Here is a 285,052-nt window from a genome sequence, read left to right as displayed (position 1 = left end):
TTTTCTTCTCATTTGCAATTTTTTTCTACAGTGAACTAGTGGAATTTTTTGGAGGAGGAAGGGGCTTATGATTTTATACTCCTGCCTTTCTTTTTCTGTTTCTTAAAAGGAAAAACCCTCTTTACATCATAAAAACACAGAATTATAGATCAGATTTTAGGCATTTTCCTCTTTACAAAACTATTCTTGTTCTAAATATTATTACTTACAAGGGACAACCACTGAAATTGTACTTTCTTAAAATCTAATATACTTCCCTCCATTCCCACCCGCTGCCCCATATTCTATGTTTTTATGCTATAAAGAGGGGTTTTCCTTTTAAGAAACAGAAAAAGAAGGGCAGGAGTATAAAATCCTAAGTCTCTTCCTCCCTCCTCACCCCAAAATCATATACAATATGAACTCGGTACAAGGCCCTTCAAATTCCCTAGAAACATATAAGATGGGTGTGGGAAGGCCACAGCCCTAATTCTAGCCTAGAAGCAGTTTACTATTTAGAAACCCATACTTGAGTCATCTGGTCTCTCAGGGCAACTATTTATTTTGCTGCTCTCTAGAGTCAGGCTAGATCCAAAAAAATATTTTGACATTGACTCAGAGGCCCATGAGGTAGTTTTCATCTCTCTGGAAGCAGAGATTTTTGTTTTTGTTTTTTTCCATAATCTTATTTATATCCCTAAAGTCATCAATGCCACAAGTTTCTCTGGAAAAATCACATTTTCACCCTCATCACCTCAACCCTCAATAGAAGTTCCCGGTCACAATAAAAAGCTTGCTACTAAGGATTAGAGGCAACCAGATTATAGTAAAACTCTTTATATTTGAATTGAACTTCACAAATTTTTAAACCCTTTGATATATATTATCTCTTTTAGCCTTTATAACAATGATGGGAAGTGGCTACTTCATTTTAGAAAGAAAGAAACTAAATCCAACACCCTTACCATCATAAGGTACCATATATTTATATACCATCTCAGGGCTATTCTTTTTTAACAGAAACATGTTCATAGAAGTAAAATAAACATAATTTTAAAGTCTTTGTGAAAGCCTTGTATGTACATAAAATCAGTCTTCTGTACAGTGCTATAAATGTTAATAATCACAGAACATATACATAAAGATTACCTAAAAATTACATTTAAGATTATTTTGTCAAACCAGTTTCACAATTCATAGGGAGGTAATCATTAAAGATAGTTGAATAGTTTGAAACCTAAGAGCAAGTTGGTAATAATTTTATTTAATACTCTCAGTTAAGTCTATAGAGAAAAACTTTTTTTTCCTTCTAAAGGTTTACCATATTCTATTTTAGGGAAAACAAAACTAAACTAGAAATCATGGCAATGATATACGAATTTCTGCTTTGGGCATAATCTTATACATTAAACCGCAGATCAACTCTGCAATTATGGAAGTCACAGAACTTGGAGAATATTGCATCAAAAATTATTCCATGGCTGGGTGGGGTGGCTCACGCCTCTAATCCTAGCACTCTTGGAGGCCGAGGTGGGTGGATCATTTGAGCTCAGGAGTTCGAGACCAGCCTAAGCAAGAGCGAGACCCCATCTCTACTAAAAAAAAAAAATATATAGAAAGAAATTAGCTGGACAACTAAAATATATATAGAAAAAATTAGCCGGGCATGGTGGCACATGCCTGTAGTCCCAGCTACTCGGGAGGCAGAGGCAGCAGGATCACTTGACCCCAGGAGTTTGAGGTTGCTGTGAGCTAGGCTGACGCCACAGCACTCTAGCCCAGGCAACAGAGTGAGACTCTGTCTCAAACAAGAAGAAAAAAAAAATTATTCCATGCCAAAAGACCAAATTTAATATTTTTTCATAATTAATCTTGGCCCAAGGCTGAAACAAATCCTCTTATCACATACTCTGCCTCTAGAAAATAAGGCTGTTACCAGACCCTGGAATAGTGCCTGGCAAGCAGGTTCAACAAGTATTTGTTGAATGAATTGTAGTTAACACCTCCTATTTGTTGACATAAATACATAAATGTTGTTATTTGAAAAATGCTATTTAACATGTAGCAACAAATCCCTTCCCATTGAGCCGTAAATCTACTTAACAACTATACGGTTTTGGCAAGACATCTGCTTCTGAATGATCCTATAACACTGAAAATTCTTTTAAAACTCTTAAATATTTTTCAAGATATTGTATTGTTGACCTTCTGGAAGCTTTATTTACACATGAATGTGGAGCTATTTAGCTGTGAGTTGCTAAGGCATTAAAAAGATATGACAGAAGAATTAGAGATGCTTTTGAATTTCTGTACCTACATGGAACTAATAAAATGGTAGTTTCACAAAAGTAACTCACAGTGTTTTGAATGTTTACTTCTCCAAGAGATTAGAAATCTTCACCTCAAAACTAACTGGGGTAGATTAACATTTTACTATCTCCAAGCAGTTAGAAAGTATCAAATATAAAAATATGTGAAAATCCTCCCAAATAAAAGCCTGCCAATTCATACAACTCTGTTAAGAATATGATATAATCATATATAATTATAGCAGAAGAGATAAATGCCCTATTCTATGCACATAGGAAAGCTGTACAAACATGAAAAAATAAATTTATACTAACATTTATTTTCTCTAGATATCAGCGCAACATTTCCCTTACTAGACTTTCTGCTTCCCCAAGTTAAACACTGCAAAAAGTCTCAAACCAATGTCTCTTGTTTGAAAGAAGAGTCTCTAATAATACATTCCACCATTTGGTCATTAAGTCAAATGACATTCATTTATAAAATAAAAACAAAACGGAAATTTTGGCATTTTATTCTACTTGTATAGACAAATGAAAGAAAAAATTTGCAAAAACATATTTTTCAAAATATTTTACATTATATATACATTATACACACACACACACACACCCCTCCAAAGGATTCCTCATCTGTGCTTAGAGACTGTGGCTTTTGCTTATGTAGCAAAGACAAAAATAATTTTGGTACTAATTAATTCAATATATTCAAAAGGTTAAGGTTCAAACCCCCAATTTAGCCTACCACAAAAAACAACAGTGGGGCAGGGGAGTGTAAGAAGTTGGTCAAAGAGTACAAAGTTTCACTTATGCAGAATAAATAAGTTACTGAGAGCTGATTATAGCATGGTGACTCTCAAAAATGTTAACTATGTGAGGTGATGTATTTGTTTCACAATGTATACTTATATCAAAACATCGCATTGTATGCCTTAAATATATATAATTTTTAATTGTCAATTATACCTCAATAAAACTGGGGAGGGGGAGAAACAAAGGAACCCATTGAAATAACACCACTATAGACGGGACTTCTAAAGGGCTATAGGGTGTCTTGTTCTGCAGAAATAAACAAGCCGGACCAAAAAAAAGAAAAGAAAGAAAGAAAATAAAAAACTGTCTTAAAACTGTCTAAAAAAGAAGACTGTTGTTGACCAAAGTGGAAATAAATCTAGGGTCAAAGATGTCAGTTAAAAAAAGCAGCAGCAGCAGTAACCAGCAACTATTTCTTTTAAATGGTTTGGTTATGGTCTTAACACTATTTTAGTTTTAAAACAATTATTGCATAATGTCAGTCTATTTATTCTTCTGGCCTTTTCCAAGCCAAATTGTTTTCTGGCTGAATTGTTTCAACACCCTGTGCAATATAACAGAAGAACCAAAAAGAAACCTCTCACTTGACCTTTTCATTATCTTCATTCATTGATTCTATTGCATTAAATGCTGGCACAGTTGTAGAACTGAAAAGCCTAGGTGTCAAGTCCTGAGAATAGAGAGCTGTCATTTTAAGTTGTCCAATTCTTTGCCCATGATTAAAAAATGAATATTTCAGATCAATGGGTGACAATCCCATTAGAGTGATAGCCCATGATATCAATTACCACTTCAGTTTCAATTTGGCTGGCTGGCCACAGGGTACCATTTCTCAGCTTTACTTGTGATGGGCTGGCTCTGTGAAGCATGACACCCTTAAATTGCTGCCCATTATCCAAGTGTCATTACTTGTACTGCCTCAGAATTCTCTGAATCACAAGCAGCTACTGAGGTCAAGCTTTGCAACCAGAGGAATTGAACAAGTTGGCAAATTCTTTATATAAAGGCAAAGTTATTTATCTGGCATCCGACTTAGAAAATCTAAAGTTTCCATTATCCTGACAGTATGTCAGTTTTGTGTAGGTATATTGATTTAATAATTTAAGAGGTTTTATCAAGGTGGCAGGAGGTTAAACGTTTACTGTGTTTGCATTATTCAGAATGTTGCTTTGTTTTTTTGGCCCCTATAATGCTGATAATAGATCCTATTTAACTTCTCTCCATACCCAACTATACATATAAGATTATTCCTATAATCATAAAATACATAAAGAGTTTGACTTTTGGTATGGCACTCTAAATCTATCAAAAAAACAAATAAAATTTCTTAGTAGCTATCTATTCCATAGGTTTATCAAATTTGGTAATAAATTTATAGAGATAGATTCAAACATACCTATAATAAACATTAAAAATGAATAATTTGGGGTTTTTTGCTACCTCCATAAACATTTTGCTAGAAATATGATTTCAGAACAACCTGAATTTTTCTGAGTAAAATTGAACTACTGTATGTGAGATCTCTGATTAATACTATTCATAAATTTAGATTTTAAACTTTAAAAAAGGAATTATTGGCCGGGCACAGTGGCTCACGCCTGTAATCCTAAGCACTCTGGGAGGCCGAGGCAGGTGGATCGCTCGAGGTCAGGAGTTCGAGACCAGCCTGAGCAAGAGCGAGACCCCGTCTCTACCAAAAATAGAAAGAAATTATCTGGCCAACTAAAATATATATATATAGAAAAAAAATTAGCTGGGCATGGTGGCGCATGCCTGTAATCCCAGCTACTCGGGAGGCTGAGGCAGTAGGATCGCTTAAGCCCAGGAGTTTGAGGTTGCTGTGAGCTAGGCTGACGCCACGGCACTCACTCTAGCCCGGGCAACAAAGCAAGACTCTTGTCCCAAAAAAAAAAAAAAAAAAAGGAATTATTTTCCAAACTTTTCAATAGGGTACTCTATCCCTGAGGGAACTGAAGGGCCAGTAAAAGGGTACTGGTAGCCATTTGACAAGCCTGACATATCTCCCAAGTGCATAATTTCACTGAAGATTTGGAAGAAAAACTTTTAAAAATTAGCAAGTTTGGATATATTATGGGGTAGAATATAAAACTGACACAAATTTTTAAACACTGAATTTAAACTTCTAAGAAATTATTACTTTGGGCACTATCCATATCACCAGATTGGAATAGGGGTGGAAGGTGAGGCAAGAGGATAATTTCATTCTCTGTTGCCTTTAGTGATACTTGGGAAGTTGAGAAGCAATATTTTACTTTATGCAACAGCATGTTTTTAAAGATCTTACTAAATGCATTTTATAACTTGAACCCCATTTAAATGCATGTGAGGACCTTAGAAGTTAACAAAAACACTCACAGCAGGATGCCTTTTAATGGATGGTTTGTCCTCACTAATCCTATGTACAAATCTCAATTTCTTCAAAATAAAGTGGTATTTATTAAAAACCTATTCTCAACATGTGTTTAATGTATAGTTAACAAGAAAATAAGATCTCATATACTTTATTAAGCTCAATTTCCTCTATCAAACAGAAAAACTTACCAATACTGGGGCTGATTCCTAGAGAGGAGTTACACATACCCAAACTTTATCCTGACCCTATATCCTTATTACAAAATATAATTCCAAATTTTATCACTACATTAAACCTGAGTAATTTATAAAAGAAATATTTAATTTAAAAACACAAAATAATAATTAAAACATATAAATTTCATCTATTGTTCAGGATAATAGATGAAAAAGGCTTTTGTTAAGGAAAATTTCAAACACACTCAAATATAGAAAATATAATACAATGAACCCCCATGTTCCCAGCTCTTAACAAATAATCAGCAACTCATAGCAATTTTTTAACTTACTTTTAGTCCATATTTTGAATCTACAACAGTTATGATACCTACAAAGGAATAAACACTTTAATCACCTGTTTTAAAAAGGGTGTTTATTAATATTGTTCAACCATATTTGAGAATAAAAATTAAAATTAATCTATTTCAGTTTACAAAGACTACTCAATAAAACAAAGTACTGTTTTTTTCTCTTGCCAATGCTGCAGTTAAATTCAACTCCAGTAATAAGTCAGTGTATTTCAAATATGTGCTGAGTACCTAGTACTGTTTAAGGTACTAAAAATAAAAAATTAAATTTCAAAAATAAACAAGTAAGAAAATGAGATTTCCCTGGCATTTAAAATGCCTACAATCCAAAACATAAGACAAATTTCATAATATAAAGTCAAATGTGATAAATTACACAAGACAGGTTATTTCTAGTTCATTTTCACATAATCAAAATCAAGACTTAACATTTAAATTATTGCTTAATGAATGAGACATCTTAGGATATCTTCTATTGTCTCTCACCAAACCTAACTCACAAAAATGCTTTACATAATATATACCTAAGTTTCCAATCAGTTTAGCAATCTCTGAATATATGCTAATTTTTCAAAGAATAACAGCAAAATGAGTTTAATGATACCTAAGCAATTCAACCAGCTACATGCCACATATATTAGAGCCCAAGGAGGGGGCCCAGCTTCAATGATTCTTTCACCCCTTACTCTATGAAAGACTGATTTTTAAAAAGGGAAAAGAGGGAGGAGAGAGGAAAAGAGAGAGGAAACATCGTTGCTCAACTAAGAAAGTTTCCAAAATTAATATGTCTTAAATGAAGACATATAGTTTGTAAGTTTATAAATAAGATTGCCCAAAAGTGTTAAGGTAAATAAAGGGAGGATGTGCTTAATTCTTATCTTCAAGGGAAAATGAAAGCAGAAATAGGAACCTCACATTGCCTGGCTAACCTTATTCTCAGCACATAAATCAAACAACAGAGGATATAGGAAATCTACATAGCATTTTCAAAGGAAAACTTCAGTGGAAGCATTAATTTGGGAGTTGAGATTAAGACCTAACATCCAGTTCTACCACTGTCTGAGGGTTTTGAATCTATATGAACAAAGACTTACTTCATCATCAAACTAAACAAGTTCGAAAAGAACAATGCAAAGAATTAAAATATAGTAGGAATGAAGTAAAAATAAAAATTTACTTAAAAACAAAATTGTTTAACTTACCATCAAGATAAATATCACTCCCTAATTCAGCATCAACCCAAAAGATAGAGGCCACAGCACCTGAAAATATATAATATTCATCATATAACAATATTTCTTCAAACTGAGAAACATGATTCTATCCACACTTTAATTTGTCTCAATGAAATTAGCAGGTAAGCACATACACAAATTAAATCTGGGTTTCCAATCTTTTTAGTGATAGAACCATTTACTGTTTATACCCATTTCTACCCTTCTCCCTATTTCCTCAAAAAAAGACCAATTCTTACACGTATAAACAAAACATCATGTTTCTACCAATGCCATAATAACATACTAACAGATATTATCAAACAATTTGAAGAGTATGACTGTATGCACAAACTTATTTTTATTTTCTCATCTCCTGAACAAGATAATCACTCAGGTCACAAATGACGAATTCTCCCTTTAGAGGAAAAGCAAAACATAGGTAATTCCAAAATCACTTGTCCAAAAAAAAAAAAAAAAATTAGTTGTAATTTTTGTAGAAGAAAAAGTAGCAAAATTATACACTCTATGGCATTACTAATTAATCTTCACACTATTTGGTACTGGTATAAAATTTGGGTCTGAGGAAAAATTATTTCTAAATAAGAAATTAAAACTTGTTTTTGACAGAAACTGGTTTAGTACCAAACCACACACCCTGATTAGTATGCTACAACACAAGAAAAAGAAAACTGACAGCAAGGAAATTATTTGATTTTTCAAAGCATCACTGGCCCAGGTAGTGACAGGGCTGTCTAAAAGAATGAGCATGGGGGAAAAACAAGGATAACTGAACTCATTCCAATGTTGAAAGCTGTCCACCTACCCTGACAAGATGTGGTCCCCCAAGCATCATTCTGTGTCAACAATGAAATACCTGTCAGCTGTTTACAGTGATTACTCATGCAAGATATAGCAAGGGCCACAAGATCTAATGGTTTGGTTTCCTGATACCTATTGATTTTTTCCCAAAAACTTAATAGTTTTCCAATTTGACTGAAATAGGATTTGTGAGTAACTGGAGCTGAATCAATGTCCATCCTTTTCAAGGAAATTACTTTACCATGACAATTATTTAGCTTAGAACTGGAGAGTGTTAGCCTCCTAAACGGGAAACAACTGAATTGCCAATAAGAATTTTTTTCACTTTCTTGGCTAAAAACATGATTTTAATTAATGAGGGGGGGGAAGTAAATCTACCATATCATTACTCCAAACAATAAGTCATAAAAAAACTATTAATTTATTCAGTCAGTAAAATACTTAACATCATACATAAATCATTTTATAATTTTAAAAAATTCATTGATTTCTATTCAGATAAATAGCTTGTCGGTCCTACCATTAACATTTACCTATTAAGTTGAACTATAAGAGTGTATTAAAGCTTTTACTGTAAATCTGAAGTTTACCTTTGATATAATAATTGTCAGACTACACAAGAAAGAACCATTTCAAATTTGGATATAGGTGCTTAGCAGGTGGAGTGAAGATGAGTGAATGAAGTTAAAAAGTGGCTCTCAAACCAGTTTGCTTTTTCTTCCCAGGGAACACTTGGCAATGTTTGAAGATATTTTTCATTGTCTCAACTGGGAGAATGTTACTGGCATCTAGTGGGCAGAAGCCAGGGATGCTGTTAAACAACCTACAATGCACAGGACAACCCCCTGACAACAAATAATTACTCAACCCAAAATGTCATTTATGCCAAGGTTGACAAACCCTGAGCTAGATTATAGACTCTCCTTTCTTTAAAACCTAATAAAATAAAAAAATAGAAAAAAAATTGAAAATAAAAAAGCCAAAATTTTATCAGCAGCAACATATAACCACCTGCCATAAATTTTGAAGAGTGATAGTCAAAATAAGGAACAACGTTCTATGTGACTACAGTAGGGTCACATAGTCTAACTCTATCATAGGGTAGAGTTAGGAAATACAGGTTTGCAGGGAAACAGTTACAAAATCCTGATACTTATTAGAAACACCTCAACAAATGTCAAGAAGTAGAGCTGCGGGAGGAATAAACAATGCAGAGAAAAGACAACAAAAAAAGTCAAGACTAAAAGTATCTAACTATTTCCATGTTTGGGGGCACAGGGTCACTTTCTAGGCTTCAGACCAAAGTGAAGCGAGAAGTCTAAAGTGCAGTAATAACCCCACATGAGGTATAGGATATATACTCCTAAGCAGTTGGAGCAAACTCAAGAGAATACTTGGTGATTCAAGAGAGCAGAGCGTAAAAGCCACATTGCCCCATCTGGCTCTCTCACCCCTTCTCCTATAGCTTCCCCTTCCCAGCCAACAGCAATACCTAGCACTCAAACTGGGTTTCAGGAGAAAAACAAGTTTGGGTAAGATAAGTAGGGTATTAAAAAGAATTCTTCATCAACATCACATCTTCCCATTCTATATAAATAGAAGTTCTCTGTGCCCACCAGATGATAAAAGGCAGGAAGAAAAAAAAAACTGAAGAAATGAATAGGGCATACAAGTGGCAAAGAACCCATTCTGGAAGGGACATAATCCAAGAAACCGAAAAAAATTCTCAAGAGATTATAGCATTCACAAATTCTTCCTGATACAACAAAAGGAGAAAACACTGGACAAGGAAAAACAGTCAATCAAAAAAATACTAGATTATGGAGCAACATATGCAAAATTCTGAGGGAAAGAAATTGTGATTCAGATATTTTATACTAGCTAAGTACTCCTTCAAGTATAGAAACAAAAGATGACTATTCTCAAGCAATGCAGAATGAAGTACACAAGAATTCATAGAATGCAGTACCTATAACTTGAAAAGAGTACCTGATGATAAAATTCAGTCAATCAGAAGACGGATTAACTCAGGAATGGAGAAGCCCTAGTACTGGTAATGAGCACTAAAAACATTTAAATATAGAACTAAAGAAACTGTGACAAAATGTAAATTCTAGAAACCTTGATGACATAACAAAGAATACAATCAACCAAAACCAAGAGATGGTAAAAGCATTAATTTTATGCTAGGAAGTTGACAGATACTCCTCTAAAAATTGAAACATATAGTTTTAAAAATAACTTGTCTAATTATAATTAGGGTGATGATAAAATAAGGGAAAAAAAGCAAAAATAAAAAAATTAAAAATAACTTGTCCACTTTATATTCTTTGTAATCTGTTTTTTTTCTTAATTCACATCTCTTGCAGTAAAGAAGCATTTATCTGGTATTCAGCAATTCCTTCACTTACCATTTTCTCTTTCTTCTGATAGATTCAAGTAAACTAAATTAATAATTATTAAAAATAGGGCAAAGAATGTGAACCTATCTTTATAAAATTACTTCTGTATATTTATACAGCTTTCAAAAGTGCATAGAAGAGGGTTTCCTGAACTTATACAAGTACAAGCATACCTCATTTTATTGCACTTCACTTTACTGGACTTTGCAGAGAATGCGTTTTTCACAAATTAAAGGTTTGTGGCAACTCCGTGTTAAGCAAATCTATCAGCACCATTATTCCAACACCATATGCTCACTGTGTGTCTCTGTGTCACATTTTGGTAATTCTCACATTATTTCAAACTTGTTCATTAATTATTTTATCTTCTAGAGTGATCTGTGATCTTTGACGTTACTATTGTAATCGTTTTAGGATGCCATGAACTGCGCCCATATAAGATGCCAAACTTAATAAATGTGTGCATTCTGACCGCTCCACCAACCGTTTGTTGCCGTTTCTCACCCTGTCTTCTGGCCTCCCTAGTCCCTGAAACACAACAATATTAAAATTAGGCCAATTAATAATCCTACAACAGCCTCTAAGTGTTCAAGTGAAAGGAAGAATTGCATGTCTCTCACTGTAAATAAAAAACTAGGAATGATTAAGCTTAATGAGGAAGGCATGTTGAAAGCTAAGATAGGCAGAAATCTAGGTCTCTTGCACGGAAAAGTTAGCCAAGTTGTGAATGCAAAGGAAAAGTTCTTGAAGGAAATTAAAAGTGCTACTCCAATGAATACATGAAAGATAAGAAAGCAAATGGCCTTATTGCTGATACGGAGAAAGTTATTGCTGTGGTTTGGATATTTGACCCCTCCAAGCCTCATGTGGAAATTTGATCCCCAATGTTAGAGGTCCTATCTAACGGGAGATGTTTGGGTCATGGATGGGAGGTGGCGGGTTGAGTGAATTACTCTGTTTGTTCCCTCCAGAGAGCTGGTTGTTAAAAAAAAAAGCCTGGCACCTCCCTCCTTCTCTCTCTCTCCTCTCTCTCCTCTCTCCTCTCTCTCTCTCTCTCTCTCTCTCTCTCTCTCTCTCTCTCTCTCTCTCTCTCTCTCTCTCTCTCTCTCTCGCATCCTACCTCACCACAGGATCTCTGCACATGGCAGGTCCCCTTCACATTTTGCCATAAGTGGAAACAGTCTGAGGCCCTTACCAGAAGCAGATGCTAGTACCATGCTTCTTGTACAGTATGTAGAACCCTAAGCCAGGTAAAACTCTCTGCTTCATAAATTACCTAGCCTCAGGCATTCCTTTAAAGCAACACAAAACAGACTAAGACAGCTTTAGTGGTCTGGATAGATGATCAAACAAGCCACAACATTCCCTTAAGCCAAAGCCTAATCCAGAGCAAGGCCCTAATTCTCTTCAATTCTAAGAAGGCTGAAAGAGGTGAGGAAACTGCAGAAGAAAAACTGGAAGCTAGCAGAGCCTGGTTTATGAGGTTTAAGGAAAGAAGCTGTCTCCAAAACATAAAAGTATAATGTGAAACAGCAAGGGCAAATGTAGAAGCTACAGCAAGTTACCAGAAGATCTAGCTAAGATAATTGATGAAGGCAGCTACACTAAACAACAGATTTTCAATGGAGACAAAACAGCCTTATACTGGAAGAAGATGCCATCTAGGACTTTCATAGCTAGAGAGGAGCATCAATGCCTAGCTTCAAAGAACAGGCTGACTCTCTTGTTAGGGACAAATGCAGCTGATGACTTCAAGTTGAAGCCAAAGCTCATTTACCACTCCAAAAATCTTAAGCACTTAAGAATTATGCTAAATCTTCTCTGTCTGTGCTCCATAAAAGGAAAAACAAACCCTGAATGACAGCATAACTACTGACAAAATGGTTTACTGAATATTTTAAGCCCACTATTGAGACCTACTGTTTGGAAAAAAAGATTCCTTTCAAAATATTACTGTTCACTAACAATGCACCTGGTGACCCAAGAGCTCTGATGGAGATGTACAAGGGGGATTAATGTTGTTTTCATGCCTGCTAACACAACTCCATTCTGAAGCCTAGAGTAATTTCAACTTTCAAGTCTTATTTAAGAAATATATTTTGTAACGCTATAGCTGCCATAAATAGCAATTCCTCTACTGGGATTCACCATTCTAGATGCCATTAAGAACTCTGGTGATTCATGGGAGGAGGTCAAAATATCAACATGAGCAGGAGTTTGGAAGAAGTTGATTTCAACCCTCATGGATGACTTTGAGGGATTCAAGACTTCAGAGGAGGAAGTAACTGCAGGTGTGGCAGAAATAGCAAGAGAGCTACTAGAATTAGAATCAGAGCCTGAAGATGTGAACCAATTGCTGTAATCTCATGATAAAATTTTAACACACGAGGAGCTGCTTCTTATAAATGGGCAAAGAAAGTGTTTTCTTCAGGGGGAATCTATTCCTTGGAAGATGCTGTGAACACTGTTCAATGACAACAAAGGATTTAGAATATGACAAACTTAGTTGATAGCAGTGGCAGAGTTTGAGAAGATTGACTCCAATTTTGAAAAACGTTCCACCGTGGGTAAAATGCTATCAAACAGCATCAAATGCTACAGAGAAATCTTTCATGAAAGAAAGGGTCCATCAATGCAGTAAACTTCATTGTTTTCTTAAGAAATTGCCACAGCCACCCCAAACTCCAGCAACCACCACCCTGATCAGTCAGCAGCCATCAATATCGAGGCAAGACTCTCTACCCACAAAAAGATTATAACTCACTGAAGGCTCTAATGATTGTTTGCATTTTTAGCAATACAGTATTTTTAAATTAAAGTATGTACTTTGTTTTTTTAGACATAATGGTATTGCATACTTAATAGACACCACAGTATAGCATAAACATAACTTTTATACGCACTAGGAAACCAAAAAACTTGTGACTTGTTCTATTGCAATATTCACTTTATTGCAGTGGTCTGCAAGTGAACCTGCAATCTCTCTGAGATAGGACTGTACTGTATAAGAATCACCTGGAGGGCTTATTAAACCATCTTGCTGGGCCCCCACCCTTAGATATTCTGATTAAGTATATCTGGGTTCTGGCTCAAGAATTTGCATTTCTAACAAGCTCCCAGCTGAGGCTGATATCACTATTCAATTTGCACTGGCACAGAGAGGTCCCTAGAATGAAACTTACCTACTTATGTTTTATGGTAGCAAGATTAATTTTTTTTAACTTTCTTTTTTGTACTTTTCTCAGTATGGTTTAATTTTTTAAAATGAATATTCCAGCCGGGCGCGGTGGCTCATGCCTGTAATCCTAGCACTCTGGGAGGCCGAGGCGGGTGGATCGCTCGAGGTCAGGAGTTCGAGACCAGCCTGAGCAAGAGTGAGATCCCGTCTCTACTAAAAATAGAAACAAATTAGCTGGCCAACTAAAATAAATAGAAAAAATTAGCCGGGCATGGTGGCACATGCCTGTAGTCCCAGCTACTCGGGAGGCTGAGGCAGTAGGATCACTTAAGCCCAGGAGTTTGAGGTTGCTGTGAGCTAGGCTGACGCCACGGCACTCACTCTAGCCCGGGCAACAAAGTGACACTCTGTCTCAAAAAAAAAAAAAAAAAAAAATGAATATTCCACCTTTACCCAAACAATAAAATCATTATTCTAAAGAAAGTTAGAAGCAAGAAACATTAACCATTTTTTATAACTACAATTTGTATAAAAGCTTTCTCTGAGATCATTAACTTTGCTTTCTTCCTCTGAATGCTGAACTGTTTTACTAAACTCATGTACTCTCAAAAGCAACAAGAGTTTTTCTCTGTAAAGTGGCAAAATTGGCTATGATAAAAAAATTGATATTTGCTATTTTAAATAAAGGCATACAATATATTTTTCTCTCTTACCAGAGTCAAATAATTTAATATTTAACACCAACATATTAGTCCAAGTCCTATCACCAGTCAGATTTACAGGAAACGTATTAAAATGTATGAAAAACCCATGCCTACTATTAAGGACCAAAATAGCCCTTATTCAGTACTACTTTGAAAACATGGGGACAATATTATTATGTAACACTTTTAAGTACAATAACCACTGATTACATTTGAACCCTCCATATACTCCCAATATTTCTTTTGGACCATTATGACCCTTTTGGTAAATTACTCCCAAATATTTTAACATAGTTTTACAAATCAGCCCAATGCCACAGACCCACATCAAAAATAAATAACAGTATAGGTCAGACTCATGAAACAAGTACTAAGTGTTATGCAAACTGAGAAGAAAGAGTTTACCTTAAAATTATTTAAGAGAAAATAAACAGAACTTATTAGAGTTTGGTAAGACAGTAACAGAAACCCATTGTTAGAAATGGGTGGACTCCATGTAGCTTTCCATAGAGAAGTTTAGATGTAATTCTATTCATATATTAAAAAATTGTATTGATAATCATTAATTCCACACTAGGACAAAGGCCCAGTAGGCTTGATTTTACTGTGTATTCTTTGATACCTTATGACAACATTTACAAATAAAATTATTTCAATTTTAGTAATAAAAAAGCAAAATATTAACAAAGAGAAAAATTGTTGCTGGGATCAGAGTCTAAAAGCCTTTATATATCTCTTAATGACCTTCTCAGAAAGCTGGACTAGAAAGTAAACAGAAATAAAATCTATATGTAGTATAACCAATCACATATATAGTCCTCACTCTGTATCTATGGATTCCACATCCATGGATTCAATCGTGAATCAAAAATATTCAGAAAAAAAAAAAGATGGCTGCATCTGTATTGAACATGTACAGACTTTTTTTCTTATTATTTCCTAAACAATACAGTCTAACAACTGTTGTATTAGGTATTATAAGTTATCTAGAGATGACTTAAAGTATATGAGAGCATGTGAGGTTATATGCAAATATTAATATTGCACCATTTTATATGAGGGACTTGAGCATCCATGGATTACGGTATCCTCGGGGATCCTGGAACTAACTTTGCATGGATACCAAGGGATGATTGTACTTAGAAATAGAAAGTCACCATTTTTCCTAAATTTTCATATTTTTAACTACTTTTATTCCTATCAATAACCCTAAATCAATCAATAAAAGTTTCAAATTCTATTAACAGCTTAAAAGTACCAAGAAGTATTCTGTTCATCATACACCTGCGAAAGAAAATGACAACCCAGTATTTTCCCTCTTTAGAACCAAAAAAATGTATAACTCTAAAGCTTTAATACTCATTTTAGATATTCCTGTAATACATCTATTTAAAATCTCAAAAAACTATATTCAAGTTATTAATAATGTCAGTTCTTACCAGGATCTGCTAATCCAGTGGTCTCTAACAGTATGTAATCAAATTTCCCCTTCTTCTGCATCAAATTCTCAATAGCTCTAAGGCCATTGTCCCTAGAGAATACCAAAGCATAATATACAGCTGATTACCTAACTATTTTCAAGCATTCATTACAAACGTTTTAAAACATATTCAACAACCTAAGACAAAAATATCACGCCTCTAGTCCTAGCACTCTGGGAGGCCGAGGCGGGCGGATCTCTCGAGGTCAGGAGTTCGAGACCAGCCTGAGCAAAAGCGAGACCCCATCTCTACTAAACAATAGAAAGAAATTATCTGGCCAACTAAAATATATACAGAAAAAATTAGCTGGGCATGGTGGTGCATGCCTGTAGTCCCAGCTACTTGGGAGGCTGAGGCAGAAGGATCGCTTAAGCCCAGGAGTTTGAGATTGCTGTGAGCTAGGCTGACCCCATGCACTCACTCTAGCCCGGGCAACAAAGAGAGACTCTGTCTCAAAAATAAAAAAATAAAAAATAAAAAATAAAAATATATCTTTAGGCATGTGAAAATTTAACATACTCCTAAGTTTCTAACATAATGTCTGTCCTATATTTATCAATGAGAAAATAAGAGAGAGATGCATATACCCTGATAGGTGAAAAGAAATTATATATGTACTAATACTTTAATTTATTAAAACTAAAAGCAGAGGGAACTTTATCTGACTGAAGTCAGTCAGCATCTGTTATCTTTTAGCTTTATGAAAGAAAAAAATCAACATCCAAAATAATAATAAAATTTATTACCTACAGTAGTTTAATATAATAGCCAAAGGGACACTGCCATTAAATACCATCTCATTCTATTCTGAATAGGGTATAAGGTTTGAATTTCCCCTTTTTCCTATATTATCAAAAGTGTAGGAAAATACTTAATAGATTACATTTTGGTTGTTCAAGAAAGTCTGTTACGATTTTATCCTTGCCAATACATTTGACTCAAACACCTAAGGTAGCAAATGATGTAGAAGAAATTTAATTCCTTAGAATCTACAAAATCAATACAAGTATTAATTTTCATAATTCATTCAACAAATATTTGAGTTGCTACTATGTGTCAGGTATTCTTTTAGGCTCTTTGGTAGATTAACAAACAAAATAGACATTGTCCTTGGAAACTTAACTATAACTAGTAGAACACAGCGTAAGGTTTTTCTCTTTTTTGATAGTCATTTATTTTTGTTTTTAGAAAGTTGAATACTTAGAAATAAGACCAATGACTTATTAAATTCAGAATAATCATTTCTTACATATGAAATAAGCTTTTCATGCACTACAGAGAATACTAATTAAACCATGACATCAAAGACAATAAAAACCTCAGTAAAAGTACCAGAGCATTAGAGTAGATAGAAAAAAATAAGAAACACTTTAAGAAAATACATCCTAATAAATTTATTTTCTATTTGAAAATACAATGAAGCAAACTGTATAAATTCAGTTAAATTTACACAAGAAAATCAAAGCTGGAAATATAATTGATAAACATTTCTAGTAAACCAAAAGCATATAGTAAACACATTCCTCACTTCACTGAACAGCAGAGGCAACCGTTTCCAAGTTCCAGCCACTCCTCATAGAGCTCTCCACCTTGGCTGACAGCTAAGGATTTCTCCACCGCACTTCCTGGAATAATTAACAAGCAGCACTCTTTAGATCATGTTCACCAGCCAACCAAAAACAAAGATGAGGATACTCAATAACAGAGAAGATCCCATAGCAGACACTACATTTTATAATTTCATTCTATTCATGCAACCTCAAAACTTAAATTACACTACTCTAGATAATTAGCTTTTATTCAAGAGGATTTAAGCCCCTAAAAAGGTAAATTCAAAATTAATAAACAAACCTACTTCCTCTTTAGGCCTCTTACTTGCCCACTCCCATTTCTTAATAAAGTAGCTTTCTTGAAGGCATTTTTTTCTTGTCCATGGTAAACTTTCTACATAAACTAGAATGTTTTATATACTAGCTCTTGTATGCCTTTCAACTTAAGATACTGCCATTATCTGGGTTTTTTTCCCTTCATTCTTCCCCTAAATTATTTGTTTCTATGAGACAGACTGCTCAGTATTCCCAGTATAAGTAAAAACCCCAGTTCCTTTTGAAAAAGTTTTTTGGTCAGGGTACTATGTACTCACTTAAAAATAGAGGTTTTAGTCAAATACACATATGTTTCCTAGCAATGCTTACTTAAGAAAGAATAAAGTACATTTGAGATGCTTGTTATAAGAATGATTTTTAAATGTTTTACTTTTCCTCCAATAAAGAAATATACCAAAGCCAGGGAAGAGTTCTAAGTGCCCAGTAAAGCAAATGGCACACACCAAAACAATTTTTCATTTATATATTTTTTGGTTCATATTTCAGTTAGGTGATGATAAAGAGCTTTTAAAGGGGTTGCTACAGAATTCAGGCTATATACATTAACAAAACATTAAGGAAAATATTAAGAATGCTATCAAGGACAAAATTGTGAAAATGATCCAAAAAAATGAAGAAAATTAGTAAGAAATAATAACAAATGTAATCCATGTGCAATAGATTAGGCAATAAGAAGCTAGGGGAAAAAAGACTATTATTAGAAATCTTAGGATTTTTACTTAAAAGCACTTTTCTCTTTAGTTAATTGAAACCAGAAATGAAGTTTAATAGGCTTCCCATCCTGTTCATAAAACCTAGAAATTATGTTTTTGGTTAAATGTGAGCTTTTATTATAATTCATACTTGTGAAGAAAACTACTATAAAGGTAATCAAAGTATTGTGTCTAATACTGCTGCATAGATTTTTTTCACCAGTTTAATATTTAAGACAAAAAGTTAAGCACATATATTTTCACAGATAATTTAAGCTACTTGAGAATGGAGACAATATGTTTAACTTATATTGAAAATCTTTTAATTTTAATTGCTTTGCAGATCATAAACATCCAACAAGGTGAATTTATAACAACTGAACCATTTTCAAACATTTTTCATGAGTTGAAATAAACAATATAGTCAGTATAAAAGTACCTTTTTAGTTGCTGAAAAAAAAACTTTCTTTCATGTGTTTAGATTTTTACTTCTGGAGTCATTTATTTCATATAAAAATCTAATTTAATTTTCAGTATGAATTCTGAAGTTATGTAAAATAAAATTTTAAAGAAACCATCCAATTTCAGTATCCCAATACATATAAAATAAAGCTTCATAGAAATTAATCTAATTTTTCCAAAGCTATCCACATCAATGTGTTCACATTATAATATCTTACATTTTCATTTTTAAATAATGAATTTAAAAATGAATAAACTGTGGAATTAAGTCTCCTATAAATTTTTGCAACATGCAGTTTATTGAACTTTACTTACCTTCCCCAAATTCATTTAAAATAACTGCTATTCTTTTGCTATGTTGTTCTGTCAAAATATAGTTTAGAAGTGTTGTCTTCCCAGCACCTACAAAATACATTTGTTTTACATAACACAATTCAAAGACTAATTTTAAAGGCACAAAAAAATATAAAGAGTCCCAATGTTTTTAAGAATTTGCATGCTATATTTCATATAATAACAATGGTATAAAAGGTTCTAGGCCAGGCGTGGTGGCTCACGCCTGTAATCCTAGCACTCTGGGAGGTCGAGGAGGGTGGATCGCTCGAGGTCAGGAGTTCAAGACCAGCCTGAGCAAGAGCGAGACCCCGTCTCTACTAAAAATAGAAAGAAATTATCTGGCCAACTAAAATATATATATAGAAAAAATTAGCTGGGCATGGTGGTGCATGCCTATAGTCCCAGCTACTCGGGAGCTGAGGCAGTAGGATTGCTTAAGCCCAGGGGTCTGAGGTTGCTGTGAGCTAGGCTGATGCCATGGCACTCACTCTAGCCCGGGCAACAAAGTGAGACTCTGTCTCAAAAAAAAAAAAAAAAAAGTTCTAAAGGAAAAAAAAGCACCCTTTGAAAATGAAAACTATTACAAAATGCTTTATGTAGACATAAAACTTGATAAATACTTACAAATACAAGTCAAATCATAGTTTTTCAATATACACAAAATAACATGCCTTCTTCATACAATACAATAAGGGCATTTAAATCTTCTATTAAATAAGGAATTATTGAAGTAATGGCATCCAAAGAATTAAGTATTCATGTTGTTTATAAAATATAAAATATTTACTTCCTACTTTTACATGATGACAATGTTTCTGGACCAAGAATATATGGTTTACTTTCCTCAAATTTACACATAAAGACCTTCTATTTCAACACACAATATTAACCAGACACAAATTCAGACTGAATATATGGCTACTTTTAGTATGCTTAAAACAATCTATATAAAAGTGATTTTATGAAATGGGGAACTGGAGGAAGGACACATTAGCAAGCACGGAATATTCAGCAGATATTCAGAAAGCTATACTAACTTTATCCAGTAGGTGGCATATTAAACCCAATATGTTCCTCTCAAGCAGAAGGAAACATTTGTCTTGGGAACCATACACACCAAAGTTCAGAGGGGGAAAAAGAGAGAAAAACCTAACTGTATAGAAGTGTAGTTCAACTGTATGAATATATCACTTATTTATCTTTTTCTGCTGGTGGACGTTTGGGTTGTTTCCAGTGTTTTGCTATTACAAACAGTGCTGCTAAGGCCGGGCGCGGTGGCTCACGCCTGTAATCCTAGCACTCTGGGAGGCCGAGGTGGGAGGATTGCTTGAGCTCAGGAGTTCGAGACCACCCTGAGCAAGAGCAAGACCCCGTCTCTACTAAAAATAGAAAGAAATTATCTGGCCAACTAAACATATACATAGAAAAAATGAGCCAGGCATGGTGGCACATGCCTGTAGTCCCAGTTACTCTGGAGGCTGAGGCAGGAGGATTGCTTAAGCCCAGGAGTTTGAGGTTGGCTGTGAGCTACGCTGACGCCACAGCACTCCAGCCTGGGCAACAGAGTGAGACTCTGTCTCAAAAAAACAAAAAAACAGTGCTGCTAAAACCTTTTCCACATAGCTTATACATGTCCTCTGAAACGCATTAAGTTCTCTAGAGTATAGCTAACTAGGAGGGATTTGCTGAGTATTAGGGTATTACTGTCATCAACATCTTTAGGTCACATTTCCTTAAAAGGTTTTGAAGAGATGAAAGTTTGGAATGATGGTTTAGATGTTTATAGTGCTTTAGGAAGCTCAACATAAATGTGAAGTATAGAATGGAAGAGACAGACTTTAAGGAGAGAGGGCAATGAGGAAAGTCTTAAAACCAGTCCAAGCATGAGATAGTGGTCCTGAACACGAGGGTTTCACGGGCAGTGACAGTGAAAATTGAAAGGAAGGAGTGGATATAAGAAACCTTCCAACAGAGGACTTACTAGGGCTTAATAATTAACCAGATTGTGAAGAAAAAGACTTTAAGATATAGTTCATTCATTCAAAAGTATCTACTTATTGACAAGATTTATGTTGGCCCTTGGTAAAAAGCGAACAAGACAAGCAGTCTCTGGCCTCATGGAGCTTAAAAATATTAAAGGAAGTGGGGGTGGAGGGGAATTCAGATAAATAAGGAGGCAATTATGTCACAGGATGATATATTCAATAGGAGATGTACAAAATGGTATGGAGAACCTAAGAGGACATCTAGCCAGAGGAGTAAGAAGAAAAGCATATATTCCAAGGACTAAAGTACTTGGCACGCTCAAGAAGTAAAATTAGTTCAATGTGCTGGGCCACAGTTTAGCAGGCTGGAGAGGTTGGCAAGAGCTAGATCATATAGGTCCTTGTAATTCATGTTAAGGAATTTGAACTCTAACCCAAATGGAAGCCACTGAAGGATGTAACACAATCAAATTGACATTTATAAAGATGATTAGCGATAACATGCAGAGAATATACTGAAGGGCAGCAAGACTCAAGACTAGTTAGGAGGCTTTTAAGAGTATTCCAGGTGGTTGGGATCACAGGAACAGAATGATTTCAGAGGATTGTAACATATGAAGTTTTTTGATGTTAAGTTTGAGATATCTGTAGGACATAAAAATAGAAACTATATGGGTATGAAGTTAAAGATGGATGGCGGGGGGGGGGGGGGGGGGGGGGGAAGCCACCCTTAAAAGCCACCAGACAAGTAGGTGGTGGAAAAATCAGAATAAAATGTAATAGAAGCCAGTGGAAAAGCATTTCAAAAAGAGAAAATATTAAAGGATAAGGAATAAAACTATCCTCCAGATTTGGCAACAAGAAGGTTGTTGGCATTAGTCCTCACTCCTGAGCTCCAGGCCATTATCTCCAGTGCTTTACTGACCTACCAGTGAACAAAATGGAGATAGCCAGAGGGGCAAGTCTGAAGCATACTGTTTTGGACAAGGAATCGCTCAATTTCTCAGTAGACTGCCTCTGAACAGTGGGGAAACATCAAAAATCGATTGCTTTACAAAATTAGTCCTAAGTAAAAGGTAGGAATAAACTTTACCGTCTATAAGCCAAAAAAAAACACATCAGTGATTTAATTATTTTTATTTAAAAAGGCCCTCAGGTGTCCCAAGTTTCTATTTGTCTCTAGTAGCACCTAGGAATAACATTTTTTCCCTGAAGTAGTATCATTTTATTTACATTTCTTAACTTTTTCCACACTTTTATTATAGTCATGTATTTATTCTGACCCTTCTATTTAACTGTAAGGTTTAAAAATATTTCTCAAACTTTTCCAATGAAGAATGTCTAGTGTTTAACAGCATAAACTGTCCTTCAGGAAATTGTACCGTGTTCACAAACCCGTGGTTTTAAGTATCCCTGGACACCCCTAAACGTCTTTAGTTGGAGAAACAGTCTTGAAGGACAGAGACTGTATTCTTACTCTTTCTCCCACAGTGGTTTGCAAAAAGACCTCAAAAAAAAAAAAAACGTTTAGGGCGGGGCATAGTTGCCACTAATAGCTGGAAGTGTCTGACTTGTGGGGAAAGGAAATCTACCAAGGAATGGCCCACGTGCCGGGTATTTTACAGACAGGACATCCTTCAGTGGCAATAGACTTAATAAGGTGTTTCCTGCCCCATTTCGCAGATGAGGAAAACACCTCAGACAGGTGAACGGCATTTTTCCATTTTCAGGTGAGGTACATAGGTACTTTTTAGAGATCACCTGGACAACTAGGGGGCGAGCCCGGGCTTCAAAGCCTCGTTTCAAAGGCTAACTTTCTTGAGATCTCACTTGAGAAATGTGAATCTAAAGCAGAAGGGTCTGGGCATCATTAAACCCCCGAGATGAGAAGCAAGCCATACAAGGAGCAACTGACCCAAGCCCCTACCTCAGAGACATTTGCTCTAGGCCAGGAGGCCCCGGTGCCTAAGGAGAAGGAGGCACTGACAGCCCCCCAAATCCCAGGACACCAGAGTTCACGGCATTTTCTGACCGGGATGGTTAGTTACCTAAATACCCGGTGATAATTGTAACTGGGATCTTGGCGCCGGACTCAGACTTTTCCTCCTCCTCTCTTTGCTTCGTCTCAATGGGAACCAATTCAGGACAGTCCTCTTCCGCATGCTCCTCTTCCTCATCCCCAGCTCCAACAGCCTGTAACATCCCAGCCTACAGCACGACTCTGCCGCAAGTCAAGAGCTTGGGACCCAAACACCAGACCACAGCGGCGCACACATAGCACGCCACGCCTGCCCCGGGCTTGGCGTCATTATAACGCGACGGTAGCTCCTCCCGATCCAGCCCCGTTACCTGGACTCCGGCTGAGGACCGCCTCGCCCCTTGGCCACGCCCCCAGGGGAGCTGGACACGCCTCGGGGGCGTGTTCTCCAGCCCCACCCCGAAGGTGCCCGTCACGCCTGGGGCTTGCCGCCTTAATAGCTGCTGGCTGTGGGCAGGGCTGAGACCAAGCTGATTGGAACCTGCAGGAGGTAGCCTGACCTAACCAGTCCCCACGGGGCATAGACGTTGTGAACTTGACATTTTTTAGTCTCATTAAAAAACTATTTTTAATTCATAGGGGAAAGAATGGAAAGTTATTACACTACAATATTCACTGTAATTTTTCTATCTCAAAGATAACTGGTGAAATTTTTTTCTTTGTTTATAATTACATGTTATATATGTATATCCAAATTATTACAATATTCATGCGTTACCTTTTTTACTTTTCTTTCTCATTGTTTATTTGGACCTCAGGTAACCTGAGTTCATTAATCATATTCGTTGTTTCATGACACACTCTCATCCATAACCCATGGATAGCCCTCCTTCCTATTTATATAAATGTATAGTGAACTCCTTTGACCTCATCCCTAAAACAAGATTACTAATAAGTTACACCTACCTATGAAGCTCCTCCCCTATTCCAACCCACAGCCTGTCCCACAGCATAATAACTGCAATCATGAATTGTTTCTGGATTGCTGATGATTCCCTCTTTTGTTGTTAGTTTTATCACGTATACTACATATGTACTTACACAACGTGTTGTTTAATTTTGCTTGTTTTTGAACTTCATCAAAAGAGTACCATACAATATACAATCTCCTGGGGCTTTCTGTATTTTTCAACTCCACTACTTTATTACAATATATTGTGTGGTTATACAGCAATTTATTTATCTATTTCCTGGCATTGCTTTTCAGGTTTTGTTCTTATGAACAAGGCTGCTACAAACATTTTTCCTGGTGTATGTGTGCTCAACTTTCCTTGGGTGTCTACGTAAGAGTACAATTGCTGGGTCTTATGTTACGCTTTACAAGAAAATGCACAATTATTTTTTCAAAATGTTTGTACAAATTCATACATTTTCCCAACAATGTATGAGAGATCTCATTGATGTATATGTCAATATTATCAGACATTTTTTAATTTTTGCTAACCAATTGAGTACAAATTAAGACTTATTGTGGTCTTCATTTGCATTTCCTTGATTACTCACAAAGTCGAGCATCTCTTCATGTGTTTGGGCCATATTTAATTCTCAGAACAACCCCATGAAGTGCTGTTATCTCCTTTTTAAACATGAGGCACAAAGAGATTAAATTTTTGGCCAAGTTAAGTCATAAAATCTATCTGATACAAAAGCCATATTTTTTACTACTATCCTAATGTCAAATAAATGGTTGATTTCTTCCTTCCTTCCCTGAAATTCCCCATAAAATATACTGTGTGTATTTCACCACTTCTGCTGATGTCCATATATATCTTGAAACTATTCTTTGGTGTAACTATCACATTATTGCAGAACATATTTAAGAGAGAGGGTTTTGGGAATACAAATGAACTTATCATTATACTCACACATATGCTCAGCCTGAGAAATCAGGAGTTGAATGCTTTGACAGCTCTGACAATGTAGTCATGAACTAGCTAAGGGAGAAATAAGGCAACTAAATACCTGAAGCCTGGTGGGTGAGTTCACTTTATACTACCAGAGGAGAGAAGTTGTAATGGACAGCCCAAAACAGATAGCATTAAGCCCTTAACACAATGGTTCACAACTTTTTGGTTTCAGAAATGCTATGTAATATTGGGTTGGGGTTTTTTGGGCAACTTAAAGGAAGTAATATTATACCCACAGGCATCTCACTATTCATCAGGTGACACTTCAGCACTACATGACTGCCTGAAAAGAAGCTTTAACAGCCCTTACCACCTTCTTTTACATATCTTTCAAGTCAATTCTTGCACATTCCCTTACATGGCTCTGGCGGAAATTTATACCAAAATCTCTCATCTCTCACAAAAAGCAACCTGTGCCCTAAGAGGCCAGCTCAGTCAAGGTAGCCAACAAGCATTGCTGTAACAGTATGGAGCCTCAATCAGAGCAAAAGGAATTTTAACATTGGTCAAAAGTTGAATGCACCTAAATGTCCATCAACTGACAGACCACATATTATATGATTTAATTTACACAAAATATCCAGAATTGGCAAATCTATAGATATATAGAGTAGATTAGCAGTTGCCAGGAGCTATAGGTTGACAAAAGACTGCAAATGGGTACAAAGGTTCTTTTGGGGGTGATGAAAATGTTCCAAAATTGGTTACGGTGATAATAGCACAACTCTGAATATATGAAAAACCATTGAATTGTATGCTTTATATTAGTGAATTTTATCACATGTGAACTTTATCTAAAAGCTGCTGTTGTTTAAAAAAAAAGGTTGATCTGGGCATCAAAATGTGGGGGTGCCAGTGTGCCCTGTCTTCAGCAGTTTCGGGTCCTGACCTTAGGCATGGGTGTAAAGATTACAGCTTGATAAAATTTTCCCTTTAGTCTGTTCCCATATTCCTCTTCAGCAAAATACCTTATCCATGGATTCTGTGGCATTCTGGCATTTTCTTTTCTGCCTCTAGTAACTGGAAAGAATTTAGCAAGCATAATCTGAGGAGACGGTTTTGATTTACTCAGACATATGATCTATGATCTCAGCTCTCCCAGAATAGCTGGGTCTGACTTTTTTAAGACTTTCTATCATAACATAGGGTTTACCAATTTTATCTATCCTGAATGAGCTTTTGTCATTGTTGTCAAATTCAAAATGCCTTTATAAATAAGTAAAAAATTTCCTAAGTATAATATGGTAGAATCTATTATAGTTTCTAATGTAACTTAAAATTTCATCCTCATTTAGCTTAGCAATTTTATTTAATCTCATTCACTTTATGGCAAAACAACAACAAAAATAGTAATATGTTGAGTTGTGTTAATTGCATTAAGCAAATTGTATTAAGCAAATTAAATGCATTATCTCATTTAATGCATCAAGGTAAATATTGTTTGTATGCCCATTTTATAGATGAGGAAACTGAGGCTTAGAAAAGATAAATATCTTGCTCAAAGTCATACAATCAGTAAATGGCAGCCCTGAAGCTCAATCCAGATCTGCCTGACACTAACTTCCATGCTCTTCTAAACCAGAGATCAGCAAACTTTTTCTGTGAAACCAGATAGTAAATATTTTAGGCTTTACAAAGCAAAAAGGCAAATTTGAGGACATTGTGTAAGTACTTATACAAGAAGAGAGAAAATAAATTTCTACAAAATTTGAGATTTGAATGCATATGTTAAACAAAACTCTAGGAGGCCATTGTTTTGGACTGAGTTCCTGCACTAGGCCCCAACAGACCAAATCAAAATGGAGTCACTCATGCTAAATGCCACATAATCAAACTAAAACTTTAAGGAAACAGAGTAGATCCCAAAACAGACTAGTTTTTTTTTTTTATCTTCTCTTGAAAACAGGAGATTCCAGCATAACAAGGAAGTTCTCTCTGCTCTCATCCTTACAAAAAAATAACCTGAAGTAACCTGATGCTAACTGATCGATTTTTTTTCTATTGTTCTGTTTCCTTGTTCCCACCTTGCAAAACTCACTGTTCTGCTATTTCCCAATGAGATTAGAGACCAAATAAGTCCGCTCACAATGGTGACAGAGTGATGTCAATGCCTAAAGTTTTGGTCAACCTCTCAAAAATTAAGAGGTTGACCAAAAGGGAGAAGTGTTAAATTAAGTTAGGCTTAAAGCTGCCTCCTTACATATTTTAAGTTCACCCTAAAGGTTTCTCCATACATAATGAACTGTAACCCAACTTGATGTGTAAACAGACAGTAACCTGCTCTTGTAACAGGTAGCAACTCTCTGCGAATCACGGCAGCCAAACTTCAGTCAACCACAGGCAGCCAACTGTTCAAACCAGGTTCAAATAAAGCAAACAGCCAGCTGTAACCAACCCAGCTTTTTCTGTACCTCACTTTCCTTTTTCTGCCATAAATATTTTATCTGACCATGGGGCAACCCTGGAGTGACTCTGAAACTAGTCTGGTTCTGGGGGCTGCCCAATTCACGAATTATTGTTTGCTCAATTAGACTCTGCCAAATTTAATTTGTCTGAAGTTTTTCTTTTAACATATAATTTTCACATCATGAAATAATAGTCAAAAAATTTTTTTCAACTTATTAAAAATTTAAACACCATTCTTAGTTTCCAGGTTATACAAAAAAGTATAGTAGGCCATAGTTTGCTGGCTCCTGATCCAAGCTAATGTAATGTACTGCTTTCTTAAGAATTAAGTGAAATTTTGCAAAAACAGATCATCCTTGCTATTTTAAACTTGGTTTGTAAATCATTCACTATTACAAGAATCCTGGGCCCTCAAGGGGTTAGGTACCACAGTTTCCATGTACTAATATTCAGAGGAAGGTCTAAGGCTAACTTAAACTACTTCTCCAAACGCACTGATACCTGGCCTGGGAAAGGCCTAATTTAGGCAACACCTTGAGTCTTTGCGTTGTAGTGGGAGCCCTCCTAGGTGGGAACAAAGCACAGCAGATAAGCTCTCAAGCTGTCTAGATTCCAGCAGCTCAGCTTTGTGACAACAACCTTGCCATATATACCTTGGCACAATTCTCGACTACTCTTTGCTTCATTTTTCCCCCTTGAATAGTTACATTAGTCGCCATGAGAAAAAAGTAAGAACTATAGCTATATCCAAATCAGAGGAAAGCTAAAAATAATGACAACTTGGTTTTGTTTTTTTTCTCTCATTTTTGCAACTTCCTGCAAAGGAAAGAACACACTAGTGGCTGACAATAGCCACTGGTTTAGAAAAGGAAACTGAGGGTTTCAAAATTAACCCAGTTCCTCTTATGTAGCTGTGGCAAAGAAATACAAATTTTTAAATGCTTAAAGTTTATCAGTTTATTTGATATTTTCATTACGTACACATGAACTTGTTGAGAACATATCTAAAAGGCTAGAGGCCAATAGCTTTTATTCTTGTGACTGCTTTAGTTAAAGTAGAATATCAATATTCAAGTACTGTATAGTCCTCTGTAAAGATACACAACCACCGTAAGGACATGCAATAATATTACCTCTCCAGAATATTGAAGGTGGCTGGCAGGTGAAAAAAATGTACATTTCAATGTTTTAAGAGAGTGTGACGTTAATTTTAAAGGCTATGGTAGGTAATATTGTTTAAATTTATTATCTTTGGTGGTTAAACCACACTATCAATAAGGTTTAGCTTACAGTTGAGTCACTTGTAAATCAGCTTCCCACAAAATAAAAAAAAAAAAAAGCAAACACTATTCAAAGCCCACACACTGACGACTTGAGTGGTGCACTATTCTCTCTAAAAGGCAGTCTCAGACAAGGAGTGGGGGTTGAACAAAACCAAAAAATAAATAAATAAATAAAATGTTTTGCAATGATTTATGATGTAATAGTTTAAGAAACAGTCTAAATAATATCCTCTTCTGTTGTCGGTAGAAATTAAAACTGACATTTGTGGCTTTAAGTTTCATTTTCTAATTTTTATAGTTTTAGAGAAGTGTATTCCAAAATCCACAGCACCTGCTCATGATTCCTTAAATGTAAATAAAAGACACAGAAAGAAATGAAATATCTCTGTTCTTCCTTCCTCTTACTAGTCCCCCAAATTCCCTCAAGGAGTGGTTAATTGCACTTAACTGAAATGCTGTCGTACTGGCAAATCCAGGCTTTTTGGCTTTAAGACCCGTGTCTTTTGAGTCCCATAGCTCTGTCTCTCATTCAGTCATTTTCTTAGACCCTTTGTGCTGCTATAACAAAATACCTGAGACTGGGTAAATTTATAAATAATAGAAATTTATTTCTCACAGTTCTGGAGGTTGAGAAGTTCAAGACCAAGGTGCTGGCAAGTTCATTGTCTAGTGAGGGCCCGGTTTCTGCTTCCAAGATGGTTTCTTGAACTCTGTGCCCTCCAGAGGGGAGGAATACTGTGTCTTTACCTGGTAGAAGGGGCAGAAGGGCCAGAAGGGCCAGAGGCCCAAACAGCTTCCTTGAAACTCTTTTAAAAAAAGATCATTAATCCCATTCATGAGGGCTGTACCTTCATGACTTAATCGCCTCCTAAAGACTCCATCTCTTCATACTATCACATTGCCCGCTAAGTACCAACATATGAATTTTGAGAGGATACATTCAGATCATAGCAGTCACCACAATTTCACTTAAGGAGAAAGATTCATGAATTTTTTTCCCTAGGTTGGTTTATTTCCTTTCCTCTTATTTATCGTTTCCTTTCTGCCCTTGAGTCTCAGTGGAGGCCACTCCGAATACATGGCAGCATATATATTCAGGCCACCCAGCTACTTCCTTATCTCCATCTCAATAACATCATTTTTCTTTAGGGAACATCCTTCAGCATACTTACTGCTCCTACAAAGTAACTTTACATTATTTGAGAGCTCCTTCCAAACGATGTCTATAATACTTTGAAAGTTCCTGAATGAGGGACTCTATTTATTACCATCCTCCCTTTCTTTAAAAACAGCAGAACGCTGGTTTTTAAGCTAGGTGCATGGCCTCCAGAGATGAGGACTACACTTCCAGCCTACTCTGCAGCTACATAGGGCCATGTGACAAAGTTCTGGCTAATAGGATATATGCAGACGTGTCATGTGACAGCTTCATGGAACTTAGCATCTTTCTTTGGTTCTCCTTTCCTCCTGCTGCCTGGGGTGCAGGAGATAGCTGGAGCACATCTTGTTTACTGCGGATGACAGTCACATCCTGGAGGAGGTGGAGTAGGGACCTGGAAGCAGCCTACATGCTAAGGACTTCATGGAGTGGGGCTGCAGGATAGGGAAATGAACTTTTATGTTGTTCAAATTTCTTGTTATGCTGCTGAAACTAATCCTGACCAATATAGGGTTTTATTTGGTTAATTGTTTTTTAAATAATATGAATAATACCTAAATATATTGTAAATGTAAAAAATTTAAACAGTACAGAAGTATTAGGATGAAAAATGGAGTTTCTTTCACTAACCTCAGTCTCACTCACCTTCACTGATATTATATAACCACTTTAATAGATAAAAGTCCAGTTTTTTTAGTCCAATACTATCTTTGCCACCACTGTGTTGGATATTTTCCTGTGCATTTGTATACATATGTAGCTTTTGTTTTTAATATAAATAGGAACATACATAGGCTTTGCTCTGGAGCTTGCTTTCTTTACAATATGCACTGACAATTTTTTCTTCTCACTATAGTTAGAACTACATCATTTATTTTTAAAACCACTTATGGCATTCCATAATACATATATATTATGACTATTTTATCATATTTTTAAAAGGGACATTGATTAGGCATTTCTCCAAAACATGTTCAAAAGCCAGGGACCATAGCTCGTGCCTGTAATCCTAGTACTCCGGGAGGCCAAGGCAGGAGGATTGCTCGCAGCCAGGAGTTCACCAGGCTGAGCAAGAGCTAGACCCCATCTCTACTAAAAATACAGAAAAATTAGCTGGGCGTGGTGATGCACACCTGTAGTCCCAGCTACTCAGGAAGCTGAGACAGGAGAATCACTTGAGCCCAGGAGTTTGAGGTTGCAGTGAGCTATGATGATGCCACTGCATTCCAACCCAGTGACAGAGCAAGACTCTGTCTCAAAAAAAAAAAAAAAAAAAGGTAAATTTAACAGATTCTCAAGAAATATAAGAAAGTATACTGACTATATACTGACTAGCTATAGCTTGTACATTTAATAATAAACTTTACTCCAATTCCAGTTTGAAATTTTAGAGTAGTTAGCATGTCTTATTAAATTAGTTTAGTTCCATTATGGAAATATTAAAGTTTAAATTCAATTAATTTCGATATTAATTTCTTAACAGTTCTGAGTTACTTATAATTAATATGATTCCACACATATACTGTGTTTATTTTATAGCAAGCTCATGTTTTGGATTGTATATCGCTACTTATAAATTTATATATGTACTTTCATAATTTAATTGTGGTTAGTGACTTTTTGGCAGTAGTGTACAATACACAGATTAAAATCCATTCCTGGCCAGGTGTGGTGGCTCACGCCTGTAATCCTAGCACTCTGGGAGCCCAAGGTGGGAGGATCACTTGAGCTCAGGTAGTTCGAGACCAGCCTGAGCAAGAGTAAGACCCCGTCTCTAATAAAAATAGAAAAAAATTAGCCGGGCATGGTGGTGCATGCCTGTAGTCCCAGCTACTCAGGAGGCTGAGGCAGGAAGATCACTTGAGCCCAGGAGTTTGAGGTTGCTGTGAGCTAGGCTGACACCACGGCACTCCACTCAGGGCAACAGAGTGAGACTCTGTCTCCAAGAAACAAACAAATAAACAAAAATCCATTCCTTAGTTGCTGCTAGGAGAAAAATGAATTTACATATTGCATCTTGATTATAGTACTGCCTTGTGTTTAACACATAGCTTAGCTATTCAAACCCTGGGCAACACTACCAGAAACTATTAGTAGACAGAATATTAATCTATATACTTTTACATCACAATGGTTCTTTGTACTTCATATATTTTTGTTTATGAAATGCTGTAAACCACACAAGCTACTGATGATGACAACAACAGAAAGTTAAGCTTTAGCACACTTATTTATGGACTAATAAGTTCAAACTATATATAGAAATGGTATTTATATAAACAAATATATATAATTATTAGAGTATAATCAGGTTGTTAACATGGTTTGCCTTTTGGGCAAAGGGAATAGGGAGGGTGATAGGGGTAGCAGACAAAGGGAGGAGGGAGAAGCAAGCTGCCCCTGCCAAAATAATACTGTTTAGACTGTTTTATGTATATGAATATATGTGTATGCATATATTATAACAGAAAGTGATATATGTACAGATTTGTAGAATAACAATAATAAATGGTATTGAATGTAAAAAGCAATTTGCTCATAATATATGTAGTATTATTCCATTTCAGTAAAAACTAACAAACAAAAAAATACCTGTACCTGGATGGGTATATATTAGTGCGTGTTCATATGTGTATATATATGTATATGTATGCTGATATATCTATGTGGAAGCAATATGTTTGGGATGAAACACACCTGTAATGACAGGCTACCTTAGGGAGGTTGGATAGGTGTCAGGGACAATGGGGGAAGAGGAACAATGTTATTTTTTTTAAAAAAATCTTTATATGGTATTACTGGTAATAAAAGGCATATAAAATTATTTAAAAATTTTTAAACAAATAAGATATATCAGCAACCTTTTATGGAAGGCAAATTTAAAAATATATATCAAAATATTGATTGCATAACCTTCTGACCTAGAAATTCTACTGATAGCAATTTGCGTTACAATTCATAGTAGTATTGTTATAAAGGCAAAATGTTGGAAGCATCTTAAGTCTTTAATTATAGGGGAATAGCTTAATGTCTGGCTCATTCATATGTTAGAATACTATGGGAGAGCAAGGCTTTGCAATGCATTCAGATGTGAAACTGCCAGAAGCACTTTTTGGACAGTCTCCAAAAAAAGCTGAACAGAAAGAATCTGAATGAAGTATTCTGATTAATATATTAGAGGACCTACACTTTAAGATGGTGGATTTCTCATTACAAATATGTAAAGTTCATCTGCAGCTTCAGTGGAGGAATTTAATTTTCTATAACATTCACATCCTATCGATTAAATATGCAATTACAATTTCCTCAGTAAAAGGGTTTTACAAGTATCATGGTCATTATATGCTTTAAAGTTAAAGGTTACATTCCTGGGAGATTAAATAAAAACTCTGAAGTTAACAGTTGACTTGCCTGGAAAGCTACTTGTTCTTTCTCAGTAAACATGGAAGAGAAAAATAATTCAATATATCATAACAGAAACAGAGCACACATCTGATCAATATATCATGACAGTAATAATGCACACACAAACCTTCGCCCTACCTGGCGAGTGCTCTTTGTTCATTGCGCTTCTGAGGTCACCAGAATGTAGTCATTCATCCAGCATCTTTACAGAACAAAACAATAATAAGACCAGTACTTTGAATTCTAAAAGCTCTTGGGTCAATAAGATTCAGTCTTTCCAAGGTTTGCATCAAGTATCACTAGGACCTATAATTTCTCTTTTGATACTAAGCTAAGTTTAATCAAAATTTTAGGTTTAAAATATAAGAGTCATTAAAAAGATACATTGTTAAATAGAAAAAAATGCAGAATAGTATGTGGTTTTATCTGGAAGGGAGGAGAGGAAAAGAGAAAATGGTGAATACAACTGTATTTATTTTTATTACTTCATGTAAGAGCTTCTCTATAACCACTTATTTTCTTACTTGGTTTCTGAGCAATGTTGAATTTTGTTCATCACGTTGCCATTAATTTCTTGTTATCATTCCATTGCCATTTTCCCAACTGAAAGAGAAAAGTTCCTTTTAATTTTTTAACTCATTTTGAAACTATATCAACTAACTAATGTTACAAAAATAGTACTAAGATTCCCATATACCCTTCATCATGTTTCCCCTAATGTTACTATATCACAATCACTGTACAATTATCAAAAGTAGAAAATGAACATTGCCGTGATGCCATTAACCAAACCATACACCTTATTCAAATTTTGCCAGGTATCACACAAAAGTCCTATTTCTGGGACAAGATCCAATCCAGGATTCCATTTAGTTGCATTTAGTTGTCACATCTCAATCTATTAAATACTTTAATCAGGGACATTGTTCAGTCTTTGCCTTTCATGACCTTGACACTCTTAAAGAGTACTTGTCAGTTATTTCACAGAATGTTCCTCAACTTGGGTTTGTCTTATGTTTCCTCATGAATAAATTCAGGTTACTCATTTTGGGCAGGGATACCCCAAATTGACGTTGGGGTATCTGTGCCTCACTTTAGGAGGCACATAATGCTCACATGTCCCTTCACTGCCAACGTTAACTTTGATCACATGGTTAAAGTGATGCTTACCAGGTTCCTCCAAGTAAAGTTACTGTTTCCCCATTGTGGTTAATAAGTACCTAGTGGGGAGTCAGGGCTGGGGAATTTGGGGGCTGAGGAACTTGGGGCCTCAAGACCACATGTGGCCCTCCAGATCCCCAAGTGTGGCTCCTCGACCGAATCCAAACTTCACAGAACAAATCCTGTAAAATTTAGATTCAGTCAAAAGGCCTCACTCAAGGACTAGAAGGCCACATGTGGCCCCAAGGCCGTAGGTTTAGCCAGCTGTCTAGCCAGCTGGGTGGGAGAAGAAAAAAGAAATGGCACAAAGTGGAGAGAAGAGGCCAATCATGCCTTCTTCTTCTTCTTTCCCACCAGTCTGACAGTCGAAGCACATCCCAGCTGGAGGAAGAGTTGCCATGAAAGATAAGGTGGAGTTTTGATTATTATCTTGGCTAGACATTCTGGTGCCAGACTTGAAATTATGTTGGCAACTAAACACTTTCACCCAAGAGTAAGGATAAAGTCATGGGATCTTCCCATGTTTCCATATGGGAATGGCAAGGATTACCCCTACTGAATGCACTTTGTGTTTTTGTTTTTGCTTTTGTTTGCGACAGAGTATCGCTCTGTTGCCTAGGCTAGAGTGCCGTGGTGTCAGTCTAGCATACAGCAACCTCCTGGGCTCAAACGATCCTCTTGCCTCAGCCTCCCGAGTAGCTGGGACTACGGGCACGTACCCCTATCCCCGGCTAATTTTCTATTTTTTTTCTTTTCAGAGTGAGAAGAGTGAGACAGACAGGGTCTCACTCTTGCTCAAGCTGGTCTCGAACTCCTGAGCTCAAATGATCCTCCCGCCTTGGCCTCCCAGAGTGCTAGTATTACAAGCGTGAGCCACTACACCTGTCCTACTGAATGCAGTTTGAAGGGGCATTATGGGAAACCATAATAAAGACATGTTTTGATTTCATTTACTAGTTATACATTTGCCGTATGGGTTACATAGGCATTTATATTAGCATACTCAGTTTTTAAAAAGTTTATTGCTAAATGATGATGTATTCCTAGAGAGAGAATGATTTTGGTATGCTAATTTCACAGTGTGCCTGTCTATACCAACACTAAGCTTCCCTTTGGCCCTATCCCTTTTCTTTCTGAGCTCATATCCCCATTTTAGCCACCCTGCCTCTCAGGTTACCTATTTTACCTTCCATTTCTGCAAGCTATTCCTCTCAACTCTGTTCAAATAATCCAAGTGAAAACTTCAGCTAATAAAAGTTTTAATCATACCTTTTAGGATTACTTTCATTTTATTTGATGTCTCTTAAACAAAGGTTCTCAAACTTTGGCACATAACAGAATCATCTGGGCAACTTGGCACACCTATAGAGGTCAAGGCCTCATTCTACTTCAATACGTCAGGGCCTTTGTGTTTGTTGTCAGTTCTCCAGGTAATTCTGATACTCCCAAAGTTTGAGAGCTTCTGTCATAAAAGACACAAATTGCCAATGGCTGGGACATAGGTTTAAGGATATGGCAGTTATGTCACCTGGATCTAATATCCAAATTCTACCTCTTACTCTGCACCAGCACCATGCTGCCACATTGTTCATGAGAATTACAGAGAACATACAGTTGGAATGTGCCATCATACGGTGACCAGTCTGTGCTCCTGCCCAGTTAGTTGTGAGCCGGGACCAGGAGGAACAGACCAGGCAAGTCTGGCCAGAGACCACCACATAGCTTGCTTTTTTCTCTTCTAAAAATGTCCTGGTGCTTATCATGACACCTGAATTGTTATGGTGATATGTAGGGGTGTGAGTTGGGGTGAAGTGAGCTGGAAGGATATTGGAGAATATCAGAATGGGAAAAAGGCATTTCAGAAATTCATGTAAACTTTGGTCTGATGCTGACAGACATCATGAGGGGACAACAAAATTTCTAAAGATTCTATAAATCTTTCCAGTCTCTGTCCTCCAAGTAGTTTGAGGTATTCAGGGACACAATAGTTACTTAAACAGAGATATCCCATAGTAGTGACATATTACTTAAAAGGTGAATATAAATCAATAAGAAAAACACTAAGACTGTAATATGTTAATACAAGGGGAAAAGACATAAATATACACAAAAGAAAATACAACTATATAGTGAACTAACATGGAAAAATATACAAATCACCTAACTAATAAACACACAAAGAAAAAAATATTTTAATGTATTTTCAGCTTTCTGAAGTTGCAAAAGTAAAAAACATACCCAGTGAGGGTGCTTTGAAATAGAATCTCTCATAATATTGCTTATAAAGTGGTACAAACCAATAAAAACCAAAATTATGTTTGTCATATTTTATCGTTAACTTTTTATCTTGAAAAAATTCTGCTTACTTTTCATCTAGATCCACTGATTGTTTTATTATTTTATTATTATTGTTATTTACAGTCTTACTTTAATATTACTACTATAATTACCATTATCATCAATGATGACCATTAAGGGTAAGTTGTAGACATCATACTATTCTGTAACTGCACTGTAAGTATCAGATTCAAGAAATATTACTTTGATGCAGTACTATTATCAAATATACAGTTCATATGCAGATTTTTCCGATTGCTCCAATAATATTCTCTGCAGTATTTTTTTTCCTGATCCCGGATCCCTCATTGCCTTTATTTACACTGTCTCTTTAGTCTCTCTTAATCCGTACCAGTTCCTCAGCCTTTGTCTGTCATGACACTGACATTTTTTTAAGAATACAATAAGGAGTTGTTTTGTAGAACGTCCTTCAATTTAAGCTTGTCTACTATTTCCTTATGGTGAGATTCAGGCACTTTTGGCAGGAGTCTATAACTTTTGACCTAATAAATTCCACTTCTGGGAATCTGTCATGAGGAAATAATAAACATGTGAAAATGAATTTATATGGCTTTAGAGAAGCACAAATGTCAAATAATAATAAAAATTATGTTCTGAGAGTGTGCTTGGTATCCGGCAGCACGCTCTGTGCTCTACTGGCATTATCTTAATTAATCTTCTCAACGAGGGCACGGCAGCCTCCGTTCACTGCCTACATGACGCCTGTCCTCTCCTTTGTCTCGCTTTGTTTTGGCAGCTCAAGAGAAGGAATCAAAATAGTTCTGAGCCGACCATGGTTATCCACTTTTCTTCACCAGATACTTTTTCTTTCCCTTCCTTGCAGCTGAGGAGGAGCATCTGACCCATTTCTGACCAGCAAACACTGTAGACAAATTTCCCAGAGGACGTCTAGGAAAGATGGAGCCTCCCATAGAGAAAGCTTTGGCCTCCTTCTTTCTTCCTTTTTGTGATGCTGGCGTGTGCTGGGGCTGCTCACAGACACAAGAGACATCTTACAGCCACTTGGTCATAAGAATGATGACCAAAGGCTATCATACTGAGGGTGGCAGAGTGAAAGGACAGAAAGGACCTCAGTTCTTGATGGCACTGTTGAATGGCTGACCCAGTTCTGGACCATCTTCTCTGCTTTACTTTGGTAAAAAACTTAGATATTTAAGACATTTTGTGTATATTTGTTTGTTTTTAGAGACAAGGTCTCACTCTGTCACCCTGGCTGCAGTGCAGTGGCATGATTGTAGCCACTGCAGCCTTGAACTCCTGGGCTCAAGTGATCCCCTCCTGCCTCAGCCTCCTGAGTAGCTGAGACTGCAGTCACACACCACCATGCCTGGCTAATTTTTTTTTTTTTTTTTTTTGTAGAGATGGAGTCTTACTATGTTGCCCAGGCTGGTCTTTGAACTTCTGGCCTTAAGCAATCCTCCCCACCTTGGCCTCCCAAAATGCTAGGATTATAGGCTTTAAGCCCCTTTCAATTGAACTTTTAGTATCTTGCTGCTATAGATATTACTAACAGATACAAGTAATGATAATAATAGAAATAGTTACATGTCACCATAAGGGCTTTACATCATTTAATCTTTATAACAATCCTGTGAAAAAGGTACCACTATTAACCCCTATTTTACAGGTGAAGAAGCTGAATACAGAGACAGTAAGTAATGTGCCAAAAGTCGTACAGCTAGCAAGGAAAAATTTGGGATGTGAATCCAGGTAGGTGGACCTCAGAGTTCAAACTCTCAACAACAACTACATTAACCAGCCTCCTTCTCAGCAAGGACATGGTTACATGAATTACGACATATATAGTCAATGAAAAATTAGTAAATACATGGTAAGAAAGAGCAAATTGAAATGCTCATGACAAAATATGGCTCTTTTGTTTATTTTCTTTCCTGTGTTCCATTTTAGTAGTCAAATCTCTTTGCAGCTAATTTAAGGAAAAAAATCAATTTATCAGAAGGTGGCATAGTGTAGTTGTCATAGGGTAGCCTTTCTTTAGGGTCAAACCTCCTGTGTTTCAATCCTGATGCCATTAATTATCAGCTAAGTAATCTTAGCAGCTAAGTTACTTAATCTGTGCCTCAATTTCCTCCTCTGTAAAATGGAGCTAATGAGAGTGTCTATGTCATATTTTTAAAATGAGGATTAATTGAAATAATACATTCTTCAATAATACCTGGTACACAATAACTGCTCAATTAATATTAGCTTTTTTTATTTGCCCATAGAACTGAAATTCCAAGTGTGGTCAAGTGGAATTAATCAGGATCTGCCTCCTATTCCCCATGTCTCACCTCCACTTTCTTCCCATCTCAGGCAGCTATCCCTGGTAGTGGCTAGATGGCCACTGCAGCTCCAGGCTTGCATCTCATCCTATTTCATTCCCAACAGAATGAGGAAGTTTCTGTTCCAAATGGTTCCAACAAGAGTTCTGCATCTGAGGCTCACTGACTTTAATTGATCTTCTGACCTAATTATGGGGGACAGGGTGGTAATGCTTTGATGGGCCAGGCTTGGGCTCGATACACACTTTTGGGCCTACAGTGGAGGTCTGAAAATGGGGGAAGCATATTTCCCCATGAAAAATGGAGATATTGTTCCCAGAAATGCAGAAAATGAATACTGGATCAACACAGCAATATGGCTGCTACCCCCTCGTTCTACAGAGCTCGTGATGATGTGTAAATACATACAACAAAAAAGAACAAAGGAAATATTTGAAGGCATCAAGATAAAGATAAAGGATATAAAACAATAAGTACAGAAGTAAGATTGACACAGAAAAATGAATATGGTTAAATAAGTATAAAACACAAAATAGGAACTTTATAGCAAGGTGACTAAAGCATGAAAGATTGACACATTTACTATCCATAGGGAAAGAAGACTGGGAGGAAAAGTTCCAGCATGCTCACAGCTTTGTAATGTGCCTAGAGGTGAGGGCAGAAGTATCTCAGCATAATAAGGCCAATATTACTAACTTACAAGGAGTAGGGTCAAGATAAATGAATGGGGAGAATATGATTTTTCCCTCTAGATCTGATGGGAGTCTTCAGAGGAAATTAATTTTTCCCTTAGGGGAATGTCAACTGCAGACTCAAATAGAAGCTAGCCACTGAATCCCTCCAGCCAAGTATAGATCAGAGCCCAGCTTTTCCCTCTGCAGTGACAGCAGAAACTGGATGTGGGGGGTGGGGGGTGCACTTTTCAACATTTAGTGGATGCCTGGGAAATTGTCCAGACTTAAGAACCAACCAAAGGATGGGTAATCGATTCTTCAGGGTGAAGAAAGTAGACCAATGGGGCAGTGATAAATAGAGAGGCCTGAGGGAAATGCAGGGGAAAGCTAGGAGTGAGACAGTCACCACAGCCACGTGGGCATTCCAATGAGGGGCAGAAGTGGGCAAACTAGAGGACCAGCACCTGACTTTCTGTCTCGCATAATTTCTCTCTCTTTCCATGAGATATGACTTTGGGAAAATTGCCTAAACTCTTCTGCAAAGAATTATGTATTTCTTCATTTGTGTCCAGTGTGTGAGCACAGGTTGAAGAAGGTGGGGATGGCAGTGCCAGGTCTAGGAGGTATAATGGTCACCACCTCTTGCTGGACATCAGCAGCATCCTCATCATGGACTGTCAGGCGACAAGAGGTCTCCCCTAAGAGACAATGATCTACAGACAGAAATGGCAGTCATCGTTCAGTGGTTTTTCAATAGCCTGTGGGGTCAAGTCTGAATTCCCTGATGGGACCCTCACACTCAGGCCCTGCCCACCTCCAAGGCTTCATTTTGCCACCTCACTCTGCACCCCTGGGGTCCCGTCATTCTTCTAAATCTCAGGATGAGCAGTGGTGTCTCCTGTCTCCCTGACTTTGCCCAAGTGCTCCTTCTGCCTGGAATATCCTGAATGTTCTCTTCTCTGCCTGGCGAACTTGTCATTTAAGATCTAGTTCCTATGTCACTGCGTCTGTAAAGTCATTCTTCCTCAGCGTCAATCTCTCTGCCACCACCCTCTCCACAAGAACAAGTCATTTCCTCTCTGTGCTTCCTCACTCACCCGGAGTGTTGCACAGCAAAATGTTCCTGCACTGTCACAGGAACCCGAGCCCCTTCTGTCTCTCTTTACATGTGTCTCATTCCTAGCCCGTGAGTTCTGGGAAGTCAGGGAACAAGTATTGTTACTTGTTTTGCCCCTACTGTCACCTAGTGCAGTGCCTGACATATGGGAACCCCTTGGTAAATGTTCAGGAAATGAACAGGAGGCACATGAATGATAATGAGTGAATTCATTCATTCATTGATGAATTAATCCAAAGTCCTTTTAGTTATAGCATGCCATGCTGCAAATATTCCTATTAAATATGAAATAGCATTGTACGTTAGAATATGGTCTAAATCCTATATCTAAAATACCAACATATATTAAAATATTTATAAAATATATTTTATATTTGTAATATAAAATATATTTATAATATAAATAAAATGAAAAATAAAATATAAATATGTCTGTATATATAAAAAACACCTATAATTTTTAAAGGAAAGTTCCTTAATCTTTATTCTTTTTATATTTACAAATTTTTTTGGTGACAAAACAAAGAATGAAGTAGAGAAAATTAGAACTCCAAATTCTGTTGTCTAAACTATAGCCGGCTTTAAATATCAGCACACAAATCTTTCTGTAACTGTCTCCAATTATAAGACAATAATAAAGATATCTACTTGCTAGTAATAATCTATGTGCTGATTTGATTTTTTTCAACCCAAGAAATAAATACAAAACAGAGTTGGAAGATATTCACAGAAGGGCACAACTAAAATACTCTTGAAAATACTTTCAAGAGAATAAAAAAGTGAAGACTCTCACTTCCTTCTGCAACACACGTGAAACTTGGCCATGTCCATTCAATTTCACCTTGTGAGTATTTATTGAATGTATGTTCTGTGTTCAATACTGAATCAGTTATTTGTTTATTCAATAAATACTTATTGAGCACCTACTATGTGCCACGCATTTTTCTAGGAACTAGAGATAGGGCAGTGAACCAAACAAAAATCCATGCACTCATGGAACTTATATTCTAGAAGCATGAGAGATAATAAACAAATAAATAAAATATATAGTATGTCAGCTCGTGATAAGGGCTGTAGAGAAAAACAAAGTTGGAGAAGGAGTTAAAAGTGTCAGGACAAGGGAAGGAGACATTGCAATGTTAAATAGATGGTCATGGCAGGTGACATTTGAACAAAATCTGGGAAGGTCTTAAATGGGTTCTGGAAGAAAGGAGGGGATGTGCAAATGATTACATTTTTTTGCTATAGTCCTGTATGCAGGATCTTGCATTCCACGGGGCTGTGTTTATTGGTGATGACCTAACTTTTAACTAATTAAAGGGTGCTGTCAGACAGAAAGAGGTACTCCTTCAGGTGGAGGTGGAACATGACAATTTGACTCAAACTTTGAAGGACAGGGAGAGACTGGATGTGATGTAGAGCGACGACAGCAGGAAGAATAGCATAAGCAGGGGAGGTCCCTGGCAGAGAGGAACACTGCCTTCTCCAGGGACAAGCCAGAGATCTCACCTGCCCCAAGGTAAGGAAGGGAGCTGGTTATCTGAAGTGGGCCTACAAGCCAGTGAGAGAAGGATAGGAAATGGTCATAGAGGCTCTGGGAAGCCACTGAAGCTAAATGAACGGGGGAGAAACATGATGAAACAGGTATCTTAGGAAGCTTAATCCAGTGGTAGAGTCAGATTAGATCAGACTAAGGAGAGGCTACAGATGGGAAAGCCACTCAAAATCTTATTTTTGTTATTCAGACATTAAGGTATGAGGGCTGGACCAGAATGGAAGCAGTGAGAACAATGATGTATATAAAGAATTGATGTTTATAAAAATATAAATGATGGACCTTGGCAGGTGATTAGACCTAAAGGGTAAACGAGAGGAAGAAGTTAGAGCTGACATGTTCCCAAAGTTCAGAGAGAGGCAAACAGACGATACTGTTCTAAGACTGAGGCCTGTCATCCAGGATCACACAGTAGAAAGCTGAAGCCAGAGCCCAGATTTCCCCACTAGATGACTCCAAAGTTTTAAACCTGGGAAATAAGGAAGTAGTGCCACCAACAGAAATGGGTGATTATGGAGAGCTAACTATCTTCCAATTGAGTAGGAGAGATAGAGAATTTTAGTTTTATATCGGTGGAGTTTGGTGAAGTTTGAAGCTATTCAAGTAGAGATATCCAGGAGATAGGCAAAACTTTAGGATAGGAAATGGCTCTGCCCTTACTAGTTTGTGACTTTGTGCAAATCACTTAATCTCTCTGAGCTTCAGTTTCCCCAGTTGCAGAGTGAGGATAAGGTTATTACTTAATGCTCGTTATGAATGAATGAATGAATGAATGAATATTTGTAAAGGACTTGGATCGGTACATCATACAAGGTAAGTGTTATTTAGTTGTTTGTTATATTAAACAGGTTAAGATGCAATGTAAAGAAACAGGTTGACTTTCTGGGAAGGTAAGAAAAAGACGATGTGGGGAAAACTAGAGGCAAATTTAGGATAATTGAAGTAATATCTGTCATAGAAGTCAAGGGAGGAATTGTATAAAGGTGAAAAAGCCAAAATCGAATGACACAAAGATCTAGAAAAAGAGGAAGGCCAAGCGGGATCACCAAGTGTGGAAAGGAGGAGGCACCCAGAATGCACTCTGGACAGAGGGGTGAGGAGGGGAGAGGCCCACCTACAGGGAACGAAAGAGGCAGTGAAAATGAGGAAGAGAGGAACTGGGATGGCTATCTGCCAGCAGTAAGTCAATGTGTCTAAGAGCAAATAAAGCTTGAAAACAGGCATTTGATGAAATTACCAGATAACACATTCATGATGAATCATTAAAAGACTGCTAAGGAAATTCAGAGTCATTTCTAACCATCAGGAAATTGACAGCCTAGAGGATAATAATCCTGGCCTAGCCTTTAGAGTTAGGTACCAAATACTAAGTTGAATGCAGCATGAGCTGAGGTAAGATGGAAAAGTTTACGATTCTCCCCATTCACCCAAAAAAAAGTTTCCTCGATGGAAAATTCTGAAAATTTGAGATGTCCTCATTAAGTTTTATTTGTGTTTGTGTGAAACCAGTGTATTTTTGCTCTATATGAAAGTCTGTGTTATAAACATTCAGAAACTCGGAGGAGCCCATTTGAAGGGCTGACTTATTGCAGTGTACTGAAGCTCCTGATGTAAGAAGTTTTCTACAAATCATTCATTAGTTCGAAGTTTGAAGGAGTACTCACAGAATTGTTCTCTTAGATTTTTTTATCCAAATATTTGCTCATAAATTCCAGTGTAGTAAATACACTTAGGAGAATTTTGAAAGTCAGAAACTCCAAATTTCAAAAAAGCTTTCTTTTCTTTGGGTCTGTTTTCATATGCAGTCTATGCAATGTTATACTTATGAACTTTGTTTTAAGTGCTTTAAAAGGCATTGATATTGGGGATGGGGATGGGGGAGTTGCCTAACCAGCTCTGAAAAATTACTAAACTACCCGACACAGGCAAAACCAGAGAAAGGAAGGCCATCAGGAAAAGACTGAATTCAGTCCTTAAATAATTTAGTAGTAGGTTGCAAATTAGGTTGTATTGGACTGGCACTGTCCAATAGGAATATAATGAGGCCCACAAATGTGAGCTACATATGTAATTTTCCATTTTCTTTAATGCAAGCCACATTTTAAAAAGGGAAAAAAACAGGTGAAATCAATTTTAATAAAACTTTTTTTATATATCCAAAGTATCATTTAACCCTACAATCCATGTAAAAACCATTAACAAGATATTTTGCATTATTTTTTCTGTACGGTCTTCAAAATCCAGTGTGTATTTTACACATCTAATACATACTGCTTTGCTTTAGTATTTTTTAAGGGCAAGTTGACAAATAGAGGCATTATATAGAGAGTGCTCTAGTATAGCACAACTTAGAGCAAGCCAGCAATTTGAAATAAGTCAACACTAGGACTTTTCTGATTTCTTTCTTGAGTGGAGAGAGGCTGGGTTTCTCAGTAGACTTCTCAGTCTGAAATGGAAATAAACCTGGATGCAGTGTGCTCTTGAATGACAGGAATGCTGTGTTCAGTGTTTCCCTGCAAAAGCTTTTATCCCAGGGTGTAAAAAAATTTTTTTCTAATAACGCATAAAGTTTATTCCTTGAATGTTTCCATGATATTTATTTAAGATGTCCCAGAAGAATGATGGGCATATCGCTTGCAAAAGTTGAATTTGTATCCTCATAAATTCCACTGACTTTTTTTTTTTTTTAACTCTGCCTCCTCCCAGGAATGATCAACCTTAATAAGGCCTAGCCTAAGGAATCCCCGGGTTGGTCTCCCGACGTGGGCAACTTTGCGGCGCGGGCGGAAGGCGCGGGCTCCCCCCGCTTGCCCGCATTCCCTGGCAGCTTCGCGGCTTCGGGCAGATGGAGTTTCCGGCCTGCGCTCCGCGGTCGCCGGGTCATCCGCCCGCGCTCCTTTCTGCCTGAGGTCAGGGCCGCGGGAAGAGCGCGCCGTCGGCCGGGGTATCCGGGCTGCAGTTCCGCGCTGCGTGCACACCCGCCTCCCCGCCGCTGCCTGCGTGCCAGGCCGGGCACGGGGAGGCTGCGCTGGCCGCCGCAGCTCGGAGGTTGGGCCCTCCCCCGGGGTGATTTCAGCGCAAAAGGTGAAATTGCGGAAGTTTCCAGCCCCGACTGACAGATGAGGCTCGCGGCCGGCTCCGTATGTTCTGCAGCTGTTCTGCAGCGCGCCCGGCCCACGCTCTCCGCACCCCGCGCCCCTAGAGGCCACTGAGCCGCGGGTGGGCCATGGCCACGCTGCCGAGCGCGGAGCGCCGCGCCTTCGCGCTCAAGATCAACAGGTAAGACGCGCCCCGCGGCCAGCCTGCCCCAGCTAGCCCTGCGCGGCGAGGACATCGGCCGCAGGCGCCGGGCCCGGCGAGTCCCTGCACGTCCGCGGCGGGGCGCGCCTGAGACCAGGGGGCGACAGGTCCCCAAGGCTGCTGCGGCGGAGCCCGAGAGCGCGCAGCAGCCTGCGCGCTGGGCTGAGATCCTCCCCGAGAATCTCAATCCTCCCGAGAATTCCGATCCTCCGTTTGTCCTCAGCCCCCAGGGTCACTTCCCCGAGCAACCTCGCGGGCGCGGTCCTCGGGCTCCGACAGGTGGCCGGGCCGAGGAGTGTGATAGGCGCAGGGGTAATCGTGTTGGGCACGGCACGGAGTTTCTTATAAACTGCTCCTTCCTTTGAGCCTGTTCTGAAAAGGGGGGGAAAAGCGACGTGGCTGAAATGAGAGTTTTGCTTTAAGGTAGCTGCTTCAAGACTTCTGTTGTCCTGAGCGGGGCCCTTTTCCCTCTTGCTTTACTATTCCAGAAAACGTTTGGCTCTTGATGACATCGCTATTTTTATTCCCTGGTCCAAAGGAATCATGAAGTGGAAAAAGTGATTTTTTTAAATTCTCCATTTAAAAAAACAAAAAGGAATGGCCTGTGGCTGACATGTTGAGATTTACAGCACTGCAGCAAAAACCTAAGGACACAAGGTTCCCAACTCACCATCCAATTCCTAATCAAAACTGCACAAACTAAATGTAAGCACATTTACTGTCCTAAGTTCTCAGAAGAGGTGCTTTAACTGCACTTTTCCCTCTGCTGAAAACTGCTGACAAGTATTTGGGGACATTTATGCCTTGCCCTAAGAAATCTAGACTAGTTAAAGGATAATAGGAAACTCCTCCTGAAGGGTCGCCTTCCTTACTCTACTGCCCTCACTGCTCTCAGATTTTAGTCTTCTTTTAGCTGAGCCTATGAAAGGCTAGTTCTACAATATGTTCATCTTTGTGCTGCTAAGTGTGTGAAGAGGTTTGAGCGACAAGGAATTAAAAGCCCAGAAAAGGGAGGCGGTAAGGACTTCCAAAGGGCATATTGAGCTTTAATTGATGATTTTATTTCCACCTGCTGTGTAGCTGTGAGCAAACCATTTCTCTTACCTTGCTATTTCTTCATCTGTAAAATGAGTTTAATTAGTAACGTACTGTTATGAACGTTGGCGGCCAAAAGTTACTGGTGAAAAGGCATAAAGTGTGTCAGGGATCTGTCTCCCTATGGGAATTTTTTTCTGCGTTAGATTTCAGGGCTGCTGTAAGCCAGGAGGAGCAATTCATTTGGGACACGTAGGGAATCAAGCTAAAGTTACTGATGGATGTGTTATTTGCCATAGCCACTGCTCCTCCATCCTTGTGATTTTTTAGGTCGGGCAGTTTGACTTGGGCAGAAAGATATTAGAGACTGTGTGGTTGGGTGGGGTTGATCTGGGGTGAGCGGCCAGAGCCTGGACTAATCCTATAGGCAGTCCTGCAAGCAGCTGTGGGCTTGGTGTAGCCTGGGGGTTAGGAATAAAGGCCCTGGCTGGAATCTGATCTGCTTGCAAATTGGCTCTCTGCTAACTATGTGACACTGGGGGTGTTATTTAACCTCTGTAAATTTTGGTTTCTTTATATGTCAAACGGAGATAAACGTAGTACCTTTTTATGATTGTTGACAGGATTAAGTGAGATAATAGGTACAAAGTGCTTGTAGTGCCTGGCTCAGAATAAATGTTAAATAAATATTAGCTATGGTGACATCAACATTGCCATCAGCTTCATTGTCATCATTATCTCTTAGATCCTAAGCAAGAAAGGTAGAAACGAAAGCTGACGTTGGAGGACTTCCCGAGCAGAGACCACTTTGGGCTGGATATGGAGATGCCAGTGGCTGGTTGGAGCTTTCTCCAATTGGTTGGAGCCAATGTTGTCCCTTGTGTGCCTTCCATTCTGGTGCTGAGAACACCAAACACACTCAGTGGAACAGAACATGTGATGGAAGAAGAACCTCACTCAAGTTAAATAACATATAAAAGGTTCTCTAATCTTCAGGCAAGAAAATGGATTGGATATTCCTATTCTTAGAGTTCTATTTTCCCTTTTGAAGTATTTTGTGTATTGGATGTAAAGGCCAGAATAGGATGAGGTATAGAGAGCTTCCTGAGAAGTATTTGCTAATTTTGTCTTTAAAGATAAAACAAGCATAAAAATATATGTGTTCACGTGTATAAATGTGTGTCCACAGTGAAAACAGTGCTGTTCTTCAGTAGTGGGGCTGGCTGATGGAGGGAGGTGGTATGTTTTCAGAATTGCTTTATTTGTCTGATGTTTCCTAGACCAAAGACCAATAGGGACTCTCGGGCAATCGAATTCAGAATCTTTGGTCTTTCACATTTAGAATCATTTCCTTCCAGATTCTTGGAAAAGCTCCATTTGAACTTCAGGTATCTAGATCTATTCTGAAGATGCCTTGCAGAACATATGCTGGAAGGACCTTCTGCCAGGGTGCAATAGTCTTCAGCTGGAGTTCATTGAGCTTTGACAATTGAAGCTAATGTTTACTTCTTCGTGGACCTGTGGAAAGAAAATATAATGACATCAGGTGGTTACCTAGGGAGAGAGGTAGAGCTCAGGAGACCCAGTCTCCCATCCCAACTCGCCACACAGAGCTAGTGATGGTATCGGGTGATATTAAAACACCTAAACTTTTTATCCTCTTTAACGGGGACTATGAGAGGGCAGGGATGTGACAACACTCAGACTTCTCTCTGGAAAAGGCTCAGAAACAGGAGCAGTTGGTTCTTTTCAATGGGGAACAACCAGGTGCTTATTAATGTTTTGTCCAATTTGATAAAGCACTAAAGCGCTGGGAATATGCTATCCCTGTTTCCACGGCACCTAGTCTATTACTAGTCAGTAGCCAGAAAGGCTCTCTGGGCTCTAGGTAAACATGTGAAGTTTATATAGTGTGGTTAAGTGTGATTCCTGTGCTTCTGGAACCCACCCAAAGTGGTATGCTTTGCTGTATTGACAACACAGGGGAACACAGAACAAAAACAGATTGACATCTCTGAAACCACGCGTGAACACATCTGTATGCAGGGGTTCCGGTGAAATCAAACAAATTGGTAAATTTGGCCTAGGGTACAAGACATTTCCCACTGCACTACGGTCAAACACAGGATTAGAAAAGAAGAAATGGTGGCTGCAGAGTCAGTTTCTCCAGCCCTCTATGCCGTTCATCCATGTTCATCATCATAAATGGGAAAGTACAGTCAGTCATCCATGGGCTCTGCATCCATGGATTCAACCAAAGGCAGGTCAAAAATATTCAGACAGAAATGTATGGTTGTATCTGTATTGAACATGTACAGACTTTTTTTCTTTTAATTATTCCCTATACAATATAGTATAACAACTATTAATATTACATAGCATTTACATTGTATTATTACAAGTAATCTAGAGATGATTTAAAGTATATACAGGAGGATGCACAACACCATTTTATATCAGGGACTTGAGCATCTGTGGATTTTGATATCTGAAACCAATCCCCCACAGACACCCAGGGACAACTGTATAATAAGGAAAAATAAAAAATGTTACCCACATTTCTACTGCCTATAAATTATAGCTGTTAACATTTAGATGAATATCCTTCTTTTTTACAAAAATGAGATCATATTGTACATACTACTTTATAATGTTTCTCAATTTAAAAATATCATGAACAACTCTGTATATTAATCAATGTAGAGCTACATCATAATTTATATAAGCTGTTGAAAATTCTCTTGATTGGGTTCTATGATGATTTATTGACTTAATTATTATTAGGCATTAAGATAGCCTCCAATTTTTCACAATAGTGTATACAGATTAATGGAGTGGTCTTATACATACATCTTTCTATGCTAGTGCAAATGCTTCCTTACAAATTTCTAATAGTAGAATTGTTTGATCAAAGGAAAGAAACATTTTTCAAGCTTTAGATTGCCAAATCGACTCCCAGAAAATTTATACCTATTTGCATACCCACCAGTGGCACTAAGAATACTCCTTTCCCCACATTTACACCCCCTCTGAATTTTATCATTCTTTTAAATCTTTATTTGCCATTCTTGACCCCTTTTCCGAAATGCCTCTAACCTCTTCCTGTTTAGCTTCTCTCCTAGGTCACTGAGTGACCTCTGAAGTCATTCTTAAAGGATTAAAATAGTCCTGCATTTCTCCTTTTTTCTTTGCCTTATATGTAACTGCAGATGCTAATAACCTCTATCTTGTTCAATTTCTGCCTCTGTTCCCTGAATAGGTGAGATAATGGTAAAAGTAGATTGTTCTAACAGCTTAGTTCTCTTCTTGATTTTGTTGTAAACTCTAGTTGCTAGACTTTGAACTGTGCTTTTTACTTGGCTTTACAGATGTAATCCATTCTACACCCTCCTCTGAGTACCTAAACTCTAGCCCTTTTAAATAAAATGGCAAATGGAAAATCAGAATCCCTTTCTATCACAAAGTAAGATTCCAGATTCTATAACTCATTCTATGTGTTTTCACTTGGATAAGAGTAGAGAGTATAGACTTTCACACTTTTTTGGTATTCTTTTCCCTCTAGGATTGGCTTTTGGGGCTAACATGAAACATTAGCATCACTCTGCTACAGAAACCTCAAAAAGCTTCATGATTTCTCCTATCATTTCTCATCACTCTAAGGAGAAAACTCATTGTTCTCCTATGATAGAGACCAAAAATACAAATTGCTAAACTGGAGCTAGGTTAAGAAATGCAGAACTGTAATCAACCCTTCCCTCTTTCTCCCCTCCTTTGTTAAATTAGTGGGCTTTTAAATCCTAGGCTGGTTAGTTTGATGGTTCATTCATTCATTCATTTACTCCCTCCAGCTATTGAGGGTTACTGTGCTCTAAGCGCTATGTGAGGCCCTAGAAATATAAAGACAAGCGAGTCATGGGCCTTGCCTGCAAGTAGCAAGGATATTAACCCAAAATTAAGAACTAGAAAAAGAAGGGAGCCTTCCCTTGCCTCCCCGGGTGGTGTGCCTTCAAAGTGTTCATCTTTGGGGTCACGCCACTAAGGATCATAGCATTATCCAAAACATTTTTGGAAATTTTTTTAGAATTATTCTCAGGGACTGGAGTACATTTATTTTACAAAACAAGCTCAATGGTGTAAAACCTTTTATCTTTGAGGGAGAATCTATTTTATTACTTAAAAGGTTTCAAAAATTATAGAAAATACAGATGATTATATGGCAAGTATCTAAGGGCCCACTGACCAGAATTGACAAATGTTAACATTGTTGTCACTTTTGCTTTAGATATTTTTAAATTTTAAAAGGGAACATTGCAGATAAATGTGAAGTCCCCTTTGTTCTAGTCTCCCTTCTGTTCCCTTAGAGGTAACCACTGTCACAAACAGGTACTTTTGTTGTGTGTGTACGCATATCTGTAAACAATATATGGTATAGCTTCTGGGAGGAGCCAAAGTCATTAGCATTCAAGCATGCCTAATAAATTGAGTAATATTGGTTTGAGTTAAAGATAAAATGTAACTGTAAATTAATAGAGCTGTGTTTTAGCCACCTCTTCAGGTAGCTCTGAAGTAATTGCAAAGAGGAGTTCCAAAAGTGACTTCAGAAAGACAGCTTTATCAGAATAAATTGCATGGCACTACTCGCATGAAATTATACAGAGCAACAGTTATTTAGATGTGTATATTCTGATAATGTTTTCCAATTACTCTTTCATGTTATATCACTTACTTATTTCCTGGAATAGCCAGGAAATTTTTCAAAAAAATTTTTTTTCTCCCACAGATGAATATAACCATGATTTGCACTTGACCTGAGATAAGCAGTTGAGTTGATAACATGTTTATTTTTAAATACATGGTTTTAAAAGCACAGAATAGAAATTTCTTCTGATTGCCCGGAGACTCAATCAGGGGAAGTATGTAGAGTAGCAAAATTGGGTGTGGAATTTGCTTGACAGTCTTGATGTGGATATTTTTGCGTTGGTTTGGCTGAAGGCTCAGGCTTGATTCTCCTGTTTGTTCAGGGAGGTATGGTCCCTCCGCTGCAGTGGGTAAAAATGCTTTTCCCCAAATCTCTGCTTTGCCTTGCTACCATACAGGACAATACTCTGCACACAGCAAACACCTTTGGTGAAACTCTTTGAGTTCTTTGTACTCAGTTCTCTGCTTGCTGTGTAATGTGAACGCTGGAGAAGCTGGGCTGTCATCAGGAAGTTACCCACCTGGAGTCCAGGGTTCACAAGGAAGGCAAACTGGAGTTCCCTGAGTGGTGCTAGTCTCCTGCAGTAATTTACACCCGAGTTGCAATCTGCTTTCACTTATGCTCAGGCTCAAAGTCCACTGACAATGCAGCAATCCCTTGTCCTGCTAGTTAACATAAATGTTGTTTCAAGACAGTGGTGGCTATCTGTTGTCTGTGAGAACAAGACTGTCACCCCCCTTTGACATTCTGGCTGGTTTGCTTTACCTTCTAGTATCTTACTCTTTCACTCCAAATCACGACCTGTTGTCCCAGGAATCCTTTTAGAAGGGGTATCCAGTTTACCTCCTGTATCCTGTTCCCTATCCAATAATTTCATTCAAATCAACAAGATTTTTTTTTTATTGCTTATGACTTTTTCTAGGCATTATGGAAGATTTAAAAAGCAAACAAACTGACAGTATAAGCCCTCAGAATTCAGCTGGAGTGAGCAGGTTAACGTAAATGCAAAAGGTAGAGAACATGCGAGACAGTGTGCGTGTGGCTGGGAAGGGTTAAGGGAGGGAACTCAGAGGGGAAGAAATTTGTAGCCCTGGGTGGGGGAGACACCTCCGAGGAGGTGAGGTGAGGCCAGGCCCTGAAGGACAGGGAGGTGACTGACAGGTGAAACTGACATGGTGGGAAGAATAGCTAGCCATGTGCAGGATGGATCAGAAGGGGCTCCACCAGAGGGTAAGGAAGGGACAGTCATTCCCAGGTGAGGTGATGGGAAGGGATGAGGTCAGGGATTAGACCAGGGTAATTAGAATGGATAAAAGGGCCTATTTCTGCAGACATTTTAAAGGGAATCAGTTGGACTTGGGAAGCAACTAAATATTTATTCATTCACTCATTTCGTGTGTATTGATTGTAGCCTACTATGTGCCTGACACTCCCCTCAGTGCTGGGGATAGAATCATGATTAAGACAGACAGGATACTCATTCTAAAAGAAGTAATATTCTGATGGGGAGGCAATGAATAAACAAACCAGTAAATAAACAAGGAAACATCAGATAAAATAAGTGCTATGTAGAGAATGTAAAAGCGCCACGGAGGGGGCATGGATATTTTAGATAGGGTGGTCAAGGAAAGTATCCCTGAGAAGATAACCTCTGGGCCAAGACCAGACAGGGAAGTTTGGCAAGTGCACAGTGGGAGCAGGAGTGAGTTTGCTGTGTTGAGAAAAGCAAGAGCTAGTGCGTCTGGAATGGAGTGAATGAGGGAAGAGAAGTGAAGAGGAGAACAGGCAAAGACCTGATCACATAAAGGCCTTAGAGGCAGCGGAAAACATTTCAATGTTATTCTCAGTGCAGTGGAATGGTTTATGGAGCAGGGCATGATGTGATTGGATCTTGCATTTAAGAGATCACTCTGACTGCCACACAGAGAAGCAAGGAGACCAGTTGGGAGGTAGTGTAGGGGGAAGATGATGGTGCCAGGACTAGAGAGCTAAGTCGGGAAGCAGAGAAGCAGGCAGCTCTGGGATATATTTTGGAGCTAGGACTGATGGATTAGATGTGGGATGCGGATAGTGAGAGAACAAGGGAGATCAAGAGGTCTTCGTGGTTTGAGTTATGGGTGGATATTGATGCTTTTAAGAGATTGAAAAGACTGGAGGAGGAGCAGACTTTTCGGGTGAATCAAGAGTTTAATTGGGGACAGATGAAGTCTAAGATGCATATTCGACATTCACATGGAATTACCTACTATGCAGTTTTATTTAGGAATCTGAGACTCAGGGGAACACTTAGGGCTGGATATTTAAATTAGCAAGTCACTACCATATAGATATTTTAAAATAAGAAGGAAAAAATATTGAAATGATCTTAATAAACTTTTTAGCAGCCACAAAGCTATATGTATAATATGATATCATTTTTATTAAAAAATAAATATGTGCATATCCCTCTATAGAGATGAATAGATCAATACATATGACAGGGACAGGACCAGAAGGACATATGTCAACATGTCATGATGATGACTGGGCACGGTGGCTCACACCTGTAATCCTAGCACTGTCGGAGGCCGAGGCAGGAGGATTGCATGAGCTCAGGAGTTTGAGACCAGCCTGAGCAAGAGCGAGATCCCCATCTCTACTAAAAACAGAAAAAATTAGCTGGACAACTAAAAATATATAGAAAAAATTACCTGGGCATGGTGTGTGCACCTGTAGTCCCAGCTACTCGGGAGGCTTAGGCAACAGGATTGCTTGAGCCCAGGAGTTTGAGGTTGCTGTGAGCTAGGCTGATGCCATGGCACTTGCCTGGACAACAGAGTGAGACTCTGTCTAAAGAAAAGAAAAAAAAATGTCAGGAGTGTTATCCCTAGGTAGTAGGATTATTGATGATTTTTGCGTACTTGTGTTTGGGGTGTGGATGTATGTGTGTGTATTTTCCAAGTTTTCATCAAAGAGAGCTTTGTAATTGGAAAAAGTAGCTTCTACAAAAGAAATAACACTAAGATTTCCATTCTGGACAAATGAGGTAAAGATGGTGCCAATGAAAAATTATGAAAATTGAGAATTAGGGTTAGTTTAGGGAGGATGATTCTGTACTCCTCTTGCAGAGTTTTTGTTTAAGAGGATGTGATAGACTGTACATTTACATATATTTACTGTCCCTCCCTGTAGGAGGATTTTACTTTTCACCTTGTTGGAAGTGATGTGGTCCCTTGGAGGTGCAGGGCCAGCCTGGGCTTTGTTGTATTTTCTTTTCCCTATTTTAAATAGTCAGCAGTATTTCACAGGGAGGCTGGTCTGTCCATCTGCATCCTGGAGGAAAGACAATTCAAGCAGAGCCAGAGTTGCCCTCTGAAGGTCTTTGTTTTTATAAATCACTAAGATTTTTGTATTGTTTATCACAGCATAACGCAGCCTATCCAGGCTAATACAGATGAACATAAAATACAGAACATTTCTATTGGGCAGCTTGAGCTATGGGACTTGGGGCTTGAATGATAGGTCAGGATGGGAAATATTGATTAGGAAGTCATTGATGAGGTAGGGATGGGGACTGAAGAATGGACAAATTTCTAAGTGGGAAAGTATAGTGGGAAGAGAAGAGGAATGGGTTTAGGGGAGAGTTGCTGCCAATCTGTACAAGAAAGAAGAGCTACAAAACAAGAAGAGGGGAATTTGGCCAAGATATGGCAGACTGCTGTGGTATTTGAAAAGGGAGCTAACAGGCCAGTTACAATGGTCACATGCCAAATTATGAGGGCAAAGAGAGCCACTATTGGATTTGCCTTGAAGGTGGTCATTGAAAACCTCTGAAACAGCAGTTTTAGTGGAGCTGTGGGGAAGGAAGTCAGATTTCACAGAGTCATGGAGGGGGTCAGTGCAGCGGAAAGAGAGGAAGCTGGTGGACACCACTCGTTTAAAAAATTTGGATGAGGCAGAAGAGAAGTAGCACAACGGTACCAGAAGGCTCCTACAAAGTTGGGACTTTTATACAGATATGACACACACTGCTGTAGAAAGACGCTCTGATTTTGGAGAGAAAGAGTGCTTTCTTCCCACAATAACTTACAAATGGGTAAAGTTCTTTGGGATACATTATGCTGTCTAATGTTTAACAAATTTTGCTTTGCACCACCATTAAGTAATATAGCAATAAGTAAAGTATTCTATTTATATACTATATAAATAGATTATTACTAGGTACATAGATTTTGAAACTCTGATGTCACTGTTGTATGTTGTTATTCTTCAGAACATGATTATCCTTTTGATTTTATCTTTAAATTTTTCTTCATATGTTTGAAGTAGAAAAATTATAGGAAAGAGCATATTTATAATTATATTTTGTTGCTCAACAAACCACCCATTGTGGTTTGAGTTGTGTCCCCCTCAAAAGATTCTTAATGTGAATATGATCTTTTTGGAAATAGGCTCTTTGCAGATGTAAACAAGGTAAAATGAGGTCATAGTGGATTAGAGTAAGCCCTAAATCTAATCACTAGTACCCTTAGAAGAAGAGACACAGGGACAGCCATGTGAAAACAGAGGCAGAGGTTGGAGTTATGCTGCTACCTGCCAAGGGATGTCAAGGACTTCCAGCAACCGTCAGAAGCTAGAAGAGGCAAGGTGGGATTCTTCCCTAGCACCTTCAGCGGGGAGCATGGCCCTGCTGACTCTTTGATTACAGACTTCTAGCCTCCAGAACTGTGAGAGAATAAATTTCTGTTGCTTTAGTCCATCTGGTTTACGGCAGTTTATTATACCAGACCTAGGATACTAATAAACCATCTCAAAATTTGGTGACTTAAAACAACAGCAATTATCATTTCTTATGATTCTGTGGGTTGACAGTTTGGGTTGGGCTCAGCTGGAAGTTCTTCTGCTGGTCTTCCTTTGGTCACTGAAATGGCTGCAATGACCTGGTAACTCAAGTGATGCTGTAGGGTCTAAGATGGCCTCATGCACAAGTCCAGGGCCCTGGTGCTGACTGTCAGTTTGAGCCTTTGCCTCTTCCGCTGGCCTGTCATTATTCAGTTGCCTAGCTGGTCTTCCTTACATCCTTACATGGTGGAAGGAACATTCTAAGAGGATGACAATGGAAACTGTAAGTCTTCTTGAGACTTACGTCAGGAACTCTACAACGTCACTTTGACCACAGTCATTGGTTAAAGCAAGTCATAAGGCAATCCAGCTTCAAGGGGTAGGGAAATAGACTCAATCTGTTGATGGAAACAGCTGCAAATTATTTGGCCATTTTAATCTACCACAGCACTCAACAAAGAAAATAATCCTATCTCGTTTCAAACTTCAGAATGTTTAAGCAGAAGGTCTTGACATTCCTTACTTGTATCACAGTACCCATTTTACTGGCAGAGAAACTGAGAACAGATTAAATTGACACCTTCAAAGATACCAAGTGAGTCATGCTTTCTGAGAAACGTTTTAGCTTATAAAAGACAACGATAAATCTGGAAAAGCTAAACACAGTCCTGCCTGGGGGCAGGTGAATAAACTTAACTTCTTGGATTTCTCTTAAATCCCATAATTATGTTGATGGAGCCCAGATTGCAGAGCTGTCTGATCCAGCAATGAAGCAGCATTTTGAGTGTACCAGAGAGAGAAGGTACCTGAAAGGTGGCATATGTCATTCAAAGGTCCAGGATGTGAGGCTAAATTAAATGACTAAGGAAAGAGTCACTGAACTCTTTATTTTTAAAAGTTCCCAAATGAACTTAGAAATTCAATGGCTGCTGCTGTCCAGTGTAAGTCCTGGAATGGGAAGAATTAAAAAATGAGTAGAAGAAGAAAATGGAGCAGGAAGACAGAGAGACTAACATATCAGGAAGATCTGTGCTTGTGGGGAGTTAGCTACGCTCCCCGCAAAGGGGTTTTGTCTCTTTCTTTGGATCAGGTCTCTAAGTTGACCACGCCAGTTTGCAGGGAGTTAGCTAGGCTCCCAGCAAAGGGGTTTTTTCTTCCGATCGGGTCTCTCAGGCAGGGGTCATCGCAAAGGATGAAAAAATAGTAGGAAACAGAAATAATAATAATAATACACAGAGCCAAAGATATAGTTTATAAAGTAAAGGTTTATGAAAATAGATAAAAGCAGGGTATCAGGATGGGGATATTTCCTGCCGCTAGAAATATCTCCAAAACTGAATATCCACACAGGTATTATATAGGGTAGGTACAGGCTCCCGTTGCCAAGGGCAACGGAATTCACATACTAACAGGCAGTTTGCTTTAGGGTCAAAGTCTTATACAGATCCTTTAACTAACTCTAACTAGGGGAACAATGAGTTGTAAAATCTTCTTGGGGCAAACTTCTAAGTTTTCTGATAAGGCTATTACTTCAAAAACCAGAGACATCTTGGCTCTGGTGATTGTGTTCTTGGAGACAGAGATGATTTCATAAGTCAACATGAGCTGTGCTTTGTGTTAATTACTTTAGCCGTATGGCTCCTTCTGGGCCCGGCTTGGGCTTTAGCATATCTCTCTGATCAGCTCTCATCTCCAGGGGTCCTTGCCAGCTCTGGCAACCCATGGCTCTAGGAAGAGGCCTGCCTTGTCTTTCAAAACAGGTGAGAACCATAGGCCCAGTTTACAGCTGTCTCTTTGAAGTGCAGCTTTTACTGACCAATGAGACGCCCTCCTGAGACGAGGCAGCTTTTGAACCAACACATTTCTTTTTTCTTTAAGGCAAAGCCTTATGTGACTTCTGAAATCAAATCTTGTCTCCAGAAATACAGGGGGCATTTCTATAACTCAGTATTCTTAGGTTCAACATGTGCTGTGGACAGTCTTGGATCACCCCTGTATTAGTTAGGATGGCTTTTCGCTGCTGCAAGTAACAGACAATCAAACTAGTCAGTGACTTAAACAAATTACAGGTGTGAGCCACTGCGCCTGGCTTACTTTGCTCCTTTTAAAGAAGCTTTTCTAGAAGCTCACATAATGACATTTATTTATATCTTTCATTGTTCAAAACTGTGTTACATCCATCTACAAGGGAGATTGCAAATGCACTTTTTATTAATCAGGCACATTGTTGCCCTCAACAAAACTAGGGCTGAGTTAGAATGAAGTGGGGCTAATGGATGTTGCTAGTCGTTTCTGCGCAATCCCCATTGATTGCTGTGGGTATAGGTTAGCTGAGTTAGAATGAAGGGGCTAATGGATATTGCTAGTCATGTCTGCACAATTCCCAATGATTGCTTTGGGTGTAGACTAGTGACAGAACTTCCACTATGACATCCTGGCACCTCTACCCCACTAACACCTGTAATAGATTCAAGCTTATCTAATTCCAGGACCCTGGCCTAATGAAGGGGAATATTGAGGCTCACAGGTCCAGTATTAATCAAGGTAAACTGTTAGAACGAATAATCCCAAAATCTCAGTGAATTAACCCAACAACAACTTATTTCATGTTTATATCACCGTCTAATGCCGGTCAGGTGGTTCTCCTCCAAGCAGTGACTCAGGGACCCACACTGCTTCCATCTTATGGCTCTGCCATCTTGTGACTTTCAAGTTTTTTTGGCATCATTCAGCCAGTGGCCAGGAAGAAGAGAGAGTGAAAGATTGTGCATCCAATTCTTAAACACTTCCACTCAGCAGTGGTTCACGTGGCTTCCACTCACACTTTATTGGTGAGGACTGCTCACAAGAGCCATTGATATGCAAGGAGGGCTGGGGAAGATTGTTCTTACTTGACAGCACTTCCAGCAACAACGCTTCCCTGTGAAAGGGGAGCATGAGTCTTTGGGGTTCTGTGCCCCCAGGGCCCAGTCACAAAAAAGGAGCCATTAGCAAAATGTTCAATAAATATAGTATAACCTGATTTGGTTTGCTGTGGGCAGATAGATAAAAACTGTGTGTTTAAGTCACAGGGATCTGGGTGTGGGAGCTACAAGGGAAGTAAAAGCCAAAACAGTACAGCTGAAGCACCTGAGATCTAGAAGGAGACAGGAAGAATACAAGGTGTCACTGTCCCATAAGTCAGGGTGGCTGATGGTAGGAAAAATCTAATCCAGGACACCAGAAGTGTTGTGTGCAACTCGGCACTTCCTAGAAATCCCACAAATTGATAAGGAGCCAGGTTGCTCAGCCAGTTTTTTTTTTTTTTTTTAGAACAACCAATTTTACAATAATTTAGGAAAAACCATAAGATTGAGATATTTTTAACAGCTTCTGAGGAATTAATTTAGAATTTGTATTTTATTTGAGAGGAAACAAGATATTTCTGATATGACAATGTATTCTAAGATGTTCACCCCCACGGAGGGATGACTGCGTCATAATCCACCTCTCCTCAGTGGGAGGAGGAGTTAGAGGAGAAGCTAAGTCATTTCACTTTCCATGACTCTCAGTTTGTGGACTCTTTGTTTTATTCCCCTTTTGATCATTTAATAATCTGTGGAATCTGTCTTCCTTGTTGGTGTTAGCAGTTGTAGTAATAGGAATAACAACTCCCAGAGCCTTTGCTGAGAGAAAACAGTGTAGAACTTTGAGTTGGAGTTTTGGGAGACAGACAAGTCAGATTCTCATCTCACTTCCAGATTCTCAGTGCGGGATCTTTTGCAAGTTCTTTAACTTCCCTGAATCTTAGTTTTCTCATCTGTAAAACAGGAATACTAATAATACCAGCATAATAGGATCAAATGAAATAGTAAGTGTGAAAACACTACACAAATCAAAAAGCAAGCACTGAACACACATTCATGGAACACCTGTAAAGTGGGAACATATACCATATTTCTGTCATTATTCAGTGAAGTAACATGTAATACACCTGTCACAGGGTTCCATACTTGGTAGATGCCCAAAAAAGAAAATAAAAAGTTAATGCAAAGTAAAACAAACTGGAAATGAGAGAGGGAGAAATGTTAAAACAACAGCTAACAACAGTTGAAATGAGCTTTCAACTCATTTACAAACACAATATGGTAAGTCCTCGCTTAATGTCATCAGTAGGCTCTTGGAAACTGCAACTTTATGTGAAACAAGATATAAGGAAACCAATTTTTCCATAGGCTAATTAATGCAAACAAGAGTTAAGTTCTTATACCATATTTCTGGTCACAGAAACATCACTGGACTTCCAAATAAAGACCAAAACACTTCAGTATTAAACACCGAAATAAATGTGAGCTATACATACATTTAAGAAAGATTAATAAAAACAAGTAAGATAATGATTTACCCGCTAATTCCAGTTAAGGTTTGCGGGTGGCCGGAGCCCATCCTGGCAGCTCAGGGCCAAGGCTGGAGCCAGCCCTGGACACAACACCATCCCATCGCAGAGCGCGCGCGCACACACCCACACTCACTCCACGCTGACATGTAGACAAGCCGGTGAGCCCAACGTGCACATCTTTGGGATGTGGGAAGAAGCTGAAGTACCTGGAGGAAACCCACACAGACATGGGGAGAACGTGCATACTCCACAGAGACAGTGGCCAGGCTAGGAATAAATTTTTTTCTCATCAACATTATAACGAAATGAAGTTGAACGAAATGACATTATTCAAGGACATGCTATATTGAGAATTGACAAAGCTTGTCCCTCTAACACACACACACACACACACACTTGCACATACACACACACATACACACACTGTGCATGCTTAATACTAAACTTATAAAGAAAGAGATTTAAAGGCAAAAGGGAAAGTTGGACCTTAAATTTCCCCTGGGCCTCACATTTTCTGAGCACTGAAAGAGATGATGGATGCATCTATTGCCTTTTCCAAAGAGTAACTTTTATGGAAATTCCTGACAGTTATAAGAGACTGCAAAGAGGATTTGATAGAGCCCTGTAAGTAATGTGTGCGATGTGATCACCACAAATGTTTATATGAGAGATGGGAAAGGAAATGTTGAAAGAGCAGAACTATTGAAGGGAAGAAGCAGTCGACCCTGAAGAATAGCAACTGTACTTATAGATTGTAGACCTGCAGACGTGTTTCCTATTCTTTTCTAAAATGAAGAATGGCTTCTTATTACAAAAGCTATATATGTTAATTTGAGAAAAAGGAGAAGTGCAGATAAACAAAAATTTTAAAAATAAAAATTATTTCAAATTCTTTTACCTAAAGTTAATCCCTTTTAATGGCTTGCTATATATTTTTTCAGATACGCACATATACACATGTTTTCTATAAAATTAGAAGCATGCTTATCTACTGTTTCATAACCCACTGTTTTATTTAAAAATATGTCATAAACAACTTTCCATGTCATTAAATATTCTTGCATTACATTTGTAATGAATGAATAACATTCCATTGTGATGATAGAGCATAATTTATTTAACTAATTCTCCGCGGAGCTACATTGATTTCCAATTATTCACCATTAGAAACAGCACTCCAAAGAATAAATTTGTGTATTCATCTTTGCTTACATCCTTAATGATTCTTCAGGATAAATGCTAGAAATGGAATCACAGGATCAGAGGTGTCCATTGATATACATGGCTGCCTAGTTGTCCTTTGGAAGGTTTTGTGTGGCGTCTGTCTCTAAAATGAAGTTTAAAGATACTTTACCTCATCCCTGAAGTTTACCTCAATTCTTAGGGAAAGTTATTAAAGGCAGTTTGTGTTCAAATAAATACTAACTGGTAAGGTCAATCTTTCATATATGTCTTCAAGAATAAATCAACCTCAAACGATTGAACTGAAAAAACCATTGTTATGATTGAGTCAGTGAACCTAAAGGTGAGCTGTATTTGATTTAGACAAATACTATTAATTCCTTAAGTTTCCTGGTGGCCACAGTTTTTAAAAAGAATGCTTTTCCGAGTAATCTTGCTCCTATTTGAGACCATCTTCATATGAATAACCAACATTTTCGGCTAAACCCAAGAATCTATAAACTAGCCTTCTATAAGCAATTAAATGTATATTTTCCTGAAGAAAGTAAAGTTACTAATATATAGAATGTAAGTATAAGATCACCTAGAAGAAATTATTCACTTTTTATGCATAATTTCTTTTTTACTGCCAGAGTTATATACTACTTACATTTAAGTCAGATATGTAATTCTTTATTATATTCCCTTATTAATGAATTAATTCATTCATCCATTCATGTGACAGATATTTCTTGAGCACTTATTATGTTCCAGACACTGTGTTAGACTTTGGGGATAAAGACCCTGCCCTCATGAAACTTACATGCTAAAGGTGTCAAAACAGATAATAAATGCACGAATCAATATATAATATAATGTCAGATAATTCCTCAATTTCCTTACCTGAAAAAAGGTAATATCCTATTCCACAGGGTTGTTATGAGGATTAAATGAGACTGTGGAAATTATTGACCGTATATGTGTTTAACAAGTATTATTTCTCTTTCCTCTTTTGGAAAAGGGAAAGTGATTTGGTATAGATCATTGAATTCTCACTTGAGATTTAAAAACTAGCAAATTCTTATTCCACATTAAAGGAAAAGGTAGGTAAAAAATTTTCAAAGTTTTCTTTTTTTTTTTTGAGCAAAATGAAATTACAGCTGCTGCTTCACAGAGAAGGGCGGCTTGAGCCTTCACGTCGAGTAGTTCTGATGATTCAGGTCTTCTTTTGCCGCTTCTCAAACACAGGTGTCTTTTATTGCTGCGCGCAACCTGCAGAACCTTAGAAGAATCGTAGCTTTCATCTCTGTGGGTGTCAGTTTCCTAGAAATGGAGTTATGTTAGCTGATTTCTACAGTTCATTTCAGGACTAACATCACTTTGTCTCTCCTTGTAAAAATTCTTCCCCTAGTGGATCCACCCAAAAGAATGGCTGCTATGCTCTAGACTGACCTTGAGAAGAAATTTGAGACCCAAGCCTACCAAAAATGATAGAAACTTGACTAGGACTTTTTTCAAAATTCTGTTTTACTGAGAAGAAATGGAAAGATCCACTGTGGAAAAATCAAATTATAATTTGTCTTCATTGATAGGAGAAGACAAATGTAAACAAGGAGAAACTGAAAAACCAGTGATATATTTCTTGTCATGTCAAAAGGAAAGAGCTAGAGACAATGTGATTATTCATACTTATTTTAAAAATTAATTTTTGCATTTATTGAGCACTTCCTATGTCCTACATGCACATTACGTTGTGTAAGTCTTGTAACAGCCCAAAAGGTTAAGGGTGTTCTCATTTTCCCAGGGATGCAGACATGGAAACTGAGGCTGAGGGACATCACGTACCGTACCCAGGGATGTGACTGGCAGTGCTATAATAGAAACCCAGAAGTAGCTGTGACCAAACCCATGCTTCTGACTACTTACTTCTTGTTTGTTATTCCCAACCTTTGCCACCAATGAGCTAACTTTCTTGCTGAAATAAGTTTTCATCATGACTTTCCATGGAGTCTGTTGAGATTGTTTTTTTCTGCGTGCCGTGATATATTTAGTTTCACCTCAGATTAACTTCCAAGAGAAGTGGACCCTGTCCACTCTAAACAGAACTACAGGGAGCCTTACAGCATCAGAAAATCTGTGGTAGTATCTCTTCATCAGAGCTTGGAATATGATTTTAAGGTTTTTTTTCTCTCTTTCCATTAGAGAAGGCCAAAACTGACTTGATTTTTGTCTGGAATTAGCTATGAACAAAGATGCCTTTTCAAACTAAAGATTCTGACCTTTTTTCCCCCCACCACAGTATCAAACCTAGAAACAACCCATTAAAAACACCGCCCAGCCTTCAGGGGCTTCATCAACTCAGTGGTACAATGCATGAAACTTGATTTCAAGGTGGAGAGAGAATGTTTGAGATGTTGAGAGGTGACCTTTTTATGTTCCTGTGTAACAAATAACGTTTCCTTTCACATCTGGCCCGTTAAAACCAGTGCACGTTCCCAATCCTGAGTGCCGCCATCCTTATGAACTGTACTGCAGACCCGCAGAACGTGGGTCACTGTTGTTTTCTTTCTTCTTTTTTTTTTTTTTTGAGACAGAGTCTCACTCTGTTGCCTGGGCTAGAGTGAGTGCCGTGGCGTCAGCCTAGCTCACAGCAACCTCAGATTCCTGGGCTCAAGCTATCCTCCTGCCTCAGCCTCCCGAGCAGCTGGGACTACAGGCATGCGCCACCATGCCCGGCTAATTTTTTATATATATATATATATATATATATATATATATGTATGTGTATATATATGTATGTGTATACACATACATATATGTTTTTAGCTGTTCGTATAATTTCTTTTCTATTTTTAGTAGAGACGGGGTCTTGCTCTTGCTCAGGCTGGACACTGTAGTTTTCTTTATCAGGGAAGACATCATGGTATGGTGAAAGAGACCCGCCCTGGTGTTCAGACTTGAGTTCTAGTCTCTTCAGTGCTACCAGTGAAATTTAAGAAGAAAGACCAGATCAGTCCCCTGACAGCCCAATATTTGCTGATTGACACATGATCTGTTTAATCTCAAGATTCCCAGAGTGCCCCAGTGTGGACCCCTGCTGTGTTTCCATCCCCAAGCTATGTTGTCCCTTCTTCCCTACCTTTCCCCCTGTGGCTCCAAGTGGCTCTGGATGAAATGGAGTGTGTGGAGATGGGGTTTTCTAGATATCTCATTGCCAGACTCTGGATGACTATGATACCCAAATGTGTTGCTCACCTCACCCTCTGGAGGAATATGTCAACGAAGGGGCTGTTTAGCCCAGTCTCCCTTTCTCTCCACAACTCAATCGTCCCCATCCTCAAGGACAATCCATGATATCTACTACTCCAAATCTTGTTAACTTGGTCTTTAATATTAGCTTTCAAAGTTTTTTACTACAATCCATGGAAGGAAATACACTTAACAATCTAGTAATTTTCTCTCTTTCTTTCTCTCTCTGTCACACACACACACAGACACAGACACACAGACACACAGAGACACACAAGTTTCAAGAAACCATATTCAACTTGTACTGTTTCCAATGCATTTTGACATTTTCTATTATTTTTTCTTCTATTGCATTTTTAAAAATACTGGTCATGACCCACTAAATTGATCTCAGATAAAACTTCAATAAATCAGACTTCCCATCTTATATACACAGAGCACTCTCTACTCTTTCTTCCTAGTAATTGTCACAATTTGTAACTCCTAGTTCGTGTGATTGCATGTGATTGCTTACTTACCTCACCTCCCGGTAAACTGTAAGCTTCAAGAGAGTAGATTTTGCTTACCTTTGAATTTTTAAAGCCTAGCATAACACCTAGCACCTAATAGATGTTTAGTAAATATTTATTAAAAGAATTAAGAGACCAGTGAATGTGGCCAGCCTTCCCCAGGTCTGCATGGTTCTTCCCAGCTCGCTTCTCAAGTATAGAGTTTGCTCCCAGCTGTGGAGGTTGGAAACTCAAAACTGCTGGAGGTGCTTCCCTCCGTAGCCCCTGAAGGCCCCAGTGGCATTTCCTTCCTAGTCCATCTGTGGTTGGTCATGACAGTTGGGCCAATGCGTTGCTGTGAATAAAGGAAAAATCTAATATCTTGAAACATCTACACTGTGCCAGGAACCAGGCCCTTTCCCAGATATCTCTTTTATCCTCACACAATTCCAGGTCACTGGCAGAGTAGGGATACAAACCAAGCACTGTTGGACAGCTCCAAAATGCTGCTAAAATTTCAAACCCACTAGACCAAATGATATAGGACTTCAAGATAATTATTCAGACAATTTAGGCAAGTGAACAAAAACACTTAAAAATTGGGCATCCAAAAAAATGATCCCTTTGACCTATTGTTAATCTGACAGAGGCAGGAGAGGTGCATAAATGGAATATAGGAGTATTTAAAGGATTATCTCCTTGTGGCAGAAGGAAGGGCAAATGCATATTCAAAATTTTAAAATATGTCTATAAAATGATTCCATTTTCTAAGTAGTCTTGCTGTTGAATCCAGAGTTTGTGGGCATGTAATTCATAGGTAATTTGTCAGTTTTTAAATGAGATCTTCAACAAGTCCAAGAAAGTTAAATAAAGGATGGTATATACCACAGGAAAAAATGAGATTTACCATCATGTTTTCTCTTCAAGATTGAGTATTGAATTTAGAATTCCTTAATTAACATTGAAGATCATACATGAACTACAACTATGGAATATTGAATATTTACAAGGTTTTAAATGACCTGAATAATTTCTTTTTGACACTTAGTAAAAATATTTTCATACTTACAGCTAAAATAGAATATAGTTCTGCATAAATTAATTGTTATTCACACCTGATATATAAAAAGAAGTGTTTTCTTCTTTAACATACTATTAATTTGAATTTGCTGTTTGCTTTTTAATGTCTCTTTAAAGTCAGCTAGAGAAAGAGTGAGTTTCAATTTCATCTCTTCACTACTTCCCCATTTCATAAATTAATCAAATATGGCAAGTTAATGAGCTCATAGAATTTACTTGAATTTGTTAATCTAACTGAAAGCGTATTTTTGACAGCAAATCTTTAGTGGTGTCCATCTGTCATTTTTTAAATATTTAAACTAGTTTTATGGCAGAGAAATCTTTGTTTCAAAAGGGTGGCAGTCTCTGGGGAAATAAATATTTCCAGTCTAAATTCTGTTGACAGTATCATCATTTATAAATAAACTAAAGTATTTCCAATTCTGTTTCATTGTCCCGTTGTATGCTCTATTTAAAAGTTCTTTTCTGAACTGTAAGTTAAAGAAAAATAAAGTTGAGGGAAGAAACTGAGCAAAGTTGGTGTTAAAACTTCAATGTGTTACAGAGAAAGAATCTTGTGTTAAGCACAATGCAGAGCTTTGGATAACTTGGTGGAGCTGAGAGCCTCATTTGAGGTGACTCTTCCATGACCACCCTCCTTGAGGTGTCACCTACTGCCACCTTCACTCTCCACCCTGGGCTTGTGTTGCAAGAGCCCCGGAAGGCCCCCGTTCCCTGGCTTTGCCCCTTTCTCCCTATACTCTCCTTGGCCTGTGCTTTCTAGACAAAACAGATTCATGTTACCCTTTAGCCTCTAACACTGAACTTTCTGTTGTTATATGGCCTGACTCATTACCAATTTTATTTGGTCAATTTTTACCTTTCTTCCTTTCAAAGAAACACCATTCACCTATGTTGAATGCTTTTTCTCTTATATCTGATTCAGTTATCAGGGAGTGACAAAAATGGTGGCACAAGTGATGTTGCCTTTCAATTTCCTACCTTCCTATTCTAGTCCTCCTCTGGCTCCACTTACGTCCAGCATGTTCTGGGGCTCTTGTCCAGATGTGATCCCCAAGGGTTCTAACTGTACCTGTCTTTCTTCTTTCCCCCCAACCACCTTCACAACCAGCCTTCAGCTGATTTATCCTTCAACATGAATTGGTTTGTGGCTGGTAAGTACTTAGTGGGTTATTGCTCACAGACTTAGTTGTGTTTTTACTGAGATAATGCTGTTACCAAACACAAGCTCTCTGCCTCAGGAACAGAACTAACTTTGGAAAATAGGGCATCACCAGTAGTCTTATGGATGGACATTTGTGGTCTGACATTGCTACTTTATTCTAGGTGACAGTGAAGTAAGGGAGGGCAAAACTGAACGCATGCTTATGGAAAGAGGACTGCCTCCACCACAGACAGGCAGTAGGAGGCCACACTCTCCTAACTTGAACCCAACATCCCATCTTTTCATTGCTCTCTTGGTACCTGTTGTCTTTGTAACTGTTGTCGCTGCTGTAAACAATTTCCTTACCTGGGACCTCACAGGGCGGGATGAAGGTATAGGCAAAAGACTGCTAGGGTGTTTTCCAGGATCTTGGGCCAATGCCAATGAATGGCAAACTTTCAAGTCCAGAGATACCCGTATGGCATGACTTTGGGGGTCAGAACTGCCTTCCCCAGGGCATTCACCTCCTCCCCAGTTTGCCACACTGAGTCCTCCTTGTCCAACAGTAAACTCCGTGAAGCAGGGCAAAGTCACCATCCAAGCCTTAGCCTGCCTCTGACCGCAGCCTGTTACTCCACAAAGATAAATGAAAAGAGAAAAGTCAGTGATGTTTTATATACTGTCATCAGCAATCCGACAGCCCCAATAAATTTTCAAAAGTTTAATATATAATATCTAGCCTTTCTTCTCTGCTCCTGGATGGTGAGAGTGTATCACATCTGCCATGCCATATTTGGCCCTTCAAAGGATATACTATTACTTTTAATTATAGCATCTAGACAATTCCTAACAAGCTGAAAGCTCCATAAAGTTGCGGTTGGCCCAAAGGCCCCATCCTGTATTTTAGAAAACAGGCATTGTAAGGAGAAGCCATGTCTGTAGCAGACTGAACTCCTCGACTGTATTCTACACACTGAGGATCTTTTAAGTGGTCACTATGTCCTGGCACAAGCATTTATCATCTCTTTGGGAGCATGTGGGGTTCAAGATTTGAGGGCAAGAGAGGGCTGGGTTGTTTATTATGAAACTGACAGGAAATAGCCAAGGCTCATGTGCTACTGCTTTCAGTTGAGCAAAAGAGGATAAATTAATTTCTTTATAGAAATTCCTTTCTGCATTCTTTAGGGAAAATTTTTCCATGTGTGCTAAATGACACAAAGGGGGTGCTTTGGGGCTCAACAGCTTTGACGTTGTCCCTTTAAGGAATGAAACAATTAAAGAAACTGATTTCCTCTGAGAAAAAGACTATTTATGATAATCTATCTACTCTACGGAAAATATTCCCAACAGACTCATCAAAACAGGATCCTCTGATACCACATAATACTGGGTTTTTCCTTGTTTGGATCACCTCTCTTTTTCTTTAATACTTCCCTGTGTTTTAGGAACAGATTTACTTACCTGGAACCTTCCACCCTCGGTCCCACATTTATCCAAGTACTACCATTTGGGAATAAACAACATTTAAGGGGCCTAAAGGAGACGAAAGACAATTCAAGAAAGTGAGGACGATGATCGAATAGTAGAATTGATATAAGGGTATGTGTGTATAATCCCAGGGAGGAGTTTCATGAAGGATGGAGGAGGCAACAGAAAGGTCAAATTAGAACAGGACTGGAAAGAAGGTACTGGCTGTCCCGTGAAAGGTCGTTACCAGCTGTATCAAGAGCAGCTTTCCCAGAGGGGTGAGGGTGGTAGCCTGAGAACATCAGATTGGGCGTGAGAGGGAGCGAAGGCAGTGGAAGCCCGGTGGTCAGGGAAGGGGATAGACAGGGGGCTTGAGGCAGGCCACCCGATGGAGGGAAGGTTTCTTTTCTGATGAGAGTTGAGCAGGTTTACAAGGGAGCAGACAGGAGCCTGGGATGGAGAGTGATTGTCAAGATAATATATGACTCATTTGATGAGGAAAGGTCTTGAATCAAAACTTAAATGAAATTTCTGTTTCACATACCTCTTCTGCCTTCCCCATGCCACATCCCAGAAAAATCTAGGTGTAGTAACAGCTTTTAGACTTCAAAGGGCTTCACTTTTATCATGTTTGAGGTTTGTTACTTGGTGAAACACAAAGAGACAAAACTACTCAAAAAGGGAATCATAGTTGACAAAAAAAAAAAAAATCAGTCTTCAGTAGTTGCTCTTAAACCTTTTACCCATTGCTAATACGGGTATTTTAATTACATTTTGGAACATACTCCAGGACTACTTACCCATGAAGGGATTAATGATATCGGAGCTGGGCTCAAAGTCTCAGAAACAGGCCAAAACCTGTTCTTTTCAGTAGTCACGGTAATGTTTAATATGCTTTCTTCAGAAAGCCTTCACATGCTAAACTTTCCATTGCTAAGCTCTCGGGGAAGGAAAATACCAGAAGCTTAACTCCTATAGCAACTTTCTCTAAGATGTTCCTGGTGGTAAAATTTTCCAATAAGGCTGTCTCTGTCTCCTTTCTTTTCTGTGCTTACCAGTAAAGTCTGGTACAAGTTTCTTAACTTTTCTTGGCTTCAATTTCCTAATTTGTAAAATAGAAATAATAATATTAATACTTAAGTCACAGGGTTGTTTTGAGGATTAAACGAGCTAATTAAAACAGGTCCTGTCAGACAACAAGCACTCATTAAGAGTAACTAGCATTGTTAGTTGTAGTAATAGTATTATAGTCATAATAGTAGGCTTTCCAGGTTATAGGGATTGTGGCTACTCTCAGGTGACCTCAGTGAGTGTTGCATTATTATAAGGGTACGCCAAAAAGTAAGGAGAACAGGAAACTATTTAACCAGAACGTTGGGTCTGCAGACCCGAGAGTGATTCTTATAGCCTGACAGGTTTAGGACTTAGGGTCTTCCTCTTTCTTTCTCTACCGATTCCTCCTTCCTCTTCCACCAGCCCTATTGGCATCTTCCCAACTCATGGCTCCCCCTTGCTTGTAGCTTTTACTGCTTTGCAACTCTGCATACTGCCTCCTCTCTGTGTGGCTCCATGTCTCTGCCCATTCCGCCATATGTTTAGCAGGGTCAACTAATCTGCCCAAGATCACACAATTAGTAGGTGATGAAGCAAGACTTGAACCTCAGGTATCATTCACTGGAAAATGATTACTATTAATATGTAAGTTAGCATGAGGATATTGAAGATAATGTCCTGTTAGGTTGGTTTGTTCTTTAAAAATCATTCCTGTGTATACTTCCTTGCATAAATTTGTGTAGACTTTATCATTAACTTTTATTAGTAGCAACATGCATTTAAGCTACTCATTATTTCCTAATCTAAGGAAAACTGGGAAATGAGCAAAGCTGGTCCTAGTGTGTCCCAAGGAACAGAATGCTTTATTCTGTCCTGAGGACAGGGGTTTGATTCAAAATGTCTCTTTTGAGAGACTAGCTTTGAAAACCTGATTTTATCTTTTTTACTGTCCATCCCTCCTGGAAAGGGGCTGGACCCTCACTCCCACCATTGTTTTGGGGACCCATTATCTTCCTCAGCTCCCTAGGCTCCTACGGATGGTCCTGGCTTCATTTCCACAGTGTCCCTGTCTGAGATTAGGTGGAAATAGATTCATCTGATGTAGTAACATGACACTGTAACAGGGTTTAGTTTATATCTCATTTCCTGTACGCTTTAGAGTGGTAGGAATTACAAGCCTAGCAAGTGACAGTTGGTCAGGAATTTCTTTCCTCTGTATCATGATGCATAGATTTCTGCCCATTGTACCTTTTTAAAGCAACTTGCCTTTGGAAAAACGACCACAGTCTATTTTCCTGGGCGTTAAGAGAGCTCAGTTCTATCCCAACTTTACCACGTGCAAGGTTTGTTAGCTTTGGGTAATCCCTTAACCTCTCTGAGCATTTGTTGACTTGTCTGGCCTATTTCATAGGAAGTGAGACTCTGGGAAGGAGAAGGTTGGCCTTCATACGATTCTAAAAGTTATGCTAATAAAAGAGATAAGCAAAGCTGGGGACATGTTCAGCTGCCTTCTTGTGGAGAGTCCCTTGCCCTTGACCGAAAGGGAAGTCACAAGAAGAATCTTGTAGATGTGGGCTCTGTGCCCACATGGCCTCCCTACTAGGAGTGGTGGCTTCATTCCAGAAACTGGCTTTAGGATTTTTTCCTAAAGTGTTACTCCTGTTAATCACCATGGATTAACTTTACCTTAGCTTGATTGACACAGTTACCTGGTGCAAAAGCATGTGAACACCCTCAGGGATCATAACCACATGCTTGTGCATTGTGGAAAGAGGGTGTGGCCAAGATTTTGAGATTTGTTCAAATACAGAAAGCTTTTCAAACACAAGCATTCTAGAACTGTAGAAAGTTAAAGCTAACTATTGTTCCCTCATGGACGTTAAAAAGTAAAGCTCTTTTTAGGAAAGTGCTTTTCCTTGTGTGTTTACTATTTGGGAACTGCATAGGAGAGCAGTTGAATAGGAATCATGATCTAAACAGTAAGATACATTCTTAATGTAATAGCCAGGACAGAATTTGCAAACCCTTGGTAGGCATATGAGTGGCTGAAGGAGAATTTGGTCAGCAAGATCTGACTGAGATGCAATTCCATCCCTCGATTTGTCATGGATTAAGATTTCTGAAAAAAACCATCTTTCTAAACCCTCATGTACTCTGCAGAGACTAGGAGGCCAGAAAATGAATAATTGCCAACTCCTCCTATTTGGTTACTGGCCAGTGGGTCTGGCTTAGCTGAGTACATGCTTCTGAAGCAGACCCTATGATTATTCAGAATTTATAGTCCAGGTCATCCTACTTACATGAGCATTATTACCTTTCTTTTATTTTTCCTGTAAAAAATCCTTCATTTCATTCTTGCCTACTTTCTCTTTCCTTGTTCTTCACTTTTCTAATCTAAAGTGCCTTGAAAAACTTGTTTACATAGTGGTAAGGAGGAAAACGTTTGCTTAGGGCATCCTGGGAACCTTGACCTTGCTGCTTTGTGGATAAATTCTTGCCCTCCAGTGGGAAGTGGGCAATTACAAACAGAACCACATTGACTCACATTCTCTTCCTACTTCCATTCGAGTGAGCACCAAATATGCACTATGGCCTGACATTTGGAGGTTGGTTTAATGGCAAGATAGGTTTTTCAATCAGGTTTCCCATTGGCTCTGAGTTCATGAGGCCCTCGTGGCTTGTTCTCAAAGTTTGCTTAGGTGAATGAATTGCATCTGAATCCCTGGGGTTGTTAAAATGCAGATTCTGGCTGTGCTCAAATGAATGAGTCAGATTCTCTGTAGGTGATCTGCGTTGTTGACAAGCTCCCTAGATGATTCTTATGTACGATTAAGGTTTTGAAGGTCACTGCTGGAAAGAAAAGGATTCTAGAATAGACACTGCAAAAAGGACGTGTTGCAAGTTTGCTAAAGTTGACTTTGTTGTTATAGTATTAGCTTGCATATCAGGAGGTTTTGTATTTAAATTCTCTAAAAAAGAAAAAATAAAGAACGCAACATGTAAGAGGAATGATTGTCATCTATGTGCCCACTTACAAGTATTGTGAATCATTTTTTAGGAATCTAAACAGAATGTCTTTAGATCATTCTTATGATGATTCTGAGACTCTTGTGACTATTTTGACTTTAAGATGGATAATAAGGAAGAAATTGTCAAATAATGTAGAAGGAAATACATTTCTTTATAGACAATCTTCACATTTGCCATATGTCTCTTTTAAAAAGTTTATATAACCATTCATGTCCTCTAGTCTCTTATCATTTCTCAATGTTAATAATAATTTATACTCATTTGCATAAACTTTGCTATACTTTTATACAATAAGTATAGTACTATTCTAATATTACACATGGTGAAAAATACTGCATAAGATACCTCTTCCCCCAAAATTAGGAGAATTGGTGTTTTTATTTGAGCTTCTTGACTTGAAATACTCTCTTGGTCTCATAAAATACCCTCAGGCCTCATAAAATTTCACCAAAACACATATCCTAAGAACTGTCATCACGAATAACTGTTTAGTGCACAGAATATACTCTCACTTATTAGGAAGTGATTTAAGGGATTTTACTTCTGCATCTATCACACGAATATGACCAACACTTTAGAAAGGGCTGAGTAAAGGAACTTATTTTTATATCTAGATAGAAATTTTATGAGGGATACAGCATTAGGATTTTTATGGCAGGTAGTGGATAGAACACAAGAATGAGCCTCTTTCTGAGCCCAGCAGGAAAGAATATTTGCAGAAATGATCAAGGACATAGTGGCTTCCTGGAAAATGTTGGCAGAAGACTGGGCCTTGCTTCTGGGAAAGGCTGAGTGCTAAGTAAGCATCAATATGCTGATCCAGGCGAGAAGAAACCTGCACGAGAAAGACTCGGTTCTTAGGTCGGAATAGGTTCTGCTTCAGAACTTGATCCCGTCATCCAATTCTTCTCTCCTTTGGCTTTCTTTTCTGTAAAACGGGGGAAGTGTTTATCCCATGGGAAAGCTGTTATGTGGATGGATTCACTTTATAGAATGTGCATGATTCCTGGAACCCATAAAGGTATAAAATTTAGACCTCAGGGAGATTTGTTTTGCTCTGTGTGAATGGCTAAATTTGGTTAGCTGGGGGGAGATCTGGATACCTTTCCTTTTTAAAACAATTTTCCCTCATTTCAGCCATCATATGCTCTCCTTTAAAGGCACCAAAGGTTTCTCTTGCCTTGGGCACATACTGTCATGAAACAGCATGAGCTGAAAGGATCCCTGGGTGGGTCAGTGCTTATGCTTAATGCTACGTAACAGTGGCAGAAGCTCAGGCATGGATGCACATCAGAAGGCAAACTTCCTAAGTGCAAGGGCTTTTGTCTGCTTTCCTCACTGCGGTATCCCCAGAACCCTGAACAGGTGGGAGCTCAATAAATACTTGCTGAGAGAATAAATCAATGTCAGGACACCTGGGCTTCTGTTTCATCCTTCCTTTCTACAGTGCTCAACTAAGAGATTCTCTTCATCCTTCAACTTTCCTACCCTTGTTCTCTTGCTCCAAAATATTCACCCTTTTAGGCTCTGTCTCCCCCTCACTTCAGAGTTTTTTCCTTAAGTAAATAATAGTTAACCTTTAATAGCTTAATAACTTAGAAACAGTGAAATTTCTTTGGTTTAAGAAGCATTGTTCCCATCCTCCATACTAAAACAAATTTTGAGAAAAGATGGAGCTGGTTTGGCACTGGGGAAGGAGGGAATGGGGAAGTTGTTATTTTGGGGTGCATTAACTGTTTGTACAAAATGGCCAATCTTAGTTAAATCTGGCTAAGTAGGAAGTAGGTACATTAAATGGATGTCCGTTAGAACCTTGATCTTCAAATTAACTAGGTAGGCAGGGTTAGTTGGACTGAGGAAGGGTGATTATGTGGCTAAGTCCCAAGTCACTGAGGAAGAATGGATAAGGGGCAAGGGAAGGCTGGCAGGTGGAGCTGGAATTTGTCTGCTGGCAATAGATCAGTGGTTCCCAAACTTGAGTGTGCCTCAGAGTCATCTGGAGGGCTTGTTAAAACATAGGTTGCTGAGCCCATCTCCAGAGTTTAGGATTTAGATCTGGGATGAGGCCTGATAATTTGCATTTCTAACTAGACCAGGGATGTTGATGTTGCTGTTCCGGGGACCACATGTTGAGAACCATTGAAAAAGAGAGGGTGCACGAAGATACACCAACAATTATCTTGCAGTCCTCAACTTAGTTCAGTTGTCTGCCGCAGGTTGAGGCCATGTTCAAGGGCAAACAAAAACTTTCTCAGCCGCCTCAATAAGTTTCACAGTTTAACAGGCAAACTCACATAAAAGGAGGAAGTTAAAACTGCCCCATTTCCCCTTATAGTAAAGGCATTTGTACTTCACAACTGCAATCACCTCGAATAGCAGAGGCCAGAAGACTTTCCAGGCCTTGCAGAAGCCGCCTCACTAAGTCACACCAACATGCTGCTAATTCACTGTCCTGGCCAGCACATCTGAAAACAAATAACCCCATTACAGGTCCTTTCATGAATATACAGCATGTGGCCTCTAAATTGGCCAAGGAGCAGGCTATGCCGGGGACAAATAATGTAGATAAATCAGAAATCAGAGTGAAGAAATGCGGTGTTTTTAATCAATAGCCTCCAACAGAATGTGTTGGGTTTAATCGAATCCAGGTAGATCAGAAAGTGGACACAAGGCTCAAAGTTTGCTGGAACACAGTTTTATTTTGAATCGCCAAGAGACTTAGAAACAAAATAATAATGATGAAAGGAGCCTTTAAGAGACTTAACGATGTTCTCATAATAGGTTAAAAATGGGTGTGTGCATTTTGTGTGCGCACACGTGTGTACAATTTCTGCCATAAAATTATGGCAACCACAGCACAAGATTTTGGAAAAATAAAAGAGTATAGAAAAAAAACTATTATCCTGCCTCTCTTACATAACTGCATAGCATTTCCTTTTCATGGTTTTCCTTCCATATGTTTTTATAAAGTGTACTTAGATTTAAATATATTTTTAAAGCTTATATTTGTATAATAAGCACGGTGACTAAAAGCATGGTCTTTGGAGGCAGATAGACTTGGGTTCAAATCCTCCAGACATGTCCATCTTTGAGTTTTGCATTTGGTGAGTGAGGCTGATAAACCCGGTTCCTAGCGATGCTGTGTGCGTTCAGTGAAGCTCTCACCAAGTGCTCATCACAGGGACCAGTGTTATGTAAGCACTTAGTAAATAGTGGCGTAATTTTCTGTTTTCACTAAAAAATTAGTCAACCTTTCACAATTCTAATAATTGGGAAGTTCTTAATGGCCAGAAGTGTACCTATTTTTTTCCTATGCATTTGGCAAAATTTCATTCCATAAATTGTTCAGTGTTTCAAGGGCTGTTTTCCAGAAAATCTTTCTTGAGCTTTTTGTTACCTGAGTTTTCCACAGAGATTAGACTCATCAACGAGGAATCAAAGCCAAAACAAATGAGTGACCGTTTGGGCCTGGACCGAGGGATTGGTTCAGTTGCTCTTTAGTCAGGGTATGTGGCTTTGTTTCAAGACCACACATCATAACCACACCGTTGTGGGCACCACATAGAGCCATTTTGGTTAAGCTAGATATGGGTTGCTAAGGAAATGAGTGAGAAACCATGGATGGAGAGGGGTAGATCTCTCACCCCTCCTGGAAAAACAACCCCACTCTCAAACCTGCCGAAATTTGCACCTGCACCCTAGACCTTTTGTTTCTGCTCCAAACCTGTTTATCCAGCCACCACGTCGACCTCCACCTGGAGTCCTGATGTGGACCTCGAACTTAGTATGTCTACACCAGATTTTCAGCCTGCTGGAAGGTCACCACACTGTCCTGAGTTTTACAGCTGCTCCATAAACAAAGGGACTAACTACTAGATAGCAACTTCCAGCCCACAAAGTTAAGAAAAGAGCCCCTCGATGGGACCTTGGTTTTGCTTATCAGGTAAACAGATCCTTGATTCTTTAGGACAGTTACAGATAACAGTAGGCAGAATAGCCAGTTTGTTCACTTACTCCTTAAATTTGATGAAACCGTTTTGTACACTCTCTTATATTACTGGATGGAGTGTTAATTGGTAAGATACTATGAAGGACAAATATACAAATACTTTCACCCAGCAATTCCAATTCTAGGACTTTACTCCACAGATATATTTCTACATGTGATAGTTAACATATGTGCAGGTTTCTGAACATTATTTGTGCTGGAAAAAAAAATTAGAAACAATAAAAATGTATAAAAGAACCTAGTTAAGGAATTATTGCCCACCTATATGGTAGAATACATATGTAACTGTAGAAAAAGAATGAGGGCATTGTTGTGTATTTGTTAAGTGAAAAAAGCAAAATGCAAATTACCAGTAAATGAATAAACAAGTTGTAGTATATTCATACAATGGAATACTCCTTTATAATAAAAAGGAATGAACTATTGATACACACTACAACATAGACGAATCTCAAATACTGAGTTCCCATTTGTGTAAAAAAAAATGGGGCAAAGAATATATCCATGTGTTTGCTTGTATACTGTATATGTACAGAAGGTACACAAGAAACTTTTACCTAGATTGTCTATGGGAAGGGAATTGGGTACCTGGCAGACAAGAATAGGAGGGAGATATTTTACCATGCTTTTATACTTTTTATGTTTAAAAATATAAAATTATTACATACTCAAAATAAAAATAGAATAGTCTATAACTATGTCTAGACATTACATATAGTTTTTCTCTCTTGCTATTTTCTTTTTGGTTTTTATCCAGTTTTTAAAATTCCATTTATTTAGCCTATGTACATAAATGAAAAAAGATGATTTTTAAAATTATGTCATTTGCGAAAATAAACAAGTACATAGGAGTTTTAAAGGTAGACTGTTTTGGGGGGTTTCTAGTTTAATTCCACTGTGGTGTCAGACTAACTGCTCTATGTGGTTTCTGACCTTTACAATTTTTTTTTTTTTTTTTTTTGAGACAGAGTCTTGCTTTGTTGCCTGGGCTAGAGTGAGTGCCGTGGCATCAGCCTAGCTCACAGCAACCTCAAACTCCTGGGGTCAAGCAATCCTCCTGCCTCAGCCTCCCGAGTAGCTGGGACTACAGGCATGTGCCACCATGCCCAGCTAATTTTTTTTTTCTATATAGATTTTTTAGCTGTCCAAATCATTTCTTTCTATGTTTAGTAGAGACGTGGTCTCACTCTTGCTCAGGCTGGTCTTGAACTCCTGAGCTCGAGCGATCCTCCCGCCTTGGCCTCCCAGAGTGCTAGGATTACAGGCGTGAGCCACCGCGCCCAGCCTGACCTTTACAATTTGTTGAGACTTGCTTTATGGTCAATTTGGTAAATGTTTGATGTGTACAAAAAGAACGTGTACTGTGCAGTTAGATATAGTGTTTTCTGTATATGTCAATTTGTTCAAGTTTATTTATCATGTTCAAATCCTGTTTATCTCTGAGATTTTTTTTTTATCTGCATGTCTCATCACTTTCTGAAAGAGGCATGTTTAAAACTTTTATTATAGTTATGGATTTGATGTTTTTTCTCTTTTGCAGTTTTTGCTATATATATTTTGAGCTTATATGTTGAGCTTTATGAATCTGACTTTAGAATTTTTGAATTTATAATTTTTGTCAATAATATGTCCTTAAAGATTATTTCTGTTCCCGTTTTGTCTCTCTTCTTTTGAGACTTCAGTTTACATGTTATATCTGTTTCCTTATGTTTCAACACACCTTTCTGGAGAAACCCTTTTTTATGTAAATAGTTACAAAGAAAAAGCACTCGATATTTACAGGTGTTCTTTTAGGTGATTAAGCTGCTTCATCAGTAGATGGTGATTATGTCAGAAAGGAAACTGACATGATGCTACATAAGGGCTGGGGCGAGGAGGTTTCTTAAAAAGACACTGAAGACACTGAGGAATCCTTCTCTATGCTTGCTGCTAGAACCATCAAACATTAAGTCATCTAATAAATATTCTGTCTTCAGAGGAATTTTCCAAGTGAAAGGGATTTGGGTCTCCCCTGTGAGGAAGAAATATAAGTTCCACGGTTTGTTAATAAGGGGAAGACTTTTCTTTGTAGTCATATTTTCACGTGTTGAATCAGCGTTACAGAAGTTGTACGTTTATGGCATGCCTGTTTAAAGAAGAAATGGAAAATATGAGAAATTCTAAAACCTAAGGCCACAGGCTAAAGAACTGAGGAATTCATTCTAGACTTTATGGCTGAAAACACGTATGCATGTATGGAGAGTTATATATGCACACGTGGATGGAGATGTTTGGATATTACAAATATCTAATATACAAATATCCAGATATATAAAATCTGCTACAGATTCATTTTGTAGCTTTTTAAATTTGAGTGTACTTTACTGAAAGTGTCCAAGAATGCATCTCAGAATAAACCTTAGTTTGCTTTTATGTGTTCAACTCCAGGAACTACTCACTCTTAAACTAGCCCTGTGTTTTTCATACCATATCCCACACAATGATCTAATCCTTTGATAGTGACATCATTCAGAGCCATTTTTCTACATACAACAAATTTTAACACCTTGATTTTTTTTAATAGTACACTGCCCTAATCTTGTAGTTGAGAAGATTTGTGGTGAGGGGCAGGGGTACCATTCTTTCAGTGCTTACCTGGTGTAAGTCATTTCTAGTCCTGAAACAATGGCTATTTTGCAAGGTTTCATTATACCATGTGCTTGTGGGTACATGTCAGATTTAAGCAACATGTCAGATTCAGAGAAACCTCAAGAGTCTCCCAGACATCTTTAAATACTTATAGACAAGGTTTTCCTTGAGTCAGTTTTAAAATCCTTCCAATCATTTTGGCTGCTGGCCATACCAGCAGACAGTGAATGAATTTTCATTTAGGGTGGAAAGCCAGGGAGGAGCTTCCTGGGGCTCTTTGTTTTCCTAGCACAGCTGCTGGTGTAGATCGTGGTGCTGACTATTCTGCTTGGAGATTCTTGTGAATCTTTGCCAGTCAGAGCTGGAAAGGTGCCCGGGACCATATAGCCCAGCCCCATCAGTTTACATGTCACGAAGCTAAGACTCAGCCCAGTTAACCAATGTGCTTGAACTCAAACAGCTAGCAAATGGCCAAACCCAGGACTGCGCCAGTAAGTTTTCAGTCTTCTTTTTCTTTGTTCTTTTAGACACATCGATTGTAAAGAAATGGGGCGGCATTATGGTTAAAATACTTGAGGTAGAAATGAGGAAACCCGTTGTCTAATATCATGAAATGGTAAAGAATAACAATATTTAAAATGCATTGTCTTCTCTATCTGATCTTCTCCTACTATTATAATTTTTCTTGTCAAAATTAAGCTCAGATTCCCTCATCCCAGAAGCTTCCTAAGCATTCCTAGGCTGAGTTAATAATTCTCTCCTCTTTCCTCACAAGGAACTGTACACATTCCTATATTACAGTCCTTATCATATTGCACTATATTTATTCAATTATGCATTTACCCTCCTCCCACCCACCCACTGGACCAAGCTGCCCAGGATCAGCAGCATCATCTTTGACTTTACTCCTTAGTGCTTGGCAGAGAGCCGAGCACTTAGTGTGCTCTCAATCAATGTCTGATGAGTGAGTGAATGAACCAACCACTCTCTCACAGTCTTGCACTCTCAGTGAATCTTACGCTTTATTGGACATAAAAATCACCTGGAGTTGCTGGCTTAAAATGCAGCTTTCCAGGCCACAAGAGCTACTAATTTAAGACCGGGATAAGGTCCAGGAATTTGCATTTTTATTAAGTAGCTGATGATTTGATGCAAATGGTCCAGAGGTCACACCTGGCAAATTCTACTCTATGCTTAGTTCTGCTTCTTAGTTCCAATGTCATATCACAACTATCTGTTGATCTGAGTAAAAACATACAGCTTCTCTACCCTCCCCTCCCGCCAGCCCATCACCACCATTCTGATTCCCCAGTATGGGTACCAACATTTGAAACAACCCCAAGATTCCCTTCTAGTAACATTTGTGAAAATAATTAAGATGATATTTATAAACCATTTAGAGCTCCTTAGAAGAAGGGTACCTTAGCTCATTAAGGAAATAGTATCATGATACAAACCTAGCATCATGAAAATTATCTTAGACATGTCATATTTGGTCTGAGACTGAAATGCAGAAGAAAATAAAACCCACACATCATACCTGCATGGATACAGAGCCTGTGTGAGTTCTTGCCCTGGCTATATTCTTATTCACGGACAGATTTCCTCCTTCACTAGGACCAGGGTAGAGATGAAGAGGGTTGATTTGGACACTGGTGTGCTAAACTGGAGTTCTAGATAGCAAACTTAATAGCTGATGTTTACATAACTTTTAAAAATCCAGCTGGGCGCGGTGGCTCACACCTGTAATCCTAGCCCTCTGGGAAGCCAAGGCGGGTGGATCGCTCGAGGTCAGGAGTTTGAGACCACCCTGAGCGAGACCCTGTCTCTACTAAGAATAGAGATAAAAATTATCTGGACAACTAAAGATATATATAGAAAAAATTAGCCGGGCATGGTGGCGCATGCCTGTAGTCCCAGCTACTTGGGAGGCTGAGGCAGTAGGATCGCTTAAGCCCAGGAGTTTGAGGTTGCTGTGAGCTAGGCTGACGCCACAGCACTCACTCTAGCCTGGGCAACAAAGTGAGACTCTGTCTCAAAAAAAAAAAAAAAAAAAAAAAAAAAAAAAATCCCAAGTAGTATACTCTGCCCACACACTATTTTATATGTATGCATGTTTTTTTAAAAAATTATGAATTTAAGAAACTTCACAGGAGAAAGAACTGAAGGAGGCAGTAATATATTAAACTACCTCTTCTATGTGACTACAGAAAGGATTTCTGATCCTTGTAGTATATTCCACATAGATTGTTATGTATTTGTATTTGGTTCCTCATAGTATTTTTTACCGCATCTTACTTTGTATGCATATTTCCATGGGTCAACCTGATTCATATTTTTGTCATTTTAATTGACAAAATGATAGCCAATGTATTTTATACTATTATTTGCTCAGTGTTCTCCCTAGTGATGGATGCTTTGGTTATTTTCAATTATTTGCTATCATGCTATCACATACAGAGTTCTTACACTTATTTCTGCTCAAATTATGTTTTTGTTTGTATGAATTCCATGGGGTATATTCTCCAAAGTGAGATGATTAGCTAAAAGGATAATGGCAGTTTTATAGTTTGGGTTGCACATTACAGTATTACCTTCCAGAGACATGGAGCCAATATACAGCCCCACCTGGGGAGTGAGGCCTGCAGATTTTCTAACAGCTCGGCCAACATGGAGTTTAATCATTCTGGCCTATTTCTGCTAGTTTAATATGTGTGTAGGGCCTCACTAGAGATACTTTATTTTGAAGTTCTTTAAGTGATATGAAGCAATTCTTTTCCATGTAGGATGATTCGTTATTTTCATTTGAAGGACAAACAATTCATCTCTATTTGACAGTTTTGAAGTGACAGGTTTAATTGCCTTTTGTATAATTGATTCTGTAGGGAGAGTAAATGAGATTGGTGTTAGATATTGGGACACGCTCAAAGTGTCAAGGAAAAGACCTGTTGTATAGGTCTGAATTAGGACATTCTTAACATGGAGGACTAGAACAGAAATTGCAGTTGACCCTGTGTAAGAAGGACTAGAGAGCAGGAACATTGTGATTTCCTGATGAAAAAAATTACCAGTGCCTTGACATAGGACAATAGATTTTGCTTCCAAATGAAAACAAGACCCTTTCCCTCCTGCCTCTTTGATCTTTTCACAATGCCAGTTCCTTTCCTGAACATTTTCAGATATTCCCATTTCAGAGAGACTACTCTGGTCTATGATAGGAAGGGTTTTAGAACAGCCATGAAACTAAAACATGTAGTCTGAGAGCTCTTGGGGTAGGAGCTGGAGGGAGATGTCTCAGGAGAAGTCAGTCTTGTCTATGGAAAGGCCAGCTTGATCACGGAAAAGGGCCTCGGTTGTCTTGGCCCTCTGTGACTTATGGTCATCTTCTTAAGTAAGCAAATAAATGATTGCAGTGTTGGTTCTATTCTCTGTGCTGCCAAACACAAGCTACATTGCTGTTCATGCAAGATAGGCACTTTGTTTTGAGGACAGTGGTCTAATCTGCCAATTTTTTAAAAATTGGTGACTATCTACCTTGTAATTAAAATCAATCTATCAAGCAAGATTTTGGAGACAAAATCTGAAGTTTTTCTTCCACTCCTAGTTGTCACACTAAATTTTGTAGTTTTTTGCCTTCACTCTTGTCTCTGCAGAATACTCGCATATACGTGTGTACACACATACATACCTATCGCTATCTACTTTATTTAGGTATAATTCATATACCATACAATTCACCCATTTAATGTGTACAATTCAATGATTTTTAATGCATTCACAGAATCATACATTCATCACCACAAACAGTTTTAGGACATTTTCATCACCCCAGAAAGAAACCCCATACCCATTAGCTGCCACCCTCCATTTCTCTACAATCCCCTCAATCCTAGGCAAACACTAATCTACTTTCTGCCTATAGATTTTACTATTCTGGGCATTTCATATAAGGAATCATACAACATGTGGTGTTTTGGTTTAGATTATTTTACTTGTTATAATGTCTCCAAGGTTCATCCATGTTGCAATGTATATCAGTACTTCCTTCCTTTTTATTGCTGAGTAATATTTCATTATGTGGATATACAACTTTTCTTTAATGCACTCATCAGTTGATGGAGATTTGGATTGTTTCCACTTTTGGGCCATTATAAATAATGCTCCTATGCACATTCATGTATAAGTTTTTGTGTGGAAGTATGCTTTCTTTTCTCTTGGGAACATACCGAGGAGTGGAATTTCTGGGATGTATGGGAGCTCTGTTTAACTTTTAGAGGAACTGCCAAATTGCTTTCCAAAATGGCTGCAGCATTTTCTGTTCCCACCTACAATGTGTGAGTGCTCCAGTTTCTCCACATCCTTGTCAACACTTGTTATTGCCCATCTTTTTTGGGATAGCCATCCTAGTGGTTGTGAAATGGTCTCTCACTGTGGTTTCATCTGCATTTCCCTGATGGCTAATAGAATATTTATTCCTTATCCAAGTATTTTCTTATACTTTTTAAAAATTAAATAATGAAGATGCTGTAGAAAATTAAAGAGTACAACTTGTGCTTGCTGCTACAACTTCCTCTGGGGTTTCACTTCATTGTATGATAATGTAAGGGGCTGCCACTAGCATGAATGCACTCCAGCCATTTTCTTCCCATTCTTTTATCCATTCATCATTCAGAATCCTGGGTAGGAGGATAATTGTCCTGTTTGGGGTTATGCCCACCCATTTGATTTTTATTTCTGCCTACACAGTGCACAGCATGAGTGTGGGCATCCTGAAAGGGAGTTGGGGTACTCTTGAAGAGGAATAATGGATGCCAAAGTTGGGACCACAATCCAGGTTTCCTGCCTCTCTGGGAATATCACATTGCCAAGGTCAGGAGAAAAGCAGACCACGTTAGAAACCTCATCATGCAGGGTGGTTAATAATTATGCCCTGGTGCACATTATCACAAAGAAAACATAATATCCTTTATAATATTTAAATATATTTAAAATTACAATGTTTAAAATTTAGATATTAATATATACCCTTATTGGATACAAAGCATGTTTAAAAAAAAGACCTTGTTTGATCTACAGTAATCTCTCCTAGTTTCTAGTTACATTCAATAGTGGTATTGGTATTGTATGCTTTGGCCTCATTGTGGTTTAAATATGTTTTTGTGAACTCGCCTGAGAAGCCAGACACCAACATAATGATGTAATGAGAAAATGTGTTCTGAGTTCCAAACAAATGGCTAACAAATGAGCGCCCGGAAGTCAACCTGTTTGTAAGCTGGGGCTCACTGGCCAGCAGGCTCATGCCAACAGGTGTGTGTAGACAACGGAGAACAACTTTCTATTACATGTGTAGCTCCTGGCCACCAGAAGTGTTGGCTGAGGACTCAGCGGTGTTAATGTGGATGATGCAAAGGATCACTCCAGTAGGAGCAGTTTGGAAAAAATACAGTCCTTGGGAATTCCAGGTAGCATGTAAGGTCCCGGCAAGGAGGTGGAAGTGTTCATGTAACGGTTCTCTGTTACGGCAGGCAGCTGACCTAAACGGTTCAGCTGCTTGAAATGAGAATGGCTGGATCAAAATGGCAGCTCAGGGTTTAAAAGACTCTAGTCAGAGATCAGATGTCCTCATGGAGTGCCAAGTCCTCTGAATGACCAGGGCAGAAGGAGCCAAATGCCCTGGATCTTTTTCTTGGTCTTCAGACTCTTTCTTCTCCTGCCATCATCCTTTCAGTACTGGGCAGGAGCCATGATTGCAGGCATCCTGGCCTCTGTGAACTTCTCAAGGGTTTGTGTTGTCAGACAATAACTACAATGTCCACCAACAGTCAGTTATGCCCATCGCCCAACCAAAGCGTAGGTTTTATAACATGATGGCAAAGATTGCATCTATAATTGTGATGATTGTTAAAAATAATCACTTCATTTAGATTTTTCTATTTTGATCCAAGGTATTCTTCGGCAGAAATAAGGAAACAGTTTACTCTCCCACCAAACCTTGGCCAGTACCATCGACAGAGCATAAGTACCTCCTCTGGCTTCCCCTCTCTTCAACTAGTAAGTATGAGTTACAAGTTTACTTAGCAAAACAGTTGAGTGCAGAAGTGCCCAGCGTATGTGTTTGTTTCCTGGCTCTCCTTAGATCTTCCTACCACCACCTTATGTTCTTCAACCACTGGTTCCTAACTGCATGGCTACTTTTTCACATCAGATAATATCTCTTCTCCCTCCATCAACCAGGGCTCAGAGGGCAAATAGGTCCTTCCCAGGCCATGGTTCTGACCTCTCTAGACTTAGCAGTCACCCAGGCCACTCAATTTCACCCAGATTATGGTTCATATTTGGGAAAGAGGAACAACCTGGAAACTTACGACTATTTGTAGTTTGCTTTTAACTGGAAAAGTGTATACCAAATTCTGAAAAGCCAAGTTATAAACCTTCATTCTGCAAAGTTATTTTCTTGGAAATATAATTTACGTATAATAAAATTTACCCATTTGGGCTATACAATTTGATGAATTTAGGCAATGTAGAGTCATTTAACCTTACTCAATTGATATGGAACACTTCCCTTATCGTACAAAAAAATTCCCTGGTTCCCTTTTGCAGTTAGTCTCCTCTCCCAAACTCCAGCCCCCGACCCAGGCAATCACTGATCTACTTCTGTTGTTATAATTTTGCCCTACCTGGAACTTCAGATACTGTAATTGCAATCATACAGTATGTACAAGCCTTCATTTTTAGAACACATTCCACTTTTAAGTTGAAGATTGCCTACATTTTTACATTAACACCAACTGTTGATTGTGCATACATATGTTATATTATTTGAGTACTAAATGCCAAACATGTGCCAGGTGAGATGAATCTGACTTAAATGAGATGGTTGGTAAAACCAAAAGTGAGTATTCACTTCCTTTGTGAGAGAGCTCTAGCCCTCCTGTACTCACTTCCTCACACACAGCACAGCAGCACTTCTTGCTGGTTCCAGTGGTTGTCTTGAGGAGGTTAGGTTATTTTTTGTTTCTTCTTATTACTTCAAAACCACTTCTGCTCTTAGAAATGTTGTAACCTTCCACTTGGTTTCCGGTAGCCGCCATTTTGTCTCCTGTAACAATTTACACGCCGTGTAACTGTGTATCTTTTAAAGGTATGTTTTACTGGAGTGATTTGTGGTTATTTCAGAAGGATAATTTTTTGTCTTGTGTCATTAATGAAATAGTAGTACTAAAAAACGCGTAGCACCTTTTACTGCAAGAGATAATTTGTGATGCCATTTCTTCAAAAAATCTATTTATGACTCCGGTGGCTTGCTAGATTGCCCTTTTATTTGTACCTTTCCTGTCTGTTTCAAAATTGCAGATTACCATAAAAGCACATCAAGTGCATAATGTCCATGTTTTCAGATATATTAGATGAGCTCTAAACCATGATAAATTAGATATGCTTGTTGGTTTAATTTGGTGGTAATATATATTTAATTGAAAACGAAAACATTTTTTAAAAAATTTCTGATTCAAGTTGTATTCCAAAATATGCACAATTTAGTTAAAAAGTGATTGGATATATTTTTAAATTTAGATAAGGTGGGGGAGGGTCTTGGTGCTTTGCTATTTTGTAAATTAAGACTGCAGCTTTCTGCAGTAGTTGTCTTGGGAAATAGTGTGGACATCACTATTAAGAGACTTTAAGGAAGTTTAACTAACAGGCTTTCTCTCCACCCCAGCTGTACTTTAATGATGCAGCATGAAATTTTTTCAGGAGAAATTCTTTGTTTGTGTAAAGTTACAAAGAAAACAAATTGCTTAATATTTGCAAGTATTCTTTTGGTAATTCGCTGCCTTCTTAGTAGGTTTTGATGATAGTGAATTTTGATGAATTACTTCATTAGCTAGGTAGTCAAGTTCACATGTGGCCTAGCTACCCGTTGTCTAAGAGAAGATATCAAGAAAGTAGCAAAAATGTTAAACTATACAAGAATTGTGTGTTCCTATCTGTTGTCATTTAATCCTGGTTGTGTTTGTACATAAATATCCTTTAAAATATATCACTTCTGGTTATTCCCATTTATATACTTTTCTGAATCTCCTTTCCTTTCTCTACTCCACTACAGCATAGTCTGCTGCCCTTGTTCCTTCTACCCAAAGAGCAAGAGGCATGTGGGAGCCACGGGGCTTGAATTTTATTCCTTTTTTTTTTTTTAAACAGCCTGTTAGGAAATCCCATCTCCCAATGTTTACTTTCTGTCGTGTTGTAATGTCAGAATGAAGTGGCTGTTCTTTCCCTTGAGTCATCTCCCTGAACGAAGGTTCCCCAAAAGAAATCATCAAATTACATGGTGATTTCCTTTTACCTTTAAAATATTGTTTCTTTTCATAGAGAGATAACAGAACATTTCAGCAAGATTCATTTCTAGCAAGGCAAAGGGTTAGTTTGTAATCTGAATATTCTCTACCTTGAAGCAGCTTTGGAAAGCTTTCCTTAAATGAGAGGGCACAGACTGTTGTTCATTGTATTATTTTGGTCCATTGAAAAATAAGACCAAGTGCATTTTGGCCATTGTTTCTCTTACCTTTATTTAGATAAACACCATTTTGACAATGCCACATGCTGATACAAATGGTTGTTTAATTTTAAAAAGTAATTAAGTGAAGTCAAGTTATTTAAAACCTGATCAATTACAAGTTTTTTGTTGCTGCTGCTGTTTTGCAAGAGTGAAGAACTTGAAGTCAGATGAATCTGGGGTGAAGAACTTGAAGTCAGATGAATCTGGGGTGGAGTACAATTGCCACTTATTAGTTATATAATTTGGGACAAGTTACTTAACCTTGCTGAAGCCTTCAGTTTCCTCATTTGCAAAAGTGGCATAATAATACTGCCCCCATTAGAGTTAATATAGAATTATATCATAGGTCCTATGTAAATAGTGGCTAATATCACTGTCTTCTGTATTTGGCACTATGGAGACACAGTGGGGGAGTGAAAGAAGAAGATGAATAAAAGATGGCTTCAGCTGTGAAGGGCTCTATGATCCATTTGGGAGGACAGATGATATAGAGGATCTATACTGGCTTCAGGTGGGCGAGTGTTCAGAGGAGAAGACACAGGATGTACTAGGCTTGATGCAGGAGGCTGAGAAGACTTAGAGGAAGGATTCTCAGCCCTGACTGTATATTTGAATCACCCAGGGACCTTTAGAAACATACCTGTAGCCAGGCCCACCACGGAACAATTAAATCGTAATTCCCTAGGGTGGGGACCAGGCATCAGTATTTTAAAGTTCCATGGGGACTTGAACTTGTGGCCCAAGTTGAGAGTCACTTAAAGAACTTTAAATTTAAAGGTAGAAACATTCCAAATAGGGCAAAGAATATAAACAAGGGTAAAGTTTCTTTTGTGCTCCAAATTGCAGAATGTGTGGTGAGCAAGGACCACTTGTTAATCCTGTAGCTACATAACTATGGTGGCTTCGGTCATAAATCTGATAAATCAAATGAGAGGAAGGGTGTGTGTTTGATGTTTTTTCTTTTTGTTTTATTGGACTTTTTTGTTTTTTAACTCTAATTGTAAATGTTAGCTGTGATGACTGTGTGTATGTACATTTTCAAAGTAGATAAAATATTTTTAAATTTTGCATTTTTTAATATGAAGGGGATCTTTCATTCAGAGTTGGCTTTGTGGACAAGATGATAAACTTGCCCTGGGTCTATTTGATACTCCCGCCAGAATCGTTTGTGACTAGAGCCATAGAGATTGGCTCTGGCTAGTAAATATCCCTGCACGTGTAAACTCACCCATTGGCCTCAGCATTCTCCATTGTCACAGCCATGTGAACAGGTCGACCAGAGACTCTCTGATGCCAGCAACCTATGTAGGCAAACAGCTCTATATTCGATGTCTCTGTTCAAATGAAACTGTGAAATACTATTCTTATTGTTGAAAGTAGAGAAGAAAGTGAAACATACCAGAGAAGAAAGGATTGGGATCTGTGCCCTAAGGAAGTAAGGACGATTTGAGACATTGTGTACCTGGTTAATAATATTAAGCTACGGTCTTTATGGAGGGACACATCCTACTTTTTAAAATGAGAACAGAAAAGTTTTGAAATGAAATAGAGTGAATCAACTGGACCATAACGGCTCTGGCTGAAGAAAAGGATGTAAAAAGCCACATCCTGGATCTTTACCAAAACGCCATGGTTACATGACATGTTTGTATATAACATTTACGTTTTATAAAAAAAGGTCATCTGATACCTTAGAAGGCATTTATTCTAGTTACGTGTATAGGCTTCTATGCAGCAACCAGTTCTTTTACAGCAAAGGATGATTTACCTGGTGAATTGCTTGATAAACATGGCCCACTTTTGTTCTGATTCTGCTGTTCTTTTGTACTTCATCCAAGGAGTTGGACTACACTTCGGTTTCATCGATTGCACTGGAGGGGACTTGATGGAAAATGAAAATCTCAATGTAGCTTTCATGCCAATTCACAGTGGACTATAAAATGAAAGACTGGCAGGCATTCTACACACAAAGCAGGCATTTCATGATTGTCATTATAAAACAGGGGAATCAAACCAGCCTTGGTGAAAATAGATTGATGCCCATCATGGCATGTCAGCAACTTCTACTCAGGGGCATCAGTGAAAGACTGTTGTTGGTGGAAGCAGGAAAGTGTTTAATCTAGTCCATGGGGTACAGTATTTTGAAATCACTGAAGTCAGAAGAGCCTCACTGCCTTCGGCTTCATTTAAAGATAGTAGAGAGCTATGAGGATTGTCTCATTCATTCATTCAAGAAACATTTATTGGTTTTCACTGTGTGTTAGGAACCGCTGTAAGAGCTGATGATACAATCACGAATGTAACAAAAAGTGTCTGTCCTCATAGAGCTTATATTTTAGAATGGGAGACAGACATAGACAAGCAAGTGTAGACTGTATCAGGGGTGGCCAGGGCTTTGAAGAATGGAACAGGGAAAGGGAAGAGGGACACAGAAGAGGTGCTATTTTAAATTGGATAGTCTGTGAAGGCCTCTGTCTAGAAAGGAGATACTTGGACAGAATCCTGAATGAACTTGACAAGGCGTTCCAGTCAGAAGGAACAGCAAGTGCAAAGCCCCCAAGGCAAGAGTGTGTGGCATGCTCCAGAAACAGCAAGGAAGCAGAATGTAACCTGAACAGAGGGGGCAGTGGGAAACGAGACCATAGAGAAAGCAGGGCTGGGTCTTAGGCCTCAGAGACTGTGGAAGAATGTTGGCTCCTACTCTGATTAGGACAGGAAGCCACTGGCAGCACTGAGCACAAGCCCGGTGCACTCTGACTTTTTATAAGGATCACTCTGGCTGCTATGTGGAAGACAGACTAGGGGAAGGGAGGGCAGTTAGGAAGATGTTACAATAACTCAGGAAAGCAATGATGGTACTTTGGAATAGGTGGTAGCAGTAGAGAAGGTGAGAAGTGATTGTATTCTGGATATATTTCAGAAGCAAAATGGATAGGATGTTCTGATGAATTATCTGTAGAACGTAAGGGAAAGAGAAGAATCAACATTGACTCCAAAGTTTTTGGCCTGAGCAACTGGGGGAATGTAATTGCCACTTGTGGTGCAGAGGCTTGGAAGGTATGGAAAATGCAGATTGGCAGGAAAATTATGAGTGAGTTTTGAATTTGGTACCTTTGAGAGGGCCTACTGGATTACCAAATGGTGATGTTGAGATGTAATTGGAAAACTTCGTGGTGGAGGTTGAGGCTGCACATGTAAATTTGTACTTCAAAAAAACATTTAAAGCCATGAGAGTGGGTGAGATCATCTGGGATTGAAAGCATATTGAGCAGAGATGTTTTAGGACTGAACACCAGGGCACTGCATAGTAGGAAGAGAACCTAGAAAAAGTGGTATCCCTAAAGTAAAGTAACCGACTGTTCCAGTTTGCCTGGGACTAAGGAGTTTCCCAGTATATGGGATTTTCAGAGGCTGGGACAGGCTGGGACAATCGGTTTCCCTCCTGGGGAAGAAAGTATTTCAAGAAGGAGAGAGTGATCAACTGTGTCCAGTGCTGTAGATAAACCAAACCTGAGCAAAGACCACTGAATTTGGTTACATGGAAGTCTTGGGTGACTTTGCCAAGACTTGTCTGTTGTGAACTGCCAAGTCCATGTGAGGACCACCCTCCCAGGGGTCAACATGCGTGAGGATACAGGTGCAGCACCTGGAGACATCATGCCCCTTTTCCATACCCACGAGACTGGCATGAAGCCTCCCCAGGGCTGGAACAACAGATCCAAGTCCTTTGTAATTGTGTGATTTGGGTCATTTAACCTTCCTGCTTTCAGCATTTTTATTTGTGAAATATTGTTCAGATTTGTTATTTGAGTCAGCTGTCACTGTGCTGTCTGTATAGTACACTGTGCTATGTAGATTAACTCTAAACAGTTATGGTTCTGCAGCTCTAGCAGGAGGAAACTCTTGTAGCCCACCCTGTCTAGAAACGTTAGAAAGGGAATCTGGGGGAATGTAGTTCAGCCTAGCCACGTTGACACATTGTGAAGCCATCACTATAGGTAAAGCCTGGTTTAGGATCACTTGCTGTCTTAAGTATTTTTGTTTGTTTATTTTATTTTAAAAGGGAGTTTTTTTAATTTTCTTTTTATGTTGATTTTTTTCTTATTACCTGTAACAAATTATATACACAGTATGATAATACATGGTGTCAAGGTGACCTTTTTGAAATTACTTCGGATCATACTGTTTAAACTAGTCTTTGGTCTCCACTGACTGGGAGGCCACATACAGCTCAACAGCTCTGCTGTTAATTTTGAAAACAAAATAGTTCATTTTCATGTTTGCCTTTTAAGCTTCCAAGGGCCCAAGTCCTACCCTGGACTGATCTTAGAATATCTCCCACCCCCTACCCCACCTTATTCCCAAACTTCATCCCCATCTAGATGCGCTGCCAATGTAACCCTCTCAAATGTTTGTTTTTTCATTTGCTTATCACTAAATAGGCATGTGTGTATGTTTGTGTGCTTATGTATGTGTGTGTTTTCATTGCCTCATGGTAAAACCTACTCTTGAGATTTAGACATCAGATAATTTAGAGAACAGAAATCTTTGTTGGTTCCTGGTTATTGTTTGAATTTGCAAGAGGAACAACTGCTCTGAGGCCTAGCTGGGGTCTCCACCCACTTGCCAACAGCAAGGCTAGTTTACATCACATTTGGAATGACCAGTTTCCTCCCACTTTAGTTTCAGTATAGAAAGGGTAAAGGGGACAAACTATTAAATGCCACTTGTGAGTGGTGCTAGCACTATACTCAGTAATTCCGTCATTACTAACTATGTTTACAGTCTGTTCGGTCCTGGAGTAGATTCAGACCTTAAGAGTTTATGGCCTTATCATCAATTGGGTGTATCGCATTGGCACATTGCCACACAGTTAGTGCTCAGTGATGATACTATGCTCTTTACCAAGTCCCTTCTGCCAAAGATGGCATGATTTACATGTGAGAAGGTTGCAGACTTCCCCATCTCATGGTTGATGAGAGTGCAGCTGCATGGGGGGCCAACTACCTCTGTCCCCTGTATTCCTAAGGCCTAACTCTGACCTGAACGCAGGAGATGCTCAGCAAATAATTGCTCAATGAGGGAGTTGGCCCTCCTGTTCTCCCTGGATAGTCTGTCCTGTAGGTGACAGGTGCTGCTGTCAGCCAGGTTTTTCATCATTTGTGGCTTTGAATTTCAGGGACATGACAAGTATTATACTCTGGCAGGAACTGATTTTTTTTCTCTCTGATAATTGCACACAAACTTCATTTCTCTGATGCTTCTACTTACTAGTTATTACTGCTCATTTCACCTTGTTTCAAATTGTGCTTCAGTATAATTTTTAAGTGTATATTTTCAGTGCCTCTGCTTGAGTAATTGATAGTCTTCATAATAAATTTCCATTTATTATCACTTGACTTATTTATTTAAGTATTTTATTATTACTTTTTTTTTTTTTGAGACAGAGTCTCACTTTGTTGCCCGGGCTAGAGTGAGTGCCGTGGCGTCAGCATAGCTCACAGCAACCTCAGACTCCTGGGCTTAAGTGATCCTACTGCCTCAGCCTCCCGAGTAGCTGGGACTACAGGCCTGTGCCACCATACCCGGCTAATTTTTTCCATATATATTTTCAGTTGGCCAGATAATTTCTTTCTATTTTTAGTAGAGACGGGGTCTTACTCAGGCTGGTCTCGAACTCCTGACCTCGAGCGATCCACCCGCCTCGGCCTCCCAGAGTGCTAGGATTACAGGTGTGAGCCACCGTGCCCGGCCAGTATTTTATTATTACTTTGAATGGTCAATCTCATGAGAAGCTCAGAGTGGGTCGTAGTAAATGTATTTTTTGGCTTGCTTCCAAATACACTATTGCCTAGTGTTTTAATTATTTCAGAAAATACAGATTCCTTGAAAGGCCCACAGAAGAGAACAATCAAAATTGTAGTGGTTAAGAACATAAAGGAAAAAAAAAAAGAACATGAGCCTGTCTAGGTTTGAATTCCAAATGGGCTACTTTCTAGCTGTGTAATCAAGGGCAAATTATTAAATCTCTAGCCCTCAATTTCCTCACCTGTAAAATGGGGATACAGTCTGAACATCCTAATCTGAAAATCGAAAATCTGAAATGCTCCAAAATCCAAAACTTTTTGAGCGCCTAAAATGACACCACAAGTGGAAAATTTTACACCTGACCTCATATAATGGGTCACAGTCAAAATACAATCAAAACTTTGGTTCATGAACAAAATTATTTAAAATATTGTATAAAATTACCAGGCTATGTATATAAGGTATATATGAAACATAAGTGAGTTTTGTGTTTAGACTTGGGTTCCATCCCCCAGATACCTTGTTATGTATATGTAAATATTCCAAAATATGAAAAAAATTTGAAACCTGAAACAATTTCATTCCTGGTCATATTGGATAAGGGATACTCAACTTGTAATAAAAGTGTACACCTCATAGGGTTCCGGTGAGGATTAAATGAGATAATGTATACAGTGGCCTAGTACAAATTCTATGCACACAGTGCTCAATAATTGTTAATTCAATAGGTATAAACTTTACAGTAATAAGACTGGGGATGCAACAAATGCAGTTTTCCTTATTTGCTATAGAAGTCGTTTCAATCCCTGACTCTAAACTGTTCCAAGTGCAGTGGCTGGGTGGGGGCAGGGGAGAGGAAGAGTCTACTTTCTCCTTTGGAGTTGCTCTTATGTAGGCGTCTGTGGCAGACTTACTGGTTCTGTGCAAATGATGCCTCTTGTTCCCTCTGGCAGAGTTCAGCGCTGCCCTATTGCACACTCAGTCCTTACCCGGCTCCTGCATAGACGGATCTCTGGCTCCTTTAGGTCCTACTGATCCATGTTGCTTCATTTTGAGAGGCACCCTTGTGAGGACTATGGTTCTCTCCTCAGCTGACCTCCTGGTCCCTAGTCAGAACCAAGGGAAACTCCTCTGTCCTTTCTCATATCACCTGGAAGCCCCAGGGAACTCGGGGCTTTGCTGTCAACCACTATGTTTGTCCTGTCGCTTCTCTTCTGCCCCCTTTTGCCCTGGTAAAGGGTATTATGTAAGTCAGCCACCTCCAAGAATCCCAGACAGTCACTCATGTCCTCACCACCATTAGGGACAGCAAGGGTGAGGAGGGGGCCGGGCAAGCCACATTTCCATTCTCTAATCTTATTTCCTTTTGCTTCTTCAACAGCACTTTGTTTCTGCTCTCCAACATGAAGCCCTTACTGGTATGTGGTTTCAAAGGGATGAAAAACCGGTTTTGTTAGCACTTCCTTGGGAGAGTACTTCTCTCACTTCAAGGCAGTACAAGTCAAGAATCTAGGGTGTTTGTTTTGTTGATCCATTTCCAGGTAGAGGTAGAGGGAACCCCCCTTCTTGGGCTGATGACTCCAAATAGTCTGCCATAAATTAACACTCCATAGGGCTACTGCTATTATTATTATTTTTTTATTACACAAGTCTACTTAATCTAAGTGATTCTTTTACTTCCTTAAGGCAGTGGTTTCTTGGTCTTTGGATTTCACAGAAATGAAGAAATAATTTTGTTTGGGGACTGACAAACGGTTGCCGACTTTTAATTTTATCAACTAAAAAAATTCTTAGAATTGCCATCTATTTCTACCATTTTTTGTAGTCTCTCCCTCCCCCCAAAGTGGAAGGATAAAATTGAAGAGCAAAGAGCAATTCTTTTAAACTGAGTAACTTTAACCATATGAAAGCTCAGCAAATTGCCCTGAGTTTGCTCATGTAGCTGCAGTTCAGTGAAAATTCCTTCCAGACCAGCACCAGTCAGCCCAGCGACATTTGAAAATCACCGTCTTGGAGTGTTTCAGCCACTGAGTCTGGTTCATTGTCGGCTGTGATTATATATGAAGTGCTTTCGAGAACCAATGTATAGGATAACTCAGGCCAAAGGAAACACTGTGCCTAAATACTCAGCCAAAGGGGTGTTGGGTTTGCCTGAATTTCTGGAAAATTGCCTTCATTCCCTACTTCACTGTATTTGGGTAAATAAAACATGGGCCTCAGAGAGCTGTTGCAGGAGAAATTATAAAAATTCAGCAAAGCCTTGTGATCTCATTTTGGATCTCCTTAGGACTCCTCATCAAGCTGCAATTACAGAGAGAAAAATTCTGCCTTGGGGTATGATTTTAATTGCTCATCGTGTTATGACTTGACTTTCTGTGCTGCATTTCTTTCCATATCACTGCTTCTGTGTTTGACAGCTCCTCCAGAGTCACTTCATTTTACACGAAGAGCGAAGTACTAAGTCGAAAGGCAAGGCAAGGGAAGCACCTACTGTTGCCTTCATGCTTTTACCAGAAAACTGTGTGGGAACCAACTTGTTCCTTTCTCTACCCCTTCAGCCTCAGTTCTATGAACCCGTGGAGCCAGTGGACTTTGAAGGCCTTCTGATGACACACCTGAACAGCCTGGATGTGGAGCTTGCCCAGGAGCTGGGAGACTTCACCGATGACGACTTGGACGTGGTGTTCACGCCGAAGGAATTTAGGACTTTGCAGCCCTCTTTGCCGGAGGAAGGGTAAATCTTTTTCTCAAAATGTAGATGGGATTGTGACTGTCATGACTATTCTCAATGAGCAGGGAGATGCCCTAGATCTGAACTTCTTTTAAGAAAATAAACTTACCCAATTCATTAAGATGTGTGGGGCAGCTATATGATACTCACCTAGGTATAGATAGTTTTCAAACTGGTTTGGCCAGAGGCTTTGAAAAGCTGTGTGGAGACTAAGGGATACAGTGGGACAAGACAGAATGCTCAAGAAGGGTTAGAAGTGCAGGCTGTGGAACCAGACTGCCTGGGTACCAGCTCAGTGACCTTGGGCGAGTCACGTGACCTCAGGTGAGGCCCGTGACCTCCCAAAGCCTCAGTTTCTTCATCTGTAAAAATGCCAAAAGCTTTCATAAAATCCATTCAGAAGCATTTTATCTGCTTCCATGTAAGAGACTGAATCAAGTTAGAAGGTCGGCCCACATTTATTGAGCATCTACTATGTGCTGGGTACTGGGATAAAAAGATGAATAAGGCAAAGTCACTTCCCTTGAAGAAAGTGTTTTCCAGTGGAAAAACGGTGGGGAAAACTGTAGAGGGAATATGTGAACAGATACTTAGGTCTTGCGTTTCTGCAGGGAGTTAGTCTATGTGTTTATAGGTTCAGGCATTAGCTCTTAGTATCAAACTAACTATGGAATTATAGCTAAATGAAACTCCTATTGCTTCCATAGTATAACAACCAATGTCCCTTTGGAGGTTTAGGATGAACTTTTGTTTGCATTCATTTTGAAAGCAAAATTAAGATTCACATCGTCCTGGACATTCTCATCTTCCCCAAAAAGTCCCAGAAAGAAGATCATGAAACACAGCCCCTGTCCTCACCACTCTGAGGTATTCTAGTTCCATTTTGGATTTTATTTTACAGTGATGTGGTTTCACTGTGACCTTCCTTGTTCAGACAGTTCTCATTCACATAGGAGAGCTGCCTATATGTGCAGCTCTACTGTGAGAAAGATACTCATTTCCCAGAAAACAAAAACCTTGTCATCCTGAAAAACATTTTTCCCCATTGTCAGTCCATTTATTCAGCTGTGACTTTAATATAGGTAACACCTATTATTTTTACCTTTGATAAAGTATCATTTAATTTTATTTCTTTGTGTGAAATATATGATTAATTATCTTCAAACATGGTCAGAATCTTGGAAAAACCTATTTAAAGTACTTACAATAAATTTAGAGGAAGGAGGATTTGTTTTTAAATTTGATAAGGAGGGTTATTTTTACCTAGCATCAATTTTTGAGCATATTATTGTCTTGTCACCATAATTTATAGCTAACACATTATCTGTCTGATGACTTTAAAACAACCTTTAGTATTTCGATTGTTGCCAAAATGTCTTCTGTATAATTAAAGCAAGGAATGGTATCATTGTCATCATCAGAGTAAACAATAAGTGACTCCTGTTGAACACCCTGTGCCTAGCCCAGAACTTTATGCTGAGCTGAGATGGCATGTAATTATAAGCATGACTTCTCCTTGTGCAAGGATTCAAGGCCCTGTTCCACCACTTACTGTGTGACTTGGAGCAAGATCCTTATTGTCCCATTCTTATGTGAAATGAGAATAATAGTAGTGCCTGCCCTATGGGGCTGACTGAAAATTAACTGGATTAATACATGTAAAGTGGTTACATCCGTGCCTAATGCATAGTAAATGGTACAGGTGTGAACTTTCCCATATAGATATTATGTGCCAGATTCTTCTAAGCACTTTGCACACTTACTTATTTACAGCTCTTTAAAGGGGGAACTCCTATTATTACCACTTTAAGGTGAGGAAACCGAGGCCAAGAAGGGTTGACTCACTGACTGGCTCAAGGTCACATAGCTATAAGGGATTAAGCTGAGACTTGGGCAGTTAGGGTTAGACCCGAGGCCAAGAAGGGTTGACTCACTGACTGGCTCAAGGTCACATAGCTATAAGGGATTAAGCTGAGACTTGGGCAGTTAGGGTTAGACCACATGTCTAACCTTTACAATATTTCATCTAATAATACAAGTAAGTCCGCAGGGAGGTACCATTCTTGTCCCCTTTTTACAAACAAGAAAATTAAGATTTGTTTATCTCGAGCACTAACTCATCTGCAACAACAGCAAAGAGCTACTGTTGTTCTTTCTGACTTCAAGACTCTGAAACACTAGCAGAGTATCTCTCACGGTGCATTCCTAAGCAGGTAGGACAGAACCATCAAGTTCATGACCACCGGCCAAAGCCAGTGTCTACAAATTCGTCAAGGCCTAAGACAACTGTTCTTCTTCTTGGCTTTCAAAAAGGAGAACGTGCATGTCCTGACAAGGTTACCCAAGCACAAAAAATACGTCCAAATTACCCCTGTCAGAAATAGGTATTTATACTTATTTTTCTTGTCATGTATCTGATTACAGCAAGTTCTACCTGTCTTGTGTCAGAGCGCCTTCAGGGATAGTTATAGTTTAACATGATTCTCTATAATAAAGAAAACCCACAAAGCATAAAATACCAACATGTTTATCTCATCAAAGTAAAATGCTCTTGCCTCAGGAATACTTCAGACACTTGGAATGAATGGGCAAGAACAGCCTTAGCATTCTCACTGACATGCCTTTAAAGTCACGTTGCACTCCTTGGTTATGATAAGGGATTGTTTTGTTGTCTTTACCCAGTAATAACATGTTTTTGTTTCATTTTCTGTCTCATTAGGGTTGAACTGGACCCTCATGTCAGGGACTGCGTTCAGACCTATATTCGGGAGTGGCTAATCGTGAACCGGAAGTAAGTTACTTTATCCCCCTCCTCTTTATATATAAATATATTTTTTTAATTAATAGGATTTTTTGGAATGGTTTTGGGTTTACAGAAAAAAATGAGTGGAAAGTACTGAGACTTCTCATATACTCCCTCACCATCTCACCCCACCACCACATACACAATTTCCCCTATTATTAATATTAACATCTTGCCTTAGTGTGGTTCTTTTGTTATAATTGACAAGCCAATGTGGATATGTTGTTAACTGAAGTCCATAGTTTACACTAGTGTTCATTTTTTGTGTTGTATATTCTACGTGTTTTGACACATTTATAGTGACATGAATCGGCTTTTATAGTATCATACAGAATATTTCCACTGCCCTACAAATCCCCCGTGCTCCACCTCCTCACCCCTCCCTCCCACGCTGGCAACACCCAGGTGTTTTACTGTCTCTGTAATTTCACTTCGCTCCTCCATGTCTTTTTGCGGTTTGATAATGCATTTTTTATCCCCAAATAATCTTCCATTGTATGGAGTACCATAGTTTGTTTATACATTCTCTTATAGAAGAAGAAAGTTACATTTTAAACATAAAGAATAGAGTCTTTTTGTTTTAATTTCATTCTGATGGATTCTTAAGGGAAAAAAAAATATGTGAATTGAAACTTGGCCTGAGATTCAAAGGTAGCATTTAAATTTTTGTGGCCAAGAAATAAATTACGTGTTAGTCTTCCAGTAAAGGACCTTTACATCCTTAGGTTAATCGAACCTTCTATGACGTTGTTCTGAGCTTTCTCTCTATCCCCTGACCTGGACAGCACCCTCTCATGAGAAACATCTATGCACGTGGAAATTCTCAACCTGTGTGGGTGTACGTGTCGGGCGGTGGGAGGGGACTGTCTGCAGTTAGTGCACACCCCGCTAGAGTCATGTCAGAGAACCTTTGACGAGACACAAGTAGTTTGAAATTCTGATAGCCTCACCTCTCCTGTGCTCCAGTAAGAGTTACTGTTCTATGGGATAAATAATGAAAGATGTTGGGGATTGGGTTTTATCCAGTTCCTGGAAGTGTTCCATTGAATTTGTGCTGATGTTTTCTGGAGTAGTGTCAGTATGCGTACTATTTTCAATAGCTGAGAAAGAGAAAGCATCGCCTGTAAAAAGTAATTAAGAGAAAGTTAGACGCTAATCTATCATCTGTTCTAATATGAATGGAAAATGAAGTTTGCCAGGCAGTCAAATGAGATTATGCTTTGCTGATAATAAAAGATTTCAGAACAAGTAGTTCTCAAGCTTTTAAATGTTATTAGAGGTACTTTCTGGATGTTAAAGATCTAAAAAACTCTGAGAAGAGTCCATAGAAAGGCCCATTTTGATACATTTGTTAATAGTTTTCAGATTTATTTTTTATTTGGGACCGGTACTTTTTCCATTGCTAATGGCAATGCAAGCTTATTGGAATATTCTTTTTTCTCTATCTTGCTCAAATTTAAAAGAAAAAAAGGACTCTTCTTAGAATATTCATCCTAGAAATTTTAGAAATTATAAGCAAACAAAACAAAAACACTCAATTTCACTATAGACAGATAATCACCATTAACATTTGATGTATAGCCTTTGAATTGTGTTTCTCTGTATATGTTTGTATACAAACTAAATCGGATTATAATACTATTTTTGTAACATACATCTTCAGTTTTTACAGTAAGAGGTGATTATCTCTGCTTGCTATTAAATATTATTCCTCAACACAATCATTAGTGATTATATAATATATTTATACCAAAATTTATTTAACCAATTTTAATGTTTAGATAACTCCCTGTTTTTCACGTTTATATTTACAATGCAGCAATATCCTTCTCACTAAAACTTTGTGCACATTTATGATTTTTTTCTTTGGAATAAATTCCTAGAAGAGGAAATTCTGTGTCAAAGGGTATGCACAAATTTAAGGATTTAGAACAATAGACCAAAGATTATTAACAATATATTCATGGATCCTCAAGAATATTGGATGTTATGACATATTTCCAATTTTATTTGTAAAAAGGCTGTCTTTTATCTTCTTTCCTGTGATTATTAGATTAGGCATCTTTTTTCATATATTTTTTGGCCATTTATAATTTTTTCCTGGGGCTCTCCTTATTTATGAAATCTGTGCATCTCTGTTAGTATATTTGTCTGGTCTTATTTATCTTTAAGAGCACTTTTGTTTGTTAAAGGTATTAACCCTTTGTCTGTCACATATTATAAATTCCTTAGCCAGCATGCCTTCTGTCCTTTAATATTGTTATAATTTTTAACATTCAGAATTATTTATGTAGTTAAATCTATATTGATATTTTTTCTAATGATTTCTACTTTTGGTGTCATGCTTAAAATTTAATTTACAAACCTATTATTATTTTCTAGGAGTTTAGGATTAAAGTATTAACTCAGACCATTAGCCACTTGATCATTGCCTCTGTTCCCTTATTTGTCTGCATTTTTTAATCTTTTCTGTAGAAGCAATGATTATCCATATATTTATTCTATACAAGTTTTTGCATTTCACCCCATAAAACAAAGCAATATATGCTTTAACTTTATCTGTGGCAACATACTAGGGATGGAGATTGCTGTTGGCCCAGTTCTCTGCACTCTTGTATAATGCACCAGTTCCCTTCCCAGAAATCAGCTAGTGGACAGGTAGAAGTGTGCAACTTCAAAACTCATTGTCAGTTTCTTGCAAGCTTTGACCAGTGTTTTATTGAGGCAGCGTCTTTTATTACCCCTCTGTCTGATTCTCTGGTACTCTGCATCTGATATTCTGTGAAAACTACAATTCCTAGCACACTCCTCCAAGGGATTATTCTGTCTCTATGTGTATCTATTATATTCTATTTGTGGAGAGAATCCAATACACTATTGCCAGCTGTTCTTCATCTCCCAACACCACATAATACATTTTCAGTGCAATTGTTTTCTATGAGTTGTTTCTATATGGTTACAGAGGGATAGTAGGAGAAGGGCAAGGAGAAGGTGGTGGTTCAAATGAGTGAAACCAGGTGCAACTTGAGTGCTTCATAGATAAGCCACTGCAGTGAAGAAGAATTCTGATTTCTGTATGGATACTAATTGTTCAACGACTGGCTGTAAGGAAGGTATACACACCTTTCCATCTTTATCCAGTGAGTCCCCCTTTGGGGAGACCTAGTATGATATACATCCTTCTCTCTCCAGCTCCCATCTGATCCACAGAGATTCTGTCCAGATTCAGGCATTAAGTGACATTAAGTTTGGATGAGTTTCCATTTTTTCTGTGTCTTCATAGGTGGCTCGCTAAGAAGTTGGAGGAGCATGCAATAGGGGTTGCCAGCAAGTTGTTAATTAGTGATTTGTTATTTAGCTGTCCTTTAATTTTTTATTTTATGTGCCGAATCATGTACGCCTGTTTTGAAAGAAGTCCAGTAACATGGAAGTGCATTGAGTAAAAGGCAAGTCTCAAGCCTCAGTCCTTGCCAGCTCCCTGCCCTTCCCTTCAACTCACCCTTCACTGCACAAAAGACAGCCGTGTAGCCTTTCACATCTCTTCATGCCCTCAGAAATACATATGGCCATATATATTTTTTACATAAAGACAGTTGTATTTATGTATGTAAATACATATATGTAAATATGTGTGTATTTATATATTACAAATATATATAATGTTGTTTCAATAACATCTTTGACATTTTTCTATGTCAGAGATATATCCCATTCTTTTGAAATGCTGCCTCGTATTCCAAGTAAATACGTATGAGAGAATGTATCATACAGTATTGGATCTTTCTCTGTTAATGGGCATTTTAGTTATCTTCATTTTTCATAGTTACAAATAATATCTCTGCAAACGTCTATGCACGTTTGCCCTTACGCATGTGTGTGAATATTTCTGAAGGTAGAAATGGAACCAGTGCACATGGTACATTCTGATAAGTACTGCCAAATTCTTCTCCAGAAAAGTTATGCTAATTTGCTCCATTACTAAGCAGGCAAGAAATTACACTTTCCTTTCATAATATTCCTGCCAATGCTGGATATTATGGATTAAAACAAAATTTAAATTCCTCCAATTTTACTCTAGTTATGATTTTAATCTGGAAGCTATTACACCTACTTTCTGAATACAGTTTCCTATCACTGAGTTTCCTTTGGTTAGGTATTCTAAAATCTCAGTTAAATACGCACTTCACCATACAACCTGAAATCCTGCTCTTAGGTATTTGCCTGAGTGAAATGAAAACCTATATTCACGTAAAAATCTGTATGCAAATATTTATAGCAGTTTTATTTATAATTGCCGAAAACTACAAACAACCCATATTAGACTCAATTGGGTAATCAATTAAGCAAACTCTGGCAAATCCAAACAATGAAACACTACTCAGCAATAAAATGCAGCCAACTACTGTTACATGCAACAACGTGCATGAATCTCAGATGCATTATGCTAAGCAAAAGGAACCAAACAAAAAAGAGAGCTGCATGGTTCCATTTATATGATATTCTAGAAGAGGCAAAGCTATAGAGATAGAAAACAGGTTGCCAGAGTCTTGGAGTAGGGAATGGGGCTGACTGCAACAGGACTGGAAGAATTTGGGGTGATTGCTGGAACTGTTCTGTATCTTAAGTGTTGCGGTGGTTACACAACCGTATGCATTTGTCAAAACTCACAGAACTGTACTCTAAAAAGGATCAATTATCATTGTACTTAAAAAGCGATGGATACAAATCTAGGAAGATGCCTGGCATTAAGTAATGACTCGTTAAATGTAAGGTCTGTTACTTTGCTATGGTTTATTATACTATTTTATAGAATGGTGATTTCTCTGGAGCAGGAGTAAATGGATTCAAATCCTGCCTCTACCACTTACTAGCTGTGTGACCCAAGGCCAATTAATGTGTTTCTTTTTGCTTCAATTTTCTGATCAGGAAAATAAGATTTAGAATAGTACTTACCTCCTAAGTTTTGTGATATGAAATAAATTAATTAAAATATGTCAACTACTCAGATTTCTTGACATTTAATAATAATTCCATAAATAGTAGCTAGTATTTATGATATTTACTAAGTAGTAAATATCAGGAAAAGCACTTACATTAGCATGTTGAAGGAATGAACAAAAAACTCTGCCCCATACATTTTAATGCACCGTGGGTGGAAGGACCTGCCTTCCTTAATGAAGCCACTTTGCCTTTCATGGACATGTCTTTGTCATCCAGAATCATGCAGTCAAACGCTGATTTAGTTAGCTCTTTTATTCTCAATTATCTCCTTGCTGATATTACATTTCTCCATAAATATCTAGAGATAGGCTTTTATGCCCTTGCTATCTGTGATAACGGCTTTGAATTCCACTTAGGGCGCAGAGGAGTGGAGTAATGGGCACTTGTGTCCCCTCCCACTCTCATCCTTCTATAGGGCATTTGCCACTCACATTCTGTAATTGAGACATTTAAATCATACAAATAGTGCTGCCCGTGAATGATAGAGGAAAGTTCTAAAACTCCTTTTTAACCTGATAGGGAGAGATTAAACTACTCAGAAATGTAAAACACATTATCTCCTTTCAGGGGAAATTATTTTACTTGAAATGTTCGTCTGTGTTACTTAGACTGGAAGATTCTTTGAATGAATTCCATTCTGTCTTTCATGTCTATAGCACCAAATTTTGTGTCCTTGCTGTAAAAATAATAGTACTTTTCTCTCCATGACTTTCGAAAATGACTATTGGTTTAATGACTAGCGTGGTGCCATGTTGGCTTGTTTATCTTATCTTATTTCCATATATTTGTGTGGATTAATGTCTGATGACATCCTTGGGGGATATTAAGTATTTTAAGTATTTCCTCTGTCATTTTCTCTAAATGAAACAAAGAGGGACTAACTTCAGAACGTTTCTGCTGTCTTGGTGGAGAGCTGAACTCTTAAGTAATTAAACTTATTTACATACTGTTTATTCTTGGTGTATTATCCGCAGCGACAGTGAAACATTTCATGAGTGTTATGGGCAACATCATAAAAACCCTTAGACTTTGTCTCTCATTCAGAGTGATTAAGGTAATTCTGAAGGAAGGTCGTGCTCAAGGAGAGCTGGGATATCAAGGAATGGGGTATCATCTGTTTTATTACTCCATATTTTACTCCCAGTGAACTGGTAAACAATTAAAATTCAAACACATCAGTGCATATAATTCAGTTACTCCCCAAAACATCATAAAAATGTCTCCCTGATCAATAATTGCTGATTATGACATGCATTTGTTGTGCTGGCTGTCAAGGTGCTTCGCTATTTGCTTTCTAAAGTGTGAAAAGCAAGCCAGGCTCATCAGCCTATGCAGGAACAAAGAGCCGCCAGCTGCGGATGTCAACTGTCACCGAGCCACTCTCGACCTGTCTGCACAGACTCCTCCCTCATCCCCACCAGTCCAGATGCACTGAGGCCCTGCCCAGGCTCTGTTCACAGGTCCCAGGCTGCCCCAGGCTGGGATGCCCTCCTCACACCATGTGGATTCTGACTCCCCATGCCAGGCTGTCCTTTTTAAATGAATGTCCTCCTCACCCTGTTTGTGCTTGAGCGTCTCATTCTGGGCCTCACCGGCCACCCCCACCCTGAGGAACGGATGGCTGCCTTGTTCTGAGACACCTTAGGATGCTAGCACCAGGTTGTACAGGAACACGGGGAAGGAAAGGGGAGAGGGGGTGGGAAAGCGAAGGTAAAGGGAAGAAGAAAAAAAAATGAACATATATTATTTCTAAACCTCACTATAGGCCCTCAAAATGAGCAACATTTCACCCCATTTCACCCTTGAGGAAGTTGTGGCTCAGAGAGATTAAGTCACTTGCCCAAGGTCTCTTAGGACCTAAGGACGTAAGGAGCCAGCCTCTGAATCCAGGTCCTCCTGACTCTAGAGCCCGGATTCTGTCTGCTGCACCACACTGCGTTGAAAGAGAATGCCCCCGGAATACGTTTAGCCTTTGGATTGTCTTCAAACGTTTAAGAACAGTGTTTTAAGAAAAGGAATACAGTTTTGGGAAGCAATAGCGTTCATTTCATGAAGACGGTTTTTCTAGCAGTTGGCCTGCTTCCCCGTCCTCCTCCTGTCTGCACATAGGCTCAACAGGAACTCGGCTGTCTTTGACTCAGTTGCCAGGGCGGGGTAATGAGGCTGGGACTCTTGTAGCCAGTGGCACTGAGCCAGCAGTTGCACTACCTAGCAGTGGTGGTTCCCTCTGCGGCCAGCACTTCTGGAATGAGTCATCTTTCCATGCTTGCCAACCCTTGTCTTCTCCTCCATCGCCAGCCTCACCCTCACTGCCATAAGGGAGCTTTGCAACTTTCTGAGAATTTAAAAGGGGGAAGTAGATGCTAAATCTAGGATGAGGAAGGGGAGAGAAGTTTGCTCTGGTTTCAAACACACGGTCATGGAAGATGCTAGTCTTAATGCTTTCCATAGCAAAAACCCTGAAGGCTGACATATCTATCAGGTTAAAGTGTATATATTGTGAAATAAACTTTTAACACTACCCCATTACTAACTTTTTTAATGCCCATTTGTCATTGGCTATAGGGTGCAAACATTCTAAAAATGGAAGGCAGAAAATAAAGCAAGCATGCATTTGCAAAAGATAGCCAAAGAAACCAAATAAATTTCAGGTCCCTAAAAGTTAAGCATCTTTTAATTTTTTGAGATATAGTGTATAAACTTTTTATCATGAATCTTAATGCTGGGGAAAACTTCTTGGCATTCACTTCACGTCCATGCCTCACCCTGTGAAGAAACAGAGGTGTAGAGAGAGAAGTAACTTGAGGATGATGGAAGCAGCCGTGATGTGTGTGTGTGTGTGACGTTCACTTGTAAGTAAACACTATTGGAAATATGTGCATTTTACTATCAGACAAAAAATAAAGCTAAAGCAGATATAGTTCTTGTCGCTAAGGCTGCCACTCAAAAGGTCTTTAGCTAGGCTACTTCCTAATTTTTATTTCTGTGGCCTAAGATTTCCTTGTAAACAGCCATGTGATATTGAACCTTTGACATTAATACCTTTTGCAGGTCCTAAAACAGGCAAAGGGTAAATACCAAAATGTGAAATTTGGATTTTAACTCAGTTTGTTTTGATCTTAGAATGAATTCATGTTAGGTGATTTCTTTGGTAATATTTCCCCTTACGATTGGATTTTTCAGGGAAAATAAACACACATTCAGTGTGTTGTCATTTGGGGTAGTATAATCTTAGGCCACAACCTAATATTTGCCTATATTTGCCACTACTTTGATTTGGTTTCCCTGTCCTCCCCCAGATGTTAGATCACGCACAGCATTTTTTTTCTTTGAGAGTCCAAAAACAGTCATTTAATGGAATGCCTTTAGGAAAGCCTGCCCACCTAGCACACGTAGACACGTTGCTGCCTAAATGTATGTTGTTGAGGATAAGTTTTAAGAAGCTAACGGGTTTATAAAATCCCAGGTAAGGATTTCTCTCAAATAACTCTGTTAGTAGAAAATACATCTTACAAAATAATTTTGCTAATGTGTATTTCTACTCTTTTTTACTGCTACCATTTGCACACTTAGAGCAACTGGAACCAAAATAATTTTCATAAATAGTTTAAATAGTTATTACTGCTGATGACTTGTTTAGAAGAGTCTCCAAAATACTTTTTGTTCATTGATGTTTATGAACAATATAGTTTATATTTTAATTTTTGTCTGTTTTACTGGTGTTTAGGCATCCTAAACCAGAAATTATTCTGGATATTTTTCTCAAAATCCTTTTGAAATGTTTAGACTTATTTCCTTATTCAGAATATACTTTTTTCATTTACTTATTTTTTTCATTTCCCCAATTTGGCCTGCTTTTTACCCAGCCCTATCAACACAGTTTTGGGTCAGGGCAATTCAGATGGCCAAGAGACACTGAGGATGGCCAGTTATAGTCTGCTTCTACTTGAATTAGTCACGGAGCTGATCGTGTCTCTTTTCTAGGTGGTTTCTTGTCTCCTTTTCCTCAAAACAAATTGCTTGTCTTCAGAGTACAATAAAATCCAGGGAGAGAGTCCTGTTCTCCCTACGGATGACACTGGGACATCTCATTCTTTCTTTAATTAATTCAAGCAATTATCAAACACCTGCTCTGTGGGTGCCACTCCCTCCCTCCGACACCCCTTCCTTCAAGGAGTTAAACACCCTGTATTGGATCATTGCTAGTAGCTCTTCCTACATTTCCTGCTTTATCTGTCTGGCATTCGATCTGCCCAATACATTCTGCCCTCACTTCATGTCCCTTTACCAGCTTGCCCAGTGGTTTTTCTAATAATGTGGGAAATCAAACAAAATGGTGCATGTTTGTGCATTTGACCCTGTAGCGTGTTTTCCAAGAAGCCTTTGAGTCATAAAAATGGGGAATACACACGTTGGTTTCTCTAGTCATCGCTTGAATATCTGTTGGCTTTCTCATGCCAGTCTCACTTCTGCAGTGACAGTGCTAGACGTTCTATTTTAAACTCTTTCCATAGCTACACATTTTTTAAACATGATTTTAATGGAGTTCATAGAATGGAGATTTCTAATGTTAGCAAAGACTTTCAGTAGATAAATCATTTATTTCTATTTTTTCTGAAGCATGTCTTGCCTTTGTTATTCATTATAAAGAACATTAATGTGGAGATTAAATGGTTTTCTCTATTTTTATCTTCAAACGATCTCTATTTGCTGCTTCTGCACATTGCTAGATTTATTCCAGCCTCTTGCATACACTAGGGTCATAGTTTAGCTTCAGCTTGGAGCCAAATGCCCTACAGCTGAAATGACCGCACCTCTGAAGTGGCATTTTCCCAGGCCATTCCTGCCTTTAATAATGAGCCAGCCAGGAGGCAAGTTTGTATCTCATTACAACAGAGCCTTGTATTGGGTTTGGTGCTTAATTAGATGTGAGGAATTACAATTGGTCCTCTCTTTGAAAGCTCTCTCAACCCCATGTCTACACTTAAGCCATTACTTTTATTTTAATCTAATGGTTTTGCCTGTCTCTCTCTCTCTCTTTCTGTCTTCCAATTAAATAATATCAACAATAAAAGAAACCAAGGAAGTTCGGAGATTTGCAGCTTTAAAAAGACTGGATCTCGAAAAGATTTTCACAAGACTCTTCAGAAACAGACCTTTGAGTCAGAAACCTTGGAGTGCAGTGAACCCACCGCTCAGGTATTTCCCATCAACAAACATGGTTACTGGGTTACTGGGCTGTTCTGCCCAGGGTTTTGAAAACCAGAATAAAGGTTAGATTCACAGAATGTTTGAGTAGGAGGAACTCTACCATCTGAGTCAGTGTTATTTTTTTTCAAATTTGTTTGTAGGTACAGAAATTGGTGTTCAAACAAAAACCAAGAAGTTCAATGATTAAAATAGATAAAAGTGGAGAGGCTCTAACTGGGGGAGGGGGGCAGCTTAGGCCCATCCCTAGAACAATTCCTGCAGAGACTCAGGGGTGCCCCTAGGAAGACGGCATAGTGATTAAAACCTACGCACCGAGGCCAGATTGCCTTCATTCTCCTACTGATTCTACCATATACTAACTCTATAACCTCAGGCAGGGTAATTCAACTCTCCCCTGGAAAACAAGGTTGATAATACTAACCAGTTTATGAGATTATTTGAGTATTAAGAGGGTTAATATGTGTAAAGATTTAGAACAATGCCAACTGCACTTAGTGCCCAGGAAATGCTGGCCACTGTTATTGTTGTTGTCATTAATTATTATTATAAAGTAGTTACAGTTTAAAAGTCAGGTTAAAGTATATATATTGTGAAATGAACTTTTAACTTGTGACTAATTTTTTAATGCCCATTTGTCAATGGCTTTGGGATCCACGTAAAGAACTCCAGAAAATACTCTAACAAACTAGAAGACAGAAAAGAAAGCAAGCATTCATTTGCATAAAATAGGAAAAAGAACAATAGCCAAATAAATTTCATGTTCCCGAAAGTTAAGCTCTCTACACCCATCTTCAAAGCAGCATTATTCATAATAGCCAAAAGGTGGAAGCAACCCAAGCGTCCATCCGTGAATAAATGGATAAACAAATGTGGTTACCTGGGGATGGGGGAGGGAGGAATGGGAAGTTGTTTAATGAGTACAGAATTTCAGCTTTGCAGGAGGAAAAAAGTTATGGAGATGTGCAGTGGTGATGGTTGTCCTACAATGTGAATATACTTAACACTACTGAACTGTACACTTAAAATTATTAAGATGGTAAATTTTATGTTATATATGTTTTACTATAATTAATTTTTTTAAAAGCCAGTACTCCAGTCCAACCTTCCCATTTTATAGATGAGAAAAAACCAAGAAGAAAAAATTTGTCCAAGTTTGCACGGAACATCTTCTAAACTAGTATAGTTTTCAACATTCATGTATCCTCATAACACAGGCATCTCACCATGCTCAATATGCTTAGGGGCTTTAAAATAATACTTATTTTTCAAACAACATGGTCCCTAAAGCCAAGCCAGCTACTTAATATGAGCTCCACAGAGGAACCAGCCATCAATTCCAGTACTGAATATGACAGGCATACTGAGGGATGGAATACCTGTATGCTCTACTCTATAGAAAATTTAAAGGATTTTTCATTGTTAATTTTGTTAAATTCAGTTTTTTTCCCTACATAATGACCAACTATTAAATTGTTCCTTGTATTAGCTAGACAAAAGGCATACTAAGTATTTCAACAGAAGAAACTTAACACAGGGAATTGATTATAAAGGTTTTGGAGGACTGAGAAAACCAAAAGGGAAAAATTGAGGTCATACTGAAATCATAACTGCAGGAAACAGCACACCACCCTGGGGCTGGGATCTAGGGCAGTGGTTCTCAAACTTGAGCTTCAGCAGAATCCCCTAAGGGGGGTGTTGCTTGTTCAGACATAGGTTGCTGGGGCCTATCTGCTAGAATTTCTGATTCAGCAGGTCTGGGGTGGGGCCTGATAATTTCTAATTAGCATTTACCAAATGATGATGATGATGCCGGTCCCAGGACCACAATTTGAGGACCACAGGTCTAGGGGAAGAGCTTAGAGTTATTAGAACCTAGAAGCTCAGAAGAGGAGCCTCAGAGCAAGAACTCAAATCTCTGAGAACGGGGCACTGCCCAGCTGGTGGTATCTCAGGATCTCAGAGGAAAGACCTCATGGAGTCTGGACTCAGACCTCCTAGGAGGAGAGATTGCCCAGCTGGTGCTGGTACCTTCAAGAAGGTAAGATGAGGATGGCTCTGGATGTGCCGAAAGAATCTGAAGGGTAGAACCAACATGAAAGGAACTTCAAGTCACTTCTCCCTCCTCCAAGTATCCAGCATCCCTGTAGCACCCCCTATTGACAAAGCCTACAGGAGCCCCAGGCAAAGCAGAAACATGGTCTGCTGAGTCCCAGATCCAGCATCACAGAGCAGAGTATACAAGGGTGTGTTTGGAGCTGAGAGACAATAGGTGAAGAGCAGCACATACATAAAGCACGTTCTGTTCTACAGCATACTAACAGAGCACTCGACTAAGTGAATTGGCTGGATTTAAGGGCCAAACTGACCATATGATCCAGCAATCCCACTACTGGGCATATATACAAAGGAAAGGAAATCAGTATATCAAAGAGATATCTGTACTACAATGTTTATTGCAGCACTATTCACAATGGCCAAGATATGGAATCAACTTAAGTGTCCATCAACAGATGAATGGATAAAGAAAATGTGGTACATATACACAATGGAATACTATTCAGCCATAGAAAAGAATGAAATCCTGTTATTTGCAGCAACGTGGATGAGACTGGAGAATATTATGTTAAATGAAAAAACCCAGACACAGAAAGATGAATATTGTATGTTCTTATGCATATGTAGGAATGAAATAAGTTGATATCATAGATGTAGAGAATAGAATAGTGGTAACTAGAGGCAGGGAAGGGTGGTATGGATAGAGAGGTTGGTTAACAGATACAAAGTTACAGCTAGATACGAGGAATAAGTTCTAGAGTTCTATAGCAGCTGCCCCCAACCTTTAGGCAACCTTTTTGGCACCAGGGACTGGTTTCATGGAAGACAATTTTTCCATAGACTGGGGTGGAGGGGGATGGTTTGGGGATGATTCAAGCACATTACATTTATTACATTTGCACCTGCTCCCCAGTGCTAGTGTCACTGCCTCAACCCCACCTCAGATCATCAGGCATTAGATGCTCATGAGGAGCATGCAACCCAGATCCCTCGCATGCACAGTTTATAGTAGAGTTCAAGCTCCTATGAGATCTGACAGGAGGCGGAGCTTATGCGGTGATGTGAGCGATGGGGAGCAGCTGTAAATACAGATGAAGCTTCGCTCACTTGCCCACAGCTCACCTCCTGCTGAGCAGCCTGGTTCCTAACAGGCCACAGGCCACTACCAGTCCCCACCCCAGGGTGGGGACCACAGTTCTATAGCACTGCAGGGGGACTATAGTTATTAACAATAATTTGTTCTATATTTTCAAATAACCAGAAGCAAAGATTTTGAACATTCCCAACACAAAGAAATGGTCGTTGAGGTGATAGCTGTGCTCATTATCCTGATTTGATCATTATACTTTGTATACAGACATTGAAATATCACATTGTACCCCAAAAATATGTACAATTATTATGTGTCAATTAAAAATTTTTAAAAGAGCCAAATTGTACCAAAGTTGTATGTCTTGAAGTAATAGAACAGTATTCACCATGGAGAGATGCTTGGACTGTGAGACGACCAGCAACATTTTCCATTCCACTCTCATTCTTGTATACGTTCTTACTGAGTTGAATGGTGAGGCCAAATGCCTGAATTTATGTGCATCAAATACATATGTGCTGTGACTCCATGGTACACACATTTTCATAAAAATTAGGTCATATTGTACATAATATGTGACTTCCATGTAATATTGTGTGACTTCGTCTTTCATATTAACAATATACTGTGATTGTCTTTCTTCTCCAATGAGTACATGTTTTTTTTAATAGCTGCATAACTTTCCATTGTATTAAAGTTCCAAAACCTCTTAATGCCTCCTCTTTTGGTTGGCATTTCGTTTGTTTCTATTGTTTTGCTATTACAAATAGTGTTTCAGAGATGCTCTTGTCCTCACATCCTTGCACACTTGTCTAGTTATACCATTAGGATAAATTCTTAGAAGTGAAATTTCTGGATTAAAGGATATGAACATTTTTAAGACTTTTGACACATATATAGCTTGACATCCTTTTAAATAAACTTGGGAAATTAAACTCATTTTCTCCGAACTCTTATTAATTCTAAGACAAATAAAAGTATTACTAATTAGCTCTTCTGGGGACACCATCTAGTATGGAAGCTAATGTTTTCCCTCATCTCTGTTCCCTTTACGATTAGCCTCCACCTGAGACATTGCAGGAGCCGGGAGCTCTCAGAACAGTCCTTTGAGCTGGTGTAGAGGCACTCAGAATGTCCAGTGTGTGACATACTGCTGTAGGCTTTCCTACAATATAGCCTCTAACAAAACTAGGCTGTCCCCAACCCCTGGTGACAGAGTTGTTTACCTTTATACCAAGAAGGTTGGAAAAGCACTAAAATCTCCATGCAGTGTGTCTGCAGGCAGGCTCTGAGGGGTTCATCTTGTGAGACCTAAAGTTCATATGAAGTTGTCTAAAACAAACAAACAAAAATGTCAGCAGGGCCTATGGTGGTTCCATGTGTGCCAAATGTGTTCATGACAGGATCAAGCATGTTTTCCTTATTGAGGAGCAGAAAATCATTGAGAAGGTGTTGAAGGCACAAGCAGAGTCAGAAAGCTAAATTAAAAAATGAAAAATGTGATAAAATGAAAAGTGATAAAAATGAAAAGGCTTAAAATATTACTAAAGTGTCAATATTGATTATTGCTAGTTGGGGTAAAATTTATCATCTAACAGAGTAGCAGTTTTATGAGGTAGGCTAGATGCCACAAAAAATATATATAGTATGGAAAAATTGTACAGTAGTATGTCCATTTAGTAGAACTTTGAGAATAACATTTTGCCATAAATTTTATAGATGTTTATCATTGATCTATCTGTAGTCTTACAACATATTGTTGTTTACAGTTATTTATGCTTTGCTGGGTCTTTGGTTAGGCATGTAGCCCTCAATTGCCAAGACATTTCTAATGGAATAAAGCATCCACTTTGTCTCTAATTTAAGACTGTTTTTTTCAAACACACTAAAACAAGCACAGCTAAAAGTGGATACTGCTTCAATACCAAATGCTTTTCCTTTTTTTTTGGTGCTCATTCCTATAACTGCTACTTAAGTCCTGTAGGAACATGTTCCCCACTCCCGCAACTTTGTCTTTGGACACCTAACATTCAGCTTTGGAGTTAATATAAAGTTGAATTTGGAAGGCCCTCACAGGTCACTTTATTTTCCAATTTCAAATCCAAGCTCTGGCATGGAGACTAAGAAGTGGGTCTCATTATTTCCCAGTCCAGTCTCCTTTTTGTCACACCTTAGTCCAGCTCTGTTTTGCTTGCGCGTGAGACCTGAATGTGGTTCATTAAGTGACTTGGCTCCCAACCTCCAGGAAAGAGCAGCCAGCAGCTAAGAGGAACACAGTGCTGTTTTCAAACCTCTCCCCAGGACTGGTTTATGGACTACCTGCTTCCAGCTGGGAAGGAGACAGATAATTTTAGAATAGTCCTGCCAGGAAGATATGACATCATTCTTGTCAAATCCCCAGTTTCTCCAGAAAACTTGAGGCCTGAGATTGTATAGTCCCAGATTGGAGCAGCCTTGAGACATCCCAGGTTCTTTTGTTCTCCTTGTAGACCCGCTGTTTTCTCTCCCAGACAGGGCCCCGCCGCTTGAACGTGCTGTGCGATGTGTCTGGGAAAGGCCCCCTCACTGCCTGTGACTTTGACCTCCGCAGCCTGCAGCCTGACCAGCGGCTGGAAAACCTCCTGCAGCACGTGAGTGCCGAGGACTTTGAGAAGCAGAATGAGGAGGCCCGGAGGACCAATCGGCAGGCCGAGCTCTTTGCCCTTTACCCGTCCGTGGACGAGGTGGGTACCACTGTCTCCATCCAGGAGAATTTCAGTGAAGACAGAGCTGTGAGGAAGATTTTATCGTTAATTATTACTGTATAGCAGTCCATGATGTCAGGATGCTTAATGGTATGTTTTCTGTGATTGTGTCATTAAGGCAAGCCTGGGTCATAGCAGAACCAACTATTGATCATCATACAGATGGGATTCTGATAACAATAACTAGGATTTTCAAGCACTTTACAAAACAGGTTCACTGGTATTATCTCATTTAATCCTCAAAACATTTCAAGAGTCTACTTGCAACTAATCCATCAAGATATATATTCTTTAAACCTTGATGTTGTTCACTGCTTCACTATTTTTTAATGGTCTCTATGAGCAACTAGCGATACCTGGTTTGAAAACAATTTCAGGCTAAAATAATCACGACCATCTCCCAGTGTGCATGACTTTGAGATCTTGATTGTCTACTTCTTTATTTACTGGAGCTGACCCAGAACAATTTGATAAGTTAGACTTTGCCTGCAGATGGAATAAGGAATGATCATTATTCAAGCCTTGTATCTGTTTAGGCTCCTTGTATTTTTTATGAGGCTCTCAGTCTTCCTTTCTGCATGTAAGGTTATCTACACTTCTGAGTCTTGCCAGAAAAGGTTACCACTATATCTCTGCTGTCCAGTTGTATTAAAAGTTCTGCTTCAAGAAATAAGATTTGAGGAAACTTTGCATAAAAGATATGCCATCCATCTGTGCCTCTAAATATTGGAAATTTGGTCCCTAGTTTAAGCAAAACCATCAGAGAGCCTGATTCTCACCTCTTGGAAAGCCCCACCCCTGTGAATTGTATTTGCTGACCTGCCCTGGGGTGAGCTTCCCATTGGTCAGCAAAGAGAAAGGAAGCAGAAGTCATGAGATACGATATCACGTCCACCATGGAAATACTGTTGTGGACATTGACCTATTCATCATCCAGCTCCTCCATCAGTGAGGTTCTAAAGGGAAATTATCCACAAGTCTTCAGAAAAGAATTATGCTTCTGCTGAGATGACATGCACACTTAGAGATTGTGCCCATTTTGTAACTGGCTCTCCTAAATTCTTAGAGTAAATTTCTGTTCACCTCGGCCAAATGTGGCAGCTTACTAATTAGTGTCCTGAATTTACTCCAACTTCTTTTTCTTTATTTATCCTTATTTTCTAACCACCTTCATTTTCTCAATCTATTTTATTTGCAGTTCTGTAAGCAGCCTCAAATCCTCTTCTGAATGAGACAGATTAAAAATAAATTAGTATGTGGAATCCAAAACAGGGAATCTCACAGAAATGGAGTAAAAAGGTGGTTACCAGAGGCTGTGGGGAGGTGTGGGAAATGGTGATCAAAGGGTACAAAGTCTCAGTTAGACTGGAGGAACAAGTTTTAGTGACCTATTGCACTACATGGTGACCACAGTTAGTAATAATGTATTGTATATTTTAAAATTGCTAAAAGAATAGATTTTTCAATGTTCTCACCCCACACAAAGATAAGTTGGTAAGGTGATGGACATGTTAATTCGCTTAATTTATTTTTCCTGTAATGTATACATAGATCAAAACATCACATAGTACCCCATAAATATACACAATTATTTGTCAATTTAAAAGAATAAATTTTAAAAATAAATTAATATGAATAATGTGGGCAATATTATCGTCTCCATTCTTCAGATTAGAAAATAAGAGTCAGAGAGGTTAAACAACTTGTTCAAGATTCAACAGATAAATTATAAAATTGAGAACCCTTACCCATTAACTCCAAATTTCATGTTTGTTTGTTTATGTATCTATATATGATTACCTAGTACATTAGCATATGTAACTGAAATCCAAAGATGATATTTTAAAAATCCTATGTTACAACTTCTCAGTTTCTATCTGCAACATGAAAACTTTTTACCAGATTTGTCAAGAAATATTAAATCTAATGATTTGACCTTTACTTGTCTTCCTCTTCTCCCAATTCCATGATGGAGATGCTGACATGTACTAAAGGGACCCAAAGTGGATGCCAGAAAAGAGAAAACAATTAACAGATGAGGAGAATATGTCCAGGGAGACACTGGCTTGTCAAAGTCTCCCTGGTGGCATGAGATGAGAAGATTCCCATCTGAATTGATTAAGAGAATGAAACATAGACTGTTTTCGCAGGAACTTTGTTTTGTGGCCTTTGAAACAATGCAGAAACTGAGTTGGGACTGAAAGTTAGACTCTAGCACAGGTCCTAATGGGGTCAGCTTTCATTGGGAAGGAGGAGTGCTTTGTAATTGGTGTACCGGTTATGTGTAAACTGGTATGTCTGAGATGCTTGAGGACCTCTATACCAGCCTTTTAGTGTTTTGAAGCTGTTCTCTAAGAAATTGCATTTGTACTTGTAATTTGTACTTCCTCCAAAGTAAGTCCTGTACAAAGTACACCTACTCTGAAATGATTTTAAAATGCTGATTTTTATGACATATTAATCAGGTTTTTTTGTATTATCATTACTTGGTTTCCCAGTAAGGAAAGTGAGAGGTAAATTATTGTATCCAAATTATGACTGAGTCTATAGGAAAGGCAAAAGTGGGACTCAGCTGCCAAGCTTCTACGAGGCAAGTTCTTTGCTTGATTCACTCAGATTCTACAAAAGGCATCCTATGTGTTGATCCCTAAAAAGATGCCACTGCACTCCAAATCATGGCAGTTTCCTGAGGGCTCTTGGTTACAAGTGACAGAACTCAACTAAAAACTAATTAAGAAAAAAAGGGGGAGGGCACTTATTGGCTCACATAATGAAATCACAGGTATGCAAATATGGAATTAGCGCCACGATCCCATGTGTCAGTAGATGGAAGAATATCATCTCTCATGCTTTCTCTCTCATTATCTCTTTTATTCCCTTCATTTGTGTGTATTTCTCAGGATTATAAAAACAATAGGTATTCACTAAAGCTTCACATTTCCTCTTTCTGTTTCTTTGGGAATGAGTTCCTATTTAAGATAGCTGTAAAGGCTCAAGAAATTCACATAGATGAGAAGAGACTTAGGAAATAACATCATCTAAATGTCATACGTGGACCTCGTTCAGATCCTGACTTAACAAACTAACTGTAAAAAAACTAAGATAGTTGGGGAAATTTGAAACTGATACAATTATTTTGTGGCGATAAGAAATTGTTGTTTATTTTTTAGGAGTTATAATGGCATTATTGTTATGTGTTTTTAAAAATCTTTATCTTTTATAGATATGTACTGAAATATTTACACATGAAATTATGCTGGGAAGTTGCCTCTAAATAATCCAGCATTGAGCAGGGGAAGGTAGTAAGTGGGAATATAGATGAAACCAGGCTTCCTTTGAGTTGAAATTGTTGAAGCTAGGTGATAAATAAATGGTGGTTCATTGTATCATTCTCTCTCCTTTTTTATATGTTTAGAATTTTCCAAATGAAAAGTTTTTTAAGAAATTATCCCAGGGCAGGTGTGGTAGCTCATACCTGTAATCCCAGCACTTTGGGAGGCCAAGGCAGAGGATCGCGTGAGGCCAGGAGTTCGAGACCAGCCTGGGCATCATTGGGAGACCCTGTCTCTACAAAATAAAAATAAAAATAAAAAAATTAGCTGGGCATGGTGGCATGCCTGTAGTCCCAGCCACTCCAGAAGCTGAGGCAGGAAGATCACCTGAGGCCAGGAGATCAAGGTTACAGTGAGCTATAACTGATCACGTGCCACAGCACTTCTATCTGGGCGATGGAGTGAGACCCTGTTTCTAAAACAAAACAAACAAACAAAAAAACGGATTCCAAAGATTAGAATCCAAACCAAAGGTAGTCTTAGGAATCTGTACGTTGAGGTTGTTTTCCAAAGAGAGGGCCCTTCCCTTCAGATGTGTCTGTTCTGATCGTCCTAAAAGTTCCAGCTTGCTCTGAGAGAGTCCAGCTCAGTGTAGGCATGTGAACAGCATCTGCTCTGAAACACACTCGGCGATTCCACCCAGCGAGACAGCCAGCGAGCAGCAACCACAGGAATGGGGGCCGAAGGGGAAGAGAGATTAGAGTAGTGGTGAGTTTAGCACTTCAATCATTCCACCAAACCGGGTACAGGTTTACCAGGAAGGTGACTTCACTGCTATCTGCAAAAATGTTATGGTTGCTGTGGGGTATTTGGTGGGAAGCTGCCAGTGTTTATTGCCAGGAAAAGACAATTAGACATGACTCTGAATCTTTATGAGCAACAGACCACTCGTGTGTTTGGATAACCTACTGCAAGAGTGGGAATTAAAGTTTTCAAGAATTTGCACTGTTTAATTTCACAAACGTGAATGTAATTAAGATTCAGTGAAAATTCAGATTTAAATGCTAAAGTTTCAATAGGGACTTGTTATTTCTGTTTAAGTCTTTAGCCCCTATGTGGTCAAATAGACAGGTATAGCTCTTAATTTGTCATTACTAAGCTTTCTTGTACTTAGAACTTTTGCAGGTTGTACCTACATATGTCTGTATAGAACCTGTAAATTCACTCCTCAATCTCTATCATCTATTTAAGAAAACAGTGAACTGAGAAAGAGAATCTGTTACAGCATTAATGGTTCACAGCCGTCAGTGAACCACTCTGACTCAGGTCTCAAGTCTGAAACTCACCTATTTACTAGTAAAGCCCTTGACAGGAGAAATATTCTGAATATGTATTTAGAGCAGGCAAAAAAAAAAAAAAAGTACAAAAACAACAACAAAAAAACCCAACAATAGGTATGATTTTGCAATGCCATCTGGTGGATGTTACTAAGCCATGTCCATTTTCACATTTCCTTCCTTCCTCCTTCAGTCTCTTTGTTTTAAATGCTTGGTTTTCTGAAAGGAGAAAATGTTTGCTGTAAATGCTGGCTTGGAAGGTTGGGGGTTGGATGGTGAACTCTTGTAAAAGGCAGAGTGTTATTCTGCTATAAGAAATAAAACAAATGTAAGTTGACTTGAGCCAGGGAGGACAGCCTTCCCTTCCCTGGGTTAACTCCAAGTGGAGTTCCTCATGGAATTCACTAATGATTTCTTTGTAATGTGGTTAATAATAGGAGGATGCTGTAGAAATACGTCCGGTACCAGAATGTCCCAAGGAACATCTGGGCAACAGAATATTGGTCAAGTTGCTGACGCTAAAGTAAGTATCAGAAAACATGCTACCACTACTTTGAGATTTGTCTTGCCTTTTAGAGACAAACTGAGAGCTTGAATCAGGGGGGAGCTCTCAACAGACTTTTAACTGTGGGCATCTGTGAGGTAGTAGTGGAAAGAGCAGAGTTTGGGGTCTATTTCTGGACTCTATTCCTACCAAGCTTTGACAGTCATTCTTCTACAATAGGCAAGGCAAACACAAGTGTTTACCAAGGTCAGGCATGTAAGGTCATTGAGTGAAATGGCCTACATTATGGAAAAAAACACAGTAAAGTCAGTGGATTGCAGGAGTCAACTTGTACTAACTCACAAAAGCTGATAGTGCACATCTCTTCCCAACTCCATGTTCAGTGAGGTCAGATTGGTAACTTTAAATTGGCCAGGGTGAAAGTATTTACAACATAGAAATCAGCAAATGCTACAAATGGGGACCCTTTCCCCCCAGAGATTGTTTGTTAAACAGTTACCAGGACACCACTGTCAAAACACAATGATGCAACCAAAACGCAGTTCAGTGCCAGGGGACAATAGGGAGTGGTGGGGTCTGTAGCAAACTGTGTTAATGGGGGACCCACTGCTAGCTACAGCCAACTCTTGCCAACCAAGGAAACAGGCCCATTTTTGTCAATTGTCTTATTTCTTTTTTTATCAAGAGAAGTTGAAAACCCAGATTTTTCAGCATAATTTCCTGACTCCCTAAATATCTTGTCCTTTCTTTTTTAAACACTGCACAATTCACACAAAACATGTCTGCAGTTCAATTTCATCTTATGAGCCAATTATTTGCCGCATCTACTTTAAAGCAGTTGTCTGCAAACTTTTTGATCGTGTACTTTAATATTTTGAAAAAAAACAAGTTACATGTCCTCTGTATATGTGTATTAATTTTGTTTTGTTCTTGCACATTAAAATATTATCCACGTTATAAAACATACATGAGAAATTTTAAAGCGTGAGCTAAATAAATCTAAAGATATCTAGCATTTTCTTCCTGCCCTCCAATGCAGTGTCTTGTGTACCCCCTGGAGTGCTCCCAGACCTCTCTTCCTCTTTGCAGACTGCTACTTTAGGGAATTAGTTCTTCCTCTTGGAACCCAGAGACCATTTTGAAAATATTAAAGTTGTAAATACTCTGCCTAAGCAAAAGTGCATAATCATAACATTTTTACATATGCTATTAAGAGGGTGATCCGTCTCTCAAAATCAATTCCTAGGTCTCTTAAGTAGCACCTGGTTTGCAATTAGGCATCTGGATTCTAGATTCAAGACTGTATCTCAGTCCTGGGAAACTTCCAGGGATTTTGAATTCTTACCTGTAAATGAAATTGTTAGACCAGATGGTCTTGAAGTTCCTACCTACTATAAACTTCTGTGATTCTAACGCATAGCCTCTCCCAAGTTCTTCTGCTCAGAACACAAGCCAGCATGGCTGCTCACACAGGCATGGGTGCTCTCTTGATGTAGCCCCCTGCCCTGGCCAATTCTATCAATGGGGGTATAAGGGCCTTTGTCTTATACACAGAAATGAGCAGCCTATAAAACAGCTCTGTATCAAGTAATGAGTACAGAAAAGCAAACTCTAACCCTTGTAAGCCAACCCGGAAGTGAGAGCTTCCTAACCCATCAGGTCAGCGGTAGGACTGAGTGGAAGTGACTGTTCCCCTCTTCATTGTTTGGGAAGTCTACGCTATTGTCTGAGGCCCGCAGCCACCCCCACAGGATGTACAATCAGGCTACTTTTAGATGCAGCAACTATGGCAATTGGGATGGGAGGATGCTTGCCACCAAGCCTTCTAGACTTTCTAATAAGTAAATGGCAGCTGTTCTTACAGGTGGGAAAACATGGCCCACTAAGATAGACATGTGTTATTTTTTAAAAATGGAGTCACTTGGATTTCTCTTAATGAAAATTGTCAGGGCCGGGCGCGGTGGCTCACGCCTGTAATCCTAGCACTCTGGGAGGCCGAGGCGGGTGGATCGCTCGAGGTCAGGAGTTCGAGACCAGCCTGAGTAAGACCCCGTCTCTACTAAAAATAGAAATAAATTATCTGGACAACTAAAAATATATACAGAAAAAAATTAGCCGGGCATGGTGGCGCATGCCTGTAGTCCCAGCTACTCGGGAGGCTGAGGCAGGAGGATCGCTTAAGCCCAGCAGTCTGAGGTTGCTGTGAGCTAGGCTGACGCCACGGCACTCACTCTAGCCCGGGCAACAAAGTGAGACTCTGTCTCCAAAAAAAAAAAAAAAGAAAGAAAATTGTCAAGTCCAGTTTCTAGTGATGTTTCCCCAACTGCCAAAGCAGAAATTAAGTAGAATAGATGTGTTTGCCCAGTGCACTTGGGCTGCTCAAGTGTCTTAAATAGTATCTGTACTAAAATATACCTACAACAGGAGATGGACCAATGAAATATCCCTAGATATAACTACTTTGAGTAAACTGGATAAAAGAAAGGAAACAAATTCTTATAGGTAATCCTAGAATGTGAAAGTATGAATAGTAAAAATTTAAGGATAATATTAATGGCAGATATTTTCTCATTGACATTGATATGCAGAATTCTATTTATAGTACTCTAGGTTTTAGCAGCTAGGGAATTTTTTTTAAGTTATGGAGATTTTTAACTGTCTCTATTGCTTTTGAGAAATAAAGCATCAAGGATACAGAAAGAACTAGACTGGGGCCAGTTCTCCACATGTTTATAGCAGTAAGAAAAAAACAGGATGACAACAAAGTATTTTTCTGTTTTGTATTTTAGGTGGGGAAATCTTTTAATTTAAGATTTAATGCCATCTTCTGCAAAGTAACCTCAGCTCTTAGGAGTCTTTTTGATGGTGAAACTTCAACATGCATAAAATTTACCTAGAGAGTTTGTTTTAAATGCAGATTTTGGGAGACCTCCAAAATCCTCTCCCTCAGAGTTTCTGGTTCAGTAGGTCTGGTTCGGTAATTGGTACCAAGAAACCTGCATGCTCACAAACCCTTCCTGTGCTTCCGAATGCTGGTTACTGGGGACTGCACTTGGAGAAACACTTGTAGAAAAAGCCCAGATCCTGTGATCAGAAACGGCTGAGCTCTAAATCTGACTGTGCTACTTTCTAACTTTGCAGCCTTTGACAAGTTCCTTAATCTCTCTCAACCTTGGTGTCCTCATGTATAAAATGAAGATAATACTACATTACACTGTTGTAAAGAGTAAAGAGGTTGACTTGTGTAAAACATTTATCACAGCATAATTATTAAATCTTTAATAAATGTCAATTCTCTTTTTCTTTCTGTGAACCACAGAGAACTTAACACTCAGTGCCTATCTAAGTATATCCCAGCAATATTCAGACCCCTTGTGTATAGGGAGCAACCTGGCACAGGTTGACCACACCAGGCAACAGCTGGTGAACCAAGGCACAGGGAATGCCCTAATTAATGTGCTATTACCTAGTAATAGGAAGAATCAACATGGAAATCCTCATCATTGGGTTTTTTGGTGGTAAAATGCACATAACATAAAATCTACCATCTTAACCATTTATAATGTGCATTTCAGTGGCATTAGGTACCTTCGCGTTGTGCTGCAACCATCACAGCCATCCATCTCCAGAAATAGTTTCTTCCCAAATGGAAACTCCATGCCCATTAAACACTAACTCCCATTCCCCCCACTTCCCAGCCCCTGTCAATCACAATCCTACTTTCTGTCTTTCTGAACTTGACTACTCTAGGTACCTCGTATAAGAGGAATCACAAAATATTTATCCTTTTGTGACTGACTTATTGCACTTAGCATGATGTCCTCAGCTTCATCCATGTTGCAGCGTATGTCAGAATGTCCTTCCTTTTTAAGGTTGAATGATATTATATGTACCTGTGTATGACACCTTTTGTTTATCCATTCAACTGTTGTGGACACCTGGGTTGCCTCCATCTTTTGGCTACTGTGAATAATGCCACTGCTCCATGTTGTTTTTAAAGTGCCTTACATGAGCCTTACAGTGAGCTGGGAAGATGGGAAGGGCAAGTGTCCTTGCCTCATTTTGCAGATACACAAATGGAACTGGGGGAGATAAGTAACCTGATTAGGGTCCCAGAATTGGCAGGTGGTAGGAGAGGAACAGGGCCCAGGTCTCTCTGACCCAGTGTCCCGTGAGTCTGCCATTATTCCAAACTGCCTCATTTGACCAACTAACCCTTTTGTCTGTGCTTATCCTCTGTCCAAATATTCTTCTAAAAAGTCCTCTTTTGAGACATAGCTGTCCAATGATAAGGCCATCCTCTCACGCGCATGCCTGGAGACAAAATGTGGCCTAAGCCACATGACTTCTGAAGTGATGGTGGACAAGGGCCTCTTTACTGATGCCCTTGGCAGGCAGTGTCCAAGGTCATGGGTTGTTAAGCCGAGAAACTTGGAAGGTGCTCATCTGCAGTCCCTGTGCACCTGTTGACATGTGCTGGGATTCTGCTTTACGCATGTGTTCTCATCAAGCCCACCATGTCAAGGGAAATTGGCAGTTAGGACCAATACAAGGGCTCTTTCCAGCTCTTGTAGGGTCCGGGCACCTCAGTGTTTATCTGCTATGCTGAATCCCCTCCCCTACCTCAACTCAGCAGCTCCTCGGTAATGGAGTTAGGAAGGGCCAGACATTCATCCAGGTCATAATCCAATCTTCCTCTGACCGTCCCACTGTAAAGCAATTGAACTTTTCTTTTGTTGCTATCTGAAGAGCCCGTTCCTTAGAATTAAATAATAGAGCTCCTATTCTACCAGTAAAATGTGAAATATGGACAATTCCATTACCTACAACAGAGACTCTATCCTCTGAAAACACAGCAGGTACAGTGGTAAGAAGTTGGATCAGTGTAAGGGTCCATACAGCCCACTCTGTCTTGCAGTGCTACCAACAAGCATTTTTTTGATACATCCCCAAAACATCCACCATGTTGTGGTAACATCCACCATAATTTCAAATGATCAAGAATCTTCCATTAACCCCCCATGTTTCTCCATTAATATCCCAGTGTAATTCTCATATGTGTGGAGTTTTCCAAATACTTCTGGAAACTATTTCCATTTTTAACCAGTTTATATATTCAGGCATTTTCAGAAAATTCAAAATTATCTAACTTAAAGCCATATAGATTTATCTCTCTTTCTCTGACAGGTTTGAGATTGAAATTGAGCCTCTGTTTGCCAGCATTGCCCTCTATGATGTTAAAGAAAGGAAAAAGGTAAGAAAGCAAAGAATACATCCCTGAAGCATGCAAACTGTTCATGATTCTTTGGGTTTATGGTTTTAAATCTCATTTCTATGCAGCAAGAGCACATCATATTTGAAAACAAATGACCTTTGATGGCTCCAGTTCTGTTCAGCCTCTGCAATTTTTCAAGCAATGATCTGGGAACATCATTTATGTACTTTGAGGAATCTTTGAGGGAAAGGCCTGCTGGAGATGGTGACCTGGTTGGGATAGGAGACAAATGAAATAGTCAGCACATGAGGTTATGTTAGAAACAAACCAGTTTAAATGCATGTTGAACAAGTTTGGATATGCATGTAACGTTTCCTGGGTTTGAGAGCTCTTTGCACTGTGAAATGGGCTCATCCCAAATGGAAGTCGTCTTGTGCAGTAAAAGTCTAAATTTGCCACAGGGTGAAGACATTACCAGATGTAATGTGCTTTTAATGGAAACAGTGACCCAAGACTTTTCCATGAGTGTTTTAATGTTTAGTCATTTTCTAACTCCTAGAGGACAGCAATAGCAAAACCAGAATAAGCCAGATACTTCTGCCCCTCTTTACCCATAACCATTCTATAGTTAAGAAAACATATATCTCTTGGATAAATATTAATAATCACTGAGATTTGTATTAGTTAGAGTAGGTTAACTGCTAAAACAAGTAGACCTCGAAATGCAGTGGCTTAAAGCAGTAGTTCTCAGACTTGAGCATGCATCAAATCCCCAGGAGGACTTGTTAAAACACAGATTGCTGGGCTCTACCCCGAGAGTTTCTGATTCCATAGGTCCAGGTAGAGCCTAAGAATTTGCATTTCTAACAGATTTCCAGGTGATGCTGAAGCTGCTGAAAACCACAGGCTTAAAGAACAAGAGGTTTCTCGTCTTGTTTCTTAACGATCCAGAGTTAGGGTGTCCCTCTGCCCGATTCAGTCATTCAGGAACCCAGGCTGGCAGTGGCTCCTCCATCTTCAATATGTGCTCTCCCCAAATCACTCTTGTCACTGCCACTGATGCCCAGAAAAAGGGAAAAGAGGGGTGGAAGAAGCCTAAAAGTTCGACACTTTGATTCAGCTCACAATCTGTTGGAGAGAATTTAGTCACTTGATCACCCCTCATTGCAAGGGAGGCTGGGAAATATAGTCTCTGCATGGGTAGCCACTTCTCGCTACAACTCTCTTAGAGATGAAAGGGAGAACCCAACCGTGCAGCAGCTCTTACATAACATCACACCAAGTGAGCCAAGGAGCACTATTCATGTCATGCTCTTGCTCAAAATCCTTGATGGACCCTCACTACCTGCAACGTTAAGAACAAACTCTTTAGCTTCCATGCCAGACTTTCACCGTGGCTCTCATATGCCTTCTTCCCCTCTACAGCCTATGCACAGTCAAGCTGGTCGACTGATAACTAAGCTCACTCCAGGCGTTCCAGCCTCTGAGATATTTGTCTGTGCTGTACTCTCTCCCTGACACACCTTCACCCTCTACCTCTGCCTGTCAGAATCTTTTTCTAAGGCCCATCGCTCTCCAACGCTTCTTCCATGAAAAGCTTTCCTCATCACCGCTTCTTTGTATGCCATTGGCAACTTGAATTTTGCTTTTACTGTAGTTAGTTACGTTTCCCTTTTCCCTCATTCTTGATTGGAAACTAATTGAGCACAGAGGCAACATCCTGTGCTTATGTAGTGAAGTACCTAGCACATCACTGATACTCAGGAAATACTGGTGGGCTAACAAACATTTTAATGTTTCAAGGAACATCTCTCAAATGGCTCCAGAATATCTAGAAATTGTGACAAAACATGTATCAGATTTTCCAGTAGCCACTCATCATAAACCATATGTATGACTACACTTATTCCTTCAGCAAAATTTCTTTGTGGCTTTTTCACTCTTTTTTTTAAACACATTTAGACTATGAATACAACAGATCTAACTTATTTTTCACTGTGCTGCTCATTTACAGATCTCAGAAAATTTTCACTGTGACCTGAACTCTGACCAGTTCAAAGGATTTCTGCGAGCTCACACGCCTTCGGTTGCCACATCGAGTCAGGCGAGATCTGCCATCTTCTCGGTCTCTTACCCATCCTCAGACATCTACCTAGTAATCAAGGTATTAACCACATTCTCGTTTGCACATCCCAATGTTTCCGTTGTTGCAATATTCCCTGCACATCTGGGGCAAAAGAGACGTCAGAACGTGTCTACATGTTCTCTGTGAGATTCACTTTGTTCCCTTCTCAACTTACCCCTTTCCCTTACAAACAAATTCTGTTTTAGATCCTAGAAAGACTATGGTTTTGGAGTCAGACAGTCCTAGGTTTGAATCCTGGCTTTACAACTTAGTAACTGTATGACTTTGGCAATGGACCTGACCTTTCTGAGACTTCATTTCCTCATCTGAAGAGTGGGGATTATTACAATGACCTTAGTGAGTAGTCGTGACTACAGAATCAAGCCTGGCACACCTCATGTACCTGTGTTAGTCCATTTTGTGTTGCTATAAAGGAATACCTGTGACTGGGTAGTTTATAAAGAAAAGATGTTTATTTGGCTCACAGTTGTGCAGACTACAAGAGGCACGGCGCCAGCATCTGCTTCTGGTGAGGGCTTCAGGGAGCTCCCAATCAAGGGGAACTGGTGTGCCACATGGTGAGAAAAGGAGCAGGAGAGAGAGGAGGGGGTGCCAGGCGCTTTTAAACAACCAGTTTTCATGTGAACTAATAGAGAAAACTCATTCATTATGCTGGGGAGGCCGCCACGCCATTCATGAGGGATCTGCCCCCATGACCCAGACACCTCCCACCAGCCCATACCTCCAACACTGGGGATCAGATTTCAACATGAGATTTGCAGGGGCAGAACATCCAAACCATGTCAGTACCCTCCCTCCTAACTGAGAAAAGTTCCCTCAGCTTCTGGCTTTTGGAGGCTACTGTGGACAAAGACACAAAATCTCTCCGGTAGAGTTTCCTAATGATGTTCACTTTTTCTAGAGACCCATAGTTAAATGTTTCCAAGTCCAGGCTCTTACAGTTTGGGCTGTGGTTTCCAAGTTTCACTCTCCCTTTTTATCATCATGTCACAGACTGAGTGTGTTAAATGAGAGTCGAAATCTGTCAGACAACAAGTAGGAGAAATTTTCGTTCTAGACTGTATTCTTTGCTGATATAAAAAACAAAAAAACCAACCAAGAAAACAAAAACCCAGAGTCTTTCTCTATACACCAAAATGACTGGTTATAAGTCAACAAACATTGGGTATTTTAGCCACCTTATAAGGCCAAATAATCAGTCTAATTGACTCTTGAAACTAAAATTGTAAAATGAGACAAAACAACAAATCTAGGTGTCTGATTTCATGTATACTTGGCTTTCTGTGTTTGGAACATTTTCGAGTTAGGACAGTGTTTTATGTCCATAATCTCAGTGATTCCCCCACGATCTCATGGTGACGGTAGCATATAGATTCCAAAACATTCAGGTAACTTGGAGGCTACTTAACAGGCAGCAGATGCCTTTCCATTCTAGCTTCCTTTGCATCATTTTACAAAGATTATGAGGGTTTACTACAGCTTGAGGGGAACTTATTTAAGCTTATGGAAAGTATAGTTAAAATTCTATTGCTAAAAAGACACATTTATGGTCATCAAACTTTAAGGTGCATTCTTTTCATTGCAATATTACTTAGACATACAGGAAAAATTAGCGTAAAGCCCACTATGACAGCCCTGTAGTTAAATTCAAAATTCTTTCTCAGCCTTGGAAACCAAGGAAACCAACACTAGTTCTGTAGAGCCAAATTTTATTTAAAACTGTACTTCTCAGTGGATGACTTTATTTTGACTAGTCCCTAGTAGTCTGCCAAATAACAGTGGTTACTAAGTGGTTACTATCACTTACCAAATATGTCCCAAAATTTTCAAATGTGTGAATGCATTCATTTGGCAATAACAAACATACTCTAAGTTTTCTGGATATTATGAAGAAATTTAAATCTACATAGCAAGACAGTCCCTGGTTTGCTTTCCATGTGTTTTGCTTTACTAGGGCTACTTCCTTTCTTGTGTTTATTCCCAGCCTGAACACCAGGATCTTAACTGTATTTCAGGCAGAGTCATCGAGTTCTGGTATTGCATAAAATATTGCTTTAGGGAGTCATTTCAGGCCTAAAGTTTTAATTCAAGATTTTGTGAAATAGATAAAAGTATTTGTTTCACAATTGAGGGATGGAGAGTAAGGCCTGGAGTGAATCTGAAGCACTTTAAAAATAACATGCCAGGCATTGAACCAGCCCTTCCTGAATAAAGCAGAAAGTAGCCTCTCTACGTTAAGAATTTCTGATAGGCACCTTTGCCCTACCTTCCATGGTGACGAAGACTCACACGCTTCATTTCATACCCTTTTACATAAATCATGAAGGTTCCAAACAATGGGTTCTCCTTTCAGCCTGCAGCTCCTCCTCATGAGGTACCTGGAGTGACCCTTGCCCAATGCAGCAAAGCGAGTAGAATCTGCTGGTCTGGTCGAATCTGGATTCTCCTGCTTCTATATTCGGGGGACCCCTATCCTGTATGTTCCATGCTGCACACTAGGGCATGAAGCCCTGGCATTCCATTCCTTGCTTCAGGGTCCTAACTAAAAAGTTCTTAGTCTTTGTTTAAAATTCATTTTAAAGACCACATTTTTAATCCATTGGCTTCATGGAAAAATTAGTTTCCTTCCAATTTGTTCTATAAGCTCCTGACTATGAGCTTCAGGAGAACAGGGACCGTATTTATTGGTTTTCAGAGGAATAGGGACCATGCTTATTGTGTGCGCTCAGGAAAATAGGGACCATGCTTATCACCACCGTATCTCCCCAGCTGCTACCACACAGAAGGTACTCAACAAAGATTTCTGGAATGAATGAGTGACTGATTGCTGATTAACAGGAATGCTGGTCAGTTTCTAGCTCAAGCGTTATGAGTCTATGTTTTCAACATTGTGCATCTCTCAGTGGGATCAGCCTTCTCTCCATGCAATGGCAATGGGGAGGGGTTTTTAACTTCTTTTGTGAGAAGTGAGACTTCCCGCTTGGACTCCTCCCTGAAACAGGTGTCCCCTGATCAGCCCCTTGCCATGCCGCTTCCTTTGAAATCCCATGAAACACCCCTCCGGAGGGTACTCTGGGTTAAAGACTTTGTCCCTCACTGATAACACCTATTAAGAGTATGTGCCTATTGGAATATGTTGACCCAGATTTCTTCTTCAAGGGCCATTTCAACTAATGACATAGGCTAATGGGACTAAATCTACTTGTTTTTCTCTTCAACATCTAAGTTAAATTGTCTTTTATCAGGGAGTTAGGAAATTTCCAATTTCTCCTTGCCTTGCTCCTAATCATGGCACCCAACCTGATGGCAAGTGGCCAGCCAGCTCCCTGCCTGGAGCAAGCTGGAAGGAGACACTTGACAGAGCAGCACCCACCCCTGTCACCAGCCGCTCGGCAAACTGAGACGCTGCACATCCCCGTGCTTTTGAGTTTCTTTCCAAGTCTGCTAAATCCAGAAAATTAGCCTAATAGGAAATACCATGGAGACAATTACAGATAATTTATTCTGTTCATTTATTCATTTTGTGGAAGGTTTTGGTCCCCAAGCTGACTTTTACAGAGACCATATCTCTTTTTTACATTGTAAGCAATAATAAAGAAAATGAGCTTTCCACTGCCTACACATGTCTCATGGGTTTTGTTTTATAAAATAACTTTTATTGCACTTTTTATTGTAGACATAATACATGTTTATTGTTTAAAAATAAAAAATACACTAAGCAATAGGAAGAAAATAAAAATCACACATAATCTCGCCGTACAAAGATAACTACTGTTGACATTTGCTGTGTACATTTGCTGTCTACTATCATCCTTTTAATATGCCTCTGTGATTTTTTTTTTACAAAGCTATATGGTACCCTTCATAGTAATTTTTTTAAAATAAAAAACATATATCACAATATCTTCCCATGTCATCAAATGTTGTATAAAGCATGATTTTGATTGTTGCATTGATTCCTTTACGTGGATGTAATTCGTGTTCTTTGTGTTTATGCTGTTTTTGCTGATAGATTGAAAAAGTCCTTCAGCAGGGCGAGATTGGAGACTGTGCAGAACCCTACATGGTTATCAAAGAAAGTGACGGTGGAAAGGTATATAATTTGAATATTGCCAAATGGTGACATCTTAGAAGGAGCAGGTATTTTCAGAAGTGTTTCACAAAATAGTTAATGGGATTTAGTCCATAATATGTCCCTATATGAGACACTAATACGTTGAATTTAAATGAAAGAAGAAAAAGAAACTGGTCAGTGATGATAACTTTTTAAAGAAATAAATTGTTGAACTCCCTAATGATGATACACACCAATGTATGATTACACAACTTGGTGACGGCAAAGCCACATCCTGTTGTCTTGGTTCTGAGGCTCTGATCCAGCTGATTGCAAAACTAAATAGTGCCAAAGCTCTCCTGGCCTTCCTCAACAGCATGGACCACTGCCCTTTCTGGTATGGATGATTGGGAATTGGTCATCGCTACCATACATCACAAAGTCATTAGCACAGCATAGATGTTGAGCTTATGAAAAGGACATCTTTTCTTAGCAGCAATTTGCAAAGCTTCCCAGTATGGTTTTTAAAACATGGCCTTTCTGGAATAAGACTTACCTAATCAGGATTCTACTACAGACTCGTAAATTTCAAGTAAGATTTGTTGAACTCAAGACTTTTTTAAAAATCTATCTTTTATTCCAAACTTAGAAAGAACACCTTGGAAGTGTTGTAAATCTCATAAGAAGTTGTTAGGAAACTTTTTAGAATTTTTTGGAGTTTTCCAAGGCAACTTTTGAAAAACAGATTCACTTGGGAGTTTGGTAGGTAACATACTAAATTTTGTGCTTTTTTCTTTTGTGAGACAGAGTCTCTGCTCTATCGCCCTGGCTAGAGTGCAGTGGTGTCATCATAGCTCTAAACTTTTTATTCCTAGATTCTTTGGTGCAAATCTAAGTCACATAGCTAGCCACCAAAAGAATCACTCAGAGATTAGCTGGTATAACAAGCCTTGGACATTTTTTTTTTAGCTGAATATGCAGTTTTTTCATTGAGTGTAGACTTTCGTTAAACTTCTCACTTTTTAATCTATTTCCAGCTAGACTTCTGGCCCGAGTTGAGTCATTTTTCTGCCTGTGCACTCTTTTTAATCAGTAAGGTTTGAATTTGGAGGAGAGCTGTCACATCCATGTCAGAGGCAGGGGACTCAGTGTTGATGCTTGTTACAGCTTGTTTCTTCCCATTTTCCTCTAGAGTAAAGAAAAGATTGAAAAACTCAAACTTCAAGCCGAATCCTTCTGCCAACGCTTGGGGAAATACCGGATGCCCTTTGCCTGGGCGCCCATAAGCTTAGCAAACTTCTTCAATGTCTCCACCCTCGACAGGGAGGTAATGGAAGTGGAGCCCGCAGTTGGTAAGAGTTTCATCTGCAGGGGGCAGGGGAAGGCTCCCAGCCTGCCAGCTCTGAGGTCAGCTGCTTCCTGGTGGGGGCTGGGGCTGCAGGAGCTTTGGGGAGTGGTGAGAAGGAAGGAGAGAAATAGAATGAAACACTATTATGACTGGACTACATATGCTTGCTGGGACAGTAATCTTCAAAAATTATCATGAGCATTTAGGGAGATTAAATATACTCTTATCGTAAGATTTTCTAGATGGTTTGACACTTTAAAAAGTTAATTTTGGGTAGCCACCCCCTCTGAAAAGGGAAATTTTAAAAATCACAAGAAAATGTAGTAACCATCTCTAGTGTGCTAAACAGAGACACCGTGGTTGGCTCCTAAACACAGGAAAGCCTTTGTGACCAAGGCTTCAGAAAAGCAACAGTCAGGTTTCTCAGCACAATGTCCAGTCTCTTAAAGTTTACTTTGCCCAGTGCAATGAAAAAGTGGGTGCCAAAAGAACATGTAGTTACTGTTTTAATTTATTTAGCATATTTCTTTTTCATCACCTCACCCTTGATCTGAATCATTAATTCCTAAACTGTTTGGGTATGGAAATTTTCAAGAGCATTGCAAAGTTTTCAAGTAGACCCACCCCCACCTATGGTGGCGTTTCTGTTTGCTCAAATGCTTTTGTATCAAGCAAATATTTAAGTCTCTGTTCACATTTCTTATGCATTCCTTAGCTCTGCCACTTCTGAAATGCTGCCTTTATCAGGGAAGTGGAAGAGAGGGTATTTTGTTATTGCTGCTGCTACTCTGGAGTTATTGTTGCATAATCACCAGTCAGAGCTCCTGGGTCATCTCTGAATTGTCAATAACAAACCTCACTGTGCTGCATCCTAGCCTTCACGCCACAATTGTTTTTAGTGCCCACTTCCATGCAGACCCAGATAGCCTTAATTGAAACAGGTATGTGTAGAGCCTAGAGGGTACCATAAGCTAGCTCACTCAGGGGTAGGCCTGCTGAGGCCTCAGAAATCTCTAGGTCAAGGATAACTTAACCTGACTACCGAGACTGATTCTTAAGAAGCAACTAGAAGATGCTGCATATTATATTGAGGCTGGATGGCATGTTTAGGTGGGTAGCAGTAGAAAGAAATCCCAGTTTGGCATCATGGTACAAATTAAGGTTAAAAGGATATTCAAAGACAGGAATTAGAACTACTAGAGTTCTAAGCAATTTGATTATTTACAACAGAACCCCTGAGTTTTGGAGTATAAAAGCAATAAGATCTCCACCTGAATCCCAAAAGGGGATAAGAAACAACTAAGCAGAGTATCAGGGTGCCAGCCCAAGTTAGGATGTGTTCTGGGATTCTAATTCCCATTAGATAGGTCAACCGAGGCAGAAACTCAGTTTTGCGGCCTGGCCCACACAATGAGAGCAGAGGAAAGCTGAGACTCAGAATGTACACGGGCTGACCCTAGAATGTTTGGGTCACAATCCCAAATGCCTTCAGGGGCATTTGAGTACATGCCTCTCCCAGTGGAATGCAAATATAAAAATAAAACAAAAGAAAACACTGCGCTGACTAAATAAAGCTTATCAGGAGACCCTGTTCTGGCTGCAGCTCTGGACTCTTGCTGAGTGGCATCTGGTCTACCCTAATTTCCACATGGGGATGGCCGTGTTCAATGTCCTTGTTCAGCAACTTTAAATATATCTTATATATGGTAAAGTTTTTTTTTTTTTATTTCAGCTCATCATGGGGGTACATACGTTCAAGTTATATACAATGTCCATGTCCTGCCCATCCCCCCGAGTCAGAGCCTCAAGCGTGTCCATTCACCAGACAGTTCGCCTGGCACTCACCATGTAGTCATACCTCCATCCCCTCCCCCCACCCCGGTAAAGTTAATAACTGCTGTGTATTCAAACAGAAAGGCATACTTTAGAGTAATAGTTGATTTCTTTAAAGGGAGAAGCTCAGTGGGTGAACGGAAGACTTTGGCCCAATCTAGAAGACTTTCTGAAAGAGCCCTCTCCTTGGAGGAAAATGGGGTTGGATCCAACTTCAGAACCACCACCATGACCATTAACACCTTTTTCAAGCAGGTATCTCTTCACAGTGTAGTGTGTCAGGATTTGTCCCCATATTGGCATGCGCCCTGGAGCCCACAGGAGGAGTATAGGTAGTTAAAGTCACTGTCTTAGTCTATTTTTTGTTGCTTGTAACAGAATACCTGAAACTGAGTAATTTATAAAGAAAAGGAATTTATTTCTACAGTTCTGGAGGCTGAGAAGCCCAAAATCCAGGAGCTGCATCTGGTGAGGGCCTTCTTGCTGGTGGTGACAGTTTGTAGAGTCCCAAGGTGGAGCAGGGTATCACATGGCAGGGGGGCTGAGTGTGCCAGCTCAGGTCTCTCTTCCTCTTCTTATAAAGCCACCAGTTCCCCTCCCATGGCAACCTATTAATCCATTAACTCACTAATCCATCAATCTGTGAATGTATTAATCCATTCATGAGGGCAGAACCCTGACGACCCAATCACCTCTTAAAGGTTGCATCTCTCAACATGGCCACCTTGGGGACCAAGCCTCAACATGAGTTTTGGAGAGGACATTCAAACTATAGCATTCACCAAGCCTCACTTTCATTATCTGCAAAACAGGGATGATGGTACTGACTTCATGTGGCTGGTGGGAGGGTCAGTGACATGAGGACTATAGAGCTCTTCTCAGAGTGCCTAGAATACATAAATTCTCAGTGAATGTTAGCTGTTTAAATTGAGAGGAGGATACAAACTATCCTGTTTGCATTATCTTGGTCAATTCATTTATTAGGCTGTGTGTCAGGGTTTCCTGGCCTGGCTGTTGTCCTTCTCACCTCTGTTCCATGTGTAAGTTTCCAGGGCTGCCTACTTGTCATAGAGCATGACCATGCCAGATGGTGCTCTCTGTTAGCTCAGCAAACATCAAGACTATTTTAAACATAAAAAACTTCCCAGAGTCATCAAATGCATAGAGACAGAAAGTAGAATGATGGTTGTCTGGGTCTAGGGGAAGAGGGGATGGGGAGTTGTAGTTTAAAGGGTATAAAGTTTCAGATTATTTTTGCAAGATGAAGGAGTTCTGGAGATTGGTTGCACAACTTTGTGAATGTACTTAATACTACTGAACTGTATACTTAAAAATGGTTAAGATGGTAGAAATGGTTAAGATGGTAGAAATGGTTAAGGTGGTAAATTTAATGATGCGTATTTTACCATAATTTAAAAAAAAAAACAAAAAACTTCAGACTTGGTTTGACTCTCTTGGAAAGGTTTCCATAGCTCAAATAGTCTTCATGGGTTATTGAAAGGGATTATGTTAAACTGAAATGTAGAAGGTATGCTGAGGGGCCTGTGTACCATGCCACATAATGGAAATTGAAAGGGTCTGAAAGGGTTTCTATTTGGGAAACACCCTTCCCGATTTTATTACCTTGGGGGCCAAGGTACTTGTCTTAACTAAGTGTGAATTTTCTCATTGGAAATAAGACGTATGTACCTACCTCCCTTACTGGGTTGCTGTGAGGATTGGAGATCATGCATGTGTGGCCCTGAGCAGAACTCCTGTCCCATGGTGGGCACATGGAGGGTGCCATTTATGCTTTAAGCTTCTTGTTCAAGACAAGTATGAAGGAAATGAGATAGGAAAGATGTTTTCTCCACATTTGAATCTTTGCAGAAGAAAGTAAACGTATTCTGTATTGTTACAGGAAGTAAAACTAGCATTACGGGGGGAAGTGATAGGGGGAGAAGCTTTTGGCCTAGATTTCTAATGGTCAAATCAGCTTCCTTAGAATGCGATAGAAGCCCCGTTCCCAGAAGGACCCATGAGAGTCTGAGTCACGGTGAGTTAGGAGTGATTGGGAAGGAATAGTTCACAAGAGGTTGAGCTATTAGTAAATGACTTCAGAGTTGCCTATAATGCTAATTTCTATGAAAGACTTGTGAGAATAAAACTTAAAGGTAAAAATCTTCCCAGAAATCATTGGTCCCTAACCCAGGAATCAATGATGCATCTACACTAACCCTGACTTTTCTCTTGGCAGGAGGGAGATCGCCTCAGCGATGAAGACTTATTCAAGTTTTTAGCTGACTACAAAAGATCATCTTCCTTACAGAGACGAGTCAAGTCAATTCCAGGTGTGAATGGCTTGTCTTTGTCCTCCTTAGCTGTACCAGTACCATTTGTGATTAGATGCATTGTTTGTCTGATGCTAGAATTTATAAAATCATTTACCAAGTGAAATCATTTATAAAATCATTTACCAAGAATCTGAATTGGTGTACATGTTTGCCAAATCTATTAATGTTTTCTATTTTTCTTAAACAATCAATCCTATAAATATATACCTTATGCTTTAGATCTGGTTTCTCAGATAATCAGATAATTGTTTGAACAGAGGAGCCCCTTTTGTCAACAAAATATTGTATGGAACCTGTAGTATTAAAAAAAAAAAGTAAATGTGAGATGCTTTGGTAGAAAGTAAAAGTATGTCCTCAGCTCAAAGTGCCTGCAGTACTTCTGCAGCCCTCTTGGGTACAAGGGAACCCAGTTCAAAAACTACCAATTTTTATTGCTAGCAATGCAGGGAAGTTACTGACCTACGCACTATTATAGTATGGTAGTTCTGGAAAGAACTTTAAAAATCCTCTAATCCATTTCTACTTATTTTATAATTTCTCACTTCATTTATTTTATAAAAACTAAATCTCAAAAGTTATCACAATGCACTTTTTCTCCTACTAAAGGAAATTAGCTCCAAAACGTTTACGCTATCACAATTTATCCTATTTTCATAAAAGGAATACCATACAACGATCGTTGTTGATTCCCTCATGACATGACAATTTCTTTGCTAAAACAGGCCTATTTTCTCTCTTTAGTCTCACTCAAGCTGGAGATTTCTTCAGCTCCTGAGACAGTCAATTGTTGTCTGACTCCTGAGATGTTGCCCGTGAGACCCTTTCCTGAAAACCGGACACGTCCACACAAAGAGATTTTGGAATTTCCAATACGAGAAGTATATGTCCCTCATACCGTGTACAGGTGAGAAACACAGCTCTTGGAAAACTTTTGAACTCATATTCTAAGTTTCATTTAGGTAATGCTTTCATCAATCCTTCAACCTATCTTCCTACTTGCTAAGTTTTGGGGCAAATGAGATGTGCTATTTATGTAACTATAGATGATTGCTAGATCTCTTTGAAAAGATGGTTTATCTACTTCTCTTCAACAGGAAAGTGTCACTGCAGACATAACTGTAATTTAGGATTATAGTGGACATATTCTTTCCAGAAATTAAAAAGATCCTCCAAGTCATTACGTTGGTTTTCCTCTGTGCAGAAGGACATATTGGAGAAAGAACAATGGAACTGAAACGTTCTAGTTGTTGGAAAGACAGGTTGTCAGCTCAAGACCAGCGCTGTCCAGTAGAATTTACAGCAGTGACAGAAAAGTTCTGTAAGTGGGCTGTCAGTACAGCAGCCACTAGCCACAGGTGGCTCTTCAGCATTTGAAATGTGGCTAGTGCAATAAAGGAACTGAAATTTTAATTCTCTTTAATTTTAATTAATTTTAATTTAAATTCAATGAGCTCCATGTGGCTGGTGACTACCATATTGGAGTGCACAGCACTAGACACTGAAGGCCTAACAGGCTGGGCTGCCTCGGTTTCTGAGTTGCACGTGGTGCCACCTGACTTGTCCCATGGGGTCTGGGAGAGAGTGCTTGTCAACATACAGCTGCCTAAGGCGTTACTGCTCATGCACTTTATTTTTTGTTTTGAGAAGATTTCTTCTAATGCAGAAAAGAATGCTATACATAGCACACATCTTTTCCTCACATTCGGAACGGCACTGCTGTTTTTATATTTTTTATATAGAAGAAATGAAGTCATAGTAATTAAGTTGAAGTCTTCTTTATCCCCAGCTTCTAGTCACAGACTTCACTCCTACCTTTTGTCCTAAACATTGTCATTATCATGAACTTATGTGTGTTCTTCCGTTTTCTCTGGTTTTGCACACTTATCTGTGAACACTGGATGGTATTATTTTTATATTCATTTAAAATTTACATAAATGACTTCAGTCTCTGTGTTATACTGCACTTTGCTTTTTTCACTCAACAGTTTGATTTTTTTTCTTCTTTTTTTTGTTGGTTTGGGTATGACTATGGGCTCATGAATTTTATTGATTCAATGTGTTACATTCAGTTACAGTCATTATTCTTTTGAGTTATTCAAATTTTCACAAATATAACCAATGGGAACTTATTAACAGCTTATTTGAGAAATATCAATACTGATTTATATAGAGCTATGTTATTCCTTTTAACTACTGTATGGTATTCCTTTGTGCGAAAAAGCCATATTTTATTTATCCATTTTCTTATTGATACACATTTATGGGTTTCTTTTCCAATTTTTGGCTCTTACAAACACTGCACAGTAAGTATTTTTGTCTTTGTCTCTCTGAGCACATATGTGAAAGTTTCCCTGAGGAATATGCCCAAAAGTGAAGTTTCTGGGTCACAAGCAATATATTAATACATTTTCAGTCTTAGTCATACTGTCATTTTTTCCCAAACATCTATCGGTTTGCAATCCTGCCAGCAGTGTTAAGAGTTCCCATCTCCCCAGTTCCTCACCCACACTTTCCAGCATGGCGTGTGTGGGACTGAAATGCAAAGAACTTCAGAGCTCACCTGATCCTGATCCAAGCCCCCCCCACCTTCACATTTCTAGGTGTACAACATTGAGACCAGGAAAGGATAAGTAGTGATTCATTGAGGCCAAACCTTGCAGTGAGAAACACAAACTACCATTCGCTCTTCCTTTCAGCATTGGTGAGGTGCACACACATTTCCCCCATTTAACCCTTCTGGAAGCAACTCTTCATTTGCAATCCTCATTCCTTAAATACAAACTCAGCCTGCAAGTCTCCCTCCCAGATTAGCATTCCTATGATGCAGTAGTTTCAATTCCTTTCTTTAGAAGACAATGAAGGAGGTTTGGTTATGGATGCTGTGTTTGAATCTTTTTAGAAACCTTATCTTATAACTGGAAAAAAATATATATCTGTGGCATTGGGATAAACTTGCACCAAATGAATCCTGTAGTTATTCAACTTCCTCTCAGCATTTAATCACCCATGGCAGGCATTTACAACTCTCTCCACTCCTTGCTGCAAACATTATCCCTTAATTACATCACAGCAGGACTTGGAATGAATTAGTGCACTGAATGATTCAGAAACGTGGGAGGGCAGAGGAGGACAAGTCTGAACAGATTACTGTGGACCCAACTTGGCATCATGAGAAACAGACCCACAAGCACAGAGCGAATATTCTTTAGCTGGACTGGACACCATAGAAATGCCAAGGCCACCCCGTTAGAAACCAGGTCTTTACTCTTGGGAATGATAGCAGATACTTCCCTCCAGTTTGGTTGTAGCACCTTCTCCTGGCTCCAGGCTGCCATATTTTATAGTGTGTTTAAGGAAAGAGAGAGAATGAACATGGTTCAGAATCTCATTGCATGAAAACTTCAGGGAATTTAAGAAGCATCTTGTCTAAATTTCTCATGCTGTTGTTAAAGTTTTAATGTTTCTTCTCTAGTCTTCACGTGCTTTATAACAGTTTGGATTAGGTTACTCCTGGCAGTAACCCAGCCCTTTCCTACACCTCCGCTCCCATTCACAAAATAGAAATGGAAAGAATCAAGTCAGGTCTGACCCCAGTTAAAATTGATAAGTCTACCAAGTTTGCCTTGGGTGGCCTCACCTTCTCATTTCTGTAATCTTCAAATGTTTTTTTTGTTGTTGTTGTTGTTGTTTTGCCATCTCCCCATAGCTCAAAACACCTGTGACATCATGGCTTTTCTATCCTCTCCCTCCCCCCAAAAAGTCTCTTTTCAAAGATCTGTAAATTCATTCACTGTGGATCAATAACAGGTGATACCTAAGTCTCTCTCCCAAGAGTGTGGGACAGGTAGGGACAGCATTTCCTGTTTCTTTTAGAAAAGGTTTCCTTTGAGTTAAAGAATTCTGGCGATCATTCCTGAGTTTGATTTGTGGGGTAACTTGCACTATTGACATTGCTATTTCCATGCCAATAATCCTGGTCATAGCTGTATCCCTTTAAGGAAATCAAATAAATGAAAATTAAAGATTTATAGAGCAGATAAATTCAGACAATTATTTGTTTTATGGAAGATTCACGCGCCTCATGGGTTTAAGATATAGCTTGACTTGTAAAAAGTGGATCTACCTGGAACTTGTGGAAAATACAACTATTGGGCCAATCAATCAATGCCTACACTGAAGAATTTCGAATTAGTGTACCTTTAACATAAACTGCAGCCTTCCCTTGGGTGGAGGGGACTATTACCTGGTCCTAATGGAAGATGTTGTGTGACCCTGGGTGTGAAGGGCGACAAGAGTCAAGTATTACAGAATTCTTATGTTGGTGATTCAATTTAACACCATGTAAGTAGAACTCAAGTTACCTTTTCTTCTCGGAAAGGAGCATCTGCCACAGGGACTCAAGAAAAGTTGGCTTGGGAGAGACGGACATTGCCTTGCAGCCCTCAGCCCCACCGTCCTCCCACCTCTTCAGGTGCCTCCTGTCTTTGTTCTGGCCCTTCAGGTGTCCTCAGTCGGGGTCACCACATGGCACTACAAGGGGCACCATTCAAGTTGCATTCTATGTCCGTGCTGCCCCCTGGTGCCTGGACCGAATTCCAGTTGCTTTAAGGAGAAGATCTAGGTGAGTTACAGCAGAACTGCACAGAATTGCACAGGACTCTGGAAGTGCCCCGTGCATCAGCGAGGGTTGCACATTCGTAAAACAAACACTTGCTCTGACGGAAGAGAACAACTTCCAGAGCCAGAAAGGCTAATCCCAGCGATGACTGGGGTCTCCCAAACCAGGGGCTGGGCCCTCTGCAGTGCCGTGTCCAGCCTCCGAGAGATAGAGCTAGACTACTGTCCCATGCTCCAGAGCCAGGCAGGAGGCTCTCAGAAATCATAAGGAGAAGGACAGCAATTCTGAAAGTGGAGCAGAACAGCTAGAAAAATTAGCTTGATAAAAAAGATTACCCAAATCTGAGTTTGGCATTCTTTTGTCTGTGCCCAGATTAAGAAAATACTAGTTGTTCGCCTAGAAACACGTGTGAGCCGATTCCTGCCTTATTTTCCATGGGGCCCAACAGCTGGGCACAGAGACACCAGCTGCGTTCTGGCGGGGGCAGGATGGAAACAGCAGGGGCTGAGGCCAAGGCCCAGCGAGGCCTTCAGGGGCATCCTGTCCTGCGGCTGCCGCGGGCTCTGTGCAGAGATCACAGGCACTGAGTTTGTAATGAGCTTGTTAAGCTCCTTGCCGTCCCTTTAACGGGTGATTACATTAAAGAAAGCCACATAAAGTACGTTTTCATCTCTCATCCAAGCCCCCCGAGAGCCTCTGAGGTCTTGTTTATCCAATTATCAGACTTGCTGTGGAGGACTGTGCTTGCTGAGAACAAGCCTATCAGTTGGAACATGATTTCTTTGATGGATAATTAGCTGTTTTCAGGCCTCCTCCTCTTGAGCTGGATGTTCGCAGACCAGTAGTCTCATCTGGGCCGACAGGGAGGTGCTCCCGTGCCACAGGGGAGCCTTAGGGAAGATGGCCGGGCTTATGTCCCGCAGGGGGAGGGAATGGCACAGGATAGACGCAGGAGCTCTTGGAGGAATGTCTGGGAGTTATGAGCTAGTGAATGAATTTCTAAGGAAAGGAATAAACCAGAAATGACTCTGAATGCAGAGGTTACAAAGGAGTCAGGGCATGGGAATTAGCCTTGAAAGAGATTTAATTTTGTCCAAGGAAATGGAATCCCAGTTTAAGCCCAGTTAGCTCTATGTCCAGAGTGGATCTTGTCAGTGCTGGAGGGAGGGTGGTTGTGCCTCAGAGTAAGTGTTCAGCCCCACCCACACCCTCCCGTTCACGAGGTCCTGGGTACGAGGTGAGACGGATTTGGCAGAGAGCAAATAGTGGTCTACAGGAATCCACAGCCCAGCAGGAAACCCTGCCATGGTGAAGACCATGGCTGTTTTGGCATATGCTATATATACTCCAGCGTCGCTGCTAATTAGTGATTGGTGTTATAGTTTATGACAGGTTTGGCCCTTGTCTCTTTAAATCACCATCAAAATAATGCCTTACTGAAGTCACTGTCAAAAGAATAGCTTCTGTTTCTGTAACTGTTTGAATTTATTTTCAAATAGGTAGCCTATTCTAATGGGTTCAAAATTTTAAAGGTACAAAAGTGCTTAGAGTAAAAATTCTCTCTACCACTTCTCACTTCCAGCCATCCAGTTTCCCTCTTTGGAAACAGCGTGTGTGTGTGTGTGTGTGTGTGTGTGTGTGTGTGTGTGTGTGTGTGTGTGTGTGTGTGTAGAGTGGATTTTATTCTTTCATTTATTCTACAAGTATTATTGAGTGCCAACAATACACCAGGCCCTGTTCTAGACACTGGAGAAATAATAGTGAACAAAACAGATTACAATCGTGTACATTTCACACTTCAGTCCTATTTTTGACAGTTGGAGACAGCCATTTTTCCGTTTCTTATGTGTCCTTTCTGAGATGGACTATGTATATACAAGCCAGTGCAACCATGCATTTTTCCTATCGTAATACAAATGTAGCCTAATCTTCACACTGTTCTGCTCCTTGATTTCTTCACTGAACTATATTGTGAATACCACTTCTACATGATTACATAGAACTGCCCCTTGTTTTTTTATAGTTGCACTCAATCTCATTATATGTACATATCATAATTTATTTAATATATACTGATGGGAATTTAAGACAGTTCTGATATTTTGCTATTACAAATGATGTTACAATGAAATATAAATATAGCACTTCACACGTGTGCAAGCCTATTTATTGGTTAAATTCCTGCTTTTGACCCTTTAAAGGAATGTTTAAAGAACTCTGCCCTAAATATAAGACAATCTGGAATCCCAATCTGTGGCTTTTAATAGGTTTAGCAAGCAGTTGCCTTTGGAACAAAACCTTTTATAAACAAACCATTTACTTAGGAAGGGCAGCAGCAGCCCAGGCAAAATCTGGTCCGTGGAATTAGCCAAGGAATGGAGACAAAAGCAAAGTGAATTCCTGATGCTAGGTCCCAGTAATTTATTACTTGGTCCCAGTAATAAATCAGGAGCACAGTCCCCACATTCCTGTTGCCTTGCTCCAAAACTCTGCAATCCTTGTTTTCATAAGAATGAAAAAAATTCAGGAGGAAACCAATTACCTAATGTTACTTAGCAACAGTTGCAAAGGTTTTGCAACGTTATTGTTCCAGTACAACATTCAGCCACTAGAGGGCACAATTTGCTCACTTTCTAGATTCCCATTACAAAACAGGTGGTTATGATTTATTAAAATAAAACACACATTGTGGTTTTTGCCCTTGAAGCACAAAACCAAGAACAACTGAAAAGTATGCCAGTGTACCAAGAAATTCCTGTTATCGTTTTTTGCAAAGGATTTTATTCTAACCTATCAGCTTCTGCCTTCTTTTGTTAGTAAACTATGACCTTAGACATCTGGCACTGGGGGAGAAGATGTATTTATTGGGGAGGGGGACCAAGAAATGCATCCCATGTTGCAGAGAGACAGAGCAGAAACTTATCCTTTGGGGGGAGTTGTTTATATATTTACACATTCACCATCCTGCCTTATACAAAAGAGTGTGGAATTCATGAGTGAGGCAGTTATGAAATACTAATAAAGAGGTGTTCTGTACATTCATGTCACTCATTCCACAATTCACAACTTCTTATCAGTCTCTTTATTTTATACTCATTCTATTTGAGTCCACCATGCTTTGGTGTTACTGTCCTAACTGAAAATCCCGTGGTCAGTTTAAAGGTGGCGAATGTCATTTTTTCCATCAATCCTTTACCTGGGATTCAGCAGGCAGGCTCGTGAGGCATCCTGTGTTTACATGAGTTGCGGGTGAAGGTTGGTGGAGGCAGAAGAAATGAGAAGTGGTGATGAAATTGAGGCAAATCTGGGCTTGCATTTGATTGTGATGATGAGTAGTTTCTCTAGCTTGGAAGAAACACCTAAAATTTAAAAAGCTTTCTTTCTCTGATTTCTGTACTTTCGTTAGTTTTTTAAATTCCCATTTTAAAATCAGTCTTTTGAAGAGGCTTGTTCTCTTCTGATGTGATAACCTTCAGGGAATTGTTCCCTCTTATTTCTTTTGCTATTTAAGGGAGGGATCCTCTCTACTTTTTAGCTTTTTTATCCTTAGTTCTGCCTTTCCCGTGTACCTTTCAGATGCCCCCAAAAGTCAGCATTCATTCCCTCTTGCCATGGTCTGGCCTTCTCTACAGCAGAGGCATTTTAACAGCTCTCCATAATGGGTGTCCTGTGGTTTCAAGCCTCAGACTGGCTGCCCGGGCTCTTCTTAGCAGAAAGCAGCCTGCCCTGAGGCAAAGTATTAGATTCTGTGTTGCGGTTTTCCAAGGGGAAAAAGTGGGTGTTGGCGGGGGGGAGGGGGGGATGCCTCCGAACCCCACTGCACAGAGTAAAACAGAACTATGAGTAGTCCAAAGCACTGAGTTTTGATAGTGTAATAAGGTAATTTTTTAAAACCATGGCTAATTAGTCAGATTTCATGTATCTTTTTTAATTAAAAAATAAATTTCCTCTACCCACTGGCCTAAACACCAGTCCTGCCTCCTTTGTTTCATATTATTTGTTTGACAACTTTCAAGATGTAAACTGAGATCCATGCAACTGTTTGTGAAATAAAAATATTATGGCTTCATGAAAATAAAATTGGAGGAACTCAATGACTCACTTCAATGATTTCTAAGGGGTTTCCTCGCCCAGGCTAATGATTACAGACTTAGCAATAAGAAAATCTCAAAGCCCATTTCTCATCTTTCCCAAGAGTTACAGCTTTTAACACTAAGCTGCTGGTTCCTTTGTCACTCCACTTATTTGCTAGGGGTGACATGGCCCAGCTTTCTCTCCCATCAAAGACTAGTTCAGCAGCTTTTCTGAAATTCCCTCATCTCACGGAGAGGAGCAGACCACTTTCTTCATCCTATTAATAGATTTACATTTCTGTTCTCTCTAAGTGCCCATTAATGTTCTCAAAGGTGACATGCACAAATATATTCTATGTTGTCTGTCTGAATTTTGGGGGAGAGGGCAGAAAACACACTGAGAAACCTAGAATTCTGACTAATTCTCTTTGGCTCAGGCTTGGATGAACTTACCCCCCAGAGTAGAGACGTGGAAGTTATTCTTCAATTAACTTAATCTGTTCTTTCTCTCTCTTTGACCCACCCACTTCTTTGTTCTTCCTCTCACTCCCATTATTGTCAGGGTGAAAACTTGGCCTCCCCTTACGCCCTTTCCAGAAATTTCCCTGTGCTCCTCAAGCTTGGCTCATCTCAAACTTGGAACTGTGCTCTCTCATGCCCTCCTTGTGTCTTTGACCTTTACATCTATTTCCTGGTTGCAATACTTTTCACTTGGTGACTGCGGAGCTGGATTCTGGCAGTGCATGTCCCACCCGGGACTCGTACATGCCACCTTGATTCCTTTATGGCATCCATGCGATCGTCTCACTGGAGAGAGGTGAAGGGGCGGAGATCATTCATTTACCTCAGGCAGGTTTTCTTTCACCTGCAGGTGAAGGAATCCATCGATGGCTGCCTCCTCTTTTGTAAAGAACAAATGTCAAATCGGTGGTTGGTCCTCACTTTGCGGATAAGCAACACGATAACACGTGCTCCCCACCCCCTCTCCTCCTGTTATTTTGAAACCAGTGACATTTTGTTTACACTAAACCTAAAGTGCAGCCTGGCTGGGGGGGCGGTGGCGGGGGAGGTAACACAGGGGACCGGTCAGCCGCGAGGCAGCTCTGGTGCCAGGGAACACACACGAGGTCAGAGCCAGGAGGTTGAGCCTCAGTTGCTTCATCTGTGAAATGGGATAACCCTGTGTTACGTGCCTCAGGGGCTTGGGGGTAGGATGGATAGAGACTTTACCCATGAAAATGCTTTGTGAAATGTAAAGTGTTCTACAATATTTGTTGTTACTTTATGTCTGTGCTGTGGATCCCCATCCTGATTGTAAACTGCTTGAGGGTGTCACAGGCTCGTACTATTTTCTCCCATCAAGATGGAAACCAGTGTTCCGGAGCTCACCTGGGAAACGCTCTTTGGGATTGGCGTGTGGAAGGGGACCAGGCTGGGTGATGATTAGCCTGGTTTGCTGGTGTTTGCTTTCGAGAGGGTTGGTGGCACCATCTGACCACCAGGGGGCGCGCGGCACAGCCCTAATTTCTCTAGCTGCTAGACTGGTACCTCCTCTGCACCGTCCTGGAAGGGCCCGGGTGGCGGCCCTGATTTGCCTCCTATGGTCTTTCTCCAACTGGTATTAAACTCTAAGTAGGCGACCAGGGAAGGGCTTCTCTAGTGAGAAGGTTTTGATGTGGTTTTGTCATCCAGGACTGGATTAAACATGGGTAAATCTTTCTGTATCTCGTTTTGAGAGTGGAGCCCTGGCCTTGTGCGGGTCAGGACAGAGCGCTGGTGACCACCCTCAGCACCAGTCCTGGCTGGAAAAGAGCCCCAGCTGTTTCTCTGATGCCTCTGCAGGGGGTGCCGGTCTCACTGATCGCCGAGACTGGGAGATCGTCTGCAGTTCTTCCAAATGCCACAGAGCTGCCATGGGAACTGCCCACTAGCACATTGATTATCACGTTGTAGTCCTCCTTCCCTGCTTTGTTTCCCTGGTCCTGGAATGGAGGCTGGGCTCCATGTGACAAGCTATATTCCGTGCAGATGAAGCCAACTCTGTTAGGTCATAAGATCTACTCAGTAGGCAGAGCAATATTCCCAGAATGGGACTGAGAAAGTGGAATAGAAGAAGAACTTGTGAAGGGTAGAAAGTTCTCCTCTTTGTGTCCAAGGTGTGTTTACTCATGGGAACAGGATGGTGGCGATGCTCTCAGGTTAGGGATGTCATAGCAACAGTCTTCCCTGAACAGCTCTCAGGCGATAGCCAGCGTCGTCGTGCAAACCCTGCATTTTTACACTGTACCTAGTGTGTTCGACTGCGCTGTGGAACTTTCTCTGAAGTCAGCAAGAACCCTGTGAGAATCAGGATTTGTCCAGAAATTTAGCATTTACCTAATCAGTGATTCTCTAGACACGTCAGTACCTCCAAGTGATTCGTATGCTTGTTTGGCGGATGTCACGCATTTGGCACTTTGGAGAAGGAAGTGGAGAAAGCAGCAGAAGTAACACTTGAGGTTGCTAAACATAAGCCCAAGGCAGCCCAGCGCAGAGGCAGTGGGGCCATGGGACGGGTAGCTCCAGACACACAGCTCTGCAGAGTCGGATGGGACCCCAGGGAACAGGCCTCAGGGCCTATCTGCTCCTTCAGATCACTCATTTTTACAGGAGCCAGGGTGCACAGCACTGAGCACGGAATTGTTATTAATATGGGTCATGATCCCACCAACATGCCTGGTTAGGTGCAGAGAGGGATACATTTCTTTTATGTGACCTCTAATGTCTTCTCCCAGACTTTAGTTAAAACTAAACCAAATTCTAGCACGAGAATCCATATCTCAGGCCAGTAGCCAAAACTGTGCTGACTCTTCTAGCTCAGGAAGAAGCAAAGTCCATAAGATGACTGTTAACCCCCAGATACATGCCTGTGTGGACTTGTAACGCTGGTGTGAGTGTGGGGAGTGGGGACACTTTCCCTCGGCTCCTCCCTCACCTGGTGTCACTCAGGGACAAATGGAGCAGAATATATTTCCTTTGAAAAGCTCACACGCCTAGCAGTACTTGTTGCCCTGTGAATAATGGTGATGCATTAGGTGATGCACCTAAGCAATATTTGTGAGCTCCTACTATGTGTCAGGCACTATGCTTGATGCTGAAAGAGACAGGGGGTGGGAAGGTGACTGCCTGTCTTTGGAGGCAAACCTCAGTCTCCTAAGAGACACCAGAACCATATACAACCACACTGATCTACCAAAGACTGCTGCTTCTCCCAATTCCAATATCTTCTTCTCCAACCCAAACCAAGGCATCTAGCAATGTTAAAACCATCAGGAATGATAAAACAAGCATTTTAATGAATAGTATTGATTTATTCGTTGGCTGTTTCTTTAAATGGATAGGTGGTTATTAAAGAGCCTGCCCCAAACCAAAAGAGAAAAAAAGTCTGCTTTAGCAACAGCAGAAACTGGAAATTTTCTGGTATGTGTATGTGTTTTTGTCAGCTGGCATATTTTTTTTAGGAAACTATTTGCAAAGCCTGGAAAAAATGTGCTCCGTCTGTCTGTTAAAGGAACATGCAGGCTGGGTACGGTGTCTCAAACCTGTAATCCTAGCACTCTGGGAAGCCCAGGCAGGAGGATCAGTTGAGGTCACAAGTTCAAGACCAGCCTGAGCCAGAGCTAGACCCCATCTCTACTAAAAATAGAAAAATTAGCCAGGTGTGGTGCTGTGCGCCTGTAGCCCCAGCTACTCGGGAGGTTAAGGCGGGAGGATTGCTTGAGCCCAGGACTATGAGGTTGCAGTAAGCTATAATCACACCACTGCACTCTAGCCTGGGCAATAGAGACCCTGTCTCAAAAAAAAGGAACACACAGGTTGGTTCATGGTAGTTCTGCGTCTGACAATTCTGTCTGGGGGCCTTATACAAAAATGCAGCACAATCCAGATTTGGCATCCAAACAATTCTTTAAACTTCAATTTTAGGTCTTGAACAAAGCCAAATATTATTGAAATGTTTATTTTGTTTTTATCTGCAGGATGCTTTCATTAAAAATTTGTTACTTTAGGGGAGAAGGAAGGATGTTTGTGGTAGGTACTTCTTGACATTTTATCTTTTATCTGACCCATCACACCTCTTTAGGAGACATTAACTAATTCAGCTAATAGAATCAAAACTAGAACCAAAGAAGAATTATTCATATTTTTAGAAATTCTCAAGTTCTTATACTTCTTTGGAGGTTGGATTGACTCCTAAGAGGCTATTTTGTGCTGAAGAATGTTTTCCTACAGGTAGTCATTAGATTGTGTTCCTTAGACCAGGAGATCCAGTTGAGGCAGAAATTTTACAAGGCAATGCCATTTTTTGAAAATAAACACATTTTTAAATATTAGGGAATACTGGACATATACTTTAAAAAAATTCCGTACTTGTATTAGTTATCTATTGCTGCATGACAAAAACTTTGCAACTGAAAACCACAGTTACTGTCTCGCAGTTTATGTGGGTCATCCAGGTGCAGCTCAACTGGGAGCTCGGATTCAGAGTCCCCAAAAGGCAGAGTCAGGATGGCAGCCACACTGTGGTCACCTCAGGGGTCACTGGGGGAGGATCCACTTCCAAGTGCACCCCTGTGGCTGTTGGCAGGGTTCAGTCGCTCTTGGGTGGTTGAGTTGAGGGCCTCAGTTCCTCACTAGTTGTTGGCCAGGGGCCTCCATGAGTTCCCCACCACGCCGGTCTCTTCACAGGGCAGCTCACAACGTGGCAGTTGGTGTCATCAGAACATGCAAACGGGAGGGCAAGAGAGAGCAAGCAAGAGAGAAGCCAGGGTCTTTTTGTAACCTAATCTCAAAAGTGACATCCCATCACTTTGGTCATATTCTGTTCTTGAGAAGCAAGTTGCTAGGCCTAGCCACCCTCCGGGGAAGGGACTACACAGGGTGGGAATACCGGGAGGCAGGGGTCATTGGGCGTTATCTTAGCAGCAGCCAGCACCGTTCTTTTTTTTTTTTTTCTTTTTTTTACAATTAAATCTCTTTTTTTTAAATTTCAGAATATTACAGGGATACAAACATTTTGGTTACATGAATTGCTTTTGTATAGTTTGAGTCAAAGTTATAAGTGTGTCTATCACCATATAGTGTGCATTGTGCACGTTAGGTGTGAATTTACCCCTCCCCTCCTCCCACCCCACACCTGCTTGATTTCCATTGAGTTTTTCTACCAGATGTGCATGTAAGTGTTGATTGATTAGTTCCAGTTTGATAGTGAGTACATGTGGTTTTTGTTCTTTCATTTTTGTGATACTTAGAAGAATGGTCTCCAGTTCCATCCAGGTTGTTACAAAAGGTAGTAGTTCCCCATTGTTTTATGTGGCTGAGTAGTGCTCCATGGTATACATATGCCACATGTTATTAATCTACTTGTGTATTGATGGGCATTTGGGTTGATTCCACATCTTTGTGATTGTGAATTGGCTAGCACCATTCTTAACCAAGCTACAAAAAGGTGTGTGGGTTGGAAGGAGTACAGGAGAGTGGAGGATGAGCAAGAGGGAGGATTTGTTCCGTGGATGTCGAGGACAAGGCTCTTCGGGGAGTGTTCCCATCAGCCTGGTATATTTCTAGGACATCTACAGTGCATTTCTCCCCACTAAAAGAAAAATAACCACTTCTTGGCAGATCCCCAAAGATGAAAAGATCCTCAAACTCCTACCCTTCACTAAACCTCCAAAGGAGTAAGCCTGCAAAAGGGGAAAAGTTGTTTTCATGTGGGTTAAAGCAGCTCCGCCACATTTGCTTATATTCAAAGCAGTGGGGAGAGACTCCAAGCTGTACGTATTAAGGAATGAGCTCATTTCTCCTCTTGCACAGCACCCCAGCCCCTTGCACACCCTGCTTCTCCCTGGCACCCCAGCACACGCTCACCTCCCCAGTGTCTGCAGATTGACATGCACATGTCAAGTCTGCATAAAGTACTGTGAGTGAAATGGACACCGTAGCTATGGAAGGGCAAGGTTTGCAGGCTGTCTAAAATGTATGTTGCTCAAGTAGTTCCAATCCTTTCCCATTTGGAATAAAAGACATTCTTAGTAAATATTTTCAAGGCATCCAAAAAAAAAAAAAAAACACTGAAAATAGAATTCTAATAAACCAACTGGGGGCTCAATCTATTTAACAAAATATCTGATCCCTCTCTATTTGTAAATCATAAAGACAAAGAATATCACAATCACTTAGACCCTTAAATCACATCGCAGGTTCCACGGGGAGTAGATGGGAGTTGGGAGAGATACATTTATCCAGTGACTCTTTTAACTATTTTGTCAGTTTCCGAGTTTAAGGAAAAAAATTGTAGAATAAAAAATTTGGGCTTGAGTGTCTTCCCACCTCCTCTTGCTTCCTCTAAGCATCTGGATCTTCCCCAAAGCGGTGCCTCCTGGTCAGGAATTACCCCATCCTCCTTTTTGTCTCCTTTCTCCTCTCACACCTTCAGTCCATAAACCCAATCTCTTTGTAAGGAGGAAGGATGAATCACTAATTCATACTAAGGTGAGAGCGAATGATATTTAAACCTCTTAATACATTAAATCTAAGTAGTGTTTCAAAAGGAAATTTGGTAACATAGATATCTTAATTGGAAATATTTCAGTCAATTGGATAAAGTATGCTTTAAAAAATATTTTCAATCAGGATTGGAGAGAGATTTTATTTTTTCTTTAAAGCAATCAGGTTTCCCCAACAGGTTTCAAATACCTGGATATTTGTGATTCTTTTCTACGGGAATCTGATCTGGGTAAGAACTAAGACTGTAAACATCCTCACTTTCCCTTTGGGTCTTTTGCTATTGAAAACTATTTGGACTTAAAACAAGTAAGTGGATTTTAAGGACGGCTCTTTTCACCTTTTCTCAAAGGTAGCATTCTTGAGGTTCTGTTTTGTTTAACAGAAGGAATGCTGCTTTTCCAATCTCTCACTTAAAAGGGACTTTTACCTATCTCATAGAAAAGGGGAGGGGCAGTGAGGATTGTTGTAATAGAAAAGGGACTCTACAAATGTCATAGCAGCTGTGAGTATTAATTCATTCATGTTCAAAGATTGTTAGTAGTAATAATAATTGTTCTATATAAAGTAGCCATGGCTGATGTTCAAATTGCAGTTTGTCAATTGAGAAAGCATGGATTTTTTTTCCCCCAAAAGAAATCTTTAAAAGTAGCATGATTAGAGGTATTAGGACTGGCTGTTGTTTTGTTTTTTCTCTCATTTGATTTCTAACTTTGAGGGCATTTTTTTTTAAATAGCAAGATCGTAGAGAGAGAGTATAGGGTCATTTATTGTAGTGTTTCTAAACAATTTGGTAACATTTTGTCTCTGGCTTCTTAACTGCATTTGCTTTTTGTGGCGGGAGTAGAGGTCCCTGCTGTTCAGAATACAGTGCCTGCATTTATACAGAGCATTGCAGCCTAGCCCACGAGCGCAGAGGTTACTAAAGGGCAAGTAACCCCCAGTGCCTCTTTCCTTCTAATCTTGTGCTGTTTCCCAGGGCAGGCAGCCTCGAGGGACTCCAATGGGTGCCCTGGAACCGGTTTTACCCTCCTTTGTTCTTGCTCTGATTTCTGAACATAGAACGTGCTCTGCACCCTACACATCAGGGGTTTTCTCTCCATTTCCATTTTTCACTGATTTCTTTGTTGAGTTTGCGGTTTGATCTAACCTAAAACATTGAAAACAGGAATAAACAGAAATAATGGCGTGAGACCATGGCCACAGAATGACAAGACAGGACATGGCAAGTGTTTTATTTTTATGCATTTATTTGAACCTTCTCATTCTAAAAAGTATCTGAGGCAGATTGTAGAGATTGTATAACAAGGCATAAGATTTCTGGGTGAAAGGAAAATACAGAGAGGCAAATCAGTCTAAACTTAGGTAAGGTTAATGTGTACATAGAATATATCTTAAGGTCTTTGATAGCTCCTTAAAAGTCACCCACAAATTTGACTTTGAGCTTCCTAGCAGCCAAGCAAAAAGGGGAATCACAATGGAACAGCAGTCCCCAGCCTTTTTGGGACCAGGGACCAGTTTCATGGAAGACAGTTTTTCCACGGGGGTGGGGTGGGCAGGGAAGCTGAGGTGGTGATCCAAGCAATCGGGTTGGCTGTAAATACAGATGAAGCTTTGCTTGCTCACCCCCACCCCCGCTCACCTCCTGCTGTGTGGCCCAGTTCCTAATAGGCCATGGACCTAGGGGTTGGGGACCTCAACTATAAGATTCATATATCTGCCAAATTAAAAACAAACCAGTTCTCTTGGATCCGTGTGTCTCAAACTTGAAGGTACATTTGAATCACCTGGCCTGTTGTTAACTTGCAGGTTCTGAGTCAGCAGATCTGTGGTGCAGTTCTGACTGGCTCCCAGGTGATGCTATGCTGGTTCTGATGCTGCTTCTCCCTGGACCACCCTTTGAGTAGCAAAGTTTTAGCTGGCTCGGAAGCGCTTATTTACAAAGCATGCTCCCACTTAAAAAATATAACCCCATTAGGTTTGCAGGTTTTCCAGATAATTCCAGAACATGTAAAATATTGAGCTTTGAGATTTCTAACTTTAATTTCCTCTTGATGTATTTAAAACATCAAAACCTCTATTTAGGCCAGGTGCAATGGCTCACACCTCTAATCCAGCACTTTGAGAGGCCAAGGTAGGAGGATCACTTGAGGCCAGGAGTTCGAGACTAGCCTGGGCAACATAGCAGGACCCCATCTCTACAAAAATTTTTTTAATTAGCAAGGTGTAGTGTCACATGCCTGTAGTCCCACCTACTTGGGAGGCTGAGGCAGGACGATCTCTTGAGCCCAGAACTTCAGGGCTGCAGTGAGCTATGATTACGCCATTGCACTCCAGCCTGGGTGACAGAGTAAGACCCCATCTCTATAAAACAAAACAAAACAAAACTCTACCTTCAGAAATCAGAGCAAGAAAAAACAGAGGGTAAAACCTCTTCCAGGGCACCTATCGGAGTCCCAGAAGGCTGCCTGCCCTGGGAAATGGGACAAGTTTAGAAAGGGGCACCGAGGATGTCCTCGCAGGCCGCAGCTTGCCCCTTAACCCTGGGGTCAGCACTCTCATCTTAGCCATGCTATTTCAAACCTGTTAAAAAATCTTAAGTTTATTTAGGGAAACATTCTTTAGCTCTTATAAATATTGTAAGACCACATTATAATAAAGTTCTGGTGTATTTGATTGTTGACCAAAGAGACTGTTTACTGTTGTTCTTAGATGTAGCGGTGGGTACAGGCACTGGGTCTAGCTTCAGAGCACCTAGATTGGAAGTGCACTGTGCCATTTGCTCGTGGTGTTCCCTGGTGCAAGTCACCCATCCTCTCTGTGACTCAGTTTTATCACCTGCTGAATGAGACTAACAGTAGTATCTGTCATAGGTGCTTAGAACACCTGCACATAGTAGGAATGAAATCATGCTAGCTATTTTTATTACTACATTTCAAATAGATTTTCCTGGCAGTGAAATATGAATGATAAATTAAAATCAGCTCTTTTTCCTCAGCTGTTTTCCTTGCATAAGTACCCTGAAATAATGTATCTATAATAGATTTGCAATTTTCTTTTGAATGGGTAAAAGACACCAGATAGTCGTAAGATGCTACTGATATTAGTAGGCATTTGAAGTTCACACCGATGGAATCAGTCTGTTGATAGCAGATTGCTATAGAGAGTAAAAACCAGCAACCTTCTTCTGTAGTTTTTGAATGAGAGCATCTTGTGTGTGCAGTTGGTTTTGCTGAATTCCTACTTCAGCAAATGGCTCATCAATTCTTTGGCTCTTTGTTAAAAAAAAAAAAAAAAAGCCTAGAGAGGGAGAGTTTTATAACACAAGGAAAGAAAAAGAAATTACTTTAAAATTGCCAAAATTGTTGGGTTGGAGAATGTTTATTTGGAAAAATGGCTTTTTATCTACAAGACTGTTTCAATGGTGTTGTATCAGAACTGCATGTCACTAGTAATTTGCTATTAAACCAACATTTGTATTTCAAACTATAAGAAAATGAATAAAATAGAAAAAACAATTTCTCTGATATTTTATTCCCTACCCCCAGTTGCCATACCCAAGACATTTTCAAGACCTCCTTAAGCTGGAAGTACCTGGCCATATGTTATTTAAAACATATTCAGATGTACCTACTTCCTCATTCATTACATATGCTTTGTGTATAATTTTATAACTGCCTGCAAAGTAGGGAAAAAATTTTTCCCTGCAGGTTAAACTCAGTAGAGTTGCCATTGGCTAACTGACAGAATTTTGCATTTGGTCAACATTTCATTAAAAATTCATTCATTTTGACTTTGAGGTTTTACTTTTCATGTTTTTGGAGCTAATCATTTTTGGGATCTCAAACATTTTTGGGGGAATCCTAAGGTATTCATAGATCCTAGACACTGTGCTTGTCAACCTGAGAGTTGAAATGGACTTGCACACAGTCCAGTCCCAGCTCAGAGTAGGAAATCGTCAAACACCTGGTAACTGCATGGAATGGAGGAGTGGAGTGCTCCCTCAACAAGAGCATTTCCCTGTTTTCTGAGAAGCTGTGAGTGAGAGAGATGGGGGGATAGTAATCAGGGAGACACAGAGACTGGGAGAGATTGAGAGGCAGAGGGAGATCCACAAATTAAAGACACAGAGACAGAGAAGGGGAGATATTGAAAGATGGAGACAGAATCCCAGAGAGATTGATCTATTCCCCAAGTAACATTAAAATCCTGCAGTGATTAAAGTTGCATTTTAAAAGTCACCCAGCTGTTTCACACAATCCTGGGAAGAAGATCATCTTAATTTGTATGATAGTTTGCAGTTTGCAAAGCAGTTCTTAGGGATCATTGCATTTGCCCAACCCTTGTATTACAGGTAAGGAAATTGACTTGTTCACCTTACATTTGTAGAGCATTTTGCAGTTTTTAAAATGACATTTCCACCCATTATCTTACTTGGTAAGGGCCACACTAATCACAGGCCTCTGTACAAACCTGTCTTCCCTAGCATAAAAGCAGCTTAAATTACTGAGATTCAAAAGACAGTAAAGATAACCCAGGCCATACAATCAGGAATTTTTTTTCTCCTTCACTTTGAAAAAATACATATTTGATATTATTACTTTGTCAAGGCTCTATATTAAAATAACAGAGAGAAAACCAAAATTGACACCAATTCCATTTCAAAGTCAAATCTTTTTTCACTTCCCCACAGCATTTTCAAGCCCTTACCTTTCATACATATTCAATTTTTGCATATTTACAGCTCTGTCAGAGATAAAATTTTATTTTCTGAATTTTCACTGAAACTGATACACTGAATATAAGGCATTTAATTCACTTCAGTTCCAATTTCCAAGATATACACAAGAAAAGAACCATCAAGGTCATTCTTTGACCTTGAACATCTACTGTTAGTCCTTTGGCTCTCTTTGGGATTTTCAAGGGCCCGTAAGTAAAATAGTCTCAGAGTACAGAAAGCTAGGATTCGTATGACATGTGTGATTGGTCCTCCACTTGTTCCTTGGCAGGTGTGGGAGTGAGTGACACAAATTTTTTTTTTTATTCCAAACAGGGTTTAGGTTATCATTTCCAGGATGGAAGATGCATAAGTGTTTGCATCATGAAGGGTTAATTTGCACCTCTGCTTTTCTTAACCAGGCTTTTTCACAGGAGAAAATCCCCAACTTCATGAATCCTACCCCCTGTGGCCTATTTTCCAATCCATTAAAATAATGACCACCTCAAATGATTAATAATGATCTACTCACCATGATGTCATCCATCACCTTTGTCACAGAGAGCCCACCTGCCTTGAAGAGCAAAGCATCCTCCATCTTCTGCTCCAGCAACTTCAACATCTCATCACATTTCTCCCTGTACATCATCCCTGCAACCAGCTTATGCAGGAGCTTGGCAACCAGCTTCATTCCTCTGGTCCAGCTGCTGGGCTCTCCTCTCAAAGCCCTCTCGCCTTTCCTGCTGGACGACTTGTGTTAAAAGCTCAGCTAAAGTGGTGTTCAGGCCAGGTGCAGTAGCTCACACCTGTAATTCCAGCATTCTGGGAGGCCAAGGCAGGAGGATCACTTGAAGTCAGGAGTTTGAGACCAGCCTGAGTAAAAGCAAGATTCCTGTCTCTACCAAGAATAGAAAAAATTACCTGGGCACGGTGGCACATGCCTGTAGTCCCAGCTTCTTGGGAGGCTGAGGCAGGAGGATCACATGAGCCCAGGAGTTTGAGGCTGGAGTGAGCTATGAGGACACCACTGCACTCTACCCCGGGTGACAAGAGCGAGACCCTGTCTCCAAAAGGAAAAAAAAAGTGTTCAAAGTGTCCAGTTGCTTAAACAGGTGGCCAACATGGTTCTTGCTGTAGCTCACTTGCTCCTTGAGCTGGGCTCCAAGCTGTGGAAGCCCTTGGGAGAGCACATTGATGTCATCTTGGAATAAGTAACAGGGGCAGGTTTTTCTCTTTGTTTCCTTGCCCTGGATAAAGAATAGGCTAAAGTTAGGAGAAGCCACAGTGCTGTTTCTTGCAGTGTAGCTTTGAAAGATTCCAAGGTCCCTTGGTTAAGCTGTTCTCAGCAAAGGATATGGAAGATGGTCCCAAGATGGTAAGAACAGAGAGTGTTTGGTCTACAGATTGATCTAAAAATGACCAAATTCCGCAAGTCAACCCCTAGAGCTGCTCAATTATAGCAGTTTAAAAATAAGTTGAGGACTTGTTGCTGAATCAGTGGAAAGAATTTGGAGTTTCCAAAATAGTTTGCAATCAAGAAAAGCCATCTGAAGGGGCTCTGGAAAGAAAATTGCTGCTGAAGACCAAATGTCCTGTTCTCTACATTGTGATGCATATGACTGAAGAAAACCATTTTTGTCCACATCTGGGGAAAGATAAGATGATACCAAATGCCTGGCACATACCCTGGACCTGTAGTTACTAAGGAAGCTTTCAAAAGAACTCTACCTTAACAAGTGATTCCCACTAAGGTCTTGGGATATCTTCTCGTAATGCTTTTCTCTAGCTATTTTGAGACCTGTAATTTATCGTGTATGAAATGTGTGAGCCTGTTTATCAGGTTTAGACCTTGGATTACTGACCATGCAGGCAGATTTTCCCTCCCAAGAGAAAATGTTATTATCCTCTTACATTCATTTCTTTAAAAGCATGCCAGTTTAACAAAACATATCACTTACTGTTCTTGCAGATAAGAAATATGATGATCCTTGGCAGATGCATCTTCTTAAAAAAAATTTAGGCAAACTCATTTAACCTTCCTGGGAGTCAGTTACCTGGCCTGCAAAAAAGAGATAGACTAAATTTTCTCGAAGTTTCCTTCCAGATGTGTGCTCTGTGGAAAGTGCATGCAGTATGGGGCAGGACACTGAATACCTGTGGTGGTGATGTTTGAACACAGGAGAGAACCATCACCTTCGGAAACAACGTGCAAAATTGTTGGCCAGTGTTGCAGGTGTGTGGGACAGGGTGTCAGTGTCCCTGCATTGGAGCGTAAGAGACAAGTGTGGTGACTGGCAGGGATACTACTACGATTTACACAGCCCCTTTCATCCAGCTACTTCAAAGCATTTTTTACAAACTCTGGCTCATTATTCCTTCGATCACAGAATTAAAGTAAGATTGGCATGTTTTCAATTAATTCACAGATGAAGAAACTGAGCAATGGAGAATTTAAAGGGATTCTTCCAAAAGTATCCTGCACTTGCAGAGGGGCAAGATAGAGAAAGTGTTCATCACAGCTTTATCATTGAAAACAAGGAAATGGCCTAAATGCTTATTTTTGGAGACCAGTGTAAATTACAGCACATGCATCATATGGAATATCATACAGCCATTAAAATGAGGTTTATTGAGTATATTTAATCACATTGGGGAAATGGTCATAATTGAACAACATTAAGTAACACAAAAACAAGATAAATCTTTGTATATACAATATGATAAAAATGTTTAATGTGTGGGGGAGAAGTCTAAATTGGAAATATGCTAAAGTCTTAGCAGTGATTTTTCTCACTGCAGTGGTATATTGGGTGGTTGCTATTTTTTTCTTTATACTTTTCTGCACTTTTCAATTATTTCAGATTGAAAAAAATGGGTACACATTACTTTTATAATCATCTGAATATATGGTAATCATATGGTTATAAAAGAGAGTGTGTCTATGAGAGTGGAGGATACCAATTGACTAGAATGGTAGGAAAGACCTCCGAGGATATGACATGTGAGCTGAAACCCAAGACGTGAGAAAGAACCAGTCATTTGGAGAACTGGGGAGCACTCTGGGGAACCAGGTACAAAAGCCTTGAGGAAGGAATAAGTTGGAATGTTCTAGGTTTTGACAAAAGGCCAATGTGGGAGGGTGATGAGAGGTAAGGTCAGAGACGTTGCCAAGGGCCAGATCCGTGTAGAACTCATGATCAAAAGTTTGGGAGTCGCTCGTAGAGGCCTGACGTAACTTATTTTACGTTTTCAAAAGAGCCTTCTGACCAATATATAAGGAAGATTGTAAAGGGCAAGCGTAGAAGTCAAATTCAACTGAGAAAGCAGTGCAGTGGTCCAGGTGAGACGTGGGGGTGGTTTGGAGTGGAGACACAGGGCAGTGTGGGTTGGAGTGTGTATCTGACTTATTAGCTGTGTGGAGAAAACAGTCATCATAATCGCTGTCATTTATTAAGTTGTTGCTCATTAAGGCTCATCCAGCCCTATGACGTCAGTGCAATTATTAGCCCCACTGGGCTTTGGAAAGGCTAAGCAACTTGCTCAAAGCCTTAGGGCTAAAAGAGGCGACAGCTGGATTCAAATCCCAGCTCATTGACCCCAAAGCTGACACTTTTAACCACTCCCAGCACTACTGCTCTGCTCATCTGACTGGTTGCTGTGGAGATGAACAAGCATGAGCAGTGAGCAGAGAGGGGTCTGTACCCCGCACACACACCCACCCCCATTATAAACTGTCCTCCGTCATCCATTACTACACCCACACCCACTCCTGTTGGCAAGTGTGGTTCAGCTGCATCTGCCTACATCAGGGTTGGGCTGCCTTGATGTAGACAGAGCAAGACTGGGCGGTGCTGAGATCGCCGTGTGGCAGCGTGGAAACGGCTCTGCCCTGCATCCTCCGCCTGCGCTGTGGCTACCTCACGGGCTCTCTCGTCTTTAAAAGTTGGGACTCAAGCACCCCAGAATTCTATGCAAATCCCTTTATCGTGTCGTGGCCTGTCATCCCCTTTTCTGGGTAGGCCATCTACACTCCACTGATATTTGGAGTTCATTGAATATTCTGCCCATCATCTAAATTAAAGTTATTTTTTTTTGGTGAAATTGTTGCCTTGCATTTATCTTCTTGTCCATTTGAATGTAAGAAGTGGTCAGTGCAGTTGACCACTTGCAACCAATTGTGACTCTGATAAGAGACTAACAAGAGGACAGGATGGTGGCTAGAAAGAGCTGGAAGCAAAAATCGGGGGTCATAGTGTGTGCTACCAGGCTGCTGTAATGATACGACTGTGCAAAAGTCAGAGCAGCCTGGAAGGGTCACAGGACGTAGTGCTGGGAACATAACAAATCTATTCCCGGCACTGTCACCCACTTCCTGCCTTCAGTGAACCAGGCAATATAGAGAAGGAGGAGTAGAGTGAAACGTAAGAATGCTATTGGTTTGCCTCTGTGGTCTTTGAACTTGCATATGCAAAGTAACAGCTCCTGTGTGATCCTGATAGTTCCAAGTGCTGTTTTTCTTCTTAGATACCTGGATATCGTGCAAGGTATTTGAGTAGAGAATCTTTGTGCTCTAAGTTTTCCTTCCTCGATGTGGGATATTCTTCTATAACTAGATAAGTTTATTTCAATGTTTTCCCAAGTGATTTCACAGCATATTAAATTTTTGAAATATACCATGAAAGGATAAATAAAATGAGTTCTGAGGTCAAAACATTTGGGGAAATAAGCAGTCTTCCCCAGTGCCCATTCACCTGTTTACCTTGGATTGCCCTGGTCTTTCCCAGCTGTGTTTGATCACTCACCACCACCACCCCCCACCCCCCCACCCCCCCGCTCTTCCCCAGACACTTGTTAACCCTCTGCAGAACACAGGGGTCTGGGGAATGTGGGTTTGGGGTGCGACATTCAGTGACCACCAGGCTAATGGAATTGGCCTTGGCTCAATACCTGGTGTAAGAGGTTTTATGACACTCAATGAAATAAGGATCTTTGCTTTTAGCAATGATAAATTTCCCATGAAATATACTACGCAATAAAAATTTCAAACTCACTCTGAAAGTGAAGCTAGACTATGGAATGTGACTTTTAAAAACAGACCTGGTTTCCAACACTAGCCCCTCTAATCTGGCATATGCTTAGCTCTGAGAATTGCACCCACTTCGAAATGATCAGGAAAATCTTTTCACATCCTCTTACCAGACTAGTACAGGGATTCTGAGCACAAACCACCCCCTAGTCCCTCGTCATTCACAGGGGATACTCCGAATGGTCCTCCCTTGCATGTCAGCTTTGTGACGTGCCTCCCTCTTTGCTTGTACATCTGGCCCTAAAGGATTCACCTGGGGCAGTCTGATGGCCCATGAGGAGCAGGTCCACTCAGCCTGTTCACTTGGTCCTGTCCGGGGTCATGGTGATTAATGTTGTCATTGCTGGTACTGTAGTAGCAAGGAAGAGTGGTGGGCAAATCCTTGGATTTATGCAAACATTGGTTCAAAAAGCCCATTTTCACACACACACATGCAGTATCAATCTGGTTATCACAACCAAGAGGTTAGAGTTGAGAGAATAGCATCCGTGTCAACCTAGTCCTTCTCTTTCAGTTTTCTAGTTCCTTACTACCCCAGACTTCACTGGCTAAATAGATTTAAATTTTCATCTTCTACCTCATACTTGACTATTGACCTCACTCTTTTCCAATGGAATATAATTTGCATTTAAATATGGACCCAACAGGGTGGCATTGATTACTTTATGTGACTATATCTATATCTAAAGACGAGAAATCTGCCTGGTGTATTTGTATAGATCTGTACTGCACAAATTCATGTGCATAAATCAGTGGTTCTAAATGGGGGTGATTTGCCCCCCAGTGGATATTGGACAATGTCTGAAGCCATTTTTTGAGTGTCACAACTGAGTGGGGGAGAGATATTACTAGCATCTAGTGAGTAGAGGCCAGAGATACTGCTGAACATCCTACAATACACTGGATGGTCCCCCACAACAAAGAGTTGTCAAGCCCAAAATGTCAATTGTGGCCAGGCTGAGAAACCCTGGTGTCAATAAACATGCAAATCCTTGTAAAGTATTACATGGACCTACATTCACTGAAGGTTAATTTGGTAACCCGGACTTCCCTCTTGGTCACTGTTCTCCTGGTATCCAGTTCACACAAAGGTCATTTTGTCATTTGGAAGCCCGTGGGGCAACATGACGCCAACTAATTGAATCAGTAACTGTTGATGAGACCTAGAAAATTAAGGCAAATTTGTCCCTAACAGATGTCAAAATAACACAGTATGAAAAGGCATCCTTATCATTTTAGTGGGAATATACACAGTGGATAAGAGCATGACTCTAGCACTAGACTGCCTGGGTTCAGTTTCTAACTCTGCCACTTAGTGATATGATTTGGGGCACATTATGTAACAACTTTATATCTCATTTTTTTCCTCTTTTGTTGCATGGGGATGATAACATGGGGATGATGACAATGATAATAGTACCTATCTATAGGAAAATTATGAAAATTAAACAAGTTAATAAATATGAAGTATTTGGAACATTGGCTTGACTTAGGATAAGTCCTATATAAGTGTTAGTATCATTATTATTGTTTCTTCAAGTCAGGAATACACTTCATCAAATATATACACATTCATTCCTTAATTCAACAGATTTACTTACCACCTCCTATGTCCCAGGGACTATTCTAGCTGCTGAAGATACATCAGTGAATCAAAAACATCCGGTAAAAATCCCTGTCCTCGTGGAGCTTACATTTTAGTGGAATTTACTGGTAATAATGCAAATAGAAAGAAAACTGTATGCAAATTATGCTTAGCCTAGTACCTGTCCTAAAGTTGTTGAATGAATGGATATATTTATTCATATTGTTGTTTGTGTTGTTATTATTACACAGCAATTGAGCTTGGAGGTTTGAACTATCATCTTGGATAAGAAAAGAAGCTAAACCAAAGTGCAATGCCAGTAAGAAGTTGAAACTACTACATAAAGATTAGAAAGAAAAAAAGAGGAGGAATAACATAGCCATCATCTATGACCATGGATTTTGTTTAAAATGAGCTGAACCTTTTTTTCTTTCTTATCTGTGTATCAGAGATACTATTACCTCTAGGCAAATTTCCACATTCTAAGACATTAAGACCTTCTAAGCTGTGGCAGACTTATCTTTACATGTAGTAAAACAGAGAGTAATGTTTATTTTCAGATGACTTCAGCTGACGAGGAAGAATCAACGTAATTCACTCACTCCTCCAACAATTATTCACTTGTGAAAGAAAACACTCCTTCAGGGATAATCACCCCATGAGCATGGACCTCAGCATTCACTGAGGAATTTGGTTAAAATAAATTCTAGACCTTATTCATTGATTCTTTATCTTCTCTTTTCCAGAAATCTTCTCTACGTCTACCCACAGAGGCTGAATTTTGCTAACAAACTAGCATCTGCCCGGAACATTACAATAAAGATTCAGTTTATGTGTGGAGAAGATGCTAGCAACGCTATGCCGGTAAGGGGGGAAATAAACGTTTGCCCCAAGCGAGGGTGGGCTGCACTCCCCTGTCAATTCACATGGACCAAAGTCAGGACTCATCAAAGCACAGAGTATGTCTCTACGCCAGGCCAACGCTGCTCAGCAGGTGCAAGGGCTTTGTTCCCATGATAACTGATGGGGAAACAAGGTCGGTCTAAAGTCTATAGAATAAATTAAGAAAGAGACTTTGAAATACAGATCATTTTAGAGGACTGAAAAAAATCATTGTCTTTCCACATTACCCAGAGGACCACACCGCTCTTAAAGCACACAAAGTAAAGAGATGGCCCAGTGTGTCCACTGTGTGTGCTGAACATTTTCCACGTACACACTGCAGGACACCCTTACCCAAGCCTCAGACCATGTCTACTACTAAATATGAAGTGCTGCATAATAAAAATAATCACATACCAGCTCAACACCTTTTAGGAATGTACCTTCACCCTGAGGCAATCAAATAATATATAATCCAGTGTGCTCTTCTTATCAAACAAACGGGCTCCCTGCCTGATGCCCAGAAGTTAATACTATGGCACCAGCTTTTGAGATAAGAAGGGCTTTATTGTGATGCCGGCCAGCAAGGAGATAGGAGACAGACTCAAATCTGTCTCCTCAGTTTGGGGTGTGGGGCTCCCCGGGCAAGGGAAAGGATTCAGGAATGTTAGCTTGGCAGGGTCTGCTTGGAGGGCTATGAATTGGACCATTACAGTCAGGTATGTTGAGGTAGATTTTAGCCCTGGACCTCCCAGCCAGCAGATCCCTCGTTTCTGCTAGAGCTCTAGCATTCAGCTTCTGGTCAAGTCTCGGTCTTCTTGGTGCCACGGGGAGGACTTCTTGGTCCAGGTGTTGTTAGAGGTCAAAGCTTTTTCTATCACATATACCTAAGGCTACATGACTTGCAGTTTTGGGCTCTGTTATACCTACAAGGTAACTTGAAATTTTGTTATCAAGAGAGTAGGCCCAGTTTGTGCCGGTCTCATGATTACACTCTCAGGAACCCAAAATGCCAGAATTTTTTCTTTTTGGCCATCTGCCATTAAATGAGATGGTGGTTACTTATTACTGCTTTCCATAAGCCACAGAGTTCAGTTAATATGCCTTTCTACTAAAGTAATTTTTCCCCAATGCTTCCATTCTTTAAATATCTACTTTTTTTTAAACCTTTCTCCTAATGTCCCACCTATCTTCCCGATGCAAGGTGTCCTCTTACAATGCTGGTGGGGTCCTCCTAGTCCTCTCTGCTCTGGCCCCTGGCGGGTTACCACCAGGGCTGCTGCAGATCCTGTATGTAGCTAAGAATCCCAGCCAAGGAGCAAGTGGGGGCTAAATTCCAGCCTGTTCTCCACCCACTGGGCCCTGGGACCTGGCATGGGGATTACTGCATCTAGAGGAGGCTTTTTCTCTTTGCTCAAAGGTGAGTCTGCTTGTCAGTCATGTGCATCCTAAAGGCTGCTTCAGGCCTTAGGAGGTATCTTTTTCTAAATAGTACAAACACGTGGACAGGGCAGTGAAGATCCGCACCCCCAGTGCCCAGGCCCATGTCTTTGGAGAGAGAAGCACCTGGACCAAAGCTTTCTCAATGAAGGCAAAAAGATGTGATTTTGCCCTTTTGTGTAGACCTCTGGGTGGTAAGGCAGAGTAGAGAGAGCACTGCTTTTCCAGTCTCACAAACCTGTGGCTCTTGGTCACTAATAAAGCCCCTTGGAACCTCAGTTTCCCTTTCATGGCCAGCTCTTCAGCACTGGTGTAGTTGGGCCAGTTGTAGAACCCAGAACTCTTAATGTGCAAAATACAGCTCTGTGAGACCAGAACATCCTATTGGCCTGACAGCCATCGATTTTCTATACCCAAATATCACTGTTACTTTGATCCTTTTTGTATTGGTGAACAACAGGTCATCTTTGGAAAGTCCAGTGGGCCTGAATTTCTGCAGGAAGTGTACACGGCCATTACATACCATAATAAGTGAGTATATTTCAGAGTCCTAAACATATGCCAAGGTTGTTTTATTATCTCCTGGCTTTTCTGAGTCCCCTGGGTGATCCCTCCCAAAAGTTTTGATAATTCAGTGACTAAGAGACAAAGGAAACTCATGCCAGTTCCATGATTCTGTGCTGGAGATGCACAACTTTGCCATTGACTAAAACTGAGAGAAGAACAACATATCTTCAAGAATCCAATATGGTTTTGACCCTTCTGGAGCCTTCTGTTCTAGTATGAAGCAGAGAGGTTGTCTAATGTTAAATAAATAAATTTTCTAACTTGCTTTGAGGTGCTGGAGGGGCCAGAAGCAAACTCCAGTTCTCCTCGCTTGTATCCCATCTTCTGTGCCACTCCGCACCTGCTCCGTACATACTTTAAGTTGTCCAAAGGAAACATGGAACCCTCGTTAGTGTGTCGGCAAATTGAGTCACAGCATAATGTCTAAACTGTTATCCACGTTCCACGGGTAAGGGGGGGGACATCTGTGCAGTGTCAGATAGGATTGGGTTTGATCCTGGCCTGATAACCGTGGCCCAGTTAAGTGCTTCATTTGACCACATTCCAGGGTTGGGATGAGGATCAGATGAGGTAAGGTGAAGAGACTTTACTCAGCAAAGTATCTAGGACTCCGTAGTTCAGTAAAATTTCCTTCCCGCATCGTTCATTTGTTTCTCCGATCCCTTGATGATGGCTGCCATGTGCCAAGCTCTGTTCTCAGGGTAGAGCTGGACAGAGGAGGTCACAGCAGGACTCAGAACCTCATCCCCCTTTCAAATTAAGTTGTTGGGTTTTTCCATCACGTGGGGGGAGTTGTTGTCCTGACAAAGCCTCTAGTTGGCGAGCGGTTTTATGTAAGCGAATGGTGTCTAATCACATAGGCTTGGTCTCAAGGACTTGCAGCTTAGGAGCCGAACAATGTGACATGAAAAGCATAACAACAAGCAGGCAGGTTCAGCGGAGCAAAGGGTCCGTGTTGTTACAATTCAGAGTCAGAGAAGTCATCATTCTTGCTAAAAGCTATTTGTGTGTAATGTGCTTTTGAAACAGGTCTCCTGATTTTTATGAAGAAGTGAAAATTAAGCTCCCTGCTAAGCTCACAGTAAATCACCACCTCCTGTTTACCTTCTATCATATCAGCTGTCAGCAGAAGCAAGGAGCCTCCGTAGAAAGTCTCCTGGGATATTCAGTGAGTTGTTTTTAACTTGCCGACTCACACTGCAGTTGTTGGTGCATCCAAGGTCCCTGCAGAGATAAACAGCTAAATTCTATTCACTTGGCTTTTTTTCTTGTCAGAAGTAGCAAAACATGCTAAACCAGATCACAGCAAAGAGCAGAAATGATTTGACTTAGCAAATGTCAAATCTCAGGAATGGAAAGCTAGTGGGTGATAGATATTGAAAGAGTACTCATTTTTTAAAAAAGCATTGCGATGTCCCTTGTTTCTAAATTTAGCATGTGTACTTCACATATACAACTAGCTCTTTTTCCCCCAAGGGGGAAAAACGTTATTTCTTTAAAAAATATAAACGGCAAAATAAACATTAGTGTTGTTCAGACACACCACAAACATTGCCTATAAAGAAAAATGCTACTGCTTTGGCTCTGAAAACAGTAAATTATCGATATTACCATCTCAGGAGCTCTCAGGGAATTTAAAATGCAAAGAACTTGACAGAAATTATTGCCAAAAAGAGCCCGGGTCAATATCTAATCATTGTTTAGTTGCATTTGATTATTGTGAGCTAGATAAATTGCCAGAATTATATGCTGTAATAAATACCACTTTATTCTTTACATCATCTGTTTCAGTGGCTGCCAATTCTCTTAAATGAACGTCTTCAGACTGGATCCTACTGTCTCCCAGTTGCCTTAGAGAAACTGCCACCCAACTACTCCATGCATTCTGCCGAGGTAACCGGCCAGCCGGCCACCAGCTGTCTCCTGTCCAGCCATGTTCTTGGACCACTTTCCCAGACACACTTCCCGTTCTCTTAGATGTGGCCAAGAATGCTCATCATGTTTTCTGGAGCACACAGTGTTCTGAGAGAGCACACTGTTCTGATAGGTTGGGAAGGGGCTAACAACTGGCTGTGAAACCTCATTCATTTAGATGTCACCAAATCAGAACGTTTAGTAGATGCAACCTGTATCCAAGGCAGCATTGCCTTGCATTATCTACCACAAAGGGATTCTCAGAAAAATAAATTGCAGAAGAGGAGGCAAATTGAGCCCACTTATGATAAACAACCGCTCCTAGCAAGGATCCTTATGAAAGATTCCCAGGCCAGAGTCCATCCATTCCTTCTCTGGGTCAATTGTCACAGCCCCCAGGTGGATACGACCAGGCCAGTTTTATTCTTCTAAAGATCCCAGTGTCAGTAGCCTTTCCCCCTTCCTGTTCCCTGCACTCCCTCTTGCCCATCCACTCTGCTGCATTGCACCTGTTTAAAGGGACCCTAGGGGACTTTCCATCCTGACCACACCAGCACCACTCTCTTGCGTCTCAGTCCCTTGCGTAGGTTTACATCAATAAGTATTATTTTGAAGCAAATCCCAGACTCATATCATTTCATTTATAAATATTGTAGTACATATCTTAAAAGTTAAGCACTCAGACTGGGCACAGTGGCTCACACCTGCAATCCCAGCACTTTGGGAGGCCAAGGCAGGAGGATCGCATGAGGCCAGGAGTTAGAGATCAGCCTGGGCAACATAGTGAGACCCCATCTCTACGAAAAATAGAAAAATTAGCCAGGCATGGTGGTGCACACCTATAGTCCCAGCTACTGGGAAAGCTGAGGCAGGAGGATTGCTTGAGCCCCAGGAGTTTGAGGTTGAGCTATGATGGTACCACTACACTCTAGCCCAAGAAACAGAGCAAGACCCTGCCTCGAAAAATGAAATGAAATGAAAATAGTACATATATGGCTCACATTATATTTCCATTGGTCGGTGCAGTTTTGGATCGTAGATGGCAAGTTCATGTGCCCTCAGGAATAACATAGATGAATGCCTGGGTCTGGTGGCATTTGTTCACTCTGGAGTTTGCCCCATCTAAAGTTCCAGCTGCCCCTTGGCTGTGCAAATTGGTGCCATGCTGGGATACAACGCTAGTGTTTTTATATCTTCCAGTTCTCAAATGCAGTTAGAAAAGCAGTCTTTTATATGAAATTTCCTAACTTCCTAATGTTGGCAACTAATTCAAAAAAGTTTTCAACACTGTGGGCCAAACAGAACTTGCCTGCGGGCTGGGGTGAGCTTTGGGCCCCAGTTTGTGACTCTGCTTTAGATAGCTCTGAAGGTCTCCATCCCATGCACACATCCACTCTTGCAAGTAAGCATGCTTCCTTCCATGAAAATGAAAAAGATAAAACCCAGGCTAGGCCCTCCCTACTCAACACTGAATGGCATCTCTAGCGGAATACAATTCCAATGGGAATTTAAAGCAAGAAACTGTCTCTAAGGCCTACACACATATTGATACATAAATTATATGAAATAGTCACTATGAGTGATTAAATCAGGAGCCAAGCGGGCCTGCTACTTGGAAACACTTTTTTAAGCGGGAAAGTAATTTCAGGTGCTCAAAGCTTTAAAATTTTATGTCTTGTAAAGACATTCTATACTTTGTCCTGACATTGCTGATTAATAGGAAAATTGCTGGAAGCTTACTTTATTTCAATTTCTAGAATCCAGGATCATAGATGCTGGGTGGGAGCTTAGAGACACACCACTCAGTTCACCCCTCCCCTTGTAGCACGAGAACACTAAGGCCCAGAGACTTTAATTGTCTTGTCAAAGCAAAAATAACTAGTTTGGGGCAGAATTGAAAACTTGAACCCTGGGCTACTGACGCCTAGGTTAGCTATAACAGTTTTCAGGAGAGTTTTGTGTCTGTATAATCCTGACATTTATAGTCAAATTGCTTTGCAGTATTTGTTTGTAATCAGAAAAGGGGATTGGATTGCTAATCTTTTTTTTTTCTCTTTAACACAGAAAGTCCCTTTACAGAATCCTCCCATTAAATGGGCTGAAGGACATAAGGGAGTATTTAATATTGAAGTGCAAGCTGTGTCTTCTGTTCATACCCAGGTAAGGAACGTCAAGGCCAACTTCAGATCAGACCCAGATGGCTAATGGGGAAGGTGGAGATGCAGCAGAGAAACCTTCCAAGGACAGGCTCCAACACAAAACAAAAATCAATGAAAATCTTTGTCTACGGATAAATAAAAAATAATCTTCATTCTTTGTGGGGACTCGCAAGCCTATTCAGGTTTCATTTGTCATTTGAATAAAAAGACCTCACAAAAATGTTTAGCCCCTAAACGAGAGAACCTAGTAGCTGCACTGTTGATTGAGAAACTTTGTGGGGAGACTTGATCTGAAAGAGTTGTCTGCTGTTATCTCATTCCTCTCTGTAATTCTGCCAATTTATCAGCCTTTTAAAAAAAATTCCATACTCCCTCTTTGCCTGCCACTGTCATCTGCTTAGGCCCCTTTCTCCGCAGTGTGTTTACCTGGTATGCTGACCTCTGCTTACAGAATGTGCCAGAGCCTAAATTATCATTATTATTATTATTTTTTTTTTTTTTTTTAAGACAGAGTCTCGCTCTGTTGCCCGGGCTAGAGTGAGTGCCGTGGCGTCAGCCTAGCTCACAGCCACCTCAAACTCCTGGGTTTAAGCGATCCTATTGCCTCAGTCTCCCGAGTAGCTGGGACTACAGGCATGCACCACCATGCCTGGCTAATTTTTTTCTATATATATTTTTAGTTGTCCAGATAATTTATTTCTATTTTTAGCCTGTCACTCAGGCTGGTCTCGAACTCCTGACCTTGAGCGATCCACCCGCCTTGGCCTCCCAGAGGGCTAGGATTACAGACGTGAGCCACTGCGCCCGGCCTATTTTTTCTTTAGTTAATAATTATTGAGGGGTCCTATTCTGTGCACCGTATTCTACAACAAAGTTCATAACCATGGTCTGAAACATCATGTCTTAGAACTTGTGGTCTGAAACCCTGGATAAGATCTACCCATAAAGAGCTATTCGATTGTGTTCATGAATCCATCAGTGAACACTGACGGGATAAGACCCTGTGATGCCTGCCTTCTGCCTTCCCAGGACAATCACCTGGAGAAGTTCTTCACCCTCTGCCACTCCCTGGAGAGCCAGGTGACCTTCCCCATCCGCGTGCTGGACCAGAAGATCAGCGAGACTGCGCTGGAGCACGAGCTGAAGCTCAGCATCATCTGCCTGAACTCCTCCCGCCTGGAGCCGCTCGTGCTCTTCCTGCACCTGGTGCTGGACAAGCTCTTCCAGCTGTCCGTGCAGCCCATGGTCATCGCCGGCCAGACAGGTAAAGCCCCCAGGGCTGGGACGAGGCAGGAGTGGGCAGGCGCTGCCCCGTTTAGTGCAACATCATCTTCCAGAAGTCTGGGGACACTGTGATCTTCCTTTCCACTGATGATGTGAGTCCAAGGGAGGCCAAGTTCAGTGCTATTTTACCGAGACTCTCTGGGTGTTTAAAAAGAAAAAGAAACATTAAAATAGGGTTCTTAATATCATAGCTTTTTTTTTTTTTTTTTTTTTTTTTTTTTTTTTCATAAACCTCATTGCGTGATTATAGACAGTCTTTCAAATTCTCTTCCTGGTAATTGATGGCTTTATTTTGCCTCTAAGTTTTAAATGTTTTTGTTTTCTTGACTACCAAGAAATACAACATTTTAAAGAAGACAATGCATATTAAATGGAAGGAAGGAACTCCCTAAATTGAAATGGAATGTGACTACCTTTTTTATTGAAATACAATGCCCATACCGTAAATTCATTATTTCCAAGTTTACAGCTCAGTGGTCTTTAGTATATTCACCAGATTGTGCAGTTATCAGCACTAATTCCAGAATATTTTTCTCAGCCCTAAATGAAACCCCACAGCCTTTAGCAGTCACTCCCCGTTCATCCCTCCCCCAGCCCCTGGCAACCACTCATCTGTTTTCCCTCTGACAGTCTATTTTAAATGCTTATTTTTAACAAATTAAATACAATGTATGTCAAAAGCTTATATGAGAGGCATGACCAGGTCCAGGGTAGACTGGCTGGTGCAGGCATCTTTATTTGCCACTGTTTTCAGCTATACTGATAAGGTCCTTTCCTCTCTAGTCCAGAAGATATTTTTGGGGTACCATTCATGTGCCCAGTACCGTGCTAAAATCTGTAGCCTTTGCGACGATAACTAAGAGTATCTCAGACCTCAAAGGACCCACAACACATCAAAGAGCAAGTGGCACAGGACAGGAGTCCTCAAAGGGACACAGTTAAATATTGTGGTGGTGGTGAGAAAGGTGGCATCAAAGAAGAGAAAGAGAAAACACTCATCTGGGAGGATGCAGGAGGCCCCAGGAAGAAGGTGGCCTTGAGGAGGGGTAGAGTGAAAGCAGCCAAGGTGGGGCTGTGCAATGAACATGGCGCCAGCAGAGACCCAGAAAAGCATGGGAGTGTGGGGAAAGAGCTCAGCTGCACAGTCAGGCGATGGGATGGGAGCAAGTGCCGAAATGGGCTGGGACACAGAAGTGGGTGAGCTTTCAGAGCTGTGGAGGGGCATGTCCTCCTTAGCCTCGCTTTGCATCACATCCTAAGTTGCATCTTTTGTGGTTCTGCAGATAAGATGACCTGGGTCGTAGACTAACTGTTCATCCAGGCAGCTGTTGCCTCTCCAGCTCGATTCCTGCAGAGCAGAAGCCCCTGCCCTCCTTCAGTTCCCTTCTATGCCTCCATATATGTGGCACACTGCTTTGTGTCTTCCAGCTCTTTAATACAGACTTGTTCACTAAACAAAATGTTCGTTTACATATTTTAAGCTTCTCCTCCATAGCAAGTTGCCATTTTGTCATGTGGGGACCACCGGGTGTTGGCACAGGCAGACTAAGTGGAGGCACTTAGTCTACAAGCATTTATTCAGAACCTGCTCTGTGTCTGCACAGTGGGGAGACAACAAAGTATGAGAAATGCACCTTGCTCGTGAAGGATTTCCAGCCTTCACAGAGAGACTGAGTTTCCCACCAGAAATAGCCAGAGAATCACGTAATTCAGTTTTACTTAAGCCCCTGTACTGTGAATTGTCAGAGGCTTCTTGGAGGAGGTGGGACTTGTGCTAAGCATCGAAGGATTGGTATGATTTTGCAGATAGGAGCAAGGAAGGCTTTCTAGGCAAGGACAACAGCCTGCAAAAAGTCACTGAAGTGAGAAAGAGTGGCCATGTGACAGGACAATGGGATGATTGCCTTCTTTTAAGGGAAGTTGAATATGAGCAGAAAAGGATAGTATGTTGGATAAGTAGGTTGGAGCCAAAGTCTGGAGGCTTGGAGCACCAGAACCAGAGGGCAGATGCATAAATCAATCGTTTGTGTTGACCTCCTGTGGGGACTGCCACGATTCACATACATTTTTAGGTTAATCTGTACAAGAATCTGGGTTGTGCAACTACACATCTCAAATCATAGCATATATAAGCATCACCTGGGCATCTTGTAAAAATGTAGATTCTGATGCAGGAGGTGCAGGGTGGGGCCTGAGATTGTGCATTTCTAAGTAGCATCTTGGTGCTACTGATAATGTCAGTCTGCAGCCCCCACCAAGTAGCACCAGTTACAGCCCGGTTTAGAGAGGGAAGACATCTGGACCGTCATGTCTTTGTCATGAAAAACATCATGCCACTCGGTGGCAGGAGGAGGAAGATCTAGAGGGAGGGTGGCACCATCTGTGGTAGACAGAGCCTGGAGCTCACCAGAACAGCTCCCCTGCCCAGGCCACCATCCTGACCTGCCTGGCTACGCTGGTCAGTGGTCAGGACACATTGGCACTGCCCGTTTTTCTCGTGATTTCTCAGCCAACTTCTCCCAGTTTGCCTTCGAGTCTGTGGTGGCCATCGCCAACAGTCTGCACAACAGCAAGGACCTGAGCAAGGACCAGCACGGCAGGAACTGCCTGCTGGCCTCCTACGTGCACTACGTCTTCCGCCTGCCGGAGCTGCAGAGGGACCTACCCAAGTCAGGTAGCTTTGCCCCGAGGGTGGGGGTCTGGCGAGCAGGGCACCCCCACCTCCGCCCCGTTGCTGTGTCATTCAAAATAAAATGAAACACCCAAAAGTTCCATTTTATTTTTTAGAATAATACAAAAGTTACATGAATGCTGAAATCAAAAGAATTTCTCTCTAGATCTTTCTTCCTTCCCTCTTTTTATGCTCTAAGCCCATTTCGTCTGCCCATTTGAAAACCCCTTACTGGTCTTTACCCAGTTGCTGTTATAATTTATGATTCAGTTGGGGATCTCTTTTTTAAAAGATGGAAAAGTGCCGACTACTGCCTAGGGTTCTAGGATAATAATGATCAGGAAAATAACATATATCCAATGGCAGTGGTTCTTAAACTTTTCATTATGAAAAAATAAATCCCTTTTCTTATTTTCCTCAAACTGAACTTTGGAAATAATCCATTTCCCATGGTCAGTGTGATATAAGAAGTTGCATTGATGAGTTCCCAAAATTCCAGGCCCAAATAAACTTGGCACTTTTGTTGGTCTGTGTACCCTCATTTCAAGTAAATATGTAATTTTGATTGAGTTTTTTAAAATACTGGTGATATCTTATAGACTCACATAAGCGTTTTTAAAAATATGCAAATACTTAAAGATGAAACACATCCATACATTGCATATGCTTATCCTCAGACGGTTCAGGTGACTCTATAGGTTTTTGAATCTCAGGAAACCTGACTGCATGAATTAAAAAGTTGTCATCATTTAAATATTAATAAATTGAAAATATCCACATTTTCAGTTTCTTGTGAGAAATCAGAAGCTCTGGCAACCCTGGGGGGTTCTGATTCCCCATGGCAGCAATAGGCTGGAGCTGAGCATCACCCCCTGCCCTTGGGGGAGACATGTGTCTCTGGTTTACCATAGTCCTCACCACTCCCTAGTGCCTCAGACCCTATCTACTTCCCACAAAAGAATGCCCCCCTCTCCACTCCACCCCTAGCATTTGATGATAAGACCTTAATTCCAAGGCCTAATCTAGTGGGTTTTCGTCTACCCTATCCCTCTTCAGTTCCTTCTTAAGCCAGGAAGTGACTCTGGTCCCCTTTGTGTTGACATGTCTATGCCTGGTGGGTGCAGGTGCTCCCCCCGCCCTCCCCGACCCCCGCTACCACACGTACGGGCGCACGTCTGCTGCGGCCGTGAGCTCCAAGCTGCTGCAGGCCCGGGTGATGAGCAGCAGTAACCCAGACCTCGCGGGGACCGCGCACTCCGCAGCGGACGAGGAAGTTAAGAACATCATGTCTTCAAAGGTAGGGAAGATGTCAAACCCTGGGAGGTGACATAGACTTTTTTATTTTTTAAATAAAGCTTGGAGAAACAACACAAAAAACCCCACTACTACTGCCCTCTTGTTGGTCAGATGCTTTAATCATCAGCTTTAGAGCGACGAACGTTCTTTCCTTTTGAATGGATTAAGACTGTTTGAAAGATGCAGTGACACAACTGGCATTTGAGGATCTGCTCAGAACTAGTTAATTTTGGTAAAAAAAAAAAAAAAACAACAACAAAAAAAACTTTAGAGCATCACTGGCTTAGCCACATGGAGTTAATGAATACGAGAAATTTTATTTTCAAGGAAAAAATTTTGCTTTAACTTTTCTTAATGCCTAGAAAGGTTGTTTTTTTTATTTTGTTTTATGTGTGTTTTTTTTTAATATCTTCCTTTTACATTCATTAGCAGCCACATATTGATTGTCCTATATAAAAATCCCAAGGAGCAACACCAAATTTTATAAACAAATAAAGGGTTGATGACTTGCCCTATATTATCTTTCCTTCCATGAATTCTTTATTTTTTCTTGATCAACTATTTATTATCAAATAGTTTTAGATTTACAGAATTGTGACTGTAGTACAGAAACGTGTTATAGACCCTGTGCTGTTTCCCTGTTAATATTTTATAATAGAAAGGTACATTTGACACAATTAATGAACCAATATTAATACAATATTATCGTTAACTTGAGTTCATAGTTTATTCACGTCTTCTCAGTTTTTCTCTAATGTCCTTTTTCTGTTCCAGGATCCCACCCAGGGTAACACATGACATGTTGCAGTCATGTCTCCTTAGGCTCCTCTTGCTGGTGACAATTTCTTAGACGTTCTTTGTTTTTCATGACCTTGACAGGTTTGAGGAGTAAAAGGTAGATTGTTGAACGTCTGTCATTTGGAATTTTTGAAAAATTATGATATAATTCACATCCCATAAAATTCACCCTTTTAAAGTATATGATCCAGTGGTTTGTAGTATTTTCACAAAGCTACCATGAATTCTTAATCTGAACTTTTTCCCCAGTTATCTGTAGCCTCAGGGTGGCTGAGCTATGAGAATGATACCATTTCCCCTGATTAAGAGAAATCACAATCTCTAGGTTTAGAGGCAGTTTCCTTATAAATTCTACCCACTTGAGACAGTGCGTGTGAGGAAGGGAATCTAGAGGCCGGGATTTGGAGGTGGGCTCTGCCACCACCTCTCCGTGTGGTCGTGGGCGAGTCATTTATCTGTCCTCGCCGCAGGTCCTCCCCTCTGCCGAGGTTCTGACTCCTGGCTGAACTTAAGAATCATCTGTGGATCTTTTAAAAACACTTGATCCATCCCCTGAGATTCTGATGATCTATATAGTTTGAACCATTTGAAAGTATTTATATTCTACCCTTTTTGACTTGCAAAAATCAACCCAGAGATGTGCTGGAAATGGCTTGTACCTGTTTCTGAAAGCTGATTTTCAATTTTCAGAAATCTTTTGAGCTAGTTGTGAAAAACAGACATTAAAAATTAAATTATATAAATTTACAATTTAAAAAGTTATATTAAAAAACAAAGGTAATTGAAATGAAATGGTATCCTGAATTGTATCACAGAACAGAAATAAGACATTAGCGTAAAAACTGGTATAGTCCAAATAAAGTCTGTGATGTAGTTAATAGTAAGGCATCAATGTCAATGTCTTAGTTTTGACGAATGTACCCTATTATATAAGATATGAACATTAAGGGAAACCAGATGGAAGGCATGTAAGAAGTCTCTGTTGTACCTTTGCAAAGTCGTACCTTTGCAACTTGTCTATAAATCTAATAATATCTATACAATTTAAATAATTATTCCAAAATTTAAAGTTCAATTTAAAAAAGTAAGCCTCATTCCTTCCTAATTACTTTGCTACATGTTGCTATTATCTATGTTCTTGAGGTCTGTATGCCTATTGTATCCATGGTGGAAATGCGATGTTTGCTACTGCACATCTATTCCCAGCTCTGCATTTCCATGACATCGTGTTGCTAGATCCAGATCAGCCATGATGGAGATATTTACAGCACAGAAATTGGCCAATGCTACAAATTAGCCCCTTCCCGCTGAGAGCTGGTTGTTAAACATTTGCTGGCATACCATGGTTCCACCTCATTTTCAAGGTCCCATTTTCTGATTGCCCAGGGGAGAAGTAGCCTGCAGATATTATTGACTGCCTTGATCTTTATGATTTTCCTTAATGATGATGAAAATATTATATTTCTATGTGGTCTGGGTTAACAATTTTCTAATTACTTTGTAGCAAGGGGAGAAATTTTGTCTAACCAAAAGAATAGAGAATGACCTTTCCACTTCCTTTCAGAGTGGTTTTTGATGATTTATTGGTTTTTAGGAGACTGAGTACAGTACCATACTAAACCACAGAGAGGCACTGTCCCCACACCTTTTTTCTGCTCTCCCAAGAAAGTCAGAATGTTGGAAGAAACTATTCAGCATCTCCTGATTCCCAACTGGTTTTTAACTATAGGTTGCTACACACCAAACTAACAGTAGTGATTATCTCAGGAGAAAGTGAAATCAGGAGTAACTTCACCTTCTCTGCTTTGTTTTGTATTTATGTATGGCAATTGTTTTACCTTTGAAACCAGAAAAAAAAAATATATTAAAAGTGAATTATGAAAAAAGAGTAAATCCTGAGGTTGTGATTTCCAGGTAGCTGGCTCGCCTTTCCATTGTCCCACTGTGGGTTGACTATGAAGCCATGGTTTGTGTGTTTCAGATTGCTGATCGCAACTGTAACAGGATGTCTTACTACTGCTCTGGCAATAATGATGTTCCAAGTTCGACTGCAGCCCCAAGGCCAGCCAGCAAAAAGGTACTGAGCAGGGCAGTGGGAGGATAATCACCGGATAAGGAAAGAAGGATTTGCCCATGCCCTCCCTCTGTGATTGAAAATAGACCCCATCAAAGTGCTCTCTTGCCTTGTTCCCCACCTTGCGATCTCTCACACACACACACACATACACACACTTTTGCAGCTCTACCTTAATCTCCATTTTTTGACCACCCGACTGCCCATTAACTCAGTGGTTCTCCGACTTTATCGTGCATCAGAATTATCTGGAAGGCTTGTTGAAACTGATTGCTGGACTGTATCCCCAGAGTTTCTGATTCAATAGATCTGAGCTGGGGCCCAAGAATTTGCATTTCTAACAAGTTCCCAGCTGATGCTGGTTCACACCTTGAGAACCACTGCATTAGCCACTGTGTTAGCAGAAGGTGAGCTGGAGACAATTCATCCTTGACAAAAGTGAATGGCAATAGTTAAGTATCATCTCTTTCGATACTATATAAAGTAATATGAATTGCTTTCTTATAATTCTCCATCATCAGTCTTATCTATGAGTTCAGAAACTTTACAAGCTGTTAAACTGCTTACCAGAATTTCTTAAACCAACAAAATTTCTCCTGTGTGGTCTAAGGGATGGGGAGGTCTGTCCCAAGTTTTTTTCTCTGCTAGGCACCTTTTATAGTAGCTACTTAAGTCAAGTCTTGAGTGTTTTTCAAGACCACCTATTAAAATGTAAATATGCTAATTGCAAAGAATAACATAAGAAGCCATTTGCCACAGCCAACACCTTAGCGAAATGTGTATGAAGGAGGGAATGAGCCTCAGCGCACTCCCCTTGGGCTGGATGAGGGACAGCTCTAGCCCGGGAGGCCCTGTCAGGGCTAGAGCCCAGACTCTGCAATCACCCAGCACCACGTGTCCCGGGAAAGGTACCAGGAGTTCACTATAAAAGAAAAAGTGAAAGGTGTAGTTAAGGCTAAAAACAAACGTGTCACTGACTCTAAAATTTGGCATTAGGCTGTCGTAGCCCCTTTGCAGTGCCTGGATGTGAGTGCCATTTTCTTCTTAAAACCATTGTTTGCCTACAGCCTGACTTGCTTAAGGCATGTCCTGTGTGGTTTGCAATTGCCATATTTTGACCTGAAATGACCAGAAGAGAGTCCTTTCATTTCAGACGGAAGTTTAGCCAATATGTTTCCTTAATAGCTCAGCAAACAGGGTTTTGCTGCTTGGCTATTTTCTATAACCTCTAGAGCAAGGTGTTCTTGTAATAATGCTGCCCAAGAAGCAGGATAAATTACTTTAAGAAGCAGCTTATCCTTGTCTAATCTCTTCTTGCCATAAGACTCTGGCGGCCAAACTGACCTATTTTCCAGAGGCTGCCTTTGAAGCCGGTCATGGGAAGATCAAGGTGTAGCCCAGTAACATAGCATGCACAGTTAGACCACATGCTAGATTAAAATTCAATTCTATTCCTCTCCCAAATGGGAGAGCCTCACTTAAAACTCACAACAGCAAACAAATGTGTTAACTTGTATTAAGATTATTAATGTTTGATTAACATCACAAAATGAAGTGAAACCAACTAATAGCTGTAGAACCTAAGCATTCTCCATTCATCATGATTAATCCACTGGGAATCTAGGTAGTTAAAACTACCAAGCACAGAGATTTTTCTATTTGTCTCCTTTTAGTTTAGCTAAGTAGCTCTCAAATTTTAATGTGCATAAGAATTAGTGAGTTCAGTTGCATGCCTAATGTACTCTGTGGGGAATTTAAAAGACTATCAAGAACAATCTTTGCCCTAATCAATTTTTACTTTGGGTGTTGACTTGAAAACTTAACTTTCAGCCAGCCATGGTGGCTCTCGCCTGTAATCCCAACACTTTGGCAGGCCAAGGCTGGAGGATTGCTTAAAGCCAGGAGTTTGAGACTAGCCTGGGCAAGATAGTGAGACCACCCTCCACACCCCACTCCACCATTTCTATGAAAAATAGAAAAAAAAACCCAACCCTTAACTCACACATAAGATGTCATATTGTTTTACCTTTCTTACCCACTGAACAATAAAAAAAAAAGAGTTCATTTGTATTTATTCTAGGTTTTGTGAGCATAGGATGAATGAAAGCACAGAAAATTCCCAGAGATTGTTTTTGCCTTCAGTTAGGGTAACTAACCATTCTGATTTGCCAGGACTGAGGCAGTCTCCAAGATGCAGGACTTTCCATTTTAAGACCAGGGCAGTATCACACACACTGAGATGAGACGGTCACCCTGCCTTCAGTCTTGAACTTCGTCCCCATCAAAAAACTATTGTCAGGAGCATTAACCGGAAGCCAGATAAGCTGGGAAATGGGGCAAGTGGGAAAGACGTAAGTCACCGTCTGCTACATTTGCTGTGGAGTAGTCAGATGATGTGAAGGGAAGTGAGACATAAAGTGGAGCTGCAGGACTTTTCAAGCATCTGACCCTGGGACACAGGAATGTAGAAGTTGTGAGTGCAGGCTGATACCACTGTGCCTTTTAATGCAGCACATCCACTCATAAACCCAACCAATCACATTTCCCACAATGCCATAGTGGGATTACAGAAACAAAAATAACCCAGTCTGGAAGGGAGTTTAGATACCATCTAGACAATGGTCCTCAGAGTGGGACCCTGGACCAGCAGCAGCAGCATCACCTGGGAACTTTTGAGGAGTGCAGATTCCCAAGCCCTGCCCCAGACCTACTGAATCCGAATCTCTGGGGGTGGGGCCCAGCGATCTGTGTTTATCAAGCCCTCCAGGGGATGCTGATACATATTCAAGTTGGAAAATTGCTGCTACCACTAACTAATTTTGTGGATGAGAAAACTGAGGGCAAAGAGAGGAATGGCTCACACATGGTCACGTGGAGGGTGTGCAACAGCAGCTAAGAGGAAAGTGAGCGACAGGACCAGTTTTGGCTGCCACCCTGGAATGCTTCCCCATAGGGGAAGCTCCACTTCCATCCGAGTCCATTCAGTCAAACCCAGCTGTCCTATCCAGGACCAACGCCAACCTTCTACCCACCTAATGGCCTTTGCTCTCGGGTTATTTCAGCATGGACTTGATGGCCTAGGACATCTAGGACACATGTTCAGGAATGGACAAACTATTAAATTAGGGGGGGAAAGTAAAGAAAAGAGGAGTTGGTGAATAATCACCTGGTTTTTGTGGTTTGTTTTCAGCATTTCCACGAGGAACTTGCCCTGCAGATGGTGGTCAGCACCGGGATGGTGAGAGAAACAGTCTTCAAGTACGCCTGGTTCTTCTTCGAGCTCCTGGTGAGATTCTTGCTCGTTCCTATCTAGCTGCAAACAACAAGGGAAACGTGGCAGAAAGGAATTGACATTTTGTTCACCAAGTTGCTCCTGCTAAAAACCTGAGATTGTTCCTTGAATTCTCACCCCTTCATGCACCTTCCATAAAGTCTGCAGATTCTACCTTGAAAATCTACCTCCAACCTGTCTCTTTTCATCACGTTCCCCACCCCCTACCTGGCCGGGCCACCATGCCTCTTTGTGATGACTTCCTCTTTTTCCTGTCTGTATCCATTTTTGCCCTTGGCTCATCCATTCCACATGGAGGAATTAAACAGATATTGAACAGATAATGCCACTCCCCTCTTTGAAACCCTTCAATGACTTTCAGTGTGCTGAGAATACAGCACAAATTTCTTTCAAGGCCAGAAAAGCCCTCACTAGCTTCTGTTGATTACCTCCATCTCTGAGCCTTATCTCATGCACAGTCCCTCCTCAGTCAGCCCCATTGTTCCCTTTTTGGTTCTTTGAAGAGGTCTTTTCAGCCTCAAAGCCTTTTCTGGATTCTCTCCCCATTCCTGGCCTTTCACCCCCCAACCCACCATCACACAGCGTCCTCCTCTTTGGGTTTCAACTTCAATGGCACCACCTCTAAGGGGCCTTTTCAGACCCCCCCTATGCTATAATATGTCTCCACCTATTATCCTCCTTTTAAACACCCTGTTTCTTTCCTTCCTAGTACTTAGCACAGTTGTTTTTCTGTCTCAGCTAGTAGATTTCTAGGATTTGGGTCTTTCTTCTTCATTATCCTGTCTCTAGCTCCAGCACACTGCTTGGTATCATACAAGTGCCAACTAATATTTGTTAGAAAAAAATATGAAATTTGTATATCTGTTTACCTTCAAATTTCTCTCATTTCTTCAGCAAAAAAAGGCAAAAGGTACAGCTATAATTCCTTAATTTTAAAATAAGGAGAATAATAGTCTTAACTGTTTTGTATCATTATTAGTGGAAGTTTATTTTACCATAAAGCCTCTAAGAATAAGCGTTTGTCAATGCTGGTAAATGGAGAGGCACAGTGAAATGATGTTAAGTGAAAGAAGTATAAAAAAAAGCACAGATACCACCTATATAAAAATGTATATACAAAAAATTCAGAGGATTAGGAGTCAGTTGAGATTTAGTGATCATGTTAGCTTTATATTCACTGGGTTCTTTCCCCTGTGACATTAAGTGAATCATATTTTTTAAAAAGAGAGAGAGAAATGGTAGGATTTCCACCTAAGCTCAGTTTTTATATGTAAGTTCAAGCCTAAGAAAAAGAAAGCAATGCTGAACAATAGGGCATAAAGAACAAAGGGGTCAATAGAAACAGAAATGAAACACTCTGGGGAGGAAATGGGAAGTGATGTGCAATAGAGGTAAAAAGAAGTCAGGCTCATGCCACAGAAATGCATCTAGGATTCAAACCTTTCAGAGTTTCACAAAGTCCCCAACCCCTAGTTTGAGAAATGTCTGAAACCACAGCCCTGAATCCCTACAACAAAATCACCTAGGGGTGCTTAGTCAAAATGAAGCAGATTCTTGAGATCCTCCCTAGAACTACTAAAATTAGGAGGGGTGGAGGCCAGAAGTGTGCACTTACCTGTCTTCCCAGGTGACTTCTAAACACAGTAATGATCCGCTGGTCCACGCCACCTCTGCTCTGTGAATCCTAAACAGAGGGGGGGTCTTTTGGAATTTGTGCCCAGCCAGCACCAGAAGTTTTTGCAATCCAAAAGCCAGGTTGATTAAGGTGGGTGGCTGTAGCTCACAAGTTTTGGGGCAAGAGCATTAGCAGTGACAAGTGAGCTCTGTGCTCTGGCAGGAAATGGACTGGCCATAAAACCCACTCCTCTCTTCTGCCTTGGGGCACAAGAATTATCAAAACCAACACTCCGTGCCCTGTATATCCTGCTTCTATTTACACACCCCACCCGCCATCAACTTTCCCCATAAAGAAGATTCACTTGGGTCATAATCTATCTATAGATGATTCATACTAATAATTCATTCCCAATCATAATGAGCACAGCTGTGCTAAGCCGGAGTGGTTCCTTGTGGTATCTTAGAGCTCTCTTTTGAAGGCAAGTTTGTATTCTCTGCCAGTGTAACGATGACTCTGTCCTTCATAGAATCCCAGTAACAGCTGGCATCCCTGGGGAAGAAAAAAATAGTAACATCTAAAATGTATTGAGCATCTTACTGTATATATGCCAGGCACTGTTTTAAGCATTTTTTAAAAGTATTATCTCATTTAATCCTCATCCAACCTTGAGGCAAGAGGAGTTTTTATTATCCCCAGTTTACAGATGGGGTTGGAGGAAGGGTGCTGGCCATGAAGAGGGTCTCCAGGTCCCCCAAGGCTTCAGCAATACAGCTTCACTGACCCCAGCTGCAGGGAGCTAAGGAAAGGTGAAAACTTTTTGATCTTGCACATTTATTTACTAGGACTTGGTGGGCCCAGGAGAGAAAGCAAAAGCTAAAGCACATAGCACTTCTTACCTCCAGGGGGTCCCTTACGGGGAACAGATGAAGTCATTGGGGAAGGAAGCCCCTGCTAATCTGAGCACATCGAGGGGGTTGCCCACAGGCAGATCAACCAAGACACCAGTTACACGGGACTCTGCAGGCTAAAACCTGAGTCTGTCAGGGTCCTGGCAGGACAGAGGTGGCCTTAGTCAAAAGGGTTAACTGAAAAGCATTGATCAAAAGAACTCTGCCCAGGGTATACACCTGAGGTGTAGCAACTGCCAGAGCTTTTATCTATCCTAGCTCTAAAGAAGCAAGACTAGGCCAGGAGCTGTGGCTCACGCCTGTAATCCTAGCACTCTGAGAAGCCAAGGTGGGTGGATCGTTTGAGCTCAGGAGTTCGAGACCAGCCTGAGCAAGAGTGAGAATCCCATCTCCACTAAAAAAATAGAAAGAAATTAGTTGGACAACTAAAAATATATAGAAAAAATTGGCCGGGCATGGTGGCACATGCCTGTAGTCCCAGCTACTCGGGAGGCTGAGGCAGAAGGCTTGCTTGAGCCCAGGAGTTTGAGGTTGCTGTGAGCTAGGCTGACGCCACGGCACTCTAGCCCGGGCAACAGAGTGAGACTCTATCTCAAAAAAAAAAAAAAAAATCAAGGGTAGGGAACAGTGAAACTGAGGCATAGAGAAAGCTGGAGGGAGAAAAGGTCCACATGACAGAAGCTGGAGCGTTAAGAAAATATTGCCTCTGCCAGAGCCCCACTGAGACAGAGATGAGGGCAGTGGGAGTGAGTAATACCTGGGCCCGCTGCCCCCCACCCACTGACACCCCCGCAGGTGCCTCACATTGGCCAACTCCAAACAGAAGACAAAGGCCAACGGGGTGTGAGCGCTGTGGCCCAGAGACCACCTTCCCAGCATTCAGAGACAGGCAGAGAAGGGCAAGAAATCCATCTGGGGGCTGGGGGAGAGACAAATGGAAACCATCAGGCCCAGCCAGGACTGTGCAAGGAAATTGATCTCAGATTCAGACAGGGCGCCCAGTCCTCCATGCATTGTTTATGTATTTGCCTGACTGATGCCCAGGAAGTTGTTTAAAAACCAAAACAGTTTTTTTCCCCAAGAAGCTTGAAGAGAGAGAAACAACAGCCTCCTTTGGCTTAGCCAACAATTTTAACACCCTTCAGTTGCGTCAATGCCCAAGTGCTAATGAACAACCACTTTGGCATTGGAGCTATTAAACACCATCCCTGGGTGAATTCTGCACTTGCTAATGAATAAATCCCTGTGCTTCTAGAAACTGCTGAGCCAGACTTTGGAGACCCAGAGGTAAATGGGTGACCTACTTTACTCACTCAGGACATGAAGTTCTGCACTAAGGGGCTCTTTAGAGGTATCCCTACTTTGAATGGGCCACAAAGGCCAGGATGCGGGAAAAGATTTTCCTGCCTCACCCCACCCCATAAATAATGGGCCAAGCATCTGCTAGTATTTCTACTGGGTATTCTTCTCTGGAGACACAGAAGACATAGTAGCTGGCAAGTTACTGACAGTCTGGAAAGAGGCCATTAGTTGGAAGAACGGTATTGTGAGAATTATTTATTTGGTTGTAGGATGGCCAAACTCAGCAGACAGGAGCTGAATACATCCTGGTGCTGGGGTGGGGTAGCCAGCACAGACTCAGGATTGGGGTTGCCCAAAACAAAGAGGCCTTATCTTCCTACGTCCCTTGTTAGGAGCGTGTAGTGAGAGAGTCACTTTTATTGAACAAAGATGGGGTCCAGTTTCCACCTCTCATTAAGGTCATCCCAGCAAGTGTGTACAGCTTTATGTGATTTGGACACATCCATGTGTCCTGAAAGAAACAGGACCCTGCAGTGGAGAGGAACCATAGTTCTTACACTTGGGCATCAGCACTGGGTATTCTCAGGTCTTCCCTGAGCTGGCTGTGGCATTATCTGAAAACATGAAACACATAAAGTCTATCTCCCGTTTTTCTCTTCTTATTTTCCCTTCTCTTTGTTTTTTCTTTCTGTTTGTCTCAGTGCTAACAAAGCTTGCCATCCTTAGAAACTGAAATCTGCTGTTCATACACAAAAGTTTTCCCATATAGCTCTTGGGAGTGGAAGTCAGTTTCTATACAACTATCTTTGTCTCCTCTTCCTCCAGCCCAGACCAGGGTGGGGGTAGGGGATGGAATATGGGTGTCTCAACTCTCCACTTCTCAACTTTCAGGATCATTTCTTTTTGCAGTGACTCTCTGAGTAGCCTGGAAACATTCATGAAAATGACCTCAGAGTGTAGGCACCCAACCACAAGAACTCCCAGTCTTTCCTATGTTCCTAATAGCTTCGAGCAACTTCCAACAAGGGCAAGGCTCAACCTTAGAGGGTATCAAAGGGGAGTTGCATTGACCCATGAAACTCTTGATCCTAAGAAGAAGTCCAAAAAATATGCATGAGCTTGACTTAAAATTGTGGTAGACAATGAGCTGGTGTTATACTAGTCCTAATACAGGCAGTCACCAATTGATACACACATAGATTTTATATATATACACATACATATCATATATATGCATATATACATGATATATATAATATATATATAAAATATATAATATACATATATATATATCTCAAAGCATAATTTCCCCTGGAGGCAATGTTCCAATAGTGGCTAAGTTTCCAGCTAGCCAACAAAATCCTGCTCAACATATAATATAGTTAAAATTTATAGAAGCAGGAAGTATTAATTAGTCTTTTGGAAAATATAGAATTGTTTCTGGGAAAACTGTGCTCCCTCAAGAAAAACTGTGAAACTCGCAACAGGGGGAACATTTCTCTCCTGTTCTCCTTACTGTGGTTGCAGGAACAGAAAAGACTTCAGTTCACGACAAGAACAGTATCATAGACAGTTCATTTTTGTGCTGTGTGTTACGTGCAATGATGGAGTGATGCCTGAGTGGTTACGGGAGCCCAGCCAGGTCTGCCTTCCAGGACGTAGGCAGTTGAGAGAAGGGGGAAATTTTCTGACTGTTGCTAAAGAATGAAGTCCTGGCTTTGTCAGCAACAAGAAGGGAGCCCCCTGACTTGGGGTCAAGAAGAGGACACCCTTCCCACCTCCTGCCACCATGGTAACCATTCGTGTGTCAGGAGCATTTTAGTCCAGAGGCTGCTGGGGCACCACCAGCACAGATAAAGTGTTGGAAAGGGTATTGTTAAAGAGCTGTTCTCCAAGTCTTCCACCGTTTCCACATTGTACAGGCAGGTCACAAATCTCCGTGTTGACATTCTCCCCACCCCCTCCGTAGGTGAAAAGCATGGCCCAGTATGTACATAACATGGACAAACGGGACAGTTTTCGGAGGACTCGCTTTTCTGACCGTTTCAAAGATGACATAACTACTATTGTTAACGTGGTCACCTCGGAGATTGCAGCCCTTTTAGTAAAACCTCAGAAGGTAACTGTGTGTTTTACTCTTTACTTTCTAAATTGTTTACCTGGAACATGTGTTACTTCCGTAATCAGAGAAAAATAAGCATCATTTTAAAACCAGTAATTAAAACACAACTATGGTGACAGTTAAATGCAGTATGTTATACTGGACTGGACCCTGGGATGGGGCTGGGAAATTGTTATAAAGAAACTGCAATATGGACTATAGTGTAAATGATTGTACCAAATAGATATGAAAGAGAATATTCTCGCTCTTAGGAAATACCCTGAAGTATTATGGGGTAAATGGGCATGATATTTGCAACCTACACACAAATGGTTCAGGAAAAAAAAAAATTCTGAGAAAGAAATAGAGAGAACGGTAAAACAAATGTAACAAATGCCAAATCATGAACTTGGTTAAAGGGTCTATAGTAGTTCTTTGTACTATTCTTGCACCTATTCTGTAATTTTGAAATTGTTTCAAAATAAAAGTTTAAAAATACATAAAATGAAATAAAACAAAATGTTAAAAGTTAACTATAAAATTTAGGGAACAGTGTTTATTATTAATGCTTTTATCATTATTAAGTATTTGTATACTGCCAAGTACTCGGGAGAAGGTTTTTGTTTGGCTATTCCTCCTGGTAAACTTTGTTAGAACAGCAATGGTATCTTCACTGGCAGGCATGAAAATAAGGCACAGTGAGGTTGATAAATTTTCCAAAAGTCACACAGCTAGTAGTAAAGCCACAGCTGGAAATGCCAAGCCCAGATATACAGACAGCCATGTAAAGTTCCCAGCAGGAGTAGCCATGTGGCGGGTGCTGAGAGCTCCAGCACTTCTCAGAGGCACTGCAGAAAACCATTTACCAGGTCCACAGCCATCCCAGTGACCGGTAAGCTTGGCCTGAATTTGCAAATTGTGCATCATAACAAGAGGAAAATAGTTTCAAATAATATTTTTAATAGTGTCAGAGGAAATTGATTTGTCATTTTGAGAATAAAGGACATAAACATGAAAAAGTGAACGGCTGATTGCTCTGAAATGCTGTCAAATTCCTCATAAATATGAGCATGAAATAATTAAACAATAAAATTAGGCCGGGCACAGTGGCTCACGCCTGTAATCCTAGCACTCTGGGAGGTGGGGGCTGGAGGATCACTTGAGGTCAGGAATTTGACCAGCCTGAGCAAGAGTGAGACTCCATCTCTACAAAAAAATAGAAAAATTGGAGGCCGAGAGAGGAGGATCTATCTGCTTGAGCTCAGGAGTTTGAGGTTGCAGTGAGCCATGATGATACCACTGCGCACTAGCTGGGGTGACAGAGCAAGATTCTGTCTCAAAAATAAAAAACAAATAAATTAAATTTTAAAAAACCTAGCCTCAATCCAGGCAGGAATCCACCCTTACCAAGTATGATTCTGACCTCTCTTAGGCTGGGAATGCTGCCTAATTGGGGGGAAAATATTCCTTAGGCATAAACTGATTCTTTTATCCTGATTGGATTTTCTGTAATAATCCTCATAAATTAAGAAACTGTCTCATTGAAGACAGTGAATACGTTTCAAGTTAGTTTGCCAAAAAAATAGTTACAAAAAAAAGTTACCAGGATTCAAAAAAAATTTCAGGACCCAATCTTGAAATAGAGAATGAGCTCAATTATATTATGTGTAAATATGCATGTAGGAAAAAAAGTGACCAGAAGGAAATGCACCTACTAACAGTCATGGCATCAGTTAAAAGCTAAATTATATTTGCTACCATTTTGCAGACTCCTCTGCTTTGCCCAGTGTCACCCAGAGGGACAGTGGCTGAAATAAAGGACCTGCCTTCTCCCAACTTTCCCACCAGCGACCTGGGAGTTCATGTCCAGGTTTTACCATGAAATGATTTGGGTCTTTGTGTGTTTGTTTTTAAGGAAAACGAACAGGCGGAAAAGATCAACATCAGCCTGGCTTTCTTCTTGTATGACCTTCTCTCCCTCATGGACCGTGGCTTTGTGTTTAACCTCATCAAACATTACTGCAACCAGGTGAGCGTTCCTCCGAGGTAGCCATTTCGTTCCTTCTCATCCCGTGAGGGCGGGGCTTGTGTATCCAGGTGAGGTTTCTGGGTGGCTCAATCAGGAATCTCTAGGTCAGAAAGCTGCCAGGGCTGTAGCAGCTTGGTGGGATGTAACTGTTACATAATACAAGGCTGTATCTTATCAGTAGGAAACAGCTGTCGGGAGAGGTCTTCTGGGGTCAGCACAGCAGATCTGCTTGTTGGGGCTATTTTTAAAATAATTGGATGTGTGAAAATTTGAGTTTGGTGTGAGCTAACCCGGTGGGTGTCAGTCTGTAGTGAAGAAATGAACAACCCAGGAGCCAATACAGAGAGAGGATCTTTGGCTCGTTTGCATAACCCCTCTCCTCAAAAACACTACCATTTCTTTTTTTTCACTTTATTATTATTTTAACAAGATTTTATTATTTAAAAAATGCCCTTATGTACAGTCATAGAATATGCTCATGAGAATACTTAAAAGAATACAAAAATAATCTATATTAACAAGTTTGCTTCACATATATGCTACTAAATCATCAAACTCACTGCAAGTTTGGGAAGCACCATATATTGTTAGAGCTTCCATAAGAATCAAAGGAGACTATGGCATTACCGAAGAAAATGATCTGACCAACGTCCACTATAAACAAAAAAGACTAAGTTTTCTAAAGGAAGTCCTGACAAGGAAGCAGAGTAATAAAAAAGAATCCTAAGGAACCTCGGAAGTCCCCGAGCATCACCAATCCCATGTACCCTGACCTCCTGCCCCTGCAGTGAGTGGTCTGTCCAGGATACTCCAGAATAGAGTGGCAGAGGGTACTTCACTCCTCTTGCCCTCCCTCTTAGGTGTTAGGATTCCAGGTCACTGGGTGCATTTCAAATATAAATTAATCTGTTTTTGAAACTTTAAGTTGGATATACGGGAAACAGATACTACTAGAACACCACTCTAGGCCCAGGGTTTGCTATTCCCACATGAGCGGTTTTTAGTCTCAAAAAGGAAATAAGGCAATCCAAAGTAGATCTCTACCTGCCCTGCAAAATGCACATTTTAATTTTCTCTTTCTGTTTCCTTTCTTTTCTCTTGCTCATAATCTTTCTCTTTAAATTCTTTCCTTTTCTTTTAGCTGCCTACTCTTTCTTTCTTCCTCTTCCCTGTCTCAACTGCCAGAGAGCCCTAAACCGGGGGTCAGGAGACCTGTGTTCTAACTCCAGTGATGCCATTAGCCACCTCTGGGACTGGGGAATGTGAACTTTGAGGCATTTGTTTCCTCATCTACAAGAAGACAAGGCTGGATTAGATTTATCCAGATCTTGACACTCTGATTCTATGTTCTATGTCTGCCGGTGACATTCATGGACATTGCTTAGCCCCATTAGTGGCACTGAGGCCTAACACGGCTGCTGACCCCAGTTCATGATGATTTAATTCACTGGTCCCAGTTCTCTAGATACAGAATGAACTTCATACTTGAGGCAAGTGGTGTTTTTCAAAAGTTGTCGGATTTTATCATTTTGTATACCCTGAGTCAAACATCCTGTCATGTTTTTTGCCATTTAAAGACTTCACGGCAATGGATACAACCTTAGTCTTTTATTAACAGTCACTAACAATAGACAAATCTACTTCTTTAATTACTCTAGGTCGCCTGCAATATACCACTAAGTTAACACCCATCCCTTGGGTAGGGCCACTGAGGCTGGCACCGTGGGTCTTTACCTTTGGGGAAGATGTTTTGGGAACACACTTTACTCCTTTTTTCTAAACATAACTCAAATTATGTTTGAAATTTATGTCTTTAAATAATGTCTCAGGAGACCTATGAAAGATACCCAAAGTGGGGCCTTCTGTGAAGTGCAGGTATCTTGTGCTTTCGAGTTCTGATAGCCAGCTTAACCCAACACCTCTTTATGAGAGATTCTCAGTGATGGGCGCTTGACCGAGCACTAATCAGTTCAGTTTGCAGGTGCAAAGTCCAAACTGCAAAGTCCCACTGGTCCAAAGTCAGCCAGAAGTACACACTGAAAGGGTATGGGTTCTGGTAACTGTTCTTGCGTGGAAGTCAAATGTTTTATTTTTTATGTAATATATAAATTCATTTGTTTTAAGTAAATTTCTAACCATGGATTAATATATAGGCAAAATGCCCCACAACACAATGGTTTCTCCTCAACTGGCTGAAAATATGTGTTCATTTAAATTCTATAGTTTAGAAAAATGTTCTCCAAGTGAGTGAAGAGGAGGCATGTCCCTTTGCAAGGATGAGATGCTTCGTATTCGTATGCTGGGGTGGGAGGGTGTTTATGATGAAATATTGAGGGGCTCCAGGTCACCACTGCCCTCTTCTTCCCCCACTTTGCCTTTAAAGGAGCTGCCTCTGAGTCTGGGTCTTTTGGTTGTTCAACTCACCTGAGGAAAACAAGGGATCTCTTCCAGACAGTCACCTTTGTCTGCCTTTCATTGCTTGTTTCATGGTTGGTTGGTTGGTTGGTTTTTTAAAGGAAGATGTTTTCTAAAAAGTCTTCCAGCTTTCTCTCTCTTTCTCCTCTATTTCCTTCTCTCTCACTTTTGGGCAAGCTCCTTGCTTTTTTGCAGGTAGTACACACTTTCCTAAGTGGTTTGATGCCTTCCTCCAGGAAACTGCTTAGAGAACGTTCCAGTGGGGCCTTTAATTAGAAAGTACAAAGGAACACTTGTGGCATTAAAGTCATCCAGTCATATTCTGTTAGTTTCATATGGCCCCATGTGAGGTCAACTCCTTTCATTTAGTTTCTCAGACACAGTAGAGTTTTTGTCAAATTAATTATATTATGTTACACTGAAGACATACCTCAAGATTATTTTCAACACAGGTTTGCCATGGTATTATTGATTTGACAAAGTGGGAGTCAGGGCAAGAATCTTCATTTTGGACAACTATTAGGCTAAAATCATTAAGGGGAACAGTAATGAATGAAAACTTATTGGGCCTCCCTGTAATGTAGAATTTGCCATCTGATGCACTATCCCATTAATTTTTATTAAATTGATTGCCTTCATCTTGGGAAAAAGAATATTTTTGTGTCTGCCAACCTCAGCTCCACTTGCCTTATAATAAACTCTTCATTCCTCTTTTTGTTTTTCTTCCCAGCTGTCAGCCAAGCTCAATAACCTTCCAACGCTCATTTCCATGAGGCTGGAGTTCCTGAGAATCCTCTGTAGCCATGAACATTACCTCAACCTGAACCTCTTTTTTATGAATGCTGATACTGCTCCAACATCTCCCTCTCCCTCCATATCCTCCCAGGTAATCAGCTAGCAGAATTATTCAATCTATTTCATTTAATTAGCTTGGTTTAATCTTACATTTCCTATAAAGGTTCATCTTATTAATTAGAAGAAAAATCAAACTAATCAAACCAGATCACGTATGCTACCCAGGGTTACTCCATCTTAGCTAATAGTTTACAGGCTCAGTAACTGGTTTCTTCCTAGGCTCACGGGTCCCTGGTGAGTCCAGGTAGACCAAGGAATCTATAAGCACTATGAAAATTCAGAAACTCATAGAAAAGTCTCAAATCTTTCCTTGTCTGATATTAGCCAACTATTATATTATGTGAATATAAGATTCCAAAGTCAAATAAGTTTTGGAGACCCTATGTCAACCAGGTTTCTTTACATTAGTCCATCCAAGAATCTTTAACTAGTTAATGTAAATTGTAAATGCCCAAGAAGTGGTAGAGGAAATGAGAAGAAGGACTTGTAATAAACAGTGATTACCAGAGTGATTTGATATATGGAAAGCCCGCTCCCACCCCAAAGATTGCTCAAAGGACTAGTAGTCTGTAGAACAACTTTAAGGACATGCTGTTTTATAGTCACATTTCATTTATAGGGAACAAACCAGTAGTTCAGAGCTGCAGGCAAAAGTTCTCCTTATTAGTTTCTATTTCTGTTGCATATTCCTTGATACTAGCACAAAGGTGAAGGCTTGTCTTATTAATGTAAAAAAATCCTAGCCATTTATGCCAGATGACATGATCCAGATGTGAGCTACGTGACCGTCTTAACGTGGACTGGAAAAGATCCGACTTACAAGCAACAATTCCAAATATGTAAACTTTCTGCTGCATCCTGCCCAGCAGGTTCCATCCTAAGACTACTGTGGACCTAACCTTGCCTTAGGTCCTCTCCCCACATTCCTCTTCTGACTGGCCCAGAGAGTTACCAAACCCCAAGGCCTGGCTTACCAAGCCATGAAGGATTTCCAGAGACACTTCAGATGCTGTTAGTGAAATACAAAGTGTGCTCTCAGGATAAGAACACAGGACAGGAATTACTAAGGACAGGTAAATCTGACACTTCCCTGCCTGACACCGCTTCTACTTCCAGGCCAGCAAAATTCAATGAGCTTAAGCCATATTCAGAAGTGCAGCTGAGTAAACAGGGGCCTTAAACAAAGGGGCAGTTGGTTCTAGAGGAATTGCCTGCTCACAGCCACAGGATTAGAGTGGTTCTTACTTCCGTATGCAGATTGCATTCTGGGATTTTAATCTTCAACTTCAGGTAGGGAAGGGAGTGATATTCATTTTTTAATAGACCCTGAGTGCTTTATTTTCATCTTTTTCATGTGGCAGTCCTCCATCTGTGGGAATGGGAAAGCAACGGAACCACTCATGCCTCGGTTTCCTCATCTGTCACATGGGATTAATAATACCTCTCTCACAAAGTCTGGCTGGAGTCCCTGCTCTTTTAGCTCCAGTTCTTGTTATTCACAAAACTGCTCCTTGTGCTTCTGTAGAATTCGAGCTCCTGCTCCAGTTTCCAGGACCAGAAGATCGCCAGCATGTTTGACCTGACTCCGGAGTACCGCCAGCAGCACTTTCTCACAGGGCTGCTCTTTACGGAACTGGCTGCTGCCTTGGATGCCGAAGGGGAAGGGTATGTTTCTGACATTTAAAATTGAACCTTAAGCCAAAAAAAAGATGCTCCTTAATAAAGTTTGCAGTCCAAATTCCCAAGCTTGGCAAAAAAACTCTACCATCCATCAGTTCTGAGGAGTAGAAGCATCCATGTCTTGAAAAGATGGCACTGACGGGAATGTAGAAAGATTGGGGGAGAGAGAGGAACCACAGAATGACATTTTTTAGTCCTTTTGGTGTTCAGATTAGGCACACAGAATTGAAATAACTTGCCCAACATGACATAGCAGAACCAAAACTAGAGCCGTGGTCTTTTGAGCCCTTTGCCAGGACTCATTCTACCATACCAAACCATCTCCCTGCCTGGGGAACCTACTCCTATGACTCCTAGTGCAAAAGAAGTTTCCAGAATAAAGTATGCTAATTAATGGTAGCACTGCTGTATGTAAATGGATTTTTGTCTAATTGGAAGTTCTCAAGTTCTCTCAAAGCATTTATAATTTAGGAAACAAGATGTCCCTGCATAAAACAATTACAGAAGTACATCAAGTTTGTGCAACTGCAATAACCGATATATTCCAAGCTCTTTGCCCATATTGACATCGCACAAGTGAATGTATGTCTCTGTCTCCTTGTGGTACATGTGGAAAATCTCATGTTCTTAGCTCTAAATTCTGCCTCCTTCCAGAAATTCAGGTTCTGAGAATAGCCTTGGAAAGCTTCATTTTCCATGGCTTCGATTCTGTCTTCTCTCAACCCCAACTAAATTTCTCCCAGTTTTCTCAATAGAATTTTCTACTCTGTAACTGACATAAATTTCCACAGCAACAAAAAGTGCACTGACACATACACTGAGAAGATGCTGAGAAGAAAGTTTGAACATGAAGAAAATTGCCTTCATATACAAACACATACGCACATTTCTTAATTATCCTTTAATAGCACTGCTTTAAGTGACTTCTGAAAATAATCTTTAGTATTTATATTAGCATAATTTCTATTTTCCATTTTCATTCTAGCTAGAAACAGCCCTGACATCTGTTTTTGTTGCTGTTATGTTACTAGCAACAGGGTAGAGTATATTCAGAGATCATCATGTAATTATGTTTAATCAGGTAGATACATTCTTCAAACACACACACACACACACACACACACACACACACACACACACACACTTAGTACCTTTTCTACCCCCCAGAGAGTAACTAATTAACAGTGTCACTCCTTTGGCAACACAATTAGCCCTGATTGCTGGGTTGTCAGTTACTCTCTTGGAAAGTCATTAGAATTACTGTCACGACTTCACCATGTGGGCTAAAACCTCAGGAAAATTTCTCCCTTTAACAATACTTTCTATTGATCAGCACTTCTCTTTGCTGCCAAGACAATTAATAGACTTACCAACACCTGCCCATCTGTGAGAAAAGGGCCAATGGGACACATCTCAGTACCTGGACCCTTGTAAGAAGCCACAGCTCCAGTTTCCAGTGGGTCTCCCTGCAGCCCCCCACACCTGGGTGTATCCACAAATGTTATTAAACCCAAAGTGTTTTTCAAGCATTTGGAAATTGTCTAGCATCTTTGTGCTAAGCCAGCAAATTGCGTTGCCTTATTGAAAACACAACCCATGCCAGGACTGCAGACTAAGCTGGTAGTCAGAACAACAATAACTTTTGAAATGCAATTTCCAATTATCTTATTTAGCCACAGTGTACAAATCTGAGTCATTTAAAATTTTGGTTAATATTTTCTATATAACCCTCGATTCTGAAGTAGCCTTGTTTCATTTGAAAGAAAAAAGATATATTTTAAAAATTGTACAACTACAACTCAATTTCAGATACCCTACTAGATGCTTTATTTTCTTTTATATACTTTTTATTGAAGTATAATTTATATGCAATAAAGGGCCTAAATCTTAAGTGTAAAGTGCAATTAATTTTTACCTATGGGTAATCACCAGCTAGATCAAGATAAAGGATATTTCTAGCGCCCCAACATATTCCTGTTGGCCCCCTCAGTCATATTCTCCCCACAGTTAACCCTATTCTGTCTTTTATCACCAGATATTGGTATCACCTATTGCTGAACTTCATATTCCTTTGCTGAGATCCTTCAGTGAGGTTGCACATTTCAGTAGTTCATATTTCTCTTTCAACTGTATGTAGTATTCCTTTGTGTAAATATGCTATAATTTGTCTACTATAAATGGACATTTGGGTAGTTGTCAAAAGAACATATACTGAACAACGAAAAGAAGAGCAAACCCTAAATGCAAAGCAAGCAGATGATAGGAAACAATAAAGATTACAGACAAAATACATGAAATAGAGACTAGAAAAACAATAGGAAAAAAATCAGCAAAACCAAAAGCAGTTATTTGAAAATATCAACAAAATTGACAAAACTTGACCATGAAAAAAGGAAGAAGGCTCAAATTACTAAAATCAGGAATGAAAGAGGGACATACTACAGACCTTACAGAAATAAAAAGGATTATAAAGGAATGCTATGAATATTGTATGCCAACAAATTAGATAACCTAGATTAAATATATAAATTCTTAATACAACTAGTAAAACTGACTCCAAGAAGAAATAGAAAATGTGAATAAGTCAATAATAAGTAAAGAGATTGAGTTATTAATCAAAAACTTCCCACAAGGAAAAGCCTAGGACCAGGGGCTTTACTGGTAAATTCTACCAAATATTTAAAAAAGAAGTAATTCCATTTCTTTACTGACTCTTCCAAAGAATAAAAGAGGAAAAAACTCTTCCCAACTCATTGTAACAATCCAGCATTACCCTGATAATAAAACCAGACAAAGACATCACAAGAAAAGAAATTACAGACCAATATCTGATGATGAATACAGAAGTAAAATCTTCAAAAGATACTAGCAAACTGAATCCAACAATACATAAAAAAGGATTATACACCATGGCTAAGTAGGATTTCTCCCAGGAATGCATGGTAGGTTTAATATCTGAAAATCAATTGATCCAATGCACCATATCAATAGGATAAGGGACAAAAACCACACAATCATCTCAATAGATGCAGAAAAAGCATTTGATAAAATCTAATACTCCTTCCCAGTTTAAAAAAAAGAAAGCACTCAACAAACCCTTTAAGAATATAAAAGAACTTCCTTAACCTGATTAAGGGCCTCTGTGAAAAACTCACAGCTAACATGATACTTATTTGTGAAAGACTGAATGCTTTCTCCCTAACCTCAGGAACAAGACAAAAATTTCTATCCTTTCCACTTTTAGCCAACATTGTGCTGGAAATTTTATGCAGGGCAATTAGGCAGGAAAATGAAATAAAAGACATCTACTAGTATATTGGAAAGGAAGAAGTAAAACTAACTCTATTCACAAATTATATGATTGTGTTTATAGAAAATCCTAAGGAATCTATTAAAAAAACTGTTAGAATGAGTTCAGCAAGGTTGCAGCGTACAAAATCCATATACAAAAATCAGTTATATATCTGCATGCTTATGATGAACACCTAAAATGAAGTTAAGAAATCAATTCCATTTAAAATAGCATCAAAAAAGATAAATACTTAAGAATACATTTAACAAAAGAAGTGCAAGACTTGTACACTGAAAATGACAAAACGCTGTTGAAAGAAATAGGGATCTAAATAAGTGGAGACACAGCATGTGTTCAATGGATCGGAAGACTTAATATTGCTAAAATAGCAATACTCCCCAAATTGATCTATAGATTAAATGTAGTTCCTCTCACAATCACAGCTGGCTTCTTGCAGGAATTAACAAGTTGATCCTAAAATTCATGTAGAAATTCAAGGGACCCAATACAGCCAAAGCTATCTTGAAAAAGAACAAAATTTGAGGACTCACACATCCCAATTTCAAAACTTACTATAAAGCAAAAGTAGTCAAGACTATGTGGTTCTGACATAAAGATAGACATATAGATCAATGAAATTTAATTAAAAGTCCAGAAATAATGCTCTTATTTGGTTTTTGACATGGGTACCAAAACAATTCAAGGGGGAAAAAATTGTGTTTTAAATAAATGGTGCTGGGACAAATAGATAGCCACATTCAAAAGAATGCAGTTGGACCCCTATCTCACACCATAGACAAATTAATTGAAATAGACAAGAAACCTAAATGTAAGAACTGATACTATAAAACTCTTAGATAAAATCATAGAAGTAATCTTCTTAAACTTGGATTAGGCAATGGTTTCTTAGATGTGACACGGAAAGTATGAGCAACAAAAGAAAAAAATAGATAAATTGGACATCATTAAAATTAAAACTTCCCTGATTCATAGGACACCATCAAGAAAATGAAAAGACAACCCACAGAACAGGAGAAAATTTTGCAAATCAAAAATTTATTAAGGGACTTGTATCTGGAATATATACAAAAAAATCTTATGACTCAATAATAGCTCAAAAGTGAAAACAATCCAAATATTCATCAATTGATCAATGGATAAATAACATGTGGTATATCCATACAGTGGAATATTATTCAGCAATAAAAAGGAATGAATTACTGATGCTACAACATGACAAACTTGAAAACATCATGCTAAACAGGAGACCCAGGATTAGAATATAGGTAGTCTGTTTCTAGATTCTATTTAATATACCTTTCTACCCTCTTTTGCTTTGTTTTCACGTTGTCACCTCATTGTTTAGAAGCATTTTGATTAATCTCTACTGTCTAAGAGCATTTTGGTCAAGCTCCCTTCACTATAACCTCTAGCTTTCTGTGTTGTGCCAACAGAATCAGCAAAGTGCAAAGAAAAGCTGTCAGTGCCATCCACAGCCTGCTAAGTTCTCATGACCTGGACCCTCGTTGTGTCAAGCCAGAGGTGAAGGTCAAAATTGCTGCCCTTTACCTGCCTTTGGTTGGCATCATTTTGGATACTTTGCCACAGCTCTACGACTTTACAGGTAAGGATCTCTTCTGTGTCCTACCTTATATTGATGGGGGCCCCTGCCAAATGCCCCACCAGAATGAGGTCTCTGTCATCAGCTCTAGTGCTAACATGCTTCTATGAGCAATTCTTCACAGCAGTGGTCACCCGACCTTTTTAACACAGGCCCCAATCAGTTAAAAAAAAAAAAAGGGGGGGCACATAGCCCCATGTATGTTTTGTTTTTAGAAATTATTTACTTATTTGTTTATTCATTTGTTCATTCATTCATTTGCTGATCTGCTGGTATATGATGAACTCTGTAAACCATACACCACAAAAGATGAAATAATAACAGAATTACTCCCTTTGGAGATCACTGCTCTAACACCTTGAAATAAAGGCATTCCTTCTCTTTTCTTTTATGGATGTTGAAGCAAAGAAGCAGCCTCAAATGAACCCTAACAGTTATTCCATGCAAAAAAAAAAAATCATGGTGTCTGTTAGTGTTAGAAAATTCTGCCATAGCAGAGAAATTTTGCCTTTGTCGTCACTAAGTGGTTAATTTTGAGGTCAATATCTCCCGCTTAGCAGCAAGAGGAAAGGATAAATTGTCTTAAAGGGGTTTGTGAACCTCCTGAGTCTATTTACATATTATAGAGTGGGCTAGGGAATATAGAGAGGAAGAAACCCTTCCAAATGGAGGAACTTCTTATGTGAGATCTAAGAAAGACAATCCATCTGCCTGCCCTGCCCCCAACACACGCACACAGTTCTGATCCCTTTGGGGTGCTACTTGCTTTCCCTAATTAGAGGCGGGGAACCTATGGCCTTAAGGCCACATGTGGCCTTCTAGGTCCTTAAGTGAAGCCTTTTGATTGAATCCAAATTTTATAGAACACCTTTTTTATTAAAAGGGGTGCAACAGAGAAAGATGGAGCTTTTCTTGCCTCCTTTGGTGCTTAAAAAAAGAACAATCTTGAAATCAGAAGGCTGCAGGTTCCCCACTCTATGGTGCCAAGTATTCAGTTCATAAAAATGAGACCAAATACTTATGGCCTTCAATTCATGCAAATCATAAAATGAAAGACAATCATTCCTATGGAAGTAATTATCTCTTTTCTTTAAAAAAAATTCCTCCAGCAAACTGCTAAAGGCGGAACTATGGAAAGAAAGATTGAGAGAAGGGGTTAGGGTTTGTGGAGTACTTTGGGGCCAGAAAGGCAAGGAAATCGCAGAAACACTGTGACATTCAGGGTGAGCAAGCCGCACGATGACATGAGTAGCTTCCTCTACTAGCTCCTGAGTGGAGGGAACTGAGAACAGGGCTGTTTTCAAAATTTAAAGGTGTAATGCAGATCATGGCATGTGACTTGCAGTCCATTTCGAGAATCCTTGCTGGAAAGTTTCTAGAAAGTTCCATATGAAGAGCTACAGCTTGCTTGTTCCCAAAGCAGGGAACCACTTTAGCACACGTTCTGCAAAGCTTTCTTGTTGATTAGAATTTTCCCTATCAGTCACTTGGAATCAGAACTTTTTAACACTTGGCCTCTGAGCCTTTTAAGCCTCAAAGGTTTCTTTACTGTATGGTCATGATGTAGCTGGCAAGAGGGAAAACAGTAAAAAGTACCCTATTATTCCAGGTAATGTAGCACATCTATTAAATATAGACTCTTTAGATGGATAAACTAATAAGAATATAGTCTTTCAAAAAGATACATCTGAATTCAAACAACAGCCATTTATTACTATATGTGACCTTTGAAAAGTCCAACTTTTATGCCTTTCCTTCCTCTGTAAACTGTAAAAATGTGATAATGATGTCTACTTCATAGAGTTGTGATAAAGATAAAACTAGGGAATTTCTATAAAAGCATTTTGCACTGCAAATGTTTATATCTTTCCTTCTTTTTCTTGTAACCATGACCCTGTGAATATTAAAAAGAATTAGGAATGTATCTTTACATTAGTCGTGATAATGTTACCAGGTCTTGCATAATTTCCACCTGCTATTTATTTCACCATTTGTTTAAAAACCCAATTGCCTGGCTGGGCGCAGTGGCTCACACCTGTAATCTAGCACTCTGGGAGGCCAAGGCGGGTGGATCGTTTGAGCTCAGGAGTTCGAGACCAGCCTGAGCAAGAGTGAGACCCCTGTCTCTACTAAAAATAGAAAGAAATTATCTGGACAACTAAAAATATATAGAAAAAAATAGCCGGGCATGGTGGCGCATGCCTGTAGTCCCAGCTACTCGGGAGGCTGAGGCAGTAGGATCGCTTGAGCCCAGGTGTTTGAGGTTGCTGTGAGCTAGGCTGATGCCACAGTACTCTAGCCCGGGCAACAGAGTGAGACTGTCTCAAAAAAAAAAAAAAAAATTGCCTTCTAACACAACAGTGAATTATTATTTCTAAAAATTGGGTTCCGAAAAAAATAAATAAATAAAAATTGGGTTCTAGTTTCACAAGTTTAGCAGAGAAAATGCTGTTTACTCTCAAACTTTTCTGAAAAATCGAAGGTCCAAATGGCTATAGTGTTGACAGGTCTAATAAAACATGAGTTTTTAGTGAATCAATCAGTTGCAAGTGTTTTAACACAATTTTCTCAGAACTGCTTGAACAAATAGTTTGTGTGTATGATTGGTAGCATTCTTTAAAAAAAAAAAAAAGCCTTTTAAATGGTTGATCCTTTCTCTGCTTGCGTACGTCTAGACCTAGCTATAAATATGGATAGATATATATTACATAGAGTAAATTAACATTTTCAAACACTTGAAATTGAATAAATTATCACTGAACTTGTGATAATTGCTTATTATTATGTAAGGTACTTGCTTAATTCTGTAATTGTAGGTTCCTTCCTATTTGGTCATTATTTAAAGTATGTGAATAAAGTTTAAAAACATTATATTATAGAAAGGTGTTGGAAAAACAAATGCCATGTGTACTCACCATTAAATTGGTACTAATTGATCAACACTAATGCACACCTATGGAAGTAACATTCATCGGTGTCAGGCAGGTGGGGGGGAGGAGGGGATGTGTAAATTCACACCTAACGGTGTCTGGGGGACGGGCACGCTTGTAGCTCTGACTTGGGCTGTGCAAAGGCAATTTATGTGACCAAAGCATTTGTACCCCCATAATATTCTGAAATTAAAAAAAAGAAAGAGAAAAGGAAAGTGTTATCAAAATTCTGAAAACTTTTATTTACACAATTTTAAAAATTAATTTCTAGCCTAATCTTGTGCTGGGCATTTTGTCTCTTTTATTAGCCTACCTGCTTTTTCTTTAGATAGTAGCAGATAGATAATGCTAAATGTCAGGTTTAAAATTACTATGGTAATTACTGCTGACTTTAGTGACTAAGAAGTATCAGTCACTTATTAGGTAGGGGACATAGGGAAATATCACCTTTGGCTTGACACCAACAATGACGTTTTTCATTGCAGCTGCAGATGTGCGTAGTGGGAAAAGTCGCACCAATGGCTCAGATGAAGAACAAGAAGGGTCCAGTGCAATTAACCAGAATGTGGCCCTGGCCATAGCTGGGAATCATTTTAATTTGAAGACAAGTGGAATAATGCTATCTTCCTTGGTATGGTGGTGCATATTTTGTCTGGTTTATTTTCATTTTGTGTCTTTTCCCGTGTTCCGATGGGAGAACGCAGCTTAGAGTAAGCAGTGATGGTTTCTTCCTCGCTGTGCTGGAAGGAATCATTGTGAGGCTGGCAGTCGAGGAGCACACAAGTCAGACAGGGTTCTGGCAACAGAAAGAGGTGTGCAGACCAGATTCAGGCAGTCCCAATGGTGCTGCGTTCAAGGTTCAAGACACCAGGAAAGAAGAAAGCTTGGGAAATCTGAGATCATTGCGAAAGGAGATCAAACCAGGGCTCTCTCAGGGTAGGGGCTCGAGCTGTGTTTATTCTACGTGTTTATTATTCATACTGTGGCTACCTCCAGAAAAAGATTGCAGAAGACTGGTAGCTTAGGGTAAGTGCTTTGTAAGCAAAAGACTACAGCTTTTCTAGGGCCCTCGGGAGCCTAAGGAGCATTCTTTGGCTCTGTCCCTTTGCACTGACCCTGTGGCTTAAGGAGGGCTCTTCAGGAATGCACCCTCTGGTTCCCTCACGGTGGGATTCATCTCTGTTCATTGATGAGCTCTGACTGTCCCTTGTCAAGGCAGCATTGCATCCTCCAGCTTAACTTAATGTGACATTTCAGGGTAGGGTTTATATCTGCAGAGAGCTCAACTTGGTTCCCTTCTGCGAGGGCAGTGTCTCAATGTAACTCTTCTTTGCTAGACGACTTTCCTGTCTCCCTCTGGCACTCAGCAACCTCCTATTCCCCCGAGGACTGAGGAGGGACTGAGGAGGCCTTGAGGCAGGGAGACAGGAAGGGGAAAAGACATTTGAGATTTGACATCACTGATCTTACAGCTTGAAAAATAGTGTGTGTTTTATGACCTTCTCCACCTTCCTAATATCCATCTTACCAAGATTAGCTGCCTGAGACGGTGTGTGCCTTTTACATTATTTGCCTCTAAGGGAGAAACTCAAAAGCCCAAAGTTCACCTGTTAGAACATATTCCCTGTGAAGTTACATCTCAAGATGTCCTTTATTCTTGTCAATAAACTCAGAATAACTAAAGTTAAAGTAACTTCGTAACCTCTATTATTTCCATCCAAAACTAACATCCTCCTCACATACTCAGATACCTCATTGCAATTTCACCACTACATTCCACGGGATATTAGCTACGCTGCATGAACCAAGGGCGCAGCCTCATATTGTTGTTTGTGTTGATTTGATGAGTAATAGAAAGTGTGCTCAGCACTCTAAAATGAATACTTGTGGCCAAAGTATTAAAGCAAATAGCCTGAACCCCCCACACCCCTGCCCCCAGGCAAACATAAATTATAGTTCAAGTCCCATTACAGCGGACTCCACCAACAGATTTGATTAATTTGCTGAGCAGTTCATGACCCTTATGTTATGTTTTGGACTATGTAGCAAAGAAGTTAAATCTTGAACAGTGAGGTTATTCATGGCACCCAGCCAGGTTAGTTCTCTTCTATAAGTCCAACCCTCTGCTATCCAGCATGGAGGAGAAATACCTAGAGATCTTAGCAACACGAAAGCCCCTTTGTATCATTGAGATTGTAGAGCACTGTTGAAGACCAGGGCAGATCACCACACCACACTGCTCCTAAGCCAGACGGTACTCAGGTTTGTGGCTGAACACCTGGCTCCCAGTTGAGCGTCTTTGCTGAGCAGCCCGGCTCCAAGAACACAGCTTCCCCTGCCTACACAAGGCAGGGCTCCTGGAGACAGATCCCTGCCCAAGGAAGTGCAGTCACGGTATTCTAAAAGAACACTTTCAATTATTCTGTTGTTTAACTTCTTCCCCTGCCTCCATCCCTCAATCTGCCTGCTTCCAGCCCTACAAGCAGTACAACATGTTGAATGCCGACACCACCCGCAACCTCATGATTTGCTTCCTCTGGGTCATGAAAAATGCTGACCAGAGCCTCATTAGGAAGTGGATTGCTGACCTGCCATCGATGCAACTAAACAGGATTTTAGATCTACTTTTCATCTGTGTCTCGTGTTTTGAGTACAAGGTAAGTGTAGGGTGGCTCAGTCTTACACCAGCTCTTATCTCCAAAGTTCAATCTCGTCTTGTTACTCTTCCCCATTGTTTGGGCAATGGAGGTATCATTATTTTTTCTTATTTTTGTATTTAAATCTATAACCTGTTTGCTTTTATAGATAGTATCATTTTACAGGGAAAGGGTCTCTGCCTTCTGCAAAGAGAACCCTATACCTGTTAACAGAGTTTCAGCCATAGGACCCCCCCCCCAGGACAGCCTCACTGTGTAGCACATGTTGAAACTGGCTGACATCACTGTGCAGTGTTCTGTTCTGACAGTTCTCCACATCAACAGAGATCTCACCAAACTAAATGTTCTTCTGCCTCTGTCCTATCCAGGGAAAACAGAGTTCTGACAAAGTCAGTACCCAAGTCCTGCAGAAGTCGAGGGATGTTAAGGCCAGGCTGGAAGAGGCTTTGCTCCGTGGGGAAGGGGCCCGCGGGGAGATGATGCGCCGCAGAACTCCAGGTGTGTTGCCCTGGCCCTTCCCTGCTCCCTATTCGGTAGTTTTTCACCCTTTGTGGGAAGTGATGTCCTTCCAACATGAGTAGATGCCATCACTTTCTTGAGACGTTTATGGTAATATCAGAGACAGCTCGTTCTGGGATTCTGTTCTTGACAGATGTAATGATAGCCTTGTGACTCTAAGAAAAAGTGATGTTCTGCAATCACAGGAAGCCTGAAAATGTCCCCAAATGACCTCTTTTAATTAAAACTTGGTGGTAAAAGGTCACATCCAAGAATGTGTGTCATGGATGAGGTGGAAAATGTCTCCTCAAGGCTGAGGCCTCTCTAGGTGACATTTGACTAGTCTCTCTGGAGCATGATCAAGAAACTGGATGGCAGCCGGGGGTGGTGGCTCAGGCCTGTAATCCTAGCACTCTGGGAGGCTGAGGAGGGAGGATCGCTCAAGGTCAGGAGTTCGAGACCAGCCTGAGCAAGAGCGAGACCCCGTTTCTACTAAAAATAGAATTATCTGGACAACTAAAAATATATAGAAAAAATTAGCCGGGCATGGTGGCGCATGCCTGTAGTCCCAGCTCACTCAGGAGGCTGAGGCAGGAGGATTGCTTGAGCCCAGGAATTTGAAGTTGCTGTGAGCTAGGCTGACACCACAGCATTCTAGCCTGGGCAACGGAGCGAGACTCTTGTCTCCAAAAAAAAACAAAATGCAAAGAAAGAAACTGGATAGTTCTGGACCCAAGATCATCTCCCTAAATCACCCAGGGTGCTATTAGAGTAAAACCACTTCCCCAAAATGGTTTCAGAGTGTTCCAGGTATCCAAGGACCCTACCACACCAGGAAAGATCTCAAAAAGGCTGAGCTCATCACTCTAGAAAAGAGAGAAATGCCCATGTCCCCTCAGTCTTATTCACTGTGCTCAAAGTAAAACAGAGGGACAGCTTGTCCTGTTCGATGGGACACAATGGCAGGGAACTTGGAGGGAGCTCAGCATTTTCAGCTGTGGTCAGGCACCCTCATTCGACACCCACACTTTCCCTCCCAATAATTCAGTGAGCCACCAGCGTTTCAAAACCTGCTTATGAGAAATGTGCTCCCCAAACCCACCAAAAGACAGGGGTTCTTCTAAAGTTCTAGTCTATCAATCAAAGAGCAGACCAACGCGACACAGGCACAGCGACTTTGTCTCCTACCAGCAACCCACATGGACTATAATTAGCCGGAGAAGTGGTGCTGAGGCACCACAGTTGAGCTTGTTAGGAACTTCTGGTTATCTTGGAGGGTTTCATGCTAATCAAATTCCTATCATGCATTTCTTAACTCCTAGGGAATGACCGATTTTCAGGCCTAAATGAAAATTTGAGATGGAAGAAAGAGCAGACACATTGGCGGCAAGCTAATGAGAAGCTAGATAAGTGAGTCACTCAGCAACTTTGTGTTACTTTTACCTAAAGTTCAAAACTATTTTTCCCAGGCTACTTGTATTACTGAAACAACTGCATCCTTCCAAGGGTAAGAAAATGAAACATCATTATCTGTGTAAATACAGTTCATCCAGGGACCCAGGATAACCAAAGGTATGAGTTGTGATTTCCAGCTCTTAAAAATTTATCATATTGATAAGCATTTAAAGAAAACTAATATTTATTTAGCAACCTTAGATGGCTTAATAAAAGCAGCTGATAAGGGTGGGGGTGGCAGGGAAATAGAGAAAGCAGAATGCAGTGCCCAAGACTACATAATTTCAAATCCATATTTCCATTCTGGAAATGTGTACAAAGATGTATATTCAGGAATATTTATGTCAGCATTACTTAAAATTTTTTTTAAAAAACTAGAAACATTCTACATGCTAAAGAATAGGGAAATATATAACAAAATATTAGGTTGCCATTAAAATGTTTTGAAATCATTTTAATGACATGGGAAATGCTTATGATACAATGTGGAATGAACAAAAGCAGAATAGACACTTGGTTTTAGAGTATAATCTCAAATCTCTAATGACATATAGTAAATACCTTTTTAAAAGGCTGGAAGGAAATTTATCAAAAATATTAATTGTGGTTTTCTTTGGGTGTTGGAAATATAGATAACTGGTGTTTTCTTTTCTATACTTGGCTGTATTTCCTACACTGGTTGTGTATTATGATATATATTGCTATCAGGGGAAAAATTATAAAGAAATGAAAGAAGAAAAATCTTGCTTGGATTGCAATATATGGTATAGATAGAGATAGATATATTAATGTACATTGATATATATTGCTATATATGCAACAATTTAGATATATGAGGGCTAAAACTAAGTATAATATGTTTGGATAGATGGCACATCTATGCCTCTTAGCCACAGGTAGCTAATGAATCCCAGAGTTTACTGAGCAAAACGCTATACAGTTAAAGACACCCCACTACACACACACACAGTTGTCAGGCCTGGGTAGGATATCCCCATGGTGTATGAAGCACCCATCATGGGGTGTGGGATGGGGCAGACTTGAATAGCAACATTGTTTTGTAAATAAATATAAGTTGATATCTTTGCTGTTATCACAAGAATGAACCATTCTGGTTCACTTATGGCACTTTTGAGAGTCAAATTTATTTTAAAACATTAAAGAGATAAATATATCTTTATTATAGATGCTACTTGGAAAATTCGGTTGTTGGTATTTTTAACAATGCCTATTTGTTTGGGGTATTTGTTTTGGGTATTCTTACTCTAAATACCTTAAACCAATTTATAAGATATTTGGATCTGACAATCCAGACCTTCTAGTTCAGGCAAGGAAAAACAACAACAACAACAACAACAACAAAAATACATGCAATAGGTACTACAGAACTGCGTAGGTGGTTAGCTCATCCACTCAGCAAGCCTAACAAGGCACGTTTTCCTAGGCTGTAAATTCGTGTTTCCTTTTGCTTGCAGTAACAGCACAATATCGGGCTGTACCATGTGTGGCCCACCGATTCTCTCTAGGTTAGTTCTCAGTCCTGACCTCGGTGGTGGGATGCTCCTTGTCAGGACTAATGATTCATATCTACAAATTCTCAGGGACATGGCCTTCTTTTCTTTTCTTTTTTTTTTTTTTTTAAGGGAAACCATAGTAAAATTATAACTGTTCAACATATCTATTTGGAAAACTTGTTGTAATTATAATAATGGTGTCTGTCACCTCTTTCTTTCTGATCACTTTTCAATTATTTCCAATTATTTTGGCTCTGTTTCTTTTAGAGCAGTAATTTTCAACCTGGGCAGCTTTTAAAGTTTCTAGTGCCCAGGGGTACCCTAGACCCATTCAATCTCAAACTCCAGCAGGGGCCAGGAATCAGTATTTGGTAAAATTCCCCAGTATTGTGCAGCCACATCTGAGAACCACCGTTTTAAAGGAGTAGATGGTAGGTTTTTTAAAAACCAGGTTAGTAGTGGTGATGGTTGCACAGCAATATGCATGTGCTTCATACCACGGAACTGTACACTTAAAGATGGTTACGTGGCAAATTTTATGTTATATGTATTTTGCCACAATAAAAAAATTTGGAAAAAAACAGGACACTCTAGATCTTCACCATCCAATACAGTAGCCACTAGCCACATGTGGCTATTGAATGCCTAAAATATGGCTAGTTTGAATTGAGATGAGGTGTAAGGGAAAAATACGCACCAGATTTTGAAGTCTTATTGCAAATAAAAGAAAGTGAAATATTTCACTAGTAATTTTTATATTGATAACATGTAGACAGTATTTTTGATCTTTTAGGTTAAATAAAATATATTGAAAATAATTGCACCTCTTTTTGATTTTTTTAATGTGGCTACCACAAAATATAAAATCACATATGTGGCCGCCATTGTTTCTCTTGGACAGTGTTGCTCTAAATTTAAACCTGCTGGTAAATTAATTAAAAAGAGCTTTTAGATTTCACTTATTTTACACATACATTATCATTTGAAGAATGAGAAAAACATGCCAAGTGGCTTGTGACAAGAGATCCTATCCTAAGCATTAAAACGTTTAAAACACACACAAATATTTATTCTGAGCCCCCAACAGTATGTAAGCAACTGCAACGCCCCCATTACTGGGTTAAGGGGACTCCAGAACAGCTAAGTGGTAATCCTGGTTCAAGACACTTGAGCTGACAGCATGATGCTCCAACCCAGTAGTAACATCTTGGCCACTAGGCATCTTGGGAACAGCAATTCTTCATACCTTCCTTTCCTTACGACTAAATTTGGATGGTGATGCAAGATACCACTTTCCAGCTTCACTTGGATTTTATGAGAGTAGACGGACTGACTCTACAGCAGTCCCCAACCCTTTTGGCACCAAGGACCAGTTTCACAGAAGACAGTTTTTCCATGGATGGGGTGGAGGGATGGGGGAAGTGGAGTGGATCCCTAAGAGACCCCAGACCCGTACCAGTCCACAGCCTAGGGGTTGGGGACCACAGCTCTAGTGCATAAAACATTCTGATTTCTTAAAATCAAACCTAACAGAGAAGCAGCACGAGGCAATTTCCTATCCCTAGTGGGAAATGGCCAGGAATGTCCAGTAGGATGCTAGATCACCTGCCCCATAGGAATGCACCCTTCCTTCCCAATGGAAAAGGACAAAAAACCCCATACACTTGGCTGAGCAATGCCAAGGTGGTCTTGGAGAAATTAAGAGACAGACTCTCCAGGAGCCTGTTCTGAAGCACCACCCTTTCCTAACCCAGCAGCACTGCCGTTTGCCAAATTCACATTTCATCTCCTTTCCCTCTCTCCTGCGTGTTGCAGGGGCTTCCGCTTGCTCAGATCTGGGAAGGTTTTCATGCATGAAACGTAGGCATGGCCCTGAGGCTTTAGGCAACAGTCTAATGGGGATGGCATAATTGCTAGTAGCAACCAATAATTGCTTCTCGACCCATATTGTTATTTTTAATTGTCATCGTTATTAATAATAGTGTGGATGAGGATGGCCTGGAGACTTTATGTAGACAATCTTTCTAACAAGACATGGATCACAGAAAGCCCCAGCACTCCTTAATTACTCATGGCCAGCCGCTTTGTTTTCATTTCAAGGTTGACTATTCTGAAGATTTCTTTACGCCTTGGTGCATAGATTGCCATCATCGGAACCTGGCCAGGTTTGATATGCACTTTAATTTGACCTCCTTTTCTTTCTTAGAACAAAGGCAGAGTTAGATCAAGAAGCTTTGATCAGTGGCAATCTGGCTACAGAAGCAAATTTAATCATCTTGGATATGCAGGAAAACATTATCCAGGTGAGGACAACAAACACCTGATCTGATTTGTTCAACTTGAATATGTTTACTAGAATCTAATAAAGAATTCTTTATACAAAACTGCAAAAGAAAACATGATCACAAAGCACTCTTTTTTGAAAAAAATGAAGTTGGGAAGCTTTCTGTTTACAATAGTGTCCACCTTAGAAATTCCAGAGATACTGAACATTCTTCTGGTTTCTTTGACTTGCTGCTGACTTGGAAAAGGTCAGGTGCTTGACAAGCTAACCCTCATGGTTAAATCTGCCTGTGTATGCACCAAGTTTATAATGTGGATGGCGGGCTTATAGATTAGCATCTAGAACAAGGAGGGTAACTAGGTTTTTTCTGATGGATTAACTCCAGTTGAATGATGGTCACTGTCTGGTATGGGAGCTATAATTATGACAGGCTAGGTAAAAAAAAAAAAAAAAAGAGTGCTAAGTGTAATAAATGATGTCTGCTTTAGACTCAAATTGGTAAAGGAAAGTCATTTGTATCATGAATTTGCCATCCTTGCTATAGACAAGTATAGGGTCACTGTGACCTTTGCCCTGCACTAATTTCATCTTCTGCATGATATTTCCAAGAAGTCTAGGTTATAATGAGTTTTTAGTTACCCTGGAAAATGAGTCCTTACCTGTTTCCATTGAGAAGTCATTTGTTAGAGTAGATCCAGTATTGCTTTTAAGAGCTACAAAAAATATTGTTGAAACACAGTGGCATGTTAATTATTCAACTTTTACGTTGTCTAAAATCAAAGTAATTATTGTATAAAACCGAAGACAAAAAATATGTAGTGTCTTTGATGACTTTGATATCTTTGATAACTTAAAGGCTTGGCATCATATTGGTTATATCTTTATACAGCTCAACTTTATACGGTGCTACATATCTAACACCAGTCCTCAAAATGTATTTGCAATTTTCAAAGCAGACTGAAACTTTTTTGTTATTGTCCTTGGTGTTGTTAGTCTTGTTGTCGCTGATAAATAAGCTTCTATTTAGCAACATTGCTGCCACCATGCAGTCCCTTATGCTGGGAAGCCCACAATTGTGTTTCAAAGCACACAGGAAAGCTTGTATACAAAGAAAGAACATTCCAGAATCTGTGACTCAGAATGGGGAGAGATTATGCTTTATTACTTCATTTGGGAGCCCAGAATTAGGTATAAATCCAAAATCAATTGGGAGTACTGAAATAAAGTCATTTGGAAATAGAACTTTAGCACTCATGGTTGACAGATGACATGTCAACCATGAGAGCTCTCCAAACCCTTACGACCTTCCACCAAAAGAGTTGAAACATCAGACTCACTGTGCTGGTCATCAGCCGTGTCTCTTGCGTCTTTACCCCCCCAGCTCACTGGCACGGTACGGGCATTCAGTGATGCTGTTCTTCCATTCCTAGGCGAGCTCGGCTCTGGACTGCAAAGACAGCCTGCTGGGAGGTGTTCTGAGGGTCCTGGTGAATTCTCTGAGCTGTGATCAGAGTACCACCTACCTGACTCACTGCTTTGCGACGCTCCGTGCTCTCATTGCCAAGGTAAACCTGGGACGCTTGTTTTCTTACTCTTAATTAAGAGTAAGATTCTCATCTAGCTTCACATTTTTCTCTTCAGGTGGACCCAAACCCACAGCATATATTAAGTGGCATCACAGTAAAGGTCTTAAGTCCTCCTAGGAAGAAAGCTGATGCACCCATTCTATGGGAAGTCACCATGGAGAGAGAAAACAGTGGCTCTCATACTTGGAATGAGGGCCTAACTCTAGAAATTTGAAATGCCTGCTCACTGAAGCTCTATGACATGAGAGCAAAAATCAATTGAGCGACTTTGCAACTTCACCCTTTTTCTTTAATACCTCGTCTGAATGAGATTAAGTCCTATAGCTCACTCCCATGAGTATCTTTTACAAAATGTCATGTCATAAAATTCCAGAAGGTTTAGAAATGAATTTCTCATAGCCTGAAGAATGTAGATTATCCTTGGGTAAAATGGTCTACACAGATTATTTTTTCCCCTTTATTGAAGATCTCAGTTCACACCTTCTATGTGGGATCTTTTAAATTTACAAAGTAGAATTCTTCTGCTCACCCCTATCAGGACCATTTTCTCTTTCTTAGTCACCAATAATTTCCAAGGAAACTCGGGTTTAATTCCTTCATAGTTGTGACTTCACCAGTGAATGCAAGCTGGCTAAGAATGCAGGTAATAACACAGCCCTGACCTTAGTTGTACAGTTCATAATTAAATCCTAAGTCGACTCTATTGCTTAAATTCATCCTCTGACTCACGTAGCTCATTATCTTTATGGAGCAATGCATTAACTCTTCTGGGCTTTTTGCTTGTCCAAGCAGACATTTGCATATCTCAACAGAAAGCATATCAGAGTGCCAAGTGATGCCTAATGGCCCCTTGTGTCTCTCCTAGTTTGGAGACTTGCTGTTCGAGGAGGAGGTGGAACAGTGTGCAGACCTGTGTCAGCGAGTGCTACACCACTGCAGCAGCAGCATGGACGTCACCCGGAGCCAGGCCTGCGCCACCCTCTACCTCCTCATGAGGTTCAGTTTTGGAGCCACCAGTGTAAGAGCTCAGACCAGCTGGGTGACCTAGAGTAGTTAAGAAAGTCAATGGAAAGCGTTGGTTGAGAGAAAAACATAAGGAAAAGTTTGCAGTATTGCAATTGACTTCTGTCCTGTGAGGAAGAAACAATTGAGTGCCTAGATGGATAGCAGCTTTCATTTTAATTTGCATCTAAAAGTGAATGTCAAGACAGATGAATGCAGTGGTTTCTGTCAGTAAGTTTCAAAAAGAAGTGGAAGAATATATGTAGATTAAAAGGTATCATCTGTGGGAATAAATACAATAGATGGGTTAAGAATTCAGAAGAATGTGTCCTGTTTCTAAATTCTGACTGGCTGGTACTAGAACGCCTGGTGAAAGAGAGTTTTAAATGATCAGTATCATCCAGACTTGAGTTTTAATCAAAGCTAAGAAGCCTTTGGAGTTCAGCTTTATTATAGAACAGTCAACATTTGCTTTAGTTTGTCTAGATTTTGTTATGTCCTTTTGGAATTTCCATTTGTGGTTATGTTAATAAGCATGCTCACATGATATTAAAAGATAAATTGGCCCATAGAAGAAAGGCAGGGTTCTTAGAATATATTAAGGAATACTATTTAAGAGCCTTTGGGACTGTGGTCCCCAAGCCCCAAGCTGCAGACCAGTACCAGTCCATGGCCTGTTAGGAACCAGGCTATACAAAAGGAGGTGAGCAGAGGGCAAGCCAGCAAAGCTTCGTCTGTATTTATGGCTGCTTCCCATCTCTGCATCATCACATAAGCTCCGCCTCCTGTCAGATCAGTGGTGGCATCAGATTCTCATAGGAGCATGAACCCTACTGTAAACTGTGCATACGAGGGATGTAGGTTGCACACTCCTTATGAGAATCTAATGCCTGATGATCTGAGGTGGAGCTGAGGTGGTGATGCTAGCACTGGGGAACAGCTGCAAATACAGATTATCATTAGCAGAGAAGTTTGACTGCACAATAAACATAATGCACTTGAATCATCCTGAAACCATCTCCCCGCCCGCCCCAAACCCCAGTCCATGGAAAACTTGTCTTCCATGAAACCAGTCCCTGGTGCCAAAAGAGTTGAGGACCACTGGTTTAGGACATTGCTCAGGGGTCCTTGGGATAGCCATATTTTTCCATGGGCCTGGAAGAAAAGGAAAAAGAAAAAGTTGCTGCTTACTGAGAGTCCAAAACCTTAGAAATCCTCTCCATGGAGGTCCCATTCCTCTTTGCAGTCTAAGTACAGTCCCAAGAAGAGAGGCTTGGCACCGTAGGACATGCAGTATCCTGTGACCCAACTTATAGGAACCTGCCAGCTTGCAGTGCGGAGGCAGCCCAGTCCTCAATGAAAATTTAAAGGGGGCCTGACAGATTTATGTGAGAGCAGGATCCATTTTAAACCATTTAAACAACAATATGAATCTTGTGCAAAGTGTAGCTCACGTTTTATTGAGAGAAAATGAAATGATGTAAAAGAAACATCAGTGGTTGTTTTTGTCTGGCCTTGCTGCCTTCAATTACCAACCAGCCAAGTGTCTCTTATTTGTTCCATCTTTTTTTTTTTTCTTTTTATTGATGCAGAACTTTGCAAGAGTAAAGATGCAAGTAACCATGTCTCTGGCATCCTTGGTGGGCAAAGCACCAGACTTTAATGAGGAGCACCTGAGGAGATCCTTGAGGACCATTTTGGCCTATTCAGAAGAGGACACGGCCATGCAGACGACTCCTTTTCCCACCCAGGTAGACTTGAAGCACATACCTTGTCTCATGTGTGGGTTTGGGATCAGCCAATTATTTTATATATACATACATATATAATTTATATATAAATATACAAAATTTGCAAATATTTATTGTCCAATATGCACATGCTCTCAGTGCTCTGAAAAGTACAAAAAAAAAAATACATCCACCATTGTCCCCATCTTCAAGATGCTAATGGTCTATTTGGAGAGCTCAGTCTCAAAACAATTAGGTGGCAATACAAGACAAGTGATACTCAAGTACCAAGTATATGGTAGGAAAGTAAATGCTGTGTAAGGTTAGAGAAAAGGAAGGGTGATTAATAAACAACCTAGTGGCCAGGAAAGCCCAGGGGCCAAGAGTAAGACTGAAAGGCTGGGGTAGAATTGAGCTGAGCAGGGGAAAAGTGAAGGGGAAGTTGTACATAGTGGAGAGAATGAATTGCGCCTAAGAGGATGATAAAAGGACCAGCTTTACTGCTGAGGGGTACTTGAAAGTAAGGAAGGGCCCAGTTAGAGACAGTTCGTAGACAAGCTTAGCCCAAAGGAAACTTGCAAGGAACCTCTAGGATAGGTGAAAATGAATGAATGAATGATTTTTTTCTTTATTCCCTTAGTCTGACAGCCCTATTTGCACAGTCTCCTGCCTGCTCTAGCAATTTCACATCCTCTTTCTCCGAACCTTTTTCCTTTCCTCTCCTCTGCATCAAACCCTACCTCTCTCATTTCCTCTTGACCACCCTCCTTTCAATTAATCTCATCATTTATGCAGATATTCACCAGCAAGACCAAGCAAAATATAGGCAGGTTAATAGAGGTCTTCAGTGCCTTCACTCAGTGAAATAAATCTAGTGGTGGAAATTTTGGGAGCCCTGGCAAGCTGGTAGAGGGGGTGGGGGGTAGGACAACATTCTGTGGCTGAGCCACCTCCTAGGTCTAGAGGTGAAGCCATAGTCCTCATCCTTTTTGTGCTGCAGGCTCCCCTGGCCACTTCTCTGTTGGCTTTTGTAGTTAAGAACAAGTGGCTGCAAGAGGTTCTAAAATCTCTGAAGCCCTGGGAAGATCCAGGAAACTTCTGAGATGTGGAACCCAAGCTAAGGTCCTAAGGCACCTCCTACTTGGTATACAAAGCCCTGATGTTCCAGAGCAGAGTTTAGAACTTTTCAGGTTGCGAATAACTGAAACTACTTCAAACTTTAATAATGAAAAGGGTATTGGAGAGGGAGATAGCATAAGGATTCAGGGCTAATTCATGGATATCAGGTGCCGGCTCACGTCTGGGCCTCAGAAGCACCTGGACTTTTGAAGATCAAAGCCACGGAGAACGGGGTCTTGGCTCCCCCTCCACCCCTGATCTCTGCTGCTCTCTGAGTGGAGACTTTCCACGGCTTCCTCTTGCACTTTCAATGTAATCATGACTCGGCACCCAGGACAACAAAACCAAGATTATTTTGGGGCTTACACATCTTGCAGGTGGAGGAGCTTCTCTGCAATCTGAATAGCATCTTATACGACACGGTGAAAATGAGGGAATTTCAGGAAGATCCTGAGATGCTTATGGATCTCATGTACAGGTGAGCTTTCCTGACAAACTCAAAGGGTGTCACTTGGGTATCTAGGGTTTGTCACTGTGGAATTCTTACTAGGGTTATTACCAAAGGTAACATGGGTACAGTGTTTTAAATGACATCCAAAACTGTACATAGAAATTGGTAGAAATTAAACATTCAGAGTGAGTTGATTCATAAATAAGTTTTTGGAAAGGTCTCCCCAATTTAAAGTGAAGTACCTGTTTTATCTTCTACTTGCCTTGTCTTCTACTTACCATAGAATGTGAGAAAAGAATTATCAATTATTATATGAATTATTTCCTATATGGTTTTGTTCCAATTATATTCTGACATACATGTATAGTTTTACTTTAGAAATCATATTTTACTCTGTAGTTTAAAACTCTGCCTTCCAGTCCTTGTTCAGAAGAAACTACTTACAGAAGCAAAATTGTTCTGATGCAACATCATAAGAAGGGTAGTGTTTTTATCTTCTGTTTTTATCTTATTATTTTGAGAGAAAGGAAAAAAAAGGAAGAAAATTGCTTGAGATCCATTACAGTAGACATCATTTTATCAGGTCTTTTTTCCCCATAAGGCTTTTACTAAGTGCTATTTCTTGGGGTCCAGCACACCCTACACATGGAATGAAAACAGTTGGACTAATAAATAGTTTTTCTTTTCTCTCTTTTTCTGAAAATGTGTGCAAAAGACTCGGGGTCGGGAGGGAAGTGGCCACACACAATAGAAGAACGGTGTCATTAACCAGTTGTTCTTGAAACTATTTCTCCATCTGTCTTCAGAATTGCCAAGAGTTACCAAACATCTCCTGATCTGAGGCTGACCTGGCTCCAGAACATGGCGGAGAAACACACCAAGAGGAAGTGCTACACGGAGGCCGCCATGTGCCTGGTACACGCAGCTGCGTTAGTGGCCGAGTACCTGAGCATGCTGGAGGACCACAGCTACCTGCCCGTGGGCAGTGTCAGCTTCCAGGTGGGGCCAAGTTCAGCTTTTCCTATAGAGCAGTGGTTCTCTGTAGAAAAACTAGGGCAATTATTCCCCCCACTCTGGGGACATTTGACAATATCTGAGATATTTTTGGTTATCATAACTGGGAGTGGGAGAAGCCACGGATGCTGCTAAACGTTCCACAGTGCACAGGAATTGCACATTCTACAAAAAATTTTCTGGCCCCAAATGTCAATCATGTCAAGGTTGAAAAACCCTGCAAAACCCTCTGTTAATGTATTACATTTGCCTCTTCTAATTGCTTTACCATCTTGGGTTTTTTTTTTTTAATTATTGTTTACAATAATGGTACCTAGAGTCAACAGGCACTTTAGGAGACATTCTCAAACACTTTCACGTGTGTGATCTCATTTGCACTTCCCCATAAACCTGTGAAGCAGGCATATAGGGAAGGTGTTATTACTCCCACTTCACAGATGAAGGAACTGAGAGAGCAATTTTTCTAAGGTCATTTAAACTCTTTGTCAAAGACTTGTAGTTGGCACAGGATACTGATATCCGTGAAAGTATTCCTGAACATTGGGGAAATGATTTCCCTTATGACTCATTTCTTTGATTCCACTCCTCAACTTCACAGGGGCCCACTCTCTAATCCAAAATGAAGAATCAAATTGACCTGGGAAAGGCTGAATCAGTACTTTCTTAGCATAAGATGAAAATTACCCACAGTTGGCAAAAGGCAATTGTCTGCCAGCCCTGAAAGCTGGCTCAGGCTGGGATACACAGTGGTCACTGGGACTGTCCTTACTGAATAGTTTAGTATGGTCTTTAGAGAGGAAAAAAAAGTGTTGAGTACTTTTTTTGAAAGAGACATAATCTGTAGAGATGACCGTCCCTGAAAGCATGCAATATAGCTACAGGAATAGAGCACTTTTCAGGCCAGATTTACAAAGTCATTGACAAGTGTCTGTATTATTCTTGTTTGAATTTGCATGACTGATTTTATGAAAGGCTTTGTTCTCATTATTGTTCTTCAACACAATTTTGTGATGCTGTGTGAACCAGAAAAAAAGGACAATTCAAAGTAGCTTTCCCAGCCTTAGAGAATGTCATGGAAAGTAGTGGAGCCAGGAGCTCCTGGGTTCCCAGAGTACTGCTCATCTGCCACACTGGGTTTCACCTCATATTAACTCCTCCTTCCTTACGGTCCTCAATAACAAGCATGTTTATTCTGTGATTTCATGCTTGGCAAATGAATTTTATTCTCAATTTGGAAATGTTTTTTATCAAAGCCAATAATTAAATTCTTATCCAAAAGCATGAAAATATTACATCTAACTTTGAATCACATAAAAGTGAATAAGAAAGTTATAAAAATTAGTTTAAACATATCTGCTTCTTTTATCAAATTTATTTTGGACATTTGATATTGTCAAGGATAAATATTATAGTACTACTCTTTCAATTCCCAGAAAATCTTTAGGTGTATCACTTTATGTTGAATTGTATCATCCCCTTCTCTTGTTTCATTGACTAAACTATTTCTTATTCTTTTATGCCCTTTTCCCAGTTACTATATTTTATTTAATATATATCACTTAAATATTAATTGCATTTTATTGACTTTTATGTTTAGTAGCCTTACTGTCCTAATTTTATCTACAATTCAATTGATTTGCTTATAATGAGACATGCCAAGGTGATATAGAATAGTTATTATAGAACCAAGAGAAAAACTCCATATTATCCCTACATGGGAGCATACAGCTCCATCTTTTCATATATCTTTATCCATTCATTCCTTCCTTTAGAAACTATTTATTGAGCACTTATTCTTTCCTCTTGAACTTGACATTCTAGCCAGATAGACTCTATATAACTAATTATTCCATTCTTTATTCAATAACAATTATGAGAAATACTGTTTGTTATAAAGGGGCACAAGATGTTGTCAGCATTTATAACGTGGCCCAGCCTGGGTGTCAGGGAAAAGGTGAAGAAGGTGAAAAGGAAGCAAAAGAAACTGAAGTGTGAGGCCTTCACTATGTGCAGAACACAATGAGTTAGGTGTTCTCAGCTGCAGAAGAGAAACCAAGTGATGTTGATGCTTATAAGTAAATTCTTATTTCTCTGAAATGAGACCTACCAGATCATTTTGGAAATGTGTGCCGGCAAATGATAGAATGCCCCACCCAGACTGTCCTAAGGTAAAAATGGAATTTGTCAGCCTTCATGAGAGAGGTAAGCCTGGAGTAGCACCGCCGAACTGGTCCTGGAGGCCCAAACAATGTCATCAGACCTCAGTGTCATCACCACTTACTTTCTCTGCCTTCTATTGCGTCAGCTTCATTCTTCACAGGCTTCCCACACCGATTAAGGTTTAGGTTTGCGTCTCCAGGTTCAAGTCCAGGTGAAAAGAGAGATATCTCATTTCTAGCAGTTGCAGAGAAATTCTAGTACATTTTACTGATCCTGACTAGTTTCTGTGTTCATCCCTGCAGCAGTGATAATGACCAGGGAAATGGAATACTCTGACTGGCTGAGCCAGAGTCACAGGCCCACACCTGGAGTTATGACACCCCCCCCCCAAAAAAAAATCAGGATGCTTCACTTTGTAGAAGGATGAAAGAACTCTGGGAGCAGCATTAAAAACAGATATCCAGTGTTGATTTCTTAAATGCTCTGTACTTTGGTTTTCAACCTTGTACTGCTCTAATAAAAGTGAGCCTTTGGAAAAGACTTACACATTGGAGATAAATAAATCTATGCAAGGAAAATAACTTTGAGGTCACTGAATTCCTCGGAACTGAGATAATTGAAATTCTATGTCCCAGAGTGCAATATTTATTTCACAAATGGAGATACGGACACATTCTCAGTTCCTAATTCTGATGCAAGGAGAGCCTTCTCCAGAATCTTTTCCCTCTGACTATAGCTAATGAGGCTACATAGCTTCAAATCTGTTCCTCTACTGTGAAAAATTGCATACTGCTGGGTGTGGTGGTGTGTGCCTGTAGTCCCAGCTGAGGCAGGAGGATCACTTGAACCCAAGTTCAAGGGCAGCCTGGGCACCATAGCAAGACCCCTATCTCTAAAAAAAGAAAAGAAAACTACATACAATCCTAATTGTATTAGTTCCCTGGGTTATTAGATTCTTTCAACTCTTGGACCTTCTGTTATCTCCAATTCAGAAACATCATAATAGACAGGCCAGGTTTAGATGAAAGACTGGCCACAAAAGACTTTGAGAGCCTCCTCCTATATTCCTAAAACTACATTGTAATATTGCATGTGAAAGGATAGGGCTATGACAACTATCTCCTCATTGATTGCTAAGGTCGATTCACTTGATCTTGCTAGCCAGGCCAGGAGGCAGACCACTTTTAGTCCACAAGTCAACTCTGATCAATTGATAATGGCTGACTGGAGCACTATGCTGAGAAGAATTTTGGGACTGTATCCGAGCTCCAGGAGAAGAGTGCTATAATTGATTCGTTATGCCTACCATGAGCACAGCAATTGGAAGGATTGGCATGTGTGCTACCTGTTTGCAATCCCTAAGCTAGGAAGTTTTCCAGTTTCTTCTGTGCTCTGTATGTATTTCTTTCATAGCTGTGAGACAAGATGAAAATGACTCTTGACCTGTCAAAAATATGAGAGTCACTGCCAGGGTCAGCACTAGGGGGAGGCAAGGGAGGTGGACAGGTGCAAAAAGTGAGGAGGCACTCACTCTCAGGGTCAGGTGAGTACAGGATCGGCACTTCTATGACCCTGAGAGTACCTCCCTCAATTTTGTGCCCTGGGTTTCTCATTAGGTTCACCCTAACCCTGGTCACTGCATTCTCTGCTAGAGGTTCTAAACTCTATAGTGTATGGAGAGGAAAAATGTGTAGAAACAAAATGTTCAGGGGAAAAAAATAGTAACTACTGCATTGCTGTAAAAACTTCCATAAAGAAGACATTCTCACTTGCTATTGTCATACATTATGGCTATTTATCTGAAAGTCAAGTCAGTAGTGGCAACGTAGTTCAGAAAAACACCCCAGAAGTCAGAGGTTCACTGGGCTGGTGAAACAACAAGTCTCCTTAACTGTTAATTGGGCTTTGCCTTTAAAAAACCAAGACCCCAGGTGTGTGTCCCTTAGGGTTGTTTCACTAAAGTAACCCAACTGATGTTACATTGAGATAAAATGTCTTTTATATAAAAACCTCCTCATGCTTAAAAAGAAAAGGAAATTGTAAGATTTGAAGACCAGTTGCTCGGTGCGCCCTGTGCAAATGAAGGGCAGGCAGAAAGCCTGGTGGGTGGGATCGCAGACCTGGTGTGAGCGCGGCCCGGTGAGGACCCGAACAGGCGTCCTGGTTCCTACATCGGGTGCCTGCGGTCTCTGGCTAGTCGGGTCGCCTGTTCCCTGGGCTTATTCTGTGACCTCTTTCAGAACATTTCTTCCAACGTGCTGGAGGAGTCCGCAGTCTCTGACGACACGCTGTCGCCCGACGAGGACGGGGTGTGCTCGGGCCGGTACTTCACCGAGAGCGGCCTGGTGGGCCTCCTGGAGCATGCGGCCGAGCTGTTCAGCACGGTCAGTGCCGGGGTCCCTCGCGCGCCCTAACAGCCCCGTCGGCCCCACTTCCCCGGGACACGCGCCAGGGTGTGCAGGGCCGGGGATGAGGCTGGGGAGGGCTTTGATGTAAGCAAATTGCAACAGCTCCCGAGGGAGGCCAGAGAGCCTTTCATGCAGCAAGGTTCTGGCTGTCGCCGCCTGCTCATTGGCTGGGCGGCAGTTTCACAGGATTGTTTCCGTTTAATAGGGGTGGAAACTAAGCCACAGAGAGGTGACATGGCTTGCCCGGTATTGCACAATAAACGATGAGGCATGTTCTCCCTCCCTCGTTTTCCCTCCCATAGAGAAAGGACGTGGGGCGCAGCCACCGGAGGAGAGGGCAGGAACAGGGACTGTGGCCTCCCTCCGACAGCTGGCAGCCCCCAGGTCACTACAGACCAGCACCACTCGGAGAAAAATGGGAGCAGAGATCACCGAGACTGTCCTCCTTAACTTAACCTGGGCTTAAACATTCCCAATAAGAGGAAAAAATACCCAGATTAAGTCATTGAGATTCAGGGCAAGAGTGAAATCCTCTCATCAATTTTCATTTTAATGTCCTTCCTCCTCTAATTTTTAAGCCAAGTAGATATTCACGACTTCACTGTAGTTAGCTGATCCAATTTTGTTTTCATCCCCGTATTCTTCTTTGTTTTCTACTTTTCATTTCCAAGTTTCCTCCCTATAATGTCTGTGTATTTTAATTATTGTTTTAATCATCTTTTCTTTTTTCCTGCTTTCCCTTTCAGGATTCAGAAAATGGCTAATATACTCTTGTTTTTCCTCAAATTCAAGAAAATTAATTGGTTAGAATGTTACTAATTTCTTCGAGGCTTACATTTAGCATCTGGCTGGAGAAGAACCTCTGATGAAATTTAAATACACTAAAGCTGCCTGGCTGAAATACTCTTAGCCTCTGCTGCCAAACTCCTCTCCTGTTTTTTCCCTTGAAAACCCTTCTCTCTACTTAACATCACCATACATAACCACTTAGTGATGCGTCCAGTTCAGCCTGAATGCTAGTAACTGTCCCAAAGACACTCAGACATCCCTCCTGCCCTGTAAAATGCTGTGCTGAAATAATAAATGCATTCTCCAATGCATTGTTTGGACAATGAACTCCAATTGCTCTTCTTAAGTTTCCAATGAGTTAAATTCTCTCTGATTCTCCTCTTTCCAAGGGAGGCTTATATGAGACAGTTAACGAGGTCTACAAGCTGGTCATCCCCATCCTGGAAGCGCATCGAGACTTCCGGAAGCTGACCTCCACTCACGACAAGCTGCAGAAGGCCTTCGATAGCATCATTAACAAGGTAGCTGGGGACCCTGACTAGCAGGTCTGGTTACCTGGCTGCAGGTGACCCTGTCCTAGAGATGCTTAGCCCTCCTTCCCCTTGAGGGAGTGATTTACCTTGAGCACTTCAACACTTTAGCTCTCACCCATCAAATGGAAAAGGGCTGGAAATAGATAGAGGACCAGAATTCCAAGTGTGAAAGAAGGCAGCTTGAGTGCCTTTGTAACCAGAAAATGTGAGACTCTTTCAAATTCACTTAAAAGAAGGCCCCAAATCTTTTGTGGGTTTTTTGGTTATTATTTGCAAAGTTTATTCCATAAACATTACATTTTTCTTAAAGGAATGATTTCTGTTTACATCAGCAATTGGAATAAAACACTCTGTAACACAGTAAAAGATTCCTGCCTTTGCAACCCAATGGATCCTCAGGAATTACATGACTAAGGAGAGGTTTTCATATTTTGTTCATCAGGATCATAAGAGAATGTTTGGGACCTACTTCCGAGTTGGTTTCTATGGATCCAAATTTGGGGATTTGGATGAGCAGGAATTTGTTTATAAAGAGCCTGCAATTACCAAGCTTCCTGAGATTTCCCATAGACTGGAGGTAAGAAAAGTGATTCTGTGTGCTTGACATTGCATACTTTGCAAAAGCAAGTTAGAATGGGTCATTACCCAAAATAAGTAAATAATCATAAATCATGGATTCATCATTGATCTCTACATAAATTTTTCCACTTTGCATTTCTAATATGAAGGCAGTAGGTGAGATCTGAAGTAAAGCAAGATTTGGATAGTTTTCCCCTAAGATCCTGTGTATGCTTTTCAAAGTTTGTAAATTTATATGGAAAACGTTTATTTTCAACTCTGTGCAAAATTCAATGTCATGTGCTTTCTTATCACCCTTTCCAAATGTTACTAATATATGCTAACAGATAGAAAGTAATAGACATTTTCAGCTTGAAGGTTATCATCCTGACTTTGAAGTAATCTGGCCAGATTACTGAATCACCACTAGAGAATGGTGTGGCCGTCCTTTTGGTGTCATTGGACATCATCTTCCATTCTGATTCTGATACAGAGCTGCTTGGTGGTAGCTGTATAGAAGGCTGTGGCCAGCCCCACCTCCAACCTGCTGTTGACATTCAGTCCATAACGTAACAGAAAAGAACATCATGTTCTTAGATGAATGGCTGAAGGGATGGAGGAAAAGAGAAACAGCCCAAAGAAATATCAGGAAAAAGGAAACACGGTGAAAGGGCCAAGGACTAAGAACTCAGGAAGAAAGTAAGAGGGTGCCTCCAAAGCAAAACCCTCTCAGATTGAGTGACTGGGGTCTGCTAAACTGCTGACAGTTAACCAGAGATTCGCTCCTTACGCTCTCTCACTATTGTTTTGAATGTATGCCCTCTTATGACTGTAAGACTTACAACACTTGTTGCCTAATTGCTACTTGCACTATCCAACCATGCCAAATAAAACAGGGGACTTTCATGCTTACTTGATTCAAAGAAGCCATGCCCCAGAGTGGCTGGCTGAGTTGCCCAAAGTTATTCAGCACCTAACAATTAACGACAGACCACTTGGTTTTCTAATGTTTTCTCTACCTAGAATTAGAGGTATGTATTTTGTCTTCCTGTGCACTGTAGTTTGCCACAATATTGGAAGGCTGGTGACCTCCAAGTTCTCAGGGTACAAAGACGAGAAATAAATAGTGTGATACCCCAGGAAATGCCTCAGGAAATATGATGAGGTTGGTTGACTTAGAAGCCAAGCATACGTATTGTAGGGAAGCATATATCAGTTGACAGTGCTGAACTTCGTTGTATTTTTATTTTTGTCTCAGTAAATGCTGAACTTTACTCATTAGCTCAGAGGGATTCTCAATAATCAATGAACAAATTCTACCTTGTGCTTGTTCCAAACTTATTTCACTTCTGAGAAGGCAAAGAGTTGCATTTTGTTAAAATAACCTTTGTAAACTGTTGGTTCTCCTTACCTAGGGATTTTATGGTCAATGTTTTGGTGCGGAATTTGTGGAAGTGATAAAAGACTCTACTCCTGTCGACAAAAGCAAGTTGGATCCAAACAAGGTATAAAAAATTTTTGCAAAAATTAACCTTCAGGCTCTAAATCCTTTTATCCTACCCTGAGAACACAAAATGACCTCTTTCATCTGGATTCTCCTAGTCATTTAAATGCAGCCAAACATTTGTGTCTAGGGTTCAACTACAAATTGGTCAGATCCGAAAGAAAACATACTCAGACACAGGAATCATAACAGGAGCTACTGTTTATTAAGCACCAGCTGTGTGTCTGGAACTAGTAGGCCCTTTGCATACATGATTTCATTCCGTCCTCCCTCAGTCCTTCGAAGTAGGTTTTGTTGTTCCTATTTTATAGATGAAAAAACTGAGGCATAGAAAGGGCCAGAAACTTTCCAAGATAATGCAAGTGGCAGAGCCGGTACTCAAACTTAGGGTCTGTTATTCCCAATCTCATACTCCTAACCACTGCTCTTTACTGCCTTTCTATAAAACCTTTAAAGTCACAATTTGAAATATGTTTAAAAGATACAGTCGTCTCACTGAGAGCATTTAGTGGCACTCTTCTTTAGGCTACAAGTAAGTACTCCTTTCAGCCAATGTAGGATCCCTGTGCTGTTGGGGGAATGATACAAAGGACTTGGGCTTCTGTTTTCTCACTTAGACACAGGGGTATGGTCCATTTCACCCCAAACTGGGTGTACTGCAGTGCATTTCTGATGTCAGCACCCATAGCTACCATCAGACCCTGCAAGTTAAGGCTCAGTCCTCCTCGAGGTGGCCCTTACTTCAGACATCAGGCTCAACCACACTTCTGACCAGCCAGCTACAAATTTGGGAGTTTCCACAACACCCCTCAGGTTAGATAATTCATTAAAATGACTCACAGAAGTACTCACATAAGTACTATACTTACGATTACAGTTTTATATAAAGAGTACACATAGGGCAAGGTCTGGGAAGGTGCACATAATTTCTGTGCCCTCTCCTGTGAAATCCAGGCACGTCACCCTCCTGGCACACCAATGTGTTCACCAACCAGGAAGCTCCACTGAGTCTCCATGTCCAGAGTTTTTATTGGGGTTTCGTTACGCAGGCATGACTGAGCTCAGTCTCCAGCCCCTCCCCTCTCTCTGGAGGTCAGGCTGGCCCAAAGCTCCAACCCCCTAATCACATGATTGGTATTTTTGGTGACCCCTTGGCATCCAGAAGTTGTTCAGGGGCCTGCCAAGAATCATCTCATTAGGATAACAGAGACACACCTATCACTCAGGATATTCCAGGAGTTTTTGAAGCTCTGTGCCAGGAAATGGGAACAAAGACCAGATATATTCTTTAGTATCCCACAGGGTGCTACCTCCCTGCCCAGCCATGCCACAGACAGATGTGTTCACGAATGAGCTTTCCACGCTGGAATAATGCAAGTGCAAGGTATTGTGAAGGGCCCAGGGAACAGAGGACCAACTGCCATCTGGCAGACCTATAAAACGAAAGGTCCAAAGTCTTCCCTCAGTTCCATCATCCGGGATAGTGTGAGGATGATGTCAGTAGGGAAGAAATGGCCAAATCTAAGAGTTTGTCTTTTCTACATCTTTCAGAACACTTATTCACTTCAGACACATTTCCTAGCCTAGCCTTGAAAGCGATAACTGTAGTAAGAGTTGAACTGAACTTCAGACGGGAATGTTTGGGGTCCTTGGAAGATAGGATTGGCTGCGTGCCCACGGTGATCTGTGCACAGCACAAGCTGTGTAAAATCACCGGTGACCTCCCTGACACAGAGTGTCCTTTTCCCCTCTTTTAAAACTTCCAAAGTGGGTGTGAGAGCTTGGAATGAGAGTCCAAAGCCAAAACTATGACCAGATTTCATTATGCTAAATAGTGATTTACAGTCTGAGGTCAGTGACCCCACGCACCCCCTTCAGTGAGTGGGTGTCCCAGTGTCTATGCTCACTGTCACCCTTTTTTTTAAAGAGGCCTTCTTCCTTAATAAGTACCCTTCTTCACTCGGTGTGTATATGGGGGGTGTGTTTAAATGAAGCATATGCAGTAAAATTCACTGTTTTGGTGCTTAGCCCCAAGAGTTTTGACAAACACGTGTAACTACCACCAAAATCAAGAGATAGAACAGACCCGTCTCTCCAAAATATTTCCCTGGGCCCTTTCTAGTCATTCTCTACTTTCACCCCCTGGCAGCCACTGATCTGTGTTCTGTCTCTGTGGGCTTGCGTTTTCCAGGATGTATAAAGTGGAGTCATGCAGTAAATAAATGGAATCATACAGCCTTTTGAGCCTGGCTTTTTTCACTTGGCCTAGTCCATTTGAGATTCATCCACGTTGTAATGGTTCGTTCCTTTTTATTGCCGAGTGGTATTCTGTTGTGTGGATGTGCCACCATTTGCTTGTCAATTCCCCACTTGAGGACATTTGAGTTGCTTCTGGTTTTCATCTATTATGAATAACGTTGCTGTAGACGTTTGTGTACAGGTTTTTGTGTGGACGTATGTTTTCGTTTCTCTTGGGTACGCATGTAGGAGCAGGATTGCTGGGTTGCATGGTCAGTGCGATTTGACTGTATAAGAAACAGCCAACTTGTTCTGTAAAATGGCTGTATGTTTTGCATTCCTACTATTCACGTTTGAAAGTTCCAGCTGCTCTCCATCCTTGCCAGCACTTGGTGTTGTTAGGTTTTTTTCCGGTTTCGCAGTTCATGCTTTCTAATAAGCATACAGTGGTCATAGTCATTCTGAAAAGGAAAGTTAGTGTCTTGAATAGCAGTTTGCAAACTCTCATACCAGGGCTTCTGTTGGATCAGTTTGCTCTGCTAGGAGGGGGCGGCCAGTGGGCCTGACTCTTCCCACAGCCACATTCCCCTCTCCTGCTGCTCAGAGTCCTTTGTCTCCCTGGGGTTGGGGAGAAGGAATGGCTGCTGGCAGGATTCCCGCCTGCAGTCCCCAGTGTCTGTAGCTTTCCTGAACTGGGAAGGGCGCTGCCACGCTGTGTTCCAGCATGCCCCTGCAGCGCACTGGGATGGCTGTTTGCAGAGTAGCTCACCTCTCCTTCCCTCGCCCTGTCCCCCCACAGGCCTACATACAGATCACTTTTGTAGAGCCCTATTTTGATGAGTATGAGATGAAGGACCGGGTCACCTACTTTGAGAAGAATTTCAATCTGCGAAGGTTCATGTACACCACCCCCTTCACCCTGGAGGGACGGCCTCGGGGAGAGCTGCACGAGCAGTACAGGAGGAACACCGTGCTGACCACCATGCACGCCTTCCCCTACATCAAGACCAGGATCGCTGTCATCCAGAAGGAGGAGGTAATGGCTCCCAGAAGGGACCGGCCACCACTGGATGGGGGGGGGGGGCCTGGGTGACCTCCCTACAGGACCCACAGACCTGAGCTCTCGCTCCTTCATGGCACACTGGACTAAAAGCAAAAAGGGATGCACTTGAAATATGATAATGTGATTATTATCCTTTCACTTTCATGGTGCCAGGAAATGCCATTTAGACAGCTATGTATTTTATAGCACTAGTTTATATTTAATATTTTAAAGTTATATCTTTAGTATAAATGTTTACATATTTAATTTTAATATCTAATATATTTATATTCCAATTATAAGCATGTATGGAATATGTATATTTAAATTTTAAATATTTTATATAAAATTTTTATATATTTAAAAGCTCATAGGTGATTCAAATATAGATGTGTTGTTAATTATTAGAGAAAAGAATCACAAGTCTGCAGCCCCAGTGAGGTGGAGGTGTGCTGTAGGAAGGGCACGATGCAAGGTAGACAAGTTGACCCACTGGCTTCTAGTGCCAGCTTCCTCTTGTGACTTTGCACAAGCTAATTATCTTCAGGCTCTTCATTTATACATTGGCAGGAAAGACTTCTATGTACAGTAGAAGACTGTACTCATTTTAATACGACTGATTAAGAAAGTCTCTCAAACCACAGACTCATTCAAAATTATACATGCCATAAATATTTTATTTTTCTTTAAAACACATACATGTACATTTATTTGTCATCCTTTTTTATAGAGGGCCACAGCCTTCTCTGTGATCATGGGTTGGCTGATCACAATTCAGCATTGTCCTTCTTGTATAAACCACACCCAGAGTCCATTGTCCATGATATTTTTTGCTTTCTGTAAAGCAGAGGTAAGGGCCTAAAGATCCTTGTTAAACAATAGGAGAGCAGAAGGCTTCTGGATTTTTATGATTTTTTCCCCTAACCTTTTACAGTTGTCTTGTGCACACCTAATATGACAGGAATTTTTATAGCAACTCACTTTCATGTCTCCTCCAAGCATTCAGCTTGGATTTCATACAAGCAGCTCTTTTTCTTTCCACACCTATAGTTTATCAGTTTATGCATTATTTAATTAGATTAGGTCATTAAAATAACAAGTGTAACAGGCATAATCGAGGTGGTGAACAAACACAGATGAATCGTGGGGAACATACACCTCATCGGGCAGGAGCAGGAGTGGCTGAGCTACCTAGAGAGTAGCCCACCAGCTAGAGTTCAGCAAAGTAACTGCATCAGAGTGTGGGTTTCCCAGCGGGCAAAGAGAGCCAGACCTAACAACTCAGTCAGGAGGAGGTAGGTTTAGAAGGCACCTGCTGTACTTCTTATTGTTTCGGATTTTTAAACGTGGAAACATGTTAGGCATAGCCCAAAAATAAACTCATGGCACCAAAAAGCATTCTCCAAACATTTTTTGCCATCTGTAGTTCCCTGAAAACCTCAGTGTATCTATTTTCTAGAGCTGCATAACAAAATACCACAGATGGAATGGCTTAAACAACAGAAATGCATTGTCTTACAGATCTGGAGGCTAGAAAAGAAGTCTGAAATCAAGGTGTTGGCAGGGTTGGTTTCTTCTGAGGCTGTGAGGGTCTGTTCCAGATCCTCCTTGGCTGTGGATATGGCCATCTTCTCCCTGTGTCTGTTTAAATCATCTCCCCTCTATGCATGCTCGGGTCCAAATTTCCTCTTCTTATAGGGACACCAGTCATATTGGATTAAGGTTTACCCTAGTAACTTCATTTTAACTTGATTACCTCTGTCAAGACCCTGTCCCAAATAAGGTCTCATTCTGAGGTACTGGAGATTAGGACTTCAACATACGATTTTTGGGTTGATACAACTCCACCCATAACATTCAGAAAGGACCCTACCCCAAACCAGCATAGCTTAGCAATTAGACTGACCTTTGAGAGAATTCCATTTACTAGGAATTCACCTTCAGGGTGAGTTGGAGAAGGCACAAGTGATGTCAAAAGCTTGTGTTATGATACATAAGAAAATCTTGAGTGCTGTTCTTCTAACAGCTTTCCCAGTTGTAAGTCAAGTAACTTGTTCAATAATAAGAGAGGAAATCTGACAATGTAGAAAAAACATGGAGTTTGAATATAGACATAACTGTGATCGAATTATGACCTCCCCACTTACTACCAGTCATTTTGTGGAACTTACTTAACCTTACAAATCTCCCTTTGACTGTAAAATGGAGAGACTAAAGAGGGTGTTGAAAGGAATAAATGATAACTGTGTGTAAAGTTCCTGCAACATAATAAGTACTCAAGAAATGTTAAGCCCTTCTTCTTCTTAACCTATTATAATTATTTTAAATTACTCAGAAAGTCTTTCCTTAGCTGTTTCTTCAAATCCAGGTGCCCTCTCTGTCATAGCTCCAGGTTTATCTGTGGCATATGAGGCCAGACAAATGACTTACCTACCTTTATGTCCTATGTTCAGTTTGTATTGACACCAATTGAAGTTGCCATTGAAGACATGAAGAAGAAGACCCTGCAGTTAGCGGTTGCCATTAACCAGGAGCCCCCTGATGCAAAGATGCTTCAAATGGTGCTGCAAGGCTCTGTAGGAGCTACTGTAAATCAGGTAACAAAACCAGCTGGTGGCAGCTCCTCAGGTTCTTATTATGTTGGTTATCATATATCTGCACCCTCCTTCTTTGGGGTTGATGAGGACTCTGATCCAGTACAAACACAGAAATGTTTCTAAACTTAGCCTGAACACTTGTGAGGTTTAGAAGACTTTTAGGATGCCTCTTCTCTTTCATGTAACAACCCAAGGTAGGAAAGAAATCCTAGAGATGAATAGACCAGGAGTACCATTTTCTCAAAGGAGTCTCCACTTTGGGGCCAGACCTGGCAATATGGTGCAGATCTGGGAGCTGTAAAGAGTGCTTAGTCATGCCCCATTTAGGCAAAGTCCTTCCAGCGCTTGAGACTAACCTAAGAATACCTGTAGGAAAGAGGTGAAAGGGTCTAGAACATCCAACTCCTGGGTCAGTTACCAGATGAACCCAGCATGCCAAGGACCTTGCCAACCAAGAGTGACCTCAGGCTTCTTGGGCCACTTCAGACCAGACTAGATCTTCTCACACTTATTAGCACCCTAACTCCCAAGTTCAGCATGGAGCTGAACGAGTCTCAGTTGGAGGGAAGTTCTAGCCCTAATACTCTCTGGTCTCCTTAATTTCAGTTCTAGATCCATTCTTGTCCACACTCAGATATTCAGTGAGCATCATGAGTCTTTTCTCACTCAGCACAACTGGATTCCCCTGCAAAAATTCTGTCTGCTTAATAATAAGGGAGTAGCAATGGCAAAGAGGAGAGATGTGTATTGTATTTCCAAGATCAGAAAATATTAGGAAACTTTTGCCTTTGCAAGTGCCAATGCTTTGATGAAAATGGAAGACGTTATAAGGCCACAAACATGGACTACATATACACTATGGATATCTCTGACTCAAGCCAGCAATTATGCAAAATGCTGTTTGCCACTGGGGCAACTAGACGAGTGAATATGAATGGATGGATCAAGGCAAGCCCCATTTTTAGAAAAGCAACTCAAAGTGTATACCCTTTGATACAGTTATATTACCTTTATATGTGAAAGAAAACCTATTATTAGTAGTATTTGATTGAGAAAATACATTTGTACTTCTGAATGTTCTCCTAAAACTCTAGACTCCCAAGGAATCAAAGTTTCTTGAGAAGTTCAAGACCTTTCTTGATTTTTTTTTGTTTGGTTCAAACCAAGCACAAAATTAAATTTTTAAACTAAGTCATGCCAACATTTTCTCCCAAGTAATTTAATTTTCTTTCCAATATCAGTATTATTTTTTATTTTTTCCATCAGGGACCACTGGAAGTAGCCCAAGTGTTCTTGGCTGAAATTCCAGCTGACCCAAAACTCTATCGACATCACAACAAGTTGAGGTTATGCTTTAAGGAATTCATAATGCGGTAAGAAGGAAAATGGCTGGGAATTTTATTAAAGCAGTAGTTGTCAACAGTGTGGTCCCAGATCAGCAGCTTCAGCATCACCTGAGAACTTGCAAGAAAGACAAAGTTTTAGGTATCACCCAGACCTACTAAATTGGAATCTCTGCAGGGAGGGACTCGGCACTCTGTGTTTTGATAAGTCTTCCAGGTGATTCTGATGCAAGCTGAAGTTTGAGAACCACTGCAGTAGAGCAACACTACTTGTACTACTAATAAGTAACTTACAAACTGTAAAGTGTTTTCATGTCTGTCATTTCCTGTGTGCCTCACATTCACATTGTAAAATAAGTTTCGTCATCATCTTCATTTTAAAGAAGAGGAATTGGAGGTTCAGAGATAGGAGATAATTTTACTTATGGTCACACAGCCAGTTAGAAGCAGAGTTGAGTTCAAACCAGGTCTTATGAATCCAAATTGTCCAAACTTCCATCAATGTGCTGGTGTTCCACTGACACGGTAGAGTCCCAGAATTATAAAGACTGCATTGGCAGTCTTTAAAATTTCCCAAATCATATAATAACTTATTTTTAGAAACTCAAAAATAGATACTGCCTCAAATTGAGAGATAGAGGCAAGATTCTAAAACTGGGCTTTTTCAAAGATATCACCTCAATGACACTTCCCCGTGTCAGACAAGCCTCATCTCTGCTCCTGAATTCTGCAGTGGAGCTGCCTCAAAGGCAGCCAGTTCAGCCTGGGTAGGAAGTGGGTCTTTGGGTAAGGTTTTGTAATCTGTTGCAATGCAGACCGATATATTGGGTCTCCTATGGTCTTTAAAAGAATGAGTATGGAGGATGTGAAGGCATTTCATCTATAAGAACAAATGACAATAGAAAAAATGTGTGCCAATCTTTCTTTTCATCCATGAACTTTACAGCAGCATATAAAATATAGGAATATCCTCACTTGGTAGATGGGGATAAAGGAAGCTAAAAGTTAAAGTTTGCTAAATTCAGTGAAAACTTACTGGAATGCTAGTGATGGGTGAGGTGATAGATCCACAACTTTGCTGTGTATAGAGCTGAAGCACAGCTGCTTGGTAATAGGATGTGCATGTGTGGCTCTGTGTGTATGTGTGTGTACGTGTGTGTGCACACACATACACACATGCACATGCATAGACTATATTTCTAAATGTTTTGATATTTGAATTGTTTCCTCTATTTGAAAGGAATTCTGACATTATAAAAAATAGTAGATTTTTTTTTCAGTACATAGTACATATTTATATAACAAAAAGCTAGAAAAATATTAGAGGGATTTTCTAGATCTATTTATTTTTAACATATTTTCATTTAAAATTAATTATGGTTGAAGGCCTCCAAAGTTGGCAGTGGGCCAGGCCTCTCTGGACCTCCAGAAGGATCTGTGAAATGTTGAAAGAGCACTCACTGTGACCCAGCTGTGACATTAGTTATGGGAATACAGAGACCTGGGTATTCCTCTGCTCTTGATGACAGGACATGTCTCTGCACAGCTAAACAGCAACACAGCGCAGCATGTGCTGAGAACCCTACGTGTTTGCTAAATATAGGACTAGAGAGATCAGAAAAGAGAGCTCAGTGACAGACTGGAGTGTTTGGGGGCAGGCTTTGTAGAAAAACCTCTTAAACCTTGTCTTGAACATGTGGTTGGAAGAAAGGGAAGAGGGGGAAGAGGGAGCCATTACAGTGTCCCCCCTTATCTGTGATTTTGCTTTCCATAGTTTCCGTTACTGGTGGTCTGAAAATAATATATACAATAAGATATTTTGAAAGAGAGAGAGAGAGACCAACCAACCGCATTCATGTAACTTGTATTACAATATATTGTTACAATAGTTCTATTTTATTAGTAGTTATTGTTAATATCTGTGCCTAATTTATAAATTAAACTTTATCATAGCCCAGGCCCGGTGGCTCACGCCTGTAATCCTAGCACTCTGGGAGGCCAAGGTGGGAGGATCGCTTGAGCTCAAGAGTTCAAGCCCAGCCTGAGCAAGAGCAAGACCCCATCTCTACTAAAAATAGAAAAATCAGCCAGGTGCCATGGCACACGCCTGTAGTCCCAACTATTATACTTGGGAGACTGAGGTGGAAGGATCACTTGAATCCAGGAGTTTAAGGTTGCAGTGAGCTATCATGACGCCACTGCACTCTGCTGAGGGTGACAGAGGGAGATTCTGTCTCGAAAACAAAACAAAACAGCAACAAAACACTTTATCATAGGTATGTATGTATAGGAAAAACATAGTATAGATGGGGTTTAGAACTGTCTGTGGTTTCAGGTGTCCACTGGGGGTCTGGGAACCTATGCCCTGTGGATGAGGGGCTGCTATACTGATGAGGGGACCTACACGACCACAGGGCTCAGAGTCAGGAAAGTTCATGATGCACCCGGGCTCCTCCAAGTCCAGCTAGGGCAGCACGTTCTCATGAGCATGTTAGGACAAGGAGGAAAGATTGGAAAGACAGTAATATTAGTAAATGAGACTCTAAATAGAATTTAAATGTAAAAGGAAATTTGTTCAAAGAAGAAGTGATTTTCATTGTGTTTAGAGGTCACATGGATTCCTTCTACTAGTGCAGACCTTGCAATCCAGCATCTCATGGGTGTGATCCTCTCCCTGACTTCACCTCGTTAAAATGTCCTTATGAAATCCCTTCTAAAATGCATTTCTAATTAGCTCCTAGCCCCAGGAAAAGTTACTACAAAGAGAACCGGGCTGAGTAAAACTAGTCCAAGGCAAGGGTTACAAAAGGAAATGGATTTTCCTAGGGATGGTCCTTTAACACAGTCACGCATTAGACTCTCAGTAAAGGTGTTCTCTTTCTCCCCAGATTGCCTGCAAACATGGTGGATTTTCAAAATCAAATTCATCGTTTAAAATGTTGTTCTCTAACCCTTCTAAAGGTGATTCCATGTGGGAAACCAGGCTATAGTCCTGCCTTTCTTGCTCCTGCTTGTGCTGCTGCATTGTTCTAGAAATGCCACAAGACTGTCTATCAGTTTTTCTCAAACTTCGCTGTTCTTACAAACCATCGGGGGATTGTCAAATGCAGATTCTGATTCAGTAGGTAGAGCCTGAGACTCTGTATTTCTAACAAGTACCGGGTGCTGCTGCAGCTACATTGGACCAAACTTGAGTAGAGAGGCGATAGAAGTTGCTTGATTGCCTCCCTTCACCTTTTCCAGCCCCCCCACCTCCCCTCCCTCCCTGAGGGCTTAATCCTGCAGGCCATCCTTACTGTCACTCACCTCCTTTGCCTCCCTGTTCCTCCCTTCAAAATAGCAAATGTGCTCAAGCTGCTAGACTTTGAACCAACTACAGAGGTCAGTTCATCCATTCATTTAGCAAACACTTATTGAGCCCCTGCTTCGTGGCCAGCACGGTGCTACAGCACATGGAAGGGTGAAGTCCCAGGAGAGATGGGACCTGGCTGCAGGCAAAGCAACACTGCCGCTCACCACTGCATCTCTACGTGCAAACAGTGCTTGACTTCCCCTCCACCTTATGTCACAGAGATCAGAAGCAGTGGGTCAGACCGTGGTGATGGCTGCACAAGTGTACACATTTTCTACAATTCATCAAACTTACACTTAAAAATGGGTGAAGGTTATGGCATATAAATTATACCCATGGCACAAGTAGTAGACGAGGAAACCTTCCTTTTACCCCCATTGCTTAATTTCTTCTCAAGTCCAATCAGGAAGGTACAGCTTTTTAATGAATAGAGTAACTAGTTTGTCAAGTTGTCTGCACTGGTGTGTTTTCTCCCCCCGGCTATGCTTTGAGACAGCAGAGGTGACACAGGTGTGGAGAATGTCTGGGGGCTGAACAGCTCTCAGGTGTCCCTGCTAGTGAGCTCCAGCTTCTCAGCAGACTTGGGCTGTAGGTCAAGGAGCGCAGACTTCCTATGCTGAGAGCTAACGGCAGAAACGCACGCTGGCCGGGTCCACCGAGGCTGCTTCCCCCGGGGCAGCGGCCTTTCTGACTCAGCCGCAGCGGGAGCAGCAGCAGCCGCAAGGAATCCTGGCAGGCAGACTTGCTGCAGCCAGCGCTCACCCAGCCGGTCCTGCAGCTCTTCAAAGCGTTGCCAAGTCGGGACCTCAATCCGCTTCTGCCTTTTCCTTTCGTAATAAAACCCCACTCCAGTGAAAGCAGCATGCTCAGGGCTTCGGAAGCCGAGACAGAGATACATACAACGTTCCATCTCCCTCCCCACTCCCCTAAAGCACCCACTTTAGGCACTGAAATTCACTTTTAAATTTTCTTCTTCTTACTTTTCTGAATATTCTCATTCCCATAAAGACTAAATGATTCTGAATTCATTTTTATATTTAAATAAAAAATAGCACTTAATGGCACCAGTGACAGGCTCCCTTTAGGAGAAGTAGTTTCAGATACACCCCAACAGGATTCTGTTGCGTATCTACGGTCACAGAGTTGGGAAACAGGTGACCAGTGGTGCTATTTTGAAATTGGAGTTAAGGTCTGTGAAGAGGAAGGAGGCGGAATTTGTCCAAGTGGCCATGCTACACTATGCGGATAGTGTCGACGGAAACAGAAGCAGTAGGTGGAAAGAGATCACATAAAATAAGATCATAGGTAGTCAATGCAGAGCTGTGTGGTGTCCTCATAAAGTCATGAGAGACCCAGGCTCTTTCTATTCTTTTACTCTGCCTTTCTGGTTATAGCACGTCCATTCTTGTGGTCACAATATGGCTGCTGGGGCTCCAGCCATCAACCACATCCTAGGTAATTATCAGGAGTAGAAATGAGGGAAGAGCAAAAGGGTATACTCTTTTAAGGAGCTTTCCAATTGACTTGATCTTATATCTTATCAGCCATCCCTACCTGAAAGGGAGATTAGGAAATTTGAGTTTCCAAGTAGGCCTACTGCCTGGAGTTCTGCTACTAAGGAAGAAAGAGAATGGATATTGGGGACGCAACTAGCAATTTTTTGCCACAACAAGGAACTGATGTGTGGGCTGTGCTGAAAGAACATCACAGAGGAAAGGGGCCAAGAGATGCAGAGGGTTAGGGTGCATGACTGCCCTCTCGCTAGGAGACACCTAACTCCTTATATGGCGGCCCCAGAGGTTACTGTCAGCAAAAGCCAGGAACTGTCTTCTGGAGGCACAATTCCTGTCTTTTCTAGTCCCCATCAAACTGGGTTGCCGTAGGACTCTGACTGCTAGAAAACCCTAGGCACAAATGCTATAGGAAAATACTTGTATTCAATGAACTTACAACAAAGGGATCAGCAGAGGAAGTGAGGGAAGTCTGGAATGGTTGTGTCACTGAGGGAGACCAACACAGTTCAAACATTCATGGACCTAATGAAAATGTTACAGATAAGGAGCCAGGCACAGTGGCTTACGCCTGTAATCCCAACACTTTGTAAGGCTGAGGAGGGAGGATCACTTGAGGCCAGGTGTTCAAGACCAGCCTGGGCAACATAGTGAGACCCCATGTCTACAAAAACTTAAAAATTAGTAGGGCCTGGTGGCATGCACCTACTCGGGAGGCTGAGACAGGAGGATTGCTTGAGCCCAGAAGTTCTGAGGCTGCAGAGAGCCTGGGTGACAGAGTGAGACCCTGTCTCTAAAAACAAGAAAAAGAAAAAGAAAATGTTACAGATAAGACCCTTTTTAAAGAGCTATTTGCAGTATAGTTCCATGACCCTGTGCATGTTTCGCAAGAGAGATGGCCATTATCTAGGAGGGAAATTTAACACATGGTCCTCTTTAGCTTATGGATTTAAATTAATATAGTAGAAATTATTTTAATTTTAATAAAAGAACCTAGAGAATATAACCAAAATGACAGAAAGGAAGAAATACAACAAATGTATATAAAAGAATTTTATAAGTTATAAAAGTTAAAATATAAAGTAATATTTCTACATAAAATCTAGTATTTTTCACCCCAGCTGTTAATATATTTGTCTTTGTAAAACACCATGTTATCTATTGTCATGTAACGAATTACCTCAAAATGTAGTGGTTTAAAACAACAGCAACATTTCATTATTATGCATGTGATCTGGGGTTTGGCTGGTTTTAGCTAGGCGGTTTTTGCTTGGAGTCTCTGACTCAGTTAGAGTTAGACAGTGGCTGGGGCTTGTGCCACCTGAAGCCTTCTTCACTCATATGTCTGGTGTCTGAGCTGAGAACACTCAAACAGCAGGGGCTCTTCCTCTCTCTCACTCTCTTTCTGTCCACACAGTCTCTCTGGTATCACACCTACAGGGTGACTAGACTTTTTACAGCATGGCTCAGGACTCCTAGAAGGAGAGGGAGCCATGTTACCTTTCATTACCCAGTCACACAGCACCACTTCCACCACGTTCTGCTCATCGAGGCAGCCACAAAGGACCCCCCTATTGTACAGATGAGAAAATGGAGGATTTTAATGGTGACTTCAGCATGCTGATGAGTAGCAGCTGCTTTCAACACTCGTTCTGCCTGCACGTAAAGCATTTAACCCAGTCTTGGGCACATGGTAAGCAATCAGTATATGTTACCTAGCTACTACTGTTTCTGCAAACAAAAACTACAGAGTTTAGTTAATTCTGCCAAAGTTGTCAGAGTAGACATTCCCAAATTAGCAGTTAGCTTCTGTTGACCTCATTCCCCCTCCTGTAGTCTGTCAGTGTTACAAACCTTGGTCTTGAAGTCATCCTGAAACTGATTTTATTTTATACATAGTGGTACTCATAACTATTAGTTAAGAAGCAATAAAAAAATAATAAGGGGTGATATAGATTTCTCAGGATGCAAAGGCTGTGCACCTCCCCTTCTGGTCTTCCCTAAAACCTTTGATATATAACCTTAGGTATCCTATAATTTGCTTCAATTAATGCCAAACTTAAAAGATAGGTGAAAATCCAGTTAAGGGAGTTCTTTCGTCTCTGGTCCTTCCTCTATAGCAGGCTAATTCCATGATGATGCTGTGGTCACAGGTTTGATTTTGCCCATGCCAAGTGGCTTTTCCTTACTCCATCACCACATGCCACCGTCCTCCTCTTTGTCATCCTGAAAACGTGCTCAGTGTTAACAGGGAGGATTTGGTGACAACATCTGGGTATCTCCATAACTTAACCCTAATCTAGCACCACTATTAGGAAAATAGTTTAAGCCATGTTTATAACCCAAATCTTATTCATCTGAAGGATAATAGAAATATGACTAATTATTGCATGTTAGCTAGGTTACAAACATTATGCTATCCCTTTAAGGTTTGTTGATTAGTAATTTCCCTTGGGTGGAAGAGTATAAAACAAAAGACAAGACTTTATCATGTTTAAGTAACGTGGTATTAATAATTTCTTCTTTGGTATGTACCATATTGTGTAGGAGACTAAAACACTAGGTTTAATAAACTCAAAGTCAGATAACCACAATGAGTTTTAAAGATTTCCTCTTTGTCTTTAATGCTGTGCAGTTTCGCCATGACGGGGCTGGGTATAGATCTGTTTTTGTTCGTTAGAAGATTTCTGTCTGTTCTCAGCTCTGGAAGATGATCAGCCGTTAACTCTTTGAATGTTGCCTCTCCCTTATTTTCCATTCCCTTGGAGATTCTGTAAGATGTGGGTAGGGCCTCTACTCTCCATGTCTCTTAGCCAGTTGTTTTCACATTTTTTAATTTATAATTTCTTTGGTGATTTCCTTAGATCTGTCATACATTTTATTAGTTTTCCTGTTGTGTCTAGTCTATCATTTAATACATTGAGGTTTTTCTCTTTTAGTGACTGCATTTTTATTTCTAAAAGTTCTGTTTGGTCCTTTTCTAAAATTTGCCTGGTCTCTTTTTTCATATTCCCTATTTGTTTTATTATCATGGATTTTATACCTTTTATGAATATTTCCTCTCTATATTAACTTTGGGCTTCTACATTGTTCTGTTATCTCTGATTCTTGTTGGGCTTGATGTATCTTCTGCTTGATGTATCTGTTGGTTTCCTCATACGGTTTGTAATTTTTTATTGTGAGCTAATCTGTGGCAGGAGTTGTTGTTTCTGTGGGTGGCCCATATGCCCTGATTGTGGAAGTGTTCCTCCAGAGCAGCTTTACATGCTTTGTCTGAGCCCTAGGATTTCAATCATCTTGGACTAGTTTTTCAGTTAATGTCTCACCCTGGAGCACGTACAGCAGAGGAATGTAAATTTTTAAGCATGTGTGTTGAAAGCCTAGAATTTCAATTTTGCAAGGTGACTTTCTTTCCCATGAAAGGCCCTGGATTGATAGCAAGTTTCCATTCCACCTCTTTGGGCAGTTTGCAGCATTTCTCTAAACCCCCTTTCATAGATGTGGTAGCCCTTCAAGGCTCTGAACTACCTGCAGGCGACATATCCAGAATTCCACTTTGCCCTGGCCAGGGCTACATCACTCATCTTGTGTGGGCTTTGAAATCCCTTCCACCTAACCACTAGGACCCATATGCAATCCTGAAATCTCAGTGGGCAGTTCTGGTGTCAGTTACAAAGGCATCAGCTCATGGTATCACTCGGGCTTGGGCTTTTCTCTTCTTTTCTGGCCCCTGGTACTTCCCTTTCTCTTTCAACAAGTGTTTGCTGTGCTTTCCTTGCACTTCCATGTGTACATAGCAGGAGCAGCCGGCTGACATCTGCTCTGTCTACCATGTTGCCACAAACCACAACGAGTTTTTCATAAGCATAACAGGTTCTATTCTGCAGTGACTTGAGTTTGAACCTTAGATCCACCACTTCCTCACAGTGTAATCATGGGCTATCATACTAACATTCTAGATCCACCACTTCCTCACAGTGTAATCATGGGCTAACATACTAACATTTCTGAGCTTCAGGAACAAAATAGAGATAAATACCAACTTTCCTGGGTTGTTGGGAAAATTAAACATCTAATGCATATAAAACTCGTTGCCTAGTGCCTGGCACAGAGCAAGCCAGAGCTTCTCAGCATCACTGTCCCCTGGGCACCTTTTCAAAAATAGAGATTTCTGGGTGCCAGCCCTTTGCAATTCTGACTCATTAAGTCTGAGTTAGGGCTCAGAAATCTGCATTTTGAAAAGCTCCACAGGTGATTCTCATATGCCACCAAGTTTGAAAACACTCTAAAAGGTACTCAGAAAAAAATGTTAAATAGGTTCCTTGTTCCCAAATTTCTAAGCACTTCAAACTCATTTATTTCCCCCACCCTGATATTTTCATCCCAGATGTGGGGAGGCAGTAGAGAAAAACAAGCGTCTTATCACGGCAGACCAGAGGGAGTACCAGCAGGAACTCAAAAAGAATTACAACAAGCTGAAAGAGAGCCTTAGGCCAATGATAGAGCGGAAAATTCCAGAACTCTACAAGCCGATATTCAGAGTGGAGAGTCAAAAGAGGTAAGAGCAGGGCAGAGGAGGCCTCTTCCTGGGGGATAAAAGATAGCACATAGGCCCAGCAGACTGGGGCATACTCTGCTGCTTGTGGTGAGCTCAGACCTCTGAGGGCTGGGCGTGGGGCCTGGGATCACAGAGGCGGCCAGAGCTTGCTCTGCTTCCGTCCTCCCCAGACCTTCTCTTTGACCTCCACTGAAACCCTGGTGTTGGTCTTGTGCCAGTGGTCTTCCCAGAGCCACATGATGGCCTGTGTTGGTTTTTTTGTTTTGTTTTGTTTGTTTTGGCACAGTGTGAAGGGGTCTTAGCCCTTTCACTCATTATTGACTGGTTCTCTATGACTGATAGCCCCTTCTGCTGGGTGATTTCCCCCTCCCTCCCTTTAAAAGGCTCATTGATCTTTCTTACTTCTGTGTTCCCTCTCTCTCTTTCCTTCATTTCAGGGACTCCTTCCACAGATCTAGTTTCAGGAAATGTGAAACCCAGTTGTCACAGGGGAGCTAAGAAAAGCCATCTCCACACATAGAGACTGAGGCCCTGCGACCCTGGAGAAGGATTCACTGGTACTTAAACAGGACCAACCATGTAATCCCTGAACCACCAGCACTCTGAAAGCTTCGGGATCCAAGGAACCATGGAGTTAAACCCAGGTGGACTCTGACCAGATAGATAGTGGCCCTACAGAGGGCCGGGAGGCAGGTAGAGGATCTGTGTATTTATTAAAGTGTGTATTTTCACAGTGTTGTACAAAACAAGGCATAAGCAGCTTCTCCTGCTGACTGGTCAGTCACTGTCCATCTGACAGAGGTGACTTCCTCTGGCCTATATTTGAATTTACCAGATAAGCTCAAACTGCCCAAAGAAAAATGGAAAAACTGTTCACCAGCCTATTCAAAGTGAACTTCACTCTTTATGGGAAGGGAAGGTGAACTTGTAGGAGTGGGAAACATTTTCAACTTACTGAAATTCTAAAAATCATGATGGTTGGAAATTTGGGAATTGATGGATTATTTGTGAACTTGTTACCCTTTTGGTAATGGTGGTTAAGTGTTGTATAGTTATTTTTGCTTTACTATAAGTTAATTTAACATGCATTTATAGAGGAACACACTCAAAGCACTGATTTAGGAGATACATGGTACTTGGACAGTCAGCCAAAAATCATGGATACTGCATTCATTTAAATGGAAACAATTCTCCTGTAATGCTTTGTCTTTTTCCTTATAGTTGTTCTTGCTTACTCTCTCTTTTTCTTCTCTCTGGGACCAAGTTTATTTTTATAAAAGAATAATATCTGTTTTCATTTCAGAACATTGTGTTGTCAGCATATGTACATCAGCTACAAAATATATTCAGCTTTGAATTCTCTTAACAGTGTACTTTAAGAGAAAGATGAACAAAGTTATTATTTGAGAATTAAATTATATATTTTTAATATAACAGATGACCTTGACTGATCTAAAAATGTAATAAGAATTACAAGCAAAATGTTTCCCTTTGCAACTCGTGTTTTGTGTTTTGTTTTGTTTTGACAATGCTTAATATTTTGCAAAGCACATCGGAGAAGAAGAAAGATACATAATAGTGGCTTTGGTCATATAGTACTGTCTAAAGTGGCAACTTTTTGGTCATAAGAGAGAATTTAGTTTAGATATTCCAGAATTTTTGTTTATACTATCAGATATGCATGAATTTGTATGCAAAAAGGATTTTTTAAAAATAATAATCATCAAAGCTTACTAGTTTACATGCCCAACATTTAATTTTTAGGGACTTGAGGAAGAACTCTTTCTAAAATATATTATAAACCTATTGCTTTCTTAAATGAGTACATGTGACATACTTTAATTCCATATGTATTTAGCACCTCCTGTGTGGGAGACAGTGGGTGAGACCAAGGTCAAAAAAACATTGTCACTGCCCTCCAAAGCCTCTCTGTTCAGTGAGGAAGATCATACATATGTGTATGCAGCCACAGTGCAAAACAGACTAGAATAGAGCCTATAGCATGTCATCTTTCCAGAGTGACTCAAGGATGGCCATCATTATCAACAATTTTTATCTTAGATTCTGCTCTAAAACAAAAAGGATTAGGCACTAACTTATATAAAGCTGGCTTTTAACTCTAATAGCCCTAATATTCTAGAATATTCATGACTAAATGTTCCCAGCTTTTAGATACCTGTGTCAATTTGGGTTTTGGGTTTTTTTTTCTTTTCCAGTCTCTCTTGTACCACAGTGGGTGCACTTGCTTCATGAGTGCAGCAACTATGTTCATTGAAGCATTCTTATTCTCTAACCCTGAACTCAACACTTAGAAGACCCTCAATATTTGTTGAGTCGGGCATGGTGGCTCATGCCTATAATCCCAGTGTTTTGCAGGGAGGATCGCTTGAAGCCAGGAGTTCAAGACCAGCCTGAGCAATATATCGAGACCTCCTCTTTCCAAAAATATTTAAAAATTAGCTGGGCATGGTGGCATGTGCCTGTGGTCCCAGCTACTTGGGAAGCTGAAGCAGGAGGATTGCTTGAGCTCAGGAAATCGAGGTTACAGCAAGCTATGATGATGCCATTGCACTTTATCCTGGGCATCAGAACAAGAGCCTGTCTCCAAAAAAAAAAAAAAAAAAAGGGGCAAAAAATGTGTTACTTGACCAAATAAATGAATAAAGTGTGAGTAGGCCTGCTTCTAAAAGAACAATGCCCAATAAAAATATAATGCAAGCAACATATATAATTTTTAAAATTCTAATAGATACATTAAAAAATAATCATGAAAAGAAACCAGTAAAGTTAACTGTTATATGTTATTTAACTCAATACATACAAAATATTATTTCAATGTGTCATCAATATTAAAGATTATTAATGAGACATTTTATATCAATATTAGTGGTTTAGACTCTTTCTGGGCTAACTCCTGGCTCTTTTCTCAATTCCAGATACTTAAGTGGGGACATGGCTCCACTTTTTAAAGTAATGTCATAAACAAAGAACTTGGACATTGGTCCTCTGATTTTGTATTCTAAATATGAGATTAGGAAAGAAGTATTTTAAACATGCCTAAAAGTAAAGCAAATTAGGCTTTTCGTTTCCTGAAAATTAGAGAAAACTGATATGCCATGATACCCTTCTTGATTTTACTTTGGAAAATCCCTCTGTGAAAGCTTATTAGAGAATCTTCTGATTAGCTTCATCCTCCCCTCCTTTAGCAAGGTCAAGGGTGCAACTGTCACTATCACATAAGAATCTCAGGAAAATTAAACATGAATATGCTGCATAGACTTGATTGGGCTTGTCATGCCGCACATTGTCTTAAACTCCAGAATTCTGTTCTGTAAGTAGTGCTTTCCATGACAACAGATTTGTTTTAAAAAGAATACAAACTTTTAGAGCTGTCATTGGTAATTGTGGTTGCGAGTATGTTTTCAAAGACAGGGAACTTTTGTTTTGAATGTATTTTTAAATGCTTATTATATTGTAGAAGCTACTATTGATTATGTATCATTTTGTAAAAAAAAAAAAAAGCCCTAAAGTTTCTAAATATATTCCCAGAATGCTGAGTACATCCAGGATATGGCTCCTGTGTATTCCTTTTGGGGCTTAAGAAAATGCTTCCCCATCTGAAGGCTTGACTGAGTCTAAAGGACTCTATTCCACAGTGACTTATGCACATCACTGGAAAGTTGTGGTGGCTACTGATGGAGGCCTCAGTCTGCTCCATGTGGGCTTCTCCCGAGACTACTCAGTGTCCTCATGACATGGCAGCTGATTTTCCCGAGGTTGAACGACTCAGAAAAGGAAGGCAAAAGTGGCAATGTCTTTTATGACCTAGCCTCAGAAGCCATACACCCTCATGTCTGCCATATTCTATTGTTTAGAAGCAAGCCTCCAAGTTCAGCCCACATTCAAGAGAAAGGAAAACAGGCTCTACATTTTGAATGAAGAGTGTTTAAAGAATATTTGAATGTATTTTAAAATCACCATAATGGGGCACATTAAACATTCTTATTTGTTGTCTCACTGGGGTAAATGGATAAGGCTACTTGCTTCTGGAAATGACCAGTCCTGGAGCTCTGGCTGTCCTGAGTCTCTCCCAGAGGGCTAAAGTGATCAGCATCAAGGAGTATCTATAACCCAGCACCATGGCACACCACTTGGGAAGCTCTAGTAGCCTAAGGGTAGGTTTCTTTTTTATAACGGATAGAAAATGAAACTCAAATTTGCATTTTTAAAGGGGGTGGTAGAGTTATTAGCTCACTTAACAGAATAATTCAGAGGCAGTATTGATTCAGGACCCACACAAAGTGTCCTAGTTCCATTTTCCATCTCTGCTTCCTCTTGGAAGCCTGCCCTCAGGCTTTCAGCAGTGGTCCCAGAAAATTCTGGGCTCATCCATCACGGCAAAGGCAGTCCTGAGCCTCACAACCTCATGCCACCAAACCCCACAAAGAAGAGAGCTTCAGTATCCCAGAATTCCTAGCAGAAATCCTTGGGTTCACTCTGATTGAAAAGTTAAACATGAATATCCTGCATAGACCTGATTGGGCTTGTCATGCCACACATTGTCTTAAACTCCAGAATGTGGCTGGCCCATGCTAACCAAGGTTCTTCCCTCGAGGTAGAAGTGGAGTCAATACCCAAACCATGTGGCTTACAAGGAGACTGGGAGTTCCTCAGGGAATCAGGAAGAAAGGAGAAAGGTAGTTAAACCACAAGGCTCACTACAGGACATTTTACTTTAAAGCAAACTGGTTCAGGAGAAGGAATTTGTGTGGAGACCAAGATTATAGTCTAACTCATATAATGTTCACAACCACTGGCCTGGCAGGAACATCCCCAGGAGGGGATATGAAGGGGATATGCAGCATATGAAGGAAGACTTAGGGCTTATCATGTCTTGAAGGAGAGTGTGGATTGAATAGATGGAGGTGGAATGTTTTGCTTCTGAGTGTCTTGCCACAAATGGTACAAATGATCAGGAATCAGAACTATAGAGCTGGGTCTGCGGATCAGTGGGAGAAGAGGGAAGGCAACAAGGAAATGGAATAAAACTAGATTTGAGTAGAAAAAGACAAGCATCGAAATGATGTCTTTTGCTCATCATTGTGTCCCCAGTGTCCACCTATAGTGAGTGCTCAATGAATGTAAGTGACCAAAGTAATGAGTGAAGGTAGCCATCAGTGATGATTTCTGCCAGACTGTTCCTTTTCTGTAGCTCTGGGCTAAAAGCAGCACCTAAGGGAGGATAAACAACTAGGATCAATTGGTCCCAGAAGAATGGGTTTCCATTCACTCTTGACTTTATCTATTATTAATGTATGGGTAAGAATTAAAAGGATTTTCCCTTTTCTACTGCTTTCCCATGAACCATCCTAGGCCCTATCTTTAATAATCATAAACCTAACTTCATAAAGCCTGACTAAAAGACTAAATCTGGCTGGGCGCGGTGGCTCACATCTGTAATCCCAGCACTTTGGGAGGCCGAGGTGGGAGGATTGCTTGAGGTCAGGATTTCAAGACCAACCTGGGCAACATATCGAGACCTTTACAAAAAAATTAGCCGAGCATCATGGTGCAGGCCTATAGTCCCAGCTATTTGGGAAGCTGAAGCAGGAGGATCGCTTGAGCCCAGGTGTTTGAGGCTGCAGTGAGCTGCGATGGCCCCACTGCACTCCAGCCTGGGTGATAGAGTGAGATCCTGTCTCTTTAAAAAAAGAAACAAAAAAAAAAACCTAAATCTCTCATAGTGACTAAGTTTTTTTTTTTTTTTTGAGACAGAATCTCGCTCTGTTGCCCGGGTTGGAGTGAGTGCCGTGGAGTCAGCCTAGCTCACAGCAACCTCAAACTCCTGGGCTTAAGCGATCCTACTGCCTCAGCCTCCCGAGTAGCTGGGACTACAGGCATGTGCCACCAAGCCCGGCTAATTTTTTTCTATATATATTTTTAGTTGGCCAGATAATTTCTTTCTATTTTTAGTAGAGACGGGGTCTCACTCTTGCTCAGGCTGGTCTCGAACTCCTGACCTCGAGTGATCCACCCGCCTCGGCCTCCCAGAGTGCTAGGATTACAGGCGTGAGCCACCGTGCCCAGCCGTGACTAAGTTTTTAGTCATGAAATTACTGGAGAAAATGCAGCATAGCCTTGGTTGAAAACCATTTGGAGAGCTAGCCACGTTCCTCATCCCTAAATCCTGATGCTACAGCCCATCTTTGGGGAGCATTGCTGTCTCTAGAATGATGCTACTCAATCCAACCTGGTGCCTACTTTGATGATGCTTTTTGTGGCATTAGCTTGACAGCTAAATAGTTTTCACCTTTACTATTTTTCCCACATATTAGATGGCAAATCACTGGTAGCAAGGATAAGGGAGTGATTTTCAAGGTGTTATGGCTCTAAAAGGTGCAGCTGAGAAATCAGCACCATCATCAGTTCCGTTATGCAATGAAAGAACAGGACATGGATGAACAAAGTGTTCTGTTATCAAGCAGGATTGTCAAGTTTATTAGTGAGATAATAAAAAAAAAAGTCTGTGTGACTGCCAAAAGGCTCTGGACTAAGAATGAGAAGTCCTGGTTTCTCCATTCTTCCACTTCCTAGTCCTGAAGCTCCAGCCAAGCCACTACATTGCTCTGTGTTTCAGGGATTTTTTTCACAGAAAGAGGTTTAAGAGTTGGGCCACCTTCTTCCATCCCACTCAGGAAACCCAATGAGATAATTAATGCGTGGAAACGTGTTTTGGAAACTCAAAAAGGCTGCCCAAAATGAAAGGTAGCACTGTTTACAATTGACACCTCAAGAAAGTTTAGCCAACACCCCTTCACACTGCATCCGCTGCTGGCAACATTGATCAAAATCAGGCCAAAGGTGCAGGCAGGACACAGGCCTGACTTACCAGAAAATAAATGCCTGGTCTATTCCACTTGCAGTGCCAGTTTACATGTCTGGCAAAGGCCAAGGGCGAGGGCCTCAGGGTGGAAGGAAGAAAGGGTACCGGTGGAACCCAGAGGGTATTCGGTGGCTCCTGGAAACCCAGCCTGACCCTGCCTCCCTGTCGCCCGTGCGCGGCATGTTCCCAGCGCATTCCTCTGGAAAGTAAATACGCCGAGTCCAGCGGCCCACCTGTGTCCACCCAGCCGGTAAGGGCCCCCCGAGGGTATCAAGCACGTGGGCTTCCACTTGAAACAAAGCCCCTGGGCGGCAAGTTTCCCCGTTAATAATAAAGAAGAAAGAGAAGGCTTGGCAGCCATGACGGGTTTGCAGTAATTGAACTGACGTTGCTCCAAGAAGCCTGGGGGTCGTCTGCCGCCTCCCCAGCTGGCTCCGCTCCATGGGCTCCAACCCCGCGGGCGGAGTGTGAACGTCTCTAGATGTGCATTAGGCAAAAAGTTTCTCAAGAGGACCGCGTGGACCCAGCAGTTGACTGAGAAACTCGATGGCCCGATTCCACGGAGCATGGAGCAAAGGGAAGCAGTTTGGGCGGGGATTGCAGGAGCGAGTGCCTCCCGCGGTGCAGTGCGCGTGCGCGCGGGGCGGGGCCGGCGCCCGGCAGAGGGGCTGCGGCCTGTGGCCCCGCGCGGTGGCAGCTTGGCGAGGTGGGGCGCCACGCGGCATAAACCGAGGGTGTCAAGTCGCGGGGGGCTTTTTTTCTCGAGTTGTGAAGCTGTGGGGAAAGGAGTCGCAATAGGAATCACGTAAAGTAACATCATGGCAAATGGGCATAGTCCTGAAATTTCCTTCATGACGTTGCTCCAGGTGGGAACCCAGAATGTGCAGCTAAATGTGTATTTGGGATGAAAGGGTGGCGGGAAGCGAGGGAGGAGGGCGTTCTAGTGAAGACTCCGGGGGGAACCGCGCCTGTGCCCATGGTTGGGTGCACCTGCCTGACCTCTGATCCTCATGGCAAGCCCGACAGCCTTTTCTGCAGAGATGAGGAAATAAGACCCAGCCCCTGCCCCAAGAGAGCGCCCCCACTGCGGGGGGCCGTGTGCACACACCTGTGGGTGAGGTTTGAAGGAGGGCCCGCCCTCCATTACACCCAGCCACAGGCTAATCCACCGTCCTGCACTTGCGTCTGGAAACTTCCCACCACTCATCGGCCTTTCACTCTCTAGCTTTTTATCAGCCTATAGAACTCTCACCTCCTCTTGACCGCAGTTCCGGGAGGGTAGGAGCTATCCCTCTTTGTATCAGAGAAGAGACTTGCAGATCAGGAAGTTCTTATCCAAGTAGACATTAGAAACCTGGGTACTCAAGACAGAGCCCTACATAATGCCAGGGTTATAGCGCCACTTCAGGGAGGTATAGAGGGTTGTATATGCTGGTGTTATTGTTTTACAAGGAGCTGGTCATGTAACACTAGATTGTGTTATCACTGGGAAAAAAAGCTCACTTTGAAGTTGCTTGTTTTTTAGCCAACAAATGAAGAAAACTGCCACAGCTGTTGCTGGTGGGAACCTGCCCTGGGATCTGATCACCTACCATCTCCTCCCTCCGCTAGACTGAAGCTCACCCCTCGTGTTTCAGAGCCAGCAGAGCTGGCAGAGGAAAGCCACAGCAGCCGCCGAGGCCAGAAGTGGAGCTTGCAAGAAGGAACCAAGGTGGGGAGCTGTGTAGTGGGGGATGACATGGGGTTTCCCAAGACAGGGGTGAGGACACTGGACTGATGGTGGAGGGGAGAAGGAACCATAAGGAGGTGGACTGGGGAGGTGGGGACATGTTGAGGAGAGAGGTCCAGAGATGGGGCTAACCATGTAGGAATTTAGGTTCTCTGAGGGCCAAAGTCTGCCATCTCACCTGGAGTGGGATTGAACCAAGTAAGATAAAGTCACAATGTCTTGTCCTTCTTCACTCAGCTGTTCTATGAGGTTTACTGGGATTTTAGTACAAGAATGCATTTTCCTGTACCCCCATGGTAGGTGGGTGTTGTCAGTCACATGAGGACATGTGAGCCAGCCAGGAAGGCCTGGGACTGATTCCCTGGGCAAAAGGAACAGTAAGAATAAATCTCTGATTCCGCCTTTGTCCCTGTACTTCAATCAGAGTGAAAAAGATATACCCTTATGTGACTGAAAAGAAGAAGCCCTTCTTGCCTAGGGTCACAGTTCCCATAGACCCAGATACTGTCTTGCACGTAATTACTGGTGTTTCATAAATGGCTAATATGTAAAGAAAAGCATTTTTGTAAGGTTATTCACAGTGCCTTGCAGATAGCTGCCCTGTCCACCATCTCTGTAAGGGGTCTCTTCTGAGTGGCCAGTTCCCCTGACCCCTCCTCGAGCCATGGCTGGCTGACCAAGAAAGCCAGTATGACCTCGGAGAGGCAAAGCATAGCCTCAGGCCTTGAGTTTCCAACTCTCTTTCCACTTTCCTAAGGAGTGGTTACTCCTCACTTCTGAGAGACTTCTAACTCTCTACCATAGATCCCTCTTTTTATGAGGTAGCTTGGGGAGGTATCTGCTTCTTATCACCCAAAGAGCTCTATCAGTACCCAGTTGCTCATGGGAATGCTGAAAGCAGGAAATGCAGGTCAGGGATTGCCCCAAAGACTTCCCTCTCCTCCCCTTGAATCGGGGATGGCCTTGTGAACTGCTTTGGCCCATAGAATGTGGCAAAGTGATACTGTGCCAGTTCCAGCCTAGGTCTTAAGAGGGCCTGCCAGCTTTTGCTTTCACCACCTTGGTGCTCTGAGCCACTGTGGAAAGAAAGCTGCAAGGACTGCCTACATAATTTGCAGAACTCAGTGTGAAACGAAAAGGCAGGCTCCCTTATTTAATAATTAATAAGAATTTCAGGGTAATGACAACAGAGCATTATACCAAGCAGAGGCCCTTCTGATCATGGGGTCCTGTGTGACTGCATATGTTACACACCTGTGAAGTTGGCCCTGCCGGTCACCCTGATAGAGTGACCTCATAGAAAGAATGAGATTCCTGGCCAGGTTCTCACTGTTCCAGCCATCCCAGCCTAGGTGCCTGGCACGTGGGTAAAGTCTTCTTGGCCTTCCAGCCCCAGCTGAGCCTCCTGATGAGGTACAGGAACATGAGCAACCCCAGGTGAGACCACTAGAAGAACCACTCGGCTGAGCCCAGCCCAGATTGCAGAACTGTAAGCAAATGATGCTGTCATTCAAGTAAAGCTCACTAAAGCTGTTCATGATGAATGGGTATAGTCCTTAGGGCCACCAAGGTCCAGGATGGTATTTTATACAATAATAGGTAACCAAAACATGGGGAAAGAGAGTTCACAGAGAGTGAACACCTACTGTGTTCCAGGCTCTGTGCTGGTGCTTTGCGTGCAGTGGATCACCTGATTCTCACAACACCCTGGATTATGATTCATTTTCACAGGAGAGACCACTGCAGTTCCAGGGGCCAGGGATTGGTCCCACCACTTCCCACTCAATAAGTAGCAGAAGCAGACTTTGCACATGACTCTGACTGATTCTAAACCCATAGGGTATCCCTACATTGAAACAGGGAAAGACCCAGGGAAGGTACATGCACCTTGGAGACTATTAGAGAGGGATCTGATGCAGTCTTTCCCAAGTTTCCTTACAAACTCTACAGTTGAAATGTCAGGCAGGGAAGTCATCACCATGTGAAAGTGAAAGACCCCTAATGGGGACATCATCACAGCACAGCTTTGTGATCTTCAACCATAATTCCTATGATCCCAGGTGACCTGGATGTATCCTATAATGAGGCCTACTCTGGTTTTCTGGTAAGTGTGATACTGAGAAAATGTGATGTATTAAGGTCACTAACTATGAAATGTCCAATTTTAAATCAAAAGTGTAGTTTATTATATCTCAAACAAGAGGCAATACAATTAGTCAAAGTATGCACAAAACTGTCGACACAGTTTTGCCATCTTACCGGTAGCTTGTTTGTGGCAGCAGTGAAAAAGCCTGGAGAGCAAGGGGTGATGAAATCACAAAAGGCGTTTTCCACAGCTTGTTGAGAATGGAATATTTTTCCTTGCAAGAAGTGGTCCAAAGCCTGGAAGAAGTGGTAGTCAGTTGGTGCAAGGTCTGGTGAATACGGTGGATGACAGTGAGTTTCCAAGTTTCCAAGTCCAGCCTCTGTAGTTTGAGCAGCGTTGTTTATGCCACATGTGGTTAAACATTGTCCTGTAAGAGGATTGGCCTGTTTCCACTGACCAATCTCAGCTGCTTAATCGCAAACATCCTCATCATTTCATCCAATTGGTTGCAGTAGACATCCGCTGTAATCGATTGATCAGGTTTCATGAAGCTGTAGTGGATAACACCAGCGTTGGACCACCAAACAGACAAAATCTGATTTTCTTGATGAATATTCGGCTTTGGACTGTGGTTTGGCACTTCATCTTTATCCAACCATTGTATCAAACGCTTGTGATTGTCAAAAAGAATCTATTTTTCATCACATGCAACAATATGATGTGGAAATGGTTTGGCTTTATGTAGTGACAGCAAAGGAAGGCAAGCTTAGAGATGATTTCTCTTCTGACATTCATTTAATTCATGCAGAACCCATCTATCCAGCTTCTTTACCTTGCCAATTTGTTTCAAATGGTCCAATATTGTTGCAATAGTAATGTCAAACCTTGCTGTTAATTCACGTGTAGATTGAGATGGATTCACTCCCACTACAGCTTTCAGCTCATCATTATCCACCTTGGTCTCTGGTCACCCACGTGGCTCATTGTCAAGAATACAATCACGAGAAAGGAACTTCTCAAACCATTGCTGTACTGTGCATTCATTTGCCACATTCTTCCCAAACACTTCATTGATATTTCGAGCCATCTGCGCTGCGTTGGTTCCACAACAGAACTCATATTTGAAAATAGTTAATAACAGGAATTTTTGACTATCCACAGTTTCACAAAAATTGCTCTTAAAAAAACTTGAAAGATAATCACAAGCCAAAACATGAGTTTGAAAGACTAAGGATGCACCTTCACAATAAAAATAAAATAAGAAGTGTCAAAGTGAAATGTCAGAGATATCAATTGTCAAACTCAGTACTTAAGGAAATCAGACATTTCATACTTAATAACCTGATAGTTAGCGAGGGCTAGGCACCACTTATTTATGTATGTATAATCCCCCAAGAAACCTCAGGCAGCTGTGGTCATCTAGGCATGTGTCCAGGAATGGTCTTGCACCCAAAACGAATAAGAGTTAATTTCAATATTAGACTAAGCCAGAGTTAATTAAGAAACTGAAACAGCTGTCCCTATGTGATGGCACCTAATGAAAAAAGATTTTCTATTATTCATTGTTTTGAATTTTTTCACTGAGCCTTCCTGAATGTTATCAAGGGGTGAGTGAGTGTGTAGGTAGGTGCCTGCCTGTCTGTGTGTCTGTCTGCCTGTGGGTGGTGAACTCATCATTGTATTAAACTAGGTCAGCAATGAGATCAAGTCTAAATACTAAGTCGGCCTTACCTGAAATAATGACATTCTCTTGCTCAGAGGAGAGGCTGGCAGGAAAGCAATATGGACTAGAGTTTATGAGCACAAGCTCTGGAGTCAAAGATACTGAGGTTCAATTCCTAGTCCCGCCTCTTACTAATCAGCGATGTTGGGCAAGTTGATTAACTTTGTAAGCCTCGGTTTCTCACTTATCTATAAAATAAGATGCTTTGAGAGCTAAATGAGATGGTACACGTGACAAATTCAGCAGGGTTCCAGGCCTAGGACAAGAGCTTAATAAATGTCAGCAATTTTTTTTTTTGATGAACAAAAGAACGTAAATGTTCTTTCTTTGTGCCCTACCTTTTCTCCATGTCCTTTCTCTAAAAAGTGTATGTGTGTGGTCTCTATGTCTTCCCTCCTCTCTCCTGTCATCTGCCATTTTGTCATCTCTCTCACTGCCAACACCCACTTTTTCTCTCTGTCCTGTCTACCTTCCTTCCTTCCTCCCCTGAATTGGAGTTGAGCTGAGGGAGGTCAGAGGAGGACAAAAGGCAGAGAGACATTGCTGGCCCAGTGAAGATGAAGTCCATGGCTGTCAGGGCTGTTTAGACTTTCCCATCTCCAATGATGCCATTTTCCCAGGACTCCTCACATTGGGAGAAGCCTCAGCAATCATCTGGTGAAACCCAGACCCCTCATTTTATGGGTAAGGAAACTAAACCATAGAGAGGACCTTAAATGGCCTTCTCACAGTATTGGCCTAGCCTGAGCAAGATCCCAGGTCTCCTCGATTCCCATCTGAAAGAAAAGGGGAAACCCAACCCCATGTTTCCACCTTAGCCAGGATCTCCTGTCTTCCCAAAGCACCTCACCTACTTTCCTGCTCAGCTGTTGAAATATCAAACTGTACCAAGGTTTGGTGATGATGGACGCTATTGTGTGCAAACTAAGGTACTTACCTCCCTGGTCATCAACAGAAATAACATTAAATAGTAATGGTTGCCATTTATTCAGCAATGTATTAAACATCAACATTATCTTATTTAATGGATTTTTTTCTAGTGCTTTAAAGTTTTAAATTTGCAGCATTTGAATAAATGTCTGACTTCTGAGCCAGCAAGAAAAAGCAAACAATATACAAATGAGTTTTCTGAACATTTTTTCTCCCCCAAAGGTAGCTCTGCTACCTTGTACAAGTGGTCTTTGCTAAGCACCAGCTTCTCATCTGTTCAGTTGGGGTATGAAAAACTACAGGGTTATTGTGAAATTTAAAAGCACATTTGTCTAACACTAAGTATTCAATAAGCAATCATTATTATCATTACTCTGTTTTGCAATTTGAGTAGGGGTTGACAGAGAGTTTGGGTGAAAGGCAAGAAGGTGAAGGACATTATGGAAAGTTTGAAAGAATGTAATAAGGGTAATGTGATTTAAATGTATTTTCCTCTTTTATATTTCGTGAATAACTTTTCCCTTGGTTAGCCTAAGGTATCTCTTATGCCTAAGGGAGGTTTAAGATTTTTATAGCAAGAATGCAAATAGGAAAAAAAAAAAAGGAATAGTTCTAGCTTTTGACTTCCAAATTTTAGTTCCTAGAAAGTTTGTCTTTAAAAGTCAGAGGTTTCAGGTAAAGAAAAGGATTCTCTAAATTCCTATAGCTTCCATTAACACATCAAGGGTCAGAACAGTGAACATGAACTCTAAAGCCATTGATAGAGAGAACCGTGGTTTATCGTTTATCGTAAGAGGAGTCCCTGAGGCACAAAAAAGATGCAAGGTTTTTCCTTTCCAAACCAAAGGAATGCCAGGGGAAGAAAAGATGGCAGTTGGAGGAGAAAAATGAGTTTTATATGTCCTGGCTTCTCCATTCAGGGCTGAGATCCCAGGTAGTAGATAAATTGAGAGAAAGGAATCCCAAGAAGAAAAGGAGTCTGTGTCCTACTCTTCGTTTGAAACTCAGCAAAGGGACCCCTCCTCCAACCCTCAGGCACACATCGCCCACCCCACAGGTGGTCCATGCCAACCTATAACGCTGAAGAAGAATAAAAGAACAGCATGGGCCTTTTGGCTTTTGGCTTGGAGGAAGCCAAGGGGCACCTTTCCTCCGTCGTCCTGCATCTGGATTCGTCCAATATCAGCCATCTCTGCCACGTTGCCCAAGTTCAACCCCAATGAGATCAAAGTCATATACCTGAGATACACTGGTGGAGAAGTCAGTGCCATGTCTTCCCTGGCCTCCAAGATCAGCAACCTGGGTCTGTCTCCATAAAATGATGATGACATTGCCAAGGCAACAGGTGACTGGAAAGTTTGAAGGATTACAGTGAAACTGGGCATTCAGAACAGATAGGCTGAGATTGATCATCAAAGCCCTCAAGGAACCAGAGACAGAAAGCAGCAGAAAAACACCACATACAGAGGAAATACCACTTTTGATGAGATTGTCAACATTGTTCAACAGATGCTGCACCAATGTTTAGCCAGAGAACTCTCTGGAACCATTAAAGCGACCCCAGAAACTGCCCAGTTCGTGGGCTGCAATGTTGTTGGGTGCCATTGTCGTGACATCATAGATAACATCAATAGTAGTGCAGTATAATGCTCAGCTGTGAACTACAAAGAAAAATATTTCAATAAAAGATATCTGACAACTAAAACAAAAAACCACACAGCATTGTTATCAGACATGGGGTCTGCATAAGTGCCCCTGTGCCTCCTTGACCAAGAGTCCAGGTGGAGGCTGAGAGTAAGTCACAAGGGAAGACCATTGAGCTCTGAGTGAGCCAGAAAAAGCCACAGTTTCTCCACACACATGTCAATCGGGTACCAAGAACTATCACTGAAAAATATCAGTACCAACCCTGATCACAGCATAAGGACCAAGGTATGCAAATCTGAAGCTCGCTGTCTCCTCCTGCCACAAGGTTGCACACCTGCCACCCAGTACATCAAGGAACCATCTGGGAAAGGGCCCGAAACAATAAGAAATTAGGCATTTACCTTAAAAAACAAAATTCTTTAAATTCAAACCACTTTCATATCCAAAAAGACTAAGATACAGTTAATGGTAAATATGGATGTGGAGCCAACAAGTAAAATCAGTTGTAGAAAAAAAAAAAAGAGCCACATTTACTTTGTACAACTGAATTCACTTTGATAAATTTTTGACCCCATTACATGAAAAAAAAAAATCACCCATAACTCTACCATACTAGACATCCATTACATTTTAAAGATGTTTCTTTTCCATTTGTTTTGCAAATGCGTGACTATTTTAAATAGCTGCAACACGTATCATCCACATAATCATATATCATGCTATTTGTAAACTTCATCAAAATTGCTTTTTCCATGCTGCTATATGGTCTTCCTAATTACCAATGTAAATGCATGCACAAACTATTAATCAAAACTTCTAGCTGGGCATGGTGGCACATGCCTGTAATCCCAGCATTTTGAGAGGCTGAGGCCAGAGGATTGCTTGAAGCCAGGAATTCAAGACCAGCATGGGCAACTCGACAAAATATTTAAAAAACTCTCAAAATATTAAACTCTACAAAATATTTTTTAAAAATTAGCCAGGCATGTACCTATAGTCCCAGCTGTTTGAGAGGCTGAGGCAGGAGGATCGCTTGAGCTGAGGAGTTCAAGGTCACAATGAGCCTTGATTGTGCCGCTGCACTCCGGCCTGGGTGACAGAGTAAGACCCTCTCTCAAAAACAAAACTCTTGTAGTTGCAAGTAACATAAAGTCATAAAGTAAACTCCCAATTAGCATAAAGAAAGGAGGGATTTAATGGAAGAACATTGGGACTACTCACTGACCAGCAAGAACCAGGCAGCTCTGGGAGCCTAAGTGCTAGGGACCAGGGGCTTGATGTCACCGTAGTTCTTCACTGCTCAATCTTCTTCCAGACTTCCCCCCCATGATGGGGGCCATGTCACCTGCAAATATGGGGCATCAATCATACAACTCTCCACAAGAAAGGAAAGACAAAGTCTTTTCAACAGAAAAAAAAAATCTAAGGGAAGGACTTTAACCTGGACTGGATCATGTATTCATTCTGTACCAATCATTGTGATTAAAGAGATGGGATGCAATGGCCCTTTCTGGGTTGACTTTCCATGCCTTTAATGGGGAAAATGAGAGAGTAGAAATTGTTACTAGAGGAAGGGCAATATCTCCAGTACACCATTGGTTTAAACAGTCCTTTGTTTAACATTTAGGGCATATCTAGTTATTTTGCTGTTTAAAATTATGTTATTTAAAATTATTTGTATGTAGATTTATTCTTCTTTTGGACTTCTTTTTCTTACAAGAGAAGGAATCCTTGTTTATTTTTTACCTCCATACCAGGCACTTAGCCATGTTAGGTCATTTCCATTAGCCACATTTTCCAAATGGGGAAGGAGAGGCTAAGGGAGTTAGATGACTCATTGAAAGTGATTCAGCTATTAGGTGGCATTAACTTGAAAACCACCATCTTGATTAAGATCAATGGATCCATACAACTTGCAAAGAACAATATTTTTAAAAGTATACAAGAATAGCTACATAAGAGAAGAACATATTTTATTTTTGTGAGAACTATAGCTGAAAGAGAAGAGAAACATTCAAATGGTCTTCCATTTCTCCCACTAGAGCAGCTCCTGTTTTCCCAGACTGCCAGCCTGGGGTCTTCCTGACCCCTGGCTCTCCCACAAGGAAGTTCTTGATAATATTGTTTTCAGAAGCCAATACCATATTCTCCTGTCTCTACTTGCAAGATAATAACTGGGCCCCAGTAAGTATAATTGGTGCGAACAGTGATTTATTATACACCCAGTTCTCCAGATGGCCCTTCATATGGAGATTATTTGTCCTGAAAACGGAAAAATAGGGGATTTTTCCCCCTTCATCAGGTTATAACAGGTTTAAAATCCACTCCGTCAAAACTAGAACCAGCAACTTTGACAGAGTTCCCTTAAGACAGAAAGAACAAAACAAAAAGCACGTTCCATCTGGTAAATAATTGCTGGGGTTGCATTCCTGTGCATTCAGGCACAAGCTAACTTCTCTACAGCATGAAGCTGTGAAAATATCTAGGCCTAATGGGGCAACATGAGATAAGATCTGCTTAGATCTATCATATACTCAGACTGCAGCCTTCTGGGGTACTGGTGCATCCCAGACTCTCAAATCACTCACAATCTGATAAGCCAGACAGATATGTAAGATTATTCCAACATGTCTGAGAAATCTCACTCGTAAGTACAAAAGGTTGGACAAACATGTGCAGCCCTTATTCTACAAGAATGAAGGGGAATGTTTACCAAGAAGGCCATTTTCAGATGAGCATAGCTGAAGCACAGTCAAATGCGGTTCTAAATTACATACCTTCTTCCTAAAGAACAGGTTAGGAAATGTATCTAAAAAAGCTTATCTCAACCTTGCAATGGAATGCTTGGGAATGGGAAAAGCACTCAGCAGTAAAAAGTGAGCTGCCAAAAGGATTTACTGTAGTTAATATGTAGCAGGTTAATTTCAGCAGGCAACTCTAAGTTAGGATTTTCATTCAGGAAGAATTATGTTAGAGCTTTCCAGCAATGGAACATACTTCCTCATAAGCTCCGTGAGAGCCATGTATTAGAGATGTTGTGGGGAAGATCCAAGAACTGGGGGAGCTAGGCTCAAATTAGGGCTCACAAACTCAAATTCCTTCAGAGATTGTGCAGATCAATTGTGTAAAATGGCAAGGCATTGTAAGGTGGGCCAAACTGCAATGGACTGGACAGGCACAGCCCACCTAAAGGCATTCGCATTTGGCACAGATGCTCCTTGGCTTACAATGGGGTTACTACATCCCAATAAACCCATCTAAGTCAGAAATGCATTTAATACACCTAATCGACCAAACATCATACCATGGCGTAGCCTACCTTGAACGTGCTCAGAACACTTAACGTTAGCCTACAGATGGGCAAAATCATCTAACACAAAGCCTATTTCATAACAAAGTGTTGAATATCTCATGTAATTGATTGAATACTGTACTGAAAGTGCAAAGCAGAATGGTTGTATGGGTACTCAAAGTACAGTTTGTACTGAATACATATCACTTTTGTACCATCGTAAAGTTGAAAAATCATAAATCAAACTATTGTAAGTTGGGCACCGGCTGTATTAAAAAAACAAAAGCACACTGGCCTGGCCAAATAAAACACCTCTGATGTATTTGGCCTATGGATCAAGATGACATGTGCCACTCCTGGTCTAGAAGATACTTAAGGCTTTTTTGATTTCTGAGTTCTGTGATGTTGCATATGAAAATAATGCACTTTTATATATTAAGAGACAAAAAGGGCCGGGCATGGTGGCTCAAGCCTGTAATCCTAGCACTCTGGGAGGCCGAGGTGGGAGGATCGCTTGAGGTCAGGAGTTAGAGACCAGCCTGAGCAAGAGTGAGACCCCGTCTCTACTAAAAAAATAGGAATTAGCTGGACAACTAAAAATACATAGAAAAAATTAGCCAGGCATGGTGGCGCATACCTGTAGTCCCAGCGACTTGGGAGGCTGAGGCAGAAGGATTGCTTGAGCCCAGGAGTTTGAGGTTGCTGTGAGCTAGGCTGATGCCATGGCACTCTAGCCCGGGCAACAGAGTGAGACTCTGTCTCAAAAAAAAAAAAAAAAAAAGATATGTTCACACAAAGACAACAATGGCAGGAAAAAAAGCTTATAGCCACTAAGAGGAAATATTGCTAACTTTTATCTAGAGAGGTCCAAGAAAGGGTCAAAGAGTAGGCAAGGCTTGAGTGGGGGTTAAGAGGATGAACATTCAGATAAATGGAAAACAGAGTTGTAAGGTGGTAACAGTATCAACAAAAAGCCCAAGGGAGAGGGGGAAGGTCATACTTGGATCCTTGTCAACCTTCCAACTTCTTCCCCAGATCCTAAAGCTGGCTTCCAGTCACCCATTCTGTTCTGAACCTCCTCCTCAGCCTCTGGACCTCTCCCTTATTGGGAACTGAAAGTTTTTTCCAGGGCATCAGTTCCCCTGTGGATTCAGAGCCCTCAGAGCTGCCTTTGTATTTGCTTGGTCCATACCCCAGCCCCACTGGCTGTTTGCAGACTTATCAACACAGTAATTGGGCTACCTCTAGGACAATTACCCTGGATACTAAAGCACCAAGACAAATGAACTCAGTTTTCGAGTGAAGAAGCTAATTAATCCTAAACACTTAGTGATCAGAAGTGAGGAGGCAGAAACCCTTTCAGAATTTGAATTTGTCTTTCAAACTACATGGTGCATGCCTTTGGAGGTATACTAATTGCCATCAATAGCTGGCAGCAACTGATGCCCACAACGTGCCAGAGTTTGTGCTGAGCCCAGTGCACACATGCCCACACTCGCCTCCTCAAACAGCCTCCAAGGTGTGGTCTGTTATTAACCCCTGAGGCTGAAAGGGGTTAAATAACATGCCCAAAGTTATACAACTAACAGAGAGTCACCAATTCAAACCCAAGTCCTCTGTCTCCAGAAACTGACTACGACCATCATAGCCATTAGCGTTACACAATACTACTTCATGTTATTGCACCATTGATGTGGATGGGGAAACACACACTGAACTGCTCAGAGTCATCTGCTGGCCTGTCATTGGATGTAAGCATCAGCCACCTTAACAAAGCACCCGCTTGAAGTGTGACTTTGTATCCCTGGATCTTCAAATACGGTAGCCTTCCCTTATCCACAGTTTCACTTTCTGTTCCAGTTGTCTGCGGCCAAGCAAGGTCCAAAAATATTAAATGGAAAATTCCAGAAATAAACAACTCATAAGTTTTAAATTACCCACCATTCTGAGTAACATGATGAGATCTCGGCCATCCAGCCCCGTCTAGCCGGGGACGTGAATCACCTATTTGTGCAGAATATCCACACTATAGATGCTACCTGCCCATTAGTTGTTTAGTGGCCCTCTCAAATATGAGATCAACTGCTGTGGTATTGTGGTACTTATATTCAAGGAACCCTTATTTTACTTAATAATGGCCCCAAAGTGCAGGAGTTGTAATGCTGGCATATTGTTATAAATGTTCTATTGTATTGTTAGTAAATGTTGCTAATCTCTTACTGTGCCTAATACATAAATTAAACTCTATCACAGGTATGTATGTATGTATAGGGAAAACCATAATATATATAGGGTTGGGCACTTCTGTGGTTTCAGGCACCCATTGGGGGTCTTGGAATGTGTCCCCCATGGATAAGGGGGGACTATTATAGTGCAGGATTCTCACCACATTTGAATTACCTGGGGCACTAAAACCAACAACAGGAAGAACAAAATCCCCTGATGCCTCAGCCGCATCCCCCAGAGACTCAGATTGAATTGGTTTTGGTTTGAGTAAGACATTGGTATACTTGAAGGCTTGAAGAGCTCCCCAGGTGATCCTAATGCGTGGGGAGGATTGAGAACACAGGCAGTGAATCACGTAAGCGTGAGGGGTTGGGGTCTGATTTCTATTACCATTGGCCAGTTATGGCATCTCTGTGAGCCTTAGTTTTCTCATCTGGAAATGGGAATTACAGAATTGTGTACTATATAGGGATGACGTGATGGTTAAGTTAGATGGAAATAATAGCATGCAATCATGGTTAGGTCCCTGGCCCCACCCCTAAAAGCCTCATCGATCTACAATGAAATTTAAGTTTATAATTTCTCAGGCAAACACACATTGGTTACATGAGGAAACGTATTCTTCCTGTTTTTCACTCAGACCTCCTGACACCACAGGGTGGAGAAGAAGGCTGGACAAGTGCTTCTGACAACCTACTGGTTCTTTCAGAGATATAAAGGCAAATGCCTTTCAGAGCCAGACAGCTAACAGACAGGTGTGAAGTTACTCGGACAAAGCTATTAATAGCAGAGCTATTTAAAAAAAAAGATGCCCCATAAAAGGCGTTCAAGTTCATTAAAAACAACAATAACAACTACCACCAACATGGTGCTGGCCAAGCAGATCCTCTGCACCCACATGCAGCAGGGCGGGTGTCAGTTTGCACCTCCAGGAGTTAAGCCTTACAGATTCAGGTCAGTGGCTCCGTCCGCTTCTACTCTGGTGAGCTGGGAGCAGCTGCTTCCCCGTCCACTGGAAGCCAGAGGGTTTCAAGGACATGGCTGAGGCTGAGGGGGCTTCAGATGACATCCAGATTTGTTAGAAGCAGAGAAGCAGCTTGTTCAAAGTTCCCACCTTACACAGAGCCCGCTCTCCTTCAGACTAGATGTGTGGCCTTAACTAACTTCTCTGAACCAGTTTTCTCACTTATAAAATGTGGATAAGATTATCTACTCAGGGTTGTTGTGAGGATTAAAAGAACAATGGATGTAGCCCAGCACCTCTGCTCTTGGAATCACTCCGGATATGTCTGCTTTTGTTGTCATTTTGCCATTCTACAACAAAGCAAAAAGAGCCTCAAGCACTGTTTCTCCCTGTGCCCTGGAAAATCAGTTAAATGATACAGTTCATTCTAACCCATTACCTCATCCCTCCTTTGAACCCACAGTCACAAGCATTGAGAATCAAGTTTGAGAGACAGAGGAGAGGTGAGATAAAGGGTATAAAATGACAAAAAATAAATAAAGTGGAGAATTTGTCCCTGGTCTGTTCTCAGGAAGCACTGGTCTGGTGGCTTGCTGAGTGGGGCACAGGGAGGTGACAGGACACTTCCCACATCTGTGGCCTGTGTCAGAGCCCCAGTAAACACTGAGCAGCACCCAGGCTCAGTCAACACAGCAGAAAGTGATGATGTGCTTGAGCTAGGAGAGAAAGACATTCTGGATTTATCTGGGGGTGGCTGCTCTCAGTGTTTCCGAGAATGAGAATCCAGCAGGGGGTTCGTCCCACCTTCATTACATTTTGCTTTGCATTCACCTCTCCCATGGAAAGAGCAGGAAAAACAAAAGTTAGGACTAACTAGACAGAAATGTATCAGTGGTTTGGCCTATGACAAGCCCAGATGTGAGTTCAGAGAGGTCCTGGGAGCCTGGACTAGTCCTAGGTCAACTAGAGTTCTCGAGCTTTAAGAAGCAGCAGCCGTTCACCTGATCTTCAACTGGGAAAGCAGCCTCTCCCCCAACTCTCAGTCCCTGTTCTTTGGATGAAACTGACTTTATCCCTGCCTTTGGGTGATCTTCAGGTCTGGCCAATCAGAGCATCACATTATTCTGATCCAGTGGTAGAGTCAGAGGTGGGCATGTGACCCCATAAGAGCCAGAGAAATACAAGGAAACTCTGTTTTTAAGGGCTTTGTTGAGGTATAACTTACATAGCGTAAAATTCACCCCTTTGAAGGATCCAATCCAATGATTTTTAGTAAATTTATAGACTAACCAGCACAACAATCTAGTTTTAGAACATTTCTATAATCTCAAAAATATCTCTTGTGCCTATTTGTGAGCTAAGGAAACTTTAGCTGGGTTGTTAGGGGAGATTCACACATTCGTTTTGGCTGGGCCTGTTTGCAGCAATTATGATGAGAGGCTGAAGCTACAAAAAGCCATGCACAGAACCTGACAATAAAGCAAAAACTGCAGAAGGCAGAGTCAAGAGATGGAGAGAAACTGAGTCCGGATGTCACTGGTTGAGGCCCTGATCAAGCTGAACCTCAAGCCAGAGCTTCCCCTGGACTTTTCAGTTGTATGAGCTGAGAAGGTTCCCTTTGTCTTCAGCCAGTTTGACTCGTGTTTTCCATCTCTTGCAATGGGATGAATCTCAACTCCAAATATTATTGACCAGACTCTAAGGATTAGAGTTGAAACCTTTATTAGTTGATAAGAGAGCCCATCTCCAGATCTGTGATAATCACAGAACATAGAGGCCATTTTACAAATAAGGATTCGGCTCTGCAGAGGTGAATTGCTTAACCAGGATACATAGAAGAACCTGGACAAGTTCTTGGCTCAGTGTCTAAATTTGATTATGTCATGTCTTCCCCGCTCAACTAATCATCATCATCATCATCATCATAATGGGCATCACTTCTTATAAATTGTTTACTATGGGACAGATCCTATACAAAGTATGTATTTTGCAAACATTCACTTAATCTTCATAGCTGCCCTATGAGGTAGGCAGTATTATTAATCCCATTTTATAGATGAGGAAACTGAGATCTGAAGAAGTTAAGTAACTTCTCCAAGGCCATATAACCTGTGAGTAGCAAAGATTTGAATGTAGGCTCACTGGTTGCAGAGGCCATGCTCTTAATCAGTGCACTGCATAAATAAAAATTTACCTAACATCTGCTTTTTTTTTTTTTTTTTGAGACAGTCTCACTCTGTTGCCTGGGCTAGCGTGCTGTGGCTTCAGCCTAGCTCACAGCAACCTCAAACTCCTGCGCTTAAGCAATCCTTCTGCCTCAGCCTCCCAAGTCGCTGGGACTATAGGCATGTGCCACCATGCCTGGCTAATTTTTCTATATATATTTTTTTAGCTGCCCATATAATTTCTTTCTATTTTTAGTAGAGACGGAGTCTCCATCTTGCTCAGGCTGGTCTCAAACTCCTGAGCTCAAGCAATCCTCCCTCCTCGGCCTCCCAGAGTGCTAGGATTACAGGTGTGAGCCACCGTGCCTGGCCTAACATCAACTTTTAATCAGAGTTCCATTGGTCTTTCGTCCAGAAGTACTGCCTTACCTGAACTTATATTCTAGACAGTATAAAAATAAAAAGCAAGCAATCGTTCCACATATTTTTCATATTTTAAGGTCCTTCAATTAAATAAACTTTTATCTAGCTGATTTCAAGAAGTTACAAACTTTTGTGCTTCATCCAACTTTGTTCTGCCCTTCTCAGTACATAGTACTGTTACAGCAAGTGGTCCCGAGGACAAACTGAGCGGAACACAGAGAGTCAGAGGATCAAGGTTTATTCGCCGGCGGGCTCAGAGGGGTCTCGCCACCAAATTCTGAGCCCCGTTTACCCAATTTTTCCCATTTTTATTAAGTTGGGGTGATCCAAGGGGTGGGGTCTCAGGTGACTAATACCCGCCAGGTAATAGGTTAGTTGCAGGTAATAGGTTTAGTGTTATGCTGATGTACCAGGTAATAGGTTAGTATTATGCTGATGTGCCAGGTGTTAGGTTAGTATTATGCTAATGTGGGTCTTCCGTGAGGGATGGGGGTCCCAGGTGGCTGCTGTGCTAAGTAATAGATGGGGGTTTTCCTTATCAGTACAAATGAGTTCTGATTGTGGCAAAAGTGTTATTGTGCCTTCTTGTAATGAAAAACTAGATGACTGTTCTGCTTTATTTATATTTAATGTGATATGGTAATGATATTTAGTACAATTTACTGTGAAATTTTACATTTCAGGCTGGGCATGGTGGCTCATGCCTGTAATCCTAGCACTTATCGAGGCTGAGGCAAGAGGATTGCTTGAGGTCAGGAGTTCAAGACCAGTTTTGGCAACATTGTGAGACCCTGTCTCTATAAAAAATAGAAAAATTAGCTGGATGTGGTGGCATGTTCCTGTAGTCCCAACTACTTGGGAGGCTGAGGCTGGAGGATCCCTTGAGCCCATGAGTTTAAGGTTGCAGTGAACTGTGATCACACCACTGCACTCCAGCCTGGGTGACAGAGCAAGACCGTGTCTCTTAAAAAGAAAAAAGAAAGAAATTTTATTTACATTTCATATCAGCTAGCTGACAAAAGAGTAAGACCTGGAAGTTAAAAGCCTACTTTATTGAAATAAAATGTAGGTATACTAAAGTAACATAAATCTTAAGACATGTGAAGTCTTCAAAATCTCTGAAATGCTACATGAATGTAATGTACTATATTCTTCAAGTTATTTTCACACACATAGTCTGCGTTGATCCTTACCTAAGCCATGTAGTTGAACAGGGATTATCAGGTGAATAAACACTGTTGTGTTTAAGCCAGTGCCATGGAAGGCATTTATTTTTATGTAGAAGAAAGACAGGGTGAAAGTGGTCTTTTAGAAAATTCAGCCGGTGGACGGATACAAGGTGGTTGGGTGCTGTGGGCCTGCAGGCAGGGAGGATAGCTTAGAAGGCTGCTCTTACAAATACAGACAGACCTTGACTTACAGTGGTTTGACTTATCATTTTTCAACTTTACGATGGTGTGAAAGCCATATGCATTTGGTAGAAACCATACTTTGAGTACTATATGACCATTCTGTTTTTCACTTTCAGTATAGCATTCAATATATTACATGAAATATTCAACACTTTATTATACAACAGGCTTTGTGTTAGATGATTTTGCCTAACTGTAGGCTAATGTAAGTGTTCAGAGCACGTTCAAGGTAGGCTAGGCTAAGCTATGATTTTTGGGAGGTTAGGTGTATTAAATGCATTTTTTAACTTAAGATAGTTTCAGTTTACTATGGGTTTATCAGGACACAGTAACCCCATTGTAAGTCGAGCATCTACACCTCAATATATGTAATATAGGGAGTCTGTACCAGTACTTGGGATTGGCTTGGATCCTGGGGCAACAGAACTTTGTCCCAAGTTCTAATGCCACTGTTAAAACCAGTGGGTCATCAATAGAGCAGTAGATATAAGTGAGCAAAGGGAGTGATAGATAAGTGGAAAACAAGAGTATGAGTGTGCTGGAGGTTGGAGTGTGGATTGGAGGAAGCAATGGTGGACCGTGGCCAAATTATTCTGGGCACGTCTACTGAGACTTCAAACGATGGAGGTGGGTGACAGTCAGGCTCCCCAAACTCTCTGCCAGTGATCTCTCACTACAGAAGGCAGCCTAGTATCCACCAGAGTCCAGGTACAGCCATCAGCTATTCCTTCCAGTTTTATCTTTAAAATTCTTGCAGAACTTTTGTTTCACTCTCTAAGAAAGGGTATACCTGCCTTGTGGATACATGAGAATTTGATATGAAGTAAACAACTTCCCCATCAAATTTAGGCCCTGCCTTCCCAAGTTCTCATTTCCAGGTTTCTTATTCCTTGGTCCAGTGTGATTTTATATTTATCCTGTAAGGAGATGGTCCAGCGTGACCACTAACTCCCTATGAAGTCAGTGTGAAATGGTTGATCTACTCCATGAATCCCTACAAATACGGGGGCATGCTGGGGTGTGCTTCCTGGGTAATGTGTGTGCATTTTGATTGAGGTTTCTTTCTGCAGTCAGTGGTCTACTCTCACAATGTCCAGTGTGGTCGGAATGTGTAGCTTGAGAAGTGAGAAGGATAAAGCTGCCGGGGAAGGGAAGATTTGGGGGCCCACAGACATGTCAGTGTCTCACAAGTAACAGCAGGTTTATTCTACCTTTGAGTCAACACTTTGTTGCTCATTCACGCTGGTAGAGGAAAAAAAGAAACAAGCCAAAATTTTCATCACCCTCAGATTATTTTATTCCAATTTGGAGCTGGAAAACCTGGATTTGAGCCTGTTTCTGCCATTTTTGAGTTGTTTGAACTTGGACACATCAGCTAATCTCAGTTACCTTAACTTTACAACAACATCCTTCACAGGGTTATTGGAAGAACAGATAAGTCAATGTATATGAGAAATGCTGCATGCATACATCGTAAACTAACTATCTTGTAAGAATGAAGTGCCAATGATGACTGCTACTTTCATTTGGGGTCAGGATCCTCTATTACTGTTGCCTGTTAATGTCTATAGTCTCAAGCAATATTGAGTTTATTATTGTAAAAATGGTATAGCTTTTGGGTCTGTATTTTGTAAACCAAGGATTGTAATTTTAGGGACAATGGCATATTAAAAGGAGAGTAATATGGAAAACTGAAGACTTATGGACAGCAGAAGGATAGTTTAAAAAGAAAAAAAAAAACTACTGGACTAGAGGGTAGGAGACTTAACTTGTAGTTCCTCAATGATCTTGAGCCATCACAGCATCATTCTGGGCCTCAGTTTCCTTGATCTGTAAAATGATGGTTTTGATCCATTGTTTCTTAACTGAGATGAATTTTGGAATCACCTGGAAGATCCCCAAAGGTAGAAATCTTGTTTTGTTTCTTGCTGTATTTCCAAGGCCTAGGAAAATACTCGGTATGGGGCAGGCACTCAATAAATACATATATATTTTAGGAATGAAAACATTAAACTTTTTCAAAACTCATAGGCCTGGATCCACTGTGAAATCTTCATGCAGTATAGGGTATAGTGTGTATGTATACTTTGGAAAAGCCCTTTTGATCATTGTGCCAAACACCCCTGGCTAAGAACCACCAAGAACCACTAAACTCAATAATCTTCAAGGTCCCTTCACATAGAGTTGCCAGATTTAGCAAATGAAAATACAGGACATCCAGTTAAATTTGAATTTTAGAATAACAATGAATAATGTTTTAAGTATGTGCCATGCAGTATTTGGTTGCTGCAACTTATATAAACATAACCAGATTACGCTTCTGCTTAGGCTGATGATTAGGGCCAGTGAGTGGCACCTTGAAACTGGCCCAGATTTGAAAATCAGACAGATAATCTTGGTTTGAGTCTCTCTGCCCTGACTGTGTGATCTTAGCAAATTGCTTAACTTCACTGGGCTCTATAACTGTAGTATCTACCTTGTAGAGTTGGTGAAAGTATTAAACAGAATACAGGTATAATGCCCAGCACTTAGCAGGCATTTAATGAAGTTTAGTTATTATTACTATAGTTGACCCGCTCGGTGGGTTTAAAGAAAAAAATTCAGTATCAATGAGATCTTTATTGACTGTACTGTAAATTAGTAAGTTGGTGCTCTGAAATGACCAAGATTATAGATAATAGCTCTAGGTAGATCTCGGCAAAGTTAGATTGAATGCTGACCTTCTATCAAACAATACTTCTATGTCTTGTGGAACAAAACCATACTAAAAATTAACAGATTATCCAGAATAAATAAAGGAAGGAAGTTCTTTCATTCATTACGAAATGTCATTTGCTTAACTGACTTCTTTTGATGTGGAAGATAAATATTTGTTCAGGTTTTATAGGGTCACCATACAGAGGAATAGGCAATTACTTGAGCAGCAGAAATACTTCAGTGCTGACCTGGTTTTTTTCTCTTCTAGGTTAAAAGCATCTTTTTTCCCTGGGGCTTTGGTTGTTTCTAGACATTTTTAATACATCTCCTCTGGCTAAAGAAATAGACAAACGTGCAGCAAATGTAAAATATTCATTAAAAGGAAACAATTCTCTCCAGAAACATCTATTTGGACAAAATCTTTAGATAATATCATTATCAAATTTAGAGAGATATGGCTGGAGAATAAATTGACAATTATAGTTTCAAGTGAGCTACTCTGATATCAACAAAATACTTACAGCCCTCCACGGTTATTTCACTCTTTATTCAATGCATATTTACTGTTGAACTCATACTATGCACTAGACACTGTGATAAGTGCTAGGGACTATCAGTAAACAAAACAGAACAAATCCCTGCTGTTGCAGAGCTTGTATGCTGGTATAGGGAGACAGATATAAACATACTAAATAGGTGGATTAATTCAGACATAGATGGTGATAAGTTCTACGGGAAAAGAAGAGGAGTAGGAAGATGGGACCGTGTGAAGGGTGAGAGTGACAATTTTAAATAGCATGGTGACAGTATGCCTCTCTGGGAAGATGACATTTGTGGACATACAGGGAAGGAGGGAGCCATGCTGATCTGGGAAGAGGGGAATGTCAAATACCCAAGGCAGGAATGTGCCTGGAGCATGCCTGGAGGACTCCAGGAAGGCTACGGGAGGCTAGTGTGGGGGAGAGGAGGGAGGGATGAGGCTAGTAGGAGAAAAGACAGAGTAATAATTATCTTTATAATTGTGATAAAGCATTCCACAAACTTATCTTCCAGTATTTTTTTTTTTTTTTTTTTTTTGGAAACAGAGTCTCGCTTTGATGCCCGGGCTAGAGTGAGTGCCGTGGCGTCAGCCTAGCTCACAGCAATCTCAGACTCCTGGGCTTAAGCGATCCTACTGCCTCAGCCTCCCGAGTAGCTGGGACTACAGGCATGTGCCACCATGCCCGGCTGATTTTTTCTATATATATATTTATTTCTATTTTTAGTAGAGACGGGGGGAGGGGGGGGGGTCAGTCTCGCTCAGGCTGGTCTCGAACTCCTGACCTTGAGCGATCCACCCGCCTCGGCCTCCCAGAGTGCTAGGATTATAGGCCTGAGCCACCGCGCCTGGCCTATCTTCCAGTTTTGAGTCTTATTTACTCTGACTGTAGGGAAATCTTAAACTACTTACATGGACTGATAGTTTCTAACTTGTATAGTGTGGAAAGGTTAGAAATTTATTTCATAAAACTATGACTAGAAGGAATCAGTACAGCTTAGAGATGTACGTTAAGTGCATAGCTCTGAGTTTATATGCTGCTTTCTTTACATACTAGATGTGTGTCCTTGAGCAGGTTACTTAACTAACCTCTCAAGTACCATCTCTGTGAAATGTGACAACTAAGAAGTGCTTCTTTTAAAGTGATGGTTGCCTGAGAGGAGCCACATAAAATGCTTAGCACAGCATTCAGCACATAGAAAGTACCAAACAAATTCATTATTATTTGAAAAGTATAATTAGAAAGATTAGATATTTTGAAATATCTATTTAAATGTATTTCTCTCTCTCTCTCTCTCACCACTTGCTCTGGGGGAAGCCAGCTGTCCTGTCTACATGACAAGACTTTTGCCACAACCACGTGAATTGTTGAGCCTTCTTTCTTGGAAGACTCAAGAAGCCTTCTTGGAAGTGGATCCCCCAGCCCTGGCCAAGCTTTCAGAAGACAGCAGCCCCCACTGACATTTCCATTATGTCCTTAGGAGAAACCCCGAGCCAGACTATCCAGCTAAGCAGTTCCCAGGTTCCTGCTCCTCAGAAACTGTGTGAGTGATAAATGTTTGTTGTCTCGTGCTGCTAAGTTCTGTGGTAATTTGTTTATGCAGCAATAGATACTAATAGTTTATATATATTTTAATTTTTAACTAACTTTTAATATAAAGAACTTATTGGGCCTAAAACTATTTCTATCACTTTTGATCTTTAAAGATTGGCACTGGCCTAGGCATGGTGGCACATGCCTATAGTCCCAGCTACTTGGAAGGTGGAGGCAGGAGGATCACTTGAAGCCAGGAGTTCAAGACCAGCCTGGGCAACATGCTGAGAGTCTATCTCAAAAAAAAAAAAAATCACTGATCCTTGGCAGTTTACAAGCAGTCATTTTTTACATAATTGTTATCAGTACATATACAGTCTACTTTGTATCTGATTTTTCTCCTTAGAATTATTTCCTGTGTGTCAATGGAATGCAAGATTCTTAGCATTTATACTGGCTGTAGGGCATTCTGCCCTGTTACTATGTCACACTATGTCTCAAACATTCCCTAGTGTGGGACATCTGAATTACTTCCAGTTTTTCAAAAATAATAACTGATACAATAAAACAGTACAAATTAGCTGGGCAATGTACTGAAAGTTAAATAGACTAGCTCCCTTAGATACATAAAAGACAGACAATACACAGGGGCAAGTCCTCCTAAAATACACAGACTATGAACAAATATTGAACACATGCATCGGTTAGATAAGTGAACAAACCTAAAGCTGACCTAAGATGATGAGTGCCAAGAAACAGGGTAAACTTATTTGTTTAGATAATAACAGCTTTCTAGAATTCTGTGTGTTTCCTAGAGAAATATAGGAGTGACAGTAGGCAATATAATTTTGGAAACATCCTATAAATAATCACCTTGGCTCCAAGAGTCAAAGCAGAATTTCAGAGAGGGTACCCCTGAACTAAAGTCATTGTCCCCAAGCTATGAGTCTCTGCCTCCCCTCAGCTTTTTTTTTTTTTTTTTGAGACAGAGTCTCATTGTTGCCCCAGCTAGAGTGCAGTGGGATCATCATAGCTCAGTGCAGTGGGAACTCCTGAGCTCCCACCTTGGCCTCTCGGAGTGCTAGGATTACAGGCCAGAGCCACCGCATTCCCCGCCTCCCCTCTTTATTCCCCGCCTCCCCTCTTTCAACATTCCCCTCCCCTCCTCTGGCTGCACTTTGTCAGGCTCTACAATCATGGCTGGAAGAAGAAAGTTGACTTAGCCTTTCTCTGTTGAAATTCAGCCCTCTGTTATACATACCAGGTCTCATTTGAATACAGCATTCATTAACAGGCTCTGATGTAACCAGATCCTGTGAGCAGAGAGCCTCTTTCCCCCAGCTTGGTTTCCTCCGATTGGCTGGTTCTAGTGTTCAGCCTTTGACTTTATCCACTTTCCTGACAAGGTCTTGAGGACCACTGGGTAAGCATGCCATCTCTAACATTTTAAAAATAATTAGTGATTGAAGGGAGCTACACTTCCTATATCAAGGAGCATTAAACATGACTAACTCTAAGACATCATTAGGCCCGTGCCCATAAATCTATTGAGCCAGGTGCAGCCCTGCTATGGGCAGAGAGGGCAGAGTTAACACTTCTTTAGTGACAAGACAGGTTTGATTGACAGCAGTGTTGTTCCTTATTAGGTTTCAGCTGTGATAATTCTCAGTTGAATGTGGGGCAGCCTCCTTCCCTCCCTCCTTCCTTGGAAGACTATACCCACTCCACCCCCCACCATTTATTAATAGCTTCACTCAGAGAACTTTCTTTTTTATCTCCCATTAAAAGTTTGTTTGAAGAAAAGGCCCCGAGGCTCAAAAGGTAACTCAGTTGTTTGAAACCTACTGGGTTAGAGAATGGTGCTATGAGGTCAAGGTCAAAAGGTCACGGGGTCTGGGTTTCCTTGCTAAGGGAGAAAATCTTCAGTGACAGTTACTGGGTGTAAAGTTGTCAGCGCCAACACAAATAACAACAACAATACAGTGCACACAGTGTCCTAGCTGGAAGTGATCAGAGCAGAGTTCTGGCTCTGGCCTCCAGCAACCTGCGTTCAAATCCTGCCTCTACCACTTAGCACTGTGACTTCTTGCAGATATTTGAACCTCTTATCTTCTTTCTACAAACTGTGGATGACAATCATGGCTACCTTACAGGAGAAGTAAGTTGGTTCAGGGAATGCACTTAGGACAGTGCCAAGCACAGAAGTAAGCTCTCAATAAGTGTTATCAATTATTAAAATTACATTCTTATTTTAATTATTACAACACTTTATACCTCTTTCAAGCCAAAGCGTAATAGTATTACAGTTATTTTTGCACATGTATTATCACCCCTTAAAGGATACATAGTTTCTTGGGATGATTCATCTCCACTGTCCTTTATAAGGCCTAACCTAGCACTTTTGGCACAGCAGACCTTCAATAAATATTTGATAAATAAATAAATAAATGTTCTAAATAAAGTGGATCTGAAGGGACTGGCTCGTACACATAATCCTTCTACTTAGGATTCTAGTAGGATGTCATACATCTTTTGAACGCCCTATAAATATTTTATTATAGTAACAATGATATAATGATTGTAATTATGAATAAAGGTTACTCTTAGCTCAAATTTCCTGAACTAGGGTTATGTCCATCAGCCATATAGAAAACATTCATACAATGTTCCAGCTTAATGCAAACTGAGCCCTAACTTGATTTTTAAAATAACCAAAGCAAATGAATCAGTGTGCCCCTTTACCTTTCAAACAGTTGTTTCCAGGAACTAGGAGGGTGGGGCTATCATACAGTAGGTTGCAATAAATTATGTCTTAGTTTCTCTTTTCCTTCTACATTTAGATGATAATTACCCTATATGGTTTTTTTTTTTTCTTTTTCTTTCTTCTTTTTTTAAAAACAGAGTCTGGCTCTGTAGCCCTGGCTAGAGTGCAGTGGCGTCAGTGGCATCAGCCTAGCTCACAGCAACCTCAAACTCCTGGGCTCAAGCGATCCTCCTGCCTCAGCTTCCCAAGTAGCTGGGACTACAGGCGCACCCCACCATGCCTGGCTAATTTTTTCTAGAGATGGGTTCTTGCTCTTGCTTAGGCTAGTCTTGAACTTCTGGCCTCAAGAGATCTTCCTGCCTTGGCCTCCCAGAGTGCTAGCATCACAGGTGTGAGCCGCTACATCTGGCTACTCAGCTATTTTAAAAGGATGGACCTAAGCTTAAAACCAGAAATGTTACAAAATGTTGAAGAATCTTTCACAGAGGAACCAAGTGAAGTTTTTCCATATTCTAATTTCCTCCTTCTTTCCCTCAACACTCTGAACTTGCACAAATGAGGTCTCTCAAAATCTAAAAATTGGACAGTGACAGTGAAACCTCCAGAAAGCCCCAATGAACACTTGATATATTGTTTACTGGAAATGGAAAGATTACAACACATGACTAGACAAAATGAGAAGCCAAGGCTACACACTACCTTCTGTACTCTAGCAGTTACCAAACGACTCTCTGTCTCCAAAGCTGTACTGAAAGTGAGACAGCTAAAACGTTCTAACTCATTGAGTCTTCAGACATCTCGTGTAGATAAAAGTTGAGAAAAAAGAAAAAACAATTCTGGTTCTTGCAAGCTTGAACAAAATACTTCAAGATGAGTTTGGAGCAATGCTGGTAAATATAAATGAAATTCTAGACCACCATCTCCAAAAATCCATCTACCACAAAACAGTTGATTGCGACTTATGACTTTAAGGATTCCAAAAGTTCCATTTTAAATCCATATAAGTAACTCTCAGCCAAGACCAAACAACTCAAGGACTGGTTAAAATGACCTCAATAAGATGCCTGCCACCAAGGTCTCCAATACCAGTTTAACCTGTATCTCTGTCTTTTCCTGAATATGAGAAGGAAGAAATCAAGGCACTGAGGACCAAAACCAAACTTTACCAAAAAAAATAAAGTATTGGATATTCTATGTTTACAAGCTAAATTTTTTATTGCCTTCATTTATAGTTGAGAATGAGTGCTTACCCATCAGCCAAAAATAACTCTTTTCTTTCATATATATCACGGTGGACAAATCTATTCAAAGAAGCCCAGCTAAAATGTGGGCTCATCTTTCCCAAACACAGGTATTGAAACACACACACACACACACATACACACAATTGCTTCGTGTGTATAGAGTGGAACTTGTGCAAATCACTGCTGAGATGTCTTTACATAAATCCAAGAGCTTCTATACTGACATATTTGACAACCTTTGCATGATATGATTCAAAGAAACGTTTCACTTAGCAAACTATTTTATTCAAAAAATTATTCTTTTGTTGTGATTGTTTTTCAGTATAATTCTATCATCAATAAATGGTATAATTATGGGTAAAAAAGGAAGGAAAAACTGATACATATTACAGCATGAATGAGCCTTGTAACTATTATGTTAAGTGAAAGAAGCCCGACCGAAAGGTTGCATATCGTTATGTTCCTATTTATATGAAATGTCCAGAATAGGCAGATCCATAGAGACAGAAGATAAATTAGTGGTTGCTAGGGGTTGGGGTAGGGAGGAATGGGAAACAGTTGCTACAGTATATGGAGTTTCTTACTGGGATGATAAAAATGTTCTGGAATTAGTAGAGATGGTTACATAACTTTGTGAACATATTCAGAACTACCGAATTATGCACTTTAAGAGTAAATTTTATGGCATGTGAATTGTATTAATATCTCAATAAAAAGATTAAATAAAATTTCAAATATAAGTACACTTAAAATTCCGAATCAGCCATACTTCTGATTGATTAGGTTTGCCTACTTTTGAGAGCCTATAGATGTTCACTGACTAAATGTCAAGAAGGAGGAAAAAAAGGAGAGGTTAAGGCTGGAAATTCTGGGTGTGGAGGCACTTTTTAATAATAAATGCAGGAGCACCCCTGCCTTTGATCCCTCACCACTTATCACCATGGGAATAATTATCTTTTTCATAAAATCCTAGACATTTGGGGCATGGATTTTAGAATGTATCTACTGAATCCAAATGCCCTGTTCTACAGATGCAGAAACTGAGGCCTGATGGAGGAGTTTGCTTACCATTAGTTACCCTGTGAGCTGGCAAGTGCTAAGAGTCAAAATGAGATTTCCTGTCCCCACATATATTTGGGCTGCCCTTTGCCTATCCTCTTAACAGTCAGGGGCCATCAAGTTCAGGAATTTGCAGGTGTGCTTTGCTGTGAAATGCAGGGAAGCGTTGATTCCGCAGCTTCTTCCCAGAGGCGAGCATTTCGCCCTAAGAGGTTTGACGACTCTTCACTTTAGCACACTTACGCAAAGACTGTGACGTGGGTAAGGCCCCGCTGGATGTATGCGAGCTAGAGAGCTTGCGGGAGGACTCTCCCCCTTAAGGAAATCAGTGATTGGAGAGCTGGCATTATGTTTTTTGTCTTGGTAATTCCTGGATTTTGCAAAGTTCCTCCCATCCCCAAGCTCTCCTGTTTATTCAAGCCACCTTCCATTTGAAAGAAGACTAAGACACAGCCTGTCACTCTACTCATCTCTCTTGGACCTACTGCGATTGCTCCCACTGGAGTGTTTAGGACTGAACTTTCTAGTTCACTTAGTTCAGTCCTGAACCCCCGAAGCAGGCACTGCGTCTTCTGTGAAGTTCCCGGAACACCGGCACCCTGTGGACACGCAGGTCCCCTCTCCACCGGGGACGGCGTCCTGCAGCCGAGCGGGGCGAACGCACGGAGTACGCAGGGCTGGTGGTCTGGCCGGCGGGAGGGTCTGGGCCCCCCAGCGACCGTCCTGCTGAGGCACGTACAGGAAACGACTGCCCTGCACGCTCCAGAGTCCCCCTGGCACCCGGGGTCAGAAAACAATTTCTTAGCGGCGCGCAGGGAAGGGGCGGTAAAAAGGCGCCAGGCGTGGGTGCTAACCCTACCACTCTCGCGTGTCCAGGTCGCTCCCAGAGATGACAGGACCGCAGTGTCTCACTGGATAATGGATTTCTTCCCTCTCTGGATGTCTGTGTGTGGGGGCTGGGGGCGGGGGGCGGCGGGGAGTAAACACGTTGATGGAAGTGGCTCGCCGAGGCAGAGGGAGGTCTCTGCTTGCTTCTTGCCGGGGGAGGCAAGCGGACCTGGCGAGGCCGGGGAGGTGCGCGAAGGTGCCGTGTGGCCTGGCGGAGTCCGAGCGGCGCGCAGGCGCACTGGGCCCCGGCCGTAGCCGGCGCCGCCGTACAAAGAGTGCCGTGGCGAGCTGGGCGTCCCCGGGGTCTGAGGGAGCCGCCCGGGTCCCCCGGTCCTCGCAGTGCCTCGCGCCCGGCTGCGGGGCGCAGCCACAGTCATTTCCCACCCGGGGTCTGAGGCTTGCCGGTCTGCGCCGACTTCTCCGTTCTGACAGGGCTGCGGTGCCCAGCGGTTCCAGCGCGTTTCGGGGTTTAATTCTGGCGCTTGCCAGCCCGGCCGGCTCCGCCCCCGCCCGGCGCCCCGCCCCTCCCCGAGCTCGGCATCCGCGGCCGGGAGAGCGAGCGGGCGGGCGGCCGGCGCGGCAGGTTGGGAGAGGCGCCTGGAGGTGAGTGGCGCCGGGAGCTGCGCTGCGCCCCTCTCCGCGGCGGCGCTGCCCTGGGGCGCCCGGGCTCCGACCTCTGCCCTGGGCCTGCTCCCGCGCCGTGCAGAGCAAACTGGCGCGCGCCGGGGCGCACAGCGACGGTGGCGGTGGCGGTGGCGGAGGGCAACCCCCGCAGGCTCCCGCTCGCCCGGGTTAACCCGGCGGCCTCGGGGCGGCCCTGGGGAGGGGTCCGAGGGGGCTGCTTAGGCTCCGCGGCTGCTTGAGTTTGGCGCGCGCTGCGGCTGCGGAGCTCGGTCGGTCTGGGAGGGAGCGCGGCGCGCCGGCCATGGGGCAGCGAGAAAGTTGGGGCCGGGCCGGCCGGCAGGAGGGTGCGGGCGCCTGCCGACCCCAAGCCGGGGCGCGCTGCCTACTAGGTGCCTCCGGGTCTCTCCCTAGCCCATGGTGGTATGGGGGACCTTCTCTGAAGCGTCTCTCCGTATAGTTCGATGGTGTGCTCCGTAGGAGAGAGTGGCGGTCAAGACCCCTTTATCCTCGGCCCCACAGCGGCAGGTGGCTTCGGGTCGCCCTCAGCCAGCTCCGTGATGGCTCCGGCCAGGCTTGGAGGGGCCGGGAGGTGGGGGAGGGGTGTGGGCGCTGCAGCGCTCAGGGCCTACGGGGACGGCCCGACCCGGCCTGGCCAGGGTGGGTTTCTGGAGGACCCGCGGTGTCAGGTTGAGGGAAGGTGCAGGCGTCCTTAAGCGGACTGAGTCTCTGAAAGTGCCCTCTTCCATGCTACCTGGGCAAACATGCAGCAAGCCCCACGCTCACAGCAGCCAGCTTGCCTTGACCATTCATCTCCCTCACCTGGATTTCCGTGGAACTTTCAGGGGCAACTCTTCATGGTGGGTCCTGCAGATCAGCAGGAGCAGTGCTGCACGAGGATGAGCTGGTGAAGTCCTTGATGGTGTTAGTGTTAACAGTCTGCGGCGTCTCCCTGTGCTCGCCCTCTGCACATGTCTCCCCAGAGGTTCAGCTCATGTTATTAATGAAATATCATATTAGACTGAAATCCCTAAGACTAACAAGGAAGGTTAATCATCCAGATCTGTGATCGTGCAGTTCTGTGCCTCACCTTCATGTCCCCTATCTCTGGAGCTGAATGGAAATCAGGGCCTGTTAGCTTATTTTTAATTCATGAATTTATTCCACTTGATTTTTAGATGATACTTAGCTGTTCATCTGCTGGTCTCTCCATTTATCTTTCTCTGCTAAAATGTTGCACATTCCCACATTTTATTTAAAAAAATTGAGATGTACTAAACATACTATAAATTTACTCTTTTAAAGTGTACAATTCAGTGGCTTTTAGTATATCCATAAAGTTACACAGTCATCATCACTAATTCCAGAATATTTTCATCACCCCCAAAACAAACCCCCTACTCATTAAGCAGTCATTCCCGACCTCCCACCCCCAGCCTTACCCTCTCATTTTAAAGCAGCTACTTATGAAGTTTCCCCAAGATAGAACTGAATTAGAAAACTGAGAGATTATTAACTTTGGGCCTTTTTCTGTTAATAGGTTTGGGGAAAGGTGCTGCCGCTGAGGCAGTGGAAGAAAAATTAAGTATGGGCTGTCCCTGTGGGGAGAGAAAAATGGCGATGGAGGAGAAGCTGCCAGTGCAGGAATAATTGTCTCCTTTAAAGATACACAAATTGGGAATGCATTTTATTCCCCTAGGGTACAGGGTGCTTTTGGCAATCTTTCTGTTCTCTAGATTTGCCTAGTCCATAAATCACTCTAGTTGAAGTTCTGTCTCAGCAAAAGTGAGTTCTGGGTGTGTGTGTGAGAGAGAGAGGGAGGTTAGATCAGAAAAAAGACTGCAGGTTTAAAAATAGTTCTTAAAAAATCATCCAAACTGGTCCCAAGTAAAGTGACCATAGGCAAATGGCCACTGGAATTAATACATTCAAGACTAGGTTCATTTCATAAGTATCAGCACCTGCTCACAAATAGTCCTGTGAGTTAATGTGCTCATACATTAGCCCTCTACTCCAGGGAGGAGGAGGAGCTTGGGGAAGGGTCTAGTTGTGGGGAATGCAAGGAATTAGTGGGATGGATGGGAGCCCAATGGCTGAAGGGGGCAGTGCTTGTGGGAGCTGAGGACAGAGTAACTATAGAGTGAGCAGATTCAGAAGCAGCAAAGTAAATCTCAGTGAAAAGTTGCAGACACTTCAGTCAGGCTTTTGATGGATTATTTGTGCATGTTTTTAAAATCAGTTTTAGTGAGCAGAGTTGAAGCTATCCAAATTATGCAACAGCCCCTACACTTCTCATTCATCCTTCAGTCAAATACGGAAGTCAGCTTGACTTCAAATGTTATAGGAAATTTTATGCCTGTTGTGTGGGTGACTTGGCTTCTGCCATCTTTTTTTTTAAGTAATTCTAAAAATTGAACTATACCAGACATACACATTTTAAGTGTACTGTTTGACCAGTTGTCATGAACTGAACATAAACATAAAACCAATACCCAGGTCAACCAGAACATTGTTAGCATTGCAAAAGCCCCTTGCATTCTCTTGTCCAATCACTACCCCTCTCGAAGAGTAACCACTATGCCAATCATGGGTTAGCTTTGCCTGTTTTCCGTGCTTTATCTACATGGAATCATATAGTATGTATTTTTTAGTATTCGGTTTCTTTCTCTCAACATTATATTTGTGAGATTCAGCTGGGGTGTTCAGTCATTTTCATTGCTGTATAATATTCCATTGTATGACTATTTCACAATTTAGAATTGAAAGGCATTTGTGTAGTTTCCATTTTTTTCTATGGCAAATAGTGTGACTGTGAACATTCTAGTACATGTCTTGATACACAGGTACACAATTTGTATTGGATATATACTCAGGTGTAGAATTGAGTTCTAAACTGGGGTTAAATTTAAAAGAGACTGTCAAACATTTCTGAAGTGGTTGTCTAGTTTATACTTCTACCAGCAGTATATGAGAGTTCTGTTCTGTCCTTTTTAAACTGCAAAGCAATAGATCTGCAGAGTTTGGCAAATGGACAAAATGTGACCTATATGTACCCCATCCTAGCAGACTATTTCTGTTGTGTTCACTTCCAGTGCCTTCCATGTCCATATTTTTATGGAATCATAATTCTAATAGTTATATATATGTTTTTTAACACTATATCTTAATATTGCTCCAGTCTCCATGACTTTTTAATACCTACATAATTCCAAGGATATGCTTTCATTTAATAATAATATCATTGTTGGAAATACATGTTAATTTTTGGAGTTTTACTAGTTTATATTGCAGCAGAAATCATCTTTGTGCATATAGTTTTTTTTTTTGATATTTCACAAATTAGAGATTTTCCTTTTTATGGCTCTGCATCTTTATTGTTAAACTGCTACCCACAGAGTGGAATTATCTTTGAAACTAGTATGGAATTGATTAAAGAAATCTTTAAATTGCTAATATATTACCTGAAAAAAGGTGTCTCATTGGCTTAAATTGCAATTCTGAAAATAATGGTGAGATTGATCCTGATATCTTCTTTATAAATGGAATAAGTTGAACTTCTATTGCAATTTCATTTATCAATCACATATTAATTTTCTTTATATGATACTATTTGCAAAGGTATTGAGCCAGGAGCTTTAAGGCATACAAAAAGGATCATACCAGTAAGTAGTTTATTGTCCAGAAACTATATATTATAAAAAATATATATATTGTTAAAACAGGGTCTTGCTGTGTCTCCCAGGCTGGACTACAGTGGCATGATCATAGATCCCTGCAACCTCCCACTGCTGGGCTTAAGAGATCTTCCTGCTTTGGCCTTCCAAAGTGCTGGGATTATAGGCATGAGCCACCACACCCAGCCCAGTTAGGCAGAATTCTTACGCATGACCAAAGAGTGTTTAGTTCAATCAACAAATAGAGTGCTTGTTTGAGTTCTGAGGCAGAAGAGGTCTTTCTTGCCTGGATGGTTAGTAGTGGCTTCCCCAAGAAGTAAGACTTGACATGAGCTTTAAGGGATCTTTAGAAATTGGCATGGGAGCACATAAGGGACTAGTGAGCCTCCTTCATGGGGGAGAAGAGCCCCAGTTGGCCACTCTGGACAATGGGACCAGTGCTGCTGGCTTCCTTACCATTCTTTTTCTGGAAGACAGTGAAAATAAGTGAACTAATATGAAGGCAGAAAAAGATACTTGGAGCTTTTTGGGAGAAAACTGTGTTGTACATTCAAGTCAGCATCATGGGGTTTGATGGTAAACACTTGCCAGAGATTAGAATGAATGCAGCCAGCTGCTGCTTTGCCTGGTTGTAGCTCTTACCTCCTCTCCTTTCCCCCTGAGATAAAATTCAGCGATAGTTTCTCTAAGCTGAAGGCTACTACACTAACCTTCACTTAGAATAAGCCAGTAACACTTAACTTTAATAATAATTACATTTCTATTTTATGCAAGGCGCTGGTGGGAGAATTCAGAGACTAAAACCCT

General features: G+C 40.6%; 2 protein-coding genes and 1 pseudogene across 4 annotated transcripts; 2 read left to right on the top strand and 1 right to left on the bottom strand.

Annotated features, from left to right (window-relative positions):
• Window positions 1-17,168: 17,168 nt before the first annotated feature.
• Window positions 17,169-23,458, bottom strand: CBWD3 (COBW domain containing 3). Its single transcript, XM_045562396.1, has 3 exons — window positions 23,209-23,458; window positions 19,155-19,241; window positions 17,169-17,424 (listed from the first exon to the last, which is right to left on the bottom strand). The coding sequence occupies exons 1-3, from the start codon at window positions 23,360-23,362 to the stop codon at window positions 17,324-17,326; spliced, it is 342 nt and encodes a 113-aa protein (XP_045418352.1). The 5' UTR covers window positions 23,363-23,458; the 3' UTR covers window positions 17,169-17,323.
• Window positions 23,459-45,428: 21,970 nt separating this feature from the next.
• On the top strand, window positions 45,429-245,224 carry DOCK8 (dedicator of cytokinesis 8). Of its 3 annotated transcripts, none has more exons than XM_045562393.1 (48): window positions 45,429-45,787; window positions 85,996-86,101; window positions 96,977-97,152; window positions 99,869-99,940; window positions 110,029-110,152; window positions 115,820-116,032; window positions 121,100-121,185; window positions 126,355-126,421; window positions 128,397-128,546; window positions 132,541-132,621; window positions 133,775-133,934; window positions 135,882-136,018; window positions 138,000-138,093; window positions 138,838-139,000; window positions 165,462-165,579; window positions 167,498-167,568; window positions 168,634-168,772; window positions 169,396-169,497; window positions 171,583-171,678; window positions 172,707-172,941; window positions 175,471-175,635; window positions 176,757-176,929; window positions 179,708-179,803; window positions 182,991-183,086; window positions 188,890-189,039; window positions 190,937-191,050; window positions 194,196-194,351; window positions 195,846-195,985; window positions 200,747-200,916; window positions 204,329-204,474; window positions 206,318-206,500; window positions 206,869-206,998; window positions 208,321-208,408; window positions 212,174-212,270; window positions 213,682-213,816; window positions 214,703-214,855; window positions 216,432-216,590; window positions 218,066-218,166; window positions 218,946-219,138; window positions 223,554-223,697; window positions 224,900-225,031; window positions 225,486-225,620; window positions 227,017-227,106; window positions 230,143-230,379; window positions 232,839-232,982; window positions 234,249-234,355; window positions 243,576-243,746; window positions 244,184-245,224. In XM_045562393.1, exons 1-48 carry the CDS (start codon window positions 45,735-45,737, stop codon window positions 244,242-244,244), a joined length of 6,309 nt encoding a protein of 2,102 aa, XP_045418349.1. In that variant the 5' UTR covers window positions 45,429-45,734; the 3' UTR covers window positions 244,245-245,224. The 3 variants fall into 3 exon arrangements, with proteins under 3 accessions (XP_045418349.1, XP_045418351.1, XP_045418350.1); XM_045562395.1 differs by lacking the exon at window positions 45,429-45,787 and adding an exon at window positions 46,707-46,825; XM_045562394.1 differs by lacking the exons at window positions 45,429-45,787; window positions 85,996-86,101 and adding an exon at window positions 86,840-87,194.
• On the top strand, window positions 113,699-114,791 carry LOC123646329 (annotated as a pseudogene).
• Window positions 245,225-285,052: the final 39,828 nt, after the last annotated feature.

The sequence above is a fragment of the Lemur catta genome, chromosome 10 (genome assembly GCF_020740605.2).
Source record: "Lemur catta isolate mLemCat1 chromosome 10, mLemCat1.pri, whole genome shotgun sequence".
NCBI classification, from domain to species: domain Eukaryota; kingdom Metazoa; phylum Chordata; class Mammalia; order Primates; family Lemuridae; genus Lemur; species Lemur catta.
The sequence above is the reverse complement of the archived record's forward strand: the minus strand, read 5'-3'. Positions and strand labels throughout refer to the sequence as shown.

Bases quoted from the DNA above. Each gene is read 5' to 3' on its own strand.
- DOCK8 (XM_045562393.1), top strand. From the start codon at position 45,735: ATGGCCACGCTGCCGAGCGCGGAGCGCCGCGCCTTCGCGCTCAAGATC. The intron at 126,422-128,396 runs GTAAGAAAGCAA...GCTCATTTACAG, and splicing joins ATGTTAAAGAAAGGAAAAAG to ATCTCAGAAAATTTTCACTG. The intron at 200,917-204,328 runs GTAAGGATCTCT...TTTTCATTGCAG, and splicing joins ACAGCTCTACGACTTTACAG to CTGCAGATGTGCGTAGTGGG.
- CBWD3 (XM_045562396.1), bottom strand. From the start codon at position 23,362: ATGTTACAGGCTGTTGGAGCTGGGGATGAGGAAGAGGAGCATGCGGAA. The intron at 19,242-23,208 runs GTAACTAACCAT...TGTATTTTGTAG, and splicing joins AATTATCACCGGGTATTTAG to GTGCTGGGAAGACAACACTT. The intron at 17,425-19,154 runs GTAAGTAAAGTT...TAATTATTCCAG, and splicing joins TTTAAATGAATTTGGGGAAG to GAAGTGCGGTGGAGAAATCC.